General features: G+C 41.0%; 5 protein-coding genes across 21 annotated transcripts in view; 4 read left to right on the plus strand and 1 right to left on the minus strand.

Annotated features, from left to right (window-relative positions):
- The first annotated feature begins 38,598 nt into the window (after positions 1-38,598).
- Positions 38,599-161,268, plus strand: FNDC3A (fibronectin type III domain containing 3A). 10 transcript variants are annotated; one of them, XM_030469003.1, is made up of 28 exons: positions 38,843-38,925; positions 53,728-53,778; positions 57,483-57,611; positions 80,925-81,000; positions 107,811-107,887; positions 114,141-114,378; positions 116,795-117,067; positions 120,166-120,224; positions 130,494-130,651; positions 131,747-131,806; positions 133,815-133,953; positions 134,569-134,622; positions 135,311-135,435; positions 139,268-139,442; positions 139,983-140,069; positions 140,681-140,749; positions 143,462-143,600; positions 144,434-144,502; positions 145,819-145,937; positions 147,868-147,973; positions 148,065-148,240; positions 149,316-149,429; positions 151,290-151,439; positions 151,524-151,807; positions 153,699-153,908; positions 155,328-155,494; positions 156,117-156,244; positions 158,750-161,268. In XM_030469003.1, exons 3-28 carry the CDS (start codon positions 57,510-57,512, stop codon positions 159,062-159,064), a joined length of 3,669 nt encoding a protein of 1,222 aa, XP_030324863.1. In that variant the 5' UTR covers positions 38,843-38,925; positions 53,728-53,778; positions 57,483-57,509; the 3' UTR covers positions 159,065-161,268. The 10 variants fall into 10 exon arrangements, with proteins under 10 accessions (XP_030324876.1, XP_030324863.1, XP_030324853.1 ...); XM_030469010.1 differs by having other exon boundaries at positions 38,845-38,933; XM_030468993.1 differs by lacking the exon at positions 53,728-53,778 and having other exon boundaries at positions 38,843-38,933.
- Positions 161,269-161,610: 342 nt separating this feature from the next.
- Positions 161,611-165,526, plus strand: MLNR (motilin receptor). The gene is given in 5 exon segments (XM_030469446.1): positions 161,611-161,746; positions 161,749-161,985; positions 161,988-162,119; positions 162,122-162,331; positions 164,500-165,526. Coding segments are annotated over 5 exon segments (663 nt in total). The 5' UTR covers positions 161,611-161,688; the 3' UTR covers positions 164,526-165,526.
- Positions 165,527-174,653: 9,127 nt separating this feature from the next.
- On the plus strand, positions 174,654-191,140 carry CDADC1 (cytidine and dCMP deaminase domain containing 1). Of its 3 annotated transcripts, none has more exons than XM_030463533.1 (9): positions 174,654-174,812; positions 177,927-178,021; positions 180,517-180,694; positions 181,428-182,006; positions 183,470-183,519; positions 185,091-185,260; positions 185,767-185,956; positions 186,489-186,549; positions 187,899-191,140. In XM_030463533.1, the coding sequence occupies exons 1-9, from the start codon at positions 174,734-174,736 to the stop codon at positions 187,970-187,972; spliced, it is 1,476 nt and encodes a 491-aa protein (XP_030319393.1). In that variant the 5' UTR covers positions 174,654-174,733; the 3' UTR covers positions 187,973-191,140. The 3 variants fall into 3 exon arrangements, with proteins under 3 accessions (XP_030319393.1, XP_030319398.1, XP_030319405.1); XM_030463538.1 differs by having other exon boundaries at positions 174,691-174,812; positions 177,927-177,949; XM_030463545.1 differs by lacking the exons at positions 174,654-174,812; positions 177,927-178,021 and adding an exon at positions 178,639-178,703.
- Positions 191,141-201,355: 10,215 nt separating this feature from the next.
- Positions 201,356-264,960, minus strand: CAB39L (calcium binding protein 39 like). 6 transcript variants are annotated; one of them, XM_030468013.1, is made up of 10 exons: positions 264,900-264,960; positions 246,751-246,979; positions 238,006-238,154; positions 227,548-227,712; positions 223,322-223,440; positions 217,019-217,187; positions 213,572-213,631; positions 212,042-212,107; positions 211,207-211,350; positions 202,677-203,277 (listed from the first exon to the last, which is right to left on the minus strand). In XM_030468013.1, exons 3-10 carry the CDS (start codon positions 238,105-238,107, stop codon positions 203,098-203,100), a joined length of 1,005 nt encoding a protein of 334 aa, XP_030323873.1. In that variant the 5' UTR covers positions 238,108-238,154; positions 246,751-246,979; positions 264,900-264,960; the 3' UTR covers positions 202,677-203,097. The 6 variants fall into 6 exon arrangements, with proteins under 6 accessions (XP_030323863.1, XP_030323873.1, XP_030323882.1 ...); XM_030468003.1 differs by lacking the exon at positions 264,900-264,960 and having other exon boundaries at positions 201,356-203,277; positions 246,751-247,127; XM_030468022.1 differs by lacking the exon at positions 264,900-264,960 and having other exon boundaries at positions 238,006-238,150; positions 246,751-247,128.
- A 481-nt stretch (positions 264,961-265,441) lies between these two features.
- Positions 265,442-288,358, plus strand: part of LOC103535575 (SET domain bifurcated histone lysine methyltransferase 2) — a 44,647-nt gene continuing 21,730 nt past the window's right edge. The window contains exons 1-15 of the mRNA XM_030460139.1: positions 265,442-266,123; positions 267,612-267,671; positions 270,000-270,122; positions 271,493-271,558; positions 272,087-272,189; positions 272,888-273,454; positions 275,563-275,682; positions 276,919-277,088; positions 277,504-277,732; positions 279,654-279,738; positions 280,701-280,797; positions 281,460-281,782; positions 283,554-283,642; positions 284,518-284,625; positions 287,099-287,271. Coding sequence (XP_030315999.1) covers positions 266,108-266,123; positions 267,612-267,671; positions 270,000-270,122; positions 271,493-271,558; positions 272,087-272,189; positions 272,888-273,454; positions 275,563-275,682; positions 276,919-277,088; positions 277,504-277,732; positions 279,654-279,738; positions 280,701-280,797; positions 281,460-281,782; positions 283,554-283,642; positions 284,518-284,625; positions 287,099-287,271 — 2,329 coding nt within the window. The 5' untranslated portion in view covers positions 265,442-266,107. The remainder of the gene's footprint in view (positions 266,124-267,611; positions 267,672-269,999; positions 270,123-271,492; positions 271,559-272,086; positions 272,190-272,887; positions 273,455-275,562; positions 275,683-276,918; positions 277,089-277,503; positions 277,733-279,653; positions 279,739-280,700; positions 280,798-281,459; positions 281,783-283,553; positions 283,643-284,517; positions 284,626-287,098; positions 287,272-288,358) is intronic.

Below are 288,358 nucleotides of genomic sequence, written 5' to 3' on the forward strand. Positions count from 1 at the left end.
TGAAGTATAGCCATGAGCAGGCTGAAAGCTTATGGGTAAATATTAAAGACTTGTGGCAACAAAGTGAGCCTTTGGTTGGTGTCTACTACAGGCTGCCCAATGAAGGGAAGCCTATTGATGAAGCCTGTATCAAGGATAGGTTACTCCAGCCACAGGAGGTATAACTCTCACAGGCTCTCATCCTGCTGGGGAACTTCAACAACCCCAACATTTGCTGGAAAATTATCACGGCAAGCTGTAGGTAATCCAGGAGACTCCTGGAGTGCACTGAGGATAACTTCTTAAGCCAGGAAATAGACAGCCCCACCAGAGGAGATGCATTACTGTATGTGATGGTCCCCAATTCAAGTGACCTAAGTGGTGACATCAATATTGAAGGCAGCCTGGGCTGCAGTGATCATGCTCTGGTAGAGTTGATAGTCCTGAGAAATATGGGTCAGGCAAAGAGTAAAGACAGGACTGAATTTTATGAAAGCAAGCTTCCAGCTGTTCAAAGAGTTATAGATAGGACTCCCTGGGAAACTGCCCTCAGATCTTTAAGGATATCTTCCATAGAGGCACAGGTCTCTCATCACAGATGAGGAACTGTTAAAAATTATCTCTCCTCCATCCTCTCTACTGATGATCTTTTTCTTCTGTGACTACATGATGCTTAACCTGGGATTCACAATGAAGCCAGAAAGGCAAGGTGATCAGTTTCACTCTGTAAACCATCAGCTTGGTGCACAAGGACTTGTGTAAGGGTACATATAAGGCATTTGAATGACTCAAGAAGACACTCCCACCAAAATTTCCAAGCCAAAGCTCATGGTATCCTAGAGAATGACACAGGAGAAGAATTTCTCCCAGAGCTCCATCTACCCAAACAACAAGTAGCTTTTCATGGGTGGATGACTTTAAGACAACAAATGAAGTCTAATATTCTATTTTTTTCTAGGTAAGTATTGATAATTAATATGTCTCCTCACAGACTCACAAAGCCTCTATGCTTTAACATGGTTCACTCTGAGTTTGTCAAAAGCAACCTTGCCTTGAACCCATCATCTTAATTTTCTTGCTTATTGTTGCCCTGGGACTCTGTCACTGGCTTAGCTCTCATCTAGTGCTACAGAGGCACCAACTCAAGTCATGGCTCTGTGGAAAGGAAAATGGCCAATAGCTGCTTCCTTGGAGGCATCTTTGGTTTATGTAGGCTGGGAAAAAATTTTGAGACAAGCACTCATTCCTTCAGTGATAAAGTCAGCCAGTAAGTTAAGTGTTTCTGTCAGTAGCTATCTCCTTATTTCAGAAAAGTAGGCTTTTAACTCTGAGAATGAAATTTCACAAACAAAGCTCTTTTTTGGAAGTGTCACCTAGACACAGTTTTCTCATAGTAAAGCTTAATTTTTTAATTTTTTTTTTTTTAACAAATAGGACAATATTGTCAGTTCAACAACTGCCATTGAAATAAATGGAAATTATGGACATACGCCTGAGGAAAAAGGTCACTGGTAGTTCTAAGAAATGAGAGAGGAATGGATCAGAAATGGATTTGGATATAAAAATATCAGGGAAATGAGCTGACTATATGCTATAGAAATGAAAAGAGCTGATTTCGAAAACCTTAAGAATCCGGGTTATCACAGGAATTCTGCCAAGGCATTTATCTATAGTAATAGATACTGCTATTTTGACTAGCAAACAGTTAGAGAAATATAAACTGCTTCATTCCCTTGTCCCAATTAGATTAGTCAAGTACTTAAGCACTTTATCTTTTAATTAATTGTATCAGCTAAGTGTGTATTTAAAAACCGAATTTCTGCGCAGAAATCCCCAACATATTCATCACTTCTTGTACACCCCTCTTCTCCACACTCTGCCAAGCACTGAGTCATAGCTCCATTTTATTCTATTCTTTCCATTGCTGCACAGCAATTACACAGTCTATGAGAAAATTATATTTGTTGTTTAATCATCAGGGGGACCAGCCATTCATAAGTGAAGGAGACAGCAGTCGCTGCAGAAAGAGGATGATTTAAGGGAGGGTTGCAGAACGTGATCCAGTTAAAGTCAACTAAACTTAGTAAATGGAAGCTCTGGAAGCTGTGGTGGAAGGTCATTTCTTCTGGCAGTGTGTTTTAAAAGAAAAATTGTAAATGAAAAATACAGCTGCAGGTTTCGTGCTCGTTGTGCAAACCTGCAAACTTTTTATTTTCAGAAACTTTGCTAATCTAGGAGAAACAGAAACTGCATGTGACCCTTGCTGTGGGTTTGGATTGTAAAACAAAATTCAAAGTGAGGCTTTCCTAACCACATATTGTTTTATTTGCCCATTGTGGATGGAGCAATACCAGTGGCTAAACACAGGGATGATTCCAGTCGAATGACTTCTCAACCTTAACCATGCTTGTGTGGGTTTGTAGCAGCTATGCTTTCTCCAGAAATGTAACTCTGAATTTATCCCTAATTAGCACTGTAAGGCAATCTCCCCCTCACTAGTCAAAGAGAGACAGAAAGGGACATTGTAAAGTTTGACCTCACAATATTCATTTTAACAAATGTTAAATACATTAAATCTGTTTTCAGGAGCTCCAAGTTTCAATCACAATGTTCTTCTACTTCAGAAGTGCAGACTGCTCTGATAAAAACATGGAGTTCCAGGTTGTATTTCACAGATATCAATGTTGATTCATCATGAAACTATTCCTGACTGGAGAAGTCAAATGCTTTCAGATAATGTCCCAAGTCATTCTGCTCAAGTCATTCTGCAGGGCTGTACAAGCAAACACCCTATCTGAAGGGTTGTGCTCAGGGTGTACTCGGTACATTGCAAAGCACAGCACAAGGACTGTAAATGACAGACAAATAAACCCTTTATCTGTATTTTTCAGTGGAGTCACATCAGGGATGTGACTGTTCTCTTCAAGCCAGGGCTTGCAGTTGGGACTGAGCTTTCCAGACCTGCCTGGTCCTACTCCCAGCTGGTGCAGCCATCATCTCTGCAGAAAGGGGCACTGGCTCACCCATGATCCCTGGAGCTAGACACCTAGCTGAAGGGGTGATGGAGAACAGGCTTTTAGTGCATGCTGGATGGACACCCTGCCTGGGTGAAACACGTGCCTTAAAACTTGGCTGCAAATAAGTAGTTTCTCCATCCGCTGGGATGGTGCAAGTTTAAGGTCACACTGCTACAGCTGGTTTCAGAAATCACTGAGGTAGGATTGGGGTCAAACCAAACCAAAAAGGAGGCAGCTGGTGACAGACTAAACTCTGGCAGCCAGGGGCCTGCAGTTACAACTTTAAGCCAAGCTACTGACTCACACTGGACGTGTGAACATGAGCAATGCAGTTGGCTTCTTGCTACCAAACCAAATCAGCTAAGCTGGAAGATTGAGTCATGGCTGGACCTCCCAGAATCCAGATACAATGTCTGAAGTGACCTTTCTAGAATAAATAAGTACAAGTTCACTCATTGTCTTTAAACTCAGCATGTTAAGTGTTAGGCTGTGTTAGAGATCTACAGTGAAAAGGATGGGGGAGAGGGTGCCATAAGCTGCTCCTTCCTCAGCACACTGGGGAGCTTCTTGTAGAAATGAATGGAGCCTTTTCTCTCCTACACTGTGGGAATGCTGCTTCCCAAAGTTTGCTCTCAGCGTGCCTAAATATACACTCGTCCATAAGACAGAGCACATGAATGTGTCCAGAGCATTGGAAATGATGAAAAAAAAAAAACAACCCACAGAATCATGCAAGAAGTGACCTCTGAGAGTCAGTCAGGCTGATCTCTTCTCTCCTCAACCCCCAGGGCTATCTTCAAAGTTAGATCAGCTGGCTCAGGGCCTTGTCTAGTCAAGTTTTAATATATCAAAAGGCAAAGATTTTGTGGACTTTTTGAGCAACCTGCTTTAGTGTTTGACCACCCTCACTGAAAAGTTTTTCCTTATGTCTAATTGTGATTTCTTTTTCTGCAATTCACTTTTCTCTGTTACCCAGCAAACTGTTTGGCTCCATCTCCTGTGTAATCCCCTGTTAGGTTAAAAAAACTTTCCTTCCTTTTCTCCAGCCCAGACCCAGCCTCCTGGTTATTTTAAGGAGCCCTCAGCTATATTTTCTCCAGGTTTTCACTGTCTTCCTTCCACTGAGGTCCCTAAACTGGACACAGCCATTGATATATAATTTCATCAGTGGCAAGGAGAGAGCACTGGCCTTTTCCCTTCATCTGCTGGCTATATTCTTCTTGTGATACACAGTTCAGTAGCATTCACCCCTGCAAGGGCACACTGTTGACAGGTTCAACTTGGGGTCCCCTAGGACTCCATGTCCCCTTCTGCAGATCTGCTAGGGACAGTGAGCTCTCAGCTTTAACAGTCACGTGGATTTTTCTGCCTCAGGTGTAAAATCATCAGGAGCAAACCCATGCTAATCAATAAAACTATGGCATTGGTCAGAGGTGACCCACAGCCAGAGCAGAGTCAAGACAAGCAGAGTTGTCCAGGACAGTAGACTGTAGAAAGTAGCAAAGGATCATGATGATATTGCCCATTTTGCTTTTGCTGAAAAAGCTTTGGAAGCCCAGGCTTGCTGCTGCTGAATTTTGAAACATAGATGCATGTGTGGATGCATGGCTACTGCTAGGCAAGATGGGACTTACATAAAGCTGTCACTGCTATGATCCATATGCCTAGTGGCACTAGGAAAAGCAATTCTCCAGGGCTCTGCTGCTGGGACTCCATCCTAGCTTGGTTCTTCCCCCTAGTAGGGGGTCTTGTTCTCCCCTGGGCTTACACAAAGCTGGGGAAGTTCTATCCACATTTTTTCAGTTAGAATACTGAGTTTCTTCCTGTGGGAAAAAGTATTCAGCAAACTATAGTGAATTAAATTGTTACCCTCAAACAGTACAATAAAAATACACTTATTCAACAGTAAAACATATTCCAGACTTAAAGTTAGTTCTTCTAAATCTGCATTAAATAACCATCTCAGCAGTGGTGAACACTGTGAGCCTACTAACCATGAAAAGTACTGCATCCACTCAGTTCTCTTGATAAGCTGCAATATTCACTGAGTTGTACACAAAGCAAGGCATGTCATGATGAGTTGCACCTGGGGTAAGGTGGCTCAAAGATGCTTCAGTAATGTCAAAGACACATTACTAGGCAGGGCACAGGGACACAGGAATACCAAGGTTCTCTCTGGTGAATGGAGGCATATTTGACCCATGACCCCAGCAAGGGGGACAACAGGTCAGTTGCAGCAAAGATTTCCTGTTTGGAAATCTGGCTCCTCTCTGTAGGTAGCCCTGGGGCTACCTGTGTCTGAAGAAGCTCCTGGAAAACAGGACAAAAAGTCTGGGTATCACTGTATATTTTGTCCCCTGGAAGCTGAAATCCCTGTCTCATCAATCCTAAAATGAAACAGCAAGTGTGTTAAAAATGGAAGAAATCCCTGATTACTGCTGTGACCTATTACAAACTTCTGTCTACGTGCCCTGTAATGATTCAACTGCAGAGGTGGCAAAGAGGCAGGTAGAGGTTTGACACCTAACCTGTGGGCGTTCTAAGTGGATACAGATCTCAGGATACAGCCTCTGCAGGGGGATATGCAGGAAACAAGTGGGCATTCAAAGATGAGAGGCTTCTCTGAGAATTATAGCCAGCTTTCAGCATCCTGATGACCTTTAAGACAGAGAGGGGAGTTGCAGTTACCTTATTTGAAGCAACATGGGAAATAATTTCTGCTGCAAAAGCTGGTGAGCACATCCTGACAGCACCCAGACAGAGATGACTTGAGGAGAAGACTCTGTGCTGCCCACGGAGCATAAGATAATGTGAAGATGCTGCCTTTTCCCATCAGGCACTGTGAAGGTGTCCTTTCATCTCCTCCAATTCTTTCCCCTGAAGCAGCTCCTGTAAATCAATGTTATACTTCTGCCACATCCCTTAAGTGTCAGGATAGTGATGCCACCCAAGTTAGATTATGAGTGCCTGGGGCAAGTTCACATGAGCCCTGCTCCTAATGTGAAGTAAATTAAAATCAAGTAACACAAGGAACACCTCTACTCCTAGATGTTCATTACAATAAAGAAACCCTGTTATGGTACTCATGCCATATAATTATTAAATAGAGATTCTTAAGCTCACCATGTCAGAAAGTAGCCTGAATCACAAAATTGATACATTTGTTTGAGGTGGATTTCAAGACTTTAGGGTATGTAGATAAATAGACACCATTTTCTGAACAGCTTATTAAAAAGCAGTATCTTAAACACTACATTGAGTCTTACAGTCAGTTCTGCATTTTGAACACCTCAGCAACTCCACCAGGAACCATTGCAAAGAAGGCACCTGTGGTTCTGGTTAGGAAAAACAACATCAGGAGTGTGTGTCTCAAGTTGGGATCCATCAGTTCAGTAACACAGAGCAACATTTTAGTGATCTGAAGCAGACAGCTCATCCTGATCCTCGTGAATTTAACTTAGTTTGCTTAATTTGAGCTTTTTTTCTGTTTTGTAACATCTATGAATCATTGCACCGTCCAGAATAAATACCGACTGAACGCTTCCCTGGCTCAGAGATAACAGAGACCCTTGCTAAGTCAGGAAAATTATTTAAGAAAATCAATGGCTTTGCTTTGGTTACAAAATAAATTTTAAAAATAACAGGGTGAGAGCTACACAGCTGGAAAGCCAGCAGAGGGATGTTTCAGTCCACTGCCTTTTCATAACAAGAGCTCTCCTGACAGCAGTTACTGCTCAGAAATGTTTCTGTGTTCTGGGTTGATGTGGTGCTGGTTTTGGTAGCAGGGAAGGGGTCCCCTCCTCCAAGAATGTCTCATGTAAGGAGCTGGAGTAACTCTCCCTTCTCCAAGATACCTGTCCCTGCATTTGACCATGAGTGAACAAAAAGATTTTCTCCTCTGCGATTAAAATATTCAAGAAAAAGAGATAAACGGGAGTTAAGAGCAGGGCAGAGGAGAAGGGGAGGTGAGAGTAAGCAACAGGTAGAGAGAGATGACACCAGAGAGCAATGCTGGAGCAGAGAGACCAAAGCCAGTGAAGAAGGAGAGGGAGAAGGTGCCTGAAGAGATTCTTCTCTATATCCCATGGTGAGATGGCAGCCTGTCCCCTGCACTCATGGGGAAGCCTGGTGGAGCAGTCCCTGAAGGACCATGGTGGTGCAGGTGCTGTAGACCTGCTGCCCATGTGAAATCCTGGCAAAGCAGCTGTGGACCTGCAGCCTGGGGAGGATCGTGGAGCAGATGTTGTGGACCTGCAGCCATGGAGGGGACTGTTCCTGTAGTATTCAGTGGCTCCATGGGCTGCCTGCGCTGGAGCAGTTTGCTCCCATGGGAGGGACCCCATGTAGAAAAGTCTTTGTACTCTGGTTTGTTTTCTCTTTGCCTTTTTTTATTTAATTAATGATAAATCAAGCTGATTTTTCCCCAGGCTGAGTCTGTTTTGTCTGTGAGTGTTACTGGTGAGTGAAAACCTCATAATCCTTGTCTTGACCCACTGTGTTGTGGGTGGATTTCCTCATCACCATACTGTAATGGGGGAGGGGGAGTGAGTGGCTCTCTGTCATTGAGCAGGCTCAAACCACAACACTCAGCAACATCAAATCTTGGGTAAAGTCCTAAAGTCATTACAGTGGGGTCACAGCCTTAGTGGACAAAGGCAGAGCAACAGACGTAATCTATCTGGACCTGTGCAAAGCATTCAACACTGTCCTGCACAACATTCTGATCTCTAAAGTGGAAAGATATGGGTTCTGTGGATGGACCACTCATTGGATAAGAAACTGGCTGAATGGTTGCACCCAAAGAGTTGTGATCAGTGGCTCAGTGTTCAAATGGAGATGTGTGATGAGTGGTGTTCCCCAAGGGTCAGTACTCACACCAGTGCTGTTTAACACCTTTGTCAGCAACAAAGTGGACAGTGGAACTGAATGCACCCTCAGCAAGTTTGCTGACAACACCAGACTGTGTGAAGTCAACACGTTGGAGGGAAGGGATGCCATCCAGAGGGACCTTGACAGGCTTGAGAAGTAGAGCTGTGCAAACTGCATGAAGTTCTGTAAGGCTACGTGAAAGGTTCTGCACCTGGGTTGAGGCAATCCCATGCATTAATACAGGTTGGGAGGAAAAAGGACTGTGGGCAGCTCTGAGGAGAAGGACTTGGAGGTGCTGGTGAACCAGAAGCTCAACGTGAGCTCTCAATGTACACTTGCAGCCCAGAAAGCCAACTGAGTCCTGGGCTGCATCAAAAGCAGCACAGACAGACAGTCCAGGGAGGTGATTCTCCCCCCTCCAGCCCAAGCTATTCTATGATTACTTTATGATTAAAATATTATGATCGAACACATTATGGACTTGCCTTGAGTCAAGAGAGCCCCATGCACCTTTGCCATAAACACCCTGGTACTGGGCCATAGCTAGGACTGGCCTGGATCTGAAGGTGGGATGATCTTGACAGAAAGATTTCATTAGCTTCCAAAATGTTTACAGTCATCTACAGAGTTGAATATGTGTGTTGATGATTTTTTAGGCTCAGATACATTTCAGTCCTGCCAGTAGACATTCACCTTGAGCAACATATGAAGCTGTTTTGGGCTTCCCAGTGAGGGTACTCCCATGGTTTTGGGGGTATCTTGGTGTGGTGGTGGCAGTTCTTCCTATCCTCTTCCTCACTTCATTTGATTTCAGCTACTGATAAACTGCAAGAACATATCTGTGACACCCCTTCCTTTCTCTCCTCTGTAGCAGGGCCCTGCTAGCATTTATTTTTGCCTCCACTGATAGCAACATTGAAGCCTGGTGAGTTGTCTCTGGTGTCCTCCCTCTCTTTGGGATTAAATGCTGCTGGGAAGTTGTTCTGCTTCCTCAGTATGTATTCATTACACTGACTATATTGGTTATGACAGGTTTTCTCCTTTCTCTAGATTTTTAAAACTGTGAGTTAAAATTACCCCATGCTGTATGAAACCTGAAGGAAAATACTTGGCATAGAGAGAGGAAGTGACAGAGCTTAGAGCAGGAGCCCCTGTCTCCTTTGACTCTTCCTGGGACAGGTCTGCACAAGTGCATGTGTGAGTACCAAAGTACTTAAACCAGCAGAAAACTGGTGCAACAGAGTCCATGTGTAATCCCAGCAACTCCAGACACTCCTGATGCATGGAATTGCCTTTTCTTGAGGTGCAGAAAACCCAGGAAACCCTAATTCTCCTTACTCACACACAGTGTCACATGCGCTCAGCTGCATGATCACACCTTTGCTAGGCACACAGAATTAAAGGAGATAAATGGCCCAGGATAATCTACCCTAGGGCAGAAATACTTTTAATAAAGGGGTTTAGGAGAACTACTGAGTAACACCTCTCAGCATCAAAGCATTGTGAGAGTTAAGGTGATGAGTTAAGCCTAAATGAATCTCTGGAAACTACTTGCTGTGGACAGAGCCTCTGTGAAGCAACCAAAGAAGCATCCATGACATAGTGGAGCAAATCACAGAGCATTCAGTAGAGATGTCAGCTGTTCCATAAAGCAAAATCTATGATTTTTAAGTTGATTATTTTTCTAAGAAAAGAGAAACCCCAAACTTACACAGCAAAACATTTTTTCTGTGTTATAGGTTATACAACATGTTGGTGCAGAAGCTGAAACAGATCTGAGCTTTCCACAAACCCACACCTCTGATGGAAGAGTGCAAATAACCTTCAGGAACAATCCCTGTGAGCTTGAATGGGGCTGAAGAAGGCACAGAATAATTGCTGTGCTATCGCCAGCCTTCTGATGCCCAACATTAGCCCTTCTGAAGCGGCTCTTTTTTCTCATCATTTTGCCTGAACCTGATGCAATCAGAAAGGTCTGGCTTACCACCAGCTCCTGGATTATGCAGGTGATTTGGTGTTAATACCAACACCAGTTCCCCCATCTTGCACTAGTGGGCTACCTGCAGGTAGCCCACTTGCTTGAAGGACTTGCTCCAGAAGACAGATACACCCCTGCTGTAATTCACTTAATTAAGGTCAAGCATGGCATTACCTTTCACCATGAGGTCTCAAGCCTTTCAATTGCATCACCTATGCTCTTTAAACATAAAGTGATTGTGCAGTCCTGGCTTGTTAAATTGTTCAGCCACAAAAGATGCGGGCAGAGGTTGGATTAGTCATGTAGGGTGAAAAGACTTCATCAGCCACTCACTCTTAGAAATGACATTTCCATACAAAATAAACACAATTTTAAAATAATTAATTTTTTACATATGAGTAAAAGCCTCTTTCTAACAGCTTTTGTTCACTGTGTCACTGAAGCCTTCAGTGAAAAGCAACTTGCTTCATGGCCAGGGCAGAACGCACCTCTGAGAACTCAACCAACATCTTGTGATCATCTTCTGCTTCTAGTGGGTCTGCATGGGGAAAGCCAAAGGGAAGGAATTCTCAGCTCTCTGACACAAACCCAGAAACAGCTGCCACCTGAGGGAAGTGACAGCTGAGCTGGTAGAGTTAGTTCAAGGTCCCAGAGTTGTCAGTCCTAAAGAGTGCTGATATCTCCACAACTCTATGTACACGTTCTGTCTGGAGGAAGCTGTTGGGGTTCCCAAGGACATCAGGCTTTTTGAATGAATGATAGGACTGAAGGGAAACAGAAATGAGCCTGAACATGAAGACAAATACCTTTAAATACCTTTAGGAAGGATATCAAGGTCTTGGACTGGGTCCAAAAGAGGGCAACCAGGCTAGTGAAGGGACTCGAGCACAGATCCTATGAGGAGAGGCTGAGGGAGCTGGGGCTGTTCAGCCTGAAGAAGAGGCGGCGCAGGGGAGACCTCATCACTCTCTACAACTCCCTGAAAGGAGGGGGTAGCCAGGGGGGGGTTGGTCTCTTCTCCCAGGCAACTCTCAGCAAGACAAGAGGGCATGGTCTCAAGTTGTGCCAGGGGAAGTTTAGGTTGGATATTAGAAAGAATTTCTTTCTGGAGAGGGCGATCAAACACTGGAATGGGCTGCCCAGGGAAGTAGTGGATTCTCCGTCCCTGGAGATATTTAAAAAGAGACTGGATGTGGCACTCAGTGCCATAGTCTAGCAACTGCAATGGTGGTTCAAGGGTTGGACTTGATGATTTCTGAGGTCCCTTCCAACCCAGCCAATTCTATGATTCTATGATTCTATGATTCTATGATTCTATGAAACCTTGATTCCCATGCTGATGCATGACTGAAAAGGGACATTTGCACTCCCGTGCTCAAAACCAGAGGAAATTGTTAGAAAAAACAATAAAGAAATTTCAGATGAAACCTTGACTGAAGTATTTGCCATCTGTCCACTCAACACTAGAATAATTGCTCCTTGCATGCCTGGGGCACAAAACACACCTCAGAGGGGCTGCCCAGCCTCACAATGTGAGGAGGCACTGACATTCAGCATGTGTGTCCACCTGGCCACAGTTCCTCTGCCATTCACCACCGCTGTTCCTCCTTGCCTAACACAGACATCATGGCATGGGGACTGTGATCTCTGTCTCCAGACACTTCTAAATTACAGCAGCTCCCACAGGCCTGTGATGCCAACACAGGCCTCAGGGGGAAGGAAATTGATGGTTTCCACACACTCGGTGATTGTAGCTCACACTGACAATCATGGTGTGTAACATGGAGGAATTTCATCTAATGGGCAGCTTTTGTTCCTGAGGTGTCTCAGGCTCAGCTTTAAATGGAATTTAACTGTGCTTCCTGACATTAAAGCAAAACAAAACTCACAAAATAAAACTAACCGCCCCCCAAAAATAAAAAAATAAAAAATAAAAAAATAATAAAAAAAGAAAAAGCTAGCTCTTGAGAAGAATTCACTGTAGGTAGACATCTACAAAGCAAAGTCATGGCTGGGATCTCACTGTGATGCAAAGAGTCAGCAAAAATATTTTTAATTTAAAAAGTTAGTTGGCTTGCAATCATCAGTTCACTGTGGTTTCTTCAGTGAGTAGAAAATCTTCAGTGAGAAGAAGAAGTTTATTAAGAGATGCTAGAGACTACAGCAATTTGGGGGAAAAGGAAAATGATAATGTGAAATTATTTCTGTCGCAGATATCCCATACAGGTTTTATTAAGGTCAACAGGAATTGCACACACTGCTCCAGGAGCAGGCACAGCCCATCAACAGAGAGTTAAAGCACAAGTTTTGGAGTAAATGGAAAGGTTTGAACTCTGTGATGGCTAAATAATCACAGCCCTCACTGCTTTTTACAAACAGTAAACTTGGACTTGCAAATCTTATGTGTGCAAAACCCTGGTCTGAAAAAGAGGAATTTTGCACCATTTCATAATCAGAGAGGCACAGCAGACACCCCACAGGCAGTCTAAAGCTGAGGAAACATTTGGCCTTCTTCCTTAATGGAGAAGCAAAAAAAGTTATGAAGATGCAAGCAAGCAATAAAGCTTGCTGAGACCTTTGTACCTCAAACAGGGAATATTCATGTTTTGTGTTGTGATATTAAATTGCTTTACACACTTCCTTTCCCTTACACGCTCTTTGCTTTTTCCCCTGGACAAGGTAAAGTATAAACAGAACTTTTAATTTAAACAGCCATGGACTATGGTGAGTGACTTGGCTGCATTAGGTAGCAACCATGCATGGTGACAAACTCCCCAGTGATCTGCAAGATTATCTGCTCAAAGAGATGCTACCACCTACCCCTAAAACCCATCCCTCTTGCATTCCAGTTGCTTATGAATACAAGCAACATTTCATCATGATGTTGGACAAGGAATAAAATGCACAGCTGTAAATCTACCAGGTGAGCTACCAGCATCTCCCTGCACCACTGGGCAGCTGTGAGATTGCAGCATGTTCCTATTCCACCCCTGTGGCAAGTAATGCCACCCAGTATTAGCTACAATTAGGTCACATCACCTCACAGCTGAAGGTGACAAGATCATGCATATAGATGATGTCAGCTCAGCTGACATGTGGTAACTAATGAAGCCATCAAGGGAACTTATATTCAGGATCCTGTGTGAAGAAACACCCTTCTGCTCTGTAGAGAAACAGTGGCCCAGTGAAAGAGCTACTGTGAAAGAGTTAGATGCCCCTCTCTCCCCCTTAACAGAATCTGGAACAGCTCTAAGCTTTCCAAGCTGTGCAAAGTGCCTTCGTGAGTCATTCAGTGCTCCTTTTCAAGGACTCCCACCTATTTATGCAATGAAAAGCAAATAGAAGTTCTTGCTATGGTTTAATGATGCCACTGCATAGCTGATTTGTTTGCTACAAATCCTTGCAGTATTCAGTTTGCCCTCTAAGTTTATGCCACTTTTGTAATTGAGGCTGTTGAAAGGCAACACTACATCATACATCAAGTGAGTGTGCCCCAAGTGGAGGACTACAGACATGTGACCAAAAAAATCCCATTAACACAGGAAACTTCTGTTTCTATGGGTTTTCTTCCCTCTGGCACAAACAGCTTCTTCCTTGGGAGGGTAGTGCAGCACTGAAACAAGGACCCAGAGACATGGAGGCATCTCCAGCCTCGAATGTCTTCAATACTTGGATTTACAAAGCTACGTCTGATGTGACCCAGTGTTGATAATGTTCCTGCTTCGAGTGGGAGGTCAGAAAAGAGCATTTTTATGATCTGTCAGCTCTTTCTGCAGCCTCGGTATATTTTGGATGCAAAGAATTTTCCACAACAAAAATGAGAGGGCATGCAGATTTCCATGGGTTGGCAGTATACTTGATCTTTACATGATCTTTAAATGAAAACGATGGGCATTTAAGAGGGTTGTATTAATGGACTTGTGCAGCTGTGCACAATACTGAGAGCTATTTAGGGGCAGACCCCGAGAAGACCCTGACTGCTCCCACATGCAGTGATGCCAGCTCTCTTACTAAAGAAGGGAATGTCAGAGAAGCACAGCTGACCTTTAAGACGCCAGCACAGTTGTGTTAAATTTCCCCTCACAGTGAGAAGCCAGTCAAATGTCACCATTCATTGTAAAACTGGCCAAAGCACAGGGCAAAGCTGCTGCATTTTTCACACTAGAGCTTTGAACAAGCCATTTTAAACTTTTATCTCTTGTTCAGGCCAGCGGTTTCAGAATGAAGTTGTCCTCTGCAAAGCAAAGCAAGCTATAGAGCCTTTTATTCATCTTTCCCAACTTCATGTTCTTTAAGGTTTCTGTAAAGCATAAAACATCGGCATGAAGGCTATGTTAGTGATGGAGAAGACTGCTAACACTGAGTCACATGTTATTTCACATGATGATGGGCACTGTCATCTTAATTCAGCTTCATATACCACAAATTGATTTCTTTGTGGGAGAGGAACAGTTACTAAGTGTTGAGTACCCTTTTGTGTTTGAGTTGCCCCTTTCACCTTCTCATTGAAAAGTATCCTCTGTTAACCCAGGTTATGAATCAAGCCTCATATTAGTCTCAACACACTGCTCTGCACCACTGTGACTAATGCTTGCCCTTTAAACATCCTGTGACACTTCTTACCAAGTTGTCTGGCACTGAGGAAATTCAGTTTGGGAAAGGCATAGACCTCACATCATAAAGCTCTTGAGTACTTGTTCTGCTTCCTTCTCACCTAATTCTAAGGCTGTTTAGGTCTGGCAGTTCCCACAGCCTGATGGAGAGGGGACTCCTGCTGTCCTATCAGTGGGATCAGAAGCAGCTTGCCCTGGGCTCCTAGAAGCCCAAGCAGAGGGAGCAGAGGTGCTGTAGCTGTGAATCTGTCTGCACAGACAGACATAGGCAGCACCTACCAGGCTGTAATATTATTTCACTCCATGTGAATCAGAGCATGTCCCTAGGGGAATACAACAGGACCTTTATCTCTCCAGGGAAAAGGAACAGGACCTGGATGCAGATAAATCCTATAGACATTCTTCAGCCTGTGAATTTTATAAACAAATAAACCTTATATTTTTTTTCCAAAAAATCTTGTGTTAGTTTATTTTCTAAAAAGCGAAGTCTCTTTTTGCAGTGGCTTTGGGATGACCTCAAAATATGAAATGTGGATACCTGATGCAAAGTTAGTTGGAGTTTGCAAAACACTTGGAACTGCTGTTTTTGAATTTCAGTTTCAGGGAGTTCCCAGGCAGTTGCTTGGTTTAATAGTCAGCATTGTTAACAATTTCACAGCTCAGAGAAGAGAAAAACACTAAAACACTGATTCACTCTGTTGGTCCTCGAACTGTGTATATGTCTACATGCAAATGTGTGTGTAAGGGGAGAAAAAAAAAGGAAAGGAAAATTAAATAAAACATATAGGCCACTGCCATATGTATAGTGAGTTCTGAGGGTGGTTGGTTTACTTTTCTGTAAGGAATTTTCTATAAGGAAGGGGCCCAGCATTTAAGAAACTGTCTTCTAGGCAGCTTTACCATTCACAAAATCTGGTGTGAAGAGCCTCAGCAAAGGCTATGAACCAACAACTTCAGAGTGGGTGGTAAAATTAGACAAAATCAATCTTTCCATCCCTCCAAGCAGACACAGCAGCAGGTGTGGGTGGAGACTGAAGGTGCACCACAAGGGAACACAAACAGCCTAAAAAAAAAAACTTCCAAGGAATAATGATATCATATCTAGTTGCCAACACTTACATAATGCTCATGCTGTCTGAAAAATTGTTATGTTCCAAGCAACCCCTGCTGAAGTACCTAAAGAATAGACACTGAGAAAAGAGCCAAACTTTTCTTTTCGTTTTCCTGTGTGGATTGGCTTGGTTCTAAACTAAGCACTATGGAAATAGCCAGGCCCTACTGAAAATATCTTAAAAGGAAAAACGTCACCTCCAATTATTTTACCCTGTACTGAAAATACCTTTATCTTAAAATACCTTTATCTTAAAATATCATGAGAAAGACCCTGAGACTGAAAAAGTAATGCTTTTTCTCTCTCCATGTCTTGGTGGTGCTTCTTATCCCTCACTTTGTGAACTCCAAATTCAAAGAAAAATCTGTAAGAAAAGAAAAATTATGACAAAGACCTCAATACCCTGAGATTCATTGCTCTGCTTCTCAAAGAACATTGCTGTGAAAATGGCCACATGGATGGCAGCTCAGAAGAGGAAGGTTGCAATTGTGTCCTGTGTTTTGGTGCTATCAGATATCACAGTGAGGAAATGTATGCTCATTGATTTTTGCTACAGTGATGGTATGAGATACCATCTTATCTTTTACATGCCTTAGTGAATGTGGTTAAAAAACACTGTATCATCACAGCATCCTTTCTGTAAGATGTGTTATTATTCAGTTCTTACAAGGCTAAGAGGAAATTGTAGTAACATGACCAGGTTACAAAGTCTTAAATCTTTCCTTTGAAACAGTGGCTCATCCTTAGGTGTATGTGTCAGAAGCACATCTACTGTTCTGTCAGCAGTAACTCTGATCTTTTTCTTTGATTAACAAAAATCTTTTAGGTACACTGGACTATGCAAAACATTGCATGAAATCTTGTATCTACCATTCTCTGTATCTTCCCTGCCATATCTGTATCATAACCATTTTATAGTGTTCAGAAATTTATTAATTGGATCTCAGGAGACATACAAAGTGGCCACTTCTATAACTTTTTAAGAAAGCCTGATAAATTCCTGTAACTACTTTTGTAGGGAGAAACTGAAGATCCCTTTTCTTACTGCTTGGTGGATATGTATGTGCCTAGTGAAAAGGACATCCCCTGTCAGAGGGGGCTGTGTCTGGCCTTACACAATTTATCAGCTTTTGGATCTAGAAATCAACCAAATCCTCTGGATACAGCCTTGTCTTCTGCATGTGCAAGACCCTCATAAGGGATAATGGCTTTTTTTTTTGGCCAGCAAGAGCCCTGGCTCCTGTTCTGTGAGTTGTTAGCTGAACTACAGAGAAAGTTCAGGAGTGGTCAGAAGTCACGGGAGAAATCATAGGGAAGTAGAATCAAACATGACTAAATGAACCCAGTGTCTGGATCATGAGGCACAGCCCTAAAGAGCTTACACAGCTCATAACAAAACAAGCAAAGATGACAAATATTTATGTAATGGGTATTTGGAATGCAAATGGTATGCATTGGGTAATGCAGTGCAAAAGTTCCCTGGGTTTGCTTAAGGTTAGAAGGATACTTGTTCATAAGGTAGCAGCTGCAACAATTTTATTTCACATCCGTTCCCCCACCCCCAGGCACATCTGACTCTCACTTCAGAGCTAGTAGGTAAAAGGAAAGCTGCCACTCCATTCAAGGGAACTGTTTGGATTTGGTCCTTGGGTTTGCTTGTTTTCAAACTGATGATGTGACTGTTATCGGAAAGATGAGTCAGTGAAATGAATTTTGTCATTCTGGAGGCGAGGATTATTGGCTGCTTTTATAAAAAACGTAGCCCCAAGGGGCCTCAGGGCAGCCTCTGATCCAAGTTTTGGCTCCACGTTCTAACATTATCCTAGAAAAAGACAAATATCCTGAGCCATCTGGTGTCTATGTCTGTGTTTACTGGACCTTTCTCTTGCCTCAAGTAAGAGGGCTTTGTTTGATCAAAAGTGGATATACCATAGACACATGCCACTAAACTGTATTATTTTATACTAAAATAGTAGCTAAGCAGCAGCATATTTAAGCACAAAGCAATGCTAAATTTGGCCGGTGCACTTTGTTTGTTGAAGATCTATGATATCATCCATGTGATATGGCAAAACTTTCTTTCCCCCTGCACAGCCCTTGGAAATCTGAGAAAAATTAAGCAGTTAAATATCAAACAAGAGAATTACTTCTTAAGTGGGCATCATTCTTATACTGCATGATTTTAGACCATTAGAAGAGTGGTTTTCTTGTATCAGTGTTACAACACTGAATGCAGTTATCTTAACATGGAAATTCCCAGATTTTGAAAGTTTAATAGCAGAGTAGAAATAGAGATTTTTTAATTTTTTCACTATCTTCGTAACCTTCAGGAGTGTTTTTTTCTCTCACACAGCCCCAAAGCCATACAAAACCTTATGTGGAATACTTCATGTGATTTCAGACTCCCCAGTACTGATACACTGGAGCAAGGCTTGCAAAGCACCACCAAGGTACCTGGGGTTGGAGCAGGTGAGCAGAGGCCCCTTTCCATTTAAACTGTTTTATTGGTCTTTCATTTTCCCTTTCTGTTTCTTTCTCTATGGCCAGTCCATACCATCTTTGCAGAGGGACCTGGACAGACTGGAGAGTTGGGCTGATTCCAACGGGATGAGGTTTAACACGGCCAAGTGCCGGGTCCTGCACTTTGGCCACAACAACCCCATGCAGCGCTACAGGCTGGGGACAGAGTGGCTGGAGAGCAGCCAGGAAGAAAAGGACCTGGGAGTCTGGATCGACAAGAAGCTGAACATGAGCCAGCAGTGTGCCCAGGTGGCCAAGAAAGCCAATGGCATCCTGGCCTGTATCCGGAACAGCATTGCCAGCAGGTCCAAGGAAGTGATTCTGCCCCTGTACTCAGCCCTCGTGAGGCCACACCTTGAGTACTGTGTCCAGTTCTGGGCCCCCCAGTTCAGGAAGGATATCGAGGTCCTGGAGCAGGTCCAAAGGAGGGCAACCAGGCTGGTGAAGGGACTCGAGCATAGACCCTATGAGGAGAGGCTGAGAGAACTGGGGTTGTTCAGCCTAAAGAAGAGGAGGCTCAGGGGAGACCTCATCACTCTCTACAACTCCCTGAAAGGAGGGGGTAGCCAGGTGGGGGTTGGGCTCTTTTACCAAACGACTTTCAACAAGACAAGAGGGCATGGACTTAAGTTGTGCCAGGGGAAGTTTAGGTTAGATATTAGAAAGAATTTCTTTACGGAAAGAGTGATCCGTCATTGGAATGGGCTGCCCACTGAAGTGGTGGATTCTCCGTCCCTGGAGATATTTAAAAAAAGACTGGATGTGGCACTCAGTGCCATGGTCTAGCAACCGCAACGGTGGTTCAAGGGTTGGACTCGATGATCTCTGAGGTCCCTTCCAACCCAGCCAATTCTATGATTTTATGATTCTATCTTGGTAAGCCTATTTACTTCATCCCTCTTGTGCAAATAAGGAGGATTAGCCTAGGAAGTGATTTGACTTCTCCAGTTTTCAAGGTGTGGCTTGAGACAATGTTTTAGTACCTTAAAAACAGAAACCCAGCCTCACTGTTGGCAGAAAGAGCCTCGTAAAAGGTCCTACAGCTGTCTGGGACTGCCAATTCAGAGCAACCATAACCCCTTCCTGTAGCAGGAGGAGCCTTTCTTGCTCCTGAGGCTCGGTGAGCTGCTGACCTCTCCATTGCCTCGCACAAGAGTGAGCTTCTTTCTGTGGGTGTGTGTCCCACTTTATTGGCCCCCTGGTAATAGGGGGCCTGCCCTAACCAGGCACAGGTGGACTCACACCCACTCTTTGGTAACTCGAGGCACCTGGTTTATCTTCTTTCTCTACACCTTTCTATTGCAGAGCTTCAGCCAGCAACAGTTTTCCAGGGTCAGGAAGATTAGTTTCCCTAATCCCCCCACACTTCCCTTGATGCTGTCTTTCTAACACATATTAAAGATAGTTTATATCAAAATAAGTCAGAACCAAGCTTTCTAGAGAATATTCTCTCCCTTGACTTTGTTCTCCTTTACTTGCTTGCTCTCCTTTACTTATTAATTCTTCCTTCTGCAGCTTTTTTTTTCACACTCCAATTTTTCTTTACTAAATCTTTACTAAATTGACTTACTGTTTGATCTCCAAGAACATTCCTCTAACTCTGCTTTTCTGACAATATCACTTTTCTTCTAACTCTGCTTCTGATTTTAGCCTCTTTCTTCACTGCTATCATTTCTGCTCTTATTCTTTCTTCTCTTCTTTCTCTTTGAGAAGAAATAACCATCTCTGAAGCCCCTTTGCCCTCCTTCCCCATCCTCTCATTTATTTCTCATGTGTCTTTTGTTTCCTTTTGTGCTCTAACCCCTTTTTTTTTTTTTTCTATCACATTGCTTCCCTGCCGATCTGCACTCCAGGCTGTTTCTCCACTGTCACTTCCCAGTTAATTTTCCCTACCATTCACTGTGTTGCTAAATAACAGGAGTCTGAGGCTTTTTCCTGTTTCCTCCTCTGGGGAAAAGAGTGAAGAGAAAAACCTGTCCCTTGTCCCACCTGTTGGTATTGGCCATGTCACATTATTCTTTTGCCTTGAAAATACTTCCAAATTGTGAGTGAAGTTGCTAAAACATCCCAGAGTTCCCTCCCCTTCAGGGAACTCTGCTGTGTCTCAACTTCAGTTTTATTTTTCTCCTTTTACCTACACTGGTCTTGCCAGATAACCTAGTAGGATGGTATCTCTATCTCCTTTTAGAAGCTGCTGCTCACCATGTTCCCAGTGGCCACCTTTAAATAATAGTTAATATTATTCAAAGCCTTCCTGCAGACTCCTGAGTGAATCACACAGTTTTCCCTCCCTAAAATACAGTTACAACATCCTGAGGTGGGTTCTCCCCAGACAGAAAATGAGAACACCCATCTCTCTGTTTCCCTGCAGAAGAAGCCAAACACAACCCTCTTCTACACATGGTGCTCCGAGGGAACAGCTCAAACCATCCTCTCTGTATAAATCACATCTCAAATGTTTTTTGTAGCCTGTCACTTAAGTATATTGCCAGAAAAGCACCTCAGAAGATGAAAAGAAAGACACAAACACAGAAAAAAAAAGCATTTAAGAGCTGCGCTTTGCTCCCTGTCCAAGGTTAATTTTTGGATTCTTTGAAACTACAGGCAGATGACAAGAAATACAGAATATTGAGAGAGTGTAATAATCTTGTGCAAACCTCTCACACCCACTCACTCTCCCTTTTCTGGGTCTGGCTGACTCACACGAGTCAACTTCAGGGAAAAAAATAACTTTTAAAAAGTACAGCCCCCCCAGCAACTAATCCTCTGTGGATATAGGGAAGGTGTTTCTTTGATCTCACCTTGCTAGGACAGCCAAAACATCAGGGGCAGATACAAATGCAGAATTAGGGAAAGAAAGCCTCTCTCAGTTGCTTATCCCTCTGCCTGGTGTGTATTTGTTCTAACACAGCATTCAGAGTTCAGAGGCTAAAGTAGGATTAGAGGGTGACTCAGGAGGAAAGATGCAGAGGAGTTTGTAGACAATCTGCTGTGTACCTTTTCATGCCATCTGTCTTATTCTTTCTTTACCCACTCTGTGAGCAAGTTCCTTTATGCCAGGTGCAAATATTTAAGTTGCTGGATTACTCCATTAAATTTTTTTCCAGCTCTTATGGAACAAGGCATCATTTTGAACCTGATGCACCACTTGCTGATGGCTCCTACTCAATGGTTTTACATTAAAAACCCAGGGATAATATTTCTGCACAGTGGGGGTAACATGCACAGGGGATTCTGGTGCTGGTAATACCAAACCAACTCTGCAAGCACTAGATTTGATGCCAGGAACAGGGAAGCTGCACCCCCCAAAGTTGCTTCCAAAAGATGGACAAGATTTCTTGGAGGTAGCACTGCAGGATCTCTGCTTCTGTGACTCAAGCTAGAGTTCCCCCTTGGAATCCCACTGATCACAGATCCCTGTGCATGTATCCACCCAGACAGACCTAACACAGGGGTTTTAAGACCATGAAGACTCTAGACATGCTCTCGAATGTGTCCCAAATCCTTGGCAAGCTCCCTTCCTCAGAGTTGAAAATTCTGGCAAATCCATGTATGCAATCTCTACTCTTAAGGAAAATATCAGGATGCATCCAGTAATAACTAATATTAATCAATTACACAGACAACCATTTAATTATCTTGTGAGTTACTCAGGGGAAAGTCTCAGTAAAAGCAGACTTTAATATTCATTGTCTTCTAAGACTGTTTTCTCTAGCAAGCACAATGAACTTTGTAGGATAGAAGAGACAAACTTTCTTTTTGTTTTGCTGGAAAAAACAACTTTCAATTAAGCCAGTATCACCGTCATACAGATTTGGACATGAAAACGACAAATTGCTTTCCATGTTCATTTCTTAGTAACATTTTCCACCCACCTCTGTGTTTGCCTGCAATAATGGAGATAATCTAATTCCTTCTGTGGGAGTTGGGTAAACTGAAATTGTGGATCAGAGAATCCTTTCTCTACACAGCCCAAAATGCTGGCAGAAAGCACCCAGTCAAGAAGGCTAGGATGGAATGGGTATATATCTTGCTGCGTTTCATCCATGGGGGTGAAATACCAATTCCAGTGAATTCAGTGTCTGAGAGTTCAGTGGCATCAAGGTGTCAGCTCCAATTTCCTGCTAGAAGCCTGATGATTCCTCATCAACACTACTGCCATTAAGTCTTTACTGGACAGAACATCTCCCAGGCAAATTCACAAGAACAAAACCATTACTGTGTCACCATTCTTGTTTTACCAATCTTTGGGACCTGGCTTATGTTCCTAAATTAGAAAACCAGCCTTCCTAGCTCGCTTGCCAGTCAGTGGAAAAGGGAATCTCACTTCCAAGGAAACCTCAGAGTAAGGAACTAGTACTTAGGTGTGTTCTGCTCCATTAAACTATATAAGAAGATGAAGATCTTGTTCAGACATCCACACCTAGGTTCTGTAGGTGTGGACCTCTAGGTTCACACCTTCCCAAAGTTCACCTCTCTTCCCTTCACTTCTAATTTCTTATCTCAAGAAGAAGCCTCTGCAACACCAATAGACCGAAAACCTGACCAGGAATGAAAAATAACTTTAAAGGGACAAGACTATTTACAGCTAAAGCAAAAACTGTTGTCAATATTCTCCTGAAGACCAGCCAAGCATGAGGTCTGAAAAATCCCCAAACCTTTCTCTTTGTGGTAAGATAGGTGAATCACCAGAGGGCCTTGGCCATGCTCCATGCAACCAACATGGTGCAGCTGAGCTGAGCTTGGACTTGTGAGCTCCTCATAATTTGTCTGTATCTCCCATTAATACCCAAACCAAATTGCTTTAATTAAATATTCAGATAGAATAAAGAGGTGACAAATTAGATAAATCAGAGATTGTGGTAAAATCATGTACGACACAGCTAGCGGGCACTCCTATTTTATTAACCAGCTGCTAATTCTTAAAAGTACTATCTTGCAAATTAGTTGCTATATTTTAGCTAAATAACTTTATTAAGTTTAGTTATCATTGAGAAAGTCTGGACTGTAATGGGAGACAATGAGTAGGAGCATTGTCTGAAAAAGTATAGAAGGGGCATCAAAGTTCTAATTATTTTTTTCCTTCTAGAAGAAATTTTACTCCATAAAAGCTATGAAGGAGAAAGAAAAATATCACTGTCCAATTTTATAAATTCCTGGGGATCAAACCAACTATTTTACCTATGATTCTGTCAGAGAAAATCAATAGGAAGACTGTGTAACTACATTTGCTCTAAAGCAAGTGGAAAGTAGCTATTTTGTTTGCAAGATAGAAAATTGTTCTCTGTTTAGAAGACTGTTTTCTATGGACGTTATGCATAATTTTCCTGATACTTTACTAAAATGATACTGGGAAAAAAAACGATGATTTACATACAAAGTCAGATGAATAAAATGTTGTGGATTTAATTCAGGTTGGGACAACATCAGAGATTCAAAGCAACTAAAAAAAAACCTAAGCAGATTGATTTTACAAACCACAAGTAATAGAAATCAAAGGAACTTAGTTAAAGTTAAAATGAGGAAACATTTAAAATGCTCTGTGCTGGTCTCCCAGCAAACATGATGAAAGAAACAAAATTTCAGGTGCAATTTAATTTTCCTCAGCTAACCATAGCAACACATCTGTGACCACAAAAAAGAAGAGAAGATTTTCCTCTTAGTTATATAGTCATCACTGTTTTGGTCTTCATTAGACATCTAGAAGAAAATACTCTTGGCAAGTTTGCAAAAAGCACTCTGCAGATGTGTATTCTTATTCTTCATTACTTCTTATTCTTCATACACTGCAACTTCTCACAGTTTCATAAGAATGACTGAACCCACAGTAAGAGGTTTTAGATATTCAAATCTCCAGAATCCAGAAGATCCCATAATGACACGGACAGGAAAAAGCAGAGGCAGGTAGGATGACAAACTCTGTATTCCCAACCAGTCTCGTGTGTAAACATTTACAAATAAGCTAAGTGCAACATTGCCTCATTTGAGCACACCTGTGGTGCAAAGCTTGGGGTTAAGGAGGAAGCCACGAAGCCAGTGAATGCAGCTCTGTAATGACTCCTTGCAAAGGAGCAATTTCTGTTCCCATCGAGCAGGATGTCTGAACATTGCCTCCCAGTCACTTCTGGATGCTGAACCAAAGCTGTGGGAAGGTATCACAGCTCTGAGAAGTTTTGAGCTATCCCAGGAACCAGGCAGGGACTGACTTCAGGCAGAGAAGGATATTGAGGTGCTGGAGCAGGTTCAAAGGAGGGCAACTAGGCTGGTGAAGGGACTCGAGCACAGATCCTATGAAGAGAGGCTGAGGGAGCTGGGGCTGTTCAGCCTGGAGAAGAGGCTCAGAGGAGACCTCATCACTCTCTACAACTCCCTGAAAGGAGGGTGTAGCCAGGGGGGGTTGGTCTCTTTTCCCAGGCAACTCTCAGCAAGACAAGAGGGCACGGTCTCAAGTTGTGCCGGGGGAGGTTTAGGTTGGATATTAGAATGAGTTTCTTTACCGAGAGGGTGATCAGACATTGGCATGGGCTGCCCAGGGAAGTAGTGGATTCTCCATCCCTGGAGATATTTCAAAAGAGACTGGATGTGGCACTCAGTGCCATGGTCTGGTAACTGCAGCGGTAGTGGATCAAGGGTTGGACTCGATGATCTCTGAGGTCCCTTCCAACCCAGCCAATTCTATGATTCTATGATTCTATGACTCTTGACTTTCCTTTTATAGTGAGAGTGCAACCCATTCACCCCTTTTACACTTGTGTCTTCAATGCAGATGAAATATACCCCAAATATGCCCATTCAGCTTGGAGAAGAGAAGGCTCCTGGTACACCTTCTAGCAGCCTTCCAGTACCTGTTTGGGGTCTACAGGAAAGCCAGGAAGGGACTTTTTTACGAGAGCGTGGAGTAACAGGAGGAGGAGTAATGGCTTTAAACTGAAAGATGGTAGATTTTGATCAGATATTAGGGTTAAATTCTTTAGTGTGAGAGTGGTAAGACATTGGAACAGGTTGCCCAGGGAGGAAGTGGATGCCTTCTCTCTGGAAGTGTTCCAGGCCAGGTTGGATGGGGCTTTGAGAGACCTGATCTCTGTGTTCCTGCCCATAGCAGAGGGGTTGGAACTGGATGATCTTCATACAATCAGGTCCCTTTCAACCAAAACCATTCCATGATTCTATGATTCCTCACCACTGACTATAAGGAAACCTAGGATGGTTGGTACAGAGAATATGCACAGCGTTGCCAAAGGGACCCCTATCAAAATGTCCATGGAGAAACCACCTTCATAAGCACCAATCATCCTTGTTCCTTATTCAAAGGGACTGCCCACTGTCTGGAGGTTTATGTGACACATTAGGTTTTTTCTGGGTGGAGACTCTACAAGAAACAGAACTCTTTCAGGAATAGTGGGAGGATAAGTATATGTTTAAAATAGTAATGAAACAAGGAAATGAGTCTCAAATGTCATGCTAACTGTGAACTCATTTATTGAAGGAGTCTAAAAAAATGTCACTTCCTAAGAATGAAAATAGTCTCAAAAGCACTTTGAAATCCCAAATCCAGATATAATGAAGACAAAGAATTATGAAGTTTGCTTATATATATTCAACTGAATTGATCAGAGCCTATTTAGCCCTTTGGCACCTTAGGATTTAAGATAAAAAACTTCAAAAATTAAATAGAGAAGATAATTTCTATTATATTTTACTTGTTTTCTTACATATTTCTAGCATAACATAAAAATAAATATTTCATTTTATGTTTTTTTAAAAGACAAAATACAGAAAAACCTAACAAAACAGAAAATATAGAAATGCTATGTACAGCTGTATTGCATCATCTCAGAATATTGTCTGAGGGTGACAGACTGGAGCCATAAATAATATAATTCAGGACCTTCTGTGGCAAATGGCTTCAATAAGTTGGCTGCAAAGCGAAGAAAATATTATAGCTGAAAGGCAGTATAGTGGAGATGGAAATTGTCACTGTATAAACAGATAGTAAGATGAAAGCTAGATTAAACAATTTATCCTATGTTTTGTTTTTTTTTTATGACTAGGAATACCCAGTACATGAAACCAAAATTTTTCTTTTGGTCTCCAGCAATATACATGCATGGTTACATCCTCCAAAAAAGAAGGCCACCAAGTGCAAGGAAATCTTGAGGTCTCTGTCTGGTCTCTTCACACAGTCCTGTTATGTAGCTATTGCCATCTGACTGCTGTGCTACAGATCAGCCAGAGTCTGAAGCCTCCTTTAAAGTCCATGAGAAAGCAGGAATTTTTTCAGTGTATCTTAATAAACCAAAAGTCAGGTGGTGAATGCTGGGATACAGGCAGGCACCCCAAACAAAGGCTGGGATACAGGCAGCACTCCATGACAACTGTCATGTTAACATGTGGGAAAATGACCTAAAAATGTTTAGTAATTATATTTAAGCTCTTCTCAGAACTGACTGAGTAGGGATGAGAGGTAAAGGATGAGAACTCCTCCTTCAACAGCGTGGCCAGCAGGTACAAGGAAGTGATTCTGCCCCTGTACTCAGCACTGGTTACGCCACAGCTTGAGTCCTGTGTCCAGTTCTGGGCCCCTCAGTTCAGGAAGGAGATTGAGGTGCTGGAGCAGGTCCAGAGAAGAGCAAGGAGGCTGTGAAGGGATCCAGTACGAGTCCTGTGAAGAAGGGCTGAGGGAGCTGGGGATGTTCAGCCTGGAGAAGAGGAGGCTCAGGGGAGACCTCATCACTCTCTACAACTCCCTGAAAGGAGGTTGGAGCCGGGGGGGGTTGGTCTCTTTTCCCAGGCAACTCTCAGCAAGACAAGAGGACACGGTCTTAAGTTGTGCCGGGGGGGAGGTTTAGGTTGGATATTAGAAAGAATTTCTTTACAGAGAGGGTGATCAGGCATTGGAATGGGCTGCCCAGGGAAGTAGTGGATTCTCTGTCCCTAGAGATATTTAAAAAGAGACTGGATGTGGCACTCAGTGCCATGGTCTAGCAACTGCAAAGGTGGTTCAAGGGTTGGACTCGATGATCTCTGAGGTCCCTTCCAACCCAGCCAATTCTATGATTCTATGATTCTATGACTCAGGGGGCTGCAGATTAGAGGCATCTTTACTGATAGGTTACGGCTGTGGAGCAGTGAACACCCCCATGGAGAAATGAAAATTGTTGTTAGAGTTGATGACCTGGCTCAACATTTTTTGGAGAAGTGCTACTCCACACTGAAGAGATACTGCTAGAAAATGAGTGGGAACCCAGCGCTTATATTTATGTAAGCAAATTATATGGCTTTGAAAAAAATGTAACTTTGTTCAGCATTTTAAGCAATGAAGTAATACAAATGGACATACACAGGTGAAACCATGACATTACCAGACACAGAAAAGAAGAGCCAGTCAGATAGCAACAAGGAGGTGAGACCATTTTAAAATGTAAAGAAATTCCAATGGTACTACCAGGAGAAACTAGCTGAAATATTTATTTCAAAAAAGGGCCCATAGATCATGGACAAGCTCCACCCAATAGCCAGGGGAATGGACCACAGGGCTCTGCTGTGCCCGGGCAAGAAGGGTCACACACTGTGGGAAGTCTGAGTAGGGCAATGCTGTGAAAGTTTCATGGCTCAGCCCTTGAGACCAGGAGGTCTGTGCAATGTGATCTGCAACCACTCTAAGGCCTCTTGGCACAGTCGTGTAAATAAGAACCAGATCCTTTGATTTCAAAATAAGGGTTTTTCAAATGTAACAAAGTCCCTCGCTGGGAATGACTAAGTCCATGATAGCTGTGCTGTGGTAAACACAAGCTTTGATGAGTTACTGTCTCCATAAACCCATAGGAATATTTCTATATTTTTAAATAGATGCTACTTCTCTGGGTACTGTAATAGTTTAGGAAAGTTAATTTTAATGTTTCACGTGGAAATGAAATTCACTCTGAGAGGGAGATTTAAGTATGGAGGGGACTGAGGAAAGGGAGTGAAAAATAAGTAAGGCTTGTGTGATTTAACTGTGTGATGATAGCTACAACCCTGTAATTAATATACCAAATAAAATAAGAGATAAAATCATATATACTTTTACTACCTTGAGATACAGCTTTATTGATGTGCCAAAGCCTTTTCCTCTACCACATACCTCAACATTTAGGACTTGAAGTTTGCTATATAGCCCAAAATACGTGTACCATTGCCAGCATATTGATGGAAAATAGAGATTACCTGGTGTAGAAGACCAAGGAAAAGAGGAGACTTTCCTTGTGAACAAAAGTCCTCCTTCCAAGTATTTTGGGGAGGGTGCACAGCACAGCCTTCAGACTTACCCTGTAAAGCAGATCAGAAATTAGTATCACTGAAAGACTGCACTTACTTAATATTTTACCACTTTAAAAAGCTGGCTGAAACAATTCTCAGTTGATTGAGGTTATTTTGTGAAAAGTGACAGCAGATTTTCTCACATTTAGAGGATTAATTGTGTTTTTCCGCTTTCTGCACTGATGACTTCTCAATGTCCCATTCATGGGTTATCAGGAGGCATTGGCTTCCAGTTGTCTATTCTGACAGTGTCCCATCCACTTTCTATCTCCCCAAGTCAGGGAGGACAGGAAGGTGAGTCAGTAATACCCTTAACTAGCAGCTTGCTCACTCATGATAAGTGCCATAGCAAAAAAAGTAGGAGCATTTTATTACTCCCAGATGTTCAGATGTACTGGTACTGGATTCAGTCCAAAAGCTTCAATTTGGCTTTTGTTACCCAGGGTGGACAGAATTTAACCTACAGTATTTTAGGGAAAAGAAACTATCAGAAAATTGTCTTCTCTACACACACAGCTCAAAGAAGTTAGTAGATACTTATTCATAGCAGCAGGGGAATTATTTCCTCTTATTTCTCATGATTGTATGCAACAAAGAAAAAAAATTACAAATTTAGGGCAGCAGGGTCTGAGACATTTGAAAAGGGGGTTTAAATTCAGAACAGAGTAGACCAGCAGTTACCAAACAGTGGTTCATCTAGTAAAACACAGTCATTGACAGTGCTTGGACTGAGCTATAAAACCTAAAAATCCTGTAACAGGCAATCCTCAACAGTGTGCCTCCAGGGGAAATATCTTCCTGACCCTAAATAGGAAGTGGCTGACTTTCATCCTGGAACACAAAGTTTTATAACCTCTTCCACGTTATTTTCTATTTAAGGTAGCAGCAGATACTCAACTCTTCCTAAAACTTTTGCTTGAGTAATGAATTCTGGAAGTCTATGTGCTTTTGGAGAGACAGATATAATCAGTCTGAGGCATATTTCCATTTTAACCTCACTGGAAACTCCCCTGAGCTCATGCTTTTGCAGAACCTGAGGAAAATTTTGCATATACCTACTGTATCAACCCCTGTTTGTTCCTTCACAGCATCTAATAGCCTGACCTTTCTGTCTCTGCCTCACACAGCAGCCTCTTTTTATTGCTTCTGCTGGGTTCTTATTTCAGAGAGGATTAGATTTCAACAAGGTGACTTCTGCTATATCACTTTCCAACAAGGTTTTCTAAAATGCTGCTGGACACAGTCTCCCCTTCCACTAACACAAGACTCCTTGGCAGACTTGTCTGCAGGCGACAAATATGTGTCTGGAAAAGTGAAAAGTAGCCTAAGAACATATTACAGGTTTTCTTTTTAAGAGCTCACAAGTCTAGTCCTGCAGGTATCTGGGGGTTACTCTCATGGTATGTGCAAATCTGTCCCAGGAGAGGCACTGATTGATTCTGCAACAAGGTGGTATCCTAACATGGGCCCCAGTAGCCTTTAATATTGCTCAAGTAGACCCAGATTTTTTTGACACATGGTGCACCAAATGCCCCTGCAGTCTGAATACTAGAATAAGCATAAATTCTTCACCTATCACACATTAAAATCCCTTAACAGGAGTACAAAAATTCATCCTTGACCAAAAGAAAATGTCTCTAGGAGCCCTGAGTACCTAAAATCCCAAGCAATGACTTAGAGGAGGTTGTGAAGATAGAAGAGTCTGATTGCTTCTCATAAAAATCCTTGAAGAAGTAGGATGTCATCACTAAAAATATAAACGTGCAGTAAATGATTGGAACAGAACTTTAGATAGGCAAAATAATCTTATCCTGTGTGCTGAGACAGATCTGTCTAGACTGCCTTCCTTATCTTGCAGCCAAATTGTTCTCCCTCTAGCAGTCACTTATACCTTTCAGTGGCTTCTCTGTCCAGACACACAAAAATATCCAGGAGAGGAGATCTGTTAAAGCACATATTCTTTTAGGCAAAAGCTGTTGGAACTGTGTCACCAAATAAAGATAATTTCTTTCAAGCACCTTGAGTTAAGAGTGATTAATGAATATGCCACTGTGTCAGCAGCAGAAAGAAATTGAAGAAAATCTTAGATTAAAGACTGGAACAAGTAAAAGTCCCAGAGGAGCTGAACCCCTACAGATACACAAAAGGTAAAAAAAAAAAAAAAAAAAAAAAAAAAAAAAAAAAAAAGTTTATACATTGCATCATTCTATATCTTCAGTCAGCCAGTGCCAGTGAAAGATTATAAAGATTATAAAAGAAAGATTATAAAAGATTTTTATGTCTGACACTAGCCAACTTGGTCTTTATCCATTCTCATTCAAACTCACAGGGAAAAAAAAGCCAGCAATGGAATAGGAAAAAAAATGTGGCTGGACGCACCACACTGAAAATAAAACATAAGAATATTGTCCATACAAAAGACACAAAAAATGACACCAAAACAGAAGGATCTGTGACTGAAGACCCAATATTCTGGGAGGAAAGGGAAGCAGTTAACCAAGTCTTCAATGACAGGGCACACTGTGACTGGAATTTGAAACAGGGAGAAACCACACATATTTCATGCATTTTACCAGGAAACCCAAAATTAACATTTCCCCAGACATCTCAGGTTTTGCATGAAACAAATTGCTCACTGCAATTCTCTATAGTAAGGTTTCTCTAGTAAGGACCATGCTTTAATATGCTCAGCAAGATGAAAACCCAAACCACTCCATGAAAGGAGTTTTGAAGCAATCTATTTATTTTCTTTTTCATTTTAATTGTGACATTGGTGCTCCATATCAGTTACTAGTATGAAGAACACAAATCTACACTCAGAACCTAAACCTTAAGCTTAAAAGATGCTGAAAAGAGAGGGAGTGTGAGAGAATTACTTGAGGCACTATAAAAGTGACAAAACTCCTGAATTTTTGAAGTTTCTATGTCCCTATTTTAATAAAGTTTCAGAACATTGAAATACTTGTCATAGAAATAAAATGCATATGAAGAAAATGTGTAAAGATAATGACTGTTTCTTATGGGTTTGGTACCTATTTCTCAAGCAAAAGTTTCAAATCACAGCTTTGCCTAGAGAGAGTTCTGCTACGTCCTAGGCTTTATCGTTCCAAAAGAGAATCTGATCTGCAAACATGGACAGGTATTTCTCACACAGCCCAGGGTGAAACAGATGTAGAGCATGACACAGAGCTTAAGGGCTGTCTCTGAGGCAAGAGGGTTGTGCTGACTGTGCTGATTGTGTCCCCAAACTCTTCTCCCTGCCATGGTCTTAGGAGTGGTGCTCATACACCTACCCTGGAACAAATGGGGGATGATCCCTAGAAGACCAAGGACCATGCAAAAGACATACAATTTTCTCTTTTTTATGCCATCAGCAAGATTTCAAGTGATAATGGTTTCCAAACCATTTCCAAAAATAGGTTCTTCCAAGAAAAGCAAGGCTGCTATTCTTTGGAATGTCCACATAGAAGAAATGGTAACAGAACATATTCATTACTTGGATACAAAGATCACTTCATTTAAAAAGAATATCAAATAGAAGTCCAAGATATTTATTTTTATTCCTTTTTGTTTCTTATTTTTATTTTACTTTATTAGGGAGCACTTGTTAATGGTATATTTATTTGTAGGAACATGATGAAACAAACAGAACTGCCCACTTTTGTGGTCATAGGAGTCTCCTGGGTTGCACAGGAGTATCTGCAGCATCAGCCATGCACAAGGTTTAACTACCCAACTGTCTCTCCTTCAAGTGAGTGGGGAGATTACGGGTAGCATGAGGGAAAATTAAAGCATAATTAAACAGTTTTCAGTGTTAAAACAGAATCAGCTAGAAACAAAGAGAGTCTTCAAGAGACTCTATTCAAGAGAGTATTCTACTGTGTCCAGTTCTGGGCCCCTCAGTTTAGGAAGGATATCAAGGTCTTGGACTGGGTCCAAAAGAGGGCAACCAGGCTAGTGAAGGGACTGGAGCACAGATCCTATGAGGAGAGGCTGAGGGAGCTGGGGTTGTTCAGCCTGGAGAAGAGGAGGCTCAGATGAGACCTCATCACTCTCTACAACTCCCTGAAAGGAAGGGGTAGCCGGGTGGACGTTGGTCTCTTTTCCCAGGCAACTCTCAGCAAGACAAGAGGGCAGGGTCTTAAGTTGTGCCAGGGGAGGTTTAGGTTGGATATTAGAAAGAATTTCTTTACCAAAAGGGTGATCAGACATTGGAATGGGCTGCCCAGGGACGTAGTGGATTCTCCATCCCTGGAGATATTTAAAAAGAGACTGGATGTGGCACTCAGTGCCATAGTCCAGAAACTGCAACGGTAGTTCAAGGGTTGGACTTGATGATCTCTGAGGTCCCTTCCAACCCAGCCAATTCTATGATTCTATGAAAACAAAAGTATTTCACTTCATTGAGCAACTTTTCCTGGCAAGAATCAAGTACCATAGCATGTACTTACGTTTCTGCCCATGCCTCACATATATAATGGTCATCACCAGTTAATGGTGGTGTCTTCGGTTTTGGTAGCCATTCATGGCATGGGCTATTCCTCTTCTTCATCCTGACATGTTCCAAACATTTCTGCAAAAATCCAATTGCATAAACCAAGTGACCAGCTAAATATTTCAGTTTGTCCAAGAGTTGTGTGCACATTAGCCAGAACCATTCCTACCAAATGAGCAGTGACCGTACAAAAGCAAACTATGTATTCTCCAGGGGCTCCACAAATTTACTTATAACACAGGATGATTAAAAAGGAGGAAACTACAATTCCAACAACAATAAGGTCAGCTTCTACTGCTTGTAGCACTGAGCTGCCTTTGCTATTTCCTGCCACAGGAACCAATTGCCAGTTGCTTGACACTGTTAACATTTCTGAGACACTTCATCAACCATGACTTGAGCTTTTTCCTGCACAGAACTTCAGAAAACAAGAAGGTTCTATTTTGCTCATCCAGGTTTGAAGATTTTTCAATGTCTCCATTATTCTGAAGCTAGTGAAGTATTCTTGATTTCCACTGTTACAGAGTTTTTAGGTGTAAACATTCCTTGTCTAAATACAGATGATGCTTTCATGCTGTCTGGATACTTCATTTGGAAGAAGACTTGGAATAAATACAAGAGGAACCAACTTTCTCCAAGCCACCATAAAGCAATTAAATTCTTCCAGAAAACCACAGAGAATGTTGGTGACATGCTAAATATTCAGTCTTCTTGGGGGAAAGAAAAAAAAAAAAAAAAAAAAAGGAGGAAAACAGGAAAACCTGAATGAAGAAACTAATTAGTATTCCATGAGTACATTGAACTCAAGCTGTTATCTTACCAGACAAGGTAAGTGCAAGGCCTTTTTTACTGAACAAGCTTGAAATACACCCTTATGTGAAGAGGTTGACGAAAACTTTCTGCAGCTTCTTTGTCTGCAAGCACATACGCCTGGTAATTCAAAAGGCTGGGAAAAAAGAGACACAGCAGAAACCTAGTATTTCAGGATGAGATAATGGTAACCTTCTGTGTCTCAAAACACCTCAAGCTAGAGGGAGAGCTACTCAAATGGGAAAGGTAACTTCCTTGCTACTGAAGCCAGTCAAAAAGCCACAGTCCATCCTAAACTCTGCCAGGTACAGCTCTCTCACCAAAAGAAAGCTGAACTTCCAGAAACTTCATACTTAGCACTCAAGAGATCTCTGTAAAAATCTAAACTTGGGTGTGAAATTCCTAAAGATTCAAGAAGGAAAAAAACATCTAAGTAAATACAGACTGATAACATGATTCCGCAGATGAATTTTGTAAGTCTTTCTGTTTCCCTACAAGTCATCTTTAAACATCTGACTTTTCACTATGGTTTCAAAAAGGAGGCTACCAAATCATTGCAAACCAACTCCAGGCAGAAGCAAAAATTCAAAATATGCTTCTGGTAAACATTATTATTACAACCAGGGCTGACTGATTGTTCAGCTTTATCTATTGCAAGCCAATTGTTAACTGGGAGGTCACACACAGCCAAAACAAACATCAGTGTTTTTTAGAAGTGGTGAGGTCAATAAACAGTGCTTTGTTGGTGTCTACAACTATTGCTTTAAACATCCTTTCAAGGCAGTAGATAAGATGAAATAATAACTTTAATTCGTGATGAGGAAATTACTGTTCAACTAGAGGCTGATTTTCACAAATAAAGATTTATCAGGTACAAAATGATCAGTGTCAAGAATGCCAGGGCGAACATCATTGTCTGGATTTTCTCACTATTTCCATGTGGGTTTTTTGTCTTGACTTTAAAAAGTAATGGATAGTGAGAAGTTTTGTGCTATGTATGTATTTTTTCATTTTAATAAAGTGGGGTAAATGAACATGGGGTCTAAACTGTGTTCCTCTTCCATGTAATCCTTGACTTTACAGTTGACAAATAATACATGAGAAGTTAAATCCTATACATTTAGACTGCTCTGTGAGCTGGGCTACAGCTAATGGTTTGGAAGTCTAAATCTTGGAAGTAAGTTTGAAATTTTTTAATTAATTGTTTTTTTCATATAGGGTTTGGTTAGGTTCATCACCTGAACACTTAAGTGAACAATCTGCCCTGCCTGTTAAACAATATATTCTGTAATTAATCTCTTTGAAATTGATGGAATTTCTTCCAGAAAATGAGATGAATCAGTAAGAGGAGAAATGGCAGATTACAGCTTTCCCCTAAATTTAACAAAATTGCATTTTCCCCTCATTCTTGACACCGTATTAAAGTTGCTTCTGTAATGCAGGAGTTGAATGGTTAAATTTTATTGTCTCCAACTGGATTAGCATTTTTATCCCTTTAATCCTCCCATTCATTTTGGTACCATCATTCTAAAATTTCAGATGATTTAATCCTGTAGGAGAGAGATTTACTTCATAATCCATGTCATGAAAGAAGGTAAAGAAGTCAAACAGTTGTGGGGTTTGGGCTCTTTAGGGTGTTCAACTGCATTTTGGGAAAAGTATGGTGAAATATATCATATGATTTTTATTCCTTAACAAGTGTCCAAAACCAATTATAAACAAGATAAACATTTTATTACATGGAATTGCTCAATGTGTTTTGAATTCTACTATTTTGCCAAATGATGCAAAAACACAGCTGATCCTCTCCATTAAATCTCAGACTCCTTTTTCCCTGCAAACACTTTGTGATTATCACAAAATTTTGTGATCATTAAATTTTCTGCATTTTTTTTTTCACCAGTACATCAAAATTAACCCTCACTCACCTTATAAAACCACTATCATCTTATAGTCTGATTACTTTAGGGGAGCTATATTCATGCATTATTCACCCATTTTAGACAATAGTGGGTTTCTTTCTTTATTTTTTTTCATATTAAACACATGCTACTTGTCTTTTAGAAGACAGCAGTGCTACTGACCTCATGGCTTTCACAGTCCACAGCCCAACCTTCTGCCCTTGTGGTCCATGAGCCCATGGTAAATCTTCCTACTAGAGGTTTCACCTGAAGCTTGGATGACAAACCTGTTTTTTGGTAGCACATTAGATGCCGTGAAGTTTAACTGCAGGTCTGCTGATGGGCATTTGGCAGCCACCACTTTCACAGGCTCAGGGACCTTCATGTGACACCAGAAGTTCTGCTCCCAAGGGTGGGCACCATCCTCCCTCTGGCACAGGTGACCAAATTCATCTGGAGGTGTGGAGACAGGAGACTTATTATGGGGAGGAGAGGACTATGCATAGAAAACTTGCTGAACCTTCCAACATGACCACATTATTCTAACTTTCCATTCTAAGTGAATGATTTGCCTCTTTTCTGAAAGGATGGAGAAAACTGGAGCAAGCGCCAGAGAATCCAAAATTAGCACAAGTTGCCAAATTCTAATCTCTGGTTCTACATGGTTACATATTTTGCTAAGTAAATGCAACTTAAAACATGAAACAATAAGTGTTGTAACACCAATTCTTCACAGTTCTCTGGATACAGTATTTATGTGCCTGATGACATAAAAGCCAGAGAAAGGGGGGCATTACTCCACAGTCAAAGAGACTTCTCTTGAAAACATGATGGATTTTTCTCCTCTCCTCTATTGGCTCTAGCTACAACATGAATTCCATAAATGTTGCTCATTAGCACTTGAATGTATATCTGGTATAATATGGTAAAGAAATCAGGTCTCCATGAGTCTTTCTGGGAAATATTTCAATGAATGAAAGCAGGAGCATTTGGTCAGTCATCTAGAAGTAGCTGAGATCTGCATAGACAATTTGGGCTGGTGAATAATTCCAAACTAATTTAGTTTGGTTTTAAAAAAATCCATTTATGCATGAGTCCCTAAAAAAGAGATAGGGAGGTCACTGTATTGTTCTGTCATGCCTTTGACCCACCTTTAATATTACTTGGAATGATTTTCAGGTGACTTTAATTGGTTTTCAAGTAGAAGATAGGACTTTATATACACACATATATATATATCTATGCCATAAAATGGAAAGAAGCAGCCAACTGACTGCGTCAAGCAATGTAGATTTATACACCACCAGGATCAGTGTTTGAATGGGAAGAAGAGTCCAAAACACTCAGATCTCCCTGTCCCAGCAGTACAGCTGCACCTACAAACACAAAACAGTGCACAGATTCCTTGATTTCACCTGGCAGCACCCTTGGAAAGCCAGGAGAAGGCATGAAGGACACCCTCCAGGGCTCTCAGGCACAGGCACATGTGCCATTGGTGTTGCATATTGAATTAAAAACTGTATGGTCTGAGAGAAATCTGGGATCTGTAGCTGCCTACGGAGATGCCCGTAGCCACTGCTGCTCTTCCTGATCCCAGCACCACAACTGGGTCTTGTCTGAGAAAAGGAACTGAAGATCCCCCTTGCTATATTCTACCTAAACTGATGGCTGATTCTGGAAACCTGCATTGAAACTGGAGTAAGGAAGGAAAAGCTGCGATCCCCTAACAGCTGCAATTGGCAAGGATCTCTGGTTTTATGCCCCTGGATGGTACAAGCCACAAACGCTGTGCAGCGGCATTTGTTCAGCCCTGACTCATAGCCAGATGAATGCCATGGAATGAATCACCAGGAGTGCTTTCCGCAGTACCTAACAAGGTAACTCATCCAAATATTGATCAGGCCCAAGTCCCTCTTGTTTTTGATATCTGACATGCCATAAGATGCCATACAGCAGTGAAATTATGAGTTTTGGAAAGGGGGCCTATCCTGAGCAACTAGGATGGGAAAACTTTGGTGAATGCATCCTTTGTCAGTAGGAGCTGCCTTCTGCCTGCCATTGGGCTATAAAAATGATAAGAATGCTGCTGAAATACAAGGGAAATATCAACTTACTAACTTAATAACAGAGAACTTTAAGGCAAATTAACACCATCACTTTATGAAACATCTCATTCTGTTCAGTCCACTGCTGCAGATGGTCATTAAGCCAAGCACTGTAGTAAAATCATTTTAATCCATAACGGTTGAAAGGACAAACATTAAGCAAAGGACAATCACAAATTAGCATTCAGGACATCAGTTAAATATTGCAGGTGTTGAAGTAAGATAGTTCCTCCCTGCATAAGTGCCTGGAAAAGCATTTTTCTTCCCCTTTCCCCTCGGATGTTGGATGCTACATGCCTGAGCATTGGGCAGGTAACACCACCTCTGGTGCTCATGGACACTGAGGCTCTGCTTGGCCTCAGGGTGGCTGGGCTGACAGTCCTTGGGCTTTTGGTCTGCTAATGGCTGCCTCAGCGTTACAGGGAATGGACAGGACCCTCCTGTCCTTCACTCTGCCCAGCATGCATCCAGCCTGGGGGGGGGCAGGCCATAACCCTAACCAGGGCCAAGTCCATGTCGTAGGGCCAAGGCCAGAGCCCAGCCCAGGCCCAAAGTCAGACCCAAGGCCAGTGACAGTGACAGTGACAGTGATAGGGATAGGGATAGGGATAGGGACAGGGACAGGGACAGACCCAGACCCAGACCCAGACCCAGACCCAGACCCAGACCCAGACCCAGACCCAGACCCCACCCCTCTGCTTCACACGCCCCGCCCACCCCAGAAGACCCCGCCCACATCACAGACCCCGCCCATTCATAGACCCCGCCCATTCATAGACCCCGCCCACAGCACAGCCCCCGCCCCTCATCACAGCCCCCGCCCCCTCCTGACTTCTTCCTTCCTGCGCAGGCGCACTGCGTGCCGGAGTTAACTGCCCCCTCGCGGCCCCTCCCAGCCCTCCCCAAAGATGGTGGTCGGGCGCCGGCGGGCGAGGCGGTGGGGAGCGCGGAGCCGGCGAGGGGAGGGTGGCGGTGGCCGCAGTAGCGGCGGCCGCGGGAGACAGTGACAAGTGCGGGGAAGGGAAGGAAAGGCGGCGGCGGAGCGGCGGCAGCCGAAGCGCAGGTACCTCGAGTGGGCGGGTAAAGGGGTGGGGGAAGCGGCCGGAGCGGCACCGCCCCTCCCCGAGCTGCGCCATCGGGAACTCCCCTCCGCTCCCCGCCCTGGTGCCGTTGCCCGCCGTTGGCGGAGACCGAACCGTTAGCCGGGAGAGCCGGCGGGGCCATGGCGGTGAGTAGGTGCGATGGCAAACCACCCCCTTCCCCTCAGCAGGGCCGGGGAGGGGGCTGCGAGGGGCCGGGGGGCAGATCCTCGCTACCTGCCCCCGGTGCCGGGCGCGGTGGGGGCCGCCGGCCCTTGAGGAGACGGCGTTGCCTGCGCCTCTCCCCTCTCCTGCCCGAGGGGGGGCCGGGGAGCCGGCGCCTCCAGCCGGAGCCCCGCTGAAGAAACTTTCTGTCTTCCTTCCCGGGCTTCCTTCTCCGCCGCTCGGAGGTGCCTCTCCCGGCCGGAGCGGGAAGATCCTCCCTCCTGTCAGCGGCGGGCAGCGGGGCTCCCCGGGCAGGGCTGCTGCGCGGCGGCCGCGGAAGGAGGGAGGTTGTTCGGGGAGGAGAAGCAGTTGCGAAGCGTCTGAACCAGAACAGCTGAGCCCCTGTGACAGGAGGGGAGGAGAAGGAAGTGGTGGCTTTCAACACCTCTGTCTTTCTCTTGTTGTTCTCCTAAGCCGTCAAGATTCCCTCGGAACTCCGAGCTGAAGGGACTGAGTCTGGTTTTAGATATAAAAATCTTCCCGAAATCACTACAATCATCTTGCCGAGTGCTAGCTGAGGCATTTTTTCAGCTACATTCATGCCCGATTCCTCATTTCCCGAGAATTACCCAAGGCTGGTGTTAACCTAAACAGAAACTTTTAGTTGCTTCCAGGCAACTAGAAAGTGAAACCAACTAGAAGCAAAATTGAAACTTTTCAGCTGATTTTTATTGTGCGGAGTAAAGAAAACAAGCGGTAGGAATAAGACCAAATACGTTGGGTAGGAGCAAATAGTACTTTATGAGTGGCATCCTATGACATGGTAGTAATTTCCTTAATCTTGTTAAAGGCAATTATTGTGAAGTGTTATTCCAGAGCATCTCGCAGCATGAGGTAATTTCTGTGAAATGTTCTTGCCTTTTAGAATTTAAGTGAGTGTTTGGTGGAATACATATCTCGTTATAAATGTCTTAAAATTTCACGAAGGCTTCAAATCTCTTAGATTTTTTGCTGCCAAGTATGTGGTAGCTTCTGTCTTAGAGGCTCTAGGTCCCAGTCCTGCTAAGCTTTAAGCTTAAAAGAAGCTATTTTGTTGTTATGGTAATGGGTAACTTTGTGCCGCATGGAAATTTAACTGTAGCCATGACATGAATCTGCATCCAGATATGTGTTTAATCTATGTGGTGAAGTAGTGAGCAGCAACTCAACAGGGCTTAAAATTCAAATAGTACAGTCAGTTGCATTTTTTCTGCTTTTTTTAAACAAGAAAATGGTGTAATAATTAATGAAATATAATCACATGATGAATGGAAAAGTAGCAAGCTTTCAAGGAGGCTGTGCATGTATGTGAAAGTTGGAAATAGCTGAGTATGTAGGACTCAATGTTGCAAATTGGTTAGAGTTTTAATAGCTGGTGTGACTGCTCAGCATTGGAGAACAGGAAGGATGCTGATCAAGTTTGGAAACATGGCATCTACTTCTAGATTCACTCTCTCTCTTTTGACACACAGAGATTGAATCTGGGACTTGTTTTGGCAAACTACACCAGAATGTTTTTTCTGGTGACTTGGTAAGGAGGTGTGAGGGGGAATGAGAAATTGACATGCTGAATCACTAATATTTGGCCATCAGAAACTGATTTTTGGCAAGTGAAACATTAGTTAAAAGAGATGCAGATCCTTGTCCTCAGGATGGCCAGGACTCTAATCAGTTGCTTAGGTCACTTGGTCAGGAAGAGAGCTGGCTGACTACTGTAGATGATAATATTAAAACAGACTTAGGTGAGTGTCTCAGTTTCTTCAGATTAGATCTCGGGAGGCTTTTTCTCCCAAGGTGTATGAGTTACATGAGGCTCAGGTCATTACACACAACACTTGGGTATCTGATTTTAATACATTATTTAATACATTTAATACATTAGTGGCATTTCTGTGTTTTTCAAATTGGAGTTTCTCCTCCTTTGTGAACTTAAAATTCAAAAGCTTTTCATTTTTAAAGGCAATAAATGTAATGGAATTTTAGAAATTTGAATTGATTCATTTGCTTTGGGCTGCAAGTCCTGTGGATCTTGGGATGCTTTTGTTTGTTATTCTTTGCATTCTGGCAATTTAATTTTACTTGAATTTGGACCTACATCAGCTAACTCAGTGTTATGCTGATGATCATTTTGGCTCAAAATGTCTCAAAGAGCTCCTTCATAATTGTTATTGCAACTTTAACTACTTAGCTGAACATGCTTCTCCAAGTGCTGTGGGGAAGCAAAACTCTTTAAAGTCTGACTTCAGGAGAGGTATAACTTTTCATCATTGTCAGTACTTTCCCTTAAAGGGTTTTAACTTCTAAATGCTGATTTACCTTGTCAGGTCTCTTCTGAAATACTGTGTGGTGTTGTAAATGTGTTCGTACTGAATGCTTCTAAGGTATTAATTAAGTGCTGGTGTTGTGATTGTCTGTTGATACCTCTGTCAAAAGGGCAAATTCAATAACCTAGCCCAGTCTCCATTTTTGGTGAGTGGGGTAAACTGGCAAGGGTACAGTCTGGGTCATTCCCAGACAGATACTAAAGAAGACAATTTTTGTGAGGCTGCAGGCCCACTTCCCAGACAGCGTTGTTGTCTGCAGATATTGATGTTTGTTATCTGTGCCTCCTGGAACTTGAGGAATTCTTATTTTCCTCCAGCAACTCTGCCTTTTTTTTCTTTTCTGACCTCCAGCTTCTAATTGTGATGGGATTTCTAGTTCAATCTCTGCTAAAATGTCTTCAAGTAACATTTTGTGTTTCACTGATGCATTTCTGTGATCTTAAATAAATATGAATTGAATTCTCTCTGTCTGTCAATAACCCTTCTATATTTTATCATCTGTTTCTTCAGTGATGTTGGCTTGGGGAAATTCCCAGGCAATCTGTAGCAAAATTCAACTTGGTTGCAGTTAATAGTGCACAAGTTGAATTGTGAGCCATTGCTTTTCCTGTAGGACCAGATCTAGTAAAAATAGATTCAACTTGAACTGTCAACTCTTCAGCTTGACTAAAAGATACTGTTTGTATCTCAGGAAAACGATAATAGTTTGGAATGAGAACATTGCTGCTTTTTCTGTTCAGCAAACACAAACAATGTTTATTTTGCTCGTGGGGCCAATGTTTCCTGAGCTACAGAAATGACCATTTTTTTGCCATATACAGTAAACTTTGAGCCTTCTTAATGCTGATCTTCACTGGATGCCAGCAGAAAAACATTATTAATTTTTTTCTTAAACTTGTATATCCATAAAGCTTAGTGGTTTTGTTTATGTCAAGTAATATTTTGAATTGCTATCCTGGTGTCTGTATTTTATAGGACTGATGGGACAGAAGGAAATTTATGAAGTGTCTGTAACAGTAGGTTTTCATCTTTAATTGTTCCAATTAATACACACTGAGTTTCAGATAGAGCAAATATTTTTAAAGTTATTATTGTTGTTCTGTCTGCCCCCTGCCCTGAGATCTGGTCCTGTTCCAACTGCTTGCATACTCTTAAGCCAGTAACCATTGAAAACTGTTGGACTTTTGCTAAGCTGCCATGGATTAATATAACAAAACATAAATGGAAATAGAATTTGCTATGCCCTTTTTGTCAATAATTAAATAGACTTTTTAGATGTTGTTTTCATGCTGGACTCGTCTTTGTAACGAGACCTCTTTTTAAACTTACCTGCTAAGTCATGCAGGCTTTCTTCAGTGTATTAATAATTTGTTTTGGTTAGCATACCTCCTGCAGAAACTGTCAGTCTTCATTTTGATGGCACAGCTATGTAGAGGACTGTTGTTCCTACTCTTCTAAGATGCATTGGTTTAGAATGCTTTTCTGTTTTCAGCTGTGATACTTCAGGAGTGGAATACCCTTGCATTTCCCATAACTTTTATTAAAACTTCTAACACCGTATTCATTGATTGTGTCTTCACAACACCTCTCAAAATGAGTTAGATTTTACATGCTTTGCTCTCTTTGTGTTCCTGGCTCCAAATTAACTTTCACCATTTATGTCTAGGCAAGAACATGTTTGCTGCAGACTCATTAGACCTTCCTGTGTAGACCTTCCAGTTTGCTTAACTGAATTTATATTTTTGTCTCCCTGTAAGCTTTTGCTTTTTCAGGGTGCCTGGACCCCCTTCTGGTCTTACTGTTTCTCAGTCAAACCATCATGAAGAGTTAGCACTGCTACCCTCTCTTTCACTGTAGTATCTTGGGCACCAAACACCATTCCAACAGCAGCTAGCAGAAGTTAAATAGGTGTGTTCAGTATGCCTGTACTGTACTTTCTCCCTGACTTGGCTGCCAGAATTGTTCTGAAGCATTTAGGACAGTTGAAAAAATATGCTGCAAAACCTTTTCATTTACAGGCAACAGAAAATGTTGTACCTTGTTATATGTTTAGTTACTTCAGGCATAAAGCATTGTCAAAAATGCAAACTTCTGGTTTTTATTCCCAGTTTAACCAGTAGACCTAATTTTTATAATCTCTTGGTAAGAGAGACACACAGCTCTTTCTAAGATGAGATAAATGTATTCTGCTTTCCAGAAGCACTAAAATAAGTCCTACTTCCTGGCAACATCATGTGGAGTTCTATAATACAGTGTCAAAAACTGTTTCAAAGCTATGAAATCTTAAAAAATTGAACCAGTGTTCTCCATGATTTAAAAAAAACCCAAACAACTATTTATCAAAGTCTGGGAAATTGTCCACAGGGAAAGCAAAAAGGTCGAAAAGGATAGTAACTCGATTCAGTAACTGCGAGTAAAGAGGAATATGTGGCTCACAAATGTTAACTTTACCTGCTGCATAACTGACCTTTTTGAATTTGCTGCTGGGTTTTTTGTTTGGTTGGGTTTTTTTGTTTGTTTTTGTACATTGGTTGCATTTAAATCTGTGGAGCTTAGCTCTTAGTGTCTTTTGAGCTTGAATTACTTGAGGTAAAAATTAACTTATACCCAGAACCTAACTGCTACCTGCAATATAAGTTAAAAACCCTCTACAGTTCCCAAGTGTAAATACCTGCTTGTAAATCCTCTTGAGTTTCTCCAGTGTACATATCCACTGCCTGTGGTAAACAAAGCCCAAGCTCTACTTACACAAGATCCTGCAAGCATGAGCTGCTGCCAAGCTGCTGTTTTATTTCCCTTCACTAATGTAGTATATGTAATACCATATCTTACTCCTTTGATTACAAAATAAATCCTTCTTATCTAGCTTCTAGTTTTCAGACTGCAGATGTTTGTTGTTCAGTTAGCTTTTCCTTTGACTCAAGGAATTGTATCTACCAGATGACTTGCTGGAAGGAAACTGAGACATAGGCAACAGAATATCAAGCAGATTAGTTTTACTTTGGGACAGAGAAGCACATTTTAGATGGTGGTACCAAATAAAGTAGAACTGATGTGCAAAAAGTGCACTGTAGCAAAAATTGAATGGATAAGAAGGTCCAATGCAAAACCTTTGATTTGCAGTGTCTTGGCAATGAGAAAGAACCATGACTCCAACTATCCATTAGTATTTCAGTAGATGTATTGATAGCCTGTTAGGGGACTTTCTACAATAAGAATGAGTATCATAAGCCCCAAGAGTTACTATGCCTCTGCAGATCCCAAAGAATATATAAAAACATATAAATAGGGAACATCAGACTTCAAGAAAACTGTTTCTGACCTGGTTAGTCTAGTATAAAGGTCGTTGAAAATGTTGACACAAAGTACTAAGAAATACTGAAATAGATACTGGCACAGGTTACCTAGAGAAGTTGTGGCTTCCCCCTCCACGGAAGTGTCCAAGGCCAGATTGGCTGGGACCTTGGACAACCTGAACTAGTGGGAGGTGTCCCTGCCTGTGGCAGGGGTTTTTAACTTGGTGATCTTTAAGGTCCCTTCCCTAGCCATTCTATCAAATGGGCACCAAAAGAAGCTGCAGAGGTGAGTAGTGACTTTTGACAATGATCAGTCTTAGATGCAGCTGAAATGTAATTTGTTCTCATTTATGGAGTCTTGCTTATAACTTGACTGCTCACATATAACAATTAGGATATACACACATTCCACTTGAAAGCTTTTCAATGGTGAGGGTAGATGACCATAATGCAAGTAATACATCTTAAGAGTACTCAAACCATGTGGACCACGGCAATACAGCTCCAAGCAGACAAATTTATGATTTTGTGTCTTTATTCTTGTTAATGAATTGACAGGTATTTAATGTTGTATCTTTATATGTAGAAAAGGAAAGTAAGAGCAGCTTTGTCCTCTTGACACGATTGGGCCATCAACTAGTTGGTCTCAGTGTTTCAGCTGCCTAGAACTTATGTTGGAGGATGGGGTAGAGAAGGGAGTGCTGGTATTGTCTGAGAAACCTGAGAAACACAGACTCTGCCACTGGAGAACCTTTGCACAAGTAGAACATTTAGTTTTCATGAGTTGCATTCAGCTTGAGATACTATTTGACTTACCCTATTTTAATTTTTATATATATATATATGGTATGCAAGTAGCTGCTCCAGTACCATTGTGACTAAGTTCTGTTTCTATTAATGAAGTGGAGCACCTGCCAGGGTGACTGTCTCTTGACCTTGTTTACTATTGAGGTTTGTAGCTTCGTGAATGCTATGCATGATGATGGAAGAAGCAGTTCCTCTCTGCTTATTCCTGTGCTTGGCAGTCATTTATTTTCATAAGTGAGATGAATCGGGCAACTGTTTTATGTTAAAACTCACCAATTCTGTAAAATTAATTTTAAACTACATCTGCCCTCCAGTTTAATCTACTGTGCTGTTGACCAGTTGCCTTGTAGTGGTGCAAGTGGGAGCTTGTAGTACAATTTAGCAAAGCTGACTTCTAGCAGCTGAAAGTCTTGCTAAAACAACATCTTTCAGATGTGTTTCTGAGGCCTCAAAACACCACTTTTTTGGGGTGGATTTCTACTCTTGGGAAGTAGTTTCCATATGCCTGTTTTGACATGTCATGTTCTGTGCTGATCCTTATGGTAGCGAAGACCTAAATGCTTTCCAGAAAGAATCAGTACAGAGACATTTCAAAGCCTGTTAGATTGTAGTTCCATTGATCCTCTATCATCTTGCATTTGGATAGCACAGCTATTAGTTTTCAGAATGAGCAGGAAAAAGCTGTTTCGTAAGAGTTCTTTAAAAACTGCTCAGTCTGCTTGAATCATGGGCTCCTTGGAGCTCTAGCACTGGCAGCTGTCTCTGCAATAAATTTCTCTCTCTGACCAGTTCTATTGCATGAATAAAAAATATATCCATGTTTTTAGTTTGCCTCAAAGGAATCATATGAAAAATTATTTTGAAAATTTGTCCTCTCCTCTCATAGCTACCGAAAAGGGGGAGTCAGTAACAAATGAGGAAGTAGCTTGATTCTTGGCATTGAATTTGCTTGTTTTCTGAAAAACTAAGCATGTTATTAAACAGAAATGAAGGGAAGAGTAACGGCTGGATGGGAAGGGCCAAGTTGTTTTTGAACCCATGTGATTTTCAGAAAATAAACTGAAGGAAATCCAGCCTTGGCAGAAGCTTAGAAGAATCTAATTTAGCTGGTATAAAAGTAAAACTAGGAAGGTTTAAGGGAAGTTCTTCAGAGTAGCAAAACAAAACAGCCCCATAGTTTAGATCCATGTAGGATAAATAAAATGGAATTGCACTGGAGATCTTTATAAGTAGTGGGAAAAAAATACACTATGCAATTCACTCTCCTCATTTCTTTTTGAGGATGCTTCCCAAGAGTATCTAAAAGGAAGTTTTTCCTGTAAGACAAAGGAGGCTGCAGTGTAGATCCCACTGTGTAACAGTGAATCAGATTAATGTACCTGCTAAAGACTGGGTGTAAGTTTGCACTCAGGTGCTGACAGTTTACTGATTGATTTCAAAAGGTACACTATCAAATTAGTAGTAAAATGAAAAGATTAATTCTATTTTGTGATATGCTTGCACTTCCTAGAAGTTACAGAACCAGTTTAGGCTTCTTTGCTTTGAAGGTGTAAGAGGGAGAGGCAAATAGTTGGAAAGCATTGAATTCTTTTTATGCAACGACTTCAGGTTATATGTACTTCATCCAGATAATGACTGTGGATGGTTTTGTTTGGCTTTTATTTTTTAAATGACTCTGATAATAGTAACAATTAAAACCTGTATATGGTGTTTTCAGATAGCCTCCATTGCTCTGGTCTGGTTATGTACAGTTAAGCACTTAACAGTTGTGCTGGACAAGATGAGGTGGGAAGTGTCCATGAACATATTGTGCCTTTCTGGATGACTGGTTTATCAGTGTCAGGTTCTCTCTGTGTAGTTTTCACCTTCAAAAATTCAGTTTTCTACATCAGCAACTAATACAAGCTTAGTCTCTTTGGCTCAGATTCAAAAAACTGTGGGCTCATAAAGACAGATGCATGAAATTTGAACAGCTGGAGTATTTCCAGTTATCTACTATGCATCCTTGTATATGCATGTATATATATATATAACATATATAACATACATATATGTTATAGTACCCATGACATCAATGCATCAACTGCATTTCAAAGTACTCTTAAATCATTGTGTTTCACAACCTGGAGTATGAAGGTAACCTGGAGTTAGTAGGGCTTAATAAATTCATTTAACTCTTGCTATGCTAAGGTTTGCCTCAGTGTGGCTTGGCCATTCTTGCTTTGAGAAGAACAGGCAGGAACTTTTGGGAGTGAGTTAGACCCAATACCTGTTTTGGCTGTTCAAGTGCAACTTGCATTTGCTCATCAATTGCTATTTTCTTTTTTAATAGCATGGAGTTAATTTTTACAGCTTTTAGTACTTGCTTCCCAGTGGTAAGATAGTGTGAACAGTGTGTCATATTTCACACAGTTCTTTGAGAATTGTGTTTAATGAGTGTCTGTGAGCTACAGTTGAAGTATTACCATATTTACAGTAGAGTTTCTACATTGTTTCTTCCTGTAGGGGGTTCCAATGATTATTAAAACATTGAGCTTATCTTCATTTGTAACTATTTTGGTTTGCAGTTTCTAGTGTATGTCAGACTTTGACTTTCTTGGTTTACTTAATGAAACGATTTTTTATAATTTTCCTGTGTTGTCTACCTGCAACTTCAGTGTTATGAACAACAGGACTGAAGGGAGTAGCCATTTCAGCTTCACTTTACTTCAGAGGTGATTCTGTGAGAGGTATTCCACAGAGCACCTTCCTTCTGACAAAGGAATCACTTCTCTGTTCTACTGGAAAATATTTCCTTTCTTTTTATTTTAGGAAATACTTTTCTAAAACAGGAGAAATATTTTATGAAGCACAAAGTGCATCTGTTAAATACATTGAATACATTACATATTAATTGAAATTAGTTCAGAACTGGAAAAAAAAAGCCAGAGTGCTGTAATTGCCACATCCAAAACTGCATGACTGACAATATGGTGAATGGAAAGGGGGAAAAATATTAAAATTATTCTGCTCAATTTCAATTCCTAAAAAACCCCACAAAACTCTTCAGCATTATAACTTTATAATAAAGTTATGTATCTCTGGGTAATTATCTATTAATATATTTCTATACCACCTAAATCACTGTATCTGAGGTTTTTCCAGTAGTGCATTAAGTGACATGACTAACATCTGCTGCTTATGCTTTTTTCTTTCCTGTTAACCCTAGGGATGTTGGTGTATTTTGTTTCTATAATTTTTCTCATTCTCGTGTACTTCTATGCCTTGGACACAATATTTTTTCCACTCTTATTGGATAACTTCTGAACTTGATGGTCAATTTGACAGACTGGAAGAAATCGCGATAGTAACTTTAACAAATCTCAAATTGGCAGGCAGAACAGATCTTTTAAGGACTGTAGGAAATAGTAAAGAATAAATTTATCTCCCAGCAGGCATAAAAGATTGAACATGGTGAGCACATATAAACACCTCAGTCACAGAAGAAATTTAAATAGTAACTTGCGTCTTCTTTTAAAGAAGCCACTCAGATGTGAGGCTCTAATCTAAATAAAAAAGTGTTGTTATTTCAGCTGTTTGAAAGATATTTATTTTTAAAATACACCTGCTGTCTTCATGCTGGAGAAGGCAAAATCAAAGCATTTCATGCATTAGAATTGGGCAATGGTTTTATGGTCTTTTTAGTTCTGTAAGTTCATTCCTTGGTCTTTGGTAAACCCTAGGTAGTGTTGTTTCCTGTTCAGAGCAGCTTTTCCTTCTTACTGTAAGTTTTCTGAACCTGAGGATGAGCTTTGCCTGTGGTTCCTGGAGAAGTGCAGCTGCAGGAGAACCTGGGAGAAGGAGGAATGCACACCTGCTCTGCTTTACTGAGCCCAGTGGGAAAATGCACCTTATGGCAACCTTGAATTGGCAGCCATAATGTGATACAGGGTGAAACTTGTGTGAAACTGCAGTCATGACAAAGAAATCAAGGAATAGCCCTTTATTGTCACTTCTCATGTAATGATAGCAATGTGCCATTTGGAAACATTTGGTATTAAATTCACTGAATCCATTCCCTATGCTGTGCTTTGTTGTGTTAGGCACTTTTGTCTTATCCCTGCTTAAACTTCTGTCCTCATGTTGTATAGAACTTATGGTCCTGTGAACAGCCCAGAAATACGTCTGTATCTGATGGTTACCAGATTTGACAGAATTGGGATATGAAAGGGTTGCTTAAAATATTGTCATAACAAGTAGGTAGGTAGAAGAGAAGCCCTCTAGCAGCAATGCAAATGTGGAGTGTGACCTTAAGTCTTCCAGTTGTGAGAAAAAGTTAATTGTATTTTGTATCAAACTCAATAACCAGAAAAGTGAATGGCAAGGAAAAAAGCCCTCCCTTTTTTGGTTGGTTTTTTTTTGGTACACAACATTGCTATTAGCTATCACTACATTTATCATAGTAGCACCTACAGCCCCACCAAAATGGAAAGCCTGTTTGTGTTCTGTGTGTAATTCAAAAGTATAGCTTTTTTCCTTAACCCTTAATTGAAAAGTATAACTTCCACATTCATAATTATGCTCTAATGCAGCTTTCCTGTTGTTGGGAGAAAGGCCAGAATATAAAGTGATTCTGCTATGGACAATGCTATGGGTATGACTTCCAAAATTTGAACCTTAAGTTTGTGAGTTTCAGTTTTGATTAGAACTGTCACTGTAACTTTGAAATCCTGAATGAAGAATCTGACAACTTGGAAGAGCCTGGGAGACAAATTACTGTCCCCTCTCTGGGTTCCAATCTGATGAAAACCATTTAACTTTGGCATTACATGCCATATATTGATTGACTAGCACTCCGGAATTCATAGAAGAGTTCTGCTCAGAAGTGGCTTTTGGAAGTTGCCTTCTTCAGCCCGTTGTCAGGACCTTGAATGTTCAGGTTCTAAATTTCTTCAGCAGTGATCTCTGAAGATTTTTTACCATAACCACCAATATATGTAATTTTTCTTATTATATGCATATTGATATTCTATTAGTATAGTATGTACAGTATTAAGCATACACACAAAAAAGAAAGGATGAGATGAAGATGAAAATCACAATTTTAAAGTATTTATCACAATTTATGTATATAAAGTATCTGTAATTTTTTTATTATATGCATATTGATCTTCTATTAGTATAGTATTTACAGTATTAAGCATACACACAAAAAAGAAAGGATAAGATGAAGATGAAAGTCACAATTCTAAAGCATTTTCTTCCCATACTCCAAAGGGTATGCCATGCACCCCATTTTGAAGACCACTGATCCACAGGATTGAGATTTTTTGCAGCCTTTCATCGAAATCTATGCCAGTGCTCCCTCATTCTCATTGTGAAGATTTCTTTTTTTTTTTCCCCTTATGATCATAGAGAATGTCCAGTGGTGCAGCATGTATCCATCACTTCTTGTACTTCTGCTCCATGCCTTCAAGAAAAGTTTGATTTAAGATTCTTGACAAGCATCCTTCATATAATGGGATCTGGCCAATAGATGATGCTCTGGCTACTCCAGTGTTTCTGGCTTCTTGTCTTTCATGGGCCTAAGTCCAGTAAAGGTCTTTGTGAAGCCATCTCTCTCAAACTGGGGAGGAGGGGATGGCTGCAAAGAGCAGAACTGGGGAGTAATCACCTTCATCAGCCCATTGCCTGTACTCTGCTAATACAGCCTGGTATGCTGTTAGCATTTGTTGCTGTGAGGACATTGCTGCTGACTCAGGTCATTTTACCTTGGTGATCCAGCTGACTTGATGTTGATGTGTTTTTCAGAGACTATCGTTAAGATCAGCTCTTGGAGATGGAAACACTGATCCTTTGCATGTGCAGAGGAAATGCACTGCCTGGTGATCTCAGCCTTGCAGTGTTCCTTAACCCTTAATGAACAAATGACAGAGGAGAAAAGTAGAGTTGTGTATGTCTTTAGAACATAAGAAAACTGTTTTTCAGGAACATTAAAGGACTAAAGCTGAAGTGATTTAAGGGCTGAGTTAAAGTATCATAGAATGGTTTGAGTTGGAAGGGACCTTGAAGATCACCTAGTTCCAACCCCACTGTGTGGACAGGGACACCTCCTGCTGGACCAGGTTGCTCAAAGCCCCATCCAACCTGGCCTTGAACCCTGCCAGGGAGGGGGCAGCCACAACTTCTTCGGGCAACCTGTGCCAGTGTCTCACCACCCTCAAAAGAAATAATTTCTTCCGAATGTCTAACCCAAATCTCCTCTCTTCAAGTTTGAAACAATTTCCCCCTGTCCTCTTGCTATACACCTGTGTAAAAAGAGACACATCAACTTTCTTGTAGGCCACCTTCAGATATTGGAAAGTTGCTGTTAAGGTCACCTCGGAGCCTCCTCTTCTCCAGGCTGAACAACCCCAACTTCTTTAGGCTGTCTGCTCCAGCCTTCTGATCATTTTAGTAGCTCTCTTCTGAACATGTTCCAGGAGCTCCATGTCCTTATGTTGGGGACTCCAGAACTGGACACAGTACTCCAGGTGGGGTCTCACAAGGGCAGAGAATAGGGGGAGAATCACCTCCCTTGACTGTCTGTGCTGCCTTTGATGCAGCCCAGGACCCAGTTGGCTTTCTGGGCTGGAAGCACACATCAACAGCTCATGTTAAGCTTCTGGTCCACCACCACCACCCCAAAGTCCTTCTCCTAAGGGCTGTCTTCAATCCTTTCTCCCCCCAAAAGTTGTCATTACAGTTCAGGAAGGCAGACTTGCTTACTGAGTTACTGAGTGGAACTCTGTCTTTGAGCCTTAAAACCATTTAGCCTTTTGGCTTATAACCATAGTCCATTACTTAATGGATCCACAGGTGTGAGTCTGGAGTCTCTAAACAAATAGCCTTCAGAAACATCTTTCCAAGTCTTTTCAAATTCACATGATAAGGAAAATGAATAGCAGCTCAGCTAGGGATAATGGGGAATAGGTAGCTTGCTACCTAAGTCTCGTGCAAAGCATTAATCTAGCCAGCTGGGTTGAAATCTCAGGAGACCTTGCATCCGAGGACAGACTCAGTGCTGACTCTGAAACAGTGTCATCTGAGTTGGAACCCCAAATCACAGTTTGAATGTCTGCTACTAGTTCAGTATGTTCAGTAGCAAGACAAGAAATGAGCTGTTCGTGCAGCAGTTGTTGCTGTGCATGAGTCAGTACAGATTTCTAAAAAACATGTATTTGAGTGTGCCACCAGACTTCTCAGCTGCTTCTATGCTTAGCAAGTGTATTGCCAATCTATTCTTCTAATGAGTCATCTTCCTTGTCTGGTCCCTTTTAGTAGGTCCATAGAGTGGTGCGAGTTGGCCTTACATAAATCCTTAGATTTATCCCACGTGTAATTTTACCCCTTCTGAAGGCTGCTGCATCCATTCATTTTCAGTGGTGCAGGAAATCTGACAGTAGGCTAGCGAATTGTTTGTCGTGACTCTGCAGGCTGAGCCTTTACCTGTTGTCCAAATGCAAGCTGCTTCTCTTGTGTCCTTTTCAAGACCTCCCTAAATTCTGAATATACTGGAAAACTAGCTGGAGCTGGAAGACACTTACATCATCCATAAGTGTTTTATGTGGAGGAAGACTAAAATTATGGTATCCACATAATTTGCTTTCAGGATTTTCAAGATGGAGCAGTGTTTTTAAGAATTTGTAGACACTCATACTATTCTTTTGAACAGGTAGCAGCAATTTTAAATCAGCAAATGGAAGACAAAGCTTGTTACGTTACTGCAGTAGAGATTATAGGTACTTGCAGCCAGTGGCAGGGAAAATTTCCTCCTTGTTGCTAAGTGAGGTACACCTGTTAATATAACTGATACAGCCTTTTGAAGAGCTTGTGTTTGGCTGTCCAGTTCTATTATCCTATCCTTTTTGAGAATCAACCCTTCACAAGATTGAGTTCATTCTTTTTTATTTCAGAAAGAATAGCTTTACCCTTTCTGTATTAAAATCTTTTGTTATGCCTAGCTTTTTAAGCTATTAATGCCATTTTAGTGGAGTAAAATTAGTTGGTATCATATCACTGTCATGATCTGTCATTTCCAGACTTCCTTCTGACTTCCTTATTTTTTTTTTTTTTCCCTGAGAGCTGAGTTAAAAACATGTTCTGTAATGAGAATCCAGGAACAGATACCTCCCCTTGCTATTGGAAACTCCCATGCCAAACACCTCTGTATTTGTTGTTATTATTTAAGGGCTGTATGTCTAATTTTAATTCATGTTAATATCTGTTCTGCATATTTGTTGAAGGGAAACGTGTGATGCCAAATAAGGTTTTGAGTTTGTTTTTCTGGTTCTATTATTAGTACCTTTATCAGCAATACCTGTCACCAGAAGAGTCTCATCAAGTTAATTAGGTAAACTTTTTTCCATCAAATCATACTTTTCTTTTAATTCTTTACAAATAACATCCAGTGTCAACTACTAAATTCTGTTTGATCTCCAATCACTGTTGGCAAACAGACCTCAATGGAGTATTTAATGCAAGACTTCTAGTTTTCTTCCAGACCTCTGAGACTTTCCTAGGAAAAGTTATAATAACTCAAGTTATTAGTGAGTCTTTTTCAAATATCTAGGTAGATGCCTTCTTCCAGAAGTCTTGACTGCAAGTTCCTTGGGTCTACTGATTTAAATACTCTGTGCCTATTTGATATCCTTGTATCAAATGTAATATGGTGGCATTTATTTCCAAGTTAGATTTATTGAGCATTTCTACTTATTTTGATGCCAACTTTTTGCCTGTTTTATCTCACTTTTGCTTCTGCCACACAGTACTTCTCCCTTTTCAGACTCTTACCTTTTTGTGTCCTCATTGCTTAAAAGGCACTTGCAGGTGCATGAAAATGCCACATCTTGCTGGCTGACCAAATTATGCACACTAACTTGTACAGATTGCTGCCTTTTGACTACTGATAGAGAAAAGAGTTTTGATGATGCATGTAGCATAGACCCACGTTGTTTAAGCCTTTAGGCTTCAAGACTGGTTTAGTGGCATTGCAGAGAACTCTAATATTGTATTGTCAAGAAAACATTGATTTATTTTTTCCTTTGATTGATTACAGAGTCTGACAGGTAGCACTTTTATTACTTTTGTAGAGGGTGTCAAGAATAACACTATACCTAGTACCTCCTGTCAGGGTTTATCGATGACCAGCCTGCTTGTCTCCAGAATAAATCAAAAGTTTGAATTCAGACATGGAATTTAACTATGTCCCTGTTAAGACACTGAGGACTGTGTGCTAAAGGTTAACTACCCACCTAAGCACTCAGGTGCCTGTGGGATCCTAATTTTCATATAAATCAAAATATTAAGCAGCTCATTGAGAGAATGAATTAGCCCAAGACCAGATGTTACATATATCCAGAGCTGCTCCTGTTTTAAAAAACTGGAAAAGTTGTCATGGTAGTTTTATTGGTGTAAGTTTGGGCTATGGTTAATTCTCATTGGTGTCCAATTTGATAGACATGTTTTGATTTATGCCTAGTAAATGATCATAACACTGAGTACATCGTAAGTTCTGAATTCAGTCAGAAGTCTTTGTGTTATAAAAGAGGTTAGTGCTTTCCTAAATAAGATATTTGTCATTAGCATGGTGGCTTGTAAATAATGAGCTGGATTCTATTTAAACATGGGGAGATTCAAGCCAGCTTAATATGGGAAAGTGTTTTGACATAGGAGCACAAAATGCTTGGATCTGTAAGATGGAGAGATGGCACGAGGGCAAGTCTGGTTGTAGCTTTCATGAGATGAGGGATGCCTTGATTCTGACCCCTGCTTCCAGGCTGTGCATTCATTTTACATTAAATGGTCATTGGATAATATCTTGGGATGCTTATCATCAAACTGCTAACTTGAAAGAATATCCCAGTAAATATTAGCAGCCCTCTGTCACCTGTGGAAATAGTGGGAACTGTCTGTAGCCTGGGGGATTTTTTGATGAGTGGGAAGGCTTTTAAATGTAATGTAGTAATATAAAACACTGTTCTCATTGCTTGGGAGACTAATAAATCTGGTTAACCAGGTATAAATGACTTGGTGTAAGTGATAGTGAATTCTAAGTAATGTTAGGTTTCAAAGCCTTTAAACCCAGAGGGACTTCTCCCCCCCACCCTTTTAACCTTTGTACAATATGCCAGGAAAGTAAAGTAAACATCTCAATAATTTGTAGATTTTTTTTCTACAAAAATGCTTTTTTTTCCCGAGTTCATAGTGTTATAATAGGACAGTCTTCAGCATGGGGATAGCTAATCATACTGTACATGTATAGCTGTACAAGAGGCTTATAGTGCTTTGTTAATGGATTTTTTTTGAAAATGTGAAGTCTGTGTTCTTTGTCAGTCTTGTACTTACAGCACTGTATTATGGCTTTCAACCCACAGCAGATACACAACAACATCTGCCTTAGTGGGCCAAGCAACTAAAAGTAGTCATTTGGGTGAGGTGGAGGTAGTGTTAGAGAATACTTCTGAGTAGGAAACTGTAACAGCAGCTCTAAATTAACCAAACATCATCTCTAGAATTTGGTACTGAAGTCAATGCCATTAAACTGACTTTAACACCCCTTGAATTGTATCTGGTATCTCTTCATTTAAAGTAAGTTTTCTTTATGCCCTAACTAGTAAGCATCTCTGTTTATGAGCAGACAGTGTGTATGTGTTAGAGGTGTGTAGAAGCCTTTGTAGAGTTTCATCTGCCTAAAGGTATCAAAGCAAAACTTTGAAAACCTGTAACATTACTGGTGTAACTGTGTAACTTTAAAATTGTACCTCTTTGGGTTTTTTTGAGGCTACTCAAAGTACTGGCTCAGAAAGGCAGTTCTGCTTTAGAAATACTGTACAAGCTTATTCTCAGTTTGTCTGTTTGAAGTTACACACTGTTATCAGATGCAAAATGTAATTAACTTATGGGAATTCTGAATGTACCATTAAATTCTAGTCTGTTCTTTCCATCTGTCGTTTTGTTTTAAGAACTATCAGTTTCTTAATGCTGGTTGGTCTAATTCTTTAAATTTTATTTTATTTCCTCAAATTCTAGATGTGCTGAGTCTGGCTGGGATGGAGTTCAGACCATTACACTAAGTCCAATATAGCTTAGTGATTTTACTTTTTATTTTTTTTTAACATAATGAAATGTAATTTCAAAAGCAGCTTGTTAGGTTTGCAATACACATTTCATCAAAAAATGGTAATCTTCACCTTTTTAATCTTAATTCTTCCATCCAGTCCTCTTACAGCACTAACACTGAAAATATTATAAAATCATATTACTTATGACTTTTAAACGTAATTGAAAAGAACACTTGGCTAAATCTTGCTTTCTGTTATGCTGTTATTTGACACTCAACAGAGTTAAAGTAGCTCACTGCTTTCCTGGGCCTCTTGCCTAGGTGGCTTTTTTCTTGCAATCAAATTTCATGTGTGCTACTAAGGGCTTTTTCATAGTATAGTTTTGAGGACTAATTTTGTGTACAGGCACACAAGAGGTAATCTTGCCCCCTCTTCATCTTTTAGCTTTTGATAAAGCCATTGTAGAGCCATTGGTCTTCAGCATCCCACAGCTTTAAATCTCAGTTTAATACATTTTAAAGAAAAAAAATGTGCAGAAGATTTTTTTATTAACTCATTTGTTTCTCACTTGAATATTTCCTAGTAACTAGGTGTTCCTGAAATAAGTACCTTCTAAAAAAAAAATAAATATAAAAGATCTACCTGTTGGTAGGATCTTGGATTTTTACCGGTTCCCTACTAAGTAGGAACACTGTAAATGTAAGCTCTGAGGCAGCTGGCTGTGCCTGTAGGGCTGTGGTGTATCACAGCTTTCTTCTTCCAAGATGTATCTGTCTTCTTATAAGGCTCAGCCACTAGAGGGGGTCTAAACCTGCCCTCTGTTTAAACAAAGCTTCCACAACCTCGCAGAACACGTCTTCAAGTTTACATGATTAGTGGAACGTTGTGGTAGCATACTTTACAAAAATGTCTAATTTCTTTAAGTGAGGCTGTTTTTTAAGGGTAATTATCCATGAAATTGTTAAACTAAATATTTCTGAACTTTTCTTTGCAGGTGATCCTGTGAATCAGTGTACCATCGATGATGGCAGAACATCCACCCTTACTGGATACCACTTCAATTATAAGTAGTGAAATTCCCCTTCTTACTTCCCCAATTGTCAGTGGGGATGGAGCACAACAGGTAAGGAAACTTCAACATCTTTTTTTTTTTTCCTTCCAACAGCATCATTGACATATTGACACTGTAAAAGACGGCCTTCATCTGAAATATTTTGTAGTGCAGCTTTGATCATGCATGTGTGTTAGTGATTGAGGTGAAGGTAGAACTGGTGCAGAGGGCAGATTTATAAGGAGTATGAAGCAGAAAGCCTGTCTTGTGAAAACCCATTCATAAAAGGATGTGACCAAACATCTGCCACGCTGTCGAGCCATGCTTGAGTCTTAATTTGGAAGCTACATATTTACATTATCATGTGACCTTCTTAAGGTTAACAAACCTTCCCCTATGGTAGAGCTTATGAGCTCAGGCATAACATATGGTAGCAGCTCCACAGTGGCATTTGTTAAACAACTGGGTATTGTGAATGGTGGCACTTGCTTGTATATTAGTGTCTGCCTGGACACTACTTCCATTTTGGTGTGGTTTGTTTTTTAAATAAAACGAGTCAAGGTGATAGAAAAATTTACAATTACTTGAGAAAAGTCAGCTCCAGTGAAGAAGTGTTGGCAAAAACATATGCATTCTCCATAGCTTTAACCTTAGAAGAATATTTTAAGTCCCAGATAAGTACAGGTCTGAAGCAGCTGAAGCAGTGGGGAAAAGGAGTGAAAAAAATTAAGCAAGTCATTTGAAGTATCTGAGAGGATTGAGAGATCACTGCCTGTGATATCAAGAGACTGAACTTGATCTGTGGAAGTCCCTATTAATCTGCCATTCCCATGCTTGATCTTTATGCGGAAAAAATAATTCTTTGTCATAAAAAGGAACTAATTTGTAAGGTGAGAACAGCAAAGAGCTCTAAAATGAGACTGGGGAATGGATTACAACAGGTAAGGTTTGTGCTGCAGCAAGATCTTTATGATGTAGGGGAAGCTTAAATACAGAGAAACAACTGTGAAATCTTTTAAAATGAATGTGTAGATGGAACATTCCAGAAAAAGGGAAAAAGCAATATCTAAACTTGCTTTCCCATCCAATTCTTTGAAATATTGATGTTTAGAAGTATTAATCTAATTTGCTAGAGGAAAACTGTTACTGTTTCCTTTATCTTTTTTTACTTTTGAAAGTTCAACTTTAAGGCTTTGCAAACAGTCTTGGTTTGAGCTGCTACAGAATTAATTTTCTTTCTAGTATTTTTACTATTCAGTTAAGTCTCTTCTTAGTAACTGCACTCTCTGAAATTAACAGCATGTTTTTCAGTCATTTGTCTGCTTCCAGCACTGATAAAGCTCAACGTTTATGGTTACTGATGAAGAATGGAATGCAGAACCAAGGTCACTGCTTGGTTCTGCTGAACTTCTTCACTGGAAACAAAAAGGAGGAAAAGAGGTCACACCTGTGACCTGTGGGGAGCAGTGGACCAGATAGGTGACCAAAATTGACCAAATGACCCAAAGCTGTGTGTTCCACAGAGTTTAACCCTCAGCCACTCACTCTCCTACACACACAAAAGCACACATATGCAAAGTTAAACATACTACCATTGTGAATTTTGTTTTTACTGTTGTTTAAAAATTCTTAAAGTGTATCACAGAACACTTGATAATGGAGCTCAGATTTCCTCTGCTCAATGAAGGGTCAAGTAGAGCAGGTCACCCGGGACCATGTGTAGTCTTCTGTATCTCCAGGGGTAAGGGACTCAGCCTCCCGTACAGACTGTTGCTCATTATTCAACTCACTCTTACAGTGAGATATTTTTTTTACATTTCAGTGGAATTTCTGTATTTCAGTTTGTGCCCCTAATCTTTTGTCCTCTCACAGGGCACCACTAAGAAGAGTCTGGCACAGTTTTGTTCATTCCCCCTACCTTCAGGTATTCATGCACACTGATAATAAAATCTCCCCCCATACATTAGCTTGAGGCTGAACAGTCCCAGCAGCTCTGTCTCTCCTCACATATCGGATGCTCCGGTCCCTTTATTATTTTTGTGGCACGTTGCTGAACTCTCTCCAGTATGTCCATGTCTTTCTTGTATTGGGGAGCCCAGGACTGGACTCAGAGTTCCCTTTGTCTCACCAGTGCTGGTTAGGTGAGAGGTTCCCCACCTTTGACCTGCTGGCAATGCTATTCCTAATGCAGTGCAGGATGCTGTTGGCATTTCAAGAGTACCTTACTGACTCACATTCAACTTATCCACCATTTAAAAAAAAAAAACAGAGAAACCAAAACCAAAACAAACTGCTTTCCAGCCAGTCAGCTTCCAGTGTGTACTTGTGCATGGGATTACCCTTTCTCAGATACAGGTACATTTGGCATTTCCATGTGTTGAATGTCCTGAGGTTCCTGCCAGCCAATTTCTTCTGCTTGTCATGGTCTGTTTGGATGGCAGTGCAGTTGTCTTGTGCACTCATCAGCCACTCCTCCCAACCTTGTATCACTTCCAAACTAGTTGGTGGTGCACTCTGTCCTGTCATCCAGGTCTTTAAAGAAGGTAGGAGATACTATTAGGCCCAGGAGCAACTAGTGAGGTAGAGGACTAGGAAATGGCCTCTTCCTGGACCTACCTGCATGTCAGTGACATTTGCTTTCTTCCAGTTCTTGGGCACCTCCTCTAATCACTATGGCCTTTCAAAGATAGTTGAGACAGAGTTAATTGTTCTGCCTTCCCCCAAAATAGGATTATAAAGCTGTGCTGTCAAGCTTACTCCATAATGGTGTAAAATTTTGAGCTAGAGATGACATAAAATGTTCTTTTGGAGATATTTTTTTTCCTTAAAATATCTCTTTCTCCTACCAAGCAAAATTAAAACTGGAAAATAAGGAAGAATTTCTTCAAAGAAATTTGGGGAGGTTTCTGTTCATCATTTTAAGGGAAAACATCATATATGCTGTTGGTTTCCTTTTTGTAAACAGACAAAACAAAACCCCAAAATAAACGAAACCACAAAAAGCCCCCAAACAAAAACAGAACACAAAAACAAGCAAAAAACCCAGACCTCTAAACAAACAAAAACCTGCTCATAAAGAGTACCATATAAAGTGGAACCGATAGTGGTAGTGTTTACTTAAAAAAAAAAAAAAAAAGGTTAAGACAGAAAGCATTGGACAAATTCTGTCATTAATGAAGTCAGTTTTTCTCTTCATTTTATGATAGCTGTCAGTTGTACCACAGCATTGTCTACCGCTCAGTGTTTCACAATGTCTAGGGCAAGTTACAACTTTTGTTTTCTGTCCTTCCTTTGCATCTGATACATTTGCAGATCCCTCCTGAGTCATGTATTTGTTCAGCTGCAGGAAACTTTACTGGAAACCCTTTTTGCATCTGGTGATTTCAAAGCCATGGCTAAGTAGAAGATACTTTGCTTATCTGAAATATAGGAAATCCAGAATTGCAGGTATTGCTTGCTCTGTCAAGGTTGACCAATTAAGAGCAAAGCCACAGAAAGGTCAGACAGGCCATTATTTATTCATAAGGATCTTGAATTATTTTGTTTGTTTTTTATATTTTGCACTAGTGAAAGGAGATGTATACTGTCAGATGAAGTGTGATATATTCAAGTACAACATGTTGTAATTTTCATATTTTTGAAAAATATTATTAACCATAATGTTAGTTCATTGTATCATTTGGTTTGGGTTTTTTCTTGTAAGTTTGAAGCTACAAGAAATGGGGAGACTTTTGCCTTCATGATGGGGTTGCTAGTTTTTTCTGAAAGTCTCCTATTTACTTAGTAACCCTTACAGAATGTGTATTGTAGCTTCCTTAAAATATGAAAACTACTTTTCCAGTTTCTTTCATAACAGCATCCTGTTGGATTGCATAATCTGTAACACAGTCTGTAATGCTGACAGAATTTAACTGTATTCCTACAATGAAAATTTAGAGCTGTTTTGTCCATGTAAATAAACCTGGGTTTCTTCCTTCATAGTGTGTAGATGGAACTGTATGTATGCTAATTACTTGTAGTAAGTTCTGAGTGAAAAAGGTATTGGAAACCTGGTTGAAAATTTTCTGTTGAAATATTTTGGTTATTAGTTGGTATTTTCTTTGTTAGACTAGATAACTGTACCCCAGACTTGCAAATTTTTGTTCAGTAGTAAAACACCTGAGGATTTTCTTAATCAGTTCCCCCTTCCTTGCATCTTACCAGAATAAGCTTATAATTAGTTATGATTTATGTTGAATAACTGAGTTACCAAATGGATATAGACCATGCAGTATTTTTCTGGAAAAGTTTGTATCTTCAAGATAATCTATATCAAGTACTTGAAGTTCTGCTAGCAGTTTAAATGTGAAATAGCAGTACAAATATTTGAACATGGTAAGATGAAAGGTCATATGCTTCAAATAGTGGAAGTGTCTGATCAGGTTAAAGCTCTTTCTGCAAAACAATCCACAAAGTTAGAAGAATGTGCATCTTCAGGAAGAAAACATGGGGAACCTAAACTGTGTGGATGCTCATGTGCTACTCAGTGATGCTGTGGGAGGCTGCCTCATTCTGTGTCCCACATTTCATAGGACAAAACTATGGAAAAGGAAAAGCAAAGGCCAGGTTATCAAATCCCTTTCTATAAAGCACAAGACTACTGCTTTTGCACATTCTCATCACTGTGCTTAACGTGAAAGGGTAATGTACTCATTACATCTTGGTGGTGGTAAGGTTGTGGATGCAGTGTGGAAAAGATCCATAGAAGCTAACACAAACCAAGTGACACTGAGAAAACATGGTATGTGGACAGAAGTGCCATGGGCTTTTAATGTAACTACTGCAGTGAGGCTCTACTGTTTATTGCTGAGGCTGGACAGGAAGGAGGGGTTTGATTATGTGAGCTTTGATTTTGGGGAGGGGGGTAAATTCATGATTGAGAAGCAAATGAAGAGGCAGAAGTTCAGAGTACTTTCCTTAACAGACACTTTGTTTTCTTGATATTAGACTGATGAGAAATTGTTTTGGAAGGTTCCTACAGCTGGAACAGTGCTGTTCCAAGACAAATGAGTAAATTGCTGACACGAGTTAGTAGCAGCCCTCAAGTTCTGGACCCTCTCTGCACCTTCCCACTGAAGCTAGCAGTGGCAAAGTGAGACAACCCTCTCTAAAACTGGTATCTTTTTTTACTAAAAAAAAAAAGGTAGATAACATTGTCCAGGTAGCCTAATACCTTTTAACCATTTCCCTTTCTTTGGGGGACACACATAGAGTCAGATCATCAGTCAGCTTTATTTCTTAGCAAGGCCTGGTGATAAAGTAATACTTTAAGAGGGATTTACTTGAGAGAGTACAACAGAAGGGCTATGAGAACGATTAAAGGACTGAAATACCTGCCTTAGGAAGAAAGGCTGAGGGACCTGGAGTTTTTTGTCTGGAGAGGAGAAGACAAAGGGGAGGGGATCTAATTAATGTATATAAATAAATGAGGGCAAGGTGTCAAGAAGGAAGGGATGACCTTCTCACTTGGCCCGGTGAAAGGATGAGGGGCAATGGATGACAGAGCACAGGAAGTTCCACATCCATGGGAGGAAGAATTTCTTTATTATAAGGGTTACAGAGCTCTGAAACAAACACTCTGGAGACTTTCAAGACCCATCTCGATGCATTTCTGAGTGACCTGCCCTAGTTTTGGTCCTGTTCTGGCAGGGGAGTTGGACTTGAAGATTTTCAGAGGTCCTTCCAATCCCTGGTAATCTGTCGTTCTGTGATTCTAGCTTGACAAGCTGGTTGCTTATCCTCCACATTTCATTCAGAAGTTTTGGTGGTCAGTGTTTTCCAAAAAATCCCACTGTGCATGTTTGTATGTGTAGTATCTGTGTGCTTGTAATATGTTACGCATATGTGGATATATATATACTGCAGGTAAGATAAGAGCAAATTCTTTGCCCTGAAATAGATATTTAGCATGAAATATGCTAGTTAGAAGTTGGTCTTGGAAATAGTTATTAAAATATTCAAACCTCTAATCTTGAAGTTCTTAACACGTTACCATAGGAGGAAGTCTTCATACAGCAGAATGATAGAGTGACTTAAATTATTTTTAGAGCTGAGAATCCCCTATTTTGGCTTTCAGATTATTTATGTATGTGGAGTCCCCGCAGAAATAATCTAGTTCACATCTTCACCACTATATTAAATACTTTTCTGTTTTAGTTCTGTTGCTTCTGTTTTTAAAAGCATATGGCAGATTAAGTTCCTGCTTAATTTGTTTTTCCTTTGCTGTTGCAAAACAAGCCTCAAACTACATATGTTTCATGATCTTTTCCTCTACAAGAAAAAAAAATGCACGTTAAAGGCTGTTTAACACCATACATTGTTGTAACTGTTCTCACTGCTTTCCATAGTATACTCTTTCCCTTTCCTTTAACTGTGTTTGGATTTCATGGGGTACAGAGTGCATCCCTGGCTGCTTCTGTTTTGGTTTGTGTTTTGTTATCTTCTTTTTTTTTTTTTTTTTTTCTTTAATGGGGTTGGGTTTTTCTGTACTTTGGTTCTATTGAATTATCTCCTTTTGGAGATTCATTAAAGTTTTAGTTGACAATTACTCTCCCATCCTTCAGTGACTTTGCATCATTGAAGCGCACCAGAACCATGTTCACTGGAACCAAGAGAACTCTGTGTATAATGCTGAAGTGTGCCAGCTTATGGAACCTGATTACCAAGCTGTATTTTTTTCAGGATTGATTAGTACTTTTGTGTAGCAACCATCAAGTTATAGGGGACAGCCTGTATACAAAAAATCTTTTCTGTAAATTTTTCAACTGTTTGATGGCTATGATTTTTTTAAAAACAAGAACACACACACAAAAAACAACAAACAAACAAACAAACAAAAAACCCCCCAAAAACCCCAAAACACTATGAGGATGTGAGTTTTGAGGCCTCAAGGTTAATAGACCCTTTCTGTGTCTGAGTTAATATTTTTTGGTCAAAGAATGAAGTGTTGTCTTAGTTAAGTGTAAATTATTCACTTGCATTTGAGATTGGAGTTTTCTCTAATGTATTTAAACTGTCTTTGATTGCAGATACGTTGAAAGCTTGCTTTGAATTTCCAATAAGCAGCCATCATCCTCAGTAGAAAGTGAGGATTAAAAATTCTTTGGTATATAGTTACATATACTGTACTGCTTTTATTTAGCAGAAGGAAGCATCAGATCTATTGCACAATTTATACTACCATCCAAATGTATTTATTTTCATATTTGCTGTCTCAAAATAAATGTAGAAATGATTAAAGGCTGTTGTAGTTCATAGTTTTGCTACTTGTCTTCAGTCTGAAAATTCATGGAATGAAGTAGCCTCATAAAACTTCTCTGAGTAATCCTTCTCTTTTTCTCTAAAATGTCTGTTTTCATTTGTCTAATATGAATCCTGGATTAATTTTGGTCTCTCATATGGTAGATTCCTCCCAAGATACTTCAGCCAAGATTTCCCCTGTTGAATGAATCTCTTCAGAAGCTGACATTTGGGAGAATTGGATGACATGTGAAAATTGGATTTGAACGTGGTTAGTCACTGTAGGTTGCTAATATAGTCAGTGGGGAGGAATAACCATATCCGGAAGATGATAACTTTCATGTTTGAGGAAGGTGACTAAAGATCTATATGGTTTCTTTTTTTTTCTTTTTTATGAGGAGAAGAGGTGCAAGTTTCCAGGAGCTATTTGTGTTGAGGTAGGTCCATTTCTCTCTGCAGTCTGTTACAAGTGGGCTCAGTTCTGAGTCTCCATGCTCCTCTTTCAGGAAGGTTTGGAAGGTGACAGCTATGCCCAAGTAGTGTCCTGGACCTCACGCATGTTCCTTGGTCCCCTTCTGTCCCCTCCTCTCTGCTGTGAGAGACTTAATTCCCTGTAAGCCAAGACCTGAATGCCAGAGTCCAAGATCTATGAAGTCACACTTATTTCCTCAGAAGACAGCTATTATACTCTCTCTGGAAGTTGTGACAAAAACCTAATTGCTTTGCAGTGTCGTATTTTTAACCACAGCAACTTCACTCTTAAAATACGAGAATCGCACACTTAGCAAACAAGGAATCTTAAGTACATCCCCTGCTAGCTGATGCCTGGTTTTTGTCCCCTGGTGATTAAAAGGTTTGTTTATTTATAACCGGGCAAAGTCCATCTAAACCTCTGCATGTTACAGCATTATACACTTTATATAAAGTGTCCAGGACAACATTCTCCAGGAAGAAAAAGACTCAGGTTTACACACCACATCAAATATGGCCTAAGACTAATTTTAGAGGAGAAGATGTATGAGAGAGGATTGTGGCTGTGGAGATTGCTCTCACCAAGCCCTTGGTTCAGTACTGAGTGAACCTTCCTAACTTGATCAAATTGATTATGTAGTCTTTCGTTTTTCTTCCATCTCAGGTTTGTGTTGTCACACAGTATTTTGATATACAAAGATGCCCAGACTGGCACAAAGCTTGGGTGTATAGAGAATTTATCAGGAGAAAAAGGCTTCTTTAGAAGGTGCTTTTGAGACTCCTAGCATTTTATTACTTTTAATGAAATGCTGTTTTGAATAACTAGAGAACACAGTTCTTCCTTTGGCATTTCTATACTTCATTGTAGGAAGGTAGAAATTTAAGGTAGAAGTATTAAAGAAACCCATCAGTCTTAAATATTAGGGGATTTTAATCACCAAAGAAGAATATGAGTTATCAGAAACAGTGTCTGGAAATATGAAATTGATCTTCTAGTCTAGTCTGAAGTCTCTTTACTTTCAAAACCCATGTCTTGCATGTTTCTTAAATCTTCTAAGATCTTCACAAACTGGAAGTCCAAATTCAGTTACAGCTTGTTGATTTATATTTTTTTCTTAAATGTTACAGGTGTTACAGTTGCTTTGCAGGAAGGGCTTAGGTTTAAAAGGTTATTTATAACTAATTATTGTAACCTGCTGCATGGCTGGTGAAGTTCACCAGTAACCTGCTGTTCATAGAACTTACTGGTTGCAGGGGATAGAAACAGACTCTTATGTCCTGCTTGCTGGGTCTTCTTTTTGTGCTTCAGAAGGGTGAAAGTAGTCAGGACAAGGGCCAAAAGGGCTCTGCCTCAGCTTACAGAGGGGGAGTCAATTGTAGCTTTGTGACCTTTCTGAAATAAAGTGTTCAGTTGTTAGGCCATAGGTTGTTCATGGCAGCTTTATAATGCTGGTGTTCTTTTTTGGTGAATGCCCAACTGGTAGCACACACTTTCAGACATGTCCAGATATAACTGACAAAGAAATTCTTTCAAGTTCCAGTGACTTGCATCATCATTAGCAAACCTCTTAACTGTCTTCTTCATTTAGTTCATCTGGGCTGGGCTTCATAATGTTTGTAAGATTTTATTTTAATTTGAATTTATCACCAAGTATTTTATTGAAAGAAAATACTAGCAAAGCTTTCTAATGATGGCATAAGACTTGGGGGTGTTTGAAATATGTGCTAACTAGCAAACAAATTCTTCCTCTCTTCTCAGCATTAAGATCTTTACAACAGACTGGAGCTGTGTAGTCTTGCATAGGGATACACCACAGAATACCTATTTGCCATGAAGTATTGTAGATGGCAACTGCTCCTACAGCTTGCAGGAACAATGCAGGAACTGTGAAGTATGCACAGTTGAAGTACTGCTGAAAGCATCTTCAGTTTTGAGGCTTGATTGAAACAATTGAAAGGGAGTTTTGATCCACAAGTGTTGTGAATGAGGAAAATATTTTTAAAAAATAGTTATTTAAATACAATATCTGAAAAACTGGGACAAATCCTATAAAATAACCTTCCAAACGCCTGGCTTTCTTGGAACAATGCCACGTGTAGCACTTGACAGCACTTTTAGATTTTATTTATTGACTTAGAAATGAGGATTTTGATGCTCTCAACATTAAGGTAGCATCTTTAGCAACTGAGAGGGGAGGAGGGTATTAATTGTAATTTTCTTTTCAGACAGTCTTTGTTAATGACTTAGTTTTCCAAAATTAAACTGGCTGTCTTCTATCTTTCAGTGCATCTACTTACAGCTTTAATGAAAGTTTACTTCTTGATTCTGTTTAGAACTACAGCAAACAGAAAAATTGACCAGGGAATGTGCCTACTGAGGGTAGTCCAGGCAAAACTTTAGCTTGAAGCTTTAGCTTGTTGTGCAGTACAAGCTCTCTCTCTCATCCAGTTTTGCTTAGCATTTTAAAGCTGAAGCCCTGTGGACTTCAAAAAAACAAATCATCATGAAATGAGAATAATCTGGTTGAAGTCTTCTGGTTAATGTGTCTAAACACTGGCTGGGACCAGATGCCTGAGAAAGTTCCAGAGTTCAATGACTGTGCCTCACACTGCTTCCTTCTAATTCCCTGTAAACAAGGATTAATTTACAACTTTGAAGCACAGATGTTTGTTGCATTATCCAGGTTCTTTGAAACACTTCTGCTACCCTTATTTTTATACTCTGACTGAGGTAAAGATAGAATAGTAAGTAGCAAATTTTCTGTGTACTATCTGCTAACTACAGACTGTGTCAGTGCTAATGAAACAGATTGGATTTGCTGTAAATTAGACAAATAAAACATGGCTTAGCCAAGCTGTGAGAACTGAAAATGCAGAGGAAAAGGGACAAAACAGAAACAAATAGATCAAAAAATGTATATGTGTATTAATAATGAAGAATGAGGTACACACACTTATGAAATATACACTGATGAACACACATGGACACCAGCAACTCTTGAACATATATCAGTGAGCTATATTTTTACAAAACAAGGCTCCAAACAATTATTATTTTTTTTTCTTTCCCATTCTGGCAATCAGCTTTCTGCTGATCAGCTTTCACATGAAGAGAAGGGGGAGAAACACATGAAGGCAGTAAGAATTAAAAAATTGTAAATAAAATCATTTCACCCACTAGAACAAAAATAAATCACCGGTTCTCCAGTCTCTCCAAGTTGTCTTTCTACAAAAAGTAGCAAAAGCTTAATGAAATCTTTGGGTTTTGAATGTCAGTGCTACTGAACAGTCTGGTCTTCTTTCCATCTCCTGGTTTCCTGTTGCTTCTGGGGAAGTTCCGTTGTCTTTGTGCATCTAGCATTGCAGTATCTTGTAGCAGTGGTTAAAAGAAGAAATCTTTGCTGATTTTGCTGTCTCTGAGCTGCCTTTTAGAAAAATGACGCAGTTCCTTCTCTTGCCCTTGAAAATATACATAGGCCTTAGGAGCATGACACTGAAAAGAGAGCTGCTTTCTCTTATTTTCTTTGAGAGGTGCTGCTACTATATATCCTTGCTGAAACTGGTTGGATTATATGTGTTTGGTTTTATTTTTGAAATTCCAAACATATACATTTTTACTGTGGTGTATTCTGTGGCATTTACTTAATTCTCTATAGATTTCCTCTCCAGTCCTTAAACCCAAGATTTAATAGCCTTTACAGATATTTTCTGTTCTTCATAGATAAGTGTTGGTCTCCAGATAGGCGGCAGATAGATCCCTCTAGGTTATCAGTAAGTATTAACAGGTGCTATGGTAGGGAGTAGTGTAGTCGTGAGAAATGTATAAATTGGAATTTGCCCAAATTTGGTGGAAAATAGAAGATTTTAGAGCTTTAATGATGAAAACATTGCATCGAGTTCAGTATGCATCAGGCAACGTTCAGTATCTATAGGACACTTGTTTAGAAAGATGAGAAGCCCGTTTTCTTCTGTTGTTCATAATAAAAACAGGATAGTTTAAAATAAAAAATAAAATTCTAACATTACTTTTCCTTATAAATATCACAAAAATGTTGTGTCCTTAGTCTGTCACAACAGACCGATGTTATATAGTAGAGAGTGCAACCTAAAGTTTTGAGAACCTTTTATTGGTTTCTAGACAACATAAATCAGGAGGGATAAAGACTTCAGAAGTCTAAAAGAAGGTGGAGATGGAAGAAATTCTTAAGAAAGATTACTTTATGAAAGAATTAGTTGGAAGTGACATTCTTCACAAGCACAAAATTCTGAAATTGTTTTAAATTGCCTCAGGCTTAAGACACTGTTTTAATTCAGGTTTTATTACTGATGTGTCAGCTGTTCCTATTTAATAATCTTATGCTGTAGCTGTTAAAGAGTTCTCTTGCATTTTTCCATTTAATCTGCTTTCTAAATGTTAGTGAGTTTGATTGTGGCAAAGAGCAGTTCATAGCCTCATTAGCATTGTTAAGATAGGAACAGCAGATTTTGAACACACACTCCATGAAAAAATGACTTGTGCTGCATTTGTAGCTGACATCACCTTAGCTGGACCACAGATGTGATTCCATCTGGCAGCTCCTGTGTTGCTAATGAATAACAATGTTCCACAGTCATGCAGTGTTTCTTGATCAGCAGCTTTTAGGGACATGCAAATACTGCTCTACGGGTCCTGCAGACAGGGAAACTCTGGAGTAGGTGAGGTGAGAAACCCACAAATCCTGGTAAGTCTGCATCAGTGCCACGACAGAGTGAGCATCTTCAGTCTGGATCCACTTTTCCCTGTTAGCTGGACCACTTGTGGAGCCAGTCTAGATGGAAGGATTTTCCTTGTAACAAAAGACTGTACATGGGTGGGTAAATGTTTTCAATCATAAGATGATACTGTATTTGAATAGTGGGTACTTTGAGCCTAGAAAGCTTTTAGTTGGTAAAGAATTGCATGATGATCAAACAGTAGGAATATGGCTTGAAGTTAAAATGGCAGGAAGTTACTGTCTTGTAATAAGTAAGCTGTAGGTTTGTAAGGTTTCTTTACATAGGAATATGTGTGTACATTTGCTTATTAACTTTGAAGCCAACATTTAATCACTAATCTCATGTTGTTGCGTTCCACATGTGAAGTTGTTACAAAGCAGTTTTGTGTAGCTTGTCTGTTTATGGGTTAGGACTCAAAACCAGAGTGATGCATATGTGATATTTGAAGTAATTTCTCACAGAAGGGAGAGATGCATTTTTTGCCTTATGTACCCTCATCTGTGGGAAGACAGCTCTACCCAGTGGGCCCCTGGCATTGTGGAGATTAAAGACTGCAAATGTGAGATTGCCAGAAACTGATATTGGTTGTTTTCAAGTCAGCTTTTCAGTTGAGGCTAATAGAGGGAAACCATCTTTGTCAGTCATTTGAAATGTCCTAAATATTAATATTGAATAAAATGTATTTCTGGCTATAGTATTAATTAGGGAGACGTATGTAAATTATAGAGCAAAAAATAGGAAGCACCCTTCTTTTAATGCCTCTTTATGTATGTAATAAATACACAGTGTAACACAGTATTTAAGAAAAAGTGCAATAGAATTCAACTGATGATTTCTTTGCTGTATATTTTTATTCTCTTAGAACGTGGTGGGTTTTTTCTCCTCCCTCCTTTCTTATCTGCAAACTGAAGTCATGAGCTGCATCATAGATTTTAAGTATAAAGTCAGAACTTGGTTCATTCCAAGCTAGTATATCCTATCTGGGAATAAGGAGGCTAAATTAAAAATGCAGTTATAAAAAGGTTTATATTTGGAAGCTTTGTTCTCTTAAACCCAAACCTTCTGTTGACTGACGTTAGATGATCCAGAAGCAGATGCTGCAGCAGCTATTTGTTGATTTAGTTGCTATGGTGACATGATACATTCGTGTACAGCAGGAAGCTCACTGTACGTTGGCTAATTTGATAGGAAGGAAAGCTTGAGGTAGGTATTGCTGACTATATTGTTAATTGATCCTACCTTTCACATCCTGCCTCCACATGCTAAGTGGATGCACAGCTCCAGAGGAAGGTGAAGGGGGATCCTCTGGTGTGGCATTTGGGCTAAGGTGCCCTGGTAAAAGAAGGGGGAGGCAGTGCTCAATACATCACTGAAGATTACCTCAGTATTAAGTGAATGGAACGGATTGGAGCAGCCGGAGTGGTGACTTGAATCTTCCTTCATCCTTTGTCACTGTGGTAGCACCAGTTGAATGAGAGAAATAAAAGGATGCGAGCAACAGTAAGTTAAAGGGCTAAGGCTTTTGAAATGGGTTATGAGATAAAGCATGTCACTAATTACCATCTTGATTGAAGCTATTAGTGGAGAAAAGTCTGATCTTTCTGAATATGTGCCCTAATGACAGAGCATAAATGTAGCTGTGCCTGGAAGTTGTATTGTATTACACTCACCCTTTTTCAGAAATGCACCCTTGTTAAATCTCATTGCAGACGGACTGTTAAAGATACAGTGTACATCTTAGAAAGGGTTTGGGTATACCCACCGCTTAACAGGTTTAGTTGAGTGGCTTGAAAATTCTTGAAGTCAAAATGACCAAAAGCATTAGCTACAGTGTTTTCCTAAATCTATAAAATGTTCAAAGATTAACTTACATTTGTCCTTATGGCTAAGAATATTTCTCATCAGTGTTGCTGAGCTAATTTCAGTCGCAGCTTTTTTTAGACAAATGACTGCTGTCTTTTTATGTTGATGTATGTTACTACTGCATTAAAATATGATTTTAGTGAAGTCTTTCCATTATTTGTGCTTTTTGCTGACAATCATTTGCTAGCGACTCAGCACGAATATCAAAATGCTAAATATAGGTGTTTTCAGTTTAATAAGAAACAAAAAGAAAACCAAACAACCTCAGCTCTGAAGCTCTTTTGTAGTAAAACATCTCAGAAAAGAACATTGGTTTTGCTAGAATAGAAATGGATTTTTATTTGATTATCTTTAAATTACGGTTTCAGACATCCAGGGAAATGTTGTAGAACACTTTACCTTCTGGTTTCTAGGAAGTTTGTGTGAAAGAAAAAACCAAAATGCCCTACAACCCCAAAAACCACACACATCCCCAAAACAGCTTCAGAAGGGGGAAAAAACAGAATTATGCTTTCTAGTAGCACTGTTTTGCTACAGCCTGCAACCTTTCTTGTTATACATGAATAGTCTCTTATTTAGAAAGTAATTTGAGTTATTTAATTTCAGTGTGTTTCATAGTTGTAATAAAACCTACCTTTATTTCTTCAGATTATATATGAATATAGCATTGGATAAAATCAATGTAACACGTCCTAACTTTTTGCCTTTCCCTTGCTTTTTGCCTTCTTAATTGCTCCCGTTTTTCAGGATTTTAGTGTGAATGCTAGGCTATGAATTGGTTGCTTCTGCTAAACGATTGCTTTTTTTCCCATTATGATATATTTAGTGGTAGATTTATCAGCATTCTTGTTATACATATTCAGAGGCTTTTAACTCAGTTGGAAAATTTGTCCCAGATTTCACTCATTCTGGAAAAATATGTAAATTCAACAAGCGTAACTAAGCTCTTTTAGAGGAATATATCAGGTAACTTGTTCAGTTCCTCTCTCCTTCAGGAGGAGGTGGGGGTGGCTGGAGAGAGGGAAGGATTCCCAATATCCCTTTACACTGAAATTCAATCCAGTTCCTTTGGTTTTTTTGCCTTTGTGGCAGTAGATGGTGTTAGCCTGGGGGGAGAACAGAGCACCAGTTCTCACGTGGGCTTATCCTTCAACTTCACACATGACACTAAGGATTTAATGTATTTGGGCTTTTTTTAGCCTCAGTCAGGATTTAAAAACTTAGCCTTTTTCTTTGCCACTACAGAAGGCTGATAGTTCTTGATACTGAAGGTTCTATTTGAGAGCTGAGATGTTTCGGAGAGATAGAAAGAGCTTGATGTCTATAGATTTATACAGATAGATTTATCTTTAAGCAAATACAAAAATATTTCTCGCATGTCCCAGAAACGCTAAAATGAGTTTGTCTTTCAGCTAAGACTTTGCTGGTTAGAAATAAACCTGTAGGTATTAGGAAAACTTAATATTTTTAAAGTATGATGGATATTCAGTAGCTAATAACTTCTGCATACAAAGAAGCTTTTAGGTGTAAAAGCATTTATTTGGGCAACACAATTTTTTACCTGCCACAAAAAAATTGAAAAATGTGTATGTGAATACCAAACTTGTAAACAAATTCTTACTGCATCTGAATTGAATGTTGGTATTTGTGCTGTCTTAGAAACTCTATTTCAGCCAGTCATGTAGAAATACAGTATTATTTGAACTGTGGCTGTAAAGTGTATAATACTTAGATCATCCTTATGTGGTATGGTTAAGCTAGGCTGCCTTCCACAAACCTTCAAATCTGCAGAAATTTCCTCCAACTAGGGTAGGTCTTCAAACCTCTATGGAAGACCGTGGAGTAGATTAGGAACTGTCTTAATTCTGGGTTTGTTTTGTGCCTGGATGAACGATCATCTAGTATACCTCTAGATGAAGTATATTTAGTCTTCTAAACAATCATTTGTTGTTTAGATATTTTACTTCAGACTAAGTTTAAAGTTCTATAACCTAAACAAAATAAAAATGTTATCTCTGTCTGTATGTTACACTGGCAATAATATTTTGCCAGTTTCTTCAAATGCAGTCTCTTTTGCCTTACAGATCCACTGCATATATAAATTTGATAGAAATGGCAAAATATTTTTAATGCCCTGTGTTTTGGGTGGCTGTATTTTGTGTTTGTGTATTTGGGGAGAGACTGTTGTTCTTTAGCACTGGAGTTTTATTCAGATAGCTGCTTTTGCACGTATGTCTATATAGTGGTGAGCAAAAGAAGAAAAATGTGCCAAACTTCCTAGGAGACATCTTTTATTAAGTTTTATTAAGTTTTTAGAGCTCATTGACTTATTTCAGGTTTTACTTAATGGCTTTCTTCCCTCCGTAGGGACATAAACAGTCCCGTCTTCTACTTGTATTTACAGTTTCTGCCATGGAAAGATGTTGCCTTAAAACGAAGCAACATTCTGGTAGATCAGTCCTAAACTACTATTTTTTTTTTTCCCCTGCTGTGCAAGTTTATCAGGATGAATCCAATTTTTATACTGGTACTTCACAATACTGTCCATAGGTTGTTTTTTTCCTCTTGCTTACTCACCACCCGATCAAGAACTGTCATTAATTGTGCAATCCTATTTATAATTTTGTTTTGTTTGTTTTGTTTTGTGACTGAGAGCATTGGGAAAACCTTTCCCTGCATATTGTACTGTAAATATGTATTTGTGGTACCACAAGTCTGATGCTGTCTTTCTTCCCGTCAGCTTGCTAAAATTAGCTTGAAATTTAGCAATCTGATAATAAATACATCATCACTACTGCTAGTAAGACAGAAGTGGAAGCAGAGATACTTGTAGAAGTGTGGATCTTACTGAGAGAATGAGGAGTCATTTCTAATTGTTATTTCAGTGGAGTTAATGTGCTTTTTTGCCTTAATTATAGAATCATAGATTTGTTTTGATTAGTGAGAAGATGAGCAGATTCTAAGCAGGATTAGCTAACTTGGTGTTTTAAATTCCATTTTGTCCCTCACTGTGCTCTGTGAATATCTGCACAGATACTCATCTGGCAGAAGTAAATTGTTAATCTGTTTCAAGTATTCTGTACCCATAAAGACAAGGATTAGTAAGATATAAATTAGGTAGGTTTTTATGATTGCCATTCTGCATTTAAGGTACATTGCTGTGACTGGACGGATGGAGTAAGAACCTCTAAGAATCTTATTTTGGCTTCTGCAGCCTCTGCTTCATGCTGATATAAGTTGCTTATAGACCAAATGTTAACATTTGGCCTTAAGCTTTCCATTTTTTTGGAAGAGCCCTTTGGATCAAGGTAGTTGTACCTCTGCCTTGCACAGATGCCATTTCTACCTTTTGGGGTTTTTTTTTTTTATTCTTTTAAATTTTTTTCTGACTCCAGCTATTTTTATAAATTTCTTTTTTTTAGTGTTAGAAATAAGCTAAAGACTTCAAACATCCATCTCCTTTCCTGGTCTGCAGAAATATCCCATCATTTCTGTTGCAGATAGTGATGAACTTATTGAATAGAAATAAGAAACTTTGAGCAGTCTCCTGTTTGAATATTTATACTGCCTTTGCCTCTTTAGATGCAAAATCAGAGTATTTTCTCATCCTACTCAACCTGATGTAGTAATGCTAAATCATACACGAGATCTTCAGCTTAAGTTATTGTTAAATTATCATTACATCTCTTGAAAGTAGTGTGCCCAAATCAGTGTTACATATTTCTGTGGGATGTGATCATACTACCTGAGCTATAATAATGGAATAATAATTTGGAATTCTTTGAGGAAAGAAATAATAAAAAAGTCTTATATGGAATCGTAATCTGAGTGTGTTTACCATATCAATCCAGCTCAAATTATGATTGAGGTGAAAAAAGATTTTCAAAGCTAATTAAGAGCATGTCCTTTAAATAGTCCTTGAAACAAGCAAAGGGCTGTAATGCTTCTTCAAGCTATTAGGCAGTTTTTATATATTTGTAACTTAGGTGTACCCAAGAATGTTCTGAGAGTCTGAGGTTAAGTGTCATGCAAGGAGTCAGTCCTAGTAAACTGTCTGCCTCTAAAACGAGTGCCTGTGTGCAGACTGCCTGGATAAGAGTGTTCTAAGGATGTGTTTCCAGTATTATCTGGGAGAAGATTGCTCTTTGGCCATTGTTGTCCTCAGGATTACTGTAACATCATTCATCATTGCAGGTGATATTCCAGCACCTGGGAGTTTTCCTGAGCACTTTGCTAATAGACACGTGGTTTTAGGTACTACTGATGTCACCAAGGGCATGAAGCAGTTCTAGGAGAGATTAGAAATATTAGTTCCCTCAGTCTGCAGAAGCTGGGGACAAGATGAGAGAAATTCCCAGGGCTTAAAAAAATACTGAAGAAGGTTGAACTGTTGTTCAACAAATCTCATAGCTTGGGATATTTAATTAGTAGGAGATGTTTTTAAAATGGCTAAAAAGTGAACTTCAGGAAGTTGTGGAAGCAATTCCAAGTGTAAATGAACTCAAAGAGTTTAAGCAAACTCATGGACAGGAGAGCTGTAGAACATGGTCGGGCTCACTTGCTCTTAAGCAGCTTTTCAACCAACACATTAGAGACAAAATGCTGGGCTAGATGAATTGCTGACCTGAACTGCTGACCCAGGCCACGAGGACATTTCTTATGTTTTTACTTGTCTTCAGCAGCTGCCTGAGTTTAAACAGCATTTTCAGGAAACGCATATTGAGATTTCTAATATGTCCTGTGATTCAGTTTTCCTAAGAAGCTGATCTTTGCCAGTCTGGACTATACATCTTCACTTGAGACTCGGTAAACAGTGAAGTAAATGTTTTAAAGTCAGGGAAAAAAAAGTATTCCTTGCTAAGAAGAGGATTTAATGAATATTATTCCTTTTTGCAGTGCCTTTCTATGTTTTTAAAATAGATTTTTAAATATTGTGCTAAGAAGAAACTTCTGTAATCCATACCTATTTAATTAAACTACTACAAAGCTTAGTATGTTTAATTTGGGTTTATCTTTTAAAATAGCCTTTGTGGAATAAAAGAAGTATCATTGAAAAGAAATACAGTTTGCTGTTAAATTGGACATTTTTTGTCAACTGCTCTTTTGGATATTTCAAACTGAAGCCATATTGGCCAGTCATTTTGTTTTATTTATGAAATAATTTTTTTAAAGATAAGTATTTAGCTGTTCTTCTGTATTGTCAACCTTTATGCTTATTTCTGGAAAGAGATTCTGTACTGTTTTTCATCAGGAACTGTACTGAGGTCATGTAGATCGTTATTAAATAACTGTTTAAAGGAAACAATTCATAGTCCCAGTGGAAATTACATAAAATTAGTTGTTGACCTAATACTCCCATTTCTTAATGGTAATGCCTTTAAATTTTTTGAACTTGAGACAATAATATTTTGAGTCAAAGTTGTGTTAGCACTGAGAAATTACACTTTTAAATTTTATTAGGTTCTGTTATAATTGGTCTTGCTTTAGAATTGCTTGTAGGATTCTAGAGCCTGTATCATGGCCTCAGTGTCTGATGTTTGCATTATTTTATGAAGTCCCTAATTAGCATTTTGTCACTGTAGGAAGAGAAATGGCATTTGAAAAGTGGCCATGTTAAACGTTCCTCCCACTGAGACTGACACATCACAAATGAGGTTTTTCAGATTATCATAATTATCTTGAAGGAGCAGGCAATGGAAATCTGGAGAGACTGATGTATATTACCCTTTGCATAGCAGGGCTTTAGGTGCTGAGAGTAAAGCGACAGGATTTGTCTCAAAAAGATTGAGTCTGAGCCCTCAGATTTCTCCAAAGCTTTTCAGTAAGTTGCAGCCAATGAGACTGCTTTGCCCAGAAGAGGAAGAAGAAGAAGGTCTGGAATATTCAGTGTGAAAGATGAGGGCCTTGCTTTCCATAAGTACTGATGTCAGGGTTCATGAAGTAGCATTTTGGACAAGGAGATATGCAAGCCTGCAGAAAGCTACCTAGAATAAAATGAAAGAGCTCTGAATACTGAGCAATTTGTGGATTTTATTTCATCAGTACGATGCTGTGAAAGACCCATGTTACCTTTTCCTTTAGAGAAATTTTCTTGGATCTTTAATCATGTGCAGCAGACATTTATTAGACAAGAGGGAATCTTTATGAGTGGTTGTCTTTGGTAACATCTCTTCTGACCAGAGAAGTATCAATCTCTCTTGTTTTGTGTGTAGCTTTTATTTTTCTTATTTCAAATAGGATCCACTGAGGTGGTGAGTAAATATCAGAAATGTCCATGAGGTTCAGCAGCAGTTGGGGCTGGTCATGGTTTCACACATTGCCCCTGCATGAAGATTTTCAAAGCCAGCAGTTCTTGAATTTTCTGAAATTATTTCAGTCCTGATTCAGCTTTAGTTTTGTCACATTTGACAACAAATAGAGCTTATCTTGGAGCTGTTGTAAAAGCCAGTGAAATAAATAAAGGGGCATCAAGTAGACTAACAGTCCATTGACAAAAATTCTCTATTTCTTGTTCCTGGGACCCCAGTATCTAATTCAACTGCGTGAAGTCAGTGAGTTTCCCCACCCTTTTGAGTGGAAGTCAGAGATGTGAAAATCTGATGGCATCCCAAATGTCAGAGTGGTGCTGGACTCCATCATGAGACCTGTTGCCCTCTGACACAGCTGCTACTGAGCAGATCCCCCTCTCCATGGCTGCCATGCTGAGCCTTTGTGTTCTCAGAGTAGCTGTGAAAGAGAACAATAAAGATTTTCACACAGGACAAACTGCTACCAAAAAAAAAAAAAATCAGGAGCCATAGGGCCCACTTGCTGCATTTGGATCAGTACATGTACTGCCATGGTCAGATATATTCTGCTAGCTGGAACCTCCAGGTTCTCTAGAGGTCTTCAGACTTCTATCCTCTAGCAGAGGTCTGAAGGAGAGAAAACCAGCAGGTTCCCAAGGTTACTGCCCAGGTTTCCAACCTTAGGCACTGAGAAAGAATGGGAGAGCAGTCCTGTTTCTTTAAACATAGGAATAGAGTGAGTTTTACCAGACATTGCCCTAAAACTTGAGGTCTTTGCAGCTTTTCTACCTTCCACAGGTTGTACAGTGGAGACCCAGAATATTGAGCTGAAATTTGAACAAATTGACATGTCAGATGCAGCTAGGATGGCTTCTCCCAGGGTTTAGGGCATACTAAATTAGCCAAAAGACTTGGACAAATGTGGTTATCCAACCCACACAGAAAAGGTAGAAAGATGTTCTTGTGGCCTCCTGCAGTGCTTTCAGGTACTTTTATTCCAATCTAAATTTCAAGCTAAAACTTCCAATTGTGGCAGAAAGGGAAGAGTAAATAAATGAAATATGTCTTCAAAAAGCGATGCCTCCTTGGTGAGTCTGAAAAGAAATTGTAGGAACTCATCCTCTCATATTTCTTTCCTTTGTCATGTTCACGCTATGTTCAAACACTTTATTTTTACTCTGGCAATACAGTATTTTCTGAAGACTTAAATCTTACTTGACTAAGTTCAATTCTAAAATCCTCTTGTTTCTAAGTTCAGGTTATATTCTGAATACTAACTCTTATGGAACTTTATATTCAGGCACACTTCAGAAGATCTGATAAATTTATCTACAAGATAAAATGTAGTGATATAATTCACTGGGTTTTTTCAAAGACCCTAAAGCTTCTTGAGACATCTTTCTGCAGAAACAGCACTGTACCACATGAGACAATTTCAAGTAGTATTTTTAAAGTGTGTGCTCAAACCTGAGCTAAATTGGTATTGAATCACAAGGCCCAAGTTTGAAATTGTGAATATCCATCTCATCAAAGTTGCAGTTATGTTTGGGTAGCTTGTCATTAATTCATCTTGTCATTAATTCATACAGTTCCTCTACGAGAGGGGGAGGAATTTGTGTGATTCCAACCATTTTCTCACCCTTTATGAGTCTACCTGATATTCCTAAAATGAATAACACTCAAGTTTACCATTTTCTTTCTGTGTTTTATTTTTTTTCTCCATAAATCAGACTGATTTTATTTTAGCATTTAACAGTGTCTTTTTTTTTTCATTATTATTGAAGACTTGTGCAAATAAAGATTTTGTCTCTCTGATTTCACACCAGGAAAAGAATATACACTCTATTTAGACGTACACAAGAGAGACTGAAAAAAAGATTTTTCCAGAAAGGAAATTATGAAATGCGCCTGTTTCTTATATTTGTTTTTTATTATTCCTTTGTCCATTATTTTAGCTTGGTTCCTCCTGGTTACAAATTTTTTCTCTCACAGAAAGGCAGGTTTCAGCTGAGAATAGAGAAGCCTAAAATGGTAACAGGCTTCTGCTTTTGTACAGGTCAGACTTCCTCTGTTTATTTTGGTTGGTAAGTGTGCTTTGCTATCAGTTCTGCATTGCTTGGGTTCAAAATCATGATAAACATTTTTTCCACAAATAAAACGATACACATTTTTTCATGCTCTGCATATGGTATACGTACTTTACTACAATTTTAATAATATATTTTCCTTAATGAATGTACAAACATGCTTGGATCATGTAAAGAAGGAAAAGACACAGTGTTTAACTTATGTTGAAAACTGTTTGCCAAGTGACTGTGTTGAAAATTCAAACACGGGGACTTCTAGGCTTCCTTCTGAAGCTTTATGTAATGGCTTTAGTAATGTTAATGTTAAAGTTAATGTAATTTGTTAAAATAATTTAAGCTGTACAAATAGCTTTTTTATTATACTAAGCAGTCAAGAATTGTACTGGTACTGTGTTAATCAGTTGTTATTCTCTCCTTGGTTCTTTGAAAAATGTTTGTTTAAAAATATCTGTACTTGTTCTTGCTCTTATCTCTTTTTCTCTGCGGGAAGAAGGAAGCAAGCAGTGTGAAGTGAAAAATAATGGATTTACTAACCAGAAAAAAAATAAGTTGTTTTTTCCCAGAAACGCTTTCTTGTTTAGTACATACCAGACTTCTGTATCATATTCCTTTGTAATTGTTGTAAACACTCTTTTATTTTTAAGGTTATTCTTGTGCAAGTTAATCCAGGGGAAGCCTTTACAATAAGAAGAGAAGATGGACAGTTTCAGTGCATTACAGGTAAAGCTGATGAATTTATTTTATTGTTTGCTCAGTCTGCATCAGGAGAAATAAAAGGCATTTTGTGACAGAAATTATTTTAAATACAAGAGCAGTTTTAAAGACCTAAATTATTGGGTGCTAAGGATCATTTGATTTAGGCTTCACTATTATGAAGTACTTTTTTCTTAGATGAAATTAAATTTCCTGGGGAGGGGAAGTGAGGAACATTTTCAGTTTGCAAAGCAAACAGGGAAGTATTGTAGCAATTTTTTTCTAGCCTTGTTTATTACACTGATCTTATGTTTGAGGGGATTTTTTTATTCTTTGCTGTCAGGTGGCATTGTTTGCCCATCCCAGCAGTACCTGTTCTCCCATTCCTAGTTTCTCATCATCTATAGGGGCCAAATTGTGACCTTTCTGAGTTCAAGCAAGTGCAGCTTCAAAACACAAATGCTTCACCTAAAGAGAGTATCCATAGATTATGTATATATTGTATATATGGAGTCACTTTTGTCATCTTCTGGGTCAGTGAATCCTGCCTTCTTTTTTTCTGGATGTTGGCCCAACTTCAACATTCTGGGAAGCTGAAGCAAGTATTTTCCAGCTCCTTCCCCTCTCTCTCCAGTTTGAGATGGGCGGAAAGGTCTGCTTTCCAGTGTCATAGGTCCTTTGGCTACAAAATAACTGACTAAAAGGAGACCTTGTGTAATTGAGTGTATATTAACAGTTCTTAAAAGTTTACAGGTCCATTAGCTCTATTTTTCAAAACTGTGTTGGTTGCAGTTGTTGTTGCTTCCATTAAGTCACAAATGGATCTGTATTGCAGCTCACGGGTCTAAAAGGTTTATTTGAAATTTGCTATGTAATAAATACTTGTCAAAATCTAATGGCAAGTTAGATATGGGAACATAGTGATTTCTGTCTTGAAATTTAAGTTAAGGAGTAGATTAAGATACATTTCATTTCTGTTGCACAAAACACTGAGAGGCATGCATTTATTTGGGTTTACTTTGATTTATCAGATAGGCTTTGGGGGGCAGGGCACTTTCCTTGCATGATCATCTTGAAAGCAGGAGGTGTGGGATGAATTGCAAAAATACTGAGATCATATCTTTATATATCAAGCTCTAACCTTTCATGGTATAGCTTTTATCCTTGCCTGGTCCCTCTTGCTTCCCAAGTAGGCAGCTTGCTGTTGTGATTTGATCCAGCTGCTGATTTCTTCATGCTTTAAATATGAAAGTGAGCATGAGAAGTTTAGATATTGTTCTTGAGTCTCATTAACTGCAAGCTCATATAGGGGTTTTTACAACTTTCTTGAAAAGTGGCACTGAGAGTCTAGGAAGGTAGAGCCCAAATGAGTCCCTCAGCTTTTGCAAACCATCTGTTATAAGGAGATTCTTCCTGTCCTTTGCCCTTCCAGGACATGAAAATACAGCTTAGAGTTGGTAGCAAAACGGAGAGTATAGAGGCTTTTTTGTAGCTGGTATACTCACTAATCTTAAAACAAAATCTGAAATGCACATGATCTTATGAATGTTTCTGGTCTATTTTTGCCAGTCCTGAGACATTTCTGTGGTTTATGAGTGCTGTGCCAATGGGTCTTTCTACATTTTGCCTTGTTGGGTTTGTTTGGCTTAAAGGAAAAATTCCCTTCGTAATTGATGCTGTACTTTTTCATGGTATCTGTTGCAACTAATGAGGAATGTTTATGTTCCTGCTTTCTGTGTGTAGATTTGTATAAAGGTTGTACACTGTAGAAACAAATTTTATATTGGTAGTATTTTTTGTTCCTCCACAACTTCTCAAATGTATTTGTATTTGATGTGGCAACTGAAGGGATGAAAAGCCCACGAAATGGGTTACAGACACAGGAGACTATTGCAGTGGCTGTTAAGAGAGAAGCTTGCATCAGTTCCCTTTTTTTTTTCCTTTTTTTTTTTTTGTCCTTCACTGTATGCACTCAGTTATTAGGTCAAACCAGAGCTAGATGTAGAAATACATAAGGAGTATGGTTTGGAAAAAACCCTATAAATGTGAGGAGATTATTTTTAAAAAAAGATGTGAAGACAGCAAGGATGGCAAAATTCAGTAGAGATGCAAGTGGGAAGTCATTTTAGTCATTATGAAGTTCCTTAATTATTTTTTCCAATCTGTTTTTCCTGTAACTGTTTACCCATCTTTATAGTAAATTCTGACTTCTATGACTTAAAAAGTATCTGTGAAGAGAGCAAATTCAATTCTTCTGTAATGTACTGTGTAAATAGAGGTAGTTAAAAATGTTTATCTGTAAATATTCTTTGCAAAACCACAGCACATATTGCCCACAGAACACTTGTAATTACATACAACAGATATGTTGTGTATTGCAATTAATGTTTTTGTCTTGTATCACACTCAGAAACCACTTGGAAGGAAAGCATTAGTGCAAGCAAAGATTATTCATGAAATGCACATAATACTTTACTTGAGGCATTTCAATATTCTTTCAAACTGTGGTTTGTAAAGCTTACATGTGTAATTCACAACATTTAATTATATGTGATAGAATGAGAAATGATCACAAAACTGTCTTTGTTTCTGATGTTTGCTTTCTAGAATGAACTGGTTCTGAGAATTTATTTCATATTTCGTTGGATGTTCAGTATTCTACAAATAACAAGAACTTCCGTTCAGTATTGAATATAGTATTCAATATATATATTGAATATATATTGAATATAACTTTTTATTTTAAGGAACAGGAAGCTTTTTACTGTTTTTCTAAGCCTGTATTTTAATTTCTGCTTAGGAAAATGGTGGGTAACTAATATGTTGTCTCTTTGGAGTAAAGTCTTACTATAAGATATCCAAGGAAACAGGAGAAATAATTTAATTACAGAGGGTAGTAACAAGTTGGAATGTTACACATTGTGAAAACAATAAAATGTAAATTCAGTTTCTTGGTGGCCAGTTTTCATAGGCATACATGTAACTTGAAATTGTGTAAGTATAATGAAATGAAAGAAAGGAAGTTGAGAGGCAGTGAGCTGCTTCTGGATGGCTCCCCAGTAGAAGTGCAGATACAGTAGTTCAGGTGATTTGTAAGTTTCTGTTCCTTGGATAATTCTAGATCTTTCTTGTACTTTATTGCTGGTCATTTCACCTTGAGACTGTGTTGTCTGCTGAAGTCAGTGTGGATGGTTTATAAATCTAACCATCATGTTAATTGCATTTCCTTGCATCATATCCCCATCTGTTGGAAACATTGAGACACTCCATCAATCTTTGTACTGCTCTTGTTACTGTCCTCTTTACAGATAAAATAACTATCCTTCTTTTGGATACTCTATACATAGGGTAGAACTTCTTAATCTGAAAACAAGGAAAGTCAGAGTCTCCCCAGGAGAAAGGAGAGGTGTGATTAAAGTGACTATTTTAGAGCTGTCCTTGAATCAGTGAAGTAATGGAAACTTAAAGCACCCATTAATGGAGAGCTACACTGTTCTTCTTCTGTGAGCTGAGCTTCTGAATTAAATGCTGCATTTATATCCAGGTCTCTGGGCTGACTTTGTCCTCTCTTTACTGGGATAACTTTCATAAAAGATTTGTAAAGTTATGGCTCTTCTGAAACTATGATAAGTGAGATGTGGTTTAATGCAGGCCTCTTCCATGGCAGAGTGGGAGAAAAAGATCTTAAGATTGTTTCCTGGTTTGAACTCTCTTAAGGTTGGCAGAAGAACAGTGGTGGTTAAGGGACCTTTCCTCCTTGGTGAACCCCATTCCTGTATTTTGGCAAAGTTTTGAGGACTTAAAATAGTTTGTGTATTTTGTTTTCAGTGTCTTGTATTTCTGTAAAATAAAAAGCATGGTTGCTCTATTTCAGTATTTAGCAGTCCTGAATCTTAGTTGCATTTCTATTATATGTATTTTGACTTAAACACAGCTTCAAATGTGCACTTCTGTGTGCCAGTGGCCATTTCTCTGATTTTGTAAAATATTTTCTTTGGCTGCCCACTGGTTTGTCTGATAGAGATGACTTCTGCCCTCTCTTGACGTAATTTCAATTTAAACCATTTGTCAGTCTCCTACTTTCCAAAGACACTGTGCTTTTCTTGCTAGCTAGATAGGAAGATATCTGTGTACCCATGTGTTGGACCAAAATGTTTCTTTTCAAAAGAGCTCTTTCAGATGTATGAAACTGCTTTCCCATGTACCCAGACTTCTGAGGAAACTTCCCTTAAGCTGAAATTTTCTTCTGTTAAAGTGAAATAATCAGCTACATTACAGTGATTCAGAAAACCAGGTTGGAAATGTATGAATGGGCTCTCTTTGCCAAAGTGAATTACTGCAGATCACTCATTCATGAATTCTTCCTATTGCAGAATAAATGAATGAAGATGACTCATCTTGAACACATTTTATAACAGTCCCAAGTTACAGCTAAAGGCTATTAAATGTTACTTGACATAATAAGAGAGACCATGTTCTATATGTCTCTGCAAAGGAAAATTGCCATTTTCATAATAAAATAAATAAATTTATGTAAATTAGGGTGAGTCATAAATACTTCATGCTTTGAAATTAAATGAAGTATCAGTATTAAGTTAGCCTCTAGGATAAAAGTTAAGCAATTTTAACCTCATTTTTTCCCCTTTAAAATAAGGAACAAAATGCCTCTGAAAAGTGATTTAAAGGAAATCAAGAGGAAAACAAGATCACAAGAATTTTAAGACTACCTTAGTGAAACACAGATTTTATTTCATTCTAAGATTAACTCTAGCATGGGAACACTAAGCCTGCCCATTGCCTAGTACATTATGTGAATAAAACTGTTACAGAATCATGGGTTTGGGTTAGACAGGACCTCCAAAGATTATCTAGTTTCACCCCCCTGAAGGACATCTGTCATGAGGTCAGGTTGCTTAAGGCAACCTGTCCTTGATCAATTCCAGTGCCGAGGCATCCACAGGTTTTTTTGAACCTGTTCCAGTGCATCACCATTGTCATCATAAAATTCAGTCTTGCATCCAGTCTAAACCTACCTCCTTTCACTTATAAACCATTGCCCCTTGTCCTGTCACAATGCCTGGTAAAAGGTATCTCTCTGCTTTTCTTATAAGCCCCCTTTATAAATTGGAAGGCCACAATATCTCTCCCTACAGCTTTCTCTTCTCCAGGCTTAACACCCCCAACTTTCTGTCTCTCTTCATAGGAGAAGTGCTCAAGCCCTCTCATCATTTTTATGGCCCTCCTGGACTTGATCCCTCCTGGACATGAACCTGTGTTCATGTCTTTCCTGTACTTAGGGCTCCAGAGCTGGATGCAGATTTTCAGGTGGGGTCTCAGCAGAGCAGAGTAGAGGGAGAGAATCACCTCCCTCAGCATGCTGGTGAAGCTGTCTTGATGCAGCCCAGGATACATTTGGCTGCAAGTCCACATGGATGGCTTGTGTCTAGTTCTTCATCCACCCATATCCCCAAGTCCCCTTCAAGGCTCCTCTCAATCTATTGCTGTTACCTGCTGCTGGGTCTCTTGTGGTTTTGATTGTTCTCAGATAGTGTTAGAGAAACCAAGATGAATGTGTTAAAATCCAAGTATAACTTCTATTTAACTAGGTTTGAACCAAAAATACCCCTACATTTATTTTGTTCTCAGTATCATCTGATGCTTCAGTGTTAAGTTTTATTTCAAACTAATTTATTACTATTGGAAATAGTTAAAGATAGAGTCATAAATTCTGTCTAAGTTGCCTCAACCCCCTCAGAAGGGACTGTGCTACTTGCTAATGGTCATTAGAGGATGCTTCTTTCAGAAGACCAGAGCTTATTATCCAACCTTAAACCCACTGTTAAGTGGAACAAGTGTGTGCTGTTATTCTGTGGTGACTTTAGAATGTACTGGGATACATAGCACTGCAGTCATGATCCCATTTATTGGCTTTAAGGGTAACATTATCTCTAGAAATACCACATCTTGTTTGTTAAAATACTCAGTATCCACCCTAACACTTGGAAAAGTTTAGAAATAAAATAACATTTATTTAAATACGTAGATCTGTAGTAATGGAACAAATGAGTAAAACCAATAGAATGTTGTTAACTAAAATTATTGTATTGAGCATCTCTAGTCTTCAGGTAGCTCAAGAGTCTGGATAATGAACCCTTACAAGGAAAGCCAGACAACAAAGTTTAGTGCTCTAGTTTTGCTGCTTCCATGAAGAGCAATTTACTGGAGCCATCCAGGGAAGCTGCTCTGGGTTTTTGTTTTTGTTTTGTTTTGTTTTCTGTAGCCCAAGAAGGAAATAATTCTCATCCTTGTTTCCATTTACCTGTTTCTCATTTCTAAATACTGAAATGTTACATGATGCGTGTAAGTTTATTTGCTTTTCTTTTCATCTTCAAAGATGTTTTACAGCTTTTTTCACTGTAGCCTTCTGAAGGCACAGATGTATGGGTTTATTACATTAAAAAAATAAAAATAAACCCACCCTAAATGGTAAATCCTTCCAGTTGAATCTAAGGATTCAGAAGGAATCCTTTGAGATTCCTTCTGAGTGCTGCAGAAGACTAAACATGATATGCAAGGCTGAAACAAGGTATGAATACTTAGATTAACATCCTTTTTTATGCATTAATTTTAGGATCCCCATCATAAGTATATAGAGGGCCTTCATAAAAGGCTTTGTGGAAAGCTAGGTCAAGTCAACTAAAAGTATGAGGTCAAAGCAAGCTACAGTGACTTAAAGCCATTTAACTATTAATTGAGGATGTCCTTGTAGAGTTTCAGAGTCTTGGGGTAGCTTAACTTCAAAGTATCTCTGTTTGGAAGTACCTTTCAATATACACCTTTTAGAAATTGTTTTATAGATGTTTGTATTTCCAAATACCTACAGTCCAACTAAAAATAATAAGAACATCAGTACTGGTCAGCTATGTAGGAGTTTGACTGCAGAGGAGGTTTGATTTTCTTCTGTCTTGGAACAAGATGATGAAGAGAGTGGCCACAAGGCGTGGCTGGAGCAGCTTTATTTGGAGGGCTCTCATTCCAAAATAATTGTAAGTAGAAGCTGTTCTTTTTATAGGCTAGAGTGATAAACAATGCAAATTTTATCACAGACTTACCCTTTAGCCTTTTAGAGTTAAATTAGCATATAAAATAAAGAAATAATGATGGATTTATGCCCTTGCTGCAGTGCATGTAGAATGCTCGTGTATTGACTTTGACACACAGGAGATCCCTAGTACATCATTTAAGTGCTATTAGCAGGTAAAGCTTTCCTATAAGCCCTGCTGCTGCAGCTTTTCTAGCACTACTGCTAGTGCTGAGCTGAATTAAAACCACCTTGGGTCTGTCTGCTTGATTCTGTAGCCCCTTTTGCAATAGGGAAGAGGCAGTTTTCACTCTTTCAGGACAATCTCTCAAATGTGTTTCAGTAACTCAGTAAAACCTGCAGGTAGTGCAAAGCAAGGTCATTCACCTGAGCAGAATGAAGCTGTGATCTGGAAGTCTGTTGTTTTGATCCAGCTCTTTCTGCCCTGAGAGTGGCCATGAGACTTAGCCTCTTAATGGAGCTCCCTCAGGCTTCTCTGGAAGCTGCCTAACCTTCTCCTCTGTTAAGCTTGATAACTGATCAAGTCTTGGTGGTCTCCATCTTCTTCAGCCCTTAAAGAGACAGGGATGACACCAAAAAAATGGTGCTTGAAAAGCTTATTTTATCCTGCTGCTTTTCTGCCAGAGCATCTCACCTTGTTAGGTTTATAAATATTGGATTTCTAAAATATGCTATGCCCAGAATAAACTAGACCTAGCAAAAGTTTTATTAAAAAACAAACTCGATCTGTTTTGTAACCTTCTGCAGCAGCAAATTTTAAAAAAGTCACAAAAAACAAACAAAAAACCCCCACAGAAATCAAACAACAGATCAAAAGGAAAATGCATTGTTTAGATCTCTTTCAAAATGTAGTGTGTTTTTGGGTAAACTTAATGTTTCAACTTTTCTGTCATTGATTTCTATTTAAAATGTACTAAATAGATCTAATATATTTATGCAGACAGAACACTTCTAACCTTTTTGCTTTGGTTACCTTCTTATTCTTCTATTACATATTTTTCTAACATTTATCATATTTTGACAGATTTCACACATTTTGAGATGTGAATGAATTCATAAATTACTTTTGTCATTATAAGGTGCTCAGTCAGGTTCTCCTTGTCCTGTCTCATTTTCCTGTATATTCTGATAAGTCAATCTCCCCCTGTACCTTCTCTGATATCCCCTTTATTCCCCCTTTTCACTACACTGCAAGCTCCATGCTGCAAACTCAGCCTGACTGGAAGAAGATTCTGGAGACATTTGTTTGAAATACCAGTGCTTCAGCTGCATACTAAAGACAGCTAATTTTAGGTGTCTAAATGTGCATTCTATATGTGGCCTTGGATCTAAACTCCCATCATAACTAGTGAAGACTTAGTCAGTGCTTTTCAGCTGACATCAGTTTGCAGTGAATAGCTCTCCAGGCTCCACTGGCTGCACTAACTAGATCTCCACTTGCTGTAATGGAAGTTTAAAGTCCTAACTTGCAGACAGACACATAATTTTAGATACCTAAATGAGATGTCTCCATTCTGGAGCTGAAGTCTGGCTATTATAAGCTGACATAAGAAAGGCTGCATCCTGAAAACGTCTCATTTGAGTCTGTTGTTTTGCAGTTGTACACACAATAAATATCTTTGTCCTCAAGCATGTGAACTTTTAACTCATTCATCCGTTTCCATGAGCATCTAACATTTTACAAGTTACCAGTACTTGGAGGTCCATGTTAGGAATGGAGTTACAGCCCTAAGATGCAGCTAGATAAGGCCCCCCAAAACTTGGTTTCCATTAATGTAGTCAGTGGTTATCTAGCACACAAGGCAATGAATGTTAACTCAAAATGCTGAGATTCGGGTGCTTCTGTGAGTCTTCCAGCTGAGTCTGGAATCAGTTGGGTAAGTCTTGTATGAAGCATGTTAGGCTGGTCAGCTCTGCATCTGGCAATATTATTATAGACCCATGGCATTACAGTCCATCAGTTTTCTTCCCTGATTATCCTGCTAATGGCAAAGAAATAGAATCATAGAATTGGCTGGGTTGGAAGGGACCTCAGAGATCATCGAGTCCAACCCTTGAACCACTGTTGTGGTTGCTAGACTATGGCACTGAGTGCCACATCCAGTCTCTTTTTAAATATCTCCAGGGATGGAGAATCCACTACTTCCCTGGGCAGCCCATTCCAATGCCTGATCACCCTCTCCGTAAAGAAATTCTTTCTAATGTCCAACCTAAACCTCCCCTGGCACAACTTGAGACCGTGCCCTCTTGTCTTGCTGAGAGTTGCCTGGGAAAAGAGACCAACCCCCCCCTGGCTACCCCCTCCTTTCAGGGAGTTGTAGAGAGTGATGAGGTCTCCCCTGAGCCTCCTCTTCTCCAGGCTGAACAGCCCCAGCTCCCTCAGCCTCTCCTCATAGGATCTGTGCTCGAGTCCCTTCACCAGCCTGGTTGCCCTCCTTTGGACCTGCTCCAGCACCTCAATCTCCTTCCTGAACTGAGGAGCCCAGAACTGGACACAGGACTCGAGGTGTGGCCTCACCAGCGCTGAGTACAGGGGCAAATAGCCCTGTATGATTTGTTTTATGGAGGAAAAAGGGGAAAATTTTTTTATGATCTATTATTGGCTTCTTATGTAAGTAGAAAGTTAATCTAAGTAGATAGTTCGAATGAAATCAGAGATGCAGGCAGAGCAGTCTGAAAAACATTTTACTTAGTAGGTTCACTCAATATCCTAACATTTCGCATAACTTATGCAGCTAGGATTTTCTGCATCTTAATTGGATGGAGTGTGGATGATTGAAATAATACAGTTTCATGAAGATTGCTAGCATTAAGTAAAGAAGTTTCTCTGTTTCATTATCTGATTAATTCTTTAAAAATAAATGGTGCTTCTATTTTATTGAAACTCAAAATGTTTTAAAAATGCTTTTAAATTACTTTGCTCTGGGTTTCATAAAAATATAGAGGCTAGAACTTCATGTATCAAGGACTTCTTTTGTTAAAGCCTCTTTCACTACCTGTACAGTAAGAACACAGGCTGGTGTGTCATATACTGGAAAATGTTACAAATTGTTAGATGAGAGCCCAGGAAATTTCTTTATAGTGGTACCCTGTAAGATTCAAGTTGTATTCAGACTTATATTAAAGAATTACTGCTAATGAAGAAGCAGCTTTGAATTAATTTTGATTGGCATGTGCTATTGATAGTCGATTATTATAGTTGTCTTTTTTTGACTGTCTGTTAAATTATGGAGATTTTGTCACTTTGCATGACTTCACATGATCATGACACTCCTCGGATTCATTAAACTTGACTTCCCTGTCTTCTTTTTGCAGACGTGCAACAATTTGTTCTAATCTAAAACTGCTTATTATCCAAATGAGGGAAAGCAAGAATAGGGGAAAGACAACAAGGTCATCACAAACATACATATAGCTGTGCACAGATACAAACAGCTACTTTGTAACGTGTGTTAAAGACCAATTACAAGCATGTAAGTTCAGCCACTTAAAGCCATTAAGAAGCAGTTTAATTACACGGAGTTTCATATAAAGTTGGAAGAACCAAACTCACTGGTAGTAAATACAGGTGTCCATAGTGCTGTCTGCTTGTTTTCTTTTTGTCAAAAAGACACCCTATCTGAATCTGCAAAGAACTTTCCAGAAAATTCACATGTCTGGAGCAGGTGCCCTAAGACACCATCTTAAGAGGTTCAGATTTTTTCAAGTTACTGTACAGTACCAAATAACTTGTAGATGGGCCTCAAGTTCGTAGTATTAGAGGTGCGAGAGGAGCTGACTACACCTTCCTTCCCTTTTGATTCATCAGCTATTGTGTTAGCATATGGTTTGTGCCCTGGGCCTGTTCTCAATTTTTTTTTTCTAGTAGCTCATTCTCCAGCAGTTTCACTATCCTTTTCCTTTGGTGCTTTATGTATGGGACATCTTCATAAATACCAGGTATATTTTTTTTCCCTTGGATGATCGTGACAGTTCTATACAGAGGTACAATGGATGTGCCTTCCAAGGCAACCAAAGAAAGAATGAATGCCAAACCAATAGTCTATATTATTACTTCATTAAAAATTCTTAAAAGGATTTAATATGGGGTTGTAGTTTCAATAAAAGGTGAGTAAGTTACTATGAGCAGGCTAGTGAGAGTATCCCTCAAAATGATCTCTTCATAACAAAGTATTGCAACAACTCTAGAAAATCTCATGAAATACGGGCAGGTCAGCTCACTTTGTGCTGAGCAAAAACCACAAAAGGATCATTGGCTGAGACAAAGTCCCAGAGCAGGGAAATTCCTACTCATAAAACACAGCTTAGCAAGCCAGTTCTAAAAACTAGCTAAAAACCCCAACAGAAAGGTCTACTAAAGCAGGCAGAAACAATCAGATACTTTGGAAGAGGAACAGAAAAGAACAGTTTGGCCCAGGAGCTGTGACTTAATGATACTGCAGCCTTCTCTTCTACAAATCACAATGAAAAATGAAGTCAAAGAGGAGAAAGGTGTCTACAGAGAGTTGCCAGCCTCTCTGTTACTTTCCACAAATTGCATTTAAGATACTGTCTGAAAGGTATCGTTGTCTTCACAGAGTTAGCTCTCATGGCTAACCCTGACAGGGTTAGCTCTCATCATATACAGCCAAGATACATCTCAGTAAAACTCTTAAGTAGCAGGTAGATTTACAAAATTAGATTAAGCATAATTAAGTTTGCATTTATTCTTTCTGTTACGCTTTCCAGGAACACAATTGTTTTGTTTGATTTCAGAAAAAGGTATCTCAGTCTTACCTAGCTTTTTTTCAGGGTTTTTTAATGTTTTTCTCCTATTTTTCAAAAGATAGTACATACAAATGAAGCCATCTTGCAGGCAGATCCTTGAAGTTCCTAAAGGCCAAGATGTGTTTGGGATTTTGAGAAGCTAAACTGGTTTTTTTTCTTAAAGATAATTTTTTTCTGAAATGGATAGTAGGGGGTCAAAAGCAGAGTGACTACCTCTGACGCAGTGTGACGCTACTGGCGGTGCAGTTTTGAGCAACATCTGGTGACTAAGCAAGGCATCAATCAGTGAAAATATTTAATAAGTTACAAAGGCAGCCTGAGCAACTGGAACCAGTAAAATTCTTCCAGCCAAAGTGAGTTTTAAAAATGACCTTCTAAGACATCTGAAAAATAAAAGTGAACATCAGCAAATGTTGAACGTAGGCTCACACTAGCCAGTCCTCTGCATCTAACTTCCACTCATTTCCCTGACTTGTACTGCAAATGGATGCAAGAGGACTGGCAAACATGAGCTTTTGAGCTTGTTTGTTGGCTGTTTGATCACTTTTTACTGTGGACTTGTGGCTCCTGTGTATTAGAACAGTGGTTTACACAGGTTGTAAATATGATAAGTAGCATTTCAATAAAATATTTGTAAAAGGTGTTGTTTTATGCTTACTACACTCTTCTAATTCTTATACAAAGAAAGACTGCTTAAGAAAGAGGGAAATGTACCTTGGAAATATCCTATTTTCTTATTGTAGCTATTTACACTCTCAAGTTTCCTTGTGTTCCTTTCCACCCCTAGACTAGGAGCCTTATTCCTATGCGCAGACAACTTTATCTGTAGGTTGTTTCAGTTCATCCTCTAACAGGTCTTTAAAATACCATCCAGAGCACTAATTTGCTTGTAATAGCTTTCCAACTGCCCATTACATTCATAGAATTTCAGTGTGCTGTCATTTTTTTTTTTTTCAAGGTACTGAGTCTCATCTTCTCATCTGAAAAATAGATCCATTATTTCTGATGAGAAAGAATCCAGTCTCATCTTGGTGACCGGAGTTAAACAGAAGGATTCGGGAGGGGTTGGGTTCTTTTCAGAAGCATATAAAATGTGTGTTGCTGGATCATCTTGGTGTATGGTGGCATTGTGCAGCTGTGTCTGGACAAGTAAACATTTTTATGTTCAGCTTCTGAGAGCTGAACAGGTCTGAAGTACCTGGGAGCATGACACACAGAAGGAGGCTGAATGTCAGGGAGGGGCTATGTCCATATGGATTGTGGCTTTGGAGGGCTATGAAGGCCAGTGGGAAGCAAATAGAAAGGCTAGAGAAAGCAGGTGAAAAGAACTGCAGGTATGCAATGGAATCTTAAGGCCAGATACCTGTATGCTGCCTGTTTCCAAGCTAGAAAACCCCATAGAGTGGGTTTTGATCTCTAAAAAGCTTCAGCAGTCATTACAGCTTTCCTGGTTGTTTTAAGAGTTTTTTTAAGGTTCTAAATTGTGAATGAAATAGGAAAGGATTGAATGCTAATGCATTCTATGAATCTAGGAAGATGTACAGCTAGCCAAGAATGTTAATATGTTCCTTCTTAATCACTCAGTGCACTCAGGTATCTTTCAGCCATCAAGATGTTCTAGAAATACTTGTCATTTCAGCAAGGCTGATCACCAAAATTACTCAAATGCTATAGGAAATCTGTATTCCAGAAGTAGTAAAAAGATCAACAAGAATATGCATTAACTGTTTAAACGAGTGTTGCTGTAATGGTGCCCCTGAACTGGGTGAAATGCAGTTATATGCAATGCAGGTTCATGCATAAGATTAATAAATTATAAATGGGGAGCTCCTCACTTGAAACTTGATAAAGACAAGGAAGCAGGCAAGCTGTTTGACTTGCAAGGTAAGTATTTTCTTCAGTGTAATATATCTGTAAATTTACTGTGATCACAAAATGCATCAGGGCAGTTGTTGCTAATACAGCTTGGGGTGTTTAGTAGCATTTTACAGGATTCTGCAGAGGCCTGAACTGTATTTTGATAATTCATGTTTACAAAAGATGAAACAGAGCTGATAAAAAGGTATTAAGATATTCAAGAGACTGAGGAGCTTGTTTTAGAAAGGAAAACAAAATAAATTGGTTTGTTTGGCTAAAAATTAGGTTTTTTAGGAATAGCTAAGTAAATGCCAAGGATTAAAAGCAAAAAAAAAAATTTAAAAAAAAAACCCAAAAACTAAAAAAACCCCACCACCAAACAATGAAACAAAATAAAGTTACTAATTAATGCCAGAGCTGGTTTAGAGCCCAGCCTGATGCCCAATGGCCCTAACTTTTTTCTACGTGCAAAAGTCCTCCTGGCTACATAGGAGAGTGATGCTCTAGAACAGCTCTCCAACGAGAGGCATAAGGGTAAAAGAACTGACTTTCTGAGCTGTGACTGACTGTCTTGAAGCCTTTATGTATAATCTTTAGTTTGTTATTATGGTGGATCCTTACATATAATAATAGAGGAGAGGAATGAAGCAGCAGTTGCAGGTGAATAGGCATGATTCATGAGGTCTTTTTCACTCCTTGAGCCCTTGATGCTCCAGCAACAGGAAATTTAGATCTCCTGCATCCAGGCGGAAGTGAAGCAGTAAAAAGGTTTCTGCACAAAGAACATTTTGCTTTGCAGTTATTAAGTAATTTTCTTGTCTCAGCAGCTTAGCAGAGGGATATATTGATCCATAGGCACTGTACAGAAAGGAGTTCCACCATATACATGTATCTTTTTTCCTTTCTTCTGGTATAGAATGACAGCTTTACATGTCTGAGCCAAGTTAGTTGTTTCATCCCTGGCCCTGTTCGGCACAGGTAAGCAGGTTCCTTACATAGTTCCTTTTTCCTGCCACAGCAATGGGTATGTTACTTTCTAAAACATATTTGGTTATAGAACAAATCCAATTTTAAGACAACACTGCAACAGAATAGGCTTATCTCTGTGTCTGGTCCTTGTTTACTGCTTTACCAGAGACATTCTTTCTGATAATGCATATTTATTAACATTGTTGAAAACTTTTAATCAACAACAGCCTTTGTCATAGATGTTCTTAATGTTTGAGCTCACTGCTTTCCCTATCTGGTAGCTTGCTTGAGATATGGAGAAAATAATTCCTTGTTGAAGGGATCTGCAGCGTTCATTTGTGAAGAATTAAGGAGACTTCATCTCATTAAAAAAAAACTATAAAGACCCAATTTTAAATTTCAAATGCTAATATGAGTTTAAGATACCTAAATAAAAATAAAGCCTTTATTAGTTAAGACTGTGATTTTTTTTAAGCTAACCCAGGCCCCAAAAACCACTTCTGAATTGTTTTCAACAGTAAAATGTGAGGTTTGCAGTGGGAATTGGTTGAGGGTACTTAGTGATCTGTATGGTATCAGAAACACTTCACTACAGAAGAGGCTGCAGGTGTTGGTAGTAAGCATTGTGCCTTACTCTGTTGCTAAGTCTGACTGAGAACACCAGTTCTCTTTTATGCATACCTTGATTTTGGACTACTTAATATGGGACCACATATCTGCAAAGCTTTTTGAACATGAAAATTCTTGTGTGTTGACCTTAAGCTGCTAGCAGGATCAGAAGTAGTAATGTGAATGTTTGGGTACTTATCGTATCAGGTGCAATGTTATTAAGAATTTTCAAGATCAATAGTTTTTCAAACTTTTATTTCCATCTTCAGAGCATCCCCTACTCACAGGCTTCTCTTGTTATTACTGAAAAGACAGAAAAGTGTATCTCTGCAGTGGGCTGTAATCACAAGTGGTCATATTCAAGGCACTTGGATTCCACCCTTGTTCTAACTTCAGAAGCTTTTAGCTGCAGAAGGCTCCAACTCAGGCCAGGTCAGCTGCTGAATCATCACCTAATCCTAGCAAGCCCACTGAATTAACTGCTTCTCCTATTTTACCATTGTATTCCCTATGTGCCTGATTCTGTACAAAACATGAGTTTGCAGGGAGCCAGCTGGAAGGAAGACATCAAAGACATGGTAGAGTAGAGAGATTATTAATAAATGTTGCCTTTCTCTCTCTCTTTCTCTCTCTAAAAAAACCCAAAACAAAACAAAAAAACAAAACAAACCACACACACACACACACACACACACACAAAAGATGGTCTGTTTGTTTAGTTGATCCCTTAGGTTTACTCCTCAGATCAATAAATCCGAGGTTTTGAGCTCTATGATGTACCACAGATTCTGTACCTGAGCTCCCAATTCCAGCCAAGTCCCCCATCTGTGGGGTATTTAGAGGTTAGGATTTTCCCCATGTCATCTTCTGGTGATGATCATCTTCACCTCAAAAAAGAATAAGAGAATTCTAGAGGAAAACTACATAAGACTGCAATCTGCTTTTTCTGTTGATGTAATCATAGAATCATCAAGGTTGGAAAAGACCTCTATGACCATCAAGTCCAACTGTCTGCTTTACAACCCCTAACCACTAAGCCATCCCCTCTAGCACCTCATCTACTCATCTTTTGAACACCTCCAGGGGTGGTGTCTCCACCACCTCCCTGGGCAGTCTGTTCCAATGTTTAACCACTCTTTCTGTGATTCATTTTTTTCAAATATCCAACCTGAACCTCTCCTGGCAGAGCTTGACCCTGTTTCCTCTTGTCCTGTCACTAGTCACCAGGCAGAAGAGGCCAACATCTGTCTCACTACAGCCTCCTTTCAGATGGTTGTAGAGAGCAATGAGGCCTCCCCTCAGCCTCCTCTTCTCCAAGCTGAACAGCCCACTTCCCTCAGCCTCTCCTCATAAATCCTTTTCTCCAGACCCCTCATCAGCTTGGTTGCCCTTCTCTGCACCCTCTCCAGCACCTTGATGTCCTTCTTTGTATACTGCAGTCCCCAAAGCTGCACACAGTACTTGAGGTGTGGCCTCACTAAGTATAGGGGCAGGATCACCTCCCTGGTCCTGCTGGTCCAGGATGCAGGCCAGGATGGTGTTGGCCCTCTTGGTCACCTGGGCACACTGTTCAGCTGACTGTCACTCAACACCCCCAGGTCCCTCTCTGCTGAGCAGCTCTCCAGCCACTCTTCCCCAGCCCTGTAGTGCTGCTGGTGCTTGTGTTGTGGCTGAAGTGCAGGACCCAACATTTGGCCTTATTGAAACATGGAGTTGGCCTCAGCCCATCGCTCAATCCTGGCTAGATTGCTCTGCAGAGCCTCCCTGTCCTCAGGCAGATCAACACTCCCACCCAATTTAGCTTTATCTGCGAAGTTATTGAGGGTCCATTCTATCCCCTCATCTAAATGGTAGATAAAGATGGTAAACAGGAGCAGCTTCAGCACAGAGCGCTGGGGAACACCACTTGTGACTGGCCGCCATAACTCCATTCTCTTTGGACCTGGCCATCCAATCAGTTTTGAATCCAGCAGATCATATGTGCATCCAAGCCATGAGCAGCCAGCTTCCCTAGGGGAATGCTGTGGAAAACCTTGTCAAAGGCCTTGTCAAGGTACCCAACATCCAAATGTGGATTCCTACATGATTTAGGTGAAGTCCTGCATTCTGGTTCCCATTTTAAAGTCTGGTTCTGTAATTTTCATTTAAAAGCTTTTAGATTAATGGAATTAAGTGTCTCTAGCATGGACAGGAGCTCATCGTGTTGCATTCCAGTTTCTAGTTGCCCATCTTCAGGGGAGGTGACTCAGGTTATTCTGCAGTCTGGTATTCATAGCACTTTCCTAGACCAGGAGCAAGCTGTGAGATTTATCTGCTTGAGCATAGCACAGGATTTAGCCTACTGAATAGAAAGACTATAGGAGTCTGCTCTCAGAAAACCTACTGTACTCTACTTAAAGTGGACAAAAGAGTGACTAGAGCAGGCCTGCACCAGATTTCTTCTGGAATATACACTCTCTGTGCTTAATGATTTGTGTCATTTCGTATGAGGTGGCTCCGTGATAAATGGGCAGAAGCTGAATTGTCCTCTGAAGGCAGCCAGTGAATCACCTTGCTGAAGCCAAGGGTTTGGTTTAGATGCTGCAAAATGTAAGGTGTGTAACATCACGTTGTTTTAGTTTGGTTTTGTCTGATTTCTTGTCATGTGATGATGATGTAATTTGCTCGGGGCTCGTTCCCTGCAGTTTGTGTCATGACAGAAGGATTTTGCATTGCCAAATGTCACCTTTTGAATTGTCAGCTTAGGGGACTCTTTTTTTCACTCACAATTTGAAACAAAGTGTTATTTCAAAATGTATTTCATAGGTTGGAAAGCCACATATGAACATTTGTCTGTGGAACTGCAGTGTTGGTAGAATCTTTGTTGGTGGACTCAAATGTTAACACATGTAATGTAGGCATAAAACAGTGATATGCTGTGATTGTGAGAGAGGGACTGTGGGACTTCTCTTTCCATTACTTTGTATTGTTATAAAAGGCTTTTTCAAGAAACCAGAACAGCAAACTCACCTAATCCAAGAATTACATGTAAGAGGGTAGCATTTTGGTGGGACAGAGCTGTTGGATCTGAGGGGTTTTTTAGATCAGCAGTTATCATTAACCTGTTGCCTTTAGTGAGAACAAAATTTAGCCCTGGTTTTGCTCTCTACAATTACAGTTGTGGAGCCAATGCCATTCTAGATTTACCTAGTTTTCCTTCTTCTGCTAAATCATGAAGAATCCTGGATTATGGGACTCCTGGAAAGCTGAGACAACTTCCTTCCTGCTAAATTAGTTTTATGTGTTCCGGTTAGAAATGACCACTCCCAAATTAGTCCCTTTTAAACAAAGATGCATGTGGTATTTGTTTTACTTATTACAAGAACGTCAGCTGCTTATAATGATTTTTGTTCTGCCTTTTTATTTAAATGGGCCATCTGAATCTACACTGTATTCATTTTTAGAATTAGCTCAAAGCCTAAACAGTTCAGAGGTTTTCAAATGAAAAGTACATGTTATTAGTAGATTCCAGGAACTCAGAGTAGTACATCTTTAGAGGTGTTTGCCTTGGAAAGAAATAAAAACTAGAGTTGGGCACTGAATTTTCTCTTGGCAGCCTTTTCTGGTATTAATTTCTTGCTCAGATTTCTGACTCTCTCTGTTTTGTAATAATCAATCACAGCTGGCACAAACAGATTTTTATTATTACCACAGTCTTCTGTGAATTTTCATCTGTAGTTTTAAAATACCCTACCCTAGAATTTGGTAAAATTGTTTCAGCACTTATATGTATGCTATTGCTTTTCTTGATCAATACCTCATATTCATATAAGTAATACTCAATAAGTCATATTCAAGCCATAATCTGCACGTAGAGATGCATGTGTATAATAACTTAAGGGGGGAATATTAAGAAATTTGCACAAAGCTGATGGGAAGGCTTCTCCAAATACAGCTCCAAAAGAGCAGAATGTGCCAGATAATTTTTCACTCAGGTTTCAAATCAATGTAGCCAGGTAAGTGTGCACAGAAAAGATAACTCAATAGTACAATAAATTGAATATAATGATGCTGAAAAGGCCTTTACAAGTAATTATATTATGTAACTTCATTTTTGGCATAACCAAGCAGGGAAGGAGGGGTGTTGAAGTTAATGCTTATTCCTTCCAATATCTCTTTTCTCTGAATCAAAATTCTTATTCGTAGAAGCCCCTGTCTGCATGCCAAGAACTGCCAACTGTTGAGCCTCACTTGTGCTGTTCACATCTTAAACCACAACCACCCATCAGTAGCAGTGCTTAACTTTTAACTTCACAGTCTGCAGTGCTTTGTTAAAAAAAAAAAAAAAAAAAAGCTGATAAGAAAACCACAAATTTTAGTGGTAACAACTGTTAGATGATTAAATTGTAGTTTATCCTGAATGTTGTGAATCAAATGGAACATGATTAAGCAGGATGCTCAAATATTAAATGTTAGTCTGAAAAGGTACTGCAGCTCAGTACTTTCCTCAGCATAAGGAAATGAGGCTTTCGTTTAGGAAAAAGCTAAGCAAATATGCAATGCAGTTAAATTAAAATAAGTGCAGATTATTTTTCCTGCTAAGAAGAAAAACATTTTCATCAAAGCTTGTCTGTGTTAAAAATGGTATATCGTGTTTGACTCCCTTTGAAATGCAATGATTTATGGTTCACCTCATATTTAAATTGGAAGACTACAAGGGAGACAGAACAATTTTTTTACATAACTCTTCTACATAGCTACTAAATGAATACCCTAAGTCTAAACCTTAAACAGAAAATGAAAACAGAGCAAATCAACAATCTGGGCTATACAGTAAACAGTCTGTGTTGTATTTCCACACTTACCATCTTTGATTCTGTGGTACTTTTTGTTAAACAGGATAAATTTGATCACTGTGTCACACAGTTGCTCCAGAAAGAATGTATAAAACCTTTTTGTTGTTGAAGTATCTCAAAAGACTAAAGTAATCCTACTGCAAGCTCTCAAGTTTAACTTCATGTTGTACATTTACACTGCTCAAAGGCGTTGGGGCTTGCAGGGTTTTTTAAATAGTAAAATTGCACAGTGGTAATTGTTTAGAAACAGGTGAAATTAAAGTACATTTTACATCTGAACATAGAAACCATTGTCATACTTTTCCTTTGAACATACGTAAGGCCATTATAAAAGAAAACTGATAGCTCTATTAAAGATAAAGTGCTGTAGGAACCTGTCATCTCTGCACTTTGCCAATGAGAAAGGGATTTCATATCCTTTTTTTTCTCTGTATATTTATGGTTTCATGGGAAATATCAGGATCTCATTAGGATGCAGTCTTTAGAAATACTGTAGTTAGGCTTCACAGGTTTCTGCATGGATGAATTTCCCTCTGCTTTTGAAGAGAATTACTCGGATGTTTTACCTTCAGGTTTTCCTTGCATTTGCCAGCCTGCAGTCCACTGATAGATTTGTTTGTAGCCAATTAATATATTTAAGTTGGTGTTGCTGCTTTGTCAGCTGCTGTTCCAGAGCCTTGATGGCAAAAGTAGACAGATGAGGGAAGGGATGGTTTTGTCAGGACACATTTAGAGCATAAGGAATATGTTAAATCGACAGCATTGCCAGCTGAAGTCTAATGATCGACTGTGTCCTTGCAGTTCCTTTTTGTGCCTCTAGCTCAGGCCCAGCAGTTAAGTTCTGGTTTTGCTTTTATTTTTTGTTACTACTTGTTTTGGTTACACTGCACCTACAAAGTGTAAAGCTTGACAGTTCCTTCTGACAACTTTTTAGTGCTTGTTAACCTAAAGTAGTAATTTGGAAGTATTTTCCAGGCACAGCTTACAACAGGAGACCAAATGGTAGTGGGTTTTGTTACTGGTTTGTTTGTTGTTGGTTTTTTTGTAATTAATTGTAGCTGCTGGGAGCTCAAAATGAAACTTTGAAGTCTTAGCCATTATGTAAAAGCAGAGTGGTGCAACTATTTGTGGCATCTGGGACTATTGATTTACTGCAGCTCATCAGTGTTGGAGGGGTGTGCTGCTACGTCAGCTGTACGCTCTATTGTTTCAGCTGCTGTGGCCTTTGTGTTTGATCCTGCCAGTGCTTGCGTCAGCGATGCATATCATCGCCTGTGTGATGTCAAAGTGTGGGTGTTCGGTTATAGAGCCATAGTTAACCTAATGTGCTGCAGTAAATCCTGAATGCTATTTCCTCCTGGGGATAACAGTGATTCATCGCCGTTCACATTAGACTAATGCTAAGTATAGCAGTGTTCATGAGCCGCAGTATCCACACAGATTAGTATCAAAGTCATTGCAGCTTTCGAAACGCCCCTCCAGAAAGTGTTTGTTTGCAACCCGATCTGTTTGTGCACCTCCTTTCTTAAGTGTAAAACTGATTAGCAGGTCAACTAAAGGTAAATCCTATGGAAGGACTGGGTTGAAGTAATCCTTTATACCTTAATTATGGTAATTAACGTAAAAGCTTTCAGCTAAGAGCTTGGATCACACCAGCCAATGACAATCGGTCGAATACAAGAGAAACCAGAGTAGAAGCCCTTGGGGGGGATGGATCGGGAAGCCTCCCTCGCCGGGGACGGTGCTCTCCGAAGCCGCCGCGCCCGCTCCTTGAAGCCCCGGGCCGCCTGGCCTCTTGTTCTGCCGAGCCGCTGGCCCGGATCCCAGCCGCGGCCGGGCAGGGCGGAGCGGAGCGGAGCGCAGCGGCGCGGAGCGGATCGGGCGGCGGGGCGGAGCGGAACGCAGCGGAGCGGAGCGGCGGGGAGGGGAGGGGGCAGCCGCGCACCTGAGCGAGCCGCCCCGCCCGCCCACACCGACCCGCCTGCCGCGGGGAGCTGCCGCCCGCCCGGCCCCGGCCCTGGCCCGGCCCAACCCAACCCGAAATGAGCGGTAAGGTCTCCCGCTGTCCGGTTCGGCCGCCGCCGTGAAACACAAAAGCAGGGCGCGGTGCTGCAGGCAGCCCCTGCGGCAGCGGCGGATGGGGGAAAGCTGTGACGGCTGGAAAAAAAACCTCAAAAACCAAAACCCAAATAAACCCAGATGTGGGTCATCCGTGTGCCGCTCAGCCCCTCTCCGGGGGATGCGTGGGCTTCGGAGGGGATGGCAGCCCGGGCCTGGGGGGCCGCGGTGACCCCGAAACCATGAAGGGAGCAGAAGGGTCGCTGCCGGGAGGCCATGGCGAGCCCGGGTGTTGTAGGAGCAGAGCTGAGGGCGGGTACTGCCCCGGAAGAGTATCCCGCAGCCAGGCGGGGAGCGAGTGCTGCTCTGGCGCTGGGGATCCACCCTGTGCACCTCTGCCGGCCGCTCTTGTGAGAGACTTAAAATGGAGCGATGCTGAAGGGTCAAAATAAAAGGAAATCGCAAGTCTCGTTAGGCGAGCGCTGGCGGTGCCCTCAATTTTTCAGGAGTTACTATGTTTAGATCAGTTTGTCACGATCCTAGTGATTATGCAGCGCTGTTAATTTTGCTACGTGTTTATGGGAGCTGTAATGAGCCTAATGAGGTTTTTACAGGCTGCTCAAATAGGAATGTTGGAGAACTTCACCTGCTGCTGAAGGGGGATGGTGTTTTTCCCATTGGTGGGATTTCCTGGACAGATAGTCCAAGTTTTATGTGATAGTTGATAGTCATCTTGATTTTTTAATTTTTTTTTTTTAACTTGGGACAGAATGCTTACATAGAAACTTTACAGGTTTTCCCTTTTATAGTAGTGAAATAGCAAATTTCAGTACAATAATAAACTGAAAGTGTGAAGGAACATCAGCTTCTTGAGTTAAATAAACCTTTACAGCATTTGATGAGTCATTTTCCAAGAATAAAGTATAAAACATAGTTATATGTTTGTTTTGTGTCCCACTATACTTCTTTGCCACTTCTTATATAAGAGAGCTACCTGGAATTATATAGAAGGTTCGAGACCTCTTCAGGCGGTCAACTCATCAACATTCATACTACAGTGAATTGTGTCAAGTCAGTTGCATTTATGTGCAATACAGAAAATGAGATATTTGCTTAACACAGATTTCTTCACACTATTTTTTTGCTGGTACTTACCATCTGGTAAAACACTGGTTTTGTCTTGCACCAGTCTAGCCAATACCTAAAAGCATGAATATTCCCTTCTCACAGTGTATGTCACTGAAGTAGAGCCAAGATCTTAACATCAGTTGTTTCTAAAAGGGAAAAAAAATGTGGGTTTATAGTGCATTAGCATTTTATCTTAAGATACACTAAAGCCTTTTTTTTTTTTTTCTTCTTTTTTTTCCTTCTTTTTTCTCTTTTTTTCTTTTTTTTCTTCTTTTTTTTTCTTTTTGCATGTAGTAACATGCTTTCTGTCAAGAAATCAGTGTTTTCTCTGTAAAGGTCCTGTTTTCCTTAAAATACATGAAGTCTTCCAGAATGCTGCTTTTTACCATGCTTTCAGTTTCCTTGTCTGCTCCTCGGTAATCTAACTTAACTCCACAGCCACTTGGAAATCAAATCAGGAGTAAATTAGAGTTTGCCCTTAAAACTTGAATATTAAAAATATAGCTCAAAGTGATAAAGATGCAATGTAAGTTTTCAGGCTACTAATTTGATTCTAACACTCTAGTAACTTTTTGGTTTCATACATTGCCTTCATGTCCTTATTCTTGTGACTGCCACATTATGGGTACACTGAAAATGATGGTGTAGATTAACCTTTGGACTAGATTGGAGATAACTGGGTTTTTGTTTGATTTGGGTTTTTTGATGTGGGTGGGGGTTTTTTTTTGTTGTTTTTGTTTTGGTTTGGTTTTTTCTTTGCTTTTTTTGCTGGCTTGGTTTGGTTTTGTTAGATTAAAGCACAAAGTAAGCTTTAATAAGACTTAACCAATTCTCATGAGATGTGTAAAATCCACCCTCTTATTTAAGAATTTAAACCACTATTGGGTTGAATGGTAACTTTAGAGCAAATACATGTCTATTACTGTTGACCTTTTTGAATTTGTTGTAAGCTAAAGCTCTAAAGCCATTTTTTCTGCTTCCCTTTGGCTGCTTTTCACTTCACTTTTATTTCTTTTTAGAACTCCATACTCGAGAAACTTTCACTGAACCATTTTTGAGTCTCAGCTGAGCAAAATGAAGGCTCAGTTCTCAATCTATAGCTCACTGTAGTCCTTATATTATTTGCTGTTCAGATAACCTTTCAATTAAGACCTTGTTCTTAACAAGTACCTTCCTTCAGTGCCCCAGTTGTGGGTTACCACATTGTTGAGCATAAAGCTGTGATTCTTTTGAGGAAACACATTCCAAAATTTTTATATCTTATTCTGAAGAAGTCCTTGTAGTATGTGTAATGAAGTTACCTGTTACTTTTTAGAAGAATGATTGTTTTTTTATTTCCCTTATCCCTGCTCTAGGCATTCAGAGATAGTTATTTTTCTGTCGAGCTCACACTTAGCAGAATGAGGCATGCTTATCTTACATAACATACTTTGTACTTTCCATTTGCTGGTCTTAACTGAGTTTATAAAACATGAATGTGGAACAATGAATGCCATTTCAGGAGTATTACTGAAACTTCACTAAGGGCTGAATTGGTGCTTTTGATAGCTTCACTACACTGAATTGCAGATTTGGAGAAAGCAGCCTGGGGTGTCTAAATTTCAGCTTTATGCATTTGCCACAGAACCTGGTTAGATTATATTGCATTTCAGTTTTTCTGTAATTATTAAATTTCAGTGGTTGTTGCCTCGTGTATTTTAAACAGAAGAATGTAAGGACAAATGTGGGCTGTCCTGCTTGAGGCCTGTGCTAGTGGGGTTGCTCTCAAAGAGGCTGACACCAGATACTAAAGGGGAGAGCATAAGGATAGGGCAGGTACACAGGAATCACTTCCTTGTTTGTAGCTTCCTAAACCAAAAATTATACTTGTAAATTATACTTTACGGCACTTAATGGATTACTTCTCTTAATTCCTTTTGAATCTAACCTTTACTTTCCACAGTGTTCCTTAAGCAAGGCGTTGCACAGTTTAATTTACTATCAGTGGCTTTTGCACATGAAAAACTCTAAATTACCTATCTTCCTGTTCTTAGGCAGTTTAGGAGTGCTTTTTTTGTAGGTGTTTTAGTATTTCTCTTCTGCCAGCCCCTTTATGTTTTCACTAGGTGGAACGATCATGGGCTCTAAATTTAATTTTTCCTGATAAACAGGCAGAAAGCCCCTGTAAATTCCTTTTTTGTCATTCTCTAGTTCTGTGTGGGTTTTTTGAGAGGTGAAGACAAACACTGCACACTGTGCACAAGGTCTTGACGTCTACAGTGTGGATTTGTAGCATTTGTTTTGTGTTTGTTCTGTTAGTAATTATTTTTAATGTTTTCTTTCTTTATATAAATGCCACTGAACATTTTGGCTGGTATTTCCTTAGAAATACAGGTAGCAACTCCATAGTCTGTTTATTTACAGCTAATTTATAGCTTATTACTGCAAACAAATTCTTCTGTTGGGTTTGTCCAGGTGCATTACTCTGTACTTTTCCTCTGCTTTTTTATTATCATTGAGTACTGTGAGATCCTTTGCAGCTCTCTGAGTGCATACCAAAGATTTGTCACCTCGCTGGTCATCACTTTTTCCAGAAAATCTGGGAATACATCGAGCAGATTTGTCTTTGCATGCCTCTGAGACTCCTGTGTCACTCTGGGCACTTTGAAAGCTGATCATTGACTTCTCTTCGTTTCCTGTTTTCAAGCCAATTAAGTTACTAGTGAGAACTCTTTACCCTTTTTTAACCGTAGGCAGCCTTGCTTCTTGAAGGCACTTTGGAAAAGATTGTCAAAAGCTTTTTGAAAATCCAAGTATGTCACAGCATCCGTGTGTTCTTTGCAGATGTCAGATTTTCAAGGCAGTACTTGATCTACGCACGGCACCTTAACACATCCTGGTTGTGTCTTACTTATCTACGTGTCTGTGAACTCTGTTCTTCCTACTTGACGTGGTACAAAGATCATCATGTATCACAACTTTTTCCCATTGGTAGGAGTAGACTTACTGCTTTGGGATACACTGGATTTCCCATGGAATCTTAAATTAGTATTCTTTTTGCCACCTCCTAGTCCTGCAGAGGTCACAGTGGTCCACTTAAGGTCATAAGACCACAGTAACAAAGCAGTAATTTTGTTAAGTAACTTTCTTTACAACTCCTGCTACTATCTGGTTGCAGCAGTTTGTTTCAAATACTTCTTTTGTTTGTTTGCTTCTATTTTAAAGTCACTTCTATTGTCTTTTCATCTTTTGACCTGTTAAGAAGCTCTGACCTAAGCTCTTCTGTGAGCTTACTGACTAAGAAGGGGGAAATGTCTGCTGGTGATTTTTTTAAAAATTTGTTCCTGCTTTTTTCCAGTTTCTTAAGTTTCTAAGAGTGCCCTTCGCTATAATTATATCTGAACAGTTCAGTGCCTTTGTTTATCCATGTTATCTCGTCTATATTTCACAGAGACTTTGCAGCTCAGTATGTTCTTTGAACTTTCTCAAATTACAGAATGGTGCTGTACTGAATATTTCTGTAACCCATTTAGGTCCTGCTCAGGTTCCAATGATGTCCCCAAATGGTTCAGTGCCTACTATTTATGTGCCTCCTGGATATGCCCCACAGGTATGTCTCTTCATTTGATTCTTATTTTATTTATTTTCAAGAAAATTATGGGAATAGAACCGAAATAGCTAATTCAGTAAATTCATGGCTCAAGTTTCACAGTCACTGTGGTCAAGCATGTTAATAAGGGAGAAGTCCTGTAGTATCTCTGATGGAAGACGTCATGATGTATTATGTTCCTGTTTAGTTAAGTATTAAGTACTTACATGACAATAATAAACACAGTTCCTTGTTGAGTTCAGGATCCTAATGTACTTGATGTCCTCTGAAAATAGAATACAACTATGACCCAAGTAGTTCATTATGTAGGTCCTGTACTGAATTCTGGGTTAGTGGATGTTTTCCTTTGGCACCAATATGGTTTTATTAATTTGAAGTTCATGTCTGGAAAGTTTCCTGCAGATAAGTAGTAAAACAGTTCAGTTTAAAAAAGTGTAGCAAACAACACATTAAAAATGCCAGCTGTCCCTTGGGGAAAAATCATTGTATGATACATTTTTCCACAATTTAAAATAGGCCTCTATTTTCTGGGTCTTGGGATTGCTAATTAAGATCCCTGGAAATTAAATGTAAGCTAGATAACCTGGACATCCTTCAAAGTAGATTAAAAGGATGATTGTTTTGACTATTTTTGACACCTGTATTATAATGAGATGTGTGGCCTTCTAGATGGTGTCATTCTTTCTTCCCTTCAGCTGTAGAATGAGCTTAGGGGTTAGTTGGTCTAAGTCTTTCACATGGTGTACTTTTGTTATCAATTTACCTCTGACACAACATGCACCTCGTGATGTACGTGGAGAAGAGACTGCAACACATAAAATGTAACCAAAAAACCCACGGTGTCCAGCAGATGCTACACAAATAATCTGAAATACATTAAAAAAAATTGTTCTCTAGCAAGAGAAAAGGCTGTTAAGTTTCACAGACCAATGTGCTGTGGTTTTACCATTCATCTGTTGAAAGGTGGCTGATAGTTGATTCATGCATCCTTCATAGTTGTATTCCTAAACAGAAAGAAGAAAAAAATAATTAAAAATAATAATGAAAGACCATTTATTTTTGGTCTTATTTTTTACTTAAGTCTTTATTCCTATTTTGATTTCATTTTTGAAGAATGGAAAGAATTTTGGAGATAAGAATATCTGAATTTTACCATTTTTCTTGAGTACTTAGTTTCAGCTGAAGTACTGAATGTTTTAAAAGTTATGTAATCTGTGACAATCTGAATAATCTTTATGAAATTAATTTTTCCTTCCTTTGAGGCCATTTTGCAGCTGAGGACAGACTGAAGGACTGGGTTTGCTGAGGCACACTCGTTAGCCTTTCACTGGAGCTTGCTGGTGCAAATTTTGTTGCAGCACAGCTCTGTCTTGTTAACTGAAGGTGCCTCACACATCTATCCAGCTCAGAGTACAGGTGGAATGAGCTCCTATCTGCTTTTTTCGCTTGAGTAGAGGTATCATAATCCAAAAAACTTTGAGGTGTATAGGGCTTCTGAAGTATTTACTGATGAAAAACATCCCAGTCATTTAGGTTTATGATGGAATTTCCTCTTAAAAGTCCGAAGATTTTATAGTAGCCTTGCAAACAGGAAAGTCTCAGCTATTAAGCTGAGAGTTACCCCAGACTTATTGCAGACCCAGCAAAGTAACTTAGGTAGTTTCTTCAGGTATAGTATATTTCTAAGTGTCAGCAACAGCAGATGTATTTTGAGAGAAGTTGGAAACCAGCAAAATGGTCTAAAGCCATCAGCCTGGAGGAAAAACTTCAGCATAACCATCTTTTGTCTTTCTGTATTTGAGTTCTGTTATGCCTGTTTGCCTCAGTTCCTGTTTGGCAGCGACGTAGTGTACTGTCCTCTGGAAGCTGAGGATAACTACAGAATAAAGCATATTTATTTTTCTTACACCACATAAATAAAAAGCAATTAATAAGTTGGTTTGCTTTTCCCTTCCTCTTCTTTTGAAACTGTAGTTCTGAAACTCTGAAAGAAAGCACAGCTTCCTTCATCCTCTCTAAGCTGACTATATTGACTCTCTGTAATGAGTTTTCCAGTGATGTGTTTTCCAGAAATGACCATCTGAAGAACCTGAAAGTGTACAAACAAGTCCATGGGACCCGATGGGATCCACCCACGGGTACTGAGGGAACGGGCAGATGTCGTTGCTAAACTGTTGTTATATTCCAAAAGCTATGACAGTCTGGTGAAGTCCCCACTGACTGGAAAAGTCATAACCCCCATTTCCCCCATTTCATAAAAGTCGTAACCCCCATTTTCAAAAAGGGAAAGAAGGAAGATCCAGGGTACTATAGGCCAGTCAGTTTTACCTCTGTGCCTGGTAAGATTATAGAGCAGATCCTCCTGGAGGCACTGGCAAAATAATGAAGAGGTGACTGGATATAATCAACACAGTCTCACCAAGAGCAAATCATGCCTGACAAATTTTGTGGCCTCCTATGAAGAGGTCACAACATCAACAGACAAAGGAAAAGCACCCAGCATCATTTACCTGGACCTGAGCAAAGCCTTCAACACTGCCCCGCACGACATCCTGGTCTCCTAGCTGGTAAAACATGGGTTTGATGGATGGACCACTCAGTGGATTAAGAACTGGCTTGATGGCCACACCCAAAGAGTGTCTGTCAATGGTTCCATGTCCAAGTGGAGGCCAATGACAAAGTGAAGTCCCACAGTGATCAGTGTTGGGACTGGTCCTGTTTAACATCTTTGTCGGTGACATGGACAGTGGCATTGAGTGTACCCTCAGCAGATTTGCTGATGACACCAAGCTGTGTGGTGCAGCTGACACACTGGAGGGAAGGAATGCCATCCAGAGGGACTGTGACAGGCTGGAGAGGTGTGCCCATGCCAGCCTCATGACGTTCAAGAAGACCAAGTGCAAGGTCCTGCATCTGGCTCAAGGCAATGCCAAACACTGATATAGGCTTGAGAGCAGCCCTGAGGAAAAGGACATGGGGGTGCTGGTGGATGAGAAGTTCAACATGAACCATCAGTGTACACTTGCAGCCCAGAAAGCCAACTGGATCCTTGGCTGCATCAAGAGAAGTGTGGCCAGCAGGTCAGGGAGGTGATTCTCCCCCTCTGCTCTGCTCTCATGAGACCCCACCTGGAGTACTGCATCCAGTTCTGGAGCCCCTGTTACAAGAAAGACATGGATGTGCTGGAGTGTGTCCAGAGAAGGGCCATGAGGATGATCAGAGGGCTGGAGCAGCTCTGCTGTGAGGACAGACTGATAGAGTTGGGGTTTTTCAGTCTGGAGAGGAGAAGGTTCCAAGGAGACCTTATTGCAGCCTTCCAGTATCTGAAAGGGGCTCCAAGAAAACTGGTGAGGGACTTTTTAGGATGTCAGGTAGGACTAGGGGCATTGGGTTCAAACTAGAGGAGGGGACATTTAGGTTAGATGTTGGGAAGTTCTTCTCCATGGTGGTGTTAAGAAACTGGCACAGGTTGCCTAGAGAGGTGGTGGAAGCCCCATCCCTGGAAGTTTTTAAGGCCAGGCTGGACCAGGGCTCTGAGCAACCTGATCTAGTGGGAGGTGTCCCTGCCCATGGCAGGGGGATTGGAACTGGATGATCTTAAAGGTCCCTTCCAACCCAGAAAATTCTATGATTCTATAACTCGTTTTGGTTGGTTCACTCAACCAAACAGACCTGTTCCAGAACTACATGTTTCCCTAGCACAATTAGGCTAATGGATAGTTTGTTTACTTTCTTAAAATTATAGACTTGACATGATGTTCTTACTCCTTTTTGAAAGGTTTTTTTATCTGTGTACTTACCCAGTAAAGGTCTGCTGTTGAGTAGCCGTTTGATTTAGAGCCATAGTTACAGACCCCTCAAACTCTTTTCATTTTACACTATTAAACTTAAGGTCTTTGCTGCTATGAATTTGGTATCTATTTCTGAAAACTTCCACTATCAGCACACCTAAGAAGAATTGTAAACACAGTAGCTTGCTTTGTTTTTTGGTTGGTTGGGTTTTTTTCTAGTGGAAGCAGCTTCCTACGTAACCTGAATCTGCTCATAAAATCATGATAAATTGCATTCTTTTGTGTAAGCACAGGGCTTAAATAATTAAATCTACATTTCAGTGTTTAGAAAAATTCATTGGACAGCAGAAGCTCCAGTTGTATTCACTGCTATTAATATATCCTGCCTTTACATACCACACAGGTATGGTTGCATGGATATGAAGAGTGTTGTCTTTAGTAAAATATTATTCCCAGAAGGGACAATTCCCATTTTTTTAAAAGTCACATGGTATGTACGTATTTTAAAGCTGTGTTCACTGGGGTAATTTGTATTAATTCCCAGCCCTCTGCTTATATAAGAAAGGTGGGATCAGCTGCATTGTACATATACTTTTATGTCTTCTGAGTATTTTTGCTTATGCATAAAGACATTTTTATCATTACACCAGGAGAGTACATCTCTGTCTACATAACTGTCTTCCTCAGTATAGCAGGGAAATCTTGAAACCTAAACTATTCTCACCTCAGTTTGGTTTGGCTAGCAGAGTAATTTTGAAATGTGTAATTTAAATTGCTGTCAGAGGGAAAAAAAAAAAAAAGCAGAAGCTCTATTCCAGATGTACCAGATGCATACCAGCCTCCAACAGACATGGTAAAACCAGTGACTGATCCCCCAAACAGCTTTCTATAATGGACACAGTGGAAGTGTTCACATCAGGTTATGGGACTAAATGTAGACAAGTGTAATACCCTTAAGCTTAAACAGGGGAGGTGAAAGCAGTTTGGCATTAAGTGCTTTGATCTGTTGATCTGACCTATTGATCTGCTTCTGCTGCACCAAATTACTTATTGGTGTATGTGTACATGTCCCTACCTGTTTTAAAATATCATTGAAAATATATGGGAGAGGATTGTCTTGTCCCCTGCTTTTGAATATAGTAGTGATAATTCAGATTCTGTTCTTCTGCTCCTTTTCTGGATAAATGTTTCATTTTAAAAACGCATTCTCTGCTGTGGCATTATTTTACATTTTACTAGGAAGTGGAGAATCATTTATTCATTGGCATTCCAGACACTAAGGTTATAGAAACCATGGTATGTGAAATTTAGATTATGCCAGGACCATCTCTAGGTGTTACCAGCAGTCATGTTTATTTGGCAGTTTCTCCTGTCTGTGATGTGCTTCAGGGAGGGACTCCAGTTTCTGGTCCAGCTGATGACTGCCCCACACCCAGTGAAGTGTGTTTTCTGCTGCAGTTATTTCTGCAATGTGCCTTTGGGCCTGCTCTCTGCCAGACCCCTCTCCTGTGCTACGTGTGCTGTGCACAGCACTTCTCAGCACCATGCATCATTCATGACCACACTCCCATCTTGAGATTGCACATGCTGCTTTACTGTGAGCTTCCACTCCAGTCCCTCAGCAGAAAGTTGTCCTGCCATATGTCCCATTTGTCAGGGAGATTTTTGCACAATGTGCCCCTTTGCACACCTCTGGCAGAACCTGCCAGAAAGGCCCCTATTTTCTGAGTAGCATGTGGCTTCTTTCAGGGTGCAAGACATTTTAACAGGGGGAAAAAAATTTTTCTTTTCAATACCACTTTGAGTTGTAAAGTGTTGATCTGGCTGATCTGTCATCCTGCTTTTTTTTTTTTTTTTTTTTTTTTTTTTTTGCTTTAACAGCTTGATACAGGTGATGGCTGCTGTAAGCCAAGAGGTGCATTATGGCAAGTGCCTCCTTGGGTAGTGTTGGATGACTGAGTTGGGCATGGAGCAAAGACCAGGCACTGCTGTGCCTTTTCTCTCTCCATTTATGTGGTGTGAGGTCTGTTCACTCAGCAGTCGCTGCCAGGGAGCAGCTCAGTTGTTAAGCTGTAAAACAAATCCTAGGAGCAATGTAGCATGCAGGCATTGTGAATGGGAGTGGAAACAGGGCCATAGGGAAAAGCTAGGCTGATGCCATAAATATACCTGGTTGTTTATAAGATGTTGCTGTCAGGTTTTTTAAAACAATATTATTCCTGTTCACATGGAGAAATTATTTGCATTATTGCACTTAATACACTTTAAAAATTATAGCTCTTTAATTGTCCTATTTTTCTTAGGCTCAGGTGTACTCCTTTTGTCAAATTTAAGAGCTTGACTATTGCTAGTTTTTTATCTATACAAACTTATATTTCAGGCTGTCATTCCAAACATGTTCATTCTTTTGCTTGTTACTAAGTATTTCATTTTTTTGGTGCCTGGTGTCTCCCCCTGTACAGGTTATTGAGGATAATGGTGTTCGAAGGGTTATGGTGGTTCCCCAGGCTCCAGAATTTCATCCTGGTGGTCATGCAGTGATACACAGGCCTCCACATCCCCCACTGCCTGGCTTCCTGCCTCTTCCAGCCATGATACCCCCTCCACCTCGTCATATATACTCTCCTGTGACTGGAGCTGGTGACATGACAACACAGTACATTCCACAGTATCACACCTCACAAGTATACGGGGATCTGGGTAAGTAGCTTATCAAATCTTGCAAGTTGTAGCAAAGGGAATACTCTACTCACTTCCAGCATCTATCATACTAATGCACAGGCTTGAATGGGAGCTATACATAAGTTTTATGAGGATGTTAGTTTTGTTTTTACTAAAGCTTATTATTCCAGAAGTTCTTTAATTAATATAACTTGTCTAGTGATCCATTAAACATGCATGTTATAACTTATGTGTATCAGCTATGGATTTGCCCAGGCAGGCAATGCAGGAAGTGTTTGTAGTGATTCAACTGATGCCTGCCCCTGAGATTCAGCATTTAAATCCACACCTGAACACTGTTCTGACCTATCATGTCTTGCAAGTATCCTGTCTGAAGCATGAAATAGGAGCTCTTAGATTATGAAGAAAAGGTTACTATTTTTCATCATACTGTATGCAGTTAGTCTGATATCCTGTTGGTGTCCAACTTGAATAATCAGGTGCCACCAACCTAAACTTAATACTGTAGTTGAAACTGTCTTCAGTAGTGCTGTTGACATCTGCCTTTAATACTGTTTGGTGGTAAATGTCTGTGTGTACTAACTCAGGAGCTGGGTTGTTAGATTAATATTTAACTTTTGGGTAGACTTGCTTTTTTTTAGATAAACTTCTGCTGTAAGGCAGGTGCTGACCTTGAAAAACTTTCAGAAAGCAATACCAGGTTGAGAAGAAGAAGCTACAGAGAGGGAGACTAAATACAACTTTGTCAATGTCACTGTAGATGCACAGATTCTCTCAGCATTCCATGCTACTACTAAAATAATCTTAACATGTCCTCTGTGTAGTCAGGATGCTTAAATGATGTGTGAAGTCTTCAGATAGAAATAGAATGTTGTCTTCCTGGAATTCTTACTCTTTCTGTATTCTTAAGTCATACTTTATTTCTTCCTTGCACTACTTGGATAACAGTGCATTAGATGCCTTTTTGGTACTTATTAATAATTCTATTTATTTCTTGGTTTCCTGTAGATGGCAGTTGTTTGCTTTTAGTTTTTTTAATCAAGGCATTTGAGTCTGATAATTAAATGCAGAAAACATAAAGGATACTTCTTAATGGAATAATATTTTTCTTGGATTTATGCTGCTAGGTTATACCCCTTTTATCACTGAATTCATAGTTAAACTGCTAATGTAAAAAAAAATTATAAAGTGGGATTCTTTGGTTTTGCTTTGTTTTAAATACATATATGTAAGGTGTCCTAGGAAATCAGAGGACTGGGGATGCTTTAATTTGTTACTCGTTTGCTACTGATTTAGTTTTTAATTCTGGACCACTGATTTTGGCTATGGCTTTCAAAAGTCAAACCCAGCAGTTAGGCTTTTATATGAGGAATCTGAATTAAAGGGGCCAAAAAAAAACCCAGAGGCTCTTAGAGCATGGCAGTTCTCTAACAAAAGCATAACATTTCTAAATAGTGACAGCTTCTTCAGTAGTCCTCTGTCAAATTTTCTGAGAATTAAGCTGACCTAAAAAACAGACACTGAAAAGTTCTCTAGTTTTGTGATTTTCATCCCTCTTGCTAGGAAGTTTTTATTTGAACTTGTTTTCTATACTTTCTAGCACATGAGGAGTAACAAATAATGAACCTCATTCTTCAGACTGAGTGATCCAACTTACCTGAAAATGAACAAATTCTATGTCAGTTTCAAAGGATGGGGTTTTTTGAGAGCTTTCATCATTAATAATAGTTAGAGGTGTACTCAGGAAGAGATTTGGTGTTTCTCAGCATAAAGGTGAAATGTATTAAAATACTAGAATTGGACAGAAAAGTTCACCAATTTGTAGAGGTTTTCTTGTTTCATTAATCTGATACTAACATTTTTCCAAAGCCACATTCTGACTTAGAGATGGGACTTTGGTGATACTGCAGCAATGCCTCAGGTTACAGTGTACTTGCAAGACCTATCCATACCATCATCAGTCTTCTAGTGTCTTTCAGTTGTCTGTGCTTTTGTGGGGTTTTACTCTGTTGATTTCTGCTGAAGTGCTATTAAAGTAATAGACCTATTGCTTTCTAATTGCTTTCTAAAAACATCTGAGTTCTTACTTCAGCGTTAGAGCAAACCTACTCTGATGAGAAGTAGCACATTTTTTCTGTGTTGACTTAATCCTGTACCTTACAGCTCAAGGAAGATTATAGAAACATTTTAAGAATAATTTCTAAGTAGAAAAAAAATGTTGGAAGGAAAGATTACACTTCCCCCCCTAATGTCAGTAGTTTCCATTGTATATTATTTTACTCACTGGACATTTCAGTTTTCCAATAATAATAGAGAAGCAATTTTAAACACAAGACCACACTTAAAGCACACAACATTATTTTAAAATAGATTTTTAATTACATTCTGCCCTTGGTGATTATTTTTCATGTTATTCTTTTTTACTTTCACTCAGATACTCTGCCTGCTCATGGAAGGTCCAACTTTAGAGACGAAAGGTCTAGTAAAACATACGAAAGGTTACAAAAAAAATTAAAAGATCGACATGGGACTCAGAAGGATAAATTAAACAGTCCTCCACCATCTCCTCAGAAATGTCCTTCTCCTACAAGTGAACATAATGGACTTACAAAAGGACAGGATTCAGCTGGTATAAGCACAGGTTCCAGCAAAAGCAAGTCTTCGGGTAAAGGAAAAAACAACTCTCAGACAGACACAGAAATAGAAGGTAAGTGTTAAGAAAGAAACAAAATTTATATATTATGAAAGTCCAGTATTGGCTGTGCATAGCACTTTGACAGTTTGAAGTTGAGTAGTAGCCCGTAACTGCCCTGACTTATACAGAATGGAGTTAAGGGCAGTCGACCTGCTCCTCACATCAGAACAATGGGCCTAAAAGAACAAAAATACTGCCATGAAAGCCTCCATATAGATTTGGGCAAATGTTATTAGTCATACTTCCTAATACTGTTCCTAGAAAAGTCTGTGCTTTGTCCAGAGTTATTGGTGCTTACATTTTAAGGAACCATTGAATATTTATGGACTGCTTGATACTGCAGAAAACATGGAAAGAGCCATTTGTCTGATTCAGGAAGCCTACACTCAGCTTGTTAAAGAGGAGTATTTTGTAAAAGAGATACTTTTTTTAATATAAAACTCACATAATGCCTTTCTCTACCAGCTCATTATAGAAAGGTGTTTTTAGAAAAAGACTGCTCCTCACACTAGGTACTATGTTTTTTATTAATATCTTTATTTCACTGGAAAGCTTGTGATCTCTAAATTGACTGTTTGCTCAGTCTTAGTCACACAGTTGTTGTCAAGTCTTGTGTGTCACCATGCAACTTTCAGGTCACTGCTATAGCACTTCAGAGTCAGAAAGCGATGTTGAACACTTCTCATCAGCCAAATACAAATTTCTCAGAACAGGGAGTGGTAACTAGTGATGCTGAGGGAAGCAAAGCATGATTTTCTCAACTCATTGAAGATTATATGATGATGATGTTGTGCCAGTGCATATATAAACATAAACCAAGAGGAATGCAAAGCAAGTGTGTTTAGCCAAGACCAAGAAATCTCAGCCTGGAAGAGCTGTTAATAAACATTTGTAGATGGTACAGTGTGAAAGCTTAGCTCAAAGGACACCTTTGAGATACAACCTCACTTCAGAAGTTGGGAGCTGTTGCTCAGAACTTGAATGAAATCTTGTCACTATAGTTCTAGAGTAGCATTAGTCTTGGCTTCTGTTTAATTTCTGCTAATTGGTATTTCTGTGAGCTTTACCAAGACACAGCTGGTAATACATACTGTTGCTTACATAAATTATGAAAATGATGTTAATGGTTCCTTAGAAGTATTTTATATAAGAATGGAAAAGTCAAAATTATTTAGTTATCTCAGGAGACACTTTGCAGAATTATATACCTTTAGTGTGTATCAGACTTGTGATAACAGAAATCAGAAATGCATTTAATTAGTCATAAACTTATAAATATAAAGTTATAAAAAGATTTGATGTTTTTCTAAAATTTTTCACAGAATTGTAGAATCACAGAATGGGTTGGGTTGGAAGGGACCTTAAAGATCATCTAATTCCAACCCCCCTGCATGGGCAGGGACACCTTCCACCAGACCAGGTTGCTTAAAGACCCATCCACCTTGACCCTGAACAACTGCAGGGCTGGAGCATTCACAGATTCTCTGAACAATCTCTTCCAGTGTCTCACCACCTTCACACTAAGGAATTTCTTCCTAATCTAAATCTACCCTATTTCAGTTTGAAATGATTCCCCCTTGTCCTGTAACTACACGCCCTTGTACAAGGTCCCTCCCCAGCTTTCCTCTAGGCCTCGTCAGGTACTGAAAGGCTGCTCTAAGTTCTCCCCAGAGCCTCCTCTTCTCCAGGCTGAACAGCCCCACCCCTCTCAGCCTGTCCTCATAGGAAGCATGCTTCAGCCCTCTAATCATCTTCATGGCACTTCTTTGTACTCTCTCCATTAGCTCCATGTCCTTCCTGTGTCAGGTGCTCCAGAACTGGACACAGTACTCCAGGTGTGGTCTCACAAGAGCAGAGCAGAGGGTGAGAATCACCTCCCTCACCCTGCCGACCACATCTTTTGATGCAGCCCAGGACATGGTTGGCTTTCTGGGCTGCAAGCACACATTGCTGGCTCATGTTGATGAGAAGCTCAACCAACACCTTCAAGTCCTTCTCCTCAGGGCTGTTTTCAGTCTGCTCTCCACCAAACCTGTGATTGCTCTTGGAATTGCCCTGACCCAGCTGCAGGACCTTGCATTTGACCTTATTGAACTTGCTGAAATTCATGGGCCCACCACTCAAGTCTGTCAGGGTCCCTGTGGATGACCTCCCTTACCTCCCATGTGTCGACCAGACCATGTAGCTTGATGTTGTGAGCAAACTTGCTGAGGATGCACTCAATTCCACAGTCCATGTCTCCAAGAAAGATGTTAAACTTGTGACTATGGTTATTGGTCTCTGTTTGGACATCAAGCTGTTGACCACTACTCTTTGAGTGCAGTGGTCCAGCCAACTCCTTATATACAAAGTGGTCCATCCATTCAATCTATATATTTCCATTTTAATAGACTTTGGTTTTCTTTTGTTTAGTGTAAGGCAGGTTAAGTGAGTTAAAAATACCTGGCCACACCTTCAAAACAGGGTAGCCTGTTCAGTTACACTACTGAGGTTGTAAAATTTAATTACCATATGAGAGAAAGCACATAAACCACTTTCTATAAACTTACTGAGCCCTCTATAAAACTCAGCTATACCTTCAGCTGAAACAAAACAACTCAAATTCTTTCCTGAAGGTGTAACTGAAGGTTAAGCTAAAGCTTGCCCTCACAATTGAAGGAGGCCAACAATGTTAGAAGTAGTCTGCCACATGATGGGCAATAACTTACTTAAAGTGCTCTTACATTTACTGTGTCTAAATCCAAAGAGAAATCTATAGGAGGGATCTCAGCCAAGAGCTTAAGTTCTCCAGAACACTAGTTTGTTTAAAGTTACACATTTATAAAAGATAACCAGGCTTTATGTATTCTATTAAAGAACAAATTTAGAAGTATGTTTATATATGAAAAAATTTACTTCGGAGCTTTTTTTGTTTGGTTTTGTTTTGTTTTTTCTTTTGCTCTAGATGAATTAATTTTTAGCATGGTGTTCTTTTTTATAAATACTTTCCACAGTTATTGATTATTGGTAATTGATTGTTCAAATTATTGAATTTGAAGAGCTATTTCACTGTAAAGTCACTGAACAATATTCACGGATACTTTTTATTTGCTTTGATTTTATTTTTTAAGAAAAGGATGAAGAAACAAAAGCACTTGAAGCACTTCTTTCTAATGTAGCCAAGCCAGCGGTAAGTAAAATAAAGCTTTCCATAAAATCAAAATGTATCTTGTTAGTTTATGCAGCTACACCTCCATTTTTGTCTCCAAGGTTAAAGGGTCTTTAACTTCCCACTCTGAAAAATAATTGCTTAACTTCAGTCACTGAAATGTATGTGACAAATTTTTTCATTGTATTAACATTTAGGAAGCTAAAATTGTTTTGTCACTTGTTATGGAGAGTTTTTTGTGGCCACTGTGAAATCTTAATATTCACAGAATTATTAAAAATACATATAGAAAGAGTCTGTAATGTTGCCAGTAACATAATGGTGGTGCTTAACAAAAGATGGTGATCATCTCTTGCTGTATAATCTGCTCTCAATTTCCTGTAACACTGCTTATTTCTAACTGAAACAATTTTACACAGCAGGTATCCTCTAGGCATGAGAGATACTTCATGAGATTTCAGAAACTTTACGTAAAATTATTTTTTGGAACATCTTGTTTGAAAAGTAAAGAAAAGGTATTGCAGATTTTTCTTTAAGAATCTCTGACATCTCCAGGGAGGAGAGACATAAAATCCACTGAGGAAGGTGACAGTCAGCAGGGGACTTATGACTTAACTGCCTGAAGTTCCTTTTCATTTTGTAGAACTAATTCAAAGCCTTTGTGTAGAGACTCTTTACAACACTGTTGCCAAATTAAGCAGTGTCTTGCATTTTTAAACAGGCTTGTGTTTTTTATTTTTGTCATCTGGACCCTCCCTGAACCTAACCATTCTGTGAAGATTTTCCAAAAATCTCCACCACAACCCTCAGTCTACCAGCTTGCTAGAGTAAAAATAGTGTATGTTGCCTGTTGTAAACTACAAAAGTGTGTGCAACTGAAACTCCAGGAACTTGCCATGGGTTTGTCCAGTCAGCTAGTTCCTTCATAATCAGGAGTCTTGCTTTTCATTGAATCATAGAATGAGTAGGGTTGGAAGGGATCTTGAAGATCATCTAATTCCAAACCCCCAGCATGGTCAGAGACATCTCCCACCAGACCAGGTTGCTCAAAGCCCCATCCAACCAGCCTTGAACATTTCCAGGGAGGGGGCAGCCACAGCTTCCTTGGGCAACCTGTGCCAGTGTCTCACCACCCTCAAACTAAAGAATTTCCTCCCAAGGTCTAACCAGAATCTCCCCTCTTCAAGTTTGAAACCAGTGTCCCTCCTCCTGTCACTACACACCCATGTAAAAACCCCTACCCTAGATGTCTTCTAAGTCCCCTTCAGATACTGGAATGTTCCTATAAGGTCCCTTGACTGTCTGTAGTGCCTTTGATTCAGCCCAGGACACAGTTGGCTTTCTGGGCTGCAAGCACATGTTGTTTCATGTTAAGCTTCTGGTCCACTCTGAAGTCCTCCTCAGGGCTGTCCAAAATCCTTTCTCCTCCCAACCTGTATGGAATTGCCTCGACCCAGGTGCAGAACCTTGCACTTAGCTTTGTTGAACTTCATACAGTTTGCACGAGCCCACTTCTCAAGCCTGTCAAGGTCCCTCTGGATGCCATCCCTTCCCTCTACAATGTTGACTTCACCACACAGTTTGGTGTTGTCAGCAAACTTGCTGAGGGTGCATTCAATTCCACTGTCTGTGTATCTGACAAAGATGTTAAACAGCACTGGCCTGAGTACTGACCCTTGAGGAACACCACTCATTACACATCTCAGTTTAGAAAAGGAGCCATTGATCACAGCTCTTTGGGTGTGACTGTCCAGCCAGTTCGTTATCCAGCAAGTGGTCCATCCATCAAATCCATATTGTTCCATTTTAGAGAGTAGAATGTCACGTGGGACGGCATCGAATGCTTTGCACAGGTCCAGGTAGATGCTCTGATGTCATTTCATCCTTGTCAAGTCCTCAGATTACACCACACATATGCAAACACTCTTACATACAGACTTGACATAACTAATAAAGGAGAGAAAACTTTTATGGAATGAATGACATATGGATAAAAGATGAAGAAGAAAAAAGGGTCAGATGGAATCATCATCAGACTTCCAACACTACATACCTTCTGTCCTTCACCCGCCAGACAGTTTGGCCCCAGTTCTAGGGCCCCAGTCTTGGTGGTTCTTTCATATCTTGCTTTACAGCCTGGCGAGGAGAGTCTGAGAGAGCTGGGACTACTTAACCTGGTGAAGAGAAGACTCGAGGGATCTTACCCATGTATGTAGATACCAAGACTGTGAGTAAGAGGGTGGAGCCAGGCTCTTTTCATTGTGCCCAGAGGAAGTGGCTACAAGCTGAAACGAAGGAGGTTCCCTTTGAACATCCAGAAATGCTTTTTAACTGTGAGGATTATTGAGCAGTGGCACAGGTTGCCCAGAGATTTTGTAGAGACTCATTCTTTGGAGATACTGAAAAGCTGTCAAGGTATTATTCTGGGCAGCTGGCTTTAGGTGACCCTACTTGAGCAAGGGGTTGGACCAGATGACCTCCAATGGTCCCTTCCAGCTGCACCTACTTTGTGTTTCTGTGGTGCTCCAAGAACTGAGCAGGGATTGTAATTACAAGTGCTTGGTGTCCTGCTGTGTCCAAGCATCAGAATGAGTTAATTGTCTTCAGTGCGCCTCTGTGTTTTGGGTCACTAAGCAGCATAGAGATGGAAGCTGAGTCAAATCCTTTAAGAAGGGGTTGAGAGAGCTAAGATGAAGAACTGGAGTTCACTGATCCTTTCTGTTACAGTGGTGTAGCTAACACCACTGTATAGTGGACAGAGATAGTCAAGTTCAGTAGCACTTAACAGGATGACCTTGATGATTGGAGCTAGTGGAGGGGCAATACAAATTTGGAGAAGAAACTGGAACTGAAAAGAGCACTAAAGGAGATGAGGTTGTTAGGGAGAAAGGAAGTGAGAGAAGAAGAAACAGGTCTGACAAGGAGAACAGGTCTAGATGACAACTAAGACTTGAGGGATCCTAAAACAGGCAGTCTAAGTTGAGAAAGAGACCAGGAACAAAGAGAATAGAGTAGGTGTGAACTGCTGGAAGAACAAGATGAAGAGCAAGTAGCTTTTCTGTTTGTTATTTTTACAAGCAGAGTGATAATGAAAGGGTGATGGGAATCTGAATGTCTTGTTACTAAGAGTGGTGGGGATATCAGGCAGTAGTAGCAAGGGACTGAAACTGTCTGAGAAAGATGAGTATTAGTGAGACAAGGGTACTGGAATGTTACTGAGAGACTAAAGGGATGAAGTCTAGGGTGGAGTAAACAAGGTGTACAGACTGGAATGAAGAACTGTTGATTAGGACTATACTTTAGGTGAGAAGCTGAAGGAAAAGTGTCAGAAGCTGTGAGAAATTAATGTAAGTCTACATCTGATAACACTGATTTTTATCCAGGACCTGGAAGGTAATCCAGCATTTCCACATCTCATCTTTTTTCTAACAGGAGGTACCTGCAGACTCTTTTGACTGAGGTTTTCTTTTGCTACCTGTTGTTTCAGTGCCCAACTGTGCATCTCCACAGGTTGTTGCAAACATCTATTGCTATCACGGTGTTGATCAAGCAGTAGAGACTTGCGTAGTGAATCTTAAGGATTCAGGTTTGCTGTAGGATGATACCAGAAAGACTTGAAGGGAGTAATTTGCTATTTTAAAAAAATAATTTAAAATATATATTAGAAATAATACCTGTATGCATGCATACGTTCTAAGAAAATATGCATCAAAATACTCTTAGTGTAATTCTGTTCCTTTCTCAAAGTGACAAAGGAAAGATTTCATACTAATGGTAGTCCATTGTGCTAAGATTACAGTTGCTTTTTGGGTTTTTTTTAGCAGAGCAGCATACTGATCTTTCTGTATGGTCCCTGCTAGTCACTGTACAAAACATACCTGCTGTGGGAACAGATCAGGGCTGTGTAGCAAAGCTACTGGTGGTTTTGACCACTTTTGAATCCATCCCAACAAGGGAGTGTGTGCCCAGTTTAGCCACACGCTGCATAAGAATGGACACAGAAATAAATTCTGCTGTGAGGTTAGCTTAGTGCAAGATTGTGTTGTACTGGAGTGTGCTGGGCAGCAGTGTTCTCAGCAGCCCTCAAATCATGAGTGCCTGCTATACCCTTCTTAACTTCATAATAATGTGGATGATCCCTTCTACACAGACTAGAAGTACAGGGACCAGTTCTCTAGAGGATCTGTGCAGAGTCCTCTGCCAATGGTCAGGGCATACAAGATAGCATCTGAGTCTAGGGTGTCATCAGGGGCTGCAGAGCTGAGGGGAATGACAACTGTGAGATTCATGGGGTAGTTAGAGTAAGACTGTTCAGAAGTGTGGTCAACAGGTGGTCTCTTCTGCTATGTTGCTAATGACATACGAAAAAGTGGTGGAGTGACAGAACTCTCTTGTTTTCTTTCATTTCCTTTCACCCTCAATGCTCAACCCTCCATGCCTTGTAGGCAAGCACACCACTTCCCCTCCCCACCATGTCTTCACTTGAACATCATTGCATGTAGCTGTCTATGAATAAATCTCTTTGCAGACCTCAGAAACATCACAGGCAAAGGCAGTAAGTAGTCTGCTACAGACTAGACAGTGTACATGTGACAAAAAGCCAGATTTGCAGCACTTGAGGTGCAAATGCTTTGCAAAGGGAATGGGACTGTCAGGGCTGTGGGTGGATAGAAGTCTAGCTTGTGGGCATCTTGGGAAAGTGTGACATGGTAGGAGAGAGGGAGACTGTTTTGCTTATTTAGACCCTGCAGGATCAGAAGCAACCCTCATACAGTTTCTCCAAGGAAATATTTTTCTCACCATACCACAAGTGAGTGAGGAGATTGTGTTTTTCACACCTTTTCCCTGTAGTTCTCATCAGAAATACTCTTGCAGGTTTTTGATTGTTTTGCTCACTGTGACAGTTGTGCCCTGGTACTTTTCCTAATGAGTTCTCCCTGGCTGAACTTCAGTGCTGGCACAAGCAATACTAGATACTTGATGTGTTGCTCATATGATTGGATGATCCTACAGGTGCTGTGCCCATCACACCACATTCTGCTCCAGAAAGCCCAGAGTAGTGCCTGAGGCTGTCACCTTTCCTGGGCTCTCCCATGTCTTCAGGTCCAGGTCCAGGGCATACACAGCTTAATCAGCTGATGGGCTCCTCAGTGTGCTTTCATTCACACATGGCAGTGTCAGACAAGTTGGTAGTGTGGTGCTGTGACCAAACCTTCAACTTCCTATACCCAAGTGTAAGTTGGAATGTTTCTGCAGGTTGACCCATGCTGAGTCCTCAGTATCTGAGCATAATCCACAGTAAGTATTGTATCCGTTAGCCAAGTAGGACCTGAAAAGGGAAACACAAAATGAAGAGTGGAGCCCAAGACTGAGTATTTAATAAAAAAGGGCAGTAGGAACTCAGAATGTGATAATTGCTTATATAGCATGTAAATCACTTGGGATAGCACTATGTTTTTTTGTTTCATGCATGCCCTAAGTATGTTCACAGGCTTTCAGAACTTGAAACAGGATGCACCTCACTCCCCAGTTAAGTACCTTGTGTCACTGTGAATGCATTCCAGTTTGCACATGCTAAAACTATTCTATTATTTTCAGCACATGTAGTATTGTTAATGAGGAGATTCACTTATGTGAGCTGCACTGCTATTGAAGACGTGCCCACCTCTTACTCAGTGCTGGGACCTGACTCAGTATTGTGCTTGGCTTTGCAGAAGCACACAGTGGTCAAAGCTGCAACTGAAATCAGTGGTACCTGCTTAAATAAGCATACAAAGTAATAAGTAATGCCAGGTTTTCAGAAGAAGCCCCTCCTGAGTGTCTCAGGGCACCTAAGAAGAGTGGTTTCTTCTGATCTCAACCTTTGGTCTTCAAAAATACCTTTTTTCCTCTTTATAGCTCAGTTTGTGGGGTTTTTTTTAATATACTGGTGTTTTGTGCTTGAGAACTGACAGGAATTTCTGAAACTTCAGTCATTCTTTTTCAGAACAGAGTTCTGTCTAGTGTTGAAAAAGTCAAGTATTGGGATATTATTGAACATTATAGAAAAGAACAACATTGAATAATTGCTTCTTAGTAAAGCAGTTAGTAGTTACTGTCATATCCTTGCTGTTACAGTCCAAGGTAACATTAAAATTTATTTTTGTTTTGGATCCACGAAACAAAGTCCAGCCGTAGAAGGGTTGGGTGCAAGCAGATTTTATTTGACAATTGACACAGGCAAAATGATAGAGCCAGGCAAAAGAGGGAGAGAGGAAAAGAAGATATAAGAGAGAGAGAAAAGTGGGAAGAAAGAATGAGAGAGAGAGTGACCACCAGGGGTGCAGCTGCCCCATGAGTTCTTGCAGGATGTTGCGCTGATTCTGGACAGGGTCCAATGTGAGATGGTGGTGGGTGAAGAGACACCAAAACAGCCACAGCATGGACAGCCATATATACCCCTGAGTTCCTTTTGTTCCAAAGGGGCAGCTGTCAGTCAGCTGCCACAGAAGCCAGGTCCATCAGCATCAGAGCCATTGCAGACAGGCTGCCTGGAGGGGGGGGAGCTTCCCCAGAAGGTATCAGTTCTTATCTCCTTCCAGGCACCACTCCCCGCTCCATTCCAGCCCCCTCAGCCAGGTACATCAGCATCAGGAGAATCAAGGTGGCTTCCTCCATCCTGGGCAGGGTAATCGTGCCTGGAGGGACGTCCCAGCATTGCAGGCTGGCCCTCAGAGGAGGGGAGTAGTCTCCACCCAGTAGTTCTTATCTCTTCCCAAGGTGTCACCCCCTGCTCAGTTCTGGCCAGCCAGGTCCTCCACCCTAGCCAGGGCTACTCACTTTAGAGTTGCTGCTCTTTTGAGACAACTGCAAATCAGTGAGGTCAGACTCTCACACTTGCATTATATGAAGCTGTAGTTTTGTGGTGAAATAGTATATGGCGATGTAATCTAGGACTGCCATAGTGGATATATACAATAGAGAAAAGTCTTTTACAGGAGATTTTAATTTTAGCAATTCTTAACCTTTTTATATTTTGATTTTGTTTCTTATTAATACTCTTTTTAGGAAGAATATAGCTAGACCTAGATTTGCCCCTAAGAATCATTCCGAACTGGTAGCTGATTCTGAAAAGCAGTACCAAATGTTTTATAAATGAGTTGAAAAGGATATAAATTACATTCTCTGATTCTCTCTTGTTGCTGCTTGCAGCTGTGGTATTTTATTGTTTTTAGCTACTGAGAGTAGTTGAAAATACTCCTACTCCATACAATAAGTATGTGAACTTACTGAAAAGCTTCAGAACTTAGGAAGTAATATCATATAGAACGTAGGTCCAGAAGAAAAAACTTGATGTTAGTCAGTCCCACTACTGCTGCATTTTTTCTTTTTGTCTGATTAGTGACCCCTCACACATGAGCCTTATTTAGGGGGACTAATGAGGGATTTGTGTGTGAGGAATAGGGTTGGAAATTATTTTCAATATTTATCTCTGCCAAAGAATTATGTGGTGCATCTCTTATTCTGTTCCTTCTGCCCTTGAGCATCTCAGGGTCTCTTGGGTACCTGCCTCTTAATGCTTGTTCCATGACTAAAGCAGGTCTGAGTTACACTTGGCTTCCTGCTGTTCCTTGGTTTAGTGTGAGTGTGCATTACTGATGCTGTAGTTCAACACAGCATCTGCTGCTGGTTTATTGCAGACCTCTCGTTTTCACTGGGCACCATCTACTGGGCCCAGTGACTTTGCTGCAGGTTGTAAATATCCCAGTCCACAGGGCTACATAAGGTAGACATGGATTTCTGCCTCATTACAAATGCAGGAGGGAAATTGCTGCTAATTGCTTCTTTTGTTCCTCCGTTACATTTTACAGTTTGAACGTCTACATCCACCAATAATACAGCAGTGCCTGACTTAGAGATTTCCTGATAGATTAATTTTTTTAAATATCTTTTTGACTTTAATCCTGGTGTCTGCTTTTGTTTCATTGACTCTTCCAACTTTCATGTTAGTTCTGGTCAATTGTAGCTTATTTGCTAATGCATTTTTTCCTTCTGACCATATGCATATGAGTGCAGGTGTATTTACATAGAGAATTTACAAAGTTTTTATACATTACAGCTTTTTATGTAGCTTATTTGCTAATGCATTTTTTCCTTCTCACCATATGCATATGAGTGCACGTGTATTTACATAGAGAATTTACGAAGTTTTTATACATTACAGCTTTTTATGCACTCTAAGGATGTCCTTAATTTCCAGCTTCTGTGAATACTGTTCACTTTGCATATCTGATCATGTTCAGTTTTACTGACTCTTGCTTTTAAACTTTGTCAAACTGGCCACAGCAAAGCTTCAGCTCTTCAGAATATCTTTTAGTCATATACTCCATTTACACAAAGTAAAACAACCAGAGCAACCCAGACAGTCAACATTTTGTAGCTTGGTACATAATACTGCTTGATTGTGTTACAGTTACCCTGCTAACATTTGTCATCTATTATTTTAGAGGTCTGTGGGGAGGTTTACATGAGTTGACCAACAAACATTTTCCTGAGGGGGTAGCTTGGGATAACAATTTTTCATCTGTCAGAGACCCAGGGAACATTTTGCCCTGTTCTCTGTTTACACTTGTGTGTAAATAACGATTTCCACTAATACTCTGGGTTTAATTTTCCTGGTCAATACCCTCTGAGTTGTCTCTTACTCTTATGATCTGTGATGTTGTCTTTGATCTCCCTCCCACTCTTCTGCTCTCTCTGTACTGAACAGCTGAAACCTTTAATCTTTTAATGTTCCAATAAAATGTAATGCCACCTTTCACTCATACCAACTGAATTACTTCCCTGGTGTAAAAGACAATAGGCAGGGTATGAAGAGAAGGGCCATTCATCAAGTGTATAAGGAAGTTTGGCATTAGTAAAGTTTCAGGGGGTGTGTTATGTTCAGTTCTGGGCAAAGCACTAAAGGTAATAAAACATCAGGAGAACAGTGACAGTGATGAGAGATTTGGATATATGAGGTAAGACAAATGCTAAAAGTCTTCAGGTACGTAACAACTGCATAAAGGAAGGAAGAACCTAATGTTCAAATCCATGGTGGCTAGAACTAGTAAGTTTAGCCGGTATTAAGAGAGATATTGCCTGGACATTAGGAAAAACATGTCAAATGTCAAGGTAGCTAAACAGGAATAGATCATCATACAGGAAATTTACAACTTCTGGAGCATAGTAGGTCCACCAGGAACTTACACTTCTTTCCTTCAGTATCTCCAGCCACTTCAGCAACAAAAGAAAGGATTAAAATTGCCTGAGAGGGAGCTTTTACCACCCCAGATGCTCCCGGCAGCTCTAAAGACTTTCAGAAGTGATAGAATTGTACAGAGGTGGCTGTAGTTAGTGTAGTTTGGGACCAGGTCAAGATTACAGTGGAATTTCTCTTACAAATTTTGAGTTGTGACACACACGTTGATGCACACTATGCTCATATTTCTGTCACACCAACTGTTGTTATCCCACTCTTTGTACAAAGGCAAGCACCACCATGGGAATTTCTTAGGATGTTGACCCTAGAGAGAGAGGGATACATATGTGTATGTACATGGACCTTGTGAGCATGCCTTCACCACAAGCACCTGAGCTCAAAGTACATTGTGAGATATGTTCTACTGTTCTTTCTGTTAATTAACAGAGTGCTAAATTAGAGCCTCAGATAGTTGTATCCCTATTAATATCCTGATTAAAAATCATATTACTGGGGTAGTTAACCAAATAGGGTCTAATATAATGGGAGAGCCTACTTGTCACGGTCATAACGAAATACCTAAAGCAAAGTTTCTGTATGTTACTGTTGCATTAGTGCTGGTCATTCCTGAGAAATTCCTGGTCTTATATATATCTCGTAGGAAAACCAAGTTGGCAAGAAGGCATTAAAAAAAAATCATAGTGCCACAGAAGAAAGTCCAGCAAGATTGTCATTTAACCAAATGACTGATTTTGCAATACATGCTTAAGGTTTCTTCAGCCTCACAGATAATGCTGTTCATTCTTATGTAGCCCACTAGGTGGCATTCCTTACTTAGAAAGTTTGCAGGCAGCCCCGTGCCCCTGGTTTGCTGTTTTCTCTTGACATTTCTTAAGCTTTCCAGCTTGATTTCACATATAAAAACTTAGTAGCTATTGTATGGGTATAAATACTGTGATGTGCTAATGACATTTTGTTTTCAGCTCTTTTATTTGGTTCTTTGTGGCAAAGTAGCATTTATATGCAATCACATTTAAATGGCAGAGGTTTCAAAAGTTGTGTTTCTACAGGTATCAGACATTCAGGCAAGAACAGCACTGCTTATGTGGTCACCTCCATCCAGTGATACCAGAGAAGACACTGACAAGAATGATCTACCAGAGGTTTATACTTATGAAGTGATGATTTCAAGTACTGGAAAAGATGGAAAGTACAAAACTGTATATGTGTAGGTGTTCATTAGTTTTAATTATTGCTGTTGTGTTGTATAATGTGGCTTATAACCTCATTAAAAATCCACCCCTAGTCTGGAGATTTAAATAATTAGCAGTTTTTTGCAGCTTCTCTTTTGAAATGAGCTACATCTTTTCAGTACAATTGGGTTTGTTTTCTAATTGAGGACTCTGCTGTCGATTAGAATTTAAAGATGGTGGAAGCATGTTTTAATATCACTTATCTGTATTTCAATTAGCTGCACTGAAAACTGGATTCTCAAGCAGTGAGAAATACAAATTGTACTGTAGTTACTTACTTCAGTTCATGCTTCTGCTCCCAGTAGGGTTATCCCTCCCTTCCCTGAAAATTAACTTGGTAAGAGAAAATCTTGCAATATGAAATAAAATAAGTAGATTCACACATAACACCTCTCCAGCAGCAACCAAACAAACACAATTTTCACATTGTTTAATTCCTAACACAATGGCTATCAATCAGTTTTTTGCGACTTGGGAGAAATAAAACAGTAAAACTTACCATTGAGGGTGTAGAGCTTCCTAAAAATTATAAATCTTTGCATTTAGCTAGTTTATTTTAGTCACCCTTAATGGATTTCCTGTGAGTAGTACATGCATCACAAGTTGGATATCCCTGTCCTGGAAGCTAGAGGAATGTAATGAGCTTTACTACCTGATGTCAGTAAAAGCAGCCTCATAGATGCCACTGAGATATCTTTCTCTTTACTGGGCTTTAACAAGTAGATATATACAGTTGTTTGCAGTTTTAGATGGTAGTTTTTTCAAGTACTCCAATGCTTTTTGTGTAATAAAATGAACACACGTGCAGCTGATCTTACTGAGCAAATGAGAAGAATTATTCTAAAAACAATAATTAAATCCAAACAAAACGCAATCACAAACCCAAAGCCACCACGGCAAAACAGCAGAAATAAAATGCAGGAATCCCCTTTAGCAACAGGAACACAGAAGCAAAACATTAGCAAGTACCTTTCCTAGGAGTGTTAAGTGGATATTAGATGATATGTGCCTTTTCATAAATGTATGGGATTCTGAAACAGGCTCTTAAACCAAATCATATCTCTTTCCAGTGGAGAAGAAAATAAAGTTACTGTAAATGATCTCAGGCCAGCAACTGATTACCATGCAAAGTGAGTATCTTCTTCTCTAGTCATTAAATTCAGTGGAAATGTTTTAAAAGTTTCATTTTATCTGTGTATTTGCATGTCTTCAGCGATTCTTTACCTCATCTCACCCTTCTTTGAGTCACAGATAAACATTTTTGGCTTAGCTGACCACTCAGGCCATTTTGGAAAACAGAAGACAGTTTCACCCTCATCCAGCATCCATGGTCTTTACTTCTCAGGTCATGCCAGAACAGTGACATTCTGTTACTGATGTTTGCTTTCTCATGTTTCCCAGAAGGAACAGAGGGAGGTACTTGCACAGGGACATGTTCACTGCTCACCTTCTTCATGTCATGCTGCTTTCATTTGGCTCCAGCAGACCAGTGAATTTGAGTCTTTACATGTTACTAAATAAGCCCTTAGCTGAATGTAATTCTGCTCTTCTAGCAGAATTTTCTGCTTCACCATGTTCTACTGAAGAAAGAGCATAGGGTTGGAAATGCATAGCTAGGGATTCTTGCCTTATTTTTTTACATATTGGAGGGCTGTCTTATTTCTTGGTTTAAAAAAACCCAGTATGAATAATGTCATTTATAAATACATAACACTGTGAAGGCAGAAATGAAAACTACTTTAACATTACAGACTCTTCAAGCAATAATTGCTAGTGGGGATAAGAACTTCAGAAGTGGCTGAATGCACAGCATGTGGGGGATTTTCCTCTCTTAACTTTGTGGAGAACCAGGAGACTCCTGTGTACTGACCAGGGAACCAATTTGGAGGCAGCTGGTAGAATGCACTGGGAACAGAAGTGTGAATAAGAACTGAGTAAGAAACAAAGTCAGAAAAGTTGTGCATCTTTTCATGTGAGCTTTAGAACATCAGCAGTAGAGTGGAGGAGAATTTCTTCTGTCTAAGTCTCTTGATTAACATTTGCTCCAATGGTAGAGCTACATTCCTGGTCCTTGGCGTGAGGAGGTCTGTTATCTCCTAGTGCAGTTCTCCAGTGTACATTCCAGGTTGCCAAACCAGAAGCAAAGGAGGGTTGGTCTGCTCTTCATCACACACTTCATTTAATTTGGGCCACTGTATGGCCTGCAGCACAGGTTCAAGGGAAGGATGAATAATAGATTGAATCAGAGCCCTTCATATGCAAGTGTTTCCCTGTGATTTTATTCCTATTTTTAGCAGTGTTTATGTACATTACCCAATGATGTTTTAAGTTGAGTTTTTTTTTCCTATATGTCTTTTTTTATCAGGCTATGTTCAGATTCTTTCTTGCTTAATTATGGTTGGTTTAGATTGCCTTCTAAACCAGCAGCCCATGTTTTACACCACTGATCAGAGGAAAGTGGGGATTTTGTTTGTTTGTTTTTATGTTGGTTTTTTTCCCAAATGAACAGATAAATCAGAAGAAATTAATGTGCAGTTGCACCTAACAGAGGAAATAAGGCACAGCTATGTAGCTGAGGGGGTGGTGGGGGAGCATACAGTGGGAAGCCAGATAATCTATCTCATTTTGGATTTAAAAAAAAAAAAAACTTTTAGAAAAATAAACCATTTCTCTTTGAGACAGAAGCAAGATTTCACTTTTCTGAAGTACACGGAGAATTAATTCATAGCCTTCCTAAAGGAAAGGACAGGGTGAACAGACTCAGCAAGGTCTTGAAGGAGAGTAGAAGGTACTCTGAAAATGTATGAACAGTTTTATAGTGCTCATCTGACAAAAGCACTTCCAGCAGAATTATTCATAATATCAATATGTCTAGATGTTACCATCATTTCTCAAAGTACAGTAAGTAACAGACATATTTCAAATGTAATTGTGAGACTAAAGCTGATTGATGGTAATGATGTGCATCCAAACTAAAGGACTCTTGTTTTGCATTACTTCTGTTAACCACGATGATTCAACCAGCTATTTATTTCTAGCAGTGATATTTTAATAATAAGATAGCATTTTTTCAATTTTCTTTGGAAACTGTATATACAGATTTGGAAGAAAAATGTCATTGGCTCTTCTTCACTTTAGAGTTCAAGTAGAATGCAACTGTGTAAAGGGGAACCCTTCAGAAGCAGAGAGTTTTACCACAATAAGTTGTGAACCTGATACTCCAAATCCACCCAGGATAACTAATCGGACCAAAAATTCTCTTACTCTGCAGTGGAAGGTAAGAATTGTTTTAAAACCTTTAAAATAAATATTTTTAACTCTTGAGAATTTTCAGGTTTGTCAATAAAATGCCAGTCCATTGAAATGGAAAGATTTTGTCAAACATGATGGTTTCAGTTGTAGTTCATTTGTAGTTGTACATGTACTGGGCTAAATGTGGACCTGAGTAAAAACAGATTGCCAGGGAAGTAAGGAGCCTTTGTAGATACAATTACTGAGCTCTCACGAGAGACACTGGTTTGAGCTGCAATCCTCTACTACCAGTGTGGAACCAGTTCAGTTCTCAGTTCTGAAAATTAGCTTGTTTGTGCAAAGCAAATGAAATGGTCTGGAAAGACTGAGATTTAACCAGACTTGCAATTTAGCTGCTCAGAAAAATTCTGGAGCATTTTACACTGCTGCCAGAATACTTTTTCAAGGTCTAAATCACAAAACAAAACTGAAAACATGATATAAGCCTTCATTGGATGTAGACTGAACTAGGACTACCTTGGCAACACTCATGTAAGGGGAGCATCATTTGCTCTTCACTGACTTGGTCCAGACATGAACTTTTTCCTTCAGTCATCTTGTAACAAGTTGGAGCTCTAATTTTCTTCTTTCCCTCTTGCAGGCACCTTGTGATAACGGTTCTAAAATCCACAGTTACCTTCTAGAGTGGGATGAAGTAAGCAGGTTATGTTATTCTATGCTGTTCTGTTCTATTCTTAATTTTGTAGGTTTTTAAAAAGTACTTGTGTGTGACTCTGCTCATCAAGTTGTATGAAAATTACTAATTCTGTCTAGAGGCATGTGAGAAATAAGTAATATCTAAAACAATTATGAAAACATAGATATTGCCCACGTTTTTCTTGGAGAATATAAAATATTAGGAAATTCTTAGTTGCATGGTTCTGCCACTCTTAATAGTGGCTTTTTCACCTTTTTCTTCTTTTTTCTTCTAAAGCTGACACTCTAGGTTTGTTTTTCTGTAATACTTTTTCTTTTGTACAAAGAGTGTGGGCCTGCTACACCTTCACAAGCATCTTTCAGTTTCTACCTGGACAGCTGTCCTTAGATTACAGAGCTGCAGAAGCTTAATGTGGTTTTCCTTCCAATCCTGTTAAGCTGGAATATGGAAAGGAAAAAAAAAGAAAAATATATATCATTCAATATATATACAAAGTTATATATCTGCTACAACCTACTAAATATATATATTACTGCCTCACTATATGGGAAATTCTTGAGTTATGTTTCAATATGAGTTATGTTTATGTTTTAAATAATGAGCTTTTTTCACATTTGTGTGTTGCTTTATTGCTGGACACATATATAATAGGGTGAATGATGTGATTAATTTAATTCCTTTTCAGGGAAAAGGAAATGGAGAGTTTTGCCAGTGTTATTGTGGCCAACAGAAGCAGTATAGGATTACTAAACTATCACCAGCAATGGGGTACACCTTTAGACTAGCAGCCAAAAATGACATGGGAATGAGGTAAATACTATTATCTACAAAAAATATGGATTGCATATGCATGAATATGTTTGCTTGCTTAGGAAAATCATAACATGGCATTTAAAGAAGCACATCACTTGTCCAACTGGAATGAAATGGTAAATAGAATAATTCAGTTAGAAGGGACCTACAGTGATCATCTAGTCCAACTGCATGGTTAATTCAATTCACAGTATGTGATTAGATTATTTAATTTGCAGATTACCTGTGCACTATGAACCACTTGACCCTGCTTGAGCAGGGGGGGTTGGACAAGCTGACCTGTGTGGATCCCTTTCAACCTCAGCTATTCTGATTCCCAGCATATTGTGTTTTCTCCAGCAACCACTACAAATGTGTGTATTTATTATTAAGTGCTGCAAAACTCAGCCCCTCTTAGCAGCAGCTATTCCAGCTACTTCTGCTAGACTGAAGCCTTATTTCCTGCACAGCCTGCTAAGACATTGGTACATGGTGTCCCTAGAATGGGGAACACAGACAACCTGACTGCTCTCATGTGAAATCAGGTTGGTCTGTGCTGTTTTTTCACTTCAGTCTCTGCAGACCTTCTCAGGCCACTGAAGTTGCAGCCTTGGACACTTCTCATACTTGCAGTAGAATTTTTGGCTAAGCAGTACCTTGTAGAGACATACATGCAGTATAATTGTGGCTTTTGTGGCTGATGTAATAAGCACTTCTAAAATTCTGGGGATCATGCTGAAAGATAAGCAGCTCAGAGCTGACAGTATAAAGACATTGTCAGTAACTCTGCTCAAGCAGGAAATAAGTCTGTCAGAACCCATATTGTGCTGTTTGCCACAGCCCGTTACTCAGATTTGTCCTATTATCCAAAGTGTCTGTGAGTCAGTCTCCTGTTACTCTAGAAAATGAACAGGATAGGACACTACCATCTCAATGAATTCTTTCAAAATTTTAGAGCTTATTAGGGATGTTTAAAATATGTCAGGTTTCCTTTCAATTGCTATTTTTCAGAAGCTACAGAGCACCAAAATTTGTTTTGAATTTTTGAAGGAATGACATCTGACTTCAGTAAAGAATATAAAAAATTTGTTTAAAAAATTAATTATTGGTTTCTCAAATTATGCTGCTTGCACTACTGGGTGAATTAGTTCATGGTGATGCTTCCTGGTCTTCAGGCAAAGTGAATAAGCCCAGCTAATAGTCACACTGCCAGGGCTCAGCATCTGCAGAGCTGACTGCCAGTGTCCACACTACCTGGTAGCACTTGGACCTTGGGGTCCTATGTGGCATAAGAACAGGGCTTCTCTAGCTGTCAGACTAAAATTGGTATTTTGCATTTGTTTTTTTTTAATCGAGTTTTTTAAATACTATGAGCATTGTGCTGCAGCTCACCAGAGTGTGTTTTTATAGCATGAAATAGAGGATGTGTAGCTGGTACAAGGAGGTGCTTGAGGGAGCAATGGACAGTGTTGGAGAAAGAACAGCATGAAGAATAGGGAGCAAGATGGGCTGTAATTCCTGCTGGGCAGAAGAAGTCTTCTGACTATTAAGGATGTGAAAGCTACAGCTGGGCTAGGAGGTCTGAGGCTTTGGAGAGTACTCAAGGAATGTGTTGCAGAAAGCTCCTGTTCCAGCATCTTGCCTTAGGCACCTGCTTTGGGCCAGTGTCAGAGAACACTATAGTGGGCTAGAAGGACTTTTGGCCTGCTCTAACACAGTCTTTATTATGTTACTGCCTTCTGGATGTTGTTTCTGCAATGAATTATTCTCTGAGTCACTCCTGGACTTTGTCTTGATGAAGTTCAGTTCAAACTGTTCAAAATACTAAAGACAGGGAGTTAGCTGGCAGTTAAGGAGGGTCCTGTACTTGAGCTCTCCTCCTGTTCCCCTGTTACATCTGCATGTAAATGTACCCCCTGGGAATACCTGCAGGTATTACTGGTGCTTGCAATGTGAGCTGGTAGAAGACACTGATCAGTTAAGTACTCTTCTTAAACTAATCATGCCAAATAGATTTCTAAATCAATATTTCATAGCCTTGTAAAGATGCACTTTATTGTCTTTATGGTATTATTTAATTAAGAAGTCTCTTGAAATAATACTTGTCAGGGTAGAGTGCCTGGTTATTCCATATGAAGACTGTTGAGAAACTTGGGCATCTGGAGAGAGAATTTCGTCTAGATGATTCTACCAACAAGAACAGATATTTTTAAGTTTAATTCTAACACATGAAACAGTGTCTAAAGAAAACTGGAAAAATAAGATTTGTTTGAAAGATAGATAGGATTATTGTACTCCTAAGTGAATTGTCTAAGAGTCATTCAAATATAGGTATCACTGGAACTCTTCTATCCGATTTCACTTTATTTTGGAATGCTTCAATCACGTAAATAGATTAAATGCTTTTCAGGTGTGGGGTATTTTTGCCTTATTATTTCCTTGTAGGGTGACACCTTCATTAGTTCATTGTGAATGGAGATAAGCTTAGTGTTTGTCTAGCCTCTCTTCATGATTTCTCTAGCCTACTTACATAAAGCTGAATTTTTTTGATAGATATATTGCGTATATCACATCATCTACATTTCAGAGATTTTCTTGCTTCATACTTTTTATAGGGAAAAAAATACTATTCCCTCCAAATTTAAGAAATTTTCTTATTTTGTACCTTTTTGCTTCTTGCTTGATAATCCATTTCACAGTTTGTATGTCCACAGACTGCATGGCTACTTCCAGTGCTACTGACACTCTTAATAAGGTGTCTGTAGGATTTTCTGAGTTGTTTGGTTTTTGGTTTTTTTTAACATCAAAACCACTTTAGAGCATTCCAAAATTTACTTGTGAATTTTTGTAATGCAGGTTGGGTAAGACAGAAAGTGAAGTCGAGGTATTATATTGAGATTTTTTTAGCAAAGTTGGGTTCTGACACAAAAGATATTTAACTGGTTGTGTTGTTCAGCTATACAGAGAATTTTGTTTTCAGGGTTTTCCTGTTGCTCACTTAGGTTAACACGTGGCTTTTAGATTAAAATTATACCTGTGACATTAGCTTCATACAGTTAGGAAGTCAAGACTAGCCCTAAGCCTACAAGTGCTTCTTGTAGAAGCAGCAAATCTAAATACACACCAGCTGAGAAGAGGTGGGTGTTTGGTAGATTCTACCTGGATACATCAGACCATCTGAGCAAGCACAGTGTCCATTTACTGATTTCTGCATCCTTCCGAGATCTACAGTAGGGTTTTTTATGTAAATTATTTTTCTTTTCACTCCAAGCCATATGTCAGCATCATCAGGTAAGGTTAACAGTTGTGTTAGGAGATTCACTAGTGTGTCTTCTGCTTCTTCTGCAATAAGACTTTCATATTGGCAACTCTCAGGTAACTTGACATTGTCTGAGGCTGTCATTCTATTATCTTCTGAATCCCTAGGGAAATTAGTACTTCCCAGTATACTTGAAGAGCATAATTGCTGCTTAGGAAGCCAGATTTTTTTTTTGAGATCTTCCCATGTATGTTCTTATGTCTTCATGTTTTCACTTTTAATAGGACTTACTCTGTGGTATTAGTACATTACTGCATATAGAGCTTTGTTGTTTTAGAATAATAACATGAAAAAGCAAAACATTTTGGTTAGAAAAACATTGTAATTATATCATACAAAGAATCTTTCAATTATGAACATGTTAATCTTGCTACTGACAGACTCATGGGCAAGTAAAGTTGACTGCATGTATCAGCTTGCAAGTTTCAGTTATGTACATGTCCAAGAAATTGTCATAGCTGTGTTTAGTAAGAATTATGTTTTTTCTAGATATTACGTTTAGTTAGTTTACATACTGTCTGTTTTAAACAGTGATTTTAGTGAAGAAGTCCTGTATCATACCTCAGGCACTGCCCCAACCACACCAGCAAGTCCTTTGCTGATTAATGCTGGAGTTACTTGGTTATCCCTACAGTGGAAAAAACCCTCAGGAACACCATCAGATGAAGGAATCTCGTATATATTAGAGATGGAGGATGAGAACTCAGTAAGTTTAGAATACTTATTCTCAATATGAAAAGAGAATATAATGTGTATGTTTGATACATGATTGTATGAAGTGTAACAATGATTACTTTTGCTAGAATATTCTACAAAGAACTGTAGTTTCTGAAATTAAGCTAATGACTTGTCATTGCTTCCTGCTTTTTATTGTGACATTAATTGTTATTAGTGTTGTTAAACCTTCTAAGAGCTGGATAGAAGTAATTGCATCATGAAGTGTGGCCTCCTTAGATGTCATTTGGTTTAAAATTCCTGTTCTACCTTTTGACAGGGATAGGAATAATTTCTGTTGACACTGTGTATGTTTTTGCTTTGCTGTTCTTTTCTCCTCTTCTGATTGGAGAATAGTTAATTAATTTCCCCTTCTTCAAAAAAAAGTATCATGTATTTACACAACGAAAATGCCCTTATTACTTTGCCAGAGGATCATAACAATTATGGTCAGAAAGAATTTATCTGTATGAAGTATGTTTCATGCTCTGGTCTGCAAATATGTTTCAAGTAATCCTGTTTAATTCTGCAGGGATATGGTTTCAAGCCAAAATATGATGGTGATGATCTTACCTACACCGTGAAGAATTTGAGGCGTAGTACAAAATACAAATTTAGGGTAAGATTTTTCAAATATTTGGGTGGGATTTTTTGCACTAGAGTAGCTTGAGAGTGGCTGAGGAGTGGGGAGGGCCTTTTTTTAAGGAAAACCAAATTTTATGCCATCACTGGATACTTTCAGGACATGAATTGGGCATGGTGCTAGGTAATCTCACCCAGGCTCCCTTTTCCCTGAAAGGTTGAGCCAGATAATCTTGCAGGTCCCTTCCAGCCTGGGCTGTTTTGTGTTCTAAGTCACCCTTGAGTGGCTGGTTGGTTTTTGGAGCAAAGCTAAAGGCATGTCCTGCAGTATAAAGCAGAGTCAGATTAATCTCAGCTCTGCCTACAAAGGAAAAAGTATCGATAACTGTTGTCTTGCATACACCTAAAGTACTGTTTTTAAGGAAACTACTGAAGAATGGCATCACTTTGCAATATGAAAGGTAGCAGTTTAAGAGTTGTTTTTGCACTTCTGGAGATGCTTAATTTCTCAAACGAAAAGATTATAACGGGGACTGATCTTACAGTACTTGTGGGATTTTGTTTTATGCAATTTAATATCTAAATAAGGTTAAAAATACAGTGTATTCCAAGGACCTGTACCAAGCTAGGACTGTGTTGCCCACACAGGTGCTTAAAGAACAGCTGATTACCTTGACAGTATCTTCTGCAGGATTTCATCATAACCTTCATTTGAAAGTAATCCTTCATGTTAATTATACATATTACTAGTCAATACATAGTTAACTTAAACAGCCTAAGTTTCTCATTAAATAAAAAAATCAACATTTATACCCTATTTTTCTTAACAGAACAGTAAACAGAAGTCTCTGATCACTTATGATTCATGGGCCATAAAGGCAAAACAAACATTGTGTTAATCAGATCTTCAATTTTTATTACACAAGGGAAAGACTTAATTAGTAGTAATACTCCCTAAGGCTTTTGAAAGAAGCTTTATAACCACTGAAAACATTATTCTAATATGTACATACTGTGCCTGTTTAACTTCATTACTAAGGGCCTAAAGACAACCAGATAATTTTTAATCTTATAAAGAGTACTGGGAGACTTAGTGACTGGGACACGTGTTAGCTCACATTTCCTTTTCTTAATCTGTACTAACATCACTCCTGTCATTTCAATTCTGCTCATTTTAAAAACAAATAAGCCAAAAAAACTTGTCAAGATTGTTCAGCTTTTTTGCATGGTACAAACAGAAATACATAGTAAACTGAAGCCACAACTAATAAGGGAAGAATAGCAGCAATTGGTTTTCCTAGAATCACTGAAAATCTAGGTTGTAAGGGGCTTTTGGAGATCATCTAAATCAAACCTGTATAGTAAGCATGGGCATTAGGTTAGGTAGTTCATCCCTCTTCTAGCCCTGATCCTGTAGACTTGAGTGTTTCCAGTAAGAGAGATTTTGACCACTTCTTTGGTCAGCCTTTTCTTATGGTGATTAATTTATTTTCCTATATCCAGCTAGTGTTTTCCCTGATAGACTTTGTGCCTCATGTCTGTTGTTCAGTCATCACAGATCCCTGTGAAGACAGTATCTTCGTCTCTTTTGCTACTAACTTTTAGGTAGGCTGTGACTAGATCCCCTGCTCCCAGTGAAACTTCTTTTTTCTTAGGCAGAATAAACCCTATTTCTTCAGCCTCTCTTTCTGTGTCAGGTTCTCCAACCCATGATGATTACATGCTGACCCTCTTCTATATTCTCTCCCTTTTGCCAGTCTTTCTTGAACTGGGAGGGCCAAAACTAGATACTGTACTCCAGGCATGGCCTAAAGTGGTGTAATGACATCCCTTTTTTTTTGCTGGCTAGATTCTTGCTGATGCAGCTCATGCTTTTGTTACTGCCAGGATTCTCTGCTGATTCATATGCCTTGCTCCCCACCAGGATCCCAAGGTCCTTCTCAGCAGAGCTGAAAAAAATAAAAGCTGTTCAGACACCAGACTGTACTGCTCCTGGGATTATTCCATCCTGAGTGCAACACTTTATACCTACCCATATCAAAACTCACATGGCTCTTGTTGATGAAATCCTCCAGCCTGTCAAAATCCCTATGGTGGCTGTTACTTCCAGCGTATTTCTCTCTGCTCCTTGTTTGGTGTCACATCCAAACCTAGGGAGAGTGCATTCACTCCTGTCATCTAGGTCAGTTATAAAGGTATTGAATAATACCTGACACTGTGTTGATTGCTGAGGAAACCCACTCAGCAGCAGCTGCCAATTTGCCTCCCAACCATTAACTGCTATGCTTTGAGCCTGGCATTCTACCAGGTTTTCCACACCCATTTTGTGGTCCATCTGCCCTGTCTGTATTTTACCAACTTGTCTAGATGGATGTTGTGAGAGACCATGTCAAATAAAACATCAGGGTAGGTCATGTCAGATTGGTTAAACATGATTGAATCTGAACACCTTCTGTAAATAACTTCAATGACAACCTCTGCCATAATTTCCCTTGGGACTGAAGACTTCCAATCACCTTTGCTGTTGTTCATAAAACTTAGTCATATAAACACTTTTTTATCTCTGAATGTCTTTCCCTAAAAGACAGCATTGTAGTAACATGAGAGTGCTATGTAACTAATCCACATTGTTCAGGGCTTTTTTAGTAGTTACTAAAGCATCACTTTTTGCTGCTTACTTAATTACACAAAAATATTTTGCTCTAAGTTGGAAAGGAATTGCAGTTAAATTTTTAATACTTCCACATTCCTTCAGACTGAGTTTAAAAATGGCCTTTTTGCCCTATGTCTTCTTTGTCTTATTTCCATGCTTTTATAAAGGTTTTTTCTCATGTCTATTTTAAAAAGAGTAGCTCTTAGGCCTGTCTAATTTATGAGCACCTTAGATGATTTTAAAAACAGGTTTTCAGATCCTTGACTTGAAATAAAGTGGTTTGTGCTATACTGACCACCCAGAGATCCCATTAGTGTCACTAATATTTGCATATCCTGTTACTTTCTACAGCTGGGCAACTCTTAAATGTCCCAAGAAGGAGCCTAACTCAATCCACCAACAATGCAAATTTGGGGGATATGATTTGTGATTTGTGGGGTTTTTTATTTTGGCGATTTCTGGGTCTTGTGGGGTTTTTATTATGATGATTTCTGGGGGTTTTTCATCCACAGAGTTACTAGGAGTTTTTTCAAGGATTTTTTTTCCTAGTAATTTGCAGGAATTTTTAATTTCAGTATAGTGATTGTCCTAACTGTGGGATTAATGGTAATGTAAAATGAAAGTATATAGTAGCTTTAGTTCTTGTGATAATTTATTATGTAGCTATCTATGTAAGCATACATATAAATTAATTTGATGTTCATATTAACAGTGAATAGCATACCACTAGCCAGGGCATTTGTTCTGTTTATAATATTTTATATATATATTTATAGGTCATTGCCTATAACTCAGAAGGGAAAAGCAGTCCAAGTGAGACAGTAGAATACATCACTTGTCCAGACAAGCCTGGAGTCCCTTCAAAACCCACAGTGAAAGGGAAGATTCATGCACAGAGTTTTAAAATAACCTGGGGTAAGATTGTTGTATAGCTCTGTTTAGAGTATGTCCTTTGTAATCTGTGTCTATATAAATGTATTTTCTATGTATCTATTTGTCTATAAAAAGTCAGATTTTACTTTTGTAACACTTGAGCTAACTGAGGCATTATGATCAATTTTCATGGAACTAAGAAAGATATTGATACTTCAGGTGGCAGTATCATAGTGTAATTTAATGGGAAGAATAATACACAAATTGTAATAGGGAGTGGTTTTGCAGAGGACTACAATAATTTTTTTCTTAATGGCAGTGTTAATTTGTATACTAAAAGGTTCTGGTTTTCTGTCACAAAAAGTAGATGCCACAAAATTCTGGATTTTTTTATCAAAAAGATCAAAGTTCAACCTATTTCCCTTAAGTATTTGATTTTGATAGATAAATGTTTTTATTTGCTAAGAATCTTATGAAACTTTTCATTACTCTCAGGTTTTTTCCCATATGTTGTGAAATAGGAGAAGATGAAACAGTAGAAAGCAAAACAGTTATAGGTTTTCTTTATTTTCACAGCTATTTAAACTTCTTACCTATTTCTGTTTAATAGTGTATTTACTATCCATTAATTATAAGAAAACTACTTGTAGAATACAAGTTGTGCTTGGCAGTCCTCCGTTTTTCCAGTATTTTGCTACATCAGGGCCTGATAGTTGATCTTTCATGGGTAACATATTAGATATGAAGTTATTAGACATGCCTACTTTGTAAATAAAAAAGTATCTAAAGGTTTATATATAAAACCTCTAATAGTCATTATTTTGTGTAGCCTTTCCATTTACCTCACTTAGATGGAATATTGCTGTTTTTTATAGATCCACCAAAAGACAATGGAGGAGGAGCAATAAATACATATGTTGTGGAAATGTCTGAAGGCTTAAATGGTAAGTACTAGGTGCATCTGTTGGCATTCAGAGGTGTTCTCTTTTGTGTGTATGTCTTGTGGGAAGAGTGAAATATGTACTATGATACAGAAACTTATTGCAAAGGGCTGCCACTTAAAAATAGGGATACTGGAGCTTTTATAAAAGAGGTTCTTTTGCTCTAGCCTAGAAAGAAGATGCCACAAAACTCCGTCTGGAAAAAGATGCTCCATGGTTAACTTACTAATTAGTTGTATTCTGTTTAGGAAATGAAATTACACGTTTCAGACATTTTTGTGCAATGAGACAGGGCCACAGAGCTTTTGGTTGTGTGACAGTTGAAAGAAAAACTAGTGCTCCATTTATCACTATTAAACTAGAACAGAGGTGCAGCTGGTCTAACTGTTTATATTGTTTGCTTTTCTGTCTATTCATTCAGAAGGGAAATTAACAGTATTCCTAAACTGGGCATATAGCTATTCAGCTAAATTATTTTAAAAGCAAGACCTCTTAAGTAATCTTATTCCATACAGAAAGACAGTCACTTTAAGAATGCAAGTTTATACTTCTCCAGTGCCATCTCAGATGAAGGCAGTGCACTGTCTCCAAATTGTAATGGCAGGGGTCTCAGCTATGATTCTTTTGATACTTAGTATTGCTTTCCTTACTCCCTTACATGTCCACATTAATTTACTTTCTGAATTATTTACCCAATCCTTTCATGCAGATGTAGTGAGCTTTGCACTGCATTTCATATCCAGTCCTCAAAATGCTATGATGTATTGAGTTACTGGAGATTTAATTGCAAGTCCCCAGTTTCCCTGCTTAATCTCTTAAAGAGAGAAAGAATGGTAAAGGGCTTCTGATTTAAGTATTTGGCTGAACAGCTAAGAATTAAATCAGTATTTCAGGTGGTGCTGTGTCATTCAGATATACAGGAACAAACTTTATCAGTGTAACTTCTAGTTACAGTCTGCACAATGAATGCTCTAGTTAAAAGTTCTTTCCATGGAGATTTTTGCTTTTTTATCTTTCTGATGTATTTGGTTATGATGTTTGAGTGTTCTTGCTTGGCCCATTAGTAACTGCTTCACTGAACATAAATTCTCTCCTAGTTCATGTAAATACTAACTAATACTTCACTTGCGCAGAGGTACAGAAATGTACCCAGGTAACTGTCTCCATGAGATGATCTGAAAGTCAAAGCAAGTTTTAAATTCTTTTATTAAACATCAGGCACATGCTTTTTGAGTGAAGTGAGGATACCTGCTGCAGCTGATGCTGAAGTATAGCAAATGACAATTTGGTTCATTGCACATCTATTCCTAACCTTTCAGGAAACAAATGGGACACAATATACAGTGGAGCTGCTCGGGAGCATGTGTGTGATCGGCTGAATCCTGGCTCTTCCTATCGGTTACGTGTCTATTGCCTTGCAGAGGGAGGACAGAGCACGGTAAAATGAGCTAAATTTTTATTAAATAAAATGTCTGTCTCTTTAGGAGAAATTGACCCAGTGGATAATAATCAAATATTGCACAGAAGTGCCTATCAGAATAGCCATCGTTAGTACCTGAAAAAGGTTCCACTATCAATGCACAGTGTTTCGAGTTTCTACTCTTTTCTTCAATAAATAAATGTGAATATTATTTTTTGACACTAAATACTATTTTAAGTCATATTTCTTATTTACAGAAACAGATACTGTGTCTTTTCTGTGGGATACAATGATAGAATGTAATTTCTTAAGGCCTAACACAAGACAATAGTGTAAATTTAATGTTTTGCATGTGGTCAGGGACCTACCCTGTATGAGCAGCCAAGTCAGCCCAGCAGGAAGGGAAGGACAAAGTGTTTCCTCAGGCTTAACAGGATTGGGCTCTGTAGTCTCTTCCCACAGTGTCTTAGCCACAATGAAAATGTTTACATAGACCTAATTTTCACTAGGTACATTTTGTATGCCCTGATATGCTTACTTGTACATACATATTATATACACACACACTGGCACTGGCATTTCTGTGGTGCAGTTCATCCTCCAGCACCAAAATACAGCGTACTGTATTCTTCTTCATTCTTCCAGCAGCAAGTGTAGCAAAACCAGCCTTGGCTCTCTGCACTGTCATGCCAATCTGAAAATTTTTAAAACTGTGCATTTTTGGTGCCATTTCTTCCCCAGCCCCCCCTTACTATATAAAATTTGTGTGTTCTTCCTCCACATAGGAGTCTCCTGCAAACATAGCCTTGCCCTCAGCCACCTGAAGTGTAAATCTGGATTCCTTCAGTGCTGGCTCAGCTGCAGTGCTTTCCCTCTTGCCATAGCTCAGCTTGTTGTCATGCAAGAGAAGACAGAATGCCTCCCAGTCACCTAACCACAAGTGTATGTATGTCTTTGGAGGCTTTAGGTCTGCCAACATCCTTCTCCACAGCCCAACCCCTTTAGTTTAAAATAAACATTATTTGAGTACCAAAGAGAAGATAGCTGTGAGAAAGTCCTGACATGCTTTCTGAAGGCATCAGAAATCAACAGAACAACTGTACAGAAAGATGTAATGAAACTTTTCTGTAGCTTGTCATTGACATATGCCTGCTGAGAACCATGCTGCTTTTGAAGTAGCATCTGTTGTTCTGTGCTACAGTACATGTCAGAGGAACTGAAAAGCAGCAGAGCTCCCAATCAGCTCTTTCTGGAATATATGTAGAAAGCAGTTGTGAAATGAGACTCTTAAGATCTATCTCTGGTAAACTGAAAGGCTTACCAGCTCAAGGCAACCAGTGTTTGTTCTGTATCACACTGAAGCTAATAACCTCACATTGGCTCATTTCTGTCTGCATCCAGAATAGTCAAGGCCATCTGCTGCATATTCTTATGCCATGTATTTTTGCATGCATTTTAAATCAGAGGTGAAAGTTTGTTGTACATTAAATATTACTAAGCAATGAAAAAGTTGAAATAGCAATTTTTTTTTGCTACTTTTACTTTCTGAAATGTTCTTGTACAGAAAATATACAAGCCTTAGAGTAGGGTTTTAGAAATCATTAAACTGCAGTTTAATGGAAAGGAGAATGACTTTACATTTAGCAAATCATATTTCAAGCACCTATACTATGTTTGTACTGATATAACCAGTTTTAAGTTTTACCCCTTGTTTTTATATCAAAACACAAAGGCGAAAGTTAATCTTGCATCTTATGTGATCATTTAGCATGTTTTGTATAGGTATGTTGAGAAATGCAAACCAGATTACTTAAGCATCTTCATGTGTTTGAGGATGTGGTTCAAAAACTGGAAGATCCTGTTTCTGACTCAAGTGTTTTGCTTGTAGCATAATTGATAGCACTTTTTTTGGCTTACATGGCTTCGTTAATCTCTCTTTGCTTTTTAGGCATCTGATTCTTTACTGGTGCAGACACCAGCAGTGGTTCCTGGCCCATGCCAGCCTCCAAGACTACAGGGCAGACCAAGAGCAAGAGAAATTCAGCTGCGCTGGGGTAATTTTATTACAACTGTCAGTGAACATAGGGGACCCAAATGTGTTATGTGTTAAAATTAAATAAGTTTTTCTTTCTTTCTTATTTTTAGGACCACCTCAGGTAGACGGTGGTTCACCCATTACGTGTTACGGGCTGGAAATGTTTCAGACAGAAACTGATGAACACAGAGAGGTTTACCAAGGCTCTGATGTTGAATGCACAGTAGGCAGCCTTCTTCCAGGGAGGATGTACAACTTCAGGCTGCGAGCAGCTAACAAGGCTGGGGTAAGGAGACAACCTGAAATGAAACTGTCTCCAGAGACTGCAGATACTATGAAGGATCTTCTCTTTAAAAGGAGCTCTTAGCTGTCATATTAAAATTATGATTTCCTAATATAGAGTCATTTGATTTACGTAGCTTATTGCTGTGTGAGAAGAGATAGCTGAACATCAGTTTATAGTCAAAGGGATTTTAGATGAAGGGAAGAGAAAATAGCTAATCAGTCTTATATCTGAATAATAGCATTGGGAAATGGTTTGGAAATGCCAAGGACGTTTATCAAAACACTGTTGCAACTGTTTTCATGTGAAGTAAGCTAGTGAATTATTTTCTGTACACACCTTTGTAAGTTGTTTGTCCCTTATTTTTACAGCAGTCACTGTTCTAGAACATAATAATTAGCATTTCCTGGCTCTCTTTTTTATATTTAGTTGAACTTTTGAGTACTCATTTTGTCAGATGCAAGAATATTTTTTCTATTTGGCGTATTAAATGTGTTTAAATAATGGCTGCTGTAGAACCAGCTTGCTTTAATTATGTATTCAAAGTCCTGATAGAAAGACAGAAAGGCAGGACTGCTTGCATTTGTTCCATAACATTATCTTCATAAAAACTGTCATTACCAGTTGGCACTACTCATGGAGAAGTCTGCAGCTTAAGGCTTTAAAGCACTGATCTTTTATCCCTCCCACAGAGAGTGTTTCATTTATTTATTGTAGTTAATTATAAATAGTTACAAATAGTTACAAATTGTGTTCTGTTACAGGGTATACAGCCATCATGTGACTTGTAAAGAAAGACTTGGATAGCACATTCATGTTTTGCCTGAAAGTTTGGAGTATCAAGTTTATTCTGATTGGTTTTGCTGTAGAGAAGAGTCTTGCAGCTATTGTCATATAATGAAATAAATCCTAAATCCACAGTCCAAGAAGACTGATTTTATAATCAACTAACACAAAGTTTCAGGCTGCTATTACATGTTGCTATGATGATAGACTTAAAAGTAAATTTTAAAAAGTAAAATTTAAAAGTAGTAACTTTATTATTAGAAAATAATTGTATCAACTCCCTTTTTAATAGTTTGGACCTTATTCAGAAAAATGTGAAATAACTACAGCACCTGGACCACCAGATCAGTGCAGGCCCCCTCAAGTGGCATGCAGGTCTGCTGCTTGTGCTCAGGTGTCGTGGGAGGTAAGAATGCCATGTTATGCCTTTCTTAGCATGACTGTCTTTTACTTCTCTGAGTTCACCTTTGAAGCTTAAAACTGTATTTTAATCAAATTTTTTTAAGTATTTGGTGTGTAAAACCTTAAAGCCATTCATCATACGACTATATGATTGTTGTAATTTGTTAGCCTGCAGGTCCTTGAGATCTTATTTGGTTCTTTGGGGAGTTTTGCCACAACTGCTGCACTGCATTTCTTCTTAAAAATTTTCTTTAATGTGGTTGTCTTTTCTCAGAGCTAATACACCCACATAATACATTACATTGTTGTGCCTTTGCTGGTTTTGTAAGCTGATTTAATTTGATATAATTACACCAATAATAATGTAGCAAAAGCCTCACTATAGACTTCCTATATGCATTTGATAAAAATTAAACTTGTAAAAAGGAAGATTCTATCTGGGAATAATATTTAAACACAGCTTTTCATTGACTTGACATGAAGTAGTTTATTTGAGTTAAAGAACTCAGTGACCTTCCACTATCTGAAGGGAACCTACAGGAAGACTGAAAATGGACTGTTTGCAAGGGCTTGTAGTGATAGGACGAGGGGCAATGATTTTAAATTAGAGAAGAGTAGATTATGGTGGATGTTAGGAAAAAATTATTTACCATGAGGGTAGTGGAAAAATGGCACAGGTTGCCCAGGGAGGTAGTTGAGACCTCATCCCTGGAGACATTCAAGGTGAAGCTTGACAAGGCTCTGAGCAACCTGATCTAGTTGAGGGTGTCCCTGCTTATTGCAGGGGGATTGGACTAGATGACTTTTAGAAGTCCCTTCCAACCCAAATTCTTTATGGTTTTGTGATTATATGAACTGTACAAAAAATAAATAAATAAATTAAACTGTTTAGCCTGGAAGGTTGTTAGGTAGTGATAGGACTAGGGGGGATGGTTTCAAACTAGAGGATAGATTTAGAGTAGATATGAGGAACAAGTACTTCACCGTGAGGGCGGTGAAATACTGGCACAGGTTGCCCAGAGAGGTGGTGGAAGCCCCATCCCTGGAAGTTTTTAAGGCCAGGCTGGACAGGTGTTTTTCTGGCTGTTTGGTTGGCTTTTTCTTATTACTTCATTGACTGCTGATATCTTTCTGTAGTCTCATGTCTTAGTTTAGTACTGGTACATGTGATTTTTTTCAGTACTTCAAATTATTATTTCTAAAGAGTATTAAAAGCATTCAGCTCCCAACACTGTGAGGCTAAGTTTGGCTTTCTAAAGCAGGTGGTGAGGAAAAACAGGCTTCTTGAGGAGGCATTTTCAGTCCAGGTCTGCACTGTTGCATAGTTACCTCTCCCAGGTGATTCACAACTCTTTATCTAGGGAAAAGACAGTGCACAATTTTCTGCATCCCATTATGATCAGCATAGTTTCCATGCACTGCAGCCATCATGTACTCCAAAAGAGGAGTCCTTTAGTCTGTAAGATTAAGACAGTAGCACCAGTGAGCTGCTGAATATTGACATCCCTGCAGTGTAGACCGAATCAATGAAAAACCTAAATCACCCTCTCAAGAAGAGTTTCTTGACCATATGGGCTCCTAAGCCAAATGCCATCTGCTAAATGAACTCTGTTTAAAGCAACTGAAATCACACTTACTTTTTATGGAGTAGTCTCTGCAACAGTAAATAGTATTTTTAAATAAGGCCAGTAAATCAGTATTCTGGTTTATTTGTATTGCACTAAACTAAAATTTAGCTAAGGAGTGGAAGGGTAACATTGGTGAAAAACAAACAAACAACATAGATATGATTAATTTGGAGTGGGCTTTTTGTTTTGTTTTTTTCAGTGAATTTAACTTCTAATTATTTATATCCATTTTAAAGGTTCCAGTGAGTAACGGAGCTGATGTCACGGAGTACCGACTGGAGTGGGGCGGTGTGGAGGGCTGCATGCAGATCTCCTACTGTGGGCCTGGGCTCAACTGTGAAATGAAAGGGCTTTTGCCTGCCACTATATATTATTGCAGGGTTCAGGTAAAGACTTAAAACTATTGTTAGTGAAATCTGGAAAGGAAATTTGCTCCTGCCATTAAAACATGGTGTACTTTGCATTTGCAGGCAGTGAATGTTGCAGGTGCAGGCCCTTTCAGTGAAGTAGTGGCATGTATGACTCCAGCCTCTGTACCTGCAGTTGTGACTTCTCTTCGGGGACTAAGTGAAGATGAAGTTGAAAGTCCACATTATTCTCCTTCCACATGCCTTGCTATAAGCTGGGAAAAACCTTGTGACCATGGATCTGAAATCCTTGGCTACAGCATAGACTTTGGAGATAAGCAGCCAGTAACTGTGGGGAAGGTTCTGAGCTATATTATAGATGGTTTACAGCCAGATACTACCTACAGGTATGCTGTACACAGCTACTTGACAGCCTGCTGTTTCTTCCACAAGAGCAGATTCTTTGTCTGTTTCCTTATATTTTTTCTCTACATGCCTCAGTACATAGCCATGAAGGAAAAGGAAGGTTTGTAATGATCATCTTCATGAGTAGATGATCTGTGCTGGTTTTATTCTCTTTCAAGAGCAATTTATTCCAGTGTGTTTATTGCTGTAGATCTGTTGTATCTGTCTCAGATATGTGTCAGTTTAACTGAATTTGGATTACTGATTCAGATCCATAAGGTTTTTTTGGACTGGTTGCTTTATAGATAGATGGCTTCTAATCTGTTTGACAGAGGATAAAATCCATCCAAGGAAGGACCATGTCCAGTCTTTATTGACTGAATTGTCAAATCTAATGACTCCTTGCTACTTACAATGCCTTTCCTGCAGAAATAGCAATTATTTGGGTGGCAGTCAGAATGGAGAATACTGGTTTGAAAATCTATCAACCAATTTTAAATATCTTTCAAATAAGTTACTAAATCATCCCATACATTTAGCCCAAGGGTTACTGAAAAATATTAATGCAAACATCAGTAATTATGGCTGAATGCATTATACATTCCTCTTACAAAATCATGTCCTCAGTATTAAAACATTAAGGAGAATGTCAGTCCCACTGAAGTCAGAATTTAAGCCCACACTTTCTGTGTGGTTAGAATATCATCTGCCTATGTAATGGCACATTACCAAAATTTTTCTGTGGCCTTAATTAATTAAGAATAATGCTGACAGTTCAGAACTGTTGCACTCTGTGTCAACAAACTGAATCTATTTCAGAGATACTTCTGTACTTCTATTTACAAAAGTCGTTTTATAGAATACAGTGTCAGCCTTGTGAAAATAAAAAATTACATATATTAACCCTAGGTCTTTGATACAATAAATTTGCATAATGTTGACTATTACTATAGTGGAAGAGAAATATTTATGAATAAGCCTGAACACACATTTGTGGCTCAGTCTTGTGTTTGATTGTTTCAGGATTTAATTATTGTGATTACCTTTTTCCAGTTACCTAGAAACTATTTTAGACAAGCATTAGTCTGAAAAATGAGATTAGACACACTATGCTCTGTGGCTGCCTGTGAGCTTCAGATTTTTCTGATTTCTGCTTTTTTCTTTTTAGAAATAAATTTCTTGGCTACTTGTTTTAATTCATACTTGTAAACCTAATGCCAGCATTGTTTTATGTGGAGTATCCAAAAAAAAGAAAAAATTATCCCTGAATTTCAAGTTCTACAAGTCCCTCAGCCATGTTTCTCTTGATAGTTTCCCTTCATCCCTTTCCAAGCAGACCCAAAGAGGGCTTATGTTTGCAGGCACCTGGAGATGTATTACCAGTGAAAATAGCAAGAAAGATATCTGGGCACCATCACTTTATTTTCACATGAATAATATCTGTTCCAAAAAGCCCTTAAAATTTCAATGCAGTAATCTTTTAACTCACCTAACATAACAGCCAAAGATATGCATTTGATTCTTTCAGGGTGGAGATCTTTTACCATCTCTCATCTCTCCAGTGTGGCTATCAAAAATGTTGGTACAAGGCCTGCAGTGTCAGGAAGATGAACCACTCGTGGATGTAGAGCTTTTCACTAATGTGAATGGTGCATCTATGCCAACATGTTTTTATTTTGAATCAGTCCAGCTCCTGAAATGTAGCAAGGGAAGTGACACTCCTGAATATTCAGGACAGTCTTACCAAAGCAGAATACTGATGAAAGTGTTCACTGTAGAAAATACCATCTCTTTGGTACCAGTATTCTCTCTTGAATGTGAATGGTGGAAGTGATGAGTTCTTTTTTAGAATCTGATTTCAAGTTAATATATTCTTTCATTTTTAAATACCAGAGTACGAATTCAAGCCCTGAACAGCCTTGGAGCAGGTCCTTTCAGCCACACCATGAAACTGAAAACAAAGCCTCTCCCCCCAGATCCACCTCGCCTGGAATGCGCTGCATACAGTTCTCAGACTCTCAAGCTGAAGTGGGGAGAGGGAACTGCAAAAGCATTAACTGACTCCATTCAGTACCACCTTCAAATGGAGGATAAGAATGGAAGGTTGGTTTTAGCATCACTTCAGTCTACCCTGTGTGCCTGTGGTCTGATGCTTGGGAGATGGCAGCAGCAAAGGGCAAGGTTCTCTATGCTTTGCTGAATTTATAACAGACACAGGAGGTTGTCTTGTCTGGCAAGGCAAGAAGGGCTCTAGTGTTCATTGTTGTGAAGTACAAGATAAAAAACTACATAGTTTTTTTTGTTTAAAGTTCAATGTGAAAAGTTAAATGAAATGTTTGGTGCCAGCACGCTTTTCTCTTACAGTTGGTAAAGTATGTTCTCATCAGCCTTGTGGGTTCTCATCTAATCAGCCTTGTAGGTTTTACATACATGATATTAAAAGGAGTGTATTCCTTACTCTGTTTTCTTTATATGTGATTATTCATAGTGGAAAATAAACTCATATAGTAAAATTTATTTTAAGGGATCCTTTCTCTCATGTTAAATTGGAATGTAAGCTGAGATGTTACAGCAGGTACCCTTACCTGAATGGTAGAATTAACAATACTGCTACACTGAGTTTACCTCAGTAAATATCTGAGTCTCTGAGTAGCTTTAGCTTGACAGTGAGACAAAATAGATCTGCTTAGTGAAATTGCTTTGCTGGAAGGAAGAAAAGAAATTAGACTCTTTACGGGTAAGAAATTCATTGCCATTACCAAAGACCTGGCTCACGTGCAGGTACCATCTGCTTTAAATTTAAAAGAAAAGAAAACGTCGAAATAGATGGTAACCCCTGCAGGAGGAGACAGGCTTGTGATGTGTCCTGGGGATGCCAAAATTGAAAATCAAATGAGAGCTGCCAAGATCAGTCTGTGTAAGAATTATAACACAAAGGAGAGTGAGCAATCTACAAAGCTTTCAGAATAGGACTTGGTGTGCTCCAAGTGTGACTCCGGCCTCCTGTGCAGATCTGAATGAGCTTCCTCAGTCATCCATATCTTATTGTGATGTACAAGCAGTTGGATCCGTGACCATTTCTTAGGTGTTGTCAGGGAGAGTTACAAAGGAGCAAAAAGCTAAAATCCAGTTGCCTCATTTTGAAAAACTTAAGATACAGGGGAAGTAGAAGACAAAAAAAAAAAAGTAAGTGTACACAGCTCATTGAGAGAGAGAACTGCTGTTCTTTCCCATTGTTTCAAATGCAGAAGGATTTCTGAAAATGCTTAGGTTAAGTTTTGCAAGAGACAGTCTGTAGCAGAGCTATTCTTGTAGAAGAGATTTTTTAGTTCAAAGACATGCAAAATAAAAACTTGGCCCTGGAAAATGAGCTTAGTGTTTTATAGTAATGCCAGAACACTTTTTAACTCTGGGCTTCTCATTAGATTCTGGTTAATGATGGGAATAGATCATAAGATGATACTGTAGCTACTTGAGGAGTCCTTTTCTGTGTTTAAAATAAGCTACTCTTTCCTTTCTCAGGTTTGTATCCTTGTACAGAGGACCGTGTCATACATACAAAGTACAAAGACTCAGTGAGTCAACATCATACAAATTTTGTATTCAGGCATGCAATGAAGCTGGTGAAGGTCCCCTTTCTCAAGAATATGTTTTCACTACTCCCAAATCTGTTCCAGCTGCCTTGAAAGGTAAAGGTGCTGCTTTTTTCATTGAGGGGGAGTGAGTGGATGTCAAGTTTGTTTTGGCATGGTGTTGTGTTCAGGGTACTTAGAATTATAAGCTCTTTTCCAAGTGTAGATGCTCTTTTCCAAATGCAGATAGGGGTAGTAGGGGCAGGCTCCTTTCAGGTAATTGCCAAAAGTGTAAAATATTTGCTCCTTAAATGGAAGACTTGGGGTTTATGTGGTTTTCTTTTTACATAAGAATGTTTGTACTTGGAATGCTTACTTCCCAGGAGAGAGTGACCAGGCAGTAATTTGGGTAAAAATTCTTCCTAGCATGTTTAGAACAATTTTAAGCTTAGCAATTTGGGGTTTCTGGGGGGATGTTTGGCTTTTTTGTACACTTGTAGGCACGAAATTTTATTTACTTTCCCTTGGACAATACCTAAACTAGCAGTAGAGAGACCTATGTGAATTGTCAGTTGTTGTTTCAGAAAATATTGTAGGAAGAGTTCGTTTTAATCAGAATGATTTTATTCTCTGAGGCAAAATAGCAGATAGAATACAGAATTTTACAAGATGGTAGTGTATAACATTAAATAATGGGGAAAGCAGAGCTAACTGTTACTTCTGTGTTTTCTCCTGTCAGCCCCAAGGATAGAGAGAATAAATGATCACAGTTGTGAAATCACCTGGGAGGTTCTGCAACCCATGAAGGGCGATCCAGTTATTTACTGTCTTCAGGTCATGGTGGGCAAAGACTCAGAATTCAAACAGGTATGATGTGTTCAAGCTTTTATAGCTTTCTTCAATTAGTATCTGTGATGATTATCTTTGATTAAAGGTTTATGTGTATCTCCTAAAATCATTGTCATAGAAAAAAGATATTTAATAGAAACAGTGCAATGAAGTGCAGCCTCTCTGGGTTGCACTTGAGGTTTAGTAAACACAAATTGACACCTCAGGTGGTAAGGAAATGGTCCACTAATGGGAAGAACTGACAAAAAAACCCACCCAGCCAGTGGTAGAGAATTGAGTCTGAGGAGAAAAAGAACAGAGGTTTCTCTTTGAACAATATTATTAAAGCTTTGTTGTCTTAACTTCTGCTTCTGTACAGAGAACTGCAGGTAGGAAGGACCCCCTACTTACACAATGTAGACATGAAGGTGTAGGGAAACCTTTTTTACATAACTCAGGGATTAGGTTTTTTACCACAAGATTTTTTCAGTAGTAGGGCACTCTGTAAGTACAAGGGATGTGCAGTTAGGAGTGTATTTTAATTTCAGGTTTGATGATCCAAAAATGCAGTTTGAAATGCCAAGCTACAGATACTCTACGTTTAAAAGAGGGTGTGCAGTGCTAATCCTGCTTCCCAGAAAACTGCCACATAATTGACATGAAATTAGGCTAGGAAAGTCTGTTTCACACTATTAAGCAAGCAGGTTTCCTTCCAGAAAGGAAACACAATTAATTCTGGTATAATTTCATTATAAGTCAATATTAAATAAGTTTGCCTGTGCTTTGGTAGATTATAGGTCTGAATATTTTTGTAATTCATAAGTTTTAGTGTAGTGCTGTGTTTGTTAGGAGCATTTGTTATGTTTTCCAGTAAGAGATCAACCATAATCCAAGATGTTTTTTTCCTTTCCATGTGATTATTCTTTATTGTAATTTTAAAGTTGTAAATTCAACTTTTAAGTATGTAAGACATAGTCAGTGTTGCTTCTAAACACTGAGGTAAATCACACTTTGATGAGCAATATGCACTGCCAAATGAGCTACACAGGAAAATAGAGGTTACACTTTCAGCCTGGAAATAATAAAACACACTAAGCTGCACGATTCCTTTTGCTTTTCCATAATCATTTTAGGGCACTAAATTCAAATAAAGTGAGGACACTATTTTGCAAAAATTAAAATTAGAACAGTCAAGAAGTAAACAAGATGAAAACTGCCTTTAAAATACTTAGACATGATGGTAAGAGTTTTCTTTGATATGTACAAAAAACTGAACTGCCTAGACATTCACTCCGGGCTTTTTATTACCATTTCCCTGCCAAATCCTCACTCTTCTCTCCTCTTTCTCCCTGATCTGTCAGCCAAATTGCTTGCACCATGCTTCAGACAAAATAAGGTAGCAATCTGCTGTTGGAGCTGCATCAGTCCAGCTCTTAAAGGGATTAGGAAGCAATCATATAAATACTCCAGCAAACAAATTTGAGGGCAAGGCAACTTCTGGTATGTCTCAGTGTGGGAACAATTTCTTGAGCAAAAGAGAAGTCTCCAAGCTGTAGGTTCCTGTAAAGTTCAGCTGCCTGGTTGTAGAGGACTTTCTGAGTCTGTAAGTAGCCACAGGTACAGCAACACCTCTTTAACAAAATGGGAAGAAACTTCCTGCTTCTTTCATTGAACAGCTGATAGTTTGCATTTGTGCTAATGCTGTGATAACCATAGGGAAAACTTCTGCATGATGTGATAGTTCTCTGTCCTGCCATCAGTTAAATAAAGCAAATTGTACTTTGCTGTACTTTGCATCAATAGCTCAGTACCTATTGATATACCTATAAACAGAAAATTGTGCCCACGTGGAGTTTCATTGGCTTTTACAAGACCTTTATATAGCTGCAAATGAATTAATTTGAGACATCAGTGTTTAGATTTCACTGAATTAGGCACTCCATGCTGAAGAGTTATGAGCTTATGTCAGTCAGCCAACTGAGACACCCACAGGGGACACCCTAATGTCATTTCGGGATCTGAGGAAATTAAGCATCACAGAGAGGCCTCCCATGGCTTTCCTGAGACAGTGTATATTGGGATAAATTACAATATTTTAAGCACATGATATTTTAACTACAATGAAGTATGTTGGGTTGGATTAGACTTAATAAAGTACCTTGATACAGAATTAATTACCTAAAATCCTACGGCATGATATTGCATATTACATCCCATGGTGAAGTATTTACATTGCAACTTGTTACTGAAACACCTTAACACCAGGGCTTCCAACAGAGTTTATTTGGCCTGTACTCATCATGCCATAAAGGAACTTGCAGTTCGTTTTCTATGTTTCATCAAAAGGGCTGGAGACTTCTATCTGGCCGTTCAATAGCATTCATGAGCTTTTTGACCATTTTTCTTCGCATGGGTGAAAACACTGGTGAGGAGTCATCCTTTTTTAAGGTTGCCTTCTCCATAAACAACACCATACTGATAGATACATGTGTATGCAGGGCATTTTTACTCGGATGCATGGGGTTTTTTTTCCTTCATTGCCAGATTTATAAGGGTCCGGACTGGTCGTTCCGATACACCGGCCTCCAGCTGAACTGTGAATACCGATTCCGCGCGTGTGCCATCCGACAGTGCCAAGAGACCACAGGTCACCAGGACCTGGTTGGCCCTTACAGTGCACCAGTGCTTTTCATCTCTCAGAGGACTGAGCCACCGGCGAGCACCAACAAGGACACTGTGCAAACCACAAGGACACAATGGTCACAGAGCGACCAAGTGTGTGCTGCTGTCATCCTTGCACTTTTTGCTATCTTTTCCATTCTGATTGCTGTTATCATTCAGTACTTTGTAATAAAGTGAAGAAAAGAGATTAGTATTAGAATGCTCCCATTAATTTTTACTTTCTCATAACCTAAAAGTAATTCTGTTCTCTTGCTTTTACAAAACCAGGCATTTAGCACCGGCATTGGGACTGATGCAGACCTTTTCAGCCACTTTAAAATGCTTACTGGTAGGGATAGGCTGACACAGCTTATTAGAACTCAAGCCACAGAAATACAATCTCTTCTTTGATATGCCTTCTTGCAGTACAAACTCGAAATGGGGCAGGCAAACAGTGTTTAATCAAAAGGGTTTAACCAGTAAACACAAGTGTAAAAAAAAAGGGTTTCCTGGCCCACACTTTAAAGGGTTGCTACAATAACAGGGAATAATGTGTAGATCGCATTTAAAACTTACACTAACGAACTTGTGCTGTATACAAGATTAATCTGATGCTGTGAAAGCAATTCAGCGCTGTATTTCTACCTCCTCATTTGTCTTAATTATTTGGGAAGCAGGATTTATGCTGAAAACCAGAAGGGGCTTTTCTCAGGCAGCAAATAATAAACTGGATGGAACAGCATGCATGAAGGAAGCTTCTTATTTGATAAATGCGGAGTTCTTCACTGCAAGTAGATATTTTTGAAAGACTACAAGGAGATGGCACAAGTGATATATCTTGCCCCCAAGATTTGATGTTTACTTAACAAAAATGTCTCTTTTACTTCTTACAAATATAGAAGAGAGAGTGTGAGAGAACCTCTTAACCTTACTTAAATTGAAAAAAATTTATTTACAAAGATGACCTTTGATTGGATGTAGTTTATACAGATGTCTGTGCCCTCTGATTTTGGCCAGTTAATAGATTTTTGAGATAAAATTAATTATTGCATTTTTGCTGTTTCCCTGACATTCACTTGCCATATCCACCAGAATCAAGCACTGCCTTTTTTTCATTTTCTTTTTCTTTCTTTCTTTCTTCCTTTCTTTGGGGCACCAAATCAGAAGACGAAGTGTAGTAATTTGCACCAGAAAACTTAAAGCTGCTTTTTTCTTGAGATCCTGATGTTTAATGTAACGTCTCCTTGGATACTGTACCAAATTGTTGATTGCATGTAGTTAATGTTGCATTAGAGCACTTTGCAATTGCATAACTCATCAATGTTTTGTGAGCTTGCATTTGTGAGTTCTTGAATGACCAGACTGAATTTTATCAAGTATCCATTGAACATCTTGCTAGATGTCAATGATTGCCAGTGACACAAAGCTTGTAGTGAAACTATCTTGAAAAAAAAAAAAATCTTTGTCTCATCACACTTATGTTATTTGTTATACACTTTGTAATTAGCTCTTTTTAATTTATTTGAGTTACAAGATAGTGGATCATTAATGACTTCTAGTTGTGTTCAGTTTAGCATTTTTAATGGTATTAAACACTTCTGTCAGTCTTAATAATAATAAAAAAAAGGAACCTCTGTCTTGTGCTTTGAAGATCACTGAAGAATTTCTCTTATATTAGAACGGGCATGTATTGTAATTGTTTATGCGTCCAATGATCTGTGCTGTAGAATAATGTTGCTGAGTTTCGGTTTGGTTTTTTTTTTTAAGAAAAAAAAAAAAAAGAAATGACAAAGAACTTGGCCTTCACGTGGCAAGAACGATCTGTCTTTAAAATGTACTGTATGTTTACATTTATTTCCAATCTGTCATTTGTACGTATAGGCTGATACCTTCCCGCAGGATACCGCGATAACTGATGTTTTCTAGAAACTTCTTTAAAAAGTGCCATGTTTGGCAGTGCAAATGAGGTTGCGTGTAACAGCCCAGAGATTTCTTATGGTTGAATGTCTGAAACGGTAAGATTTGTTACTACAGTTAATCTGCAGTGACTTAATGTTTTTCATAGTAAAATTCAAATGAGCTCCTATTTTTGATAGTCATTTAATAGTGTATTTGCCATTTGAGCCTCAGTGCGTATTACTGCATTGAAGACAGTTTTTAATGTAATCTTAATTTTACCTCATATACTGTACATTCCAAAAAAAAAAAAAAAGGAAAAAAAAAAAGAAAAACTTCAAACTTTTTAAAATGTTATAGACACACTACCAAACATATCACTTTACAATTGTACAACGTCGGACTCCATGAAGACGAACCTGTATAGTCTCATAGAAAATACATAAACTATGTAGCAAAGTATCTTTAAAAATCCGTGGAAAATAAAAGTATCATTCTTTTTTTTCTTTCTTTCTTTTTTTTTTTAATTTGTGGGTGTCCGTCCGTCCGTGCTGTTCATAGCCCCTATCCCCGCCGCCGCCCTTTGCTTTCCCCCTCCCTCTCCCGCCGCCCCTTCGGGCGGGACCGTGGTGCCCCCCTCTCCCTCAGCGCGGGGCGGGCAGGGGAGGGCGGTACGGGTGGGGCGGTGGGAGCTGGCTGAACCTCCCCGGAGCCCCCCGCTGCGGGGCGGGACCGGAGGAGCCGGGGAGACCCCGGCAGGGCGCGTCCCACCTGGCAGCGGCGGTGGGTGCTGAGGTGGGTGCTGAGGCGGGCGCGTCCCCCGGTGGGATGTGGGGCGGTGGCGGGAACGGCAGCGGGGAAGAGCCCTGGCCTTGGCCGCCCTGCGGGTGTGCACCGCGCTGCCGGTGCGGGCACTCGTCCCCCTCATGGCTGGCTGTCTGGGTCTTCTTGTGGTCGGCGTGGTGGGCAGCGTCCCGACGGTGCTGGTGTTCGCAGGCACCGCGGGATGAAGACCACCACCAACCTCTGCCTGGGCAGCATGGCCGTCTCGGACCTGCTCATCTTCCTGGCACTGCCCTTCGACCTCTGCCGGCTCTGGCGCCTCTGGGTCTTGGGGCAGCTGCTGTGCTGCTTCTCCCTCTATCTCAGCGAGGGCTGCACCGGCTGCACCCTCCTCCACATCACCGCCCTCACCGAGGAGCGCTACCTCGCAATCTGCTTCCCCTCAGGGCCACCGTGGTTGTCACCGAGCGCCGGGTCAAGGCTGTCAGCGGCATCCTCTGGGTCTTTGCCTTCCTCTCTGCTGGCCCTTTCTTCTTCCTTGGTGTGAAGCAGCCTGACAACCACACCGACTTCAGCCTGAGTGCAAGCCCACCCCGCAGGCCATGGAGTCCAGCTCACTGGCCACCATGCTCTGGGTCACCACCTCCTACTTCATCCTGCCCATCATCTGCCTCCATGTCCTGTGTGGCTTCATGAGCCGAGAGCTGTGGCAGAGCAATGCCCATCTGCAGGGCCCCAGCGTGGTCCTCTGCGAGAAGGAGCACCACCAGGCAGTCAGTATCTTGGGTGAGTCCCTCCTCCATCCAGCCTTGGGCCATGGCTGGGGCTTGGACGGGGGTCAAAGCACCCACAGCTCCCACGCAAGGTGTGGATAGTGCTAGGGAACATCCCAGCCACGCTGCTGAGCCCTCCAGTGCACTGCCTGTTCAGCAGCGTGACTGCCTTCTGCAGAAATACCTTTTTTATCAATTTTACTAGGCAAGACCGAGTACAAGGTAGTCTGCAACTTCAGAAATACTGTGGTGACTTCAGCAATCTCTTCCAGTGGGCAGCACCACCTCTGGATACTAGATTGCTTCTTCTCTAAAAATGGTTTGATTTCCTTAGTGATCTTCTGTAGCTCTCCTACAAGTAAAATCACTGCCCAAATAGGCTGAAAAACAGCAGCTTAACCCTTTCAAGTCATGGTGGGCAAGTCACATAATAGCAAAGCACTTCCTGCAGATGTAGGATGCTGTTAATTTTTAATTCCTTTTCGTAGTCGTAAGTTCATTAACCTAGTGGCAGGCTCAGGAAAGTTCAGAGATCTGCAGGAAAGTTTAGAGCCTGTCCTTGGCTTTAAAATTTGTAAATAGTGAGTGACTGATTTCCGGGCACAGGGGAGAAGAGGGGAAAAGGGGAAAGAAAAAAAAGCCAACTAATGTTTAATGAGCACTTAAAAAAAATGCCCTGCTTACTTTTTTTCTACATTTAACAAAGATTTTGTATACTATATGGGAGGCTTATTTCACCGAGGATGTAATCAGCTGGATAGAAATTGTCTGGATCTAGGGAAAGAAGCTAATAAGCCCGAGAGAGGTTTTCAAAGAGAAACACCCATGTCCACGATCTCCTCAAAAGCCACTGAACCAGGCTGATTCCCCCTTATCTTATCTCAAAGAGCCAGCAGCATGACACGTGTAATTTGTTACAGGCATAAATTTGGCCAGATGCCTTTTTTTTTAAGCTCTGAGAAACATGAAGGGTGCTTCATAAATGATTATTTCTTTTGCTTACCTACATTTATAAACAAAAGTAATTTTAAAATATAGATACAATACTACCTTGTTTAGTCCCTCATCTGCTCCTGCTAGGTTGCCATTTCAAGACTGTTTTTATTTTTTGCATTATGCTAAAATCCAATCTAAGACCAGGAGAACAGCTGAAGTGGCTCAGGCTATGCATCCATCAAGTCAAATACCTGTTTCAAGCAGTAATTTCCTGGGGATGTGTGCAAGAGGTTCAGTAGATAAAAATCAGTAGACCAACTGAACTGTAGTCTTTAGGTCATCAACCTGAATAGTGCAAAGGCAGTGGGAGTTTGCATGGCTGAAGTACAGCCCTTACCCCACGGTCTGCTTCAGCGATGTAGACACATCAGCAGCTCTGTGTCAAGAGGAGCTGCTGTGTCCTGTTTTCATATCACACACAGGGCACTATGGATATTGCCAAAAGGAATCTTTCTTGTTGTGCCTGACATTATTATATGAGTGTTACAACACAGGTTTTTTATGATTTTCTCAGCAGGCTCATCTCAGAGTGTAGCTGAAGATTTTGCCAGTTCCATTTTACCAGTTCCAGTAATTCAAAAACTAACAATCAGACTTGATGCTATTCCCATTTGCATGGGCTTCCAACTATTTCTCACCATTATTTTTATGGATCATTTGTGCCAGTTAGGATAACCTGCAAAATCAGCCATGTAAAATTCAGTTTACTGGATGGTTGAAAGGTTGCCTTGTCCATAATTGTCACATGTGTTATTTTATCTTACAGCTGTGGTGGTTCTGGCTTTTGTAATTTGCTGGTTGCCTTTCCACATTGGCGGGATCAGATGATGCTGTTCTCCCAGTACTTTAGCATATTAGCTCTGCAGCATTTCTACCTGAGTGCATCCATCAACTCTGTCCTCCACAATCACATTTTGAAGAAGTACAGGGCAGCAAGCTGCTGGTGCCACCCTGAGCTGCAGAAAGGGCTTCCACAGCAGTGGAAGATGCTGGTGGCTACACAGAGACCAGTGCTAGCACAAGACATGAGTGTGCCACCACCTTCTGACACTGCAGCCAGCGCTTCTCTTCAAATAGGAAGGTAACTAATTTTTCACAGGAGAGTCACAAAAGGGTGCACATTTGTCAGAGCGTGTGGTATTTGTAACCATTTGCATTTTGAAATGCTTCTGGTTTTGTTAACAGAACAAGCAGGGACCATAAAGTACTAAGAATGATGGGCAACTCATGAAAGATAAATCAACAGGAAAAGCTGGAGTAAATTGGCAGTAAAACTGTGGTTTCAGCTTGTTACAAGTCGTTTGTTGCATATTGTGTTCTGCACAATTTCTAGTGTGTTCTAAAAATTGTACTATCAAGGATCACAAAGCAGTTTGAAGTAGGAGCTCTGGTTGGATGCAGTGGTGGGTAAAGCTTCCAACAGCCTTTGCTGTTTTAAAATGCTTTTCTTACAAACAAGATTTTACAAAACACAGCCTTGCAAGAAGATGGACACAAAAGAAATTGCCCACCACTCCAAGCATCCTTGGAAGAAGCGTGCATATATTTTTAGTACCTGCTCATGTAATCATGAAGGGAAGTTTTCCAGTTTCCCAGATTCTTCCCTTGTCAAGGATCTTCTCTGGGCTTAACCCTTGTTGTCAGATGATGGTTCTTAATTATACACTAGCAACCAATCCCCTAAATCAGTAAGAATTCAGATATCCCCCATCACTTCCTCATGATAGACCCATAGTGTGCATTAGATAGACCCATACCTGTGCTGTTTACCTGTTACCTTCCTGGCTATAGTGGTACAAATCTGGACCAGAACTGATGAAGTGGAACTGCACTTACAGGAGCACCTCTAGTGAAATGTCCATGCTTGCCCTTGGTTCTCTGTTAACCTTTGTCAATTAGTACATCAAGTGGTGTTTGCTCACTTCAGCATCCAGCTCAGAGATTTCAAGCTACAAGAGTTGAACCCAAGCTTTCTCCAGGTTTAAAAAAAAAATATGACTAATGATTCAAAGCTCTGAGTCACTAAATAAAAGAAAAATCTAAAGACTGAAAAAAAATCCCAAAACCCGAGCTCACTGTACACACATTAAGCTTGCTCCTTCTGTCAGCTTCATACTAGAGGAGAGCAGTTGTCTGCAGGGCTTGGGTTGTGTTGCTGGGGGGAGGGTGGTCACTGAAGTATTATATTATAATAAAAGAACAGTTGACATTTTGTGTTTGTTTGGACAAGTTATTTTTAGCAGTAATCTTTATAAATGTATGTAGACCAAAGGGAAAAAAAAGACTTTGTCACACCGATAACATAGCTGTGGCATCTCTTCTGCATGCCTAAGGTCTGCTGGCAATGGCTTTTCCTCTCTCAGGAGTTACTAAATTGTGCTGGGAGGTAAACAGAAATTTCCACAGTAGTGATTGCATAGGTGCCAGAAGGGTGAGGTATCAGTGGGAGGAGGGAAGGAAATGCCCTAGGGGGATGCTGCACACAACCCCTCCTTCTCCAAGGTGCACTCCCTCCCCCAAAGCCTCTCTGAGCACATGGGGTGTCCAGGGCAGGGTCCTATGTGGGTCCCTTGCAGCTGGGACTCACTGCTCACAAGCTGCTTGGGAGGTGACTGTGTTTCTGTGGGCATCTTCAGGCTTGGGGGGCTGCTACTCAGCCTCAGACACCACAGCAGAAGGATTCTGCTTCTGGTGGCAGACCCCATGGAAATAGAGTCATAGAACTGTTCAGGCTGGAAGAGACCTTTGAGATCATTGAGTCTATCCTCATCCCAACCCTATTACCCTGTTCCCAGTGACCCACCACTAAACTATGTCCCCAGGCACCTCAGCCAGGCAATTTTTAAACACATTCAGGGATGGAGATTCAACCACCTCCACAGGGAGCCTGTTCCAGTACTTAACTAACCTTTCTGTAAAAGTTTCTCCTGATATCCAACCTAAATCTCCCCTGATGCAACTTAAAGCCATTCCCCTTGTCCTGTCATCTGTCACCAGTGAGAAGAGACCAACCCCACTTTCACTACAACCTCCCTTCAGGTATTTGTAAAGAGTGATAAGGTCTCCCCTCAGCCTCCATTTCCCCAGACTAAACACCCCCAACAACCTCAGTCACTCCTCACAGGGAATGTTTTCCAAACCCTTCACCAGCTTTGTTGCCCTTCTTTGGACCTTCTCCAACACCTCAATGTCACTTTTGTATTGAGGTGCCCAAAACTGAACACAGAACTCGAGGTGTGGCCTCACCAGTGCTGAGTACAGGGTCAGGATCAGTTCCCTAGTCCTGCTGGTCACACAATTTCCGACACAAGCCAGGATGCCATTGGCCTTCTTGGCCACCTGGGCACACTGCTGGCTCATATGCAGCTGACCGTCAATCAATACACCCAGGTCCTTTTCTGCTAGGCAGCTGTCCAGCCACTCTTCTCCAAGCCTGTAGCATTTCCTGGGGTTGTTGTGATCAAAGTTCAGGACCTGACACTTGGCCTTATTGAATGCCATACAGTTGGTCTCAGCCCAATGATCCAGCCTGTCCAGGTCCCTCTGTAAATCCTTTCTACCACCCAGCAGATCCACACTCCCTCACAACTTGGTGTCATCTGTGAACTTACTGAGGGTGAATTCAATCATCAAGATCATGAATAAAGATGTTAAACTGGAGTGGCCCCGGCACTGAGCCCTGGGGGACACCACTCCTGACTAGCCACCAACTGGACTTAACTCCATTGACCTCTTTGGGCCCATCCAGACAGCCAGTGTTTAACCCATCCAAGCCATGGGCAGCCAGCTACCCCATGAGGGTGTTATGGGGGACAGTGTCAAAGGCTTTACTGAACTCCAGGTAGACTGCATCAATAGCCTTTCCCTCATCCACTAAGGTCACCTTACCATAGGATGAGATCAGGTTTGTCAAACAGGATCTGCCTTCCTGCCTTCAGACTGGGCCTGAAGGTCTGGTTGACCTTTAACTGCTCCATGATGGCTCTTGAGATTATCCCTTCCATGACCTTCCCTGGCACCAAGGGGAGACTGCTGGTCTGTAGTTACTGGGATCCTTTTTTCCAGCCTTTCTTGAAGATGGGTGTCACATTTGCCAGCCTCCTATGAGACACTCCTGGTTAGCCAGGACTTCTGAAAGATGATGGGGAGAGGCTTGGCAACCGTATCTGCCAACTCTCTCAGCACTCTAGGGCATACAAATACCTGACCCCTTTGTCTTATGAGTGTGCACCTTATGAAGCAGTTCTATAACCATTTCCTCATGGATTACTTGGGGCCTAATCTGTTCCCCATCACTGGCTTCTATCTGAAGGGACTGTGTGCCCAGGGAACAACAAGCCCTGCTATTAAAGACTGAGACAAAGAAAGTACCTCAGCCTTTTCTTGATCCTTGGTCACTGTGTTTCCCTCTGTCTCTAATAAAGGATGGAGATTCTCCCTAGCCCTCCTCTTGTTGATATATGTATAGAAACATTTATTGTTATTTTTTACCAGTGGCCAAGTTTAGCTCCAGTTGGGCCTTGGCCCTTCTAATTTTCTCTCTACACACCTTCACTGTTATCTTTGTAGTGGCCTGGTTTTCTTGGGAAGTCATTTGTATCTCTGTTAAAAATATGCCTTTTGCATGCTTGGAAGAATAACACACCCAAGCAAACTGCATTCATGAGTTTACAGTACTTCCTTGTTAATACTCTGTTGCCACCTGGACAAACACTTAGGAAATAGATGGAGTTTGGGGAGTTTCCTCAGGCCTATCCAGGCCTGGCACTGCTGCCTCTGGCAGTCAGTGTGGTGTTGTGTAAGGAGGAATGTAGTAAACAGAAACTCCTGTCTTATCCTTCCCAGGAACTCTTTATTCAGGTGCAACCAGGCTATCTTTAAAAGAAATATTTCAGAAATAGTTTCCATGTAGGCTATAAAATACAAGGGAAAATGTACTAGACGTGCAGAACAACTCTGCCAGGCAGAGAGAAAAAAATATTGTGATCATTTTAGAAAGAGAGAGAAAAGGACCATGAAAGCTGATAAAAAGAGAGGATGTTGATTTGCCCTGCATCTTAAGAGAACACTTAGTTCTGATGAAATGCACAGGAGAGAAAAATTGGTGATTTGACACAGCCCATGACTGACCCTGGAGACTGTTAGTGTGACTGTACTTATGAAGACATTAAACCAAAATAAACCACCTGACATTTGAAAGGGATCTAAAATTATTTATTCTTAAACCATTTTTTTCTGAGCAGAGCAGAAAGAAAGCCCTCCTGTGGACCATAGATGAAAGCAAGAGTGGGGTGGAAGGGAGGATGCTCAGAAGGTTCTCCTAGAGAAACGAGAGTCAGAAGCTGGGATGGTATGGGCCAAGAAGCACTCCGAGGAGCAGAGCCCTCAAGCCTGAATTGCCCACTTTGCTGTAACCATCCTCGGCTTCCAGCAAAACCAGGACAGAAGCATGGGAACCAGGCTGTGGAAGGAGAGCATGGGGGAAGACACCCAAGCTCTGCTGCATCACCCACCAGACTCTGTATTACAAACCTGTAGCAGCATGGCCTGCACAGGAGCTGGGATCCTGCGTGTCCAGCAGCAAGCACCACACCAGTATCCCCACCATGGCTACCTGCAAAGACCATAGAGCAGCTGTCTAGATAGAAACTGAAGAAACAGAGAAGCTCTGTCCTTGCAGCCAGCTGCATGATCAGCCTCGCTCTGCAGTTTAGGCATTGCCATTGAGCCCTGTGAGATCAGCTAAAACTCCATCACCTTCACATGGGAACATCCTCAGGGCTGGGATCTGAGGGGCTCCTGCTCTGGGCAGGTTACCCTGCACAACATCTCAGCCCCCACCAGTGACACTTCTGCCACCACACTCTCTAAATATTTCCCTCTGCACTGTGCATACTTCAGTACCTTCCTTTATAAAGCAAGCACTCTGCTGTCCCAAGTTCATTTATACAGATTCTGTTTGTGTGATCTCCAGGTTGTTATCTGTATTTGACTTGAACAAATAAGTCTCTTAAAAAAATTTAATTACATGGAAAATATTTACCATTTAACCCGGGGACTTCTGAAAAGGATATTTTTGTCTTTTCCCAAACCATAGTTTGGAACGTATAATCCCATGTTGACATTTTGATGTATAGGACTCTACTGACTGATGGCAATTAAAAAGTTAATTTGTATTAATTAACACTGCAGATTCAAAGCATGGTAGCAGTGCCTCAATAAATTCTTGTGTTAGTGTCATATCTGCAAAAGAAGTGTGCATGCACACAGAAGTATTAGAGAGCACTGCAGGTTAAATTAATAATCTGTGTATAAAACACAGACACTATTGCTTGGTGAAACGGAGGTTCATTACTCAGCTGCCAAATATACAAATTCTGGAAATCTAAACCAGCAGCTACTCCAGATTATTCATTGGTATGCACATGGGATTAACCTCCCACCCTCTGATCTTGCCAGCACCTATGAAACTATGACTAAGGACAGAACCTGTTTTGATTAGAAGTCAATGAAATAAAGGCTTTTTTTCTTTTCTTACACCCTGTGAGGCTCTTACTTATTCCTAACCTTTCTGCTACCAAGGGGCAGAAAGAACAGTTGACTATACATCAAGGAAAACACCTTGTGCCAGAGGTAAAGACTACTGTATGGAAGCTCTGAATTAGGCTAACACTGAAGCTCTAATAGCTGAGCTTTGGTAATTATGGACAGTTAGAATCATTCTGAACACTCTGTGTGGTCTGCAGACAGCACAATAATGAAGCATCATTTTGCTGATAAATTTTAACATGATAACCAAAAAATGTAGTAATTTTTGAAAAGAGAAGAATGCTGCTCTGCTTCCAACAGAGACACAAACCAGGCACAGGGACAGCTTCACAGGAAAGCAGACACAGCAGAGGTTGTCACAGGGGGATTAGATCAATTAAAGAACCACCACAAAGGTATTAGCAAAAATGGTTTTATTGAAGCAAAGGGTTGTGAAAGTGAGACTTGAAAGTCCAGGGGCAAAGGTCACCCTATTTCTTACTGCAGAGGCTACAATCATGATTCCAAGTTACCAATACAAAATCAGATTGGCAATACAAAATCTTAGTGCTCAAGGTTATGCATGATGCTGGCCACTTCCGAAAGGTCTGTAGTTATTAAGAGGCCTCTCAGCACCAAAGAGTAACCCTGAGAGGCATTCCAGTTTAGGGAGATGCTCACCATGCAGCCAGAGGCTTAGCAGGGAGAGCTCAAAGGCAGCTTGCTCAGGCTGTCACCTTTTTGGAATAAAGTGGTTGCTTGTATTCAAATGACCTGTGATGAAGAAGGCATGCACAAGATTCCTTGTACCCACAACTTTCTTTGTTCCTTGATAAATGAGTCTTGGAAAAACCACCCACGATTTGCATGTTAATTGCATAGTGGTGCTCCAGTTTCCAAGCCCATAGAGACCAATGCTCACCATCACCCTGTTCCTGGGGGGCTTTTCAGAGGACAGGTTGGAACTACAGAAGTTGTGGCCTGGTTATGGCTGAGGCCTTTGCTTGCTTTTGAGACTGAACCAAACTACCACAAGTTTGGTCAAGGAGTCAAGTCTACCCATGTCTAAGTTTGGAGCATCAGAGCACCCAGGTGTACGTCTTGAGTTCTGATATGCAGCAGATGTCCCTGTCCCTAGCTGAGAGCCCATTTTCCAACAGATACATACAAATCCTTCTTAATGCAATGCACTGGAAGCAAGAAATTACCATCTTGCTTTCCTAATTGCTTTAATTACTGTAATTAATTCCTGATTGTTTAAGTGAAATGACAGCAAGTAAGCTAACAGATAGTTTTTAATGCTTAACAGACTGATGAAGCTGAAGGATGTTCCTGACTTTGCCTGACAGCTGTGCAAAAGCACTCTTCTAATGAGTTATCAAAAAAGGTATCACCAGCTTTAAATGCTTTAAATATGGCCTGCAGAGATAAAAAGAGAAGCTGCTTGTATTTGCACACTTACAAATAGCAGATTCTTCCTATATGAGCTGATGGGCCTAGCTGTTACAGGGATGTTTAATAGCTCACCTAGTTTCTAGGTTTGTATTGATTTTGTTTGAGACTCACAAAAGATTCTGTATTGCTTTAGGTCACATCCTCAGGAATCCTTTTAGCTATTTTTAGTCCCTCCAGTCTTTAGTCCCTTTACTTCAGATGGTCATTTCTGAACCTCTTCCAGATGGGATTTTATACTCACTGGCTCTGAGTAATAATCTGGGTGGTTTACACATTACAGCAGTTTATACATTTCTCTCAAAAAATTTAGCAACAGAGAAAAGGCAGAGACATTACACACTCCACCACAGAGGCTCTCATCAAAATTGCCCACTGGCCACTGGTAGATACTTTGGTTTATACAAGCTATGGAGCCCAGTGAAGCTTATTAGTAAAGACTGATTCCTCTTGGCACTTCTGGTAGAAGCTGAATAAACTGCCAGAGCAAAAACCTCTCATCTCTCATAACACTAGAAAACAAAACATTGTACCAGAGGCTCTGTTTCTGGCTCCAGCTACCCCATTTGAAGCTGAGCCTCCTCTGTTGTGATAATAAAGCTTTCTGAGGCCCTTTTCCAGCCTGGCTGACCTGTTCAGAGAGCCAACATGACTAAAACATCACAGTTTTACAGCACTTGCTAGCAGTGGGGAGATGAGGCGGCAGACAAGCAGTTAAGTTTGGTTAGGTGTGAAGTGGTTATGTCTGTCTTGGTCTTCTTGCTTCTCTCAGGCTTCCACAGCAGTGCAAAAATAATTCTTCAGAGAACAGAATTCCATGTACTATTTAACCTCATCAGAGTTACGTGCAAAAAAAAATGAAATATATTAAATATGGCACTTACACAAATACCCATAACCATAACTTTCAGAGGGAGATGACTTTCACACGCATACTTTTGCTCCACTGTTTCCCTGGCAAATAGTCCAGACTTTGAGGCAAGCACTTCAGAGCCAGGGTGATACTGCAGTGAGTACCAGCTACTTCAGGAGCTCCATCAGACTTATCCTGATTTGGTGTTCCCAGACACATCACAAGGAAGATTTTAGCTGTATTTTCAGATCTTTCTCTGAGCAGTCACTATTTTTAAGAGAGTTCCCAGGGAGGGGAAAAATAAAATTACTTTAAGTCCCTTAAATCTCACATGCATCACTTCAGGAAAATAGCCTCTTACTTGAGAAAGAGAAGGGGAAGCACAGGTAACAAACTAAGAGGGGATGTTAACATCCCCTCAGCTGTGCAGCAGATTTGCCTGCTAGTACCTTGTCTGTTCTTCATCTCTCCACAGTATTGTAGACAGATCTGACCCACAAAAACAAGGCAAAAAGTCTGAGTTTCCTGTGGGCATTGAATTCCTTTTGGAAAGCCTCGTCTTCAAGAGTTATTGCCCAGAAAAGGATTTAAGCATTTATTTTTAATAACTGCCATATACATCTGATTCTCCTCTTTTCCTTTACTTCAGGCTCTGCTTGCAGCCCTCGTGGAACCATATGGCTCCATGTACTTTCAACTGATACCTCAACCACTTTCAGGGATGTTATCACATTTCTCACACAAACCATTAATTCTTTCTTTATAAATCTAGAGTTTTGGATTTGGTTTCAAAATCTTGAAGTTATTGCATACTACAGCCCTTTTGTAATCAGGAAGAATTACCCAGTTAATTACAAGTCATTTGCTTAACAGAAGAAAATGTATCATATACAAAGTCCAGGTATACTCTAATTTAATACCCATTAACCTGTTAGCTTAGCAACATAGGCAGTCAAGCCCTATCAAATTAGTTCATCTTTCAGGATTGCAATGACTTGATAACCAATAATATAATTTTTATTATTGACTCAAGGGAGATGAGTAAAAACAAAACAAAAAAACCAACCAAAAATCAGTAACAAAGGAACTAAAATCATAGAATTATATTATTTTCAGGGTTGGAAGGGACTTTAAAGATCACTTAGTTCCAACCCCCCTGCCATGGGGTGGCATGCCATGGGTGAGGACACCTCCCACTAGATCAGGTTGCTGGAAGGCTACAAAAAGGTCTCCTCAGAGCCTTCTCCTCTCCAGACTGAATAACCCCAGCTCTCTCAGTCTGTCCTCACAGCAGAGCTGCTCCAGCCCTCTGATCATCCTCACGGCCCTCTCTGGACACACTCCAGCACATCCATGTCTTTCTTGTAACAGGGGCTCCAGAACTGGATGCAGTACTCCAGGTGGGGTCTAATGAGAGCAGAGCAGAGGGGGAGAATCACCTCCCTGACCTGCTGGCCACACTTCTCTTGATGCAGCCAAGGATAAGGTTATATATCAATATAACTGTGTATATATATATATATAAAAATTATATACCCAGCCCTCTTCTGCTCTCTTCCAACTTTTCTCTCACCACGTCCTTAAGACAGCCAAAGCAGCAATCTCAGAGCCAGTCCTCCAGAGTCTAAATATTGATCTGTACATGACGAAGAGTTTTGTTATCTCTACTAGCTGCCACCATCTAGGCACAGCAGCCGTAACACTTATGTTAAAAGGCAAAATAATCCATTATCATAGCTTTCTCAAGGCATTGCTCATTTTCCTACACAGGTATAATCACCATATAACGAACCTGTACTAGAAAGACACAATTTCTACCAACAAGACGACACCTGGGGCAGCTCTTCTCTTGTTGCCCAGAGGAAGCAAGTGGTGTGGGTGAAAGGATGGCCTTTGGCCGTGTAACATCTCACCTGAAGAACACGATTTAAAAGAAATAAGATTTCCCACAGTTAACCAGGGCAGTCACACCGCCACAGCACTTAGCATAGACCGGGAGGGATGATCCCCACCAGCAAACCTCATGCCAAAGCCACCGGTTCGGCAAGGTGACGAAGAACCCAACTTTGCCACCGTAGAAACAACTTCTGTGCCGGAGGGGCAGACGCTCTCCCAGCCCCGGGGTCCCAGTCTGGGCGTCCCTCGGATTCCGTTACTGCCCCTGGGCTCAGATTTTCCCGAGGGTCCGGGCCGAGGGTGCTGACGCTTCCCGTGACGGCTCAGCGAGACAGCCAGTACCGAGCTGCCCTGGCTCCCTGAGCGGTACAACCCCCCTGAGGAGGGCGAAGCGGCGAAGGGTCCGAGAGCCCCCCCCCCTAACACCCACAGTGAAGACGGAGCCCACCCCTCCCCGGGGCCGCCTCCGCCGCTGCCCCGCCCCGTCACGGCAATCCCCGCCCCCTCCCTCCGATGCCGCTTCCTATTGGCCGAGGCGCCTGCCCGTCAGGGGCGGTTGCCATGCGGACGCGCCCGCCACGGAGGCGCCCTGAGGGAGGAGCGGGGCGGCCATGGCCGGGGGGGGGCGGGGGGTATCGGGCTGGACCGGCACCGGCGCCAGCACCTGAGGCGGGATCGGCACCGGCACCGATGCACGGCGCAGAGGAGGCAGTGGCGGCGGAGGCCCCGCGGGTCAGCGCGGCGAGCACGCAGACTGACAGCATGGCCGGTGAGCACTGCCCTGTGCCCGTCGGGGGTGGGGACGGACACTTGTCTGGGGCCTGTACCGGCCGTGAGGGAGCCGCGGCCCCGGCGGGGAGCGGGCAGTGAGGGCTGGGAGGGAGGTATGGCGGGTGCTGACATTAGCCTTCCCGGGTCTCTTCTGGCCCACCAGGTGCTTCGAGGGGTTTTAACCAAACGCCCGGAACCCTCCGGTGTGTCCTCCCCTCAGGGCGCTTGTAGGGCTTACCCCTCCTCCTGGGCTGCTCAGTGAGCTCCTTCCTTCCCCCTCCTCAGCTGCTGCTTCACGGAGTGCTCCTGCCCCTTACAGTCGACACAATAAAGTATCCCCCCCCTCCCCGATCGCCTGTGCTCTTATTCTGTGCTCAGATCTTCTTTTGATAACATATATTTGTGTTTTGCGACCCTCCACCACCGAAGTTATTTCTTTATCCTGTTCTGGACCACGTATATTTAACATGTGTACAGTGTAATGTGTATGGAAATGGTTGCCTTCTGAGGGGTGTTCTTACTGACCCCCACAATAGGGCCCATGTTCAGATTTAGTTAAGAGCAACTTTTGCACAAGGCTGGGGGTGCCCAGGTGGAGCAGATTTTAATAGATTTAATATGTCCCATTGCTGCAGTCCCCAGGGAGTGCTGTGCACATAGAGATTGCCCAAGGGCTATATACATACAGCTCTCAGACTGAGAACCACAACAGAGCTGTTACAGGGTCTCCTCGGTGGGTAAATGAGTTTTATTTCATCCTAGTTTTGTGAAAATTCTGCTTCCAAACGAGTGGAGGTGAGGTCTGAAAATGGTTTCTAGTTTCTGTTTTCCAGACAGGAGAGTGATGTCACTGATTTTCTCCTCCGTGATGGTGTCAAAGCACGGCGTTAGTTTCGTTATTTGTAAGATGACTTCTTTAAAGCCTTTCAGACTTTGAACTAGGGACTCTGATATTGCATCCATGGCATAATCCTGTGTCTGACCCACATCCAGATGGGCAGGATCCTTCTCCTTTTTGCTTGCAGGTACAGAAGCAACAGAGTTTCTGACACTGGCCTTCATATCATGCTTTCCCTGGAGCATGCCTTGCCTCGCTGGAGTAAGATCCCTAATGTGGAGGAATAAAGTTTTACCTTTGTGTGAAATAGGGAAGCTGTGAGGGCCAGGTTCCCTGGTAAAGAGTGCTCTTGTCTTACACAGTTTTGCTCTCAGTGGCAAAGAGCCTGGTTCCTTTTTTTCCTGTCTTTCTGCTTTAAATTCTGTAAGATGTCTCCTTACCTTTTTTGCAGGCCATTGTAATCAGTATTCTCTTCACTCTTGAGCTTAAGGTGACATTTAACTATGCAAGTGAATAAAGATTCAGATACATAGATATGGTATCTGTGACCACATCTTTCCTTTTTCATTGTAATATTCTCCTGCTTCTCATTATATATTTATGCCAATTCACAAGAGGGTTTTGAGCCCATACATTATTCAGTTTCCCTTGTGCTTGACAGGTCCCGTTCAGTTTAGGTCCGAGAAAACAAACAGTAATTCAGACTTGTTTCTGGTGTATTCTGTTTTAAATCTATGCTGTATGCCACACTGTGATCCATTTCAGGAAACATGATGGTATATGTTTGAGTTGGTATAAATTGCACTGTTTATTTTAGCTTGCTATTTGGGAACTGAATATATGTGTGCTACAACAGGATAGAACAGGGGCTTTAGTGAGAATGAGCCCAATTGCCCATTTAAGCATACAAATTCTACTTGTTTAGATCTGGCTTGTAGACATAGTTTTGCAGGTTTGTTGGGATTTTTTTTTTTAATATGAGTGTTAACAAATCTTTATGTGTGCTGCTTGCCATATACTTTTCTAGCACAGGTATCTGATGGTGCTAACCAGGTGCTTGGGCACAGTGGGGTGGCATAAGGAGTGTGTCAGGCATGTCCTGGGAGGTTTAGAATTGCTTTCCAAAATTACATTTCTGTGAGAAAAAACTCTGTAAAAATACTGCCTGAAAATGGTATTCCAGTCATGGATTGCATGTCTATCTATTGCCCTAATTGTTCACAGAAGTGTCATTAAGCTGACGTTCCCCCACCACCACCACCAAAGCAATCTTAGTGTCTGATTATATCTCTTCTGAACTGCTGGAACTACTTGAAGAAATATTTTTCTCTGTTCTGTTCTTGCCTCTGCCGTTCCTTCCAAAAAGTGTAATGCTTGCTGGAAAGGATAAAACCAGAAATAATAATATTGTCAGAGAGCACCTGAGAGACCTGCAGAGGCACATGTGTTCACTACAGCTCTCTGTAAGCAGCCCTGATGTAGGGACTGGAGCTTTTTCAAAGACTTGATTAACTTATTGCCAAGCCTGAGGCAAGACAGCTTTATATCTGGAATGGTGGAAGCATTAGTGAGCAGAGCATTACTTCCCCCTCTTTCATTGGTACAGCACTCAGTAATGTTGAGTGCTGGCCCCCTGGACAATCTCCAGAATTTGAGTAGAAGCACAACACAGCACAAAGTAGTGGTCCAGGAAATGCTTCTTTGCCACCTCTTTGGTTATTTAGTCAGCAGTGACATCCTGAGCAATAGGTTTAATTTTCTTTTGCAAAATCTTAGCCAAAATTTAAGCAGACTGTTAAAATCCAGAAGGAGGCTTCTCCGGAACTGATCTAATGAAGTTTTCATGGTGGCTGATCCACTTTTGCTGTGGGTGTCAGTGTAAGATCATGATGTGTGCCTTGGTATTTTTGTTCTCTTCTGTGGTGAGCCTGGAGCTGAATCACAAGCTGTGTCTCAAATTTCTTTAAGTGTCTGTGAGTCATCAGAGGACATGAGGTTATGTGGGATCTGATCCCTGAGTTCTGCCCTTCACCTCTGAGTAGAATTAACTTGTTGCACAGATCTGACCTCTGCATCCAGATGTGAGCATTCTGAGTTGACAGCTACTGCCCTGAAGAGGACAGTGTGGTTTTAGCTGCTGTAGCAGCAGAAGTGGTTGCTGAACCAGCTTCTGTAGCACCGGTGGTGTAGAAGACTGGGAAAATATTGTTCAACAATGTGTGGTTTCTTTATAAAAAGTCTTTAATAAATATTTTTTTCTTCTTCTAATGACAGGTCAAATGCCAAGGCTTTCTAAGGTAAATCTTTTTACTCTGTTCAGTCTCTGGATGGAGCTCTTTCCCTCAGCTGAGCAACAGAAAAAATCCCAGGTAAAATGTCTACATTTACTATTAATTGGTCTTCCTGAACAGATGCTAATAGCTCCTGCAGTAAATTTAACCTAACTGCTCTTTACATGACAGATAGTACAGAGGGGAGAAAAAAGGCTCGTAAATGTTTTTCAACTATTTCATAGAAAAAATCCACTGGTGGGAAAAAAATAGCAAAATAGTTAAATAATTGCTATTTCTGAAAAGCTTTGAGAGGCAAGGTATACCCCTGACAGGTGAAGCAAACAGTAAAAAATGATGGTAGGTATTTTGAAGACTATAACAGAGGAGACATGATTTATATCCTGCACTTTGTAGTATATACTAATTACAACTTTTAAAATCACTGTGGTTGATGGTGGAGAGATACTCTTTAAAATGTCAATGTTCTTTATTGTAGAGGAGTTCTCATATACAGACAAGGTGCACAGAACTACTTGAAACATTTTCTGATTAAGATTTTGTGGATAACTACTTCAGTGACAATAAAAACAAACTGCTCTTGAGAAGGGATCTTCTGAACAGCTGCCAGTTTCACTTTAAAGTAGAGGGGCATTTTCAGATTGTGATCAGTGCTCTTAACATGCTCTTTAAAATTATTACTGCTTCATCCAGAGCATACCTACATGCTAAGATCCATAGCATGAGTATCAGCCAGGACAAGAAAAAACAGGAAAACAATGTGAGTAACAGATTATGCCTAATTTGCAGAGTTTGGTATGTCCCAGATTAGATTTGAAATAGAACTAGATGAGCACCATGCAGATGTCAAAAGCAGTTTCAAATTTAGCAGTTCAGTTAGGAGTGGTACTTGGGTCACATGGAGGGCTTTTCTGCAGTCTCATTTGTCTAACTGCAAAGAAATTGAGTAATTTAGAGATCTAAGGCAGCAGTGTCCTGGTAGCTGGAATGCATAATCAGAAATGTTTCACCACTTGCGACGTCCTGCCTCACAGACAGAGGAGATAGATTCATGAATCCTTACTGTTGGATTAAGGTGAAAACAACAGACAGGATCCTTATTTAAATATTAGCTTTAATTAGAACTATAGAAAGAGTAATTCATAAAGGCTGATATGATACATGCTCAGGCTGTTTATTCATAAAGGCTGATACTTTGATTATAAAAATCATGATACATATATGTTAAAGCTGCACAGCCAAGGTAAAATCACAGTAGGTTTAACATTACTTAATGATTTTAGGAAGAAAAAAAGAGGGAGAAAGAGACACAGAGAGAGAGAATGAATGAATGAATGAATGAATAGAAGAAGAAAAGTTAGAGAGAGATCACCAGTCTTGGATTCAGCCAATGGAGGTGTTCAGTATGGAAAGAGAAAACATCAACCCAGCTTCAGCACTTCTGGAATCTTCTCTCTTAATTACCACATCATTTACTATTGGTTCATTTGTCCCAGCTTGATATGTAAATTAGCACACATGCTCCTTGGGGGGGGAATATGGGGAAGGGAGGGGTTGTGTGTGCAAATCTTTTGGGCCTGAATTGGGTCAGTGGTCACAATCTCCCCCTGCATATTAACCTTTCCCCAGTGACTGCAAGTTTTGCTGGCTTCATACCTTCTGGCATGATCCTTCCTGTGTTATCTCAAAATTCCTCTTCAGGAGATTAATGGTTATTAAGCTCTTAGTGTAGGCTTCTGATATTCTTCAACAATCTTCCCTTAGTTTCAATTCCCCTCTTTCCAAGAGGTTTTGTTTCAGGGAGAAGTTTCTGTCAGTGTTGGAGATGTTCAATAGAGATGCCCAGGGAGTCTCCCCCTCCTGGCTTTCACCAGGTTCTGTCTCTTATCACTGCACACACCCTTCCCAGTAAATGGATCTCTGCCACAAAGGGGACCACAATTCAATAGGAATATCAGGACCACTACCTGAGTGGACCTGTCCCTGCATTTTGTCTCTTAAACCACCTTCATCAAACTAGCCTGTACCCACTTTCCTCACCATCCATGGGAATTCAGGTGTAAGAACTCTTGTCTGTAGTATGACTTTTTCCATGGAAGATTTTTTTAGAACCAGGATTTGTTTCTATAAATGAAGAAGCAGAAATAAAGCTAGAGAAGTTGCTAGCTCTCAGGATGGTCAAGCTTAAGAGAGAAATTAAATTAATGAGTGTTTCCAGGTGCTGGGTGATTCAGAAGGGGTTTTAGCTATAATTGACAGAATTTTCTATGTTGTGTCTGGCTTTTCTTATGAGCAAAGCAGTGACCAGAAAAATCAGGAATTTACCAGTCCCTGTTGGAAGCTTGACAGCAGCACAGCACTCTGATGTTTTTACAAGCACATGTAGAAACCACACACACAAACAAAATACTGCTTAAGGGAAATGTAACAGATTGTTTAATGACTTCTATCATGATTTGTACTGCAGAGCTATATGCTCTGATCCTGGCTGATTGCTGTTACCCAAGGAAGAGCTGTAACATCTCTATGGACTTGATGTTGGGGAAAAAAAAAATTAATGTCTTTTTCTGTAGGTAAAGAAGAGTGGTCTAGTTGTGGTGAAAAATATGAAGATTGTTGGTCTTCACTGTTCCAGTACAGACTTGCATGCTGGCCAGATTGCACTCATCAAACATGGATCAAGACTGAAAAACTGTGATCTTTATTTTTCCAGAAAACCATGTTCAACTTGTTTAAAAATGATTGTAAATGGTAAGCAATGACTGTAGTAGTAGAGGAGGAGTAAATGTTTTGCTTGGTTTTGCTGTTTTGCTGTTTTCTCTTTGCACTATCCCAGTTGTGAATGCCAATCCCTGTCGTTTCCTGGGGCTGATAATCAAGAATCTAGGGTTTGTTCCTTGTTTCTCTATGTAACTATTATTATTGGTGGTGCTTGCTTCTTTGTGGGGATTCTGACATGCCTGTTGCACTTTGCCAGAGCAACCCAGGCCTGATGACTAGGCCTAAATTGTTACAGCTTCTCTGTGGCACCATAGGAAGGGTGTTTCTAATGCAGAAATCACAGAGTGTACTTCAGAGTTTGTTTTTCCAAAGTGAGATGCAGACACATCAGATTATTTGTTTCCTGAAATGGGAACTGTTGGTACAGCCTTTCTGCAAGTGCTGTTTTTTAATCTCAGCAGCAACTTCTGCTAGTGCTGACTTTTTAGTGTGGTGTTAATTTGTTGTAGGCAAGATGCAAAATTAGGCTGCCACAAAGATCTTAGGACTTAATAATTCCTATTTTTGTCTCTAGACTGATAACCAAGTCTGATAAGCTTTAGATATTGGTATCTGCTGGCATTTTTGTTGTCCAGACACCACTGAAACAGCACCTATAGCCTTAATGGAGAAAAAGGAGGGTTAGGCAATGGTGTACTGAAAATGAGGTTTATATTCCACTGTCCTTGCATGGTTCCTTTTGCTGCATTATCTTCTCTTCCAGCTGGGGTGAACAGGATTTCTTACTGGCCTGCAGATCCTGAAATGAGCTTGCAGAACGAGGCATCCAGTCCCATGACTACTGATGATGCAAAGCTAGATGCCAAAGCAGTGGAAAGACTGAAGTCAAATAGCCGTGCTCGAGTGTGTGTGTTGCTTCAGCCCTTGGTGTGCTACATGGTGCAGTTTGTTGAAGAAACCTCCGCCAAGTTTGATTTTATTCAAAAAATAGCAAAATCTCAGCCTGACTCAAATACTGACTTTTATACTGTGTGCAGACAAGACAGAATAAAAGAGTACGAAAGCTTATTCCTAATCTCAAATGAGGAAACGCACAAGCAAATATTGATGACAATGGGACTGGAGAACCTCTGTGAAAATCCCTACTTCAGCAACCTGAGGCAAAACATGAAAGATCTTGTCTTGGTCTTGGCAACAGTGGCTGCCAGCGTCCCTGCCTTTGGATGCTTTGGGTTTTACAACAGTGAATCATGGCGAGCCAATGAGACAGAGCAGTGGGGGCTGCCCCAAGAAATTGCAAGGCACTGTATGATTCAAGCCAGACTGCTTGCCTATAGAACAGGTGAGCTCTTGCAGTTGTGGGGGAAGAGTGGATCTTATGAGTAGGGCAAGTTCCTGGTTTCAGTCTTAATTCTTCCAAGTACTTCCTTGAGCAAGCTGCTGAATTCTATTCCTAATTCTATGAAACAGGAGCGGCAGTAATAATAAGAACGCCACAGGGGTGGGTGGTATGGTGTGTGAAAGCACTGAGCTATCCAAGAGGAAGTTATTTCACATATAGTGCTAGCAAAGCCTGCCCTGACACTGTGTTCGACACCGATCTGAAAATAGAACACAATGACATTTAAACTCTTCAAGCTGCTCTGAGGCTCTTTTTTATAGGTTTCACAAGATGTTTCTTTTACCAAATAAATGCCAGTATTTTAAGCATATTACGAACACTTTTTCAGAAAAGAACAGTGAAATAACAAACTTCCATTAGGGCATTAAGTATTAAGCTGCCTAGTTCCAGTATTATTAGTGAAAGTGATTCTATATCTGATGGGGGTTTCTTTACAAAAATGCTGGAGTTTTGATTCACTGGCTTTCAAGGTGGAAAGGTAGTTATTGATTCTCTTCTGATACAAATGACTCCTGTCAGCTACTTTATTCCATCTAGAATGGAGTAAACTAATAAATTCTTCCAGAGATTACAGATTATGAAGACTTAAAACTTGGTGGTACTCCTTAGTGATGGTGGGGTTTTTAAAATCTAAATGGGAGAGTTGCTACTTTTTAACCCTTAAAAACAAATGAATAGTATATATTTATATAAAAATATTCTTTGAGTGATTGTGTGGTAGTGAGGCTAAGGATGATGGAAATGGTAATTGAAAAGTGCCATCTGCAATATTAATCGCTGCAAGAGTGAAATATGCTTTTTCTTCTTGCTCTGTTTTAACTGGTCAAGACTGAATAGCTACTGGGTAAGATTTCCAAGTTCCATAAAAATCTTCCTTGCTACAGAAGTAAAGTTGTGTTCCAGTTTTTCTGTGATAGGAAATACATCCCCAAATCTGATTGTTAACATTTTGTCTCTGAATAAGATATAAAACCCCCCTAATTTTATAGGAATTTAGACTGCAGAACCTTAAACTTCAAGAATGGCAGAAATTAAGAAATAAAACTATGTAGTAAATAATGAGAAGGTTTTTATCAATTTGCCATCTCACATCAGTGAACCTGTCCACACATATTCTTGGCACACATTTTCTTATCTGATAACTGTGGTGTTTGCCTTTTAGTATTTGTGAGCAAATGTACATAGCAAAGTCTGAGAGTGACTGACTTTGCAGTGCAAGCACAGTGAAAGCTTTTATAGCAGACTTGTAAGACTTTGAAGCTCTTTATCTTTCTGCATGTCTTTTTTTCCTGTCCACAAAGCAACAATGAATGCTATTCCTTACTCTAGGCTGTCATATGAGGTATAGGTAACTCAAAAGTGCATCGTTTGTGATTTACTGCTAAAAACATTATGTATTTTAGAGGATCATAAAACGGGAGTTGGAGCTATCATTTGGGCAGAAGAAAAATCTGTAAGTATTGAAAAAGTTACTTTTCCTTGCACACACAATTCATACACTTATATCTGCTTTGAGCTTGTGATTTTGCTTTTAAGTTTATACACATGCCTTTTTCATACACATGCACAGCCTGTGGAAAGCTTGCAGTTCTCATTCTTTAGTAACCACATTAATGACTGGTTCATTCTTGTGCTGTCAAGATGAAGGGGAAGTATAAATGGGTTTAGTAATTCCCAGGGTGTCTCTGCCTGGCTTTTCAGTGTGCTTGCTTCCCTAGCCATTGGCGCTTATTCCAGGTGTCCTAGCTACAGAGTTTTGCCAGAGCTGCTGATCAGGCAGCGTGTACCTACTCTGCCTGGCCCCTCTCTTTTTTGGAGAGTTCTGAGTGCAGTTGTAGCCTGGCTAACAATCTCTAGAGAGGATTCTTCTTGCAGTGGGAATGCTGTACTGGCTTAAGCAGGGTGCTTTTTGGATCAAAGTGATTTATTTATTTTTTTCAAACATTGTTAGTATGCTTTTTCCCATCTAAACATAAAGTTTTTGTTTCTCTATGTCTCTAATTATGCACATTCCTAATCCCACGAAGCCTCGCTCTTTATTCAGCTGCAACATTCTCTTCATTTGGTTTTAGTACTTCAGTCATGGACTGCTCACTGCTCTTAATGTTTCTTCTGATTTCAGTCACCAGTTGCTTTGTCACTGGGTCTGTTGAGAGACTGGTGAAACTGTTTTCTGGCACATCAGGAACTAACTCCACCTGTCTTTTAATTTTGCACATTGCAGAAAGGCTTAAGGACTAAATCCTTTAGGATTTCTGTTTCCGGTATCAATGTTACTTGCTAAAAGGAGAGCCACTAAAACATGTACTGGTGAGGCCACACCTTGAGTCCTGTGTCCAGTTCTGGGCCCCTCAGTTTAGGAAGGATATCGAGGTCCTGGAGCCAGTCCAAAGGAGGGCAACCAGGCTGGTGAAGGGACTCGAGTACAGATCCTATGAGGAGAGGCTGAGGGAGCTGGGGGTGTTCAGCCTGGAGAAGAGGAGGCTCAGGGGAGACCTCATCACTCTCTACAACTCCCTGAAAGGAGGGTGTAGCCAGGGGGGGGTTGGTCTCTTTTCCCAGGCAACTTTCAACAAGACAAGAGGGCACGGTCTTAAGTTGTGCCAGGGGAAGTTTAGGTTAGATATTAGAAAGAATTTCTTTATGGAGAGAGTGATCAGGCATTGGAATGGGCTGCCCAGGGAAGTAGTGGATTCTCCATCCCTGGAGATATTTAAGAAGAGACTGGATGTGGCACTCAGTGCCATGGTCTAGCAACCGCAGCGGTGGTTCAAGGGTTGGACTCGATGATCTCTGAGGTCCCTTCCAACCAATTCTATGATTCTGTGTTGCGTGTGGCATTGCAGCTGCCCTTGCAGCTCCTATGGAGCTTGGTGGACACAGAGCAGTGAGCAGGAGCTGAGTTCCCTTTGAACTGCTGTAACTTGGCATGAAGTAGTAATGTGAAAGCCTGCATTGCACAACACTTCCACTCAGCACTGGGTTTGAAAGTCTCCAAATACGACGCTTTGCTTACTGTTGCAGAGAAGCTGTGATGGGACAGGAGCAATGTATTTTGTAGGCTGCGGTTACAATGCCTTCCCTGTTGGATCTGAATATGCTGATTTTCCACACATGGATGATAAACAAAAAGATCGGGAAATCAGAAAGTTCCGGTACATTATACATGCGGAGCAGAACGCCTTGACCTTCAGGTAATGGGTTTGTTCTGACCACAAAAAAAGAAAGGGGATGTTCAGAAAGAAGTTCTGTGACAAATTCATGATGTCACTGTGATGAGATGTGGGTTGCAGTCAGTCTTGTTTATGCCTGTGATGCAGAAGTTGGATGTGCACAGACACAGACAGCTCCTGAAGTTTCTTCAAACTTTTAAGGGAACTTTGTTTTCAAAGAATATTCACTCTGCTGCATGGCAGCTGCCTCTGCTTTCTGCCAGGTCCATGCTATAACCTGAAATGTGGAAGTGTGGCAATTGTTGAGGCTTCCAACAGTGATATGTGGGGAGAGGTGGGATGGGTGTTTTGTTCACAGATAGTAAAACTAAACCAGATTGTCTGTGTGCTTGTGCACTTGATCAGGAATAAGTTACTTGTGAGAGCAGGTAACACACTTCCTTCCATGGTCTTGTGAGATACCAAGTTTGTCACCCACCAAAACTATCAGGATAGAGACTGAAATTCTGTTTTCTGACCCTTTGTAGGTGTCGAGAAATAAAGCCAGATGAAAGAAGCATGATATTTGTGACAAAATGTCCATGTGATGAATGTGTCCCTTTAATCAAAGGGGCTGGTATCAAGCAGATCTATGCAGGAGATGTTGATGCTGGAAAAAAGAAAGCAGACATATCCTACATGAAGTTTGGTGAACTTGAGGGTGTAAGCAAATTTACAGTAAGTGTCTAAATGTTCTGTATTCCAAAACTCTGGGCAGAACTGGGGGAAGGGGACAGTGAGCAGCCATCTGTAGCCAGCACTGAGGAGTGCTTTCATATGCTGTTTAGTCAAGTGGGTGGAATTGAGGGATTGCCTTTTCACAACACTTGGGAGAACTGTGTCTGATTTCTTCAACTGCTGCACAGATTTCCCTCTGACTCTTTGCTGTTTTCTGAAGTGGTTTCTTCCCATTCTGAAGTTCTCTCGAAGCCTCCCTGTCACAGCACAGAAGCTGATGTGGGACATCACTCTCTTGTGATTTTGTAGGCCCTGCCAGCAGCTCCTGAAAGAGCTGTGGTGGGTTTTGAAGGTGTCCAGGTGCACCTGCACTCAGTGCTCACCCTGACAAAGCACCACTTCTGTGTTGAGCTGTCTCCTTTCCCTTTCTCAAGAGTAAATGGCCACACACCCCTTAACACTGTAGGGTGTTTTTTTCTTTTGCTCTTTCTTCTGTGTTCTGGAATAAGTAAGCATTTTCTTCTTTTACCAGTGGCAAGTAAATCCATTGCACACTAATTCCCTTGAGTTCCATGATTCCACAGCCAGGGAAAGTAAGTATTTTTTCACTAATTCGTCTTATGACTTATGACTGCAGTCAATAAATGTGATCACATTTTAAACAAACCTGAATCCTTCTGGGGCTGATGACTCTTAATCTTGATTTCAATTACTTAAATTTTGCTATGAAAACTTCTCTGAGTTTTTCAAATGGATAAACAAACAGTAAGTTGAAAACAAATTTGTTTTAACAAATGCTTGGCATTGGTGCATATTACCAAATCTAGTAATGCTATTATCAAGGTCAACAACATGCTGTTTTGCACATAGATAATTTCAGAGGACTTTATCATGTTTTAAATATTGTTCTACAAAGACTTTATATTTTGTTCTATACAGAGTGCTATTTTATTTCAAGAGAAATTGGACTCCTCCAAGTCATTGAAATATGCTCTGCAGAACATTTTGGTGCTGCTTTGATGAAAGGGAGTCTGTGCCAATGCTTTTCAATCAACATTTATTTATGTGTATAAATATACATCTATATAATGTGAATGGCACAAAATCCTTGTTGACCTGTACTTCTGTAGCAAAGGAGCTGCCACCTCCTGAGTACAGAGTTTAGATGAGGCTTGTGTTGAAGCCTTTTTGTGCCACAAAAGGGACTCACCATTGTCAGCTACTGGTCCTTAAAATGTTTCTCATCCAGAGGGGAAAATAATGTAGAAGAAAGAAGTTAAATAATTTTTGTGCCCCAAGCATGAAGATACGGAGTGTAAAGATAGGGAGTTGGAACTTACTCATAGCATTGAGAACCATGCCAGGAGCATAAAAAAAAAGACTGAAGGTTGGTCTTCTAGCAGATGAACAGCCACCATACTAAAAGCTAATTCCTAACATATAGTGAGCTAGATTAGTGGAGAATTCTGTTTATTTCCTTATGAGTCTGAGGAAAAAAGGAGGAGGGAAGGTCTCTGAGTAGTGCTCATGGCATTAGTAATCACTGCAAAATGTTAGGGTTTGTTTGTCCCTCTCTCTGCTAATGGTTTTTAAACCCATCTGGAGAAAGATTCAGCCTGGGGTGCTTTGTTTGACAACCTTTAAGAGGGCTCATTTTTCTATCAATGTTTTTTTCAAGATGTTATGTTTTTATTCTGTGCACTTAAGTGTTTTAAGTTGCTATTTTTCCCTTAGTATGTTTCTTGCTTTGATTGTTGCATGTTCCTCTGTATGGGGAATTAGACAAGCTCCCTGACCCCACACCCAGTGTTATTCCAGTGTGCCTGTATATGTTGCATATTTAAAGGATGTATTTTATGATATGATTTATTTTATATATATTTTGATATATATATATTGATATTTTATTAATGTTTCACATGTGGTTTTTCTTTTCCTTTAGATGGGGTCCAGAAAACCAAATCACTAGATGACCAGCAGCACCAAAACAAGAAACTGTGTCTTGGTCACTATTGAGTAATTAAGCACTTCTGCAGTCTTGCTCTGTACTTTTTATAATGCAGCCTGTTTGCACTTTCAAATAAGGGAGAGTTTTATTTATTATTTGGAAAGTGATTTTTAGCATAAGTTTATTTATGATGTCTTAAATGTTTTACAGAATTACCTGAAGGTCTTTTTAATTTAGAAGTTCCTGGGGGGGGAAATGCTGCTTCTATTTTCTGTGAGAGTAACTGGATGGCTAATCACTGTCAGCACATGACAAAAAAGTACCAAAAGTTTATTGCTGTTAGATCAGAGTAATAACAAAATGGTACCCTTTTGATTGGTGTATGGATTGAGGGAGTGGATTTCTAAGTTCTGGGCTAGCAGAATGTAGAAACAGCCCTAGTTCTTAAAGTACAGTCATCAAGGGAACTTCTAGGAAATGGTAGATAAGTAATCCTGTTCCTGAAAGTGGCTTTTGCTTCTCAGTCTGCTTGAATAAGAAGACAAAGCCACTGGGATGGCAGTCATTGCTAGGTAGGTGATTTGGAGCTCAAGCTTGTCTCTCACACATAACTTGTTCCAACTACCACAGCAGCAGAGCTGTTCTGTTTTCTGGCACTTGCACTGCTGCTCCTGTGTGCTTCCTCAAGAGCAGCCCGACTGAATTCATGCAGACAAAGACTGGCTTTGGTTTTTAGTTTTGGTTTTAAATAATTCATCTCTGTGCATCTAATTGGCCCCTACATATTGTGTGAAGATAGCTAGTGTTCAGCTTTTGCAAATCTTCACTAACAGGCTTCTAGGATAACAGAAGCTAATAAAGTACCAGAGGTCCTGTTGTTTCTTAGAAAGGATGGAGCTGGTGGCATAGTCTGAATCTTTTCAGGTGCCAGTCTCTTGGATGACCACATATGGAGCAAAAGTGACAGTAAAACAGCCAGTGGAACTGCAGTCTAATGTTGTTGCTAGTTTTGAGGGAGTGCTGGGTAGGCAGTGGGTAACCAGAACAGAGAGTTGTACCCAGCATCTTCTGAGAGGTCACTCTCCTTACTCCCAGCTGTTCTGCTTTGAACAGGACCTCTGGTCGTTCCTTTTAGCAGATGTTCCAGAAGGTTTCTTGTTCACTCCTCTGCTGAGCTCTCAAGTACAAGCACTTTAAAGCCTTTTCTGCTGCTGCTAGTGGGATATGTGAATAACCTTTCCACAGTTCTTTCATGCATCTTGTCTTTGCTGCCCTCCTTAAAGTCCTGGAAGGGAAATAGAGTCTTAAGATGCTGCTGTAGGTTCTGTTGGTTTCTTTTAGGCTTTGGAAGAGGTTGGAACTAGATAGCAGAACTGGGATTGGATAGTGTGCAAAGCATCCTCAGTGTGGCATTAATCATATGGGACCTTTTCTCACCCAGTTTGGCTGCTGGTCCTGTAACTTACGGTGCAGTTCTTGATGCTTGGATCACAATAAGGAGCTGTGATTCCTCCCTCATGGCTCATATTGTGAATGTCTTTCTTGAATAGCTGGACTTCAGAACTGGGGAATGCTTATATGCTCTTCCCACCATGAGAACACCCTCACTGGAGCTAGAGAAGCTGCTGTTTCTCTGAGCCTTTTTTGACTGAAGGCTCAGAGGGCTGAGGGCTGCCCTCTGAGGCAGGGCTAGGGGGCTAGGGCTGCTTGGTGAGTGCAGTGCACATGGGGTTAGCAGCACCAGTCTCATCTGATTTGCACTGCTGCTGTCTTGTGAAGCTGCGTGCACACAGCTTCATTTCCCAGAACCAGGTGGTGAATGAAGGAGAAAAATCTGAGACTGTTTGTCAACCAAAGGAAGGATGGCAGAATCCATTTTTGCATCACACCACAGAAGAGTGCATTTTTACAGTAGCTCATGAGGAAATTGATGAACTGCCACTTCACCAGGTCTTGTAATCCAGCGTGGAGGAACCCAGGTCCTGAATTTAGGACCAGCAGATCCAGCTGCAAGAGCTTTATGCCTTACCTGTCAGATTCAGAGTCCAGAGCCTGGGGATTAAATTACTGGTTTGTATGCTCTACAAACTTGTGACAGTTTTTTCTACTCATCAAGGATTATATAATTCCATTGTTTGTAACTTCCATTTGATGTTAAAGTCAAATATTGGTGTTTCATCAGCAAGATTGTAATCTGTTTTAAAATCATAAATATTTGACTTTGGTGTATTCACACACACACTTCTTAAAAAGTGGTTTTAAATAAGTGCCCTGGGTTTTTTTCTGTGGATCAGAAGAACACTGTCCAGATCTGAGTAAAAAGCCCACCCAGTTCCACCCACTGGAACCTTGTTTCCATAATCCCCTGGCAATGCTCTTCTACTTAAGGTAGAAGCAGGGACAAAAAAATGGGGAGGACTACGGCCCCTTCAAGATTTATACTGATCAGTCAGGTGATATCAAAATCAGTAAAGAAGTCAGTGTCTTTATAGGGAGAGTTGAAATTGAAAAGTCTCTGAAATACCATAGGTGGCCTGAGTGCATGGAGAACTTAGTCAAGGATCACACACGTTTAATAACTGCACTCCAGTGAATGCTGCTGGTAACCTGTACTTCATGAGAAGATTTACCCCTACTATTTATCATATTTTAAAAAGAGCATTTTTAAACAAAACTTTGTGAAAATTGAAACTGTAAGGCTGGAGGGTTCGAAGTCTGGCTGTATCTCTGTCTTGCCATATTTCTCCTGGTTCCTCCAGAAGCTCACAGATTTCTGTAGTCTCTGATTATCAATATAACCCTACTTCTTTAATTCTTACTGGTATTACAAAGTAGGGTCTTCAGACTCGACAAAAGGACCAATGTGAATGGGGTTTTATTTTCAACCCATGGATTCTATGCGTGCTGCTGTGCATGTCATCTGCTTACCAAGAAGACCTGTGAAAGACTGGACATCTCCTGCAGTGCTTATTTTGCAAATGAACTCTAGTATGTTTGTTTCTTACCTAAAAAGAAAATGTATTTAAAATGAAGAAATGTAAAGGTTATATATTTTATATATTTGATGAAATTTCCGTATGCATTTTGGGTCTCTCCCATTCATTTCAGAGCAGTCAATTTAGTTGCAGGTATTAGCTATCAGTAACAAGTTGGCCTCTTGACTGAGAATTATAGGAATTCTCTGTTAGTTGTCTGCCTTACAGCAAAACATCTTTTCTGCTAATAAATTAATCTGACAGGAAGTACTGGAGTGTATTTTTAAGTGCTTTGGATTATTAGAAACATCACAGAGTGCTTTGAAATGCTCACACCCTTTACCAGCCCAGTGCTGTCCTTGCTCCTGCAGTCCCAGCATCACCTCCCTCTGCTCTGCATGAAGAATTTGTCCCAACATGAAACTGTGCCTCCTGCCAGCCCAAGAGAAGGGCTGGGATCCCCTCCCTCAGCCCTGCAAGCATTACTGAGCAGTAATTCCCTCCTTGGGAGAATAAGAACTGCCCTGGGGAGCACTGCATGAGCTGCCACCCCTGCAGCCTGGTTCTTGTTTGGAAGGGATAGAAGTAGGCAAAGATTTGACAATCCAGAAGCAAAACTGGTCCCTGCTGGACCTCTCACCTTGCTGCCCCAGGGTGCCTGTATGGGGACACCCAGGTGTCCTGGCTCATGGTCACTGCAGAGGGGGATCCCTGTAGTGTAACGAGGCAACCAGATGCCACTAATTGCCAGGGAGTGAGCATGAGCTTGTGTCAAGCCCACCTGTGCCTAATTAGGGTGGGCCCCCACTGCACATGAGCAGGACCAGGGGGCCAATAAAAGGCCTTGGTCATGCTCATGCTCATGCTTGGTCATGAGCTCATCCTCACTCCCTGGCAATTAGTGGCACCTGGTTGCCTTGTTACACTACAGATCCCTGTGGACATCAAGGCTGTGCTGGCCACAGTGGTGCTGCAGGGGAGGGAGTCAGTAGCACAAAGCAGGTGATGCTGGGGGCCTGACCCATCAGCTGCCTCATGTCACAGAGCCACAGCCTGTAAGGGGGATCAGATGGAAGATCTGTTCCCTAAGGGCTGTTGAACTGAAACGTTGTAGACACATGGTGAGCAGTCAGTGGGACATAGACATCCAAGCCCGTGATGGGACAGGCTTCCCAGAGGTGTGTGTAACAACAGGAACTTTGAAATCCTCTAAATTTGTTTTTTTTTTCAGACATTTTACCAGAATTCACGTATCTGGTTTGAATTTGTTAGATTGAGTAAGCAACATCTTGTAGAAACCGGAGCAGCAAAGAAGGCAGATGGTGCATGCTGATTTCTAATGGAGATGTTCAATGGTCACTGTGCTCCATGTGCAGAGCTGAACTCCCCTCTGCACAGAAAGGTTTGCAGAGACTTGTTGGCACTTGCTCAATAACTCCTGTTGATCTTACCTTTCTTATGATATCTTCTTTTATCCCAGCCCTGCATAGCTGCCTGCTAATGTGCCAGTTTTTGTGTGCTGTATGCATCTCTCCATAAGACTAGTAACAACTAGAGTGTTTTCATAAAATCATGGATTATGCTGAGTTGGAAGAGACCCATCAGGATCATCAAATCCAACTCCTGTCCCTGTGTTGGGCACCCCAAAAATCACACCATGTGCCTGAGAGCATCTTCCAAATGCTTTTTGAACTCAGGCAAGCTTGGTAAGCAATCTTCAGGTACCAGCTAGAATGTAGGGCTCAGTGTTTTGCAGTTTTGTTCCCTCTTTGAAGGGAAAGGAAGCTGCTTGCACAAGACATCTTCCACCTCCTGATACTGTGATGGACACAAATAGAGCTAAGACAGGGGTCTTACCTTCATGGACCTGCTGGAATGAGTCCAGAGGAGGGCCATGAAAATAAAGAGGCTGAGAGTGTTTGGGTTGTTCAGCCTAGAGAAGACAAGGCTACAGGGTGACCTTATATGACCCTTCCAGTACCTGAAGAGGGCCTACAGGAAAGCTGGGGAGGGACTTTTTACATGGGCATGTAGTGATAGGATGAGGGGTGGGGTGATTTTTAGCTGAAAGAGCGTAGATTTAGAGTAGATATTATGAAGTAATTCTTCACTGTGAGTGGTGAGGCACTGGCACAGGTTGCTCAGAGAACTTGTGTCTGCCCCCCTTCCCACAAGTGTTCAGGGCCAGGTTGGATGGGACTTCGAGTTTAAAGAGGGTGTTTTGGCACATAATCGTAGAATCACAGAATGGTTTGGGTTGGAAGGGACCTTAAAGATCAGCTAATTCCAATCCCTTTGCCGTGGGCAGAGACACCTCCCACAAGACCACATTGCTCAGAGTAGTGATGTGCCTCCACGGCATGCTGGTCACAGTCAGAGCGTAAATCCACAGTCCCTAAGTGAGAAGGAAGGACAGCAGGGCAGCACCATCAGTGCAGGGAGAGAAGAGACAGAGCTGCCATGCTGATTTTGTGGCTGGTTTCTACAATCATGGAATTGTTTTGGTTGGAAAATACCTTTAAGATCATCAAGTCAAACCATTAACCCAGCACTGCCAAGCCCACCACTAAATCATGTCCCTAAGCACCACATCTATGCATCTTTTAAACACCTCCAGGGATGGTGACTCCACCACTTCTCTGGGCAGTCTGTTCCAGAGCCTGACAACCCTTTCGGTGAATAATTTTCTTCCAGTCTAAACCTCCCCTGGCACAACTTGAGATCATTTCTATTGCATGTTACGGTAGAAGATACCGACCCCTACCTGGCTGCACCCTCCTTTCAGGCAGCTGTCGAGAGCGATGAGGTTTCCCCTCACCCTCCTTCCCTCCCGGCTGACCCCCAGCTCCCTCAGCCGCTCCAGAGCCTTCTCTCTGCATTCTCTCCAGCACCTCAATATCCTCCTTGTAGCGGAGGGGCCCAAAACTCAGCACAGCAGTTGAGCTGCGGCCTCAGCAGTGCCCAGCACGGAGGGAAGCGCCGAGCCCAGGGCGGCCTTTTCTGAGGAGAAACCCTCCCTCCCCAGCCGCGTTCCGAAGGCGGGAGGCACAGCTCTCGCTCCCCGCCAGCAGCCGCGCAGGGCCGCAGGGCCGCCGCCAGGGGGAGATGACGGCAGGGACGAGCGGAACTGGACCGGACCGGGCCGGGCCGGGCGGGCAGCGGGAGGCGAGGGGGGACCGCGCCCCATGGCGGCTCCACTGCCTCCGGGGGAGGTGGGGGTGGTCTGTGCCACAGAAGGGATGTGTTTTATCAGAAATGGTGCAAGAGGAGCCCGGAAAATCCGCCTGCTGCAGGCACAGGTGTGCCGATGCTCGCTGCCACTGACAGAGCACTCCAGACGGCTCAAAAGTCATAAATGGGAAGAAATTTTGAAAAAAGGTTCCTGTGTGACTCTGTGTTGTTTAGTCTGAAGAAGAGGAGGCTCAGGGGAGACCTCATAACTCTCTACAACTCCCTGAAAGGAGGGGGTAGCCAGGGGGCGGTTGGTCTCCCAGTAAGACAAGAAGGTATGGACTTGAAGCTCTGCCAGGGGAGGTTTAGATTGGATATTAGGAAAAAATTCTTTACAGAGAGGATGATCAGGTATTGGAATGGGCTGCCCAGGGAGGTGGGAGATTCTCCATCCCTGGAGATTTTTAAGAAGAGGCTGAATGTGGCACTCAGTGCCATGGGCTGGTAACTGCAGCAGTAGTGGATCAAAGGTTGGGTTTGATGATCTCAGAGGTCCCTTCCAACCCGGATGATTCTGTGTCCTGAGAATGGAAAAGAAGCTGGTGAAGAGTCTAGATAGAGCACAGGTATTATGAGGAGTGGCTGAAGGAGTTGGGGTTGTTCAGCCTCGAGAAAAGGAGGCTGAGGGGAGACCTTACTGCTCTTGACAGCTGCCTGAAAGGAGGGTGTAGCCATGTGGGGGTTGGTTTCTTCTCCAAGTACCCAAGTGAGAGAATGAAAGAAAATGGCCTCAAGTTGTGCCAGGGGAGGTTTAGGTTGGATATTAGGAAAAATTTCATCATTGAAAGGGTTGTCAGGCACTGAGAAAGGCTTCCCAGGGAAGGGGTGGAGTCACCATCCTTGGATGTATTTTAAGATATTTGTAGATGTGGTAGTTAGGGACATAGTTCAGTAGTGGGCTTGGCAGTGCTGGGTTAACCATTACTTGATGATCTTTAGAGGCTTTTCCAATCTAAATGATTCTATGACTCTCATGTAGGTAAACAGCATTTGCTTGAGTCACACGGCCACAAGCTTGACTGTGTTTAGGCTAGAAACAGACAAGCAGAGGGGAGTGCTGAGCTTTTTCCTTGGGATATTTTGCAGCATGGCACACATCTTTTGCACTCAAATATCACCTTTTTGTACCTGATTTTTTTTCCCAGTTAATTTTCTGAGGAGTCAGGCTCTTCCTCAGCACCAAGTGGTCTTCCTGAAGCTACAGGACTGATGTGCATCCCCCCCTTGGTCAGAGATGGGGTCTGTTCCATCTTTCATGTAGCTGGTACTTCTGCAACATGCCAGTCACTGGCACTAGAGCAGAGCATTAACAGAAATGAAGACTTTGCAGATGGCTGTGTTTTTCTCCTTTTTTGCTTTCATTGCTCAACTCTCTTCGGCTCTGTTGAGGTCACCTCATTGCTTTGCCAGCAATTTTCTTGTTTTCCCCGAGGGCAACTAAATTTCTAAATTGGAGACAAAAATAAGGGGTTGACAAAACCTAGGGAAATCATGAAGCATATGAACAGCTTAGCAAGAACCAGGCCTTAGGGACATGCCATACATGTGCTGGCAAAGACACGTCTCCCTCCCCAGTGGTCTTTCAGAAATACCTGAAAGGTGTCTTTAAAATAGCATGAATGCCTCTACATACACCTGCTGCTGGTCTTTCATTCCCATTGTGGGGCAAGATGGAGGCATCTAGGGAAAAAACAGCAAAAGCAGAGGAGCTTAGCTGCGTGGCTACAAGTGGTATTTGTTAGCTGGAGAGCTGGGTCTGTTGCTGGAATTAACATGTGCCTCCCCTCCCTCAGCAACGCCTGCCATCCCCTGGGAGATGCTGCTTTCTTGCCTGCCAGTAGGCTGGTCCCCCTGTGCCTCCTTCCTTTCAGCCTCTGACAGGAAGCATGACCACTGCTGCCAGCCCACAGTGAGAACCTGCTCTATCCCATGAGCTAATTGTGGCTCTGCCCTTGACACTCCTTGGGGCACGGGGCGAGTCCATCTATGAATATAATTTTCTCCTCACTCTCAGCTTCAAAAATGGGGAGGAGGTGTCTCTCCTCTACTTCCCTCCCCCGGGAGCTGGTCAGACCTCTGCTCCCTGCAGGCTCCCACTTGCCCCACACACACAGAACCCACGGGGCATCTGACCCCCTTCCCAAACAAACCACAGCTCTGTTTGCTCCCTGAGAGCTGCTGGGACAGGGCTGTGCCTGGGTGAAAAGGAGCCCTGCCTCCATGTTTGCACAAAGCTCTGAACAGATGCAGCGGGCTCTGCTTTGGGAAGGGTATTTTTAAACCTGCTCCCAAACCCTTGCTGCTCTAAAGCCAGCTGTTCTGCAAGGGAGCTGAAGGGCATTGCTAAGGCCATGCCTTACTGGAGGTAACATACCCAGCAATTTGGAATTTCAGGACCTCTTGGTCCTGAAACTCCTAAGAGTTGAGCAAGGCCCTTTCATAGCCCCAAAGACACATTCCTGTCTTCTCTGTGCAGAAATACTCCATGCATTAGCAGACTGGTAGCTCTCCCCAGGAGAGCTGTGCTGGGGACTTGAGTGTATTTTGTTTCTTTAACTATGAGGAACTGGGCTATGGTGCCTTGACAGAGGACTTTGCTCATTCCAGGCACCTTGATTCACAGAATTACAGAATCATTTGGGTTGGAAAGGACCTCTGAGATCATCAAGCCCAACCCTTGATCCACCACCACTGTGGTTCCCAGCCCATGGCACTGAGTGCCACAGTCTCTTAAAAACCTCCAGGGATGGAGAATCCACCACCTCTCTGGCCAGCCCATTCCAGTGCCTGATCACCCTCTCTGTAAAGAATTTTTTCCTAATATCTAACCTAAACCTTCCCCTCGCTGATCTTAAGACCATGCCCTCTTGTCTTACTACCCCTTGTCAGCTGCTTGTTGCCCAGCTGCTTGTAAAAACTTCAAGGTGCTGGAGGTACCACCTGGCACAGGGTTGTTCAAAGATTACACATTTGACCATGGAGCAATGAGGCTTCATTCCCAAACCTGCACATGGGGGGAGAGGCTCAGAGCCCAGCAGGCAGCAGCACCAGCAAGGAGCAGAAGCAATGTTCCAGGGAAGGCAGGTGGCACAGGACACATGCACTGAGCTGTACCTGATGCTGCACCCCAGCAGATTCCTGAAGTCTCAGAGATGACCAGGGCAGTGCCAGGCTTTCCTGGGACCAGGGCTCTGTAGCAAAGCCCTCCCAGCTGTAGCCAGTGCTGTACAGTAATGAGACCCATCCATGGGGCTGCTGCAGCACTGGTGAAGCGCAGTGTTCAGCTGCATGAGGCGAGGCAGACTGCTGTCTCACTGCGTGTGCTGGGACACCCCATGTCCCTGTCCCTGTCCCCAGTCAGCACTAAGCCAGTTGGTGTGGGTGCTGTGGGGAACCCCCTCCCTGCTGTGGCACAGCCACGGCTTGGCCAGAGCCCACCGGCACTGCCCCATGGGCAGAGGCTTTCCCCACACTCCTGCCGCTCCTGACGTGAGACACAGCCTGAGGTGGAAAAAAGATTATTTTTATTGTGGTTTTGCAGAGCCACTCACAACCACTGCCCTATGAAAGGGGTTGCTTGTTTGTTTTCCCTCCTTTCACATTCCTGGAAAGAGGGCCCAGTGTGAGGCAGGACCTGTGGAGCATGACCATGAGTCAGGCGGGCTGGGCTTGCTGCCTGCCTCTCCCTGAAGCTCCCGGGGGAGCCAGGACAAGTCACAGCCCTGTGAGATGCTTGGCTACAGCTGATCCCTGTGGCCAAAACTGCCAACCTTGCCCTGGCTCTTCCCTCAGCCTCATCCCACATTACTAGAACAGCACCAGCCCTTCTCAGAGCTGGCTCAAGCTCCTGCTGCCTCCTGGCCTCAAGCAGTGCAGGCTGAGGGATCTCAGCCTTTGCTGGAGGCGAGGCTGCTCGTCAGCGTTGGCTGAGGTGATAGGGACTTCAGCCCCTTCTGCAGGCCACAGCAGGCCTCTCCAGTGGGACTGCCTCTCTTTTTTCCTTCCATACACATGTGCCTGTGTGTAATTAAATATGCAGTAGGCCTGAGTACACCACAATAACAGAATGGTTTGTGTTGGAAGGAACATTGAAGATCATCTAGTTCCAACACCCCTGCACTGGCAGGGACACCTCCCACATCCAGCCTGGCCATGAACACTTGCCAGAGAGGGGGCAGCCACAACCTCCCTGGCCAACCTGTGCCAGTGCCTCACCTATATCTAATCTGAATCTACCCTCTTTCAGCTTGAAACCATTCCCTCTCATCCTGCCTATGCAAAAAGTCCCTCCACAGCTTTCTTTTAGGCCCCTTATAAGGTCTCCCTGGAGCTTTCTCTTCTCCAGGCTGAACAACCCCAACTCTCTCTGTCTGTGTTTATAAGAGAGGTACTCCAGCCCTCTGATCATCTTTGTGGCACTCCTCTGGAATTACTCCAGAAGCTCCACATTCTTCTTACATTGGGTGCTCCAGAACTGGCCACAGTACTGCAGATGGGGTTTCACAAAAGCAAAGCAGGGTAGAATCACCCTGCTCAACCTGCCAGCCACACTTCTTTTGATGCAGCCAAGGATCTTGTTGGTTTCTGGGCTGCAAGCACACATTGCTGGCTCATGTTGAGCTTCTCATCAACCAACACCCTGATGTCCTTCTCCTCAGGGCTGCTTTTAATCCATTCTCCCCCCAACCTGTAATTGTGCTTGGGGTTACCCCAACCTGTAGCTCCGTAGCTCACTGGGTTTGTCGCTAAGCAGGAGAGGAGCCCTGGATTTGCTCTGAACAGATAGAAAGACTCTCTGAGCTCTCTGTTAAGGTGCTGGCTTCAAGGGGGAACATGGTTGGGCCTGCATTCACACCAAAAACTCCTGGGAACCAGCAGCTCCAGGACTTGGACTCCAGCAGCGAAGGAGCCTGGGCTCATTACTGGGCTTTAATGAGTCCTGGGTGTTCCTGCTCAGACCCCAGGAGCACTGGCATCTGGCAGAATTTCTGCCAGCTACCTGCACTGACAGGAAAGCAACTGGGCATTTTAGGTCATCAGAGTAAGAGCTTTCCTGGCTTGGCAGTAAATGCAACAAAACCTTATGGTCTATATAGTCCTCAGCTGCTCGATGCTGTTCAGCAGCAGACCATGGGTACAAGTTCAGTGGGTGGTGCTCAAGGCAAATGCAGAGTGAGCTCCACACATGGAAAGTGGCAGGTGTCAAAATGCAAGCCCAAAAAGGGTGGAATGCCATGGAAACCTTTATTTTTATGCAAGAGTGGGGGAGAGCTAGGTAGAATTCCCTTCCATATTGTAGAAAATGTACTAACCTAAAACCTCTATCCCCCTGCCTTATAATGGCCTGCACTTCCAGGCATACGATGTTCTGCAGGAAGGTGCTTGCAGCCAAAATGTTAAAGTGCTTCCACCTCAGGCAAAAAAATGAGGCATTTATTGGGTCAGAGAAAAAGCCTCTCTACTGACCAAACATCACCCTTTGGAAAGTGGCCTGGGTTGTGATAGCCCTGCTCCAATTTCATAGACCAGAGAAAAGCATGCACTAGAGAACAAATGGGATCCAGATCTCTTCTCCCTCATGAGAGTGCTTTTATCCTTAGATTACAAGGTCCAAGTCATTCTTTCCTTCTCATCTGATCTTGTCCCTGGAGCATGCAGATTAAGAGGCTCAAGTGGTCTTAATGCCTATGTTTCCTGAAGGCCAGAATCCTGCATCCCTGCCCTGGGTTCACACCTGCTGGTGCACATGCCAGTGCTGAGTAGGGAGGCTGTTGTCACTTCTCAGTTAGATTTTTCTCAGTAGCACAAGCTGCCCAAATTCCAGGACAGAAGTTTAGGGTTCAAAGATTCCTGGCACTCTGCTGGATCAAAAAAGGTTTTATGAGTGGGATCATACGTTACATGTTGGCACAGATTCATCTGTACAGTCCAAATCCCTCTGAATGCTGGGTGGGGATTGGAATTGAGAGGCTGTATCCCAAGCATCCTCTGGCTTCTTTCTATCCCCTGACAACAATCTTCTTCCCTGTCCTCACTCTGATGAACTTTGTCCTGCAATCACACAGATTCCTCAGTTATTAATTTCAGAGAACTGCTGAGCTCCTGGTGGGAGCAGTCACTTAGGCAGAAGAACCACCTTGACTGAATGCACTGAAGGGAAGATGAAGTTCTACTATTATTTCAAAATTGCATTAGAAAAGATCTTTCAGGTCAGATTTCATTTGACTTCACCTGCTGTGAAGTATTATTATACTGCCAATATATTAATTTCATCTTCACCATTTCTTTTCCTTTCAAAGAGCAAAGCAAGTTGAGCTTGGGGAAGACCCAACCTTGAGGTGTGTTGGCAATACCTCCTTCAGGACCTACCTTCTTGTATGATGCTGCAAGAGGCCCAGCATGTACCATTTTACTGTAAGACCTCTCCTTTTTTCCTCTCTTGCAGGCACACATACACACAGCCCCCTTTTTTCCAAGCCCTTCTTACCACTTACCCCCGTGCATGCACTGGGAAGGGCTGGCTCTGCAGAGATGGGACCCCCTGCTCTGTTCCCCCCCCTTGCCCTGCCACATCTCTGCCTACACAAACACCTGGGGGTGGGTGTAACCTCACTCCATATTTTACAGCCAGGTTTTGATGTCTTCAACTGCTCTTTCACAGCCAGACCATGAGGAGCAGAGCAGCTCACAGGGCTGAGCACCCCCAGGGATGCACTGGACACCTCTGCATGGGCTGCACTCACACTCTCATTTCCCAGCAGTCACCATTAGACACTTTTTCCAAGTGCAGGCTGGAAGCCTGATGCTCTCATGTGACTCCAGAGGCTGAGGCAATGGACATGTGCCTCCCTGCTAATGCAGCCCAGGAGACAGCCCCACCCCAAGAACTCAGAGCACAGCCAAGTGCCCTTTGGTTTCAGGCTCCAAATCTCAGAGGACCAGACTTAAATGACTAACTCTGTGGGTCCTTTTATTGACTCCCAAGCAACCACTGATGGTGAGCACTACCCATGGGGCTGCAAGTGAAGATCACAGTCCAACTAAGATAGACTGCAGTCTGGTTGCCAGGTCCCTGCCAGCCAGGGCTGCAGATGTGATGCCTGCAGAGTGCATTAGCTCCGAAGAAAGTGCTCATCTCTCTCTCTCTCCATCTCCTGAAACTGGTTGGCAAAGGAGAGGAAAAATTTAGTGTTGTGCAGAGTCTGGCTATCCAGAAAGGCAAGAGGAAAAAAAAAACCAGAGAAATAAAGGGTGATCAGTAATCATGCCTTTAATAGCTTGTAAATATATATATATTTTAAGATCCAGGCAACTAAAATGTACATTTGTTGTGTGTATCTGACATCTGAAAAAAAAACATGAGTCCACAAACTGTTCCATGTCATCCCTTTTCTAAAGCACATAAATTAAAGCATCCATCACCCCAATATGCAACAGTTTCTTCAAGGAAAAAAAGTCTTGTTCTGTTTTTTTACAATTCAGTTTCACCTGTTTTTCTGAAGCATTAGCTAGAGTGTTATCTAGATACCTGTCTTGCAACAAATAGGAAAACTCAGAACCTAAGCTGTTCAGAAACATTCAAGAAATTTCCACTCTCTGCTCTCAAACTCCACATCCTAATAAAACATCAGAGTAAGATTTTCATTTCCTGCTAGAAAACAAAAGACCCCAAGAACTCTTCAACCACACCTGGGAAACACTTGTTTGGACCACAGAGCTTATGAAACCTAACACATTTACAGTGCAATGATCTCCCCTGCCACAGCTTCAACACAGAACCTGAATTCACATCGGGATGAAGGAGGATGGGAAGAACCAGACAGCGAGTGGCCTTTGGTGCTGGGGCTGCTAAATGAACGTCCTCCTGCACTTGGTTTCAGCACCCAGGAAGTGCTGTCAGCTTTGAGGGCACCTGCAGGACCTGGGGGACCCCAGCCCACTCAGCAGTTCATCCCTTTGCTGAACTCTGCCCAAGCCTGCCTCACACAGCCGGGATTTGAATCCAGATGGGAAGATGCTGTGAACTCTCCCACTGGTGCTGGAGCTCCTCTTTGGCAAGATGCAGCCACATAGCTCTGACCACCACCCAAAATTATTCCCACTGAAACTGAGGACTGGCTTCTTTCTGATGTTAGTAGGTGCTGGATGGCTTCACTAGAAATTTCTAGTATTTACTAGAAATAGAGGGTGGGCCCTGATGGAGGGGAGGCTGCTCTTAACTTCTTCCCACTGGGGAGTACCAGGGCACCGTGTACCTGGGGATGCCCCTCCTCAGTCTGCCTGGGAGCTGGTGGGAATAGCCTGTGCTCTAGCACATGGTGGATCATTCCCAGGAATAGGGGAGGCAGGTAGAAACAGCTCATCTGGCTGATGTCTTCATCCATTCCCTAGCACTCAATAGAAAACCTCTGATCTAGGGGAAAAGAAAACCTAAAGATGCAAGAATACAGAAACAAAGCAAAAAAGTGACCTTTCCTAATTTTTCATCTCCCACCGTTTTGTCTAAAGAACACAATCTGTAAGTGCAGCAAACTCCAGAGACAAACATTCTCTTTCACAGTCTTGTGTGTGTGCAGCACTCGAACAAAATCACAACTACAGGTGCAAAGGAACAACGTTTCAGTCCTCAGAAGACCTACTCTGTGCACTCACCAACAGCCTGAGCTGGCTGACCAGGTTAAGCAAAGAGGTTCATTCTTCTTGAGCACAAATGAAAATCCATCAAACCAGCTTCTATTACAGAGAGATCCTAAACTCACATAAATAATTATAGTTTTGATTAAAAAGAATATATTATTCTAGATTTGGGGTGGTTTTTTTTTTAGTTTTCATGTCGAACCCCTATAACTTTTGACACCTAGGAACAAAGACAAAATAAAAACCAAGCACTTGCTGTGCCTTCTCAAGCTCTATTGTGGTGTTTAAAGGACACAGAGGAATTCAACAAATAAGATTAATGCCTACGGTGGAAAATCAAGAGGAGTTCTTCATGCCGTTGGCTTTTTCAAGTCTCGGATTTGCTTAATCAGGTAGTTCTTCTCATCAGTGAACTGTTCATCATCCGTCCTCTCTTTCTGGAAATTGCTCAAAAACTCAATGAGCTTGGGTTGGTTTTTCAACAGGATCTCCACAATAGGCTGTGTTTTGTTTGGACTGGCCACAAAAACCTAACATGCAAAAAAAAAAACAAAACAAAAAACCACAGGCACATTGAGACACACACAAAGAAATAAATATCAGTCACAGTATCACCCTAAGTTATTTTCTAACAAGTCAGCTGAAGGCTGGCAGGCACACACTGCTGCTACACACCTTGTCCCAAGGCACAGAGAGAGGAGTAACAAACATGTTGGTTCAACACTGAAGTGAAGCAAAGCTGTGCCTGCCTGTGATATCACTTCCCTTTTAATTTTGCTCTTTGTTGATACAGCATTTGATTGTAAGCCCAGCTGCTGAGAGCAGGCTATCAGTTCTCAGCCTCTTCCACATGCAAGATGTAAATACACATAAATTAATGAACAAGAGAACGGAAAAGCTTTGTGTCACTACTGATATCCTTTCCACACTAAGCCAGGCCTAAAATTAGACTTGCCAGCTTTGTTTTGGTTTGGAAAAATATGTCAGAGGCTCCACTTCCCTCTGCCTAATCCATTCATGGGAGCGTGGAAATTTCCAGCAGCAGGAGCAGGAGTGCCGTGGGTGGCAATGCAGGGAGGTGACATGATGCACAGATACTCTCACCTGGCACAACCAACCCAGTGCTCTGGGCTTACTGGTCTTCTCAAATAGGAATTTTTAAGAATAAACCTAGCCATGCTCTGATTTTTCCTCCTGTAAAGCCTCAAGCTGCTGAGTTTCCCAGCTCTGAACACAACCTCCTGCATCCTGACACTGTTTCTTTAACATTCTCTCCGCCTTAGGAGGAGTTGGCTGACAACAGGAAACTTGAGGTGGGTTGTAAAGGCCAGTGGTGACAAGCTCTTCCCAGACTCTGCAGGATGCTGCAGACATGTGGGCTCTGAGGACGTCAGTCACAGGGGGTCAGAGGTGGGAAACCACGCAGAGCACACCCCTGGCCACGCCAGGAGGAGGTCCCACATCTGGCTTGCACCAAGGTTTCCATGGCTGGTCAACAAAACACCGCCCGGGCTCTTGTGCAAAGACATAAATAACTTGAGTTATTCTCTCACTGATGAGAAGAAATTAAGGATGGACAGGATTGGAAAACTTCCAGTTTCCCTCCAAGCTTGTTGAAACCAGAGTGAAAACAAACATCTGCTGACAGTACAGAATGGCATGTTGTCCAGCCAAGCACTTGCCTGGCCCCAGAGACACTGAATGCTGACCAGGGGCTCTTCTGCAGCTTCATTTTTGAATACAGATGAGATTGTGCCCACGTGAAAGATTTTTTTGTGCCCACATGTGAGATTTTTTTCTGCAGCTGAGATTGTGCCCACATGAAAGCCTGGACCATAGAATCACAGTATAATTTGGGTTGGAAGGGACTTCTAAAGGTCATCTAGTCCAACCCCCCGCAATAAGCAGGGACACCCTCAACTAGATCAGGTTGCTCAGAGCCTCATCACTCCTCACCTTGAGTATCTCCAGGAATAAGGCCTCAACTACTTCCCTGGGCAACCTGTTCCATTTTTCCACTACCCTCATGGTAAAGAACTTTTCCTAACAGCTTTTTCCACATCCATCTGCACAGGGAGATGCTGTGTTATGTGATGAGGAACAGGCACACACCATCCTGAGGGGCTGCATTACAGCCCCCCAGAAACAACACCCAGGACAGGACTCTGACCAGATCTACCATTCAGCTTCAAACATCCCAACTTGGGGATGTTATAGGAGTGGCGTGGAAAATACCACTAGTGGGGAATGTGTGGAAGGAATGGGTCTTGGCACACACCAACATTATGTCACACTAAGCACTTCTGCCCAGACAGGGAAGGTAAGACACTGCTTTTCATTCCATAAAGGTGAGGCAAAGCATTTATTCAGTCTCTGGCATCAGCCAGAAGAGCCCTAATCTCTGCCTGTGCTTTTGTCTCCTCTGGGTCCATCCTTCTCAGGTGGCTCCTAGGAGTCCCTGCTTCTTTTTCCTCTGCTATGGGTAAAGAGCTTGCTGAGTGAATGCCCCATAGCCCAGGCCCCATGTCTTTTGCAAAGTTTTCCTTGATATATCAGCCAGGCCATGTTCTCTGTGGCATTATAACACTGCAGTTACTCACATTTGCTTTGCACAGGCCTCTAAACCACCCTTCTCTGACTGCCCTGAGCTATAATCTCAAATGATTTCTTTTTATGCCTACTTGCCACCTAAAGCTTTCCAAGATTATCAACACCACTCCCAACTCCCAAGGACCCCTCCAGGGCTGCCAACAAAAGGAACAGCTTCCCTGCAAGATGCCCCAAGCACTCATAGTGCAACATCTTACCAGGGACACATCTGTCACTGGGCCAGCCAGCCAGCTCACAGCTCTCACTACACTTACAGGACTCTCAGTAGCTGATTCTTCTGTTGCTTCCTTCCAATATCTGAAAGCAAAATCCCTTTCCTTGCAAAGAACTTTTATTGATGTGCTGGTTTCCCATATAAGAAAAAAAAAGGATTTGGGGACATAAATCACTACTAAATGTACTTTAGAGCTTCCAGTCTGTGCCTAAGGAATATGAAGCTTGAAATCTCCTGGGTACAAATGTTTGGCTCTGTCTGAGACTGCAGCAGCTGCTGCTCTCAGCTCGAGCAGCCCCATGATGCAGGTCCCTGCATTCTGACCTACAGGAGGTCACCACACTGATCCTGGCTGGATATTTCCAGGATTTGGACCACAGTTAAGCCCTAAGTCATCTGGACAAGCTTCCTTTGAGAAAACTGGCACATAAACCTACACACAGGGATGAGGAAATTAACTGTTACAGATCTTCATTAAAAGTTTCTGATTTTCAAGTTCAATAAAGTAAACTGACAGGACCCAAAGTTTCAGAAATAATGTGATTATGACTGTGAAGTGCTGAACATCTTCCTGCAATGAATATCAGGCCTCCTTATAAAGGCAATTGGAGGATGAACCTCAATATGGAAAAAAATCAATCATTCTTCTTGTAAAAGCTACAAGGAGGTTTTAGTGGTCTACAAAGAGGTTTTAGTGGTAAACCGAGTAAGCACCAGCATTTCATATTGGTCCTACCACTGGTATTACCAGAGCAAACAATTAGAGAACTTTTATACAAAACATCCCATCCTGTTCATCTTCCTGTTTGATTATAGATTAAAATCCTTCCCTTGCAAAACTGTCAAACTTAACATTCAAACAAAGATCATTCCTGACTGCCAGTCTTGCTCAGTGTCAACGGGCACTCATAAAGAGAAAATGTTAAAGGACCAGAAAATTCCTGAAATATTATTCAATACTTTGACTAAACCAACAGAATCAATTTTGCCAGTATAAACTAATCAGCTTCACAAAGTCCAGGATTAGGACCACCATGAGACTTTACTTTTAAAAGAACCCCCCACGTTCAGAATGCTGTATTGTCACAGAAGAGGGAATAAATGCCCCAAAATAGAAATCAGTATTAGTGCTGTCTAGATGATTTCTACTAAAATGAAGTGTAACTGAAGCTAAAACACTTCAGAGAACTTTGTCTAACCTATAGTTTTATTACGAAAGGCTGCATGTTCTAGAGCACTTAATTCAGATATGAGACAGAGACCAAAATACAGAGAGTATTCATATTAAAATTCCAACTCTAAAAATAGCCATTTCAGCAAAGTTCCATTTTGTGAATATCTGCAAAAGGCCTGGATTTAAAACCAACTCTGAAGCTTCAAAAGCTTCAATGTGCAAATATTGCTGGTTTCTCCATTTAAAAGTCATATACTGGATTTCTTCAGACAAATACCAAAATACCTCAATTAGAGAACCTGCCTTTGTTTCCCTATAATCATAGAATCATAGAATCGGCTGGGTTGGAAGGGACCTCAGAGATCATCAAGTCCAACCCTTGATCCACTACTGCTGCAGTTACCAGCCCATGGCACTGAGTGCCACATCCAGTCTCTTTTTAAATATCTCCAGGGATGGAGAATCCACTACTTCCCTGGGCAGCCCATTCCAATGCTTGATCACCCTCTCCGTAAAGAAATTCTTTCTAATATCTAACCTAAACTTCCCCTGGCACAACTTATAATGAATATATATATATAAACTTATAATTAATAACCAGGCATCCTTACGCTCTGGAACAGAGGGTGAGTTCCCTGCTTGGATACCCTGCACTGAGTATCTTAAGACTTACTATGTAGTGTGTCAGGAACTGCACAGAGAAGTGCCTTGCAGTTCATGTTGCTTATAGGGTAATGCTTCACTAACACTTCTTGCCCCATAAGCTCTCCAGCTGAGAATCAGAGAGGACACATCCCCACAGCCTTAGTTTCAGCTTCCTACCAAGAGGAAATGGCCCGTGCAGTCAAATTATGTGAGGCCATTTGCAGAACGAGCTGCAGGAGGTATCTCTGTAATGTGCACGAAAGAGAATGGAAAAATGAAACTAAGGTCACAAAACCCAGTGTGGCCGTTCTATTTTTAGATTTAAACAGTAAAATCTATCTTACTAAAGACTACTTGTCTGCTTAAGAACAAGAAAGTTGCATAATCCCAATTCACAGCTACAGGGTGTTTTCCTTGAAATTATCTAATTGTTTACAAGAAAACCGAGAGCTTTTTAGTAGACTTTATCCGTAAATACATAAGGTCAAAGCAATCCTGCACCAGGATCACATATGTCTGAAAGATTCTGGTCTCCCCTACAGCCAAGGGGAGTAGGCTAACTAGGCTCCACTAATAACTGTCCCAAATCCAAATATTTGGTCCTCACAGTCTGCATGCTCAAGAGGGAGACTGCATGCTCATAGAATCATAGAATTGGCTGGGTTGGAAGGGACCTCAGAGATCATCAAGTCCAACCCTTGATCCACTACCGCTGCAGTTACCAGACCATGGCACTGAGTGCCACATCCAGTCTCTTTTTAAATATCTCCAGGGATGGAGAATCCACTACTTCCCTGGGCAGCCCATTCCAATGCTTGATCACCCTCTCTGTAAAGAAATTCTTTCTAATGTCTGACCTAAACCTCCCCTGGCACAACTTAAGACCATGCCCTCTTGTCTTGCTGAGAGTTGCCTGGGAAAAGAGACCAATCCCCACCTGGCTACCCCCTCCTTTCAGGGAGTTGTAGAGAGTGATGAGGTCTCCCCTGAGCCTCCTCTTCTCCAGGCTGAACACCCCCAGCTCCCTCAGCCTCTCCTCATAGGATCTGTGCTCGAGTCCCTTCACCAGCCTGGTTGCCCTCCTTTGAACCTGCTCCAGGACCTCGATATCCTTCCTAAACTGAAGGGCCCAGAACTGGACACAGGACTCGAGGTGTGGCCTCACCAGTGCTGAGTACAGGGGCAGAATCAATCAGAATCAATGCAGAGAACCAGTGATTTTCAAAGCCTACAACTGCAGGCAACCCCACTGGGTTATTTATGGTAGAAGAGGCACACAGGGTGAGGTGTGTTAGCTTTTCCTGAAGATTACTGGCTAACCCACATGCACACCTTGCCTGGGACATCCAGCTTAACAAAGCAGCCACAGGCCTTTAGGATGCTGCCACAAGGCAGAAGCTCCATTTTGCTCAGGCAAAAGGAAGAGAAGGAGTTGGAGACAGGAGGAAGATCAAGTATGTCCTCACTGGAGTATGGAAGGAGGCCCTGCAAGTCAGTGCCCTGTTTGTCTTCAACTTCCCACCCAAAGTATCCTGGGTGACTGCAATGTTCTCAGAACTTGAAGGGGTATTGGCATTTTTAGCCACAAAGTATTCCTGCAAATTATTTTTTGCAGTAGAGGTGCTCATTATTTTCCTCTCTGTCTTACAGTTTTGACTTTTCAATAATTAGAAATTGCCTCAGAGAGGTAGGAGTCATATGCCTTTTTTTTTTTTTGGAGGTCAGCAGAGGCACAGGAGTGTTGGAATCTAGATGCTTACAAAACAAGCACCTTTTCATTTCAGCTGTGTCTAACTGGTGAAACATCTAAGTCAGGAAATTTAAACCCAGACCTGTTGGCAGCTCAGACAGAGCAGCAAGTATCCACTCCTCAGCAAACCTTTGATTTCAAATCACTGTGGCTAAGTCTACTGTAATTTCAACCACAACTGCACAGGTATTTTACAAGCACAATTTAAAAATGCAGGCACAGTTTAAAATTTATGAGATTAAAAGCTTAGGACAAGATTCCTCTCCCAGTTATATCAGCATGGAATTATTACAGCTGACAAGGTATATGGGCTGAGGGACACTAACCCAGGAACAGGAGGTAGAGAGACTGCAGAACAGGGCACAAAAAGGCAGTAATGTCTTCACCCTTTCTCTTAAATATTTAAGAATTTCCTTTAGTGGTTCTCTAGATGTTAGAATTCAATTTAAGAAGTGAAACCAGAAGAAAAGGCTCATCTCTGACCTGCTCTGCAAAGCCAATTCACAATTAAATTTTCTGTAACACACCCTATACCTACCATCCCCACTGGGAACAAGCTGAATGCTCCTACATCCAGCTAACCCAGATCCTCAGGGAGGCTTTGCTGCAACCCTGGAATTATTCTAGTATGATCCTGGTGGTTGTAACAAGCAAACTTCAGCTGATCAGGTTCCAGTAAGGCTGAGCCTGCAATATCTCCTCTCTAACTGGGAAGGGGGTGCAACACACTGGAAATGGAAAGGAAGGCAGGAATGGGAAGGCAGAATGGGAGCAACATGACAGGGTTGCACATTGCCATCCTTTCCAGTTATTCCAAATCCTTTCAAATACCTCTTAAAACAAGCAAAATCGGCTGTTCCCAAGGTCTGGGCCATGCCTATCATTAACACAGGAACAGCATCTCTTGTGTTTCATACATAAAAATCTGGCATTTATTCACAGAGTGGCTAAGGGAGCCCGATCCCTTCCCTCCACAGGCATCTCAAAGGCTGCAGGTGTTTGGAGCCTGACCACTTGGAGCCACAAACCTCCTAATGAGGAGGAGGAGTAGAAGTTACTCATAGCAGTTCAGACAACTGTAGTGGAAGTCAGCAAAGAAACAGTTTATCAAGCTGCTTATTCAGGGTGGGATATATTTTTTTTAAATCTTCCTTGAAGCTTTTTTTTTTTTTTTTAATCTAAAAGCTTTTTTGGAGAAGCCACATATTCTCTAAGTATTCTCATTAAAGATCTGAAAGCTTTTTTTCCATCAGAAATGGCAGAAGTAAAAAACTCATCAAAGTCACCCTGAATTTTTGCCATAGCATGTCTTTTGGTGTTATCTAGTATCTTTCTTAACCATCTTAAAGAAGGGTATCTGTACAGGCCCAACAGTCTTCTGATAATCATTCACAACCCTATTAACACAGTTAGAAATTGATGTGTTCATTTCAAATTAATGGCAGTTTTGCATAATAACAATCCAACACATCTTTCATCCCAGAGAACGTTTTTTATAGGAAAACAGTATTGTTTTCAGTTGTTAACATTAATCATCATGAGAAAAGGGACATTGGTTGGGTCTGCTAATTGTTTAAGACTGCAAAATGATGGAAGGATTAAACTTACTTAAAGCTCAGATTGACCAAATCTTCTCAATACCTTTAAAATAAATTTTCAAGTGGCAGCACTATCTACTTTGAGTCTTAATAAAGAGTTTTAAGGCTTTTTTTTTAATTCTTACCCAGAATCACACAGTAAAATGACCAAAGAGATGGGGGAAGATACCCAAGATACAACCTAGAAGCTGTGTATTTTGTTATGTGTAGCATCCACCTTATATATATTTGAGTGACTACATTCAGCACAAACAGAAGTGATGCAGCTTTACATCTCATTTGAAGGAAAGCAAACAGATTTCAGAGGCTGAGTGACAGAAACATTACCCATTAAGACATTCTCTAAAACTGGAAGTGATGGTAAACATCAACTTTTAACCTTATTTTTCAGGGCTTTCTCTTGCCCACCTTCAAAAATACTTTTATGAGAAGAGAGTCTGCCAATGCCTACAGCTCATAGTAACTGACCTTGAAGACATGGAATGCTTCAAACTGAATGTTGGGGCTTTTATCTCGCAGCAAGTTCATCATCAGCTTCAGATTTTCTGGTTTGCTGATGTATTTTGTCATGATGGCAAAGTTGTGTCGGTCCAGAATCAATTCTCCCAGCAGCTATAGATACAAGTACAAAAAATTCTGATTTTTTTTCAGCTCACCACATTATGTTTGAATGCAAGGAAAGCAACAATGCATTTTAATTCTTGCCTCGTATGTTTCAATGTCATTACCTTTAAAAAAAAAAAAGTAACTTGACTTGTTATTATCCAGTGAATTACTTAACATTCAGTAATGCTCATCTTCTACACACTACAGAGAGGGATCCCACATACAGGCTGGGTTTAATAGGAGCTGGTGTGGACCAGCTAGGTCAGAAGCAAGTGTAGTGCAGCTGTCCCACAAAGACATTTGGACTTCATTTGGATGTTACATGAACATCCCTACCCAGACCCACCTGCAGGTTATATCAGATTTGGTGCTGTAGCAGCAAGCAGCACCAGACAAGCAGAGACTATCACGTTACTCTGAAGTTCCTTTCGACCCACGTTCTGAACCAAAGTACAGATTTGAGGTCAGAGGAAAAATGATAGTGCTTGTTCCACAGAATTGGCCCAGTGCTCCATCAGAGATCCAGGAAAGAAAAGACACAGTGAGCTCTTCTGCATTGTAAGAAGAGCATCCCAAGCACATACTTCTTTTTTTGTTAGAAAGTATGTGGCTGCTCTGTTGCAATTCATGCATCTTTATATTCTGCATAACATGGAGTTTAAACTTAGAATGGAAGGGCTTAAAGACTTGACTTTACCTTCAAAGATTGCCTCTTTGTTACATAATTCTCAGAATGAAGGAGTTTTTCATAATCCTCAAAGATCTAGAGTAAAAAGAAAACACAAATGCATCTGATTTACATGCAGCATTCTTTCTCCTGGTCCTCCCCATCCCAGAGGAGCAGCAGGGGCTGCAGCAGTTCAAGCCCTCTAACACTTCACTGCTGTGCCAGGCCAAGCTCTTGTGGCCTTTTCTCTTGGCTGCCTATCATACAGTGAATTAATGCCCAGGAAAACTCCTCTTCCAAACACTGCAGAGAGGGATACCACATATGGACTGCATGCAACAGCAGCTGGTGTGAGCCAACTAGGACAGAAGTAAACTGATGCCTGTACAGCCTTCTCTTGCAAGAGGAGGGTGAATCTGTTGACAGGACACATGGGTCTGGCATGAAGTGACCACTACCATGGTCATGGCTTTCTTTGGGGTTTAATGTAACACCCCAAACAGACGATGGTGCATCCCATATAGCTCACTCAAGCTGTTTGCCCAAGGAGGGTCACTAGGAGTCAAGGGCACGCTGGCTTTTGCAGGATGGGGCCAAGGGAATCTTGTGGTCAAGAAGACTGAGAGAAGGCTACAATACATGCAAACTACCAAACAAGCAAAAAAAAAAGCCCAACACTGCTGTCCAAGAATCATCTGAAAAATGATTTCACAATTTAGACTTAAAATTTAAAATATTAAATAAACACAGAATGGGGACAGCTCGGTGCAGTGCTTTAGTATTAAGAGAAAAGATTAGCAGAGGCACTAATTTTGCTTCAGTTAAGCTGCATTTGAGACTCAGCAATAACAAGCCTGATCTTTGTTTAACCTTCTTGGTAACTGTAGAATGAAAGAAATAGTCTTCAGCCTTTTCACTTTGGCAATGAAATAAAGAATACCTCAGGTAACATGAGAACAGTACCCACGATCTGTATCAGTCCCATTTAAGTGGATTCCAATGGAATTTTTCTGACCCACATTTAGTTCAAAACCAAGACAAAAAATCAAAGTGAAAAATGACAGCAAACCAAGGGACTAATTGCCTTAGGATACCAAGAGGAATACTCATAACTCAGTGCCCCAGTTAGGTACATGTAATTTCCAGTAACTTTTCTCTGCCCCCAAGTATTTAAAAGGACACTGGTATGGCCCCATCAGTGCTGCAATATCACAGAACTCTTTAAAAATGGGGATGTTTTTTTTCCCCATGATCCTTTTACACACAAAGTTTACAGTTCCATTCACATGAGTAGATATGATGCATGCAGAGAGGAATAAAACTTGCTTTTAAACTGTGAATTGTCCTGAAACCTAGGTGCCTGTCCCAGTGTGTGTGCAGAAGGGTTACTTGTATTCCAAATGCCACATGAGGATTCTGCTTTAGTAAAAGCAATGTTTTTTGCAGTCCCCTGTGACTATTTTAGGTGCAGCATGAAATCTTCCACTATTGAAAGTGCACTTTTTTTTCCAGCTAAGCAAGAGCAGCTTTTTAAGAAATTATTTTATCATTTATACTTACGGCATCGTAGTTTTGTTCCAGAAATTCTGCTACCAACAATTTGTGTCGTGTTAACAGGTCCTGGGAAAGAAGAGAGAGAGGCTACCTGAGACAGAGAGCATGCTGACTTGGTTGTCCCTTTCTTCTCAAATCTATTTTAGTGGTTTTCACCAGGTCATCTTTTAGAGCACATTTCCAACATGTTTTCTACAGACAGCATTTAAAATCAAAGCTGCATTGTGCATTTACTAGGATTTTATGGAGAAATCAAAGAATGCTAACAGAATCAATGTAAAACCATTCTAACACAATATTCCTTCCCACAAACACACACCTTTTCTTACTGTCACTGCACAGAGTCCTTCCATTAAACTGGGGTGGGGGAAAGGAAGAAGGTAAATGAACCCTTTATGAAGGTATCAGCCCCAAAGCCAAAAGTGATCTTCATGCTGGAAGATCATCTAAAGTTTAATCAACTGCTATTGCTTATCTCCAATGAATACAAGGCAGGCCACTGCGCATTTTTAGCTAGAGCTTAAATGTTGGGCCCCAACCTAAGTGAGCCATCCAGGCTTCCTCCACAGCCACTTTTTCCCCAGAAAAGGGTCTAAGGTAGGTGGGATGAATTCCTTCTGTAGCTCTTTTCTGCCCAGGGTGGGCTTACTGACACAAGCAGCAGCGGACCTGGCTGGGATGCCTTCAATGGTAGAATGCCAACTAATTAAAATTCCTCTTTACTGGATCAATAGCTATGAAATGAAGTGGCCAGTCTGAGATATTTCAATTTGACTTTTTATCTTACTGCCCCCTTCAAAACATAGCAGCAATCACAATAAATGTCTGATGAAGTTCATTCAGGTTGGTATCTTTTCAGAGAATCAGTTGCTATCTTTTTCACCATCTTTTCTTTGGTTTCCTTACCCACAGTCAGTGACTGAAGCTGATGAGCAGCTGAAGCAGATGCACAGACACATCCTCTTCAGCATTACAAACAAAAGAAATCCTTTACATACCAATTGTTTAATTTATTTTTAACATCAATTGTAAGAGGAAAGCAGAGTGCTATAAAATCCAGTACATGGTTTTAATACATTACTTGGCAGGACTGCAGTGACAGCAGCTTAAAAGGCTGAGTGTGACAAACATGAGTCACAAGCTTTCCTGCAGGGCACTTAGGAGGCAAGTTCAACATTTTTCAATAGGGGGCACAAATGGAATATAATCCAAACCAAGTTTTTCATAGAAGAACACAAGAGAACATGGAGCAGCAGTGTTCAGTCAGCATCCTTTCCAACTGCTGCTGGTACCTTCCACAGCTGACAGGATCTCTACATACAAGCTGCTTTCCTCTGCATTTTTAGCAGCTCTGTTTCCTCTCTGCAGTGCACCTGGATGAACTTAATTAAGATGTACATCTCCAGATCATAAAAAAACTCCACTACTTCCCTACTATAAATACCCTCAGACTGTAAGGCACATTTAATTAAGCCCTCCTCTGGTGCACAGACTATTCAAGGCTTTCTGCTCTTTACAAGACACCCCAGTGGCAACACTACAAACCCAACACAGGGGAAACAGAACCAAAAACACAAGATCAGTAATCCAGCCAGCGAGTAATCACAGCACTAATTTTTATGGCATTAGAAATGAAGTAGCTCCATATTTCATGATTCAACTGCTTCCACATCACTTCTTGCTGTTCCACCTCTTCAGAGTAACAGACTAACAGGAGAAGAGATAACAGCTGGTTTATTTACAGAACTGACCATGTCTCGGATCAGCAAGTTTAAAGTAAGAGGCAATTTTTTTAAAATGCAGTTTATAGATTTCCCCAAGCATTTTAACAGGTGATTTTTGCCCTATGTCTGATGAACTGCCCTCATACTCCTCTTTGCAGTACACTTGAGGATGTAGCTGCCTATTTTTAAGTCCCACTAAAAATACACCCAGATCACAGGAACAGAATTAAGTTCCACAGCTGTAGATCCATGAACAACATCAATCCTTCTCTCGGGAGAGTTGCAGCAGCCTGTGGTCTTTGCTGAATCTTAATTAAACCTTGTCCCCCTGGAGCCTCCTGTCTGGGGTAAAGACTGCTCCATCACAAAGAGCCCACAGATGCCTGACTTGGGCTGAAGGCTCAGAGCTCTTCTGCCATGTTGAGAGCAGAGTCCAGGAGCACTTTTGTCTGACCACAGACGAACACACTTTTAAGCACAAGGTAAAATGCCAGAGCCAGAGGATTCCAACATCCCAGTTGCATTTCATACAGCTCTACGCATGTATTTTTACTTGTCTGTGCTACTTCTACTTTCATACCATTTACCTCATGAGCACCAGACAGCAGAACTTAAAATAACTGAGATGCTGCTATTGATTAATGAGTGGTTTGAATTTATAATCCTGCTCAACTCATTACTGAAGAATGCAATGTTATCTCCATTATGTAAATCTTTACCCCATTCAGTAGGTTGGCAGAGGCCAGGTTTCAGTAGGTGCTGAACTACTGAGCTGAACTCTACATGAAAGATTCCTTATGGTTATTCCTAAGGTCTATCTAACCATGTTTCTAATTAGTTTTGGGGTAAAAGAATGAACAACTTATTTCTATGGCAGCAAGAAACTCAGTGATAGAAGAAAAAGGGAGTTGGGTCTATATTTACAACAGTCTTTGCCTGAAAAGAATTTTCTCCAGATTTCTTAAATAAATAATTTAAGATATAATTCTGAAAACTTTCAGAAATAAAGTAATTTTTGCCTACACATTCAGTTCATAGGCACCAAATTTTGCCCAAAGACTATACTAGAACCTTGCAGGAAAGATGATGGTGACATAAAACCTCCAAGAAATTTGGCAAGCTCCACACAATTTAATTTCTAATACAATACAGGCTCTGTACAGAGTCTATGCAGTGCTTCCAACTACTTTGCTGTTTGCAGTATGGGCCTTACAGTGAACCATGGGGCCACAAAAGTAAATGTTCAAATAAGCTGTAAAAAATCAGAGGTTGTGGTTTTAACCTAAAGTTGATTGCCAAACTCAGAATGGTGAAGAAAAATTATAGGATTTTGAAAGGAAATTTTAAAAGATTCCTTCTATTTACTGCTTGTGGTCATAATGGGTAGTGGTTTTGTCTCTGGAGGGAAAGGAGGGAGAGAAAAAGGTTATGCATTTTATAAGAATGTACATAATACATGATAATTTGAGTTTTAAATGGTTGCACAAAAGACTTTGGCTTATCAAGATGAAGAACATCAGTGAAATGTGAATCTCAATTGAGTTAAAGACTCTTTGCCGACTTGATTGCTATTGTGAATCCTGTTACAAAAAAGACCAGGGATTAATTATATCCTTTATTGAACTATTAAAAAACCACCCAGTTAAGAGGCACCACAACATTCAGTGATGACTACTGATGAGGTGCCATTTTGAACACAAACCTATGATAAAGTTATCAAATGATTTACCTTAAATGTAGCAAAGGCATCAGAAGCTATATCAAATGTTGACATTTCCACATATTTAAAAAAGTCTCTGAATTGTTCTGAGAAAAGTATGATTTTGGCCAAGGGTTCATGCCGGATACACTCTCTCAGCATAATTCCACAGCGTAAGGCAACATTTGGGGATTCATATCTAAAGAAGAAAGAAACAGAAAAAGATCAAAAATTGAGAAGAAGAGCAAAACAGGCAGTTTTCTAATAATGGGGAACTTTGTAGCTTGGGGAAGGTGTGTGTCACAGGGGACACAGCACTGTACCCAGCCTCAGGACCTCAGCCTGAAGCTGAGGAGCAGATGCAGAGATAAAGCTGCCAGCATTTTCCATCACCAACCTCTGCCTTCACAACCCAAACCACATTTTGGTGTAAAAGTGCATTATGCCTCCTCTCTGCGGAAAGACTCTGAGGAGGACATGATGTTTCAACAAAGCTCCTTCACCCTTTTGGGCTGATGAGAAAGCAAAGTCCATACAATAGAACCATCTCCCTTTTCAAATTTAATTCTCCTCAGTTTATCCAAGAAAAACATAACACCACATGGCCATCCATCACCCCCCTCTCTCCTTCTAGAGAATGCCACTCTAGAATACTAGAGGAAGATGGGAAGATGTTTACTGAGGAAGATGGGAAGATCCTATCCAAACAATCTACACAGCATTAAGCATTATGTAGCTGTGAAGATCTTTTTTGCAGTTCATGAGGAATTCTGCTCAATCCCTCCTCTTCAGAGACTGAAGTTGCTCAGGAGACAAGGATTCATTCCTCAAGTTACAATCCTGTTATGGCACAAGCGCTGCAATAGCCACAAGCCAGCACATGCCTTGGTCTTGGGAAGGGAGAAAGAAGGAAGGGAATTCAGCTCATCCAAACACCCCAATGGAGACACGTGGTGATCTCAAGGGTCAGGACTCAGACCACTGCTATTTAATATCACTGGCAGCAACATGGACAGTGAAACCAAGTGCACCTACAGCAGGCTTGCTGGAGACACCAAACTGCGTGGTGAAGTCAAGATGCCAGAGGGAAGGGATGGCATCCAGAGGGACACTGCCAGGCTAGAAAAGCGGGCTCATACAAACTGCATGAAGTTCAACAAGGCCAAGAACAAGGTTCTGCACCTGGGTTGAGGCAATCCTGTGCATAAACACAGGTTGGGAGGAGGAAGGGTTGAGGGCAGCCCTGAGGAGAAGGACTTGGGGCTGATGGTGTAACAGAAGTTGAACATGAGCCTTCAGTCTGCACTTGCAGCCCAGAACACAAACCCTGTCCTGGGCTGCATCAAAAGCAGCACAGACAGCAGTTCATGGAGGTGATTCTCCCCCTCTGCTTTTCTGAGACCCCACCTGGAGTTCTGTGTCCAGTTCTGGAGTCCCCAACATAAGAAGGACATGGAGCTCCTGGAACATGTCCAGAGGAGAGCCACTAAAATGATCAGAGGGCTGGAGCACATCCCCTATAAAGACAGGCTGAGGAATTTGGGGTTGTGGTTGTTCAGCCTGGAGGAGACTCCAAGGTGACCTTATAGCAGCTTTCCAATACCTGAGTGGGGGTTACAAGAAATCTGGGGTGGGGCTTTTTGCATGGGTGTGTAGTGAGAGGAAAAGGGGCAATGTTTTAAAACTTGAAAAGGGGAAATTTAGATTAGATATTAGGAGGAAATTCTTTCCTATGAGGGTGGTGAGACACTGGAACAGTTTGCTCAGAGAAGTTGTGGCTTTCCTTTCCATGGAAGTGTTCAAGGCCAGGAGAACTGGGACTAGATGATCTTTAAGGTCCCTTTCAACCCTAGCCATTCTATGATCTTATATTTATGTAAAGTCTTGATATGCTTAAAACTGAAATGAATCTGAAAGAAAACTGTTAGAAACACAACTTAAAAAAAAAATAAATCCAACAGTCAGGAAGGACTTAAAATGAACTTTTTCCAGCAATCTCCAGTCATGTGGAAGCGATGCAGTCCAAAGGGACAGAAAGCATGCTCTGTTTCAATAAACTGGTTATACTATATGAGAACTGTGTATTATCACCCAGAGCTTATCAGCATCATTTTTCCTTTGCACAATTAATTTCTATCACCAGGCCAAAACAACAACAACAACAAAAAGAAAACCACAAAATGCCATCTGTGCTGTAAGTGAGTGGGCCCTTAAACTTACCACCAGCTTGCAATTTAAAAGAATGGTAGTGTTTTGTAAGCATACCAGAGCTGCATAGTTCAACCTGATGTCAACAATAGTTGGCTTAACAAAAAATGAACTGCTATGCCAAAGAGGCAAATGAAACTTCCCACCCGCAAGGAAATGCATACACTCAAGCCCCTGTTTGTTTCCTTTTGGGAAACATTTACAAATGTGAATTTATAAGTCTTTAGACAATGGAGATTTGCTGATTGTTCCGTCGAGGCATACCTCTCCCTGGCTCCATTAGCAGGAATACTAATTTTCAAGAAAAAAAAAAAAAGGCAGAGTGAAGCCAGGAAAATATTTAATAGTTGGCTAAGGAATATTTTGGTTGGAATAAAAGCAAATTATATTGTTTCCAGCACAATAACTTTTTCAAACATAAGTATCAACAGAATCATTCTTAGTCAAATGCTCCATTATCTGGAAGTGGGTTATGGACCTTTGGCTGTTCATGTAAGCAAGGGAAGTTGGGTTTGGCTCCTGGAATATGCCTGGAAGGAGCTTACAGGCTGCCCAGTCATAACTGGCTTGTCCTCTGCACCCACACTTACATGCAAAGCCACCAGGCAGGAGTGACAGAAACAGGTTTCAAAATTATTTCTAAGGAGCAATTTGTGGTCTGTGCTGATAATAATCCCACAGCAGAAAAAAAAATGCACCGTTCATCTCTGTTCAGATGAACTTACAACCTAAAGAACCCCCTTCATACCAACTACTAGGGGCAACCAGAAATGGCAATAATGGACTTTGAAATATTTCAAAACACTTATGGAGACTGAAAGAGGCAAGACTGAGAGCAGAGATGTATCTCAGCACAATAATTCTACTTGTGTGGCTACTGCAGAAGATGGTACAAGGTAAGGAGCAGAGGCAGGAGATAAGGCAAGCAACAGGGAGACACAAGGTCTTGACAAGCAGCTGTATTCTGGTCTGATTTTACACTGACTTCTACAGCTTGAGTTGATCCTTGGATCAAAAATCTTTATCCTTGGACAAACTCACGGGGAATTCTGCCACTTTAGGTGATATAACCTTAAAGCACTAACTAAAAGCACTTTGATATGAAGAGATCGTCCCAACACAGACTGCAGCAGTGACTGACTTCATTAAATAGCAAGTGGCATAATATATATATATACTTGTGTGTGTGTGTGTGTGTATATACATATAAACATATAAACACACATATAAATTTGTCACTTGTAAGAAACGATGCAAGTACCACAAACTTCAGGTCCTCTACAGTCAGAGTATTAGAGGGAAAATATTTTAAAAAAACAAAGTTATTTCTGGGCTAATGCAATATGCTGACACTGGAGAAAAAAATATCAGCCCATATATATCAGGTAGTCTACATACACTAGATATTGTATTCATCTGAAACCCTACTCATACACAAAACCTGCACACACAGAAAATAAGATAATATTAAGGCATGCAGCAGGAAGGTTAATTAACCTAAAAAAAAAAAAAAAAGAAAAAAAACCACCAAAAAACCAACCAAAAAAACTATGTGCTGAATGTTTTCCCAAGGCTGAGAGGCTGGAAGGAAATATCCAACAAGTAAAATGAAGCCTAAAAGGTAAGAAGACTTATCTCAAGCTGGCAGTGCTACTGGAGCATTAGGCAGGAAACACTGGGTGGGAGCTCTGATTCAGGATCCTTCCCACTCAACAGAGCTCACATCATGCAATGAAAAAAGCAACTTTTTGTTGATGCTGTTGGGAACTGACTGTCAGGGGGGCAGTAAAACAGTGACAAAGCTTCACAATAGTCCCGGGCTGTTTCTTTTATACTCATGGTAGATTTTTAAAATTTTTTTATAATTTTTTTTTGTTTTCTCTCCAGATAGTGGCATGTCACAAACACTGAATGGTATAAGCCAGCCAAATCCCCTTTCCTTTCAGCAGATTTTGATTTCATGTATTGCATTTAACATTAAATAAATATGAAAATGCATCCTCAACTCACGTTTTCAAGCAGTGCTGTCTAACATGAAGCTTGTGTTTCCCAGTCTCACAGCTGACTGCACACAACCCCCACACACTGCCTGTGTGGAGCAACCAAAGTTCAGGGCCCTACTCTTGCTGCAGGCATTTAGTTTAAGCATCATTTTGACACAGTCCCAGCAGCAGAACAGATGCAGGTAAGGCAGCATCACACTCAACATCCTCCTGCTGCTACCCTGCCAGGGGCTGGGTAGAACCATCTGATGGATTCAACTGCACTTTCTAATGAGAAACTCCAGAAATGGCAAATTTGGCACTGCACTGTGGACCAAACTAAGGCCAAAGTCTAAGTCAATGTCCATAAAAAAGCACCTAAGTGATACCATTTCAATACATCCACCAGCTTAGGTCACCTACAGTAAAATGTCTGTCAGCAGCACATATGCATAACATAAAATCTTTACTATCATCTTAATATTTTGGGGTTGTTAGAGATGCCAAAGAATATCTGGGAAGTGATCCAGGAATATTTTTTAGCTTTAAATAAAGCCTAGACATATGGCAGTGATACATGCACAAGATGCAAAACCAAAATGAGTGAAAAAAATCAAAAAAGCAAAGATAGAGAAAAGGGAAGAAATTTATTGTAGCTATACATTAAATTTAAAACAGTTGTACAATTTAACAATGACCAAGAGAATTATCATCACTGTCCTGACATGAGTAATCTGAGGTTTATATAAAGGGTGAAACAAAATCCATTTAGCTAGCTTACTCGTTTTCTTTCTGAGGAAATAACACAAAACTAGTCAAGAGCTCCAAAATGGTATGGGATAGCTCTCTTGGTTTCTTTTCTCCCTACTCAGCTTAGCTGGAACTTGTCCAGTTTTGAAGGAAATAATTATTTTAGAGGGCTCTGGTGCCCACCCCTTCCCTGGCTTATGTCTGCCCTGGGTAGAGGAGGGAGGCTGCTGCCTGAGAGGCATTTTACCCTGGGGGCTGCAGCCTTGGCAGGAACAAACCTTAGATAGTGCTTAAGTACTTTCCTAACCCTGGTTGTGGAGCAAGTGGTAAAAATACAAATCCTGAGCCTCAAGAGAGAGAAATAATTTTTAAAAAATTCATTCTCTTAAGAATTATTAGTTAAAAAGGCTTATGTCATGTGTTTGAATGGCTCTTACTAATGTGACCCTACAACCGTGCTGTTTCATACTGATCAGCCAGTAAATGCACTTATTTCTTTATTTGACATCAGTTATTTAATCCAAAACACATTTATCCTCATTTCCTTAGGGAAAAATAAACAAATGCCTAGAGCCACAAGAAAACTGAGCAGAAAAACAGCAGACTTCAAGGGCTGGGAAAGCAAAGCTTCTTGCTGAACAGAAAGTGTTTTTAGTCAAAAGGGGACAGAAATTTCAAGAGTTTTAGGCCAACACTTGTGTGCTCCTGAATGTAGCTCCTGCAGCTCCTGTCCTCTCCACACAGGAGCCTAATTCCTCCCCTTGGCCAACTTACCTTGGGAACCATCACTGTCTCCATCACAGGTTAAAAGACAAAAATAAAATCTAATGCTGACCACTGTGGAGTTGGTTACTGAATTAATTTAAAGTTGAAGTTCACATGTGGCTACAAGCACTGGAGAAGTCTGCCCTGCAGACACAAATATTCTTTTTATGCATTTTTTTCCTTCCCTCTATTTTATCACATGGGGGTCCAGCATTTGACTCCATTTACTTACAGACACCACTATAAGTCACTCCTGCAATGCAAAAAGGTCTAAATGAAACTCAGGAGTCATCAGCAATTCCACACAAGAGTTTAGGACAAGAATTTAAGTACAGATAGTACAGATCCCATGGGGAGCAGTCAAAAGCAATCAGCGCATAATTATCCCAACATGAAGAAATGGTTAAGAAATAATAGCCAAATAAAATAGTCCAATCATAAAAAAGTACTCTGTGAAGTAGAGAGAAAGACAAATATGAAAGAAACAAGAATTCTGAAACAAAACCTGAAAATCCTTCTTTTCTTTTTTTTTTTTTTTTTTTAAATTAGAAGTGTAAAAGTATATCAACTGCAATGCCAGCATATTCCAGGCAATGCTCTTTAACAAAAACCAAATTAAAGCACCCACCCTTTTAGAAGCATGAAAAGGATATGTGGATGGGCACTAATGTATTCCACTGTAGGGCTGCGTGTGCCGATTTGTCTTCTCAAGATGTTGTTAAATATCTGGGAAACGTCCTTTTTCCCCTGTTAAAGAAGCAAAATATATTTTCAGCTAGAAAAACATGAACAAAGTACCATCTACTGTAATTTCTCTTCATTAGAGCAGAAATGAAAAGGGAAACAAAACACATCAGCCTCTTTTTTTGGGCTCTCCCCAGTACCACCACCTCATACTTGATGTCCCCTCAAGAGCAGAAGAAATCTTTCTCAGTTGAATGGCTCTGAGGGTTACCTGTGTCCTCACCCAAGATGTGAATCCTGCTTATTCTGTCAACCAAATCCCTGACTATATTCAGTAGCAACATTAAAGTACCATAGCAGCAAGCCACTACCCTGAGCCAAACGTTTTGCAGAGCATAATAGTGTTCCTACAGCCTCCCAGTATCAATTGTCAAGTACCAAGGAGATGGCCCCACAGCCCAGGCTTACAAAACTACAGCTTTTCATGATTCAAACACAATCAACACCGTGTGATTGCATTTTTGAAAATCAGGGTTAAATTAAAAACTGTGCCCACTATTTCACCCAGCAGAATGACAATTACTACTGACTGAAAGGCTGCACCCCCTATGTGTGGTCTGCTTCAGTCAAAACTAAGATCCTTCATTTTATCTTAATTTCCCCCTATATACACACATCTACACAACTATGTTTTTTTCTTCAAATGCTTCCCTGTGAAAACAGCTTTTCAGAAGGCCCTTCCAGATTACTCAGGGTTTGCCAATACATCTTGCATTAGAAGTCCTCTGTTTCCCCCACTGCATCCTCCCCTGGCCACAGGAGACAAACCGGTGTGTGAAATTAATGCTAGGAGAGGCTGCTGCACCAGTGACCAGGAACCAAGGCACTGACTCAACAGCATCTCACTATCTATGCACAGGGCAAGCTAATGCAAAAGGTTACCTATAATCTGTACGTGCTCACTGATCTGTCTTGAGAGGACAGACACTCCTTGGCAGAGAATTTATTGAGCATTTGAAACCAAGGAGCAGATAGCTTTGCACAGAAGGAAATTCCCCAGTTTCACCTCTACAAATAAATCACTGCTGCGAGACAGCAAATATTCTGCTTTCCTCCTTGTTCCAACCCATCTGGCTTGGAGACTCTGGGACTCAGAGAATTAAATGGGAGAATCAAATCAGAGCAGGCCAGTCCATCTGCCTTTGTCTGCAATATTTGTGACCCTTGGACATTCTCTTAATTAGGCTGATTCTTTATAAAGTCATCCTCTTCTCCCTTATCTTTACAACATTCGTAACTTATGTCTGGAATCCTGTGATCCCCAGTGGCTTCAGCACTTACTCCAAGACAAAAACAACCCAGACAGAAAAGAGCTGTTGAAAGGGCAAGGTGAAAATGGCCAAAAATTAAGTGATATCCCTTCTGCTATGCCAAATTTCACATTAGTAACGTAATATTAGGTACACTGCAGCATTATATGCAATAGCAGAGAGGAGATATATACAAGGAGATACACATTTACATATATATAAATATATATATACACATGTATATAAAATACATTAAATTATATATACATATATATACACACACATATATATGTGTGTTTGTGTGTATATAGATCTCAGAGAGGAGATACCTATATATCCATTTCTATCCAATTTTGTAGAGACCAGCAACAGTGAAAGCCGAATTAGTTGGTCCCTCTGGGCTTTCCTGGAAGGAATAGAGACAGGCAGGAGGGAGCCAAGGCAGAGCTCCCTCACCACCAGGCATGTATATAAATTGCAGTAATACTTGTGCATCTCTTCTCTCTTGGATCTGCCATTTGATTTGGTTCTATAATGAAATACGTATGGCCACTGAAACACAAGAAAAGGCAGCAAAAAGTGGCTAGACATGAACAAGGAAAAAACCTGCAAAGGAAACCATTCTAGAAATAACAAACTGCATGATAACTGTAACATAAGTTAGCTCCTAATTCTAAAAAAAACTAAGGAAGAACTTCTTACATCACTAGTCCTGGGCTTGTGGCTACTTACTGCCTCTTCAAGAGGCTTTACTGTTTGAGAACCTTTAGGCTTACATATGCTTAGGGACATAATTTATTTTAATTAACTTTTAATCTACGCACACTTTCTTCAGTTCTTCAGAGTTCAGCAAAATTCCATACTTTAAATTTCAAATACAGAGTCTGATCCTGATTCTGGGCTCCTGCCCAAACCTAGCTTTAGTGCTTCATAACAACATCATCAGCAAAATTGTGTCTTGTTTCTCAAGTGGCAGAAGCAATAAACCTGTGCTTTCTACAGATGTGTGATGGATACATGCAAGGACATGAGTCTGCCCTACACTCATGCTCATCCACACGTGCTCTTAGAACTCTGGCAGAGGAAGCACAAATGAGATAGGACTTGAATCTTCTGCCTTTTTCTTGGTGGGGGCATTAGCTCCAGTCTCACTCTTTCAAACAGCCACCAAGTTTCATGAAGTCTTTGAAGACACATCTTCAGAAGTTCTGTACTCCTGTGCAAAACTGGGATCAAAGTGGGCAGCAGGGTAGTGAGAAAGATACAGGAGTCAGGACAAAATGACATAACCTATATAAACATCATTCCCTTCAGAAATCAAATTATTTATTATTTTGCTTTCTATGATGAAATAGGGATCAAAGAATTTATTTGCATGTTATAAAGTGGTGAAATTGCTTGTTCAATCAAGAAACCTAAATGCCAACTCTGGCCACTAATTTAATAAAATGAAAGCAGAAAAGTTGATAAACTGAAAAAAACCCAATGGGAATACAAAGACAAAGGAACACACACTCTTCTTATCCTCTTGTTTTATGATCACTTTAATCTCTACTCATTTTCCAAGAGCATGTATAACAGGTTTTCTAAATGACTGAAATGGTCTTATCATGGAAAAATCTATTTTGCAATAGGAGTTATTAGAACTGTTTGTAACAACAGCATTTCAGCAACAGATTAGGCATGTCATTAAGTGCTTACTTTTGAAGACTGTGGGTTCAATATGTCCATAAAGAATTTTTTGTCTGACAAAAGCAATACAGACTGCTAGGTCACTAAAAATTGCAGTAGTTTCCCTTCTGTTCTGTATTTGCTAATAGTATCTTCTCCTCCACCTTTTCTTTTTTTTCTTCAAAGCCATCAAATAAATTGCTTTTAGGGTTTTTGATTGTTTGTTGTTGTGTTTTTGTTTTTTTTTTTGTAATTAAGACATTTTAAGACAACAGTAAACTGAGGTGGCAAGGAGAAGATAAATGGAAGGATCTCAGTAAGTTCTAGCATTAAAAAAAAAAAGTCTCCTGAACTTAAGACCTGAGGAAGAGTGACAGAACTCCACTAACAACACTTTCAAAAAACAATGCAAAACAAATAAATCAGTCCCCTGAATCCTGTCCTTACAGGGAGTAGGTGGAAGAGAGTGGGAAAAGACAACACAGATCTGTTACAGTTCCTCTGTTTCACTCATTAACAAAATGGAAAGAAAAGTAACAGAAAAAAATCTTCAGTAAGGGGAGAAAACTTTCACAAGAAAGTAGCTTGCCAAAAAGGTGGCTTTGAGAGCATCAGACTCAATGGGAACTGATTTTTAAGTTCAGCAGCCCCCCTGCCCTCCACATTGGGTACTGCCCCTCATTCAGACTTGGGTGGTGGAGGTTTGGTTCCTGGGAGCTGGGGATTTCTCACTGCTTGGAGATGCTCAGGCACTTGTGTCAATTCACCAGTGCCTGGGAACCACAGAAATCACAGGACTCAACAACAGCTCCTGGGGACCAATATCCTGGCTGACCAGAGGAATACTGTAGTGACCTTCCAGTGATAAAAGTTTCTTCCCAGTGCCTGTCAGCCAAAGGCCAATGAAACATGTTTATATTTAAGCTGAATTACTGCAACCTTTTCTACCATAGCTCTTCTCCCTAGTTAAAAGTAAGTTCCATTGTCTTAGTAGCTGTCTACTAAGTTCTTGGCTTTAACAACAAAACTGGCAGGGAATGGAATGGAATAAATAATAGCAGCTACTTTCCTTAGCAAGCAAAAACCAGTCTGGAACACCATAAAATAATTCAGACTTCAGAAAAATACAGCATACTCACTGGCAACACCGAGACCACAGTGATGAAAAGGTTTATGGCTGCTGACCTACCTCAAAATCTATCAGCTGCAGGTTGGCAATGAGAGTCACTAGAAGGCCACTGTTGTAAAGCTCTTGTGCCAGCTGAGCCACGATTTCTGTAGGTGGCTCCTTGTCTGTGGTCCCACACAGAATTTCCTTCATTGCTTGCAGAGATTTTGACACTTCCTCCGATGCCTGTTTGCCAGCAGATAAGGGGTTTGTTAAAAACAAACAAACAAACAAAACAGAAAGGGAAAAAAAAGTGTTTTAATTTAAAAGATGAGCAGTTCAAAACAAAAATCTTGTAACTGTACCTAGGATGATCATTAACTATTGTAAAATGGGACAGTGACTTTATGTGGTCACTGGGGCTGGAGCACCCACACTGCATCCTGCAGGTCCCACACAAGCACATTGGTATTTCCACTGAAACACAGTGTACCACCACTCATGTACCACAGGCAGAAAATAGGGGCAGGAGTGCAATTACCAACCAGCATCAGCAAGTTTGGAGACACTGCCCTGCCCTGCAGAAGGGGCAGCATTTTCAGCATCATTTCCCCTCTCCTCCCCTGCAGAGTCCATCAGCACACGTGGGGTGAGGAGGGCCAAGGGGAGGTACTGAATCACCCAGCTTCTGTTGCTGTGCTTCTTCCCCACTAAATGCTTGCTGATGGACTGTCCTGGCTTCTCTGCCAGCTCTACCCAAATAAATCCTTGTTCTCCTGCCAGCTTTGCACTGCCACCACGTATTTCCCCTCAGCGTGGCTCGATGGCCTGAGCCAGCATCTTCTGCAAGGGACTCACCTACTGAGTGCACAGGCACATCAGTCTCAGGCTGGGAAATTAATGACACAATTTGCTTTAGTAAAGCTCCACAGCTGCCACCAAGCAAACTAAAGTAAGTCTTTCACCTTCTGCTCCCACCTACTTTAGACTAATTCCATGCAATGTCTCAAGTACATAATGTAGAGGACAAATCAGGAATTACCTTAAAAATATCCTGACCAGAAAGCTTACAACAGGAAAATTAAAGAGAGGCATGAATAAACAGGCAACACCTTGCTGCTCATTGCAGTCAGTGGGTTTAAATCAGATTTGAACTATAAGGTTCCACTTCCCAAAGAAAAAAGACCAATGGCCACAGCACAGCAGCTCTGGCTCATGCTCCCCTCCCATGTTTGCTCCACTTTGTAAAAATAAAGACTCTGTGGAGCAAAGGCTTTATTTTTTCGTGTGTGTGCTTTAAATCCCACCTGCTCCAGCCATGGAGGCAATGGCTCTTTCTGGGTCAGGGTATATTTAATACATACCTGACCTGCAGCAAAGCTGGTTGGCAGGGAGTGGGAAGAAAGTAAGGGAGAGGTTTGAAAGTAAAGCTGAGAATGACAGCAAAGTGCCAAGCAAGACAGCTAAAGATGCTGGAGACAGGAGAGCATTTCACATCCATCTTGCAAAACATTTATTTGAAATGAGCCTGTTGTTAGCTTAGCAGGAACAAAGAAAAATAATCAAGACAGCCAAGAGCCATTTTTAAAAGTTAACTGGACATTAATGGATGTTCAAAGACAGATCAATAATTTCAATACATCTCTCACATAAACTGAAAGGAAAAATGTTGTGCTTTGAAATACCGTCCCATCTATATGCATAAAATAGCCCCGCAGTAATCCAGAGAGGCATCTCTCAACCACTGCTGATCTCACAGCACTTTAATCCTGTTTTAAATCAGAGATTTTATTCACACTGGTGAATAAATATCCTAGAAAAAGCCAAAAATTCCTAAAAAAAACCCAAATAAAAAGCCAGTTTCACATTGTTTATGTTTGGAAGATTCAAGCACTGAATTTGCACAGAATAAAGAAATGCTCTCCTCCAATCTGTACCTACTCTCAGCTTTCTGATAGCTGAAAAAGGTCAGCATGAGCAGCATGTAAATGAATATGACTGTGATAACTTTAACTACAGCAGAAGTCTTGTTGTTCCTTACTGTCTCTCAGCAAAAGAACCTATTTTTACCTCAAATCTTAGCGGTATGTCACTAGAGATATCCCACAGAGTACAGATGGGATTAACAACAGGGGTGCTATCTCAGAAACTAAAGCTCTAAATCTTCACAAGAGCTGTGCAGTGTTTTCATTTCAGAGGAAAAACCCATACATTTTTGGCTTTTCACCCATTCTGCTGGGCAGGGTGTGAATATCTCTGGCATCCTGTGGTTAAAAAAAAAATTAATACCTTTCCTTTCAAGTATAAGCATTTCTTTCTGGTATGTAGAAAAATGTCTGCAAGACAGAGATTTAGATTTCATTCCCAAAATGGAGGCCGAAAAGTGCTGCAGGAGAAAAAAAACCTATGGAACACTGGTGCTGATAGGCATAATGACTGTAATTCTCTAATCACCTGCCTTCCCATCCACTCATCTTTTCAGATTTTCTACATGTAATTTACATTTCATGTTTAACTTCCCCCCCCCCCCCTTTCGTATCCTCTGGATAGTCTGCAGTTTGACATTCAGCCCTCCACCAAAAGCTGTTCCCAGTCAAATCTGAAGACCACACTTTTGTGCCTACCCCTCATAATCTATCTGGAGAAAAAACATAATCCCAATTCTTAAATTAACAGCCACTTCTAGCCTCCAGTCTATTACTATTTATTTTCCATCAGTGGCAACAGCAACAATAGCAAAGTGCTGCAACTTTCACTTCAGTGGCAAGAGAAATCATAGGAAAACTGTAGAGCAAAAGAAAAGGTTTCATGAAATACCTAAGCACTTCTAAGCACTTCAGCCATTCACCTAACTCTTGCAATCTTCTTTCCAGAAGGAAGCCAGGCATCCTTCACATCAGGATGGAATTGATGGCATTGTATTTAGAGAAGCTGGTGTGAGCAGAGGGGAAAAAGGGGGAAGAGGAGAGAACCAAACACAGAATCCTAAGCAGAGTTGATTATACATATTGTGTACAAATGTCAGAAGTGGGATATGCTCAAATTTGGACAATTAAAGTTGCAGACAGGGACAATAAAGCAAAAGATGAAATGCAAGCTGATGTTAAGCACTCATTTATGTTCCTGTCACTGCACAGATGTCAGGATCTGGAGCTCCTAAAACAACTTGCAGGTTCCCAGTCTGCAAGCATCTCTGGTCCAGACTCAAAAGGATCCAGTTCCACCACAGAACACTACAGTGCAGGGTGGGTCTCATGGTAAGACATCTCCAATGGGATACAAAGTTGGTTTGCAACAGCTACATAAGGGGAGTGAAGGAGATTCCAACCCATAATAACCTGTGCAGTGAAGGAAGTTTTTCAATAATGGCCACTTCTTCTCAATTTTGGGCCAAAAGACCAACGAGTTCTTTCCAACATGTTCTTTCCAGCAAGACTCTTTATCCACAAAGCATAGTTCATAGTGACTGACAACCCACAAGAGGTTTTTGGCTGCATTTTGAAGCATAACATCTTGTGTAAATGTTGAATTCTAACAATCCTTGGATTTCTCTGCTAACCCTGCTGAACTGGTTGATGCACAGTAATCTCGGAGCTTAAGAAGTGACAGCATAGATAAACTTACGTAACTTCTCCAAGTTACATTACAAACATACTCAATCACATCTGCTTCCAAAGCTGGGAGTTTGTCAACACTAACCTGTCCCTCTAACCCTACCAACACCTTCAACAAGAAATGTCATAAGTTAAAGACACTTGGTTTCAAGCTTGTTTTCCTCAGAGATCAAATTCTTGGTTTTCTTGACTTAATGAGATCATAACATGAAGAAGCTTACAAATAAATTATCTCCTGAAATTCTCTGAGAAAACAAAATCTCAAGACTCTCCATTGCCCAATAGACATTTCCAGACCGACTGATGTTGTTGCAAAGGTCCAGCCCTGATTACAGAACAGGTAACACCACTACAGCTATACTGAAACATTTCTGCATTTCAGGGCTGATCTTTCACAGTGCTGATATTAGGCTCTTCAATTTAACTAACTTTGCCAGGTCTGGAAGACAATTTCAGAGTTTTACCGATTTTTTTTTTTACTCCTATCCACAGGAAGGCCAAAGAGCATCACCATGTTCTTAAGGTGATAATTTACAGTTATTTTTTTCTCTGTATTCCATACTTATACAAGACAATTCAATACAGAGTTTCTCTTTTTTTTTTCATTAAGGGATTACAAAGAAATCTTCCAAGTCCTCAGTCCTACTTAGTGCCATAGTCTAGCAACCGCAACGGTGGTTCAAGGGTTGGACTCGATGATCTCTGAGGTCCCTTCCAACCCAGCCAATTCTATGATCCTATGATTTAATTTGTCCATTACAACTTTTTTCTGTTCTTGGAAAATCTTCCAGAGAGATTTTAGAGTAGTATGGAAGGCTGTATCAAAGGTCTTACCTGTTGTTCATGCAAAAAGTTGAATTTTCATTTACGTAATTACATAAGATGGGACTTTCCATATTCAAAAGCTAAGTAGTTTTATCTACAACACTGCCTGTGTGTGATACAGCAAAATAAACAAAGCAGATGTTCTTCAGAAATCAAAACTTAAAAAAAAAAAGTTTTTTAAACCCCCATAGCATACTACAGAGATACTTTACCAAGAGTCCCCAACTTCAGCACCTTAAATTTCTAGCTGTTCCAACTGGCTTAACAAAAATGACCTCTACTTACTAACCTTGCCCTTCCCCTCTCCTTAGCTACTGACAGCAATTTCACATTTATCTTAAAAGTGCTGGAACAAGTGCTTGTGATCCAGACTTATTATGCTTGTCAAAGAGAGAGATAAGTGGTCATGTGATGTAGGACCACTGCATCTTTTTAATTCTTTCCAAGGAAGATTACAAAAAAAAAAAAAAGCAAAAACAACTCCAAAAACAACACAACCAAACATAAAGGGCCTTGAACAGCCAACAGTCTGAGCTCCTACATTTGAACTGCAATTATTCAAAGCTTTCAGTGGGTTGCCTCTACTTTACCTCCATTTTACCACAAGGTTAGAGGTTTCACATGTTTGTACATATATTACAGTTCAGAAGGGCTTATTCTTACTTTTATCCATCTAGGGACTTATAACATTTATGAATAACCATCACACTGAAGAAAAATCAGATTCATCTTTTTGACCTTTCCAAACTCAGGTTCCAAACATACATAAGAAAAATACATGATGCCTGACATCTGACATCTGCATAGCTATGAAGAAACCCTCAATTCTTCATAAGATTATGACAGATAGAATCATACAGCTTATGTTTGTGTACCTGTTGTGTTTTAAGGGAAATAAACGTCTTTCCAAACTGTTGCTCACTTGCACAGCAGCAGAGTAGCACACACAGATGCCTGCCAGCATGAAGTTAAATACTCTAATGTGTGATTCACTGAACTGCCAGTACTCCATGCTATCGTGCAAAGCTCCTTAATTTGACTCTACCTTGTTAAAAAATATCCTGTGTGATTCAAAACAACTTTTACCCTAAAAGAACAATGCTAACACAACTTTAAGGACTCTTAAAAAGAGCCATTGGCAGAATCTGAATCCAGCATCATTTAGGATCATCCCAACTGACTTGTTTGTGGTACAATTTCATGCTATATAGATAGATATAGAGGAACAAATTTTGGATGTTTTGGATCAGGAGGCATGAACTCTGTCATTTGGCAAAACATTATGGCCTAGTATTCAAGGAAGAAAGCAAAGACAATAGGCCAAGCAGGAACAGAGAAATGCCTTTTAAAAGACTGTATGATTAAATAAAAGAGACAGGTTTGCCTGGACATAAAGTCCTTTCCCACTGTTAATCCTGTACTTAAGACAGAACTAAAGGTTGTAAAGTCCTTAAAAAAAAAAAAAAAAAGGCAACCAGAAGAGACAGGTTTTAAACTCTTGGCACCAGCACCTGATAGTATCTGGAGTTTCTCCCATCTCCAGAGTAGTAACAAGCCTTAGCAGAACAGGGAAGCTGAAACATGAAACACTCCACAAAATCCCAGGACATGCAGAGCAAGAAGGAAGGGGTGCCAAGCCCTTCTTATCACATTCCCTCAGTTTCAGTGTGCAGCAATGAAGTCGAAGGCAATTTAGCAACCAACTCTGGGAGCTGCAGAATCAGATCCATTGGGTATTCACCTTCACAGCAGTCACACAACCATTCTTCCATGCTAATGCACATCACATCCTCCACATGCACCTCATCTCACCCACCACTCCCCAGCCACTTGATCATCACAGGAGGAAGCAAGGTGAACAGGCTTCACTGGTGCTATGTAAAAAAAGGAGGGTTTATTGATATAAATATTTCTTCTGGGAATCTTGAAGTCTTTTAACTGTAGCTTTATTTAAAGGCCACTCTCTGGACCCCTCTGAATAGTGCTGAATTTGTTACAGAGATGCAACAGAAGACAGATTACAGTGACCTACAAAGCAGTCTTGTTAAGACATATTTAAGAGGAAGGGGCAGAAGCTAGACACTTCAGGTTATTTTATGTCTAGCTGCATGATTTTTCTGCACACCGACTCAGGGTGCTGCAGCCCGGGGTTGTGCCTGCCAAGAAAACACTCAGCATGGTGCCCTGAGCCAGCTCTAACTCACTTGGGTTCAGCTTCCCTGATAAATCCAAGTCTTGGATCAGCTGCACTAGAAACTGCAAATCTTTCAGCCTGCCCAGGCCTAGTGCAAAGATTAGGCCAAGTTTCAAGTGACCCCAGCTCCGTTTGCTACTCTAAATCAAAAGCGTGTGAAAAGCTTTTGCTGCAGGGTGTGTTCAGAAAATGTCACCAAACCTGTAGGCACCGCAGATGGCACTGAGTCACAGGTGCTGCACCCCAAGGTGTGTGGTTAGAGAGAGGGTGACATGTTCAAGGACATCCTCCAGCAACACACTGGTGCCAACTGCACTGATTTGTGCTGAACACACCACTTGAGGAAGTTAGGATGTCACCCCCTTTTTTTTTTTTGTGAGATAAGTCAGCTATCCTTTCAATTAATATTTTTTTTACATCATCCATCAACACGAGACATGGCAACATATCAGCAATAAATGAGGTAGTGTGACCAGAATATTACATGCTGGCCTTTCTTCCTCAGGTTCAACAGAACTGTCCTCTTGATACCACAGCTTCTCCCCTCTTGCTCCCTATTTATCTTCTGGATGCTACAGGAGTCTGTTCCAGAAAGAAGGAAGAGTTTAAACTCCAAAGGCTTTATTTCCTAGGTATTTAAATCCTTCTCCACTTTTCTAGCTCATTACAGAATGGGTGTTTCTCATAAAATCCAGCTTCAGTTTGGCTCTACATGACCGAGATTAAGTTTTATGGCATATATAGAATTCTGTAATAAAACATATTTAATTGATCTTCACCATGTAAAGCCTGACCAGGATGTAAGCAATTGTACGTGTCACAAAAACACCTTATTTATTTCAGATGTTGGAAGACAGGATGCTTGATAAAAACAGGCTTTAGGCTTCCAGCTCTGTCTTACCCTACTTAATCCCCTAATTGTTACAGTTGATTTGCCAGTGCTGCAATACCTTCTTTAGATGCTATTAAAAAAAAAAAAAAATTAAAAAGAGGTTTAAGAAAGAGTACTTCAGAGGAAGAGCAGCCACGTGTACTTCTCAGCCCATGGTCTATGGTTTATCAGTCCCATCAGAATGTAGCTGAGAAAAAGGCAACACCTTAAGCACATACTCATCCATGCAAGGAAACAAGCAAAAAAACCCCACCCATAAAATACAAGTAAGGCTCAGGCACTCAAACTCAGGCTATTTTTTAAGTTTAGAGTTTTTTAAAAAGCATTATGGCAACACTGCATATATTAATAGATTAAAAAAAGAAAAGACATATGGTGGAACTGGGTCAAAAAATTCAATCCTTATCTAAGAAGACAGATGCCAGCACAGTCAGTGGAGTTCAGTCAAAGTCTGAATGGGTCCTATTCTATGACTCACAAAAAGCATCATTAAGAAAGAGCATAAATTTCTGTCTATTATGTGGGTATAAGGAAATGTGTCTCACAAAAGATGTATAATTGCCTTTATACTTCCAAGTGGCTTCTCTGCATCTTATCTATCAAGCTGTGCCCTCTCCTCACTTCTCAATACTCACAAAGGCTTAACTAATGTGCTGTAAGCCTCCTTCTACCTGCATACTGCATAGCTTGGTAGGAATCCTCATTTCTGCATTACCTGAAAACATCCCCTTCAAGGCACAGATGGCTTCTAATAAAAGCTGCACAGTCACATTAGAAACATCAAGCCTCTCCTTATCCACCATCATGTTCCCTCAGCTGCCCAGGTTATCTTCACCTTGTACTTATGATTTCTCAACTGGGAAAGGAAATGAGGAGGTTTTCCACTAGCCCTGCATTTTATTTAGGCTTTGCCATACTTCTCTGCCAATTCTGACTGTATTAGCAGCTTTCAGCTGTCTCAGCCCACATAACACATTGGCTGTGCTACAATAACAGCTCAATTGTCACAGGATAAATCTTGTTTAAGCGTCTGAGGCAAGTCCTAGTTGGAAGCTATTCTGCATGCAAGAAAAATCAGGGATGCTGTGGAGTTGTACCCTAGAAGTCCTGGGGATCTCAGTTTTATGATGAGGCACAGCAATTCTTGCAGCAGAAAAGGAACCAGAAATAAAAAAAGTCAGTAAGCCCTGAGTCCCACACTTCTGTGTTCACAGGATTGTTATACTTCCCACAGGGTCCAAAACCAGCTCCAGGATATCCAGGGTTTGTGGCTCCTGCAGGAGCCAGGCCTCTGGGCCCTTTAAACTGGGCCCTCTGACACATTAAATCTCTCTTTGGAAATTGAATCTGAGGTAAATTTAAATACCTTTCCAGGTTTTGAAGAGCATAGGGTGAAACATGGTGCCCCAAAAAAGGGCTGCTTTCTTCACTCTCTGCCTTGCTGCTGAAACAACTTCCTTGTCCCCACTTCCTCCTTTCCCTTGATCACCCACATTTACCCAAGGAACAGCCTCCATCCCACAGTGATAAAGTACAGCTGAAAATACTGAAAACCATCCTGTAAAATAAGTAAAATTATCATTACATTTGTGAGCCATTTCTATCCTACTACACTGGGGGAATTCTCCCATATCTTTGTAAGAAAAACCCACACCAGCTGTTCTGACTTCTATGAACAAATCTACATCGAGTTCTCAGTTTTCTGAGAAGCTTGAATTTCTCCTCCTTTGTCACTGACACCCAAATAAACAAACCAGCTCAAAGCCAAAAATTCTTAAAACCACAACTTGGAGGAGTCATGCTGTAAAGCAAATTGAACACAAACCTGACTCTAGAGCTTCTGCTTTGAATGTCTTCTTTAATCACGCTCTGAAGGATGAATTCAGATGGGGAGGGCAGGCTGTTGGTTTATTTAGTTACTTATTTTAAGTTTTAGTTCAGAGTGTAATTCTCTCAGTGCTTTTCAGTTGACTGAAGGCATTTCAGTATGAGACATCAAATACCAGAGGCCTCCCTGAAATTTGTGGCTGATCTTACACAATTAACACACTTTGAACTACTTGCTCTGAACCAAAAAGTTTCAAGAGGATCTCACAAAGGGTACAAAGGGCTCTGTGCTTGTGCTTACCTTTTGGGTTGGGTTTGTTCAAATATGGGCTCCTGCACAAGGTGGGGGAAGCAGAACACGCACAAACATCAGCTGAGTTAATGTCATTTATCAGCTATTTCTGTTTCCACCAACATTCAGTTTTAACTAAAAATGATCTTGTTAATTACAATCACATACTTCTACTACAGCAATAATATAGAGGGTGGAAGTCTCAGACACACACACACACAAAAGTAAAAGGTTTGATTTTATTTAAGCACAAATTCTGATTTGTGAGCATTCTGTATGCTGGGCTGTATCTTCTCAACTGGTCACTGGAAGAATGGCAAAAGTAATTGAGGTGTGTGTCACAGAGTTAGAGGAGACCAATTAGCACAAACCTAGCACCATACTAGAATACCAGTAGTGCAGTTCATTTAGGAAAGAGTAGCACCCAGAAGATTGGAAAGGACTGACAGAGTGAGATCTCTTTTATATACACATAAACACATACAGGTTTGCTGTTTTATGGGCACAATGTTCATCACAAATACATTCTGCTCTGAAGTTCCTTCACATTAATTAGCAGCCTCATTTGTTAACCTGCTAAACCAATTATTGTTGCAATAGTCTTCAAATAGCCTTCCAACTTGTTTTGCTTGATGCATTACTATTTGAAGTAGTAGGAGCTCATCCCTTATTTCAGCTGAGGCTTCTGGATCTCATCTTTTTCTGCATGACCCCTAGATCTGTCCTAGTTAAAAAATAGCCCTCTGGTTTCAGCAGAACCATTCAAACACAAAGCTAATTACATGTGAAAGTGCTTATAGATTTGGGGCAGCAAGGAAACACAGTTTTACTCCTTTCATTCTACTGTTTCACCAGCATAAAAACCTTATCAGTCTTCTACAACATTACCTCATACCTTGTCTGTCTTTTTTTCTTGCTTTTCCAATATGGCCATGTTTTCTTTCAGAACTTTCACAATCTCAGCAGGATTTTTGTGCGATTTACTAAACAAAGGCATGGTTTTTCTTCACCTGGATTTCTTCCTTCAGGAAAGAAGTGGCCTGCCTTAAATCAAATAAGAAACAAAAATAGCTTTTAAGGTTTATACGAAAATGCAACAAAACACACAATGACATCATGAACAAGAAAACTTCTGCCTCAGTCACCACATATTGCTTCAGCTAATCAGCGGAGCAGTAAATATTCTCATATACAGTTATTGCAAGTTCCTCCACAAGCTACCATTAGGATATGGAAAGCAACTACTGAGTGCTTGTGCAGGAACTGCTTCCTAAAGCCCCCAACCTACAGGTCAGCAGTCCATGACTATGTCCCAATTTTTTTGGACACAGTGTATCTGGCAGACTCCACTAGATTTCTGATAGGTGTTTCTGCCAAACTGCACCGGCCTCATCAAGATGCAGAAAACTAAGTGTAGATGACAGGATACCAAAGTGTCCTTTGTTTAGAGCATCAAAAGATCCCAGCTTCTCTACAGTGGCTCCTTGCTTTTTGTCTGCTTTGCTTTTTCAGCCTAAAACCTTCTTGAGGGGAAGCAACTTAAGATACACTCTAAGTCTGACAGACTTCAAGAATCTGTGGGTCAGATCTCCCTTGTGTAAAACACTGCCTGAATTAAATAAGGAACAGAGGCCCAAATATGGACAAAAATGTTTAATGATATTTAAAAGAAAGTATGCATTTTAACCAAAATGGATTTGTTTGTTCAATTTAAAACAACCTTCCTGTGTATAGAAAGGCAACTACCACATCACTGAACATATACATGAAAGAAAATGAGTAGTTTAGTTTCTGATCATACATAGCATGAAGTTGTGGATTCCCATGGGTTTTGCTGAGGGTCCAATACAAAGATTTAGTGAAGTCAATGGGCTGACTACAGATGGTAATCTGATCAGAATATGCTCTGGTTAAGGCAGTACAGCTTTCCAGGGAGAGACTGTCACTGTTCTGTACAGCACCCCAGTTTGTACAATAACAAAGAAGTAAAAAACCACCACCAACAACAGAAGAACCATTTTCATCTCTTTCTACAACAAAAGACAACCACCAACCCCCTCCACAAACACATTTGCAAGATTAGTTATGAAGACCTAAACATACACACTTCAAGCTCCTTATTCTTCTTCAGTTTTTGCTATTAAAAAAAAGCTTTACACAAGAGGCTTTAAAATTAAATGACCACAATACACACAGTATAAGGAAGAACAAAACAGAGCAGTGTAATGTTTTCCCAGTGGACATAAAGAATCCACTCCTCTCATGCTTTGTTGTTACAAGCGACATGCCACAGAGTCCATCAGGAAGTATGACCCAATTTGTGCCACACATCCATGTGTTACTAATCCTCAAATATTCTATACGATTAATACCCAGATTAGATATACATTCTACTGCAATTATAAATAGCAACCACATGAAACATCCAAGTACAAAGTTCAAGCCATAGAGAAGTACTTAAAAAATTCAAAAAATAAATAACATCTTATTAAAAACATTTCAATTTTTATTGCAGGTCATCTTTATAGGAACAGTTTCCATGATAATAAAGAAAATATTTTTAAATGCCATTATTTAACCCAAAAGTTCCTTTATAGTGTCCAGAGCAGCTGAATTCATATATGGCTTCTCATTTGTTACTAGGTCAGTTTTACAGGAGTATTTTCATGTTCAGTGTATGAAAGCTCACCTCTTTTGGATTGACATTTTCAAGCTCTACATGATTCAGTTCAAACTCATTTTTATTTCTGTAGTTTTAGCTACCTAACCTTCACCACTTGGCTGAGCTCTCAGCTGTGGAGTCCTGCTCTTGTGGAACTCACACCCGTGAGCTTTGGCAGCACCATCTGACCAGCAACTGAGCAGGGTCATGCCTCAAGATTGCAAGCCTGAAGGTTGGGTATACTAACAACACACTCATTTGGGCAAATTCAGCTACATAAAAGCACTGGAAAATGCTGGGATGCCAACATTGTACAACAGATTTCTTAAAACACTGCTAGCAAGCCTCGGGCACCCCATAATCCTGCATGTGTTGCAACCAGATTAGTAATTCCCAAAACACTTTGAGAGGGACCTGATTCTGCATGTTTTTATTAGCCAAGAGGATGTGAAGATGCAAGAGAGTCTGAGAGCAGGAGCTTAAAAGGCACATTTAAATTCAAAAAAGAAGCGTTTCCACCGAGGGTGGGTTAGGTTTCTTTATATTGCTGAAGTCTCTATACAAGAACAAGCAAAGGAGGAGATAATTTTTAAATAGAAGTACTCATGAACTAGAGGCTCCAGATTTTTTTTTAAAAAGTCCATATTCTAACTGAAATGTTGACTATAAATTATTAACACAATTTCCTCCCCTCAAAATAACCTACATAGCTGTCTGGAGTGTGGTGTCTGTATTTAGATAGTCACTAATTTTGCCATAAAACTCCAAGAGCCAGGTGAGCACTGTTCCACTGTATAGTTCCCATCTCACCACCAAGTCACCACACCACTGCTCAATGGTGAAATATCATTTCTCTTCAATTAATGCCCTAACAGTGTCTTCATCACAACAGCAAAATCACCAATATTAGGGCAGGAAGGGACTCAACAGTCTGCTTAGCTCCTCCCTCAGCTGAGCAGAGCCAAAACTGTGCTTCACTCCAGTTATCAGTGTTAGATACAAAGCAAGGCACTCGCTGTATGCAAGTGGAGGGAGACAGAGAGAAAAAGGAGAAGAGCCCCAGATGTGCACTGAAGAATGTTTTAGTACTTACTCCTTTCCAGGACACAGTTTTCAACCCATCAGCACTTGACAAAAGATGATCCATCACTTGAGAAAATACATTCTAGCAGCTGCAGTTTTCTTCTCCAGGTAGGAATCTCCTAGGGACCATTTGCTATTCCCAGTTACAGGGAGAAGCAAATGAAGGTAAAGTCACTTTGCTGAGATTGGGGCATTGCAGTCCTAAAGTCTTAAGGCTGGCTATTCCATAAGGCACAAGGCAAAACAAGGACTCCTCTCCTTCATCTTTGCTCCTCATGACTGGATTCTCCACCATCAAAGCAAGCACGAGCTCTTGGCTAAAGCTCTTAACACAGCTGAGCATTCCAGCCTGTCCCACTCCTGTCAACTTTCTGCTCTTTAAGCTTTACTTGGAAAGTCTCCTCTTTGGTAGAAGCACTGCTTTGGTTCCAATTCCCTATTCCTTTCATAACTTTTTTTAGAGCTCTGTATTTTCCAGGCATCTTGCCCTCTGTCAAGGTGGTTTGAAATTTTAAGTTGAAAAGCTACCATGGGAAGAGAAGTAGGAAGAGAGATGGACAGTGTGACCATGTTTGATTTTCTCAAGAAGCCAATCTAAAAACAACTGAAGTGCAAAAATGAATGACAGCTAAAGAGAATGCAACACAGGGTTACCAAAGGTACCTCATACTACAATCCCTTGTGAATGTATTTTTGGACAGAGAAAACACAGAAGAACCCAGGCATCTGACATGGAACTACACTAAGCTGAACATAACAGAAAATAAACCAGTTGAAGGAAAATTATCTTGTCAAGGGAAATTGATCATCTGAGAAAGTAAGAGCAATTTGGGGATGGGATCTCATTTAGAGAGATATGGGATATGGGAATTGAGAACCTACCCCAAAAATGTCATGACTCAAAACAGGAAGATATTATCAACACAGAAGAGGACTGCAAAATCATTACCTGAGACACTGGTTGGCCTTGGGGACTGAGATAATAAAAACAGGATAAAAATCGAGAGTTAAAAAGTATCAGATAATGCTGAATGGGAGAAGAGACAGAGAGCTGCAATAGTTCCCATCCTTGGGAACATTCAGGGTCAGGTTGGATGGAGCTCTGAGCAACTTTATGGAGTTGAAGATGGCCCCGCTCACTGCAGGGGAGGTTGTACTACATGATCTTTAAAGGCCTCTTCCACTGCAATGATTCTATGAATAGCAGCTTCAAGCTGAGAATTTACCACAAGAAATTACAAAGACTACACTGGTATTTTACAGACAGGAAACAAAGACAAATCCAGTAGAAATACAAAGGCATGATGGAACTTCATATGGAACACTGTACACAAGCCTGAACTCCAGCAGTCAAGTAAAATCAACAGAGATTAGACTGGGTGCAGAGCAAGACCCCAGGTTAGCCAGATAAACTGGAAGACCAGCAAGTCTAAGAGGTTAAAAGTGGTCATCTTGGCAAGCTTAGGATAAAAATACAGCGAAGCCAAGGAAGTTATCTCAGCTCAAATAACTGTAACTCTTTGTTTATGCAGAAGCAAATGGCTATAAACTGCTGATTAATAAACTCAATCTGAAAATGTAAAGGTTCCAAACCACTGGAGCTTTGAGATTTTGGAATGACCTACTCTACCCAGCTCACTACAGAGCATCTGTTCATAAATTTTTCACTGGGCTGTGTGACAGCAAGGGAGAGGGCTGAATGAGCCTCTTTTCTTTCCTACTTTCTATGAAAACTAAACTAATGGTTATTCAACAGCATATGTTCTTATAACATCAGAAACCCATTGTGGACACTCCTGCATTCCTAACAAGGGATCAGACATCTTGTGAAACATTTAGTTGTGATGATGGTGTTTCACTGATGCTCTCGTGAGAAGCTGATGATACCAAGGAAAGAAACAGCTTTATCTCACTTGACTGTCTCTCCAGGTCACACAGGGAACCCTCCATCAGAGCTGTAGCAGGAACAGTGCCTTCTAAAGCCTGCTGTTGCCATCAGTATAAACAGGACATTTCAGCTGCCAGAGCCAGGGTCTCCAGTGCATTTCATGAGCTGCATGTACTTTTACAAAAATACTTTCAGGGAATGTAATTCAGTGTTTGTTTGGCAGAGAAAAAAAATAGCAGTGATTTTATTTGACAGAAACACCAAAAGGCTATTTTAAAGCACCATTTTTATATGTTTGTCAGTTTCTGTTCAAGTCAGAAAAAAAACCAAAAACATATATATATCTCATATAGATTAAAGCAGCAAGTTGGTACCAGAGGTAGACAAGGTTTACAAGACGTAAGTATAAGGGTATTCAGCAGCCTGTCAAAGGTAACATAACATCCCTTAATACTCAGAGCATGCCTTCCCCTCAGGGGCCTCCAACTCAGCAAACATTTAACCAAGATGGAAAACATACATCCAAAAAACCCAACATATACTTGCTGTTACTCTGCCCCCTCTGCAAAGGGAGAAGCTGATGCACAGATTAGAAAACTACCTAAGAACACGTTAACAAAAAATGCCTACGTCTGGAATGAAACCTAGATCATTTGACACCCAAACTTATACTTTATCAGTCTTGAAAATATCTCTTCTGACAGTTCATCTGTTCCTTAAGGGAATGTCTAAAAAAATAAGTGCAACTCAAGCTTGTTAATACAACTATAAAGTACAGTAAGAGATCTAGCTCTGTTAGTAGGCACTCTCCCCCATATCTTTGCTCTTAATCATATACTTTCTCAGAATATTACAGCACAGCTGAGCTTGTAAGCACGATAAAGGCAAAATGCAAACATCACTCTACTCACTGGCCCATCCCACTATGAAGTGACTCAGTTAAGCAGCTTGGTAACAAATGCTTCCTCCTGCCCACATAGGCAAGAATGGGAGAGAGTATGTGAGTTCATGATCCATGCCCTTTTCTCAGACATTCCTCCAGACAAGCCATCTGGGCTCCAAATATGAATGAGCAAAAAAAAATCTTCTTCCATTTAAGCATAGGACATCCATTTTCTTTAGTTACTAACCTTCACTGACTTACCAATCAGAGCTAAGACATTTCATTAAGTCATACTGGGTGAGAGCTTCTTTAAAGGGGAAAAAAAGAAGACAACCATTGACCATTCACTTCAGCTTGCCTAAGACATATATTGGGGCTGAAGCAAGCACACTTGCCTCATAATTTTGACAAATTCAGCCTCTATGTAATAGGAGAGATGTGTTATTCCCTCCCCATTTCTCCCTCCTGCCAGAGTTGGGTAAGTTTTTATAGAGTCACACACTGAAACCAGGGTATGGAAGCTCCCATGTATCATGATCACCAGAAGTCCAATCTGTCCTCCCTTATGCAGTCCCCTCACACAGCCCACATTTCATTCAGCAAACAGAAGGAACGAAGGGCTACACAAGTAATTCCTCTGCAAATCCTCAACGAGTTGTTGATTTTGGAAGGTACATTACAAAATGAGACAAAAGATTAGCAGAAGTGAGGACAGTTTTATTGTTAGGGTGAATGAACACTATCTCTGCTTGGCAACAAAATTATTCCAAAACCTCAAGAATTTACTCCTCAAAAGCCTTGATGTTGGCTACTTGTTGCATTACCTGGAATGAGGGTGGGTATCGGCTGAAACTTCAACTGAACAAGCAAAACTTTGCAGTAATGCCTACCACCAATACTAATGTCTTTTCTTATTAATTATTTTAGCAGATGGCAAGCATCCCAAAGGTCAGACATGGAAAGTACGTAGGCAGCTCTGCCCTTACTCTGTTCACCTCTTCTGAATCAGAATAACATCACATAATTGTTCCATATTGTTACGAAACTGAAGGCATTTCTGGTGATGCCCCACTCAAGTGCTGTCGTGCAGCTCTATGGAAGCACTCAAATAAATTAGTAATTCTACATTTGAGTGCTTGAATGCACATTCAATTAAAAAAAAAAATAAAAAAATCTACATAGTCTCTCAGCAACCATGGAGGATAGGATGAAACACCAAGTAGCTACCTGGTCACTGAGGCAACAGTCTGATAAGGGTTTTATTTCAGAATGCTGCCACCTTGTTCACATCTCTACAGCCTCTGTTGGAGTGGTATTGCTGTTTGCAGAGCCTAATGGTGAGCCAGGTCAGAGAACCAATGCAGGTTAACAAAAAATAGCCTGGCAGGGCAAAAAAGGTGACATGGGTTCATAGTCCCGTTCCCCCCACAGTCTTACGAAGAGCTGTACCAGCACAAGAGGAGAAGAAAGGGGTGGAAGGAGGATAGAGAAACAGGGCTGCTGTAACAGGTATACACCTGCCAAACCCAGAATGAGGCAGTGATGATGAGAAAGGGAGTGTAAATGTGTAGTAATACAAACATCATAAAAGTATCCTGAGTGGGGTACAGGCACCAGACTACACTGGCAGATAAATACCAGAATTAAAGTTAGGAACTCTCCGAGTGTTTGATTTTGCTGCCTAGTGTCATTTTATTGCAGCATGTCCTGTGCTACTAACTCTATTAATACTGTAATAGAATATTCCTTGCTAAACAGCCCTTGCACACAGCAATTCAGATTCTAAACTCATGCAGAAGCAGCATCCTGTGGTACCATACTCACACCAGCATCAACCATCTCTGTGACACAGGCTCACCCACTCATGCTAATGAACTAGCTAGAAGTAGCACATTATTACTTTATGTTGAATAAAACCATAAAGTTAAAAGAAACCAGTGGCTGTACAGCCACCAAATATTCCAAATCGATGAGTCAAGAATATCTGGGATCCTTATTTCTGCTTGTCACCATGAAGGTTTTTCAAAGCTAAATAATTAAGTATTCAATTTCATGCCTAACTGTAGTCCATACCAAAACTCCCACAAGCTCAGTCATGCAGAAAGAGATCTCTTAACTAAGGTCTCTGAAGTACACACAGCTTTTAATTTACTTCAGTAAAAGGGAAACAAAGTTAAATTTGCATTTCTAGTAGTACTAATAACTGCAGAAGTAATGGAAACTGGTAATATAATTTAAATAACATAGGCAGCAGCCAAGAGGGAATAGGACTTCCTCTGGACCCAGCAGCAAGGAAAGTGATTTTTGTTCACTATTACTGAAAGTTACCTCTCTACAGAGCATTCACTTGACAATATTCCTAGCAAGCCTGCTGCGCTTTAAATTGCTTCAGAACACATAAAAGTAATTTTCTATAGCAGTAATTTCACTTCACTACTAATACTAGCTCAAGGAACAGTCTTTGCTCAGAAAAAAACCCCACCGAAACAATCCCTTCCCTTAAACTCAATGGAAGTTCTGCCTGATAACAACTTGGTGAATAGCCCATTGCACAGGATTAGCGTTTCAGACTGACAGGATCTATTGGCTACAGCTAATGAGATGGTTAATTTACATACGCCATTTCTTGTGACACTTCACACACACACACACAGGCTCATCCCCCCTTCATCTCCAGCCTCTTACCGCTGTCTCCTGCAAGTGGCCCTGCTCTCATTCCTCTGCATCCCGAGAGCCAGCCCGCAGCTGCAGGCAGTCAGGGGAGAGGAGCAAGAGAAATGAGATATTGCAGATATTTTATTTTTGGAAACCACACTGTAAATAAAGCCATTTCCAGAGATATTCCATGGACACGGAGCGCTTGGTCGTGGAGCCAGCGCCTTACGTAACAGGAGGAGCATTGTTTAGGGTTGCCTGCTTTAAAAAGCCACTCCTGGTAACACAGTTTACGAAGCTATAAAAAGCTAATAGCGTTAACTATCGAGCACAAGCAGGCAAGCAGCTTATTAAAAAAAAAAAAAAAAGGCTGGTGATAACCCGAAAAAAAAAAAAAAAAAAAAAAAAAGTCTGATTAAATCACTTAACTTTCTGTCACTCAGAGGACATCATCTCAGCTGACACTTACTGTGTGCGGGAAGATGGGGGTTCCTAGGCAGCCCTGGACATCCTCATGGCCAGGTGATGAAGACAGCTCTGCGCTTCCCCGCAGCCCACGCCGCCAGCAACCGCCTTCAGTGATCTTCCATCTAATTCCGCTCGATTCCCCTCCCGCCGATTCCCGACACGTGGCAGAGACAAGGGATCCCCACACTCAGCCTCCCACTCTTCTTCTGCCCGGCGACCGCCACCAGCCTCTGGAAAAGCGTGAGCAGAAAGGATCGCTTGAAACACGCACAGGCGCTCGCAAGCAGCTGTAAATTTCCACTCCCCGCTCGGACTCCCCGGCCTCTCTCCAGCTCCTCGCCGCTCCTGCCCTGCCTAGCTCCCTGGCTGGGTGTGCATTTTTCCCCCGCTGACCCTCCCCGCTTCCCAACTCCCTCGCTCGGATTGCTGGCGGGCTCGCACACCCCCTCCGACTCCACGTCAGAGGAACGCGTGGAAAAGCAGTGGAAGGCTCCGCCGAGAGGTTTCTCCAGGGTTAAGGGAGGAGATGCGACGATCTCGCATCACTTCTGTAAGTTTCCATTCCCCCTCCGAAGTCTGCCGGTGCAGGGGAGGAGGCATCGCTGACGGTCCCCGCACCATCACGTGGCAGAGGCTGCTGGAATTAAATTATTCACCTTGCTACCCTGCTGAGAATGCAAATAAGGAAGCCCAGCAGCCGGCTGCTGTTACAAGAGAATATTAAAATCAACGTGCTCACGGCTTGCAGCAGAATCCTGCCCAGAGAAGCCGAAGTAAAGCTCCCTCCCGCCTGACGATGTATGTTAACATAAATAGGTTTTCACAAAAAAATACTGTGTGTGTGTGTGGAGGGGAGGAAATCTTAAGTATACTCTTAGTAAAATTCTGGTCCCATTGAAAAAATGCATTAGCCTAAAGGATTTCTTCAGAGGCTACTCTGAGGTCCCTTCCAACCCCTAACATCCTATGCTTCTGTGATTATCAAGAACAAAAATACAGCAATATGAAATTAAAGGAATTTTTAATGCTTCGCTTTTCTTTCTTGGCAGCTACCGCTTAGCAAACACCTCATATTCCCAAGGGGAATGGGGAATGGTTTTCTCCCCCCACCCTGGCTGTCTAACACGCGTTGAGAGCGAGAAAAAGAGGATGCTGTACCAGCCACCACAGGCACTGCAGGATTTAAATCCCATCCTCTCCCTCATCTCTGCCAAACCCCAGCAGGGATGAGAACCCGTCATGTATTTCTGCTGAGCTTACCAGCTCAGGGGGAGATTTCACCTCCCATCCCCTCTTCCTCAGGGCAAAGCCCAGCCAAAGTCCTACATTATTAAAAATAATTCTGTATGCTACGTTTGCTTGGGGAGCTAATCTCAGCCCCCACTGCAATCTGCACTACAGTTGCATCAGATCTTGATGGAGGGGCTCACCTGCAGTAGCTATTCACTGCCCTACATTGGGAGGCAACCAAAAAACTGTGAGAAACCCCATTTCTGAGGCAGACAGATGAAACAGCCACATTTTAAAGGGCTAACATCCTTTGATAGCAAACCCAGCTCCTAGCAGAGGCAAACATGATTATCCCAGATACTCACTTTGAAGTGCCAAGGATCAGCAACTTGCCTGGCTCCAGGTGCTCCCAGTGCCTCCAGGGCTCAGAGGCAGAATCAGTCCCTGCTCCCATAACCTGAGTTTGCACAGGAGGTGCCAAGCAGACCTCAGGTCAGCAGGTTTGTGCTCTTGGACTTACCTGTGCTCTTGACTTACCTGTGCTCTTGATGTACCTGCACTGCTGTTTGCACTTACCCTTTGCCTAAAAGACCATCAAGAGACCTCAGCCCCATGTTTTTGGGCTGCCCTGCACAGCACAGGGAACAGGCACTAGTGCTGCTCCTGCTGTACCCAAAAGGTGTCCAAAAAGTGTCACAAAGAGGCAATTTCTTCTTTGAGCCCATATTGAGATATTTGTCCAGCACACAACTAAAGGCTTTGTGTTAGACATCTGGGCCAGGTTTCCTCTCCAGGTGACCTCCAGAGAAAGCTCAGCAAGGGATGCTGTAGACACCAAGCTTGGAGCAGGATGAGCCACCTTCTGAGGGGACATCTTTCTCCACAAAGCTTAGCAGGCCCATGGGCCATCAGCCCAGGCTGACACTTCAAGACAGGAAGGACTTGGAGGGACAAAGCAGGCACTGGGGCATCATTTCATGGGCACCTTGGTCTGCCCCAACTCAGCAGGGAGAGGGAAAAGGAGCTGCCCTGCAGAGCTCCAGCACCGTACACCCTTTCTTTCTTGGCCCTTTCTTTCTTACTGGATATCATAACCTTCAGGTAAACATTATAGTGAAAGCCAAATGATAAAACCTTTGCCCTTGGGCTACTACTGAAGGTACCAGCTCTTCCTAAGGCAACACAAAAGTCTGGGCGTGTTACATTATTAATTTCCACTTTGTGTTTTTAAGTGAATAACTCATTTTTTCCCTTGCCCATGGGAAATTAAGTCCTTTCCATAATGCATCCACCACCACTTCAACAGGTGAAAAGACATCCCTCTGTTGGCCCGCAGAGTTCAGCACTGGTGGATTCTACCCTGCAGTTGAATAATCACAAAAAAAAAGATTGAATAAAAAAACCTCCTGGTTTTGCTGCACATTAAGGGGTCTCACTGGGTAATCTGAGTTCTCTGAAGTATTCATAGCACGTTCTCAGTCAGCAGCCCTTTGGAAGCATAAGAACTTTATCTAAAAAAAAACCAAACTATCCTTTTTTTTAATATATATGCCTGTTTTCCTGGTTCTGAGGAGTAAATTGGATATACCCTCAATTTACAGTTCAGCTCTGAGAGTCTTCTATGTGAGGAAATGATTTGGGGCTTTAATAGGAGCCCTCTGTATGCTGGGAGAGCAAGAAACATACCTGCTCACATTCCTGCATTGCAGCAGGAGGAACAGTGCAAAGCAGAGTAGCTAAAGGGGAAAAAAATGTGCTTTTTCAGTACTGTTTCATCTTCAGTGAAGTTAATTCTCAGATGACAGGAGAAGACCCTGAACCATCCAACAGGAATTAAGAAATAATTACTCTTACCATCCAACAGGAATTAAGACATAATTACTCCTAGCTGTTAAGATTATTATTTTTTTTTTGTTGTTGTTACCAAGAGGTTTTTAAATATTTCAGAAGAAATGTTTGCTTCAATTCATAATTTGTAACCATCTCAAATCTGGAACACTGGCATTATGAACAGCCAACACTGCTTTATACTCAAAGTACACTGAAAAAAAGGAATATCTGTGCACTGCTAAAGGACGCCAGCTTCCACTTATTTAAATTCCATTATATTTATTTCCTTTAAAGTAAGCAGAGACCTCAGGCTACAGCATGGTTAGAGTACTTTTTGAGAAATGTTTGTCCTTGTTTTTGTAATTTAAAATCATGCTATCTAATAAAGACCAAAGGAAAAAAAATCTCAGTCCATTATTCCTGCCCTTTCCATTTATTTTCTAAAGTGGAAAAAAGAAATTAGGGAGCTTGAACAATGAGTGTGGTAGCAATAAATTACAGAGGTGGATTACAAGATACAGTGCATATATATTAATGCTGCTTATGTTAACCACCCACTTCCAGTCTGTCTACCTCCTCTGACATTCCAAAGCCCTGAACAGTGTCAGATAATAACAAAAAAATTCATTCTTTCCCCAAAAAACTGCTCAAGGCCAAGGCCCCAGGCAATCAAAACTCAGTTCTCCACAACAACAAGTTTAGTTGTGTAATACTGAATTACCAAGACAAGAAACTTTAGGATACTAAAACAGTTTTGTTACCTTCCAAAACCAAGAAACTCAAGCACTCCCTAACACCACCACCATGGAGATTTATCCTAATCTTACAGATTCCAAGATACCAACATGATGGCAATTTAGAAGACTGAGGGAAAGTAAAAACAAATAACTTATCTACATAGTGAAGCTGTTACACTTTAACTCAAGGCATTTAGCTTTAGGACAAAGCAACATAAAAAGTGTGTGCAACACCACTTCCAAAGCCTCATAAATAAAGAGGGCAGACTTTAGAGAAACTTTGTGTTTGTATGTTATTCTTCAAGCTCACAGAGTCATTTTCCACAGAACCCCTGGCAAGACTAATGTGGCCACTCCAAATCAATACCTTTAAAGCTGCTTTTCATCTCATCGATCCTCAGCACAAACTCCTCTGCTTACTTTATCTCCCCTATAACCTCAGAGGGAGGGGAACTCAGAACTGAGCCCACACAGACCCAAATGCAAAACAAGGGGACAAAAGGAGGTACACAGAGGGGCAGGTGGGTTTTCCTACAGCCGTTTAAAAAAATTTCTGGCCTCTCTCAGGACTAGAAAATTGAAAATTCCTTAGTGAGGAGTGGGGGGAACAGAGAGCAAACAGAGGCAGAGGCCGACCTGTAGCTGCATTTTAGCAAAAGTCAGCAGGTTTTAAATGGATGCTTTGCATAAGCTATTCCTAAAAATGCAATTATTTCTTCAACGATTTCCCCCACTTCTTCCTCCTGGCTCCCTCTAGTGCTCTTCAACACATACTGCCTTTCTCTTCCTGTTCCATTTAATGCAAAGATAAATAAATGCTAGGACGATTATTTTTTTTAAACACCTGCAGTGACTCTTACAAACTACTCAGGGTTTTTTCCTGAAGATATTATTCACCTATACATCACTCCAGTAATCACATGCTGACACCAGCCTCTCTGCCAGGAACCTTTGTGTATCAGACACTTCATGTATGGGCCAAAATATTTAACATTTTTTTCATTTTAAAGGCATCCATCAACTGTGTCCTCAGAGAAGTTCAGCTAAAATGAATCCCTTTTCCCTGCACAGTCCCACCCCAAAAAAGGTATTAAACCCAAACAGAAGGTTACTAAAGCCCAATAGCTGAAAAATAAAACAGATTAAAATTTTATGCGTGTCCTAAAGGGTCACTTATAAAATGTTAATCACATGCTTTATCTACTACATAAAACACAATTAAGAACCGTACCTGCAGTCCCACTTTATGACTGGAGGAACAGTGAACTCATTACAACATTCTGATTTTACCTGTAGACAAATGCAAACAGAAAGTAGTCCTCCAAAATCAGTAACTCCCTGAAGAGCTAAATGGGCATTTTTAATATAATTAAAGTCTTCTCTTCTTCAAACTGCTTCTGTCCCAACTTTGTATAGTCAACTACATCACTGGACATGTCTGCTTGTTTAAGGTCTATCCATACCATTAAAAGGGAAAGAATATGAAAAGGAAAGATCATTTCAGGGGGAACAAATGCTTTGCTGAACATAAAGAATTTTACCTTATGAGTACCAACCTTAGAATTCATATTGCAGCACACTAAAAAAAAGGTTATTTACAGTAGCAACAAATAAAAGATAGGCAGAGCCAAGTAAGCCCTGGCTGTTTAATACACTTGAAGATAATCCTTGCATTAGTGCTAGCCTTTTTCTTAATTACATTGTAAAATTCTTTTGTGTGTATTAAAAGCATTCATCTGCTATCTCCCATTTCTGAAACAACGATGTATATTCATCACTTGTCACACTGCTAATATATTTGCCTTCATACGATAGGTACATGGTCAGTCAACACAGCACTGGATGCTTGCAGTTTCTGTCCCTCAGTAAGGATCATTAGCTCTGACTGGCTCTGGATACTTGGGAAAAAACGACTCACCAGATGATATAAATGGCAAGCTCTAGATATATAGGTTATATCAAGTCAAACATACTGACAGAAATCTTCTTGGCAAACATCAATCATTTACACATCTCAACAAAATCTGACAGCTGGTTTATTAAGTAGGACACAGTTCCACACTTATAAGCATTGTCACACCTTCTGGAAATAGTTTAAGAAATGACTGGTTTCTCATGATAATGGTAGTTTACGTATCTGCCCTCTTCCAGCAGAAGCAACTCATTATTTTTCTCCTGTGTGTTTGTTTTTGCAGTCTGCAGTCATAAAACAACTCCATCTGCCATCAAAATACTTCTAAAAAAGACTGCTACTGCACTGTAACAAAAAGTAATTATCTCTGAAAGTGATTAAGGTGTACCCACTCACAAATGAAAAAGGAGTCTCAAGCTCCATCACCTGACATGAGAAGTTATCCAGTGGCTTTGCAAAAAAACCAATGCTGGTAGCACAATCAGAAGGTACCCAAGTCTGAACACCAACAGAACACATTTTCTAATACCAAATATACATTCAAGACCTTGGATCTCTTTCTCATAAATATTCCTCAATGTCATGTCAAAGCCTAATACCACAAGGAGACAAAAATTCATAAATTGAGCAGAGATTCCCAAACCCAAAGAGTCAGACTTGCAGGCCTGATAGCAGAACTGAGAGAGAAAAGTCCTGAGAACATCTATTTCAAACAGCAGTGCCTGTAAGGACACAGAACTATCTCTGGCATTACTGCCCATTTTGAAATTTCCACCCAAGTGCCAGGGAAAAGCAATGGTCTGTTTTCTGAGAGCAGGCTGATCCTGTGAGAAGGTCACCTAGGAAGGATCATACCTGTTTAACTTTCCATGAGCACAGCACAACAGTCTCTGCTAGCTGTCAGCATGGGATGAAATTACTTTCACAGGCTTAGGAACTTCCACTGTAACATTTCAGCACACAAAGACCTGTGTATATTAGCCAAGTAACTAAAGACATAAACCTAAGCTATTTAACACCTTGTAATTTAATCCATCAATCACACTAATTATTTTTACTTTTTTCTATTTAAAAATAATACAGGTAACATGGTTAGGATGTTTAAAAGTAACACATAATGAGGATCTGTAACAATTTACACAAAAAACTAATTGCAAAGAGGTCCAATACTTCCTATAGAATTATGAAATGAGACTTTATTTACAAAAAAAAGCTTGAAACGTTTTTTTTCCTCATCTCAAAACAAGAAATAACTGTGTTACTACCAGCAAGGGAATCTAAAAATTGCAAAGATCTACTCTGGTTCTCACAAAGCACAAATTATTGTTTGACGTAGCCCAACAGCTTCTTGTTTAAGAGCAGTTTTTTGGAAGATCTGTTTGACATTAATTTCAAGCGTTGTAGACTATATGAAGTCCATCAATAAATGCAATCACATAAAATATTTTTTTCTTTTATGGAGGTTTATATTCTTTTTTGCTTACTGCTTCTTGCTGCTGTGACTCCTGCATTTGCAAATGTATGGTCTTTGAAAGTTCTCCATTTTGTTGGTGGGTAGGTACATAATCAAATCACTCCAACAAACTGAGTTTAATTCTTTATTGCTATCTACATTCTGCATAGATAATGTTTTTCCAACACCTACAACCAATACTGACTTCGATTTAAAAACAGGTCTTCAAGTGAATCCATCAAACCTGACTATATTCCAGAAGTGAAGAGATTAACATTAGATGGGAAATTTTGTATTCTGCCTTCAGTGTACTTGACTACTGTCAGCTTTTGACTGCCTCTTCACTACACAGAGTGTCCTCCTGTCTGCTGGCTGTTCCCTGTGAGCCCTGATACCTCTCACTGCTGGGTTTTAGGACAGTGTTCCTTTTCCTTAAGGTAAATCCACCCTTCTTGCAGTGTAATTAACTTGTCTTTCAATAGAGTCTGTTAATGTGCCCTTTAATTCAAATACATGAGGCCCTGCCATCATTTGTCATCTTTCTACTCTACATGACCTAAATAAAACTATCAGGGAAGACTTTGCATTTTCTTCCAACTACGTGTTCATTCGGGCTTGGGTTTTTTTTTGCAAACAGACAACAACTGAACACCACAAAATTTTACTTTAATTCAATGAATCTTCATTTCAGGAGCCAGTTTCTTAGACAGATGAGATGAAACCCTTAATCTGACACTCACTTGCATGTCAGTCCTTAAGATTTTGGACAGTTTTTTATCAGCCATTAAAAAAAAATATTCCTCAGTCTCCATAGGATTGTCATACAGATTTTCAAAAGTAGTTGTTAAGTCTTTATTTATTGTTGTAATATGATGGATTTGTTCACTGCTGTATGTTTATTTGCAATGTTCAACTTCATTCTCACTACAGATGTCTAGTTCTGTCTTTTCAGCATTGTTGTTGACAACTTTAGTGCAGCCATCAGAGATGTCACTGTTCTTTTTGTTCCTGGTATTTTTAGAACTTCTCATTAGCCCTAAATACTGAAGAAAATCTGAAGTGGTTTTTTTATTCATTTTCATAAAAAATACTGCTTGCTTCCCCCGAACCACTTCTAAACCAAGATGGGACTCTTCCTTTGCTTAAACTGTCTTTTAGTATTTGACTTTGCAAACACTAAATATAACATACATATATTAAATACTCTAGATAGCCAAAAGCTCTCAAACTTTAAGAGAGACTCTTGTGAACAACGTTAGAAATATGTTAGTGATGTAACAGCACATCACATCATGCAGAAACAAAGATTTGCTTATTACCCCATGTTTTCTTTCCTCAAAGACAGGAATGTCACAGACTTCTGCAACCTCCTTCTCCCATGACCTTATGAACTGCGACGAGGAGATACTCAGTTTACAGGGCAGGGAGAGTTCAGTGAGAGAGGAAGAACAATGGCCAACATTTCTCTGCATGTTTTCTTAGCATTTAGCTGCTGCCCAAGAAACTGGAATAGCATGAGGGTATCTTGGGAAATCCTCTGGCAACATCTCCCTTTCCTTGACAAAAGGGGGTGGAACACAGATAACTGTAGGAGCATGTATGTCCCTATATAGATTGGTTTTTGTGAAGGGAAAACCCTTTTCCAAACAGCACATATTCCAAAGACTTCCAATCCAATCTGACTTCAGAGTTCAATCAAACCTGGCTTCATTCAAACTGCCTTTGACCAAAAGAAATTTTTCTTTTCCTTTTGTATTTCATCCAAGGCTGCATGTGATGCTTGCAATAGAGGAGTACAGAGGTCACAGGCAGTTACAGACCTAAACATGGATTGTAATGTAAAAGACAAGACCTATTAATGGACTGCAGATGAGGAGGAGTAGGACTAAAGCTCAATGCAATTTCTATATAATAAGCTTCTGTTCAGAAAGTTCAGCTTTACTTAGCTTGTTTGCTGAGACACATTAATCAATTTGTCAAAAAAACCTTCTCAAAAACTCCAATCAAAAATAAACAAAAAAACCCAGACCCACACTTTTACCAAAGACTGATCGTGTGATATACATGATATTTACCCTAACAGATCACTACAGCCACCCTGCAGTCCTACCCTTATAAATTTCACATATATATATATATACAATATCTAAATAATTTGTTGCAGATAGCTTATCCTGTACCAAAGCAAACATGTAGTGAATGACCACCATGAACTGGTAGTTTTTTGCCTATATGCAGAAGTGCAAAACAGCTGCTTGACTGCCAATGAACTGCAGAAGGTGAGAGTTCACAGTTAAGAGGTATACCTGAGAAGGGAAACTTGATAGAGTTATGTCTCCCTGCTGACATGTGGAGAAAACAAAACAAAACAAAACAAAACAAAAACAAAACAAAACAAAACAAAAAAACCAAAACCAAAACAAAAAAAAGAAAGCATTAAGAGCTGAATGTTACATGATCTTGGGATCACTACAGATGTTGGACCTGAACTGTTTCCACATTATTTTAATCTCTGCATTCAGTAATCTCCAGTACCCTTACTTAAAAAGCCCAAAACATTCTCTTTCCAACATGTAAGAGCAACAGCACTGCATTCTTTGCTGCAATAAAGTGGTACATATAAATATGTACAAGTCCCTTTGTGCTAAATTGACACAGGGACTTTAACAAAGATCACCCAATCCAGTAGCTGTCACTCAAGTGTCCCCACATTTCAACACCCACATTTCAACATCCAGTTATGCAGCATCACTTTCTTCCTCCTTCATTATCACCTCTTGCAATAGGAAACACAAGGTACATCAGAAGGTGGTGTTTTTTTTAAACTCATGCTGTAAAATAATTTAAAGATGTTATTTCACAAGTGATAAAGTTGCTCTAAGATTACATTGCTGCCAAAAAGGGAAGTCATGCCCTGGCTGCCCTCACTTCCGTTGTACCAGTTCTAGGAATAGCACAACTGCAGAGGGAGACAGATCAGTCTGCTGGGCACCCTGAAAACTGTACAGATGGAAACAACAAACCTCTCACTTCCCTGAAAAATGCAGCTTTTAGAGAAGTTAGAGGAACTGTGGAGGGCCTTACTACATGTAACTTGTGTGAAATTTTTGGATCTTTATCAGTCATTTCCAAAATGGACAAGCCAAGCTACAATACTAAGAGAACAAACGACAAGAAAAAATCCACCCACCCAGGAACACTTTTTTTGCAGGGGAAGTGTGTGGCATTTTGAAATATTTCTACAATACGTGGTGGTGAAAACAGTTTCAAGGGAAAAAAAATCCTGTCTCTTTTTCCTCATTCCTATACCCAGGCTACAACCACACATTTTGATCTGCTAATGCAAGTGTATTAGCACCTTCCTGGGAATTCATCAATGAAATCAATTCATCTTAAAAATAAACCTTTACTTAAAACTTATGCTAACAAACCACAGCTCCCTTAACTGGGTCATCACAAACTTGACAGAAACCAAATCTGCACACTCAACTAAGATAACCAGATAACCAGCAGTATTTGGTTGGTTTTCTTTTTCTTTTTTCAGTTCCACGTGAAATATCTTTGTCTAACATCCTTATGTCTCATGAAAGAGGATTACAAAGGTTTGGACCACAGTTTGCTTTGCTTATGCAGTGCTGCTGAGAGGATGTCTCACATTTTCAACATAGCTTCTTTGGTTCCTTCAAGAACCTTCAAATTACTTCAAGAATTTTACAGAAAAAATAATGAAGTTAAATTCACTTGCCTCCCAAAGAACTCCATTCACCTCCACTGTCTGCAAAAATGCAGGAGTGGTTTTTGATCTAGCAAAACTAGAGAACATAGCAAGGTCCAGGCTTAGGAAAAGCTCTGCTGTGTGATGAAGATCAGCTGCAATAAGCTGGATGCTGTAGGTGTTCTGTCCATCCCAGGGCTTTGCTCATAGTAAAGAAACAGTTGCACAAAGACTTCACACTGGGATAAACAGCACCAATGATGAATTCAGAAAGCAATTCACCTATCTCCAGATGCTCATTTTGCCCCAAGATCACCCGCAGTTACCCGAGAGAAGCAGCAACATCAAAGTGGCTCCACAGCAAATTAGACAGGGAAAGCTATTCAGATAAAATGAGCTGAGTCAAACAAGTAATAGTTCCTTCAGCAATGACACCAATGAAGAGGGGAGGGCTGAGAAGCCCAGGGACAACAGAACTGTTTCTTTCTTGGCCAGTGCCAGTTTCAAATGTTCAGAGGACTGTGGTTTCCTTGACCCTCTGTAATGCTCATTAAAAAAGCAAATGCAATAAATATTAACAGGACACCACTGCTTCTCCTCATTGCTTCTCCTGTTCTCCACACTTCACAGCCACACCTCTCCACACTTCTACAAAGTTAGGCCAAACCAACTGCTGATGCAGGACAGTGAAGTGGATCAGGAAAAAGGATCAATTAAAAAAGGAGTATTTTCTTCAGCTAAATTATTTTTCCCACAGGAGGCTGTGACTGAGGACTACTTAGTCCAGAATGCTCTTTTTCAGAGTCCTGTGGTAGAGCCCCAGCACACAACATGGATTTACTGTTTTCTACAGCTGTAATCAAATTCCTATTAGTGTATTTGAAATCCAAGAGGTCTGAGTTTTATTTGAACATGGTTATTCCACCTAGAAACAAAAATGACCAGGTTTTGCCATATGCTGCCTTTCCATGGGTTTTATTAGGTCAGGTCCAAGTCCATGCCAAGCACTCACTCCTTTACCTTTTGTAGCACTGCTACCAAGACCAGCACTCACTGATCAGCCCAACGTCAGTGGGCATCACAAGGGCAGCTTCCTCTGCACTTTGATGCAAAAAATAAAAGCCAAACAAAAAAAGAAGTTGTGGAAGCACCCACAGAACATTTTTTAAGAGTGGGAACACTGCAAATTCACTGAATCTTGAGGACTGATTAAAAATATTTGTCTGCCACATCTTCATTTCAGATTCGTCATTAAGATTTGTCTGCCTCATCTTCTTCATCTCCTTCTTTCATTTGTGCCCCTACTTTAATCTGCATGCAAACCCACGAACAGAACCCATCAAAAGGGTGTCCTGGTTTGGGCCAGGATAAAGGTGATTTTCTGTCTTGTACTTTTGCTTTTAGCTAAGTCTCTTGTAAGTAGTTGCACTTGCTGAAATTAACAGCAAGTTTCTCAGTGTCTGCTTCTAGGACTGATAACACTCGATGTTTATAGTTACTGCTAGAGACTGGTGTGCAGAGCCAAGGACACTGCTCAGCTCTGAGGAACGTTTTACCCTCCAGAAGAAAGAAAGAGGTCCCACCTGCAGCCCTCCTTTGGGGAGGAATGGACAAGATAGATGCCAGAATTGACCAAACAGAGTATTCCATCCCATATACGTCATACTCAGTATAAATTTGAGGCATCACGAGGGCCAAGCCATGATTTCCTGCTTCCAGTTTCCGGCTGCCTGCCCTTCCTGCCTTTCCTGCTTCCCTTCCTTCACCTGGCATCCTGGAAGGATTCCGTCTATTCGTCTGCCTGTGGTCCTGATGCATGCCAGCCCATATCTGTGTGTTCCTGCCTCCAGTTCCCGACTGCTGCCGACTCCAGGAGTCCAGCCTGGACTTTCCCAGTGCTGCCCTGCAGCCCCGGTGGTGACATTAGAGTTATTGGGGGAAAAGGGGGAGGAATGTGGTATCCATTTTCCTGTATATTTGTATATATTTAGTAATTTTTCCTATTTATCATTACTGTTTCATTAAAGTTGTGTAGTTTAGTTTCCAACCCATAAGTCTCTCTCCCTTATCTCTCTCTTTATCAAGGAAGAGAGAGAGATTAATAGAGAGCGTCTGTTATTCAGGATGCTTTACAACCACTTCTTCAAAAAATACCAGAAAAAATTTATTTCTGTTGAAGAGAGAACAAAAACCTACTCATGTTCACATGGAGAAATTGAAATAAAAAGGGTTTTAGGCATTCTTTTCTTCTAAGTTCCTTTCATCATAAACAACTACCACCTGGATCTCAGGCCCTTTCAAGTGCAACTGTAATCACAGGCTTTCAGATCTTGTTCATTTGTCCATCTCACACAAAATTAGAGGACCCACTTTTATGTCTTGACCCGTGTATTGTGGTGGGACTGTGGCACAGCAAAGACAATGCATGCTCCTTGACCTAGTCCAGCATAACCTAACATTTAAACCAATCCTTTTTTTTTGTGTTCATGCAATTGTCTGGAATCTATTTTGGCAATGAATACTGAGACTGCAAGGCAGAAACATAGGTAAAAATGAAAATGTTTCTACTACATAAACAGTCTATAGATGGAATCCATTATATTACCAGTCTCCAAATGCAGACCTTGAAGGATATGCCAGCTAGTGGATGGTTAAGAGTTCCAGCATATTGGGCCACACTCCAAAACCCTCAAGCCAGTTGGTAATTAACAGACATCCACGTCCTCCACATGAAAGAAGTCTATTGTTTAAAGAGTGACACAAATTTTTCCTTTCCTTTTCATAGCCAGTCTCTGCCTGTGTTTTAAAATTCCCTTAGGACCATAACAGTCTATGATTTTAGAAGCTCCACTGCTCAAATAGACAACTTGTTTGACTTTCAGTTGCCAGGAATGCAAACATGTGTACATCACAGGTAGGACAAAATAATTTTAGAGGCTTCTCAGAGAACCCAAGTATCTTTTATTTGATTTAATAGCTGGAAAAATTAATATCCAAAAAACCTAATTGAAACCCACCATCTGCAACAGCAGCAGAATTACAAAACACAGTAACAAAAGATACTGAGGGCCTGTAAATAGGGAATATTAATTGGTGTCATCATAAATAATGATGCATTACAGGAAAACTTCTAATGTAAACCAAAGGATGCCCCACTGAATATGCTTTGTGAAGAAGTAATGAACTGTATGAAATTACCTGTTCTCTGATCTGTTACCTAACTCAAGGTAAATTAGATGTTACAAAATCAAAGAGTACACATGAAGCATACTTGAATTAATGAATGTAGTAAATGAGAACATCATGTTAAAGTTGCATTTTGAATGAACGAAGTGTGGACACATCTATAAGGGTGTGAGTTAAATCACTAGGGTAACAGGGAGGATGTGGCAGAAAAGGAGCTGGTAAAAATACTCAATTGATATGAAGATATTATTAGAGTCAATAAAACAAAGAGACAAAACTATCAAAAGAGGACAATAAGCTAAATGAGAACTAGATAACATTTTCTGAAGCCTGTGGCTTTCGAAAGTCTATACTTTGACTGCTTTTCTTTTTTCTGGAGTCTGGCATGTCTCTGTACCTCACCCAAGCCTACCTGGCCATATGAGGATAAACCCAAATCCCCACTGCTTTCAAGATGATAACAACATCCACAGGGAACTGGAGGAGACAGTTCTGTTTGGACCATCATCTCCTCCCACTCAAAAGGAGCCATTTGCAGTCTGCCTGTCTATGCAGTCCTTCATCAGAAGTCTCTAAAAATATGACCAGAACTATGTAACACAGAAGCTTAATTCAGCAGCTCAATCAACAGCACCATTCACTAGGACAATCAGCCCTTTAATTGTCACCCAAAGCGAGGTGCTAGCAAAAATGGAAGGGGTTGTCCTCACCTTTAGATGCAGTCAGTCAGCCCAGGTCTAGATTGCAGAAGGTGCTGGGAGAGCCCCAAGGTGAGTCCCCTGCTGCTGGAGGAGTGCTGTGGGCAGGTTACTCGGATGCCAGATCAGCAGTGCTCTGAGTGTCTGCCACAAGCTCAGGAAGAGCTGAGCTTATTGGCTGGCTCACTGGCAGAATTCACAGCTCTGTTGCAGAAAGCCTAACTTCCAGCTCCACATAAAAGCAAACCCTAGGAAATTCAGGTGTGTTTCAAAACTGACTCTAAATCATTAATCTTTGTTTAAAGAAAAATGTGTTTCCCAGTCGCTTTGCTTCAAATAGCAAGCAAATTGTATTGCTAATTTCTCTTTTGTCTGAGAGGCATGCAGTCACGTGCCTTCAGCTTCTTCCATCGCTCCCAGTTGCTAATAAAAGCTTTTGAGTGCTCCCAACACTTCATAGGGAATAACACAGATTACACCAGTGTTAGCTCTTCACTTCACGTCCTCTGCATCCACTTCCTAAAATCACAGAATAATCTGGGTTGGAAGGGACCTTAAAGGGGAAGGGTTCCAACCCTCCAGCATGGGCAGGGACACCTCCCACCAGACCAGGTTGCTCAAGGCCCCATCCAACCTGGCCTTGAACACTGCCAGGGAGGGGGCAACCACAGCTTCCCTGGGCAACCTGTGCCAGTGTCTCACCACCTTCAAATGATTTCTTCCTGTATATATAGGAATACAGAAAACTGCATTTTAGAGGCTGACTGACTTAAAACACTTCTATACTGCCAAGTGCCGGGTCCTGCACTTTGGCCACAACAACCCCAAGCAGTGCTACAGGCTGGGGACAGAGTGGCTGAGAGCAGCCAGGCAGAAAGGGACCTGGGAGTCTGGATTGACAGGAAGCTGAACATGAGCCAGCAGTGTGCCCAGGTGGCCAAGAAGGCCAATGGCATCCTGGCCTGCGTCAGGAACAGTGTGGCCAGCAGGTCCAAGGAAGTGATTCTGCCCCTGTACTCAGCCCTGGTGAGGCCACACCTCGAGTACTGTGTCCAGTTCTGGGCCCCTCAGTTCAGGAAGGATATCGAGGTCCTGGAGAGGGTCCAAAGGAGGGCAACCAGGATGGTGAAGGGACTCGAGCACAGATCCTATGAGGAGAGGCTGAGGGAGCTGGGGGTGTTCAGCTTGGAGAAGAGGAGGCTCAGGGGAGACCTCATCACTCTCTACAACTCCCTGACAGGAGAGGGTAGCCAGGGGGGGGTTGGTCTCTTTTCCCAGGCAGCCCTCAGTAAGACAAGAGGACATGGTCTTAAGTTGTGCCAGGGGAAGTTTAGGTTGGATATTAGAAAGAATTTCTTTACCGAGATGTTGATCAGACATTGGAATGGGCTGCCCAGGGAAGTAGTGGATTCTCTGTCCCTGGAGATACTTAAAAAAAGACTGGATGTGGCACTCAGTGCCATGGTCTGGTAACTGCAGCAGTAGTAGTTCAAGGGTTGGACTTGATGATCTCTGAGGTCCCTTCCAACCCAGCCAATTCTATGATTCTATATTTGTGTGAATTCTGCAAAAGCCTGACTTCAATCAGTCCTACATTTTGTTTTAGTGGACTCCTCACATACATCTCCAGGTCAGCCTTGGCACTTCCCTGCTCCCTTCCCTGGGGCTGGGTCTCTCTCTGTCAGTGCCCACCACAGCAGTGCCCTCTGACAGGCACCAGGCTAAAGACCCCACTGTGGCACCTGCAATAAGCAAAGGGGCTGCACTCCTCAGTGCTGCAGGACAAGGACACTGACTGCTCCCCATTAAAACCATCACTGGGGGGCAGATTCCCAATACTCACGTTTCAGTGAACTGGGAGAGGGGTCACCTGCTGCTTGTGACCATGAAGCATACGGCAACTTCATAATCACCAAACCCCAACCATTTCCTAACCCTATCAGGCAAGCAGAAATTTACAATCAGGTTATCCACCCATAAATACAATTATTTAACAACACTCATTGTGTATGAAATTAATATGCAATCCCCCTGTCAGTGATTAATGTTTACCACAGTTTCAAAGCATGCAGGCAAACACAGAAAGCCTTTTAGGAGATGCTTAAGGAAAACTTTACGAGGAAATATTTTTAATAACTTCTAATTAATACAATGACTATGATGCTGGGCTTCATCTTCTTTGTATTTGGTATATCATTCATGTACAATGAAACACAAGTGTTTCATAACTCTCAGTATTCGCTTGCTCCTGTCTTAGTATTTCAGTAGAATGAAATTACTTAATCTGCAATTGTCACCTTTTAATGCTGTGTATTCCATAAGCAAGAAATGCTTGTGCTTAATTTTAAAATAAACTATCATAGAAGTCCCCCTTTTTAAAACATAAATCACTCTTTTTAATACATTGTCAGCATGTTAGTGGCGTTGAGCCACCCTGGTAACAACGTTACTGTTAAGTTGTCTTATTTTAAATTGTTTACTGTAAAGTTGTCTCATTTCTCTCTGTAGACTTAGGTGGTACTCATGGGCTAACCACCAAACTTCAGTCAGAATTGAATCATAGAATTGGCTGGGTTGGAAGGGACCTCAGAGATCATCGAGTTGTGGTTGCTAGACCATGGCACTGAGTGCCACATCCAGTCTCTTTTTAAATATCTCCAGGGATGGAGAATCCACTACTTCCCTGGGCAGCCCATTCCAATGTCTGATCACTCTCTCCGTAAAGAAATTCTTTCTAATATCCAACCTAAACCTCCCCTGGCACAACTGGTCAGAGATGTAAGCATGCCTAAACATATAAAAGTACAAAGTAAATGCTGAGTATCAAAATCTCCTAAGTCTTCAAAGGGAAAAGGCAGTGGCCAGCAGTGGAACTTATTCATTCACTCACCAAAATTTGGTAGCCTGGAATCAAAGTCCCACACGCCTCTCAGTAACTTGCTCTTCTCTCCTGCTAGCAACCTGTGTGCCTGCAGCCCCACTGAGCTCAGCCAGCTGCCTGGAACTCTCCAGCCAAGACACCTTCCTTCCCTCAGGGGCCTCGCCACTGGAATAGGCTGCCAAGCGAGGTGGCTGAGCCACCATCCCTAGACGTGTTTACTGGCCGTTTGGATGTGCTGTTCTGGGGCTACGATTTAGGGGAGAAGTGTATGTAGAGTAGTGATGATGCTTGGACTCTGTAACCCAAAGGGTCTTTTCCAACCTGAAAAACTCTATGAACTGCCCGGGGATACCAGGCCCTATGCGGGAAGCCCGACAGGACTGGGGGTCACCGCAGGCTGCCTCATCCCGCACCACACTGAGAGACGACATCCCCCAGCTACTCAGATCGGCGGGGGGGGTTGCCCGCAAGGCTCAAAGCAGCGGTCGGGGCCATCCCCGCGGCTTACCCAAGCGGATCAGCCCCTTTCCCCCTCGCCATCCCAGGCCGAGCAGTGCCGCGCCAAGACAGCAGCAACCTCCGAACGCCGCCTCCCCATCACCACCACCACCACCTCCTCAGGGCTACGACACCGCCCCGCCCCAAGATGGCGGACGCACCGCCTCCCCCGCGGCTCCGCCCCCGCCGTCCCCCGCCCCGCCCCTCTCCGGCGCAGCCCCACTGGCTCCCCTGCCGCAGCCAATAGCAAGAAAGGAAAAGTGAGCGTCCCGCCTCCTGCGCCCCGCTATTGGCTGTCTATGGGCTCGGCCCCGCCCCGCGCCTGCGTAGTAGCGAGAAAGCTCCGGCGCCAGGCCATAACCCGGAAGGTTCCTCGCCCAATCATCATGGACGCCCTTATCCCACCTCTGCGCCGCTCGGCTCTGCGCATGCGCATCCGCAAAACCGGTGGAGAGTAGAGAAGGGACGTGTGGTGCTCCTGCGCATGCGCAGTGCTCCCTGTGGTGGCGGGGAGGTGGCCTCGCACATGACAGGAGGCGTGTACGGAAAGCGCCCCCTGGCGGGTGGCGGACCCGTTTCAGTGCGCGCTCCGGTACCGGGCAGGCTCAGTGCTGCCGGCCCGGCCCGGCCCTGCGCCGCCCCCAGGTACTGGCAAGCTGGGGCGGGCTGGGGGGTGGCGGCGAAGGAGGAGAAGAAGGAGGGCGACGAGTCGGAGCCCGGCTCGTGGCTCCTTCGGGGCTGCGCCGTTGGTTAGCAAAGCCGCATGGGACCGTCCGGGGCCCCTTCATCCGGTACCGGGAGTCGGCCCGGCACCCCCTCCCCGCCACCGGGGAACGCGGGCCTGAGGGTGTCCCGGGGGTCTGGGTCACCGCCGCGCCTCAGCGGGTCCCTCTGACAGCGCCGCATCACCTGAATCCTTTGCCCCTTTCCGCTCTTTCCTCCCCAGGTGAGCTGAGAGGGGAAGGGGCTTGGGGGGCGACTGGACCAGCGTCCCTCCCCCACTCCTCCCCTGCCAGCCGCTCGCCCCATGTCGGGCGTTGGCGAGCGCCGGTGCGGCCCTCGTAGCCTGAGAGGCAGCCCGGGCCCCGGCCGCAAGGTCCCGGCCCTCGCTCCGCAGCCTTTCCGGAGGACGCACCGCGCTCCCACTGCCCCCGAGCTCCGCGCCGGTGATACCCCCGGGAGTGCTGCAGCCCCCCCGCACTACAGCCGCCCCAGAAGATGGAAGAGAAAAAAAGTAAGCCATAAAAAAACCCAAAACTAAAACAAAACTAAAAAAACCCCAAACCAACACTGTTCATTTTACCTAGTGAGCCAACTGGCGTTTCTGTGACAGATTGAATGGAAATGTTTTTTTTCTGTTAGAGAGTAGAAAAAATTAAGTAGCTAGCTTAAAAAGTAAGGTGTGTTCTCTTGAGTCCGTGAGTGGTGATGGAAGTTGCAGGCTGGCGAGCTGGGCAGGGAGAAGTTCAGTGAATTACAACAAGGGCAAGTGTAGAGCCTTGCATCTGGGAAGGAGCAACCCCCGGTACCAGTGCTGGGGACTGAGGTGTTGGAGAGCAGCAAAGGGAAAGGGACCTGGGCGTCCTGGAGCACAGGGTGACCGTGAGTCAGCAATGTGCCCTTGTGGCCGAGAAGGCCAATGGCATCCTGGGGTGCATTAAAGGGAGAGGTGGTTAGGAGGTCGAGAGGGGTTCTTCTTCCCCTATACTTTGTCCAGGTGAGGCTGCATCTGGAATATTGTGTCCAGTTCTAGGTCGTTCAGTCCCTGAAGGACAGGGAACTGCTTGAAAGAGTCCAGCACACAGCGACCAAGGTGATTAAGGGTGTGGAACATCTCCCTTACGAGGAAAGGCTGAGGGAGTGGGGCTCTTCAGCTTGGAGGAGAATGAGGGGTGATCTCATTCATGTTTATAAATATGTAAAGGGAGAGAACCAGGAAGATGGAACCAGGCCCTTCTCAGTTATGACCAGTGACAGGACAAGGGCCAATGGGTACAAGCTGGAGTTTAGGAGTTTCCACATAAATATAAGGAAAAAAATTTTCATTGTGAGGGTGACAGAGCACTGGCACAGGCTGCCCAGGGAGGTTGTGGAGTCTCCTTCCCTGGAGACATTCAAAGCCCACCTGGACATGTTCCTGTGTGACCTGCTGTAGGTGACCCTGCTCTGGCAGGGGTGTTGGACTCAGTGATCTCTCCAGGTCCTTCCTAACCCCTAGCTTTCTGTGATTCAGTGTTGTTGAAGACTGCTGCCTTACTTATTGTTTTCCCACTGAAGATATCTTGCATCTGTTGAGACACTAATTCAGTGATTCTTTACCTAAAAAGCCTTCATTTTTTTCCTGAGTAAATTAGGTTATTTGCAGTACTGCTATAGTGACAACAGTAATATAAAAAAAAAGAGTTAATAAAAGTGGGGATTATGTAGGCTTGGCTGAATATGCTGGAAAATGAGGGCAGTCTCGTGACAGCTTCATGCTTGAGGGATACCGAGAAATGACATACATAAAAAAAAATCCTTGCACAGCTTGTTTTGTTTAATTTTTTTTCCAGTTGGGTCTTGACAAGATGTGGGACAGTTGTTTCATTGCAGTGCTTTCTCACAGTGCCCTCACTGATGCCTGCTGTAGTATTTACTTGTGTAAATTTTGAATAATGAAGCAGATATAACTATTTCAGTTTATCACCTGATCTCTTACTTGTCCATTCTACACCTCTTGCAGTGCTGTACGAGTGCTCTGAAGTGGAGAACCTTACCAGTTCCAGAGTGGAGAGTTCTGAAGGTAGTATAATTTGGATTTCTGGAGGGAAAAGCAAAAGTATTATATAATTGGCACCACTTTTGTTGTGAAAATGATAATGAGAAGACAGTAGTTTTGCCTTTTATGGTGTACGTGTGAGATGTTAGTCAGCAGCACTACAGGTCCTTCACAGGATATGTACCTAAATATTTCTTCTGGTAGTTGGCATAAGTAGCCCTGGCTTTGGCTGCTTGTTTCTTGCTCTAGCAGCATTCCCCTCTGTGATTCTGAAAAAAGGAGACACATGGCCACAAGAGTCCTGTAGAGGGAACAGAAAATCCCTCCAGAGGTAATGGCCTCAGCCAGGTTTAGAACTTGTGCTGCCAGATGTCAGTCTGCAGCCTGAGTCATCAGGTGGTGAGATCATTGTGACTGCTGGCAAGGTAGGTGCATTCTGTGTCTGTTCATTCTGTTTTCTTGGCTGGGGTTGATAATAACACCACTAACACTGGAGAGGAAATCAGTGATGTGGACATGTGTCCTTTTTTGAAATTAAAATTATACTCTGAACTTTGTATGAGATCTTTGCTTCTCCATGCAAAACCCAAGTTTTTGCTGCCAAAGTTTTGGGGCACCCCAGTGAGAGAATCATAGAATCATAGAATTGGCTGGGTTGGAAGGGACCTCAGAGATCATCAAGTCCAACCCTTGATCCACTACTGCTGCAGTTACGAGACCATGGCACTGAGTGCCACATCCAGTCTCTTTTTAAATATCTCCAGGGATGGAGAATCCACTACTTCCCTGGGCAGCCCATTCCAATGTCTGATCACCCTCTCCGTAAAGAAATTCTTTCTAATATCCAACCTAAACCTCCCCTGGCACAACTTGAGACCATAAATTTTAGAATTCGTGGGGGAACAAAAAATAACTGAAGAACTGGAAAATAACTGGAGAAGCATCTCCAAGGTGAGTGAGTGGTTTGAGCATTACTTGCAGTAGTGTGTATTTTATTTCCTTTTAGCCTGTGCAAGATTATAATTAATGACCCAGAAATGAAAAAGTGTCCAGTTGCCCATCCTCTGAAGTAAACTATCCATCAGTGCTGTCCTGACTTAGTAAGTCTATAGAAATATCTAAACAGATGAGAAATGACGACAGCAGTTCCATCTGTGGTGATGGAACTTCTGACTAGAATTCCTGAATGTGTATTTTTTAAACATGGATAATATACTTATTTCTCAGTATTTTAAATTTGTGATACTGTAATGCACAGCAGAAGGATGGGAATGACACAGGGCAGATGTTGTCTCTACAAGCCAGGTTTCCAAAAAGTGTTGTGGGCATTTTTTGTAATAGGATTTTGACCTTTGCACACTTTTTCTTTAAATTCCTGTAATATAAAAGCTCATAGGATTATGGTTGGTGCCAGATCAGTTGTTTAACAACATAATTTTAACATTCTTTGTTGATATATTGCATATTATGCTCTTGGATGCTGGTGGCATAAGCAGCTGGGATTGAGATGGCAAAATATTGTTACTTTCTTCACTGCTGTCATGATGCCTTTGAGAATAACCATAGACTCTCTACTGCCATAGCATTGCTTAGGTTCAGGTGTTTTGGGCAGCAGAAGTCAAAAATGAAGGAAATACTTTTTTGCTAGCCATACAAGAATGCAAAATTTCATGACTGTTGGGGAGGTGTCACCCGAGCACATTTGCCAACTGTGATTTGCTGTCTGAAAGTGTGGAATGTAAAGCTGGTATGGTGACAGTGGACTCTACCACTAGAAATGGTGTAAACAGATTTCCTTATTCTTTTGTTCCTGATTATTGAAGAAGAGAAACATTAACCCTGAGACAGGGCCTGTTCCCTTTTCTGGCACTGTCTGTTGACAGACTTGAGCAAATTCCCTTTTCAGAGTCTTTACCAAAGATGCACCACTAATGTCCAGTTAATTCAGCTGGAAATATTTGCCTGTGTCACTTAGATGTGTTTCAGTGGGGACAGTGAGACTAATATGATGGTGTTTGGAGAGTCTTCCACAGCAGCCTTTGTAGACAGGCTTGAAAATTTACTTGAAATTTTTGAATTTTAATTTACTTGAAATTTCTTTGCTTGAATTTACATCATGCACCATTTTCTGATGATGCCACTCCAGTTTGTTTGTCACTGTTTCACTTTCCTGGTTAGATTTAGGAATAGACTCCTGAAGGTTTAAGCCTGCAGAAGAAATCAGTTGTCCTGGCTGCTTTTTCAGAAGTGCCAAAGAAACAAGTGGGAGCTCTTGAAAAGCCCACTAGGAGCTACTTGTGGCTTTTAGACTTGGGAGCAGTGCAGGTTTTTAAACTGAAGTTTGCATTTCAGGTGATTTGAAGATGTTTTGGACACAACTGGGAGGTAGAAGAGTGGATGCCATATTTGAGCAGGTGCAAAATGTGCTCCTCTTGCTAAAGAAAAAGATCAAGAATGGAACTGCTACAAACCAAGGTTTGAAATCCTTGTAACCATTTTGCTGGACCGCAGGGCAGCTCTGGACTGGTTTGTGTGGGGCTGTGTGATACCTGCCATGGTTCAGATATCTCTGAATTTTAATTATTGAGTAGTTGACTTCTTTAAGCACTTTGAAAAAATATACCTGTTTTGGGGTTTTTTGGGTTTGTTTTTTTTTTTTTTTTATTAAGATAAAGCTAATAATTTTGGGTGCATTTTGCCATTTTTGTGTTTAGCCTGTATACTTTTTCAAAAAATGTGTTGCTTCTAAGCACATGGATTCTAAATGTTTATTCTTGAAGTAATAAAATAACTGCAGTGTCTTGTTTTCTTTATCATCAGAAGTTTTAGTTCAAGATCTAACGAACTGAGTGGTTTTGGAGTGGGATTATAGTCATAAAACTATTATGTCATATCAGAGACAGCATTATAACTTGGAACATAAATCAACAAATGTGACAGCAGTGCATTCAAAATTGTTCCTGTTTTAATGGAAATAAGTTCCCTTTATCTACATCAAAATCAGAAGTTCCAAAAGCTTGGAGCAGTACAGAGGTTTCTTTTTACTGGTTTAATTATAAAATAATTATAAAAATATTATTTCAAACAGATTCAGCTACACACTCTGCATTTGTACTGTTTTCTCTCTGTTGGTAATGCATTTTTTGCATACTCAAACTTGTACATTTTGATTCTTATTACAAAATATTACAGCAGTGCATAGGTAGAAGTTGAACTTGAATCCTCAGATGATACAGTGAACCTGAGACATAGTTTAATTTGATCTTTTCTTTGCTTTTTTCTGTAAAGATTTAGAACTAAAATATTAACATGGATTTTGCTGACATGTGTCAGCCACCATGTAATATTTTATTGCATGGGGTAGGAGGCTGAGACTGGTCTCCTCTTCATGGTGTTTTTACTATCTGAAGGCCATTTACACCAGTTTAGGTATAGTATTAATTTGGTATGCCAAGATACAGCCCTTCTTAGCAGAAAGATGACAAGTCTCATGACAAAATGAGGAGAGGAACTTACTCTAAATTGTGTTTGTCTACTAATGCCACTGGAGGCTACTGATTTATGTGGATTTGGAAACATTCCAGCAGCTTTCCAAAAGCTGGAGAATACTTGATGCTGATTCACAGCGATCAATATGAGCTGTAGTTTTATTGTAATTTGTATATGTGTCTCTTAAGGACTGTGGAGCAAAATGTTTCTGATCATATCAGTCTTGTGGTGCTCTAGATTAACATAGGAAACTAATATCTCTGGAGGACTTGCACCTTGTTTTCTCCATTATCATTGTCCCTATTATCATAACTTAAATTACACTTCCTATTTGTTTTGTTTTGGTTTTTGCATAGAATACTGGCAGGCCTGGACACTTGTGAATGAAGCTAACCTAGGTGATCTCTTAACCTTGACAAATGGTATGTACATCTTGGTTGTATTTATTTGGTATGTGGATTTAATGTCTTGTTTTACTCACCAGAAGCCTGTTTTTCCATTTCTCAGAGAAATCTGTATATATTCTGCATATATGTGTTGTCTTGGTGTACTGTGAAACCTACCTGAAAAATTTTAATGTGCAGGTCACCTGGTGGTCTGTAGGAGGTGATGAATCTTCATGATTTGTTTCTGCCTCAAGTTTGTCAATGCACACAAGTTTTTCCCCCTTGAGGAAGGGGAGGAAGAAGAGAAGCAGAGAACATGTGAGAGTGTTGTGTGTCAGCTCACTGGCACACCTATGTGCAAACACATGACTTTTCCATACGTTATGAAAAGCTCATTTTTTTAGTAGGGCTTTTGCTGGCACACTCTTTGTTAGCTGAGGTTCATAAAAATGCATAGTTTTTAAATGTCTTTTTACAATTATCTCTTCAGTAACAATTATCTCTTCAATTATAAATTGAAATGTGGATTGCTGAAGTTCTTGCTTGTGTTCAAATTTTTTTCAGTAAGTAATGTATTTGATGGAGATGACACACAGGAAACCAAGCCCAAACTGCAGCATCTTCTTACAGATGACAACGCTGCAAACACTGTAGAAGGTTCCTACAGGTCAGTGTAATTAATATTTTATTTCAGTTTCTTATTTGACATACTCCCTGGAGCATTTGAGAGAGATTGTAACCTCTTCACGTATTTCTAAGTTCAATGTTTTAAATCCAGATTTGAATCCTGCTAGTTTTCAAAGTGAAAATATTTTTAATGTGACTTGCATGGAAAACCTGAGGTCTTGAGTAGCTGTGTCTAATTTACCATGTGAGAAAATTGCAGAATAAAACAGAGCATTAGATTGTGAATAAAGATGCATGAGGATTACCACAATTAGCAGAGTTAGGAATTAATTATTTTTTAGTTCAATTCTCAGGCTTTCACAAATGACTGAATCTCAACCAGACACATGACTTAGGCTCTCTGGTTTTGGCCTCAGGAACTGATTTGGAAGATGGGGTTAAAGTTACCATTCTTTTTGGTTTGTTATTTTTAAATATAATTTCTCTGTTTTAGTATGTAAATTCTTTCTGGTAAGAAGCTGTTGGGGGTTTTTGTTTGTTAGTTTGTTTTTAAATGCTGCAGAATGTGTCTTCATGTCATGCTAGGATGGTAACGCAATGCAAACAGTAATTCAGTGAAACCCTTGGCCTTCTAGCAATGGGCTGTTTCTTCACTAATAATATTGAACCACTATAAAACTGTGCATTTTGCTGGTTTATCTAAGATGCTGCTCTTTTTTCTTTTTTTATTCCAAATAGCAAAAAGGAAGAGATGGAAGAAATGGGGCTGGGGAGTGAAGAAGCATCCAGTCAAATTCTCAATTTGCCTTTAAACCTGCAGTATCAGCACCACAAGTGTTCTAGTGCCTGTCTTGCCAACAGAGCAGTGGGCTCCTACAAGGGTGAAAATCCTCTTAAGATACCAATCCTGTTTCACTTCCAGAGACGCCATGCAAAAGCAGACTGCCTTTCAAAATCACTGGATGTGAGTTACAAAGCTCCTTGTGGTCGAAGTCTGAGAAGCTTCCAAGATGTGCAAAACTATCTTTTTGAGACAGAGTGCAATTTCTTATTTGTTGATCACTTCTCCTTCAACACATACGTGCTGTTGGGCAGGAACACTGTAAATCCTGAACCCCTTGTGTTTGAATTTGATATTAGCAATGGAGCTGAGTCTGTGCCCATTTCCTTCTGTAATGATCTTGACCGTGCAAGGTTACCTTATTTCAAATACCGGACAGCATCATGGCCACGTGGATATTACCTTAACAATTTCTCCAGCATCTTTGTTGATTCATGTGACTGCACAGACGGGTGCATTGATAGGTAGGTAGAAAAATCTTATCCAGGACAAGTGACCTGTGATGCCTCAGGGTGGTGGTGTAAGTGGGAAGTTGCACAGTGCCAAACAGTGCCAAATAACAAAGGACAATGCTGCTGGAATATCTGTGGTAATGGTCTTGTGCCATGCACCGTGTTGACTGGTCCCACTGTGTCTGTCTTCTCCAGAAGTTGAGTGCTCCTACCTGTCAGCCTCTGTTGCAGGGAAAAAAGTGATCAACAGGTGGATTATTGTGTTCCTTTCCTTCTCTTCCCAAGCTGGCTGTGCTTCTCATGGTGGAGCTGGCAAGCGTATCTCTTGTCTTTGGGAAAGGAGTGGGGAAAAGAGATTCATATGCCAGCACAGGAAGGCTCATTTTCCAGGCAGACAGGGAAAGATCCTGAATCACAACTTTCTGAATCAAATCTCCTGCAGCTGCTGCTGCTGTGGGATGGGATGAGACAGCCTGGAGATACTGCATCATCTGGATCTTCAAAGGTTACTGAGGGCAGAGGAAGAAACAACCTTGTTCACAATCTCTACATCCCATCCTTCCCCAGAACCTATGGAACCCTGTGGTCACAAAACACATTTGTGTTCTGAGCAGTTTAAATGGTGCTGCTCACAACTGTCTCTTTCTAAAGCTCAGTAACTCTGGGTTATGTATTACTCTGTGGGAACCTGCCACACACTTAACATGCTAATCTGGTAATAATTTTGTGCATTTTCTTGGAGAGAACAAATTTGATTTGTTCTCTGCATACTGGTGGTGTTTGGTGTTGAATCCATTTTGTGTTACAGATAGCTAGGGCAGCTGCATGTGCTGGTGTCCAGTGCAGTTGCCCATGACCCAACAAAACTTTGAAATCACACTATAATCATAGAATAGTTTGGATTGGAAGGGATTTTAAAGATCATCCCTGCATGGGCAGAGATACCTCCCATTGGATGGGGCTTTGAGCAACCTTGTCTAACCTGGCCTTGAACACTTCAGGAATGAGGCAGTCACAAGCTCTCTGGGCAACCTGTGCCAGTTTCCTACCACCCTTACACTAGAGTTTCTTCCTAATATCTAACTTACATCTGCCCTCTTCCATCTTAAAACCATTCCCCCTTGTCCTATCACTCACTATACACTCTTGAAAAAAGTCCCTCCCCCTTCAGGTACTGGGAGACTGCTAAAAGATCTCCTTGGAGCCTTCTCCAGGATGAACAACCCCAACTTGCTCATCCTGTCCTTCAGTAATGAAGCTTCAGTATTGGTAGGATGAGAGCATATTGCACTAGGGGAGGTTTAGATTGGTTATTAAAAGCAACTTCTTCACTGAAGGGGTTATCAAACACAGGAACAGGGAGGGGGTTGAATCACCATCCCTGGAGGTGTTTAAAAGACATTTAGAAACATGCTCAAAAACAGGGTTAGCCCAGACTCTACTGGTAGAGTTAGGTTAATGGTGGGACTTGATGATCTTAAAGATCTTTTCCAACCAAAATGATTTTAGGATTCTGTGGTTACTTAGTAGTTACTTAGTTTTATCTAAGGCACACAACATGCTGCTTCTTTACTCTAAACTTCTCCAAAAGCAGCAATGCATTTGATGTGAGGTTTTGGAGTTCAGGATGTGATCTATTGCTGTGTGCACAAAGATTGTGGGTCTTTGGGGTTCTTATGACATGAGATGGTGAGGACCAGCATTGTTCCTTGAGTTCTCCAGTCCATAGTGGGGGGGACTGAAGAATTTCTGGGGCCTGGAGGAAGGTAACACAGTAGTGGCTGACAGGCTAGGATACTGTGCCAGAACAGTTTTTATTCACTCTAGTAAACCTGTTAGACAGTGTCCTCTTTATAATCCATTTCTGTTGTACTTAAGTTGTTTACAGAGAATGGGTTTAGGGTGGAAAGAACAGGATTATGGTAAAGCACCACTAACCAGATGAAACAAAGAGAAGGACAGGGTGCCTGAAACAGTCTCGTGGAGTAAAAGCAGGGGTTGGGGGAAATACAGATGTATATATAAAAGTGTATAGTCAAGTGCATTTTAAATTATCTAGATTTAGGTTTGATTTATTCTGCCCCAAGCGTATTCTGAGATGTTGTACTGTTATTTTTTAGGTCAAAATGTGCATGTCTACAGCTAACTGCAAGAGGTTGTAGCAGAATTTCTCAATCTACAAATACTAAAATATCCCATGGATACAGTTACAAAAGACTGGAGGGACCTGTTCCCACAGGGTAAGGAAGACCAAACTATTGATTTTTACTTTATTTAAGTGTTCTTTTTTTATATATATGTATGTGTATATATATATATATAAAATATATATAAGTGCTATCTTATATATAGATATAAATATCTATGTATAGCAGAAGAGCTACAGGACTAAAATAACTGCAGTTTGTGGATACTGAAACCTTCTGGTTTTGTCACAACTTTAATGACAGAGCAGGATGATAAAAAAAACAATGTGACTTGAGTAATAGGAGGGAAAAAACAACTTTTCTATGGCAGGTTCTGCAATTTCCACAGCTTAGTTCAAAGAGCAAGTGTGTAAAGTTACATAGCTGGTCAGGGAACTCAGACTGTATCTGGTCTGTCTCCTGGTACATTCATGGATGCCAAAGGGAGAATACAGAGGGGAAGGAAACCTGCCACAAGGGAAGGAGATCTATCATGAGACCATAACAGGATTTAGCAGCCAAAGAAGTGGAAAACAGCAGCCACCCATGGTTTTTGCTTTGTATCTTTTCCACACATTTGTTCTGTAGCAACAGAGTCCTAAAGAAATACCAGACAGTTGTTGCCAGACTTTTCTATGTATGACTCTTCCAGTAATTTCCAAAACTGCCCCAGTGCTGCCCTCTTATTCAGCTCTCATGGATTAATATGTGGTCTGGGAAAGGTGCCAGTAACCTCAGGTGTTTAGGAGAGGAGTTGTGCAAGGTAGCTTTCTGCACTAGCCCAGGGCTAAAACCTGCAGGCTTAAGGAGCCCCTTTCAGTCCTTTGTTGCTGTGTGATGTTAGTTTATGGCTGGCATGCAGAATTAAAGCTGTGAGTGAAACCAGAAACAAATGCAAAAACCCCCACGATTGTGAATTCTCTAATCATATTTTGTTAAATCCTAAGCTCATGACAGCTACATTTATGTCCAGGCAGACAGGTTGTTTTGCTAAAATCAATTCCAGCATCAAGTGAGGTGCTTCATAAGGAGTCCTGTTTCTGTGTGATTTACTCCTATAAAATAAAAAGACAGCATTTTTTATTGTCTACTTATACCAAAATCTGGCTGATGGTTCCTTAAAAATAACGAATCAGTCAAGAAAGTTGTTTTAGAGCATTGCTGCATAGTCAGTTTTAGTCTTTATCTTTTCAGTCAACTGCCTTGTTAATGCACAGCAAGGAAATTAATAATAGCAACTTTGTTTTGGTAATACAGTCTTTTATGTTTTGTTTTGCTTCCTCTTGACAGAATTTATGAGTGTAGTGTGTTGTGCAGGTGTGACAAGATGATGTGTCAGAACAGAGTTGTACAGCATGGCATTCAAGTTAGGTTGCAAGTGTTCAACACGGAGAAGAAAGGCTGGGGCGTCCGCTGCCTAGATGATATCGACAAGGGGACGTTTGTTTGTACTTATTCAGGTAACAGAAGATGTGGAAGATGCATGGGATAATTCTCCCTCTCTTGTGGCCTGTGCCCTGGGATTTTTGTGAGAATCAAACAGGGAGATGTGGCGTTGGAAGAGAAGTGAGTCAGTGTGATCTTAACTTGCAAGATGATCAAATGGACGAAGAACCTTGAGGAGCTCTGCAGTGCGATTGTGCCAGACAAACAATTAAAACATTCTGGAGCAAAGCCTATCTCAGACTATTTCCCCCCCACAGGTCTGTGCATCCTGTGCAAGGGCTAGTTGCCTTCAGTATAAATGCATTAATTTTTTGCTGTCTCAAATAATGTTCTTGTTTTTTTTTAATGTGACTTCAAACTGCAGTAGTGAGTATGACACATCTTAGCAAGCAAACAATTTAAAAAAGAAATCTTTTTGTTTTCTTCCAGGCAGATTAATGAGCAGAGCTGAAGCTCAGGTATTGGGAGATGCTTGTCAAGAGCTAAAAGAGAAGAGTGCTGGTAATAATGGAGTCCATGGGGTTCTTTCCAAAAAAAGAAAACTTGACACCAAGTATTCGGGCTCTGTGATTGAAGTAGTGCGGACTGGCAAAAATGGCGTTCTTGAGAAGCAGGGATCTTTGTCTCAGATTGCAGATAACCAAAATAAAACAATTCTGTAAGTCCACCAAACCAAACTTAAGCAGGACAAAACTAATATTGCCCTATTCTAGCAAGTCCTTCATAAAACTTGAAGTAGAACTGAGTGTTCTCAGCTTAGGGTGTTTCTATTTCTTTATCAACTTTTTTGTTAATTCCTGATTATTTTTTATAGTGGGAAAATTTTCCTCTATATTCTACTTACTGTGTGTATCACTTTGCATTTTCTAGAAATTTAATTGGATGCCCTTGATCTGTTCAGGGCACCCAATCATTATTCATATTTGAAAGAATTTATACCTGAGTAAATTATTTAATCGTTCTTGAGGACACTGAAAGGTTTGATAACAAATTAGCCACTAACTGTCCCATCCTTTGCTCCCAGTCTCTAAACCTCTTGTTCTTTACAACATAACTTTTCCTGCTAGGATTCTGCTACTTTACCTCTTAGGAATCTGACACCTTGGTTTTGCAGTGAATTATGTCAAAGTTGTGGTCCTGTTTTCATTTTACAGTCAGTCTCATAGCTTATCAGTATTTCTAAAATAAAATTACTGCAAAGTAACCATGTGGCTTTGTCAGTAGAATGTTGTAGTCTTTTCAGAAGGAGTTGAGAGTTTGTTTTCCCACACTGAATTCCTTGTTCTGCCACACTCTTTCTAGTAGTATAAAGAAAGCGATTACAAAAAAATCTTGCTCATTTCATAGTAGATTTTTATTGTGGATCTTTGAGAAGCACCATGAGATTGCAAATGGAAGCCTTTTTAGATACCTGCCACTATATTCTCACTTGAATTTCAGTATCTTGGAAACCTAATGAATTCATAATTTTGTAAATTACTCCATTATCAGCAATCAGTTAGATTCTGCTTCTAAGTGCTGTTACAAAAAATTGCAAAGAAGCACAGTTTTAAAGTTCTGTTTATTGCACTTCTGCCTTAATCTCAAATTTCCTTTCCTGAGAATAAAAATATTTCCCATTTGGGCTGTATAAAAAGTATGGCAGAAAAATAGATTTTGTTAGTCTGCCTCTTAAGAAATGTCAGTCTGGGTGATCTGAGAAATCTTCAAGAAGACATCAGTGTGGTAAGCCTGAGATGTTATTCACTAGGACTGGCTTGAAAAGGACAGTGTAATCATATAACAGGGTCACAGCTACTTATGGCTGTTGCACCCTTTGAATTTACAAAGGGATCTAAATCTTAAGAAAGCCTTTAAGAGTAGCATTTGTTGTCATTATTTGTTGCCCAAAGAAGTACCATAATTTTTTTTTTCTTTTTTTGTGACAAGAAAACACATGCAAATATTTTGTGTTGAAAATTTTCTTGAATAAGAGCTGTTAACTTGTTGTTAGATGTTGTTCAGATACTAAGACTAATTTTGAAAGGGATGTTTTTAGTGCATATGCCAGTTAATTGCTTCATATCCTTCTTCTACCTCCTGGTGTGCAGGAGAGAGGTTCTTTTGTGGGTGAGTATTTTCTACATCTGGCTTACATTGCCTCTCTCCCTCCCTATTGCTTCTCCCCACAAGCTTTCCTGTCTGAAAGCTGCACTGTCAAAATTGTTGCAAGTGGTAGCAGGGAAAAGGCAAAATTCTGTCTCTAAGTCCTCTATTTTGAAATTATCTGATATAATAGTAAAACAACAGAGACCTTGTTCCTCAGCAGGAGAACTGGGAAAGGATGTAAAAGTAGCTGATGATCTTTTAAAAAAGGATGAACAAGTGTTTTAGGGTTTTTTACAATTGCTACTGCGAATCTAATCTAGGTCTTCAATTCTTAAAGGCAAAATAGTCACAGAACTTGGGATGAGGCCAGACTGCAGGCTCTGGTGTAGTCTGTTGTTTATGAACTAGAGCCTCTTAGGGAGATGTGTGTTGTGACAGTTACTTAGGTATCTTTTTGTCTTTTATAATTTCATTTTGACCTTTCTGTACAGAGTTCATCCGAGGAATTTAAGTATTGCAACAGTGAGAAGGCCTGGAACTGGAACAGTCGTTTTTCATACTCAGCAGCTAAAAAGGGTAATACTAATAAGTAGATTTAATAGATTCATTTTTTTACTATGCTGAATATGTGTGTTATTTTTGGCCTATTTATCTTATATGCTTACATAGTTCTAATAATCTTTCTTCATGAGATTGTTTCACACTATGAGCTAAGCTTGCACGCTGGAAGCTGTACCCCATCCCTTCTCCATTATCAGTCCTTCAGCATGTTCCCTGAGATGAGCACTAACTAACTCTCACAGCTTTCCCTTCACTCTTCACGTACACTCCAGCCTTGAGAGTCTTAAGAAATCACTCTCCCCCACACCCTGCAACCCTGAGTTGTAACCGCAGGATTAGGTCACAAGAGTAACAATATTTTTGTGATGTCTCACCAAATAATGCCACAGCAGAGTGAGAAGAAAATCTCAGGAGCTGGGCACAGTTGGAAGAATTTGATTTAACCTGGAAGCAAAGTGTTGCCTGCAAGTTACATGCATAGAAGGGAAATTGGGGTAAACTTGCTCTGTAGGTTTCATTGATTTTGTTGCACTTAAGAAATGCATGTGGGATTTTCATGATAACATTTGGCAATGCTGTCCATTCTGGAGCTCCCATAACAAATTGCCTTTTTGTGATGGGAGAAGAGAAATCCTGCCACATCTTTTCATTTTATTGAAATTGTATAGAAAGCATGCTTTGGCTTTGGTTCAGCAGTTGATCCAAACATGTTTAAATTATGTTGAAATTGTTGGGACTTAAGTACTTATTTAAAATTTTTATTAAGTGGAGAGCAGAGGTTATTCTGAAGGATAATCTGAAATTAAGGTAAATGTATTGCATCAAGTGTGTGAACCTTTCCTGAAAGTCAGCCATAGCCATGCATTACAGTGGGTTTGAAACTTCAACCCTAGAGTCCTAAAAGTCATTTGCTGTCCTGTGTTGACCCAGAGTTTCATACGTGATAGCGTTTTCATTATCTTTTATTCTGTTTAAAGGGAGTTGACAGTGCCAGCTCAGATGAAGAGAATAGTTCTCAGATTCATCAGTCAAGCAAAACAAAGCTAACCAGTGGACCAAAAGAAGAAAAAGAAAGTAGGTTTGCAGAGCTGTAAATACTGCCCTCTCAGTACACTTGTGCCCCTATCAAGGTGATAGCCTTTAAATGTAGTTGGATTCAAGAAGTCTATTTTCCAAGTAGAATGCTATTGTATGCAGAATTCCCAAGCTGAGCTGAGAGCTCAGCAGTATGGAAATTACTGCTACCTTGCTTATTTCAGTGCATTAATCTTGGGACATATTCCACTGTCCTGACAGCAGCTTCTGAAACTGGGCAACTGTGGAAAAGTCAGTCTGGAAAACCTTATTGTGTCACAGCCAATGCACGTTCCATTAAAAAAAAATGGAGCATGATATAATGCAGAGGTTGGGGGGGCTCAAGTTGGAGAGGCAGTGTGAAACTGATGCAATTGCATGTGCATCTTGTTTCTGTCTTAATTGCAGTTTGTGATTCTCTCTGGTTTTAAGGTGGAGAATGATGATAAAATGGTTATGTGGAAGAAATAATTTGTATTAGGCATTGCAGCAGGAAACAGTCATTTGTGGGAGGATTGATGAGAACCATGGCAAAATAGCAAGGAAGCTCCATACATTTTGGATAACAAAGAAGGGTGGGTGACCAAGAGTTCAGGACTGAAAAAGGGAAAGGCTTTGGCTTTAAAGTGGCATTGAAAAATAACTTTCATGTCCACTGACAGTATCTGCTCAGCAGCATGAGGAAGAACACTCAATGGAAGTTGATCTTTCTGATGTGGACAGTGCAGAATGCAAGAACAAGAGTCTGTCTCTGGATGGTGTTGATGGTGGCAAGTCAGGTGTGCTGGGTGACACGTGTGTTTTGAGGCCATCCAAAAAGGTACCACTAAAAGCTGACTGCAAAGAGGAAAACAACAGGCATTCAAAACAGGATGCATTTTGTGAGGAGGCCAGTGGTGACAGGACACTTCTGAATTGTGGTAATGAAGAAAATATCTATGTACTGGATGCTACAAAAGAAGGAAATGTGGGTCGTTTTCTTAATGTAAGTAAAAAGTTTCATGTGTTCTTTTAGTTGTCTTGGCTTAAATAATAAATCATGTATTTGCATAAACTATGAAGCTTTTGCACATAAACCATCTATGTGGTAGGTGCACAACAAGGCAGACTGTGGTTCTCGGTGCATTCTTGAAGAGACAGAACAGCAGGTTGGGTCAAACTGGCTGTTAGTGCCTTCATAGGATGCTGTATTCTATTAGTTGTAGGTTTCTGGGACAGCTAGGGTCCTGAGTGAAATCTTCCCAAATAATGCATGACATCTTTCTTCTGATTTTTATCGGGGGTCCAGAAAGCAAATGGCCCATTTTATTGAACCACAGGCCTACTCCCAACCATTGTAAAGTCTAGTTTATGCAGACTTAAGGTAAGTGATGTGATATTGTAGGAAACTTCTTAACTATTCAATCATAGGCTCAGAAAGTGGTCTGTCATACTGTGTACAGGTATGTTAAATAAGTCTCTCAACTTTGACTTGCCAAGAAATAGTAAAGAATTACCAAATACTTCCAACTAAGAGTAGTGTTTCATAGTGTTATCAGGTATCAGAGATCCTTATGCATAAATACACTCCAGACTACTTAAGTCTGATACAAAACCAAACAGTTAATTCTTAAAGCAGTAAGTGCTTGATTCTGCTATAGTAGTTTATTGTCAAGGCAAGAGAGCAAGTGAGCAAAGTCAGACAGCAGCTTTATGCAGACAGTGCATTTAAGAGCCTTACCAACCCATGTATTCCTGAAATGCTGCTGAGCAGAATAATCAGGGATGGCATCAAGAAGGAGAGGGGGGTAGACACAGCACCTTCAGGGCGTCCCCTGGATATTCATTGGGGTGCAGATGCTCTCTCCTCCCCCCCCCAAATGCCCCCTCTTGTACCCTCATCAGAGCCAGTGAGCCATCACTGGCCAGTCGTTGCCAGAAGCATGGCCAGGGCTGGCAGTGAGGACACCAGGCTGGTGATCCTGGTGGCTAACAGCAGTTCTGTCTTTGTGCAAGTCAGCTCCTTGCCACTTACCCTGGGCAAGTTCCCACCCCTTGTAACAATTTTGTAGCAACATCTATTCTTGTTCCCTTCTTGTTATCACATAGACCTTTGTGCAAACACTCAGTACTTTCCCATGGTCAGCCAGACCACGGATCTTTTCTGATTCTACTCACAGACACGTCTGCATGTACTCTGCAAGTAGCATTTCTCTTCATTGGTGTGAATATATGTCTTGCAACAAAATCCCTCCATCCATTTAAACTCTTAACTAAAAATGTGACACAGTGTTGAGGTTAGAAGTGTCCCTGGCTGAAACCTTTGTTCTGCATCCATGGCCATCCACGTCTTCCTGTATGCACCTGAATGACCTTCCACACCTCTTATCTCTTTGGCAACATAAGCAATATTTTAATCTATTGCTTGCTCACTAGCACTGCTACCCTGAATGACAGCAGGGTACATCTGCCACATTACTCATTATTGGTGCATCATGAATCAAAGATGAATTTTACCATAATTTTTTTGAGAACAGCTTCATAAAATAAATTTTCATAGGCAAAAGTGCTTCTCTAATACAAGGGAAATGATACTTTAAAGGGGCATAGTTACAGCAAAAATAAGTGGCTATGGCACTGAGTAAGAGAGGTTCTGTGGGTGGGAGAAGGGAGGGAAAAAGCTACCTTTACTAGTGAAAGTCATCTCACACAAAGTAGGTTCTTCAACCAATAATGAGGTGTTTCATTGTTTCCAATTCAAATATTCTGTTTTACAGCACAGCTGCTGCCCAAATCTCTTTGCACAGAGCGTGTTTGTGGAGACTCACAACAGAAGTTTCCCATGGGTGGCATTCTTCACAAACAGGTGAATTTTTTTAAGTTTAACATTGTTCATTCGAGTCATTCAAGGGAATGATAGTGATTAGTTATCAGAAAATAATTATGCAAAGGAGGGACAGATTCTTACATTGTGATACTATAACACTACCTTCTTATTAAGCTGCCTGTGTGATGCTCCCTGCCCCCTCTAGTTCTGGGGTTTACGTGTGAGTCATTGGTGACAAGTAATATTTCACTTTCACAATAATATTTCACTTTGAAGCCATGAAAGGCCAAATAAAGACTCAATAGCCCGGGGAGACTACTAAGCAATTATTCTTTATTGCAGCACAGGGCACACAGGGAATTGCTCTCCTAATGTGTATGTCAGTAATAGCCAGTTACATAGCTTTTATGCAAGTGTGATGTACATATTCATACAGTTTCCACAAAATTATTAGCATATTCGTAAATTTTCCAAGAACTCATTAACATACATTGCCACCCATTCCCACATGTGTATTACATCCTCCCAGTGGTCTCTGTCCTCTGGTGGTCAGTTCTTCATCATCTTCCTCTTCATTACCATTACCCTTGGATGACCTGTTGCATTCTTCCTTATCTGGCAGTCCAAACCCACAAGAACTGATTTTACCTATTTTTTGATGCTTTTGCCAACCTTGAGACATCCCATTTTCTGTTCTCAGAGATAAGTTTCCCATAGCAACTACATTCCATTATTACATATATGATGGCCATGTATGTATCCTCTGTAGTTATTACATTCCACTATGATTGCCACACATGTATTTTATTATCTTTATTATTATTATTTTATTATCTTTATTATTTGCATTATATTAATTTAAACTGCTGTTTCAACTTAGTTCAGACAAACTGACTGAGTGTTTTATTTCTTAGGCTCGTGAAAGCTGGAACAGAACTCACGTGGGATTATGGTTATGAAGCTGGAAGCATGCCAGAGACAGAGATTTCCTGTGAGTGTGGAGTTCAGAAGTGCAGGAAAAAAACTTTATAGGCAAAGCTTTCCTGCAGTCAACACATCATAAAACTGGAGATTTATATGCTGGAAGGGACTACTACACAGTGAACAGTGCACTTAACTCTGTGGTGCTAATTAGATTCAATTAAAATGCCTTTCACCTGAGCATTTTTTAAATTTACATTTAAATATGACTTTCATAGTTTACAGAATTAGAACTATTTGTCATCAGAACAGCCATCAAACAGTTCCCAGGTAATTTCTCTGCTCCTAGTCTCAGCACCCCCTTTTCATTTGCAAGCAAACTCGCAGTGCACTGGAAGAGCTGCTGCTTCTGTGCCAGCTGCAGCAGACACATTCCTGAGTCACCACAACAGTGAGCTGAGGTTTGTTTTCCTGTGCACTTCCACAATGCTGAGTTAGCAAAGCTCAATTTTCTGATACTTACTATGAATGCAAGGCTGCATTGGAGAAAATGGATTGGAGTGCATTACACTGAGCTCTTTTTTTTATGCCAAAGAAATACTGATTTCCAGCTTCACTTATTTCAGCAGAACTATATGGCTCTGTAGAGCAGGGGTTTGGAAGACAGGATCACATGGGGTTTGCAATGCATTTTTCTCCACATAATCCTGTTTTTGTATGTATGAGTGTTGAGAACAGACTTGTATTAGGGAAGTTTTCCTGATTTTAAGACTTAATGCACCTGCAAGGGCCCTTGAAATCAGTTAACTCATTCAATGACCATCTAGATTTTAGATTCAGGCATTTGGTATTGAATACAACTAATAGATACAAATAGAACTAATTTTAGAACTAATACTAAGAACTATACAACTAATAGATACAAACTGTTTGCTAGCCTAGATGCAGGAGCTTACCTGAGCTCTGGAAGCCTTTATCTGGGTTGGTGGCAAGAGATTTAGGAAACCAGCTGGAATAATGCCAGCAGTGCTGAAAAACCAAGGCTGTCCTAGCCAGTAAAGGGAACTGATAGAAAAATAGTCTGTGTTGTGTGCACATTGCCTTGCCTCAGCCTTTCCTGCCCATCTTTTGAAACAGAACCACACAATTACCTTAGTTGGAAACGTCTTTCAGGATTACCCAGTCCAACCAATAACCTAACGCTGACAGAATCACAGAATGTCTTCGATTGGAATAGACCTTCAAGATCATCCAGTCCAGTCATTAACCAGCACTGTAAGCTCATCACTAAACCAGGTCCACATGCTGTTTAAATGCCTCCAGGGATGGTGACTCCTCCACTGCCTGGGGGCAGAATATTCCAATGTTTGACAGTGAAAAAATATTTCCTAATATCCAGCAGTGCCTATGCCACTGACACCCCAAATGGCATGACCTTAACTAAGCCATATTCCTAAGTACTATGTCTATAAAACTCTTAAATACCTTTCAGGGATGATGACTCCATCGCTGTCCTGGGCAGCCTGTTCCAATGACTGATAATCCTTTCAGTGGAGAAATTCTTCCTATATGTTGCCCATAATCAAAACACAAACCAACAGAGTCAGTTTATGCAGTGCTTTATTCAGGGCCCGGGAAGCCTGAGGACTAGCGTCCCAAGTCAGGGTTCCAAAGACCCTCGTTTTTGGTTCAACTTTTATACTCTTTTTCATTACAGGCCACGTACAGGGTTACATAAATTTTAGTCACAAACAGTCACATAGATCATGCAGATAACAATAGACAAACAGTCACATAGATCTTACAAATAACAATAGGTAGTCATCTCTTAAACTGTAAATCCACGGTTTACCGTTTCAGCTGTCATTACCACCTGGCCCACCACCTGGATACAATATTTTATCTTGATCTTTGGTACATGGTATCAATTTGCTTAACTATTCTCCTTTTGATTAATGTTTTTGCTGATGGGGTCAACACACTCCTTATTCTCCTTTGATCATTGTTCTTGTAAGGGTCAGCTCACTCTTAACTAGTTACTTATTCCCAGAGTTTTAGTCTACCTGAGCCCCTTTTAACTCTTAGTTCGTCCATTTTAAAATTTTACAACCAATATTATTTTATTTCTACTATAAACTGTAACATATATGCACCCTAAACCTCCCCTGGCACAACTTGAGGCCATTACCTCTTGCCCTATCACTTGTAACTTCACCAAACAGCCTGATGAATCAGCTTGGTCAGACCTCACCTTGCCAGCCCCATCACAGCTTCCCCATTACACTGGCCACCTTGCGTGCTGTCCCTGCCACTCCTACCTACGGCGTGTAGAAAAAAAAAAGGGGAGGGAGGGGAAGGTGAGAGAACCCGGGATGTCCTCATGAGTAACTGGCTGCCTTACAGCGGGTACTGGGACTGTCGGGCGCGGGTATCGAACCCGCCACCCTCCGGCCCCGGGCACGCCCAGAGGCGCGGAGGGGTGAGGGGGCGAGGATGGGCTGAGCCCCTCTCCCTTACCACGTGACCGCCGTTGCGTCATCACGCCCCCGCCCCCTCCCTCCGCCCTTTCCGCAGCCTCAGCCAATCGGCGCTGAGGAAGGGGGAGCGCCAGGCGGAGCCCGCGCTGGGCACGCCCACTTCCTCGCGGGAGGGTGTTGAGGGGGAAGGGGCGGCGGGGAGCGGCAGTCGGGGCGGTGCGGGGCGTGAGGACGGGGCGTGGATGGATGGATGGTTCCCGGCGCCCCGCGGTAAGTTCCGCCGCCCACACGGGTCGGGTCGGGTACGTGCGTGAAAGCTGTGGAGAGGCTGTGTGAGCGGCCCCGGGGTTTCCTCAGCGGTGGCCTTTGGCTTGGAGGCCACACCGCGACTGGGCCTTGTCTCGGCCCTCGGCCTCCCGGGGGACAAGGACCAGCCAGGCAGGGACTCGTCCTGCCAGGCCTTGAAGCACAGGGGCCTGAGGGTAAAAATCACCTCCCAGCCCTGCCTGAGGCTCCCCGGTGCTCAGGTGGGTGGAGGGGCAGTCTGTGTCCTCCTTCACGCTTGTAACCCAAGGGGGAATTGTTTGTCTCTTAAAAATGACACCGCTGTGTTTAAAATGCTGAAAGTGACTTTGTCGATAAAAGGGTCGGGGTGTTCACGTCAGGGTGAAACTGAGGGCCTCTTAACATCCAAACCTCTCCCAGGGTGCCCTGAGGTCAGGGAAGCCATGGGCTTGTTGGAGTGGGTCCAGAGGAGGGCCATGAAGATGATCAGGGGTCTGGAGCACCTCTCATGTGAAGCCAAGCTGAGAGAGCTGGGGTTGTTCAGTCTGGAGAAGGCTCCAGGGAGACCCTGTGGAGGCCTTTTAATGCTTGAAGGGTGCTTAGAATAAAAAGACTTTACCAAGGCAGGTGGTGATATGACAAGGAATAGCAGTTCTAAACTGAAACAGTTTAACAGGGTAAGTTTAGGTAGGACATAATGAAGAAGTTCTTTACTGTATCCTTACTGCAAGGTGGTAGTGGGACACTGGTGCAAGCTGCCCAGAGGAGTTGTGGATGTCCCCTGCTTGGAAGTGCTCAGGTAAGGTTGGATGGAACTTTGAGTAACTTGGTCTACTGCCACCACACATCCCTGCCATGGCAGGGGTTTTTGAACTAGATGGTTTTTAAAGGTCCCTTCCATCTCCAGCTGGTGATCTTGCAAGTGGGTGGGAGCTTACATGAGATGAGAAACCCTCCAGTCACCTCCATCACTTGGATCAGATATTTTAATATATACCTTTCTAAAAGAGATAATTTTTAGATCTTTAAAAAGGTTTCTGCTGTAGCAAGTGAAAGGTGATCAAAAAGATGG

This window comes from Calypte anna, chromosome 1 (genome assembly GCF_003957555.1).
Source record: "Calypte anna isolate BGI_N300 chromosome 1, bCalAnn1_v1.p, whole genome shotgun sequence".
Classification (NCBI taxonomy): Eukaryota; Metazoa; Chordata; class Aves; order Apodiformes; family Trochilidae; genus Calypte; species Calypte anna.

Bases quoted from the DNA above. Each gene is read 5' to 3' on its own strand.
- CDADC1 (XM_030463533.1), top strand. From the start codon at position 174,734: ATGCACGGCGCAGAGGAGGCAGTGGCGGCGGAGGCCCCGCGGGTCAGC. The intron at 182,007-183,469 runs GTGAGCTCTTGC...TATGTATTTTAG, and splicing joins ACTGCTTGCCTATAGAACAG to AGGATCATAAAACGGGAGTT. The intron at 185,957-186,488 runs GTAAGTGTCTAA...TTCTTTTACCAG, and splicing joins AGGGTGTAAGCAAATTTACA to TGGCAAGTAAATCCATTGCA.
- CAB39L (XM_030468003.1), bottom strand. From the start codon at position 238,107: ATGCCTTTGTTTAGTAAATCGCACAAAAATCCTGCTGAGATTGTGAAA. The intron at 223,441-227,547 runs GTAGGTCAGCAG...CTTCTTTAACAG, and splicing joins TGCAGCTGATAGATTTTGAG to GGGAAAAAGGACGTTTCCCA. The intron at 203,278-211,206 runs GTCAGTTACTAT...TTTGCATGTTAG, and splicing joins AAGCATTCCATGTCTTCAAG to GTTTTTGTGGCCAGTCCAAA.
- FNDC3A (XM_030468993.1), top strand. From the start codon at position 57,510: ATGATGGCAGAACATCCACCCTTACTGGATACCACTTCAATTATAAGT. The intron at 114,379-116,794 runs GTAAGTAGCTTA...ACTTTCACTCAG, and splicing joins ACAAGTATACGGGGATCTGG to ATACTCTGCCTGCTCATGGA. The intron at 140,750-143,461 runs GTAATCCTTCAT...ATATATTTATAG, and splicing joins ATCATAACCTTCATTTGAAA to GTCATTGCCTATAACTCAGA.